Here is a 211,729-nt window from a genome sequence, read left to right as displayed (position 1 = left end):
AGTGGGAAGATGAAAGCTTGTCCCAGGACCCTTTTATTCATGAAAATGCCCGGGTGGGAAAGTGCACCAGAAGCTGACAACCCATGCCCAATTTCTCAATTTTTTCCATTACGGGTGGTGGCTGCAGTGGCTTTACTGCCACCCCCCCTACGGCAAAGTTCTTGACCTCAGTGTGGTTAGATTGATAGCTTTCATCCATATCATCAACTTGTATCAATTCCAGGTGGGGAAGTGCACCTGAAGACTTCATTGTCCATCAAAGAGGTACTTACAAGTGGGATTGAAAGCTTGTCCCAGACCCTTTTATTCATGAAAATGCCCGGGTGGGAAAGTGCACCAGAAGCTGACAACCCATGCCCAATTTCTCAATTTTTTCCATTACGGGTGGTGGCAGCAGTGGCTTTACTGCCACCCCCCTACGGCAAAGTTCTTGACCTCAGGTGGTTAGATTGATAGCTTTCATCCATATCTTCAACTCGTATCAATTCCAGGGTGGGAAAGTGCACCTGAAGACTTCATTGTCCATCCAAAGTTTGAGGTACCTATACAGAAATGGGTATGGGCTGACATTTTAACTCTTTCTGTACAGTTCCCTACGGCAAAGTTTTTACCCACACCTAGTGGGATTGAAAGCTTGCCTTTCTCAATTTACGGGGTGGCAGCAGTGGCTTTATGCCCTACGGCAAAGTTCTTGACCTCAGGTGGTTAGATTGATAGCTTTCATCCATATCTTCAACTCGTATCAATTCCAGGGTGGGAAAGTGCACCTGAAGACTTCATTGTCCATCCAAAGTTTGAGGTACCTATACAGAAATGGGTATGGGCTGACATTTTTTCTGTACAGTTATTCTCAATTTTTTCCATTACGGGTGGTGGCAGCAGTGGCTTTACTGCCACCCCCGCAAAGCTTGACCTCAGGTGGTGGGGTGGGACAGAAATGGTATGGGCTGACATTTTAACTCTTTCTGTACAGTTCCTATCATGAAAATGTTCCAGCAGTGGCTTTACTGCCACCCCCCTACGGCAAAGTTCTTGACCTCAGGTGGTTAGATTGATAGCTTTCATCCATATCTTCAACTCGTATCAATTCCAGGGTGCACCTGAAGACTTCATTGTCCATCCAAAGTTTGAGGTACCTATACAGAAGGTGACATTTTAACTCTTTCTGTACAGTTCCCTACGGCAAAGTTTTTACCCACACCTAGTGGGATTGAAAGCTTGTCCCAGACCCTTTTATTCATGAAAATGCCCGGGTGGAAAGTGCACCAGAAGCTGACAACCCCATGCCCAATTTCTCAATTTTTTCCATTACGGGTGGTGGCAGCAGTGGCTTTACTGCCACCCCCCTACGGCAAAGTTCTTGACCTCAGGTGGTTAGATTGATAGCTTTCATCCATATCTTCAACTCGTATCAATTCCAGGGTGGGAAAGTGCACCTGAAGACTTCATTGTCCATCCAAAGTTTGAGGTACCTATACAGAAATGGGTATGGGCTGACATTTTAACTCTTTCTGTACAGTTCCCTACGGCAAAGTTTTTACCCACACCTAGGGGATTGAAAGCTTGTCCCAGACCCTTTTATTCATGAAAATGCCCGGGTGGGAAAGTGCACCAGAAGCTGACAACCCCATGCCCAATTTCTCAATTTTTTCCATTACGGGTGGTGGCAGCAGTGGCTTTACTGCCACCCCCCTACGGCAAAGTTCTTGACCTCAGGTGGTTAGATTGATAGCTTTCATCCATATCTTCAACTCGTATCAATTCCAGGGTGGGAAAGTGCACCTGAAGACTTCATTGTCCATCCAAAGTTTGAGGTACCTATACAGAAATGGGTATGGGCTGACATTTTAACTCTTTCTGTACAGTTCCCTACGGCAAAGTTTTTACCCACACCTAGTGGGATTGAAAGCTTGTCCCAGACCCTTTTATTCATGAAAATGCCCGGGTGGGAAAGTGCACCAGAAGCTGACAACCCCATGCCCAATTTCTCAATTTTTTCCATTACGGGTGGTGGCAGCAGTGGCTTTACTGCCACCCCCCTACGGCAAAGTTCTTGACCTCAGGTGGTTAGATTGATAGCTTTCATCCATATCTTCAACTCGTATCAATTCCAGGGTGGGAAAGTGCACCTGAAGACTTCATTGTCCATCCAAAGTTTGAGGTACCTATACAGAAATGGGTATGGGCTGACATTTTAACTCTTTCTGTACAGTTCCCTACGGCAAAGTTTTTACCCACACCTAGTGGGATTGAAAGCTTGTCCCAGACCCTTTTATTCATGAAAATGCCCGGGTGGGAAAGTGCACCAGAAGCTGACAACCCCATGCCCAATTTCTCAATTTTTTCCATTACGGGTGGTGGCAGCAGTGGCTTTACTGCCACCCCCCTACGGCAAAGTTCTTGACCTCAGGTGGTTAGATTGATAGCTTTCATCCATATCTTCAACTCGTATCAATTCCAGGGTGGGAAAGTGCACCTGAAGACTTCATTGTCCATCCAAAGTTTGAGGTACCTATACAGAAATGGGTATGGGCTGACATTTTAACTCTTTCTGTACAGTTCCCTACGGCAAAGTTTTTACCCACACCTAGTGGGATTGAAAGCTTGTCCCAGACCCTTTTATTCATGAAAATGCCCGGGTGGGAAAGTGCACCAGAAGCTGACAACCCCATGCCCAATTTCTCAATTTTTTCCATTACGGGTGGTGGCAGCAGTGGCTTTACTGCCACCCCCCTACGGCAAAGTTCTTGACCTCAGGTGGTTAGATTGATAGCTTTCATCCATATCTTCAACTCGTATCAATTCCAGGGTGGGAAAGTGCACCTGAAGACTTCATTGTCCATCCAAAGTTTGAGGTACCTATACAGAAATGGGTATGGGCTGACATTTTAACTCTTTCTGTACAGTTCCCTACGGCAAAGTTTTTACCCACACCTAGTGGGATTGAAAGCTTGTCCCAGACCCTTTTATTCATGAAAATGCCCGGGTGGGAAAGTGCACCAGAAGCTGACAACCCCATGCCCAATTTCTCAATTTTTTCCATTACGGGTGGTGGCAGCAGTGGCTTTACTGCCACCCCCCTACGGCAAAGTTCTTGACCTCAGGTGGTTAGATTGATAGCTTTCATCCATATCTTCAACTCGTATCAATTCCAGGGTGGGAAAGTGCACCTGAAGACTTCATTGTCCATCCAAAGTTTGAGGTACCTATACAGAAATGGGTATGGGCTGACATTTTAACTCTTTCTGTACAGTTCCCTACGGCAAAGTTTTTACCCACACCTAGTGGGATTGAAAGCTTGTCCCAGACCCTTTTATTCATGAAAATGCCCGGGTGGGAAAGTGCACCAGAAGCTGACAACCCCATGCCCAATTTCTCAATTTTTTCCATTACGGGTGGTGGCAGCAGTGGCTTTACTGCCACCCCCCTACGGCAAAGTTCTTGACCTCAGGTGGTTAGATTGATAGCTTTCATCCATATCTTCAACTCGTATCAATTCCAGGGTGGGAAAGTGCACCTGAAGACTTCATTGTCCATCCAAAGTTTGAGGTACCTATACAGAAATGGGTATGGGCTGACATTTTAACTCTTTCTGTACAGTTCCCTACGGCAAAGTTTTTACCCACACCTAGTGGGATTGAAAGCTTGTCCCAGACCCTTTTATTCATGAAAATGCCCGGGTGGGAAAGTGCACCAGAAGCTGACAACCCCATGCCCAATTTCTCAATTTTTTCCATTACGGGTGGTGGCAGCAGTGGCTTTACTGCCACCCCCCTACGGCAAAGTTCTTGACCTCAGGTGGTTAGATTGATAGCTTTCATCCATATCTTCAACTCGTATCAATTCCAGGGTGGGAAAGTGCACCTGAAGACTTCATTGTCCATCCAAAGTTTGAGGTACCTATACAGAAATGGGTATGGGCTGACATTTTAACTCTTTCTGTACAGTTCCCTACGGCAAAGTTTTTACCCACACCTAGTGGGATTGAAAGCTTGTCCCAGACCCTTTTATTCATGAAAATGCCCGGGTGGGAAAGTGCACCAGAAGCTGACAACCCCATGCCCAATTTCTCAATTTTTTCCATTACGGGTGGTGGCAGCAGTGGCTTTACTGCCACCCCCCTACGGCAAAGTTCTTGACCTCAGGTGGTTAGATTGATAGCTTTCATCCATATCTTCAACTCGTATCAATTCCAGGGTGGGAAAGTGCACCTGAAGACTTCATTGTCCATCCAAAGTTTGAGGTACCTATACAGAAATGGGTATGGGCTGACATTTTAACTCTTTCTGTACAGTTCCCTACGGCAAAGTTTTTACCCACACCTAGTGGGATTGAAAGCTTGTCCCAGACCCTTTTATTCATGAAAATGCCCGGGTGGGAAAGTGCACCAGAAGCTGACAACCCCATGCCCAATTTCTCAATTTTTTCCATTACGGGTGGTGGCAGCAGTGGCTTTACTGCCACCCCCCTACGGCAAAGTTCTTGACCTCAGGTGGTTAGATTGATAGCTTTCATCCATATCTTCAACTCGTATCAATTCCAGGGTGGGAAAGTGCACCTGAAGACTTCATTGTCCATCCAAAGTTTGAGGTACCTATACAGAAATGGGTATGGGCTGACATTTTAACTCTTTCTGTACAGTTCCCTACGGCAAAGTTTTTACCCACACCTAGTGGGATTGAAAGCTTGTCCCAGACCCTTTTATTCATGAAAATGCCCGGGTGGGAAAGTGCACCAGAAGCTGACAACCCCATGCCCAATTTCTCAATTTTTTCCATTACGGGTGGTGGCAGCAGTGGCTTTACTGCCACCCCCCTACGGCAAAGTTCTTGACCTCAGGTGGTTAGATTGATAGCTTTCATCCATATCTTCAACTCGTATCAATTCCAGGGTGGGAAAGTGCACCTGAAGACTTCATTGTCCATCCAAAGTTTGAGGTACCTATACAGAAATGGGTATGGGCTGACATTTTAACTCTTTCTGTACAGTTCCCTACGGCAAAGTTTTTACCCACACCTAGTGGGATTGAAAGCTTGTCCCAGACCCTTTTATTCATGAAAATGCCCGGGTGGGAAAGTGCACCAGAAGCTGACAACCCCATGCCCAATTTCTCAATTTTTTCCATTACGGGTGGTGGCAGCAGTGGCTTTACTGCCACCCCCCTACGGCAAAGTTCTTGACCTCAGGTGGTTAGATTGATAGCTTTCATCCATATCTTCAACTCGTATCAATTCCAGGGTGGGAAAGTGCACCTGAAGACTTCATTGTCCATCCAAAGTTTGAGGTACCTATACAGAAATGGGTATGGGCTGACATTTTAACTCTTTCTGTACAGTTCCCTACGGCAAAGTTTTTACCCACACCTAGTGGGATTGAAAGCTTGTCCCAGACCCTTTTATTCATGAAAATGCCCGGGTGGGAAAGTGCACCAGAAGCTGACAACCCCATGCCCAATTTCTCAATTTTTTCCATTACGGGTGGTGGCAGCAGTGGCTTTACTGCCACCCCCCTACGGCAAAGTTCTTGACCTCAGGTGGTTAGATTGATAGCTTTCATCCATATCTTCAACTCGTATCAATTCCAGGGTGGGAAAGTGCACCTGAAGACTTCATTGTCCATCCAAAGTTTGAGGTACCTATACAGAAATGGGTATGGGCTGACATTTTAACTCTTTCTGTACAGTTCCCTACGGCAAAGTTTTTACCCACACCTAGTGGGATTGAAAGCTTGTCCCAGACCCTTTTATTCATGAAAATGCCCGGGTGGGAAAGTGCACCAGAAGCTGACAACCCCATGCCCAATTTCTCAATTTTTTCCATTACGGGTGGTGGCAGCAGTGGCTTTACTGCCACCCCCCTACGGCAAAGTTCTTGACCTCAGGTGGTTAGATTGATAGCTTTCATCCATATCTTCAACTCGTATCAATTCCAGGGTGGGAAAGTGCACCTGAAGACTTCATTGTCCATCCAAAGTTTGAGGTACCTATACAGAAATGGGTATGGGCTGACATTTTAACTCTTTCTGTACAGTTCCCTACGGCAAAGTTTTTACCCACACCTAGTGGGATTGAAAGCTTGTCCCAGACCCTTTTATTCATGAAAATGCCCGGGTGGGAAAGTGCACCAGAAGCTGACAACCCCATGCCCAATTTCTCAATTTTTTCCATTACGGGTGGTGGCAGCAGTGGCTTTACTGCCACCCCCCTACGGCAAAGTTCTTGACCTCAGGTGGTTAGATTGATAGCTTTCATCCATATCTTCAACTCGTATCAATTCCAGGGTGGGAAAGTGCACCTGAAGACTTCATTGTCCATCCAAAGTTTGAGGTACCTATACAGAAATGGGTATGGGCTGACATTTTAACTCTTTCTGTACAGTTCCCTACGGCAAAGTTTTTACCCACACCTAGTGGGATTGAAAGCTTGTCCCAGACCCTTTTATTCATGAAAATGCCCGGGTGGGAAAGTGCACCAGAAGCTGACAACCCCATGCCCAATTTCTCAATTTTTTCCATTACGGGTGGTGGCAGCAGTGGCTTTACTGCCACCCCCCTACGGCAAAGTTCTTGACCTCAGGTGGTTAGATTGATAGCTTTCATCCATATCTTCAACTCGTATCAATTCCAGGGTGGGAAAGTGCACCTGAAGACTTCATTGTCCATCCAAAGTTTGAGGTACCTATACAGAAATGGGTATGGGCTGACATTTTAACTCTTTCTGTACAGTTCCCTATGGCAAAGTTTTTACCCACACCTAGTGGGATTGAAAGCTTGTCCCAGACCCTTTTATTCATGAAAATGCCCGGGTGGGAAAGTGCACCAGAAGCTGACAACCCCATGCCCAATTTCTCAATTTTTTCCATTACGGGTGGTGGCAGCAGTGGCTTTACTGCCACCCCCCTACGGCAAAGTTCTTGACCTCAGGTGGTTAGATTGATAGCTTTCATCCATATCTTCAACTCGTATCAATTCCAGGGTGGGAAAGTGCACCTGAAGACTTCATTGTCCATCCAAAGTTTGAGGTACCTATACAGAAATGGGTATGGGCTGACATTTTAACTCTTTCTGTACAGTTCCCTACGGCAAAGTTTTTACCCACACCTAGTGGGATTGAAAGCTTGTCCCAGACCCTTTTATTCATGAAAATGCCCCGGTGGGAAAGTGCACCAGAAGCTGACAACCCCATGCCCAATTTCTCAATTTTTTCCATTACGGGTGGTGGCAGCAGTGGCTTTACTGCCACCCCCCTACGGCAAAGTTCTTGACCTCAGGTGGTTAGATTGATAGCTTTCATCCATATCTTCAACTCGTATCAATTCCAGGGTGGGAAAGTGCACCTGAAGACTTCATTGTCCATCCAAAGTTTGAGGTACCTATACAGAAATGGGTATGGGCTGACATTTTAACTCTTTCTGTACAGTTCCCTACGGCAAAGTTTTTACCCACACCTAGTGGGATTGAAAGCTTGTCCCAGACCCTTTTATTCATGAAAATGCCCGGGTGGGAAAGTGCACCAGAAGCTGACAACCCCATGCCCAATTTCTCAATTTTTTCCATTACGGGTGGTGGCAGCAGTGGCTTTACTGCCACCCCCCTACGGCAAAGTTCTTGACCTCAGGTGGTTAGATTGATAGCTTTCATCCATATCTTCAACTCGTATCAATTCCAGGGTGGGAAAGTGCACCTGAAGACTTCATTGTCCATCCAAAGTTTGAGGTACCTATACAGAAATGGGTATGGGCTGACATTTTAACTCTTTCTGTACAGTTCCCTACGGCAAAGTTTTTACCCACACCTAGTGGGATTGAAAGCTTGTCCCAGACCCTTTTATTCATGAAAATGCCCGGGTGGGAAAGTGCACCAGAAGCTGACAACCCCATGCCCAATTTCTCAATTTTTTCCATTACGGGTGGTGGCAGCAGTGGCTTTACTGCCACCCCCCTACGGCAAAGTTCTTGACCTCAGGTGGTTAGATTGATAGCTTTCATCCATATCTTCAACTCGTATCAATTCCAGGGTGGGAAAGTGCACCTGAAGACTTCATTGTCCATCCAAAGTTTGAGGTACCTATACAGAAATGGGTATGGGCTGACATTTTAACTCTTTCTGTACAGTTCCCTACGGCAAAGTTTTTACCCACACCTAGTGGGATTGAAAGCTTGTCCCAGACCCTTTTATTCATGAAAATGCCCGGGTGGGAAAGTGCACCAGAAGCTGACAACCCCATGCCCAATTTCTCAATTTTTTCCATTACGGGTGGTGGCAGCAGTGGCTTTACTGCCACCCCCCTACGGCAAAGTTCTTGACCTCAGGTGGTTAGATTGATAGCTTTCATCCATATCTTCAACTCGTATCAATTCCAGGGTGGGAAAGTGCACCTGAAGACTTCATTGTCCATCCAAAGTTTGAGGTACCTATACAGAAATGGGTATGGGCTGACATTTTAACTCTTTCTGTACAGTTCCCTACGGCAAAGTTTTTACCCACACCTAGTGGGATTGAAAGCTTGTCCCAGACCCTTTTATTCATGAAAATGCCCGGGTGGGAAAGTGCACCAGAAGCTGACAACCCCATGCCCAATTTCTCAATTTTTTCCATTACGGGTGGTGGCAGCAGTGGCTTTACTGCCACCCCCCTACGGCAAAGTTCTTGACCTCAGGTGGTTAGATTGATAGCTTTCATCCATATCTTCAACTCGTATCAATTCCAGGGTGGGAAAGTGCACCTGAAGACTTCATTGTCCATCCAAAGTTTGAGGTACCTATACAGAAATGGGTATGGGCTGACATTTTAACTCTTTCTGTACAGTTCCCTACGGCAAAGTTTTTACCCACACCTAGTGGGATTGAAAGCTTGTCCCAGACCCTTTTATTCATGAAAATGCCCGGGTGGGAAAGTGCACCAGAAGCTGACAACCCCATGCCCAATTTCTCAATTTTTTCCATTACGGGTGGTGGCAGCAGTGGCTTTACTGCCACCCCCCTACGGCAAAGTTCTTGACCTCAGGTGGTTAGATTGATAGCTTTCATCCATATCTTCAACTCGTATCAATTCCAGGGTGGGAAAGTGCACCTGAAGACTTCATTGTCCATCCAAAGTTTGAGGTACCTATACAGAAATGGGTATGGGCTGACATTTTAACTCTTTCTGTACAGTTCCCTACGGCAAAGTTTTTACCCACACCTAGTGGGATTGAAAGCTTGTCCCAGACCCTTTTATTCATGAAAATGCCCGGGTGGGAAAGTGCACCAGAAGCTGACAACCCCATGCCCAATTTCTCAATTTTTTCCATTACGGGTGGTGGCAGCAGTGGCTTTACTGCCACCCCCCTACGGCAAAGTTCTTGACCTCAGGTGGTTAGATTGATAGCTTTCATCCATATCTTCAACTCGTATCAATTCCAGGGTGGGAAAGTGCACCTGAAGACTTCATTGTCCATCCAAAGTTTGAGGTACCTATACAGAAATGGGTATGGGCTGACATTTTAACTCTTTCTGTACAGTTCCCTACGGCAAAGTTTTTACCCACACCTAGTGGGATTGAAAGCTTGTCCCAGACCCTTTTATTCATGAAAATGCCCGGGTGGGAAAGTGCACCAGAAGCTGACAACCCCATGCCCAATTTCTCAATTTTTTCCATTACGGGTGGTGGCAGCAGTGGCTTTACTGCCACCCCCCTACGGCAAAGTTCTTGACCTCAGGTGGTTAGATTGATAGCTTTCATCCATATCTTCAACTCGTATCAATTCCAGGGTGGGAAAGTGCACCTGAAGACTTCATTGTCCATCCAAAGTTTGAGGTACCTATACAGAAATGGGTATGGGCTGACATTTTAACTCTTTCTGTACAGTTCCCTACGGCAAAGTTTTTACCCACACCTAGTGGGATTGAAAGCTTGTCCCAGACCCTTTTATTCATGAAAATGCCCGGGTGGGAAAGTGCACCAGAAGCTGACAACCCCATGCCCAATTTCTCAATTTTTTCCATTACGGGTGGTGGCAGCAGTGGCTTTACTGCCACCCCCCTACGGCAAAGTTCTTGACCTCAGGTGGTTAGATTGATAGCTTTCATCCATATCTTCAACTCGTATCAATTCCAGGGTGGGAAAGTGCACCTGAAGACTTCATTGTCCATCCAAAGTTTGAGGTACCTATACAGAAATGGGTATGGGCTGACATTTTAACTCTTTCTGTACAGTTCCCTACGGCAAAGTTTTTACCCACACCTAGTGGGATTGAAAGCTTGTCCCAGACCCTTTTATTCATGAAAATGCCCGGGTGGGAAAGTGCACCAGAAGCTGACAACCCCATGCCCAATTTCTCAATTTTTTCCATTACGGGTGGTGGCAGCAGTGGCTTTACTGCCACCCCCCTACGGCAAAGTTCTTGACCTCAGGTGGTTAGATTGATAGCTTTCATCCATATCTTCAACTCGTATCAATTCCAGGGTGGGAAAGTGCACCTGAAGACTTCATTGTCCATCCAAAGTTTGAGGTACCTATACAGAAATGGGTATGGGCTGACATTTTAACTCTTTCTGTACAGTTCCCTACGGCAAAGTTTTTACCCACACCTAGTGGGATTGAAAGCTTGTCCCAGACCCTTTTATTCATGAAAATGCCCGGGTGGGAAAGTGCACCAGAAGCTGACAACCCCATGCCCAATTTCTCAATTTTTTCCATTACGGGTGGTGGCAGCAGTGGCTTTACTGCCACCCCCCTACGGCAAAGTTCTTGACCTCAGGTGGTTAGATTGATAGCTTTCATCCATATCTTCAACTCGTATCAATTCCAGGGTGGGAAAGTGCACCTGAAGACTTCATTGTCCATCCAAAGTTTGAGGTACCTATACAGAAATGGGTATGGGCTGACATTTTAACTCTTTCTGTACAGTTCCCTACGGCAAAGTTTTTACCCACACCTAGTGGGATTGAAAGCTTGTCCCAGACCCTTTTATTCATGAAAATGCCCGGGTGGGAAAGTGCACCAGAAGCTGACAACCCCATGCCCAATTTCTCAATTTTTTCCATTACGGGTGGTGGCAGCAGTGGCTTTACTGCCACCCCCCTACGGCAAAGTTCTTGACCTCAGGTGGTTAGATTGATAGCTTTCATCCATATCTTCAACTCGTATCAATTCCAGGGTGGGAAAGTGCACCTGAAGACTTCATTGTCCATCCAAAGTTTGAGGTACCTATACAGAAATGGGTATGGGCTGACATTTTAACTCTTTCTGTACAGTTCCCTACGGCAAAGTTTTTACCCACACCTAGTGGGATTGAAAGCTTGTCCCAGACCCTTTTATTCATGAAAATGCCCGGGTGGGAAAGTGCACCAGAAGCTGACAACCCCATGCCCAATTTCTCAATTTTTTCCATTACGGGTGGTGGCAGCAGTGGCTTTACTGCCACCCCCCTACGGCAAAGTTCTTGACCTCAGGTGGTTAGATTGATAGCTTTCATCCATATCTTCAACTCGTATCAATTCCAGGGTGGGAAAGTGCACCTGAAGACTTCATTGTCCATCCAAAGTTTGAGGTACCTATACAGAAATGGGTATGGGCTGACATTTTAACTCTTTCTGTACAGTTCCCTACGGCAAAGTTTTTACCCACACCTAGTGGGATTGAAAGCTTGTCCCAGACCCTTTTATTCATGAAAATGCCCGGGTGGGAAAGTGCACCAGAAGCTGACAACCCCATGCCCAATTTCTCAATTTTTTCCATTACGGGTGGTGGCAGCAGTGGCTTTACTGCCACCCCCCTACGGCAAAGTTCTTGACCTCAGGTGGTTAGATTGATAGCTTTCATCCATATCTTCAACTCGTATCAATTCCAGGGTGGGAAAGTGCACCTGAAGACTTCATTGTCCATCCAAAGTTTGAGGTACCTATACAGAAATGGGTATGGGCTGACATTTTAACTCTTTCTGTACAGTTCCCTACGGCAAAGTTTTTACCCACACCTAGTGGGATTGAAAGCTTGTCCCAGACCCTTTTATTCATGAAAATGCCCGGGTGGGAAAGTGCACCAGAAGCTGACAACCCCATGCCCAATTTCTCAATTTTTTCCATTACGGGTGGTGGCAGCAGTGGCTTTACTGCCACCCCCCTACGGCAAAGTTCTTGACCTCAGGTGGTTAGATTGATAGCTTTCATCCATATCTTCAACTCGTATCAATTCCAGGGTGGGAAAGTGCACCTGAAGACTTCATTGTCCATCCAAAGTTTGAGGTACCTATACAGAAATGGGTATGGGCTGACATTTTAACTCTTTCTGTACAGTTCCCTACGGCAAAGTTTTTACCCACACCTAGTGGGATTGAAAGCTTGTCCCAGACCCTTTTATTCATGAAAATGCCCGGGTGGGAAAGTGCACCAGAAGCTGACAACCCCATGCCCAATTTCTCAATTTTTTCCATTACGGGTGGTGGCAGCAGTGGCTTTACTGCCACCCCCCTACGGCAAAGTTCTTGACCTCAGGTGGTTAGATTGATAGCTTTCATCCATATCTTCAACTCGTATCAATTCCAGGGTGGGAAAGTGCACCTGAAGACTTCATTGTCCATCCAAAGTTTGAGGTACCTATACAGAAATGGGTATGGGCTGACATTTTAACTCTTTCTGTACAGTTCCCTACGGCAAAGTTTTTACCCACACCTAGTGGGATTGAAAGCTTGTCCCAGACCCTTTTATTCATGAAAATGCCCGGGTGGGAAAGTGCACCAGAAGCTGACAACCCCATGCCCAATTTCTCAATTTTTTCCATTACGGGTGGTGGCAGCAGTGGCTTTACTGCCACCCCCCTACGGCAAAGTTCTTGACCTCAGGTGGTTAGATTGATAGCTTTCATCCATATCTTCAACTCGTATCAATTCCAGGGTGGGAAAGTGCACCTGAAGACTTCATTGTCCATCCAAAGTTTGAGGTACCTATACAGAAATGGGTATGGGCTGACATTTTAACTCTTTCTGTACAGTTCCCTACGGCAAAGTTTTTACCCACACCTAGTGGGATTGAAAGCTTGTCCCAGACCCTTTTATTCATGAAAATGCCCGGGTGGGAAAGTGCACCAGAAGCTGACAACCCCATGCCCAATTTCTCAATTTTTTCCATTACGGGTGGTGGCAGCAGTGGCTTTACTGCCACCCCCCTACGGCAAAGTTCTTGACCTCAGGTGGTTAGATTGATAGCTTTCATCCATATCTTCAACTCGTATCAATTCCAGGGTGGGAAAGTGCACCTGAAGACTTCATTGTCCATCCAAAGTTTGAGGTACCTATACAGAAATGGGTATGGGCTGACATTTTAACTCTTTCTGTACAGTTCCCTACGGCAAAGTTTTTACCCACACCTAGTGGGATTGAAAGCTTGTCCCAGACCCTTTTATTCATGAAAATGCCCGGGTGGGAAAGTGCACCAGAAGCTGACAACCCCATGCCCAATTTCTCAATTTTTTCCATTACGGGTGGTGGCAGCAGTGGCTTTACTGCCACCCCCCTACGGCAAAGTTCTTGACCTCAGGTGGTTAGATTGATAGCTTTCATCCATATCTTCAACTCGTATCAATTCCAGGGTGGGAAAGTGCACCTGAAGACTTCATTGTCCATCCAAAGTTTGAGGTACCTATACAGAAATGGGTATGGGCTGACATTTTAACTCTTTCTGTACAGTTCCCTACGGCAAAGTTTTTACCCACACCTAGTGGGATTGAAAGCTTGTCCCAGACCCTTTTATTCATGAAAATGCCCGGGTGGGAAAGTGCACCAGAAATATTACATTAATTTCTGGACCTATGGCTGGTATAGCTATGAAAATACGGAAAGTCAAACAGAAAATAGCCCATTAAACATGTAAAAATAACATTGATGTTTTTCTTAACCACCTTTGAATGCTAAATTAGTAGTCAGCTGTCTGAAAATGATTTTTATTGCACAACAACTTTCATATATAAAAAATCCACAGGGGCCAAAATGCGAAACCAAACTCCTAACTGTGTATTGCTGTCTTCTGGTTCCCTATAAATTCAGAATAAAAAACAGGTACTAAGCTAACTATACAACGGGGGAAATATGCCCTGTTTTTTATTAATTTTTTTCTGATTATTATTCAACACGGGTCTTTCGTGATCCTAAGTGAATATGCTTTCATTTGATACCAAAATGAACTAAATATTATACTTATTGACAAAGATTTATAAATGTATAAGTTGAATGATTGAATAAAGGTAAAATAACAACAAGTCGATACACGAAATCAAAGATATATATTTGAAACTTACTCTGATCACATATGAGAAGATAAGAAAGAATATTCACACAACATTAGTTTTTGTCATTAAATCAGAATTTTTTCTTGACAATGCATTGTGTAATTGATAAAAAAAAATACGAACAATTTATCTTAAAAGAATATATTGAATAAGGAATAATGTATAAAATGTTATCTGTTAGACAACTTATTACTCTTTTGTCTTTATTGGTCACTTTATTAATAACATGCTACATAATGTCTGAATAAAGGTTGAAACGAGAAAAAAAAATAAAAGTTTTATCTTCACAGAAGGAATTTACTTAAGAGGCGCAACAGTAAAGTTGACCTTATACAGTATAAAACATTATATAACTATTCTGTATGAATACTTGTTTTATGCAAGATGTATGAGAAATATTTTTGAGAAACACTTTTTAAAGAACAACATTGTAGTACTAGAAACCGAAGGATTCATAACATTTATTTTCTAATTTTCGGGTTGATTATTTATGTCATTATACTTAAAACATTCTTGTGATATTTTTGAGTAATATGTAATATATCTGTTGTATATAAATGTTGAATTAAAGATTAAAAAAAATGCATCTGGCTGAACGTAGTTTAAATGTTTTGACTTGCATTGAATACATTGTGTTTTTTCTTTCTTATTATATTTTTATTTGTTTTACTGCTTTCCGTATTATCTGAAGTGCCTTGGACTATACCCATTATACTGTTTTGAGAACCACTCCCCTCAAACCTAAATGGTTTTAAGTAAATACTCGATATTTTTCTAGTTCCTTGTTCACTTTATCTCACCGTAAGTTAACATTTGAACGGCTGTACTTATATTTTTTTATTCTGTTTTACAATACTTACGAATATGTTCCGAACCATATCAATATTTGGACCATATACGTGCGATCATGACCATATGCGTATACTCATATGGTCTGATCGTACGCCGCGTATGATTGGACCATATTAGTATTATACTCGTTTTATTATCAACTGGCCGGACAATATAAGGTATTTGGACCATAAAGGGTTTTTTTTAAATATCTAATCTGGAAACAGTATATCTAGTTAAAACAAAAATCTCGATTTGAAATAAATGTATAATACCATGTAATATAAAGTCTTCAAAAACTGAATAACTAATTTAGAATATTAGCCTCCAGCAAGCAAGTACGCTACTCGTGTTTATTTGTTGGAATCCAAAATAAAATTAAAACAAAATTAATAGGTGTTTCCTTTGCAATGTTTCCTTTTCAAAGTATATTAAGTATGTATTTTTTCTATCAATAGCGATACCTCACGTATTAAATATTTAATTTAGTAGAACGTTGTAGTATAATGTCATTTTGTGATTTTCAGACATATCTCGAAATGGTTCTGTTATGTGTTTATGATGAGTGTTAACTTAAGTGGTCGATAGAATTGGTCGCTAGCCTGATTGGTCGCTAGAATTGGTCGCTAGCTTGAGTCTGGTGTTTTGAACAAAACGATTTGTTACATATACTTCACATGTATTTCTATCAAATCTGACATTATTACAAAGCCAATTAAATAAAATTCAGTCGAACTTGAAAGTAAATGTGCAATCAAATATATTTGCAAGTCGTCAACTGGTCAAGTGCAGTGGCGGATCCAGAAATTTTCATAAGTGGGGGCCCACTGGCTGCCTAAGAGGGGGCCCGATTTCGTCACGCCTCAGTGATTCCATATATAAGCAACCAATTTTTTTTCCCAAAAGGGCCCCCTCCCAAATCCGCCTCTGAAGTGGCTAGATGCACATATCGTTGGCCAATTGAACAACATGTCCTAATTTGGTGGTTTTAAAACTTCTAGAAATATTAACGAAAATAAGGGATGAGTAAAGGAAAATAGATAAAAACAGAACGACTGAATTATTACCCCAGTCCCACTAGGCCACGATCGCACTACGATCTGTGAAAAAAATGCAAATTTTGATGATCGTAGTACGATCGTGTAGATCTCAGTAAGGTCGTATCATGGTCGTGGTGAGGTCTTCAAGATCGTGATGAGCGTGGCCAACTTTGAACATGTTCAAAACAATCGTGGTGAGATCGTGGCCAAATCAGGTCGTAGTAGAAGCGTAGTGAGAGCGCACTAAGATCGTAGTAAGATCGCAAAGGTCGCTGTACCATCGTAGTGAGAGCGTAGCGAAAGCGCGATTCTATTCGGAGAAACTGCGCTACGATCTCACTGCGACGTTATTACGACCTCACTACGATCATCACGTTCTCACCGCGACCAAACTACGCTTCCACTACGACTATACCGCGCTGTTCACGACCATAGTACGATTCTAGCACGCCCTTGCCGTCCTCATTACGCTCTTCTCACGACCTGACTACGTTCATACTACGACCATTATTCTCATTTTCATTTTCCCATAAAATATATTAATTCTCTCCAGGTTTTGTTTGTCTGTATGTAATTGGGACTTCTTGTCCATTTTCTCTAACGGCTCAACCTTGTTTCTTGTTTTCATATAGATTAGACCGTTGGTTTCCCCGTTTGAATGGTTTTACACTAGTAATTTTTGGGGCCTTTTATATCTTGTTGTTCGGTGTAAGCCAAGGCTCCATGTTGAAGGCCGTATCTTGGCCTATAATTGTTACTTTTAAAATTTGTTACTTAGATTGAGAGTTGTCTCATTGGCACTCATACCACATCTTCCTATATCTATTGACACATCTGTTTCATATGCTATCGTTCACTAAAATATCGTCATTTCATCTTTACAATAGGTTGTAAATTAGGTCGGATTGGTCGGTCCGACATCTCTACTTGATCAAGATTCGTTACTATCAGAGCTCCATCTGCCTCTACATCAACCCTAACACCACGCCCACCTGTTCTAGTAGATTTTGGTGACTTGATTGTATAATTTCGAGGCATCTACGTATTAATTAGAAATAGAACTGAAGGAATGATACTGTATTGATATGGAACACGATGTTGACATTATTGCTGAGAGCGTAGTAAGATCGCGGTTTTAACGTAGTGTAATCGTGGTAAGAACGTGCTATAATCGCATTAGAAGCGTGGTAAGATCGTGTTGCAATCGGATAACTCGTGGTATGGTCGTAGTGAGAACGTGATGAGCGTAGAAAGATCTTGATAAGCGTAGTAAGGTCGCAGAATAAGCGCGGTGAGAACGTGTTATACTCGTAGCGGGATCGTTGTAGAAGCGTAATGAGGACGTAGTAGCATCGTGAAAGCAACGAAAATTTAGATTTTCTTGCCGCTCATACCGCGACCTCACCACGATCTAAATTTAATTTAGATCGCGGTGAGCGTGGTGCGATCGTGGTCTAGTGGGACTGGGGCTTAAATAAAAGGATGTTCGATATACTGTATATAAACTCATCAGAGATACCAGGACCAAATTTAGTATATACGCCAGATGCGCGTTTCGTCTACAAAAGACTCACCAGTGACGCTCGAATCCAAAAAAGTTAAAAAGGCCAAATAAAGTACGAAATTGAAGAGCATTGAGGACCAAATTTCCTAAAAGTTTTGCCAAATACAGCTAAGGTAATCTATGCCTGAGGTAGAAAAGCCTTAGTATTTCAAAAAAATCAAAATTTTGTAAACTGTTAATTTATAAATAAAACCATATCAATGATAATTCATGTCAGTACAAAAAGTACTGACTACTGGGCTATATATTTCGGTTTATTTTTAAAATCTATATGATGTTTTATTTTTATCTAGTTTCCTAATCAAAATAATTAAAATGAGAAGATAAATGTTTAATGTTATAAAACAATTTTAGCGTCTTTGACCTACTTAATCTTTTTATTCGGATTCTTGCGGTTATCTTATCCAAGTTCAACGGGGACATTAGAATGATCTAGAATTGAACTCAGATGGAACCAAGAAGTTGGGTTGGTATAACCAAACAACCCGGATGTTGAACCAGTTACCATGGTTTCGAACCAAAGAACCCGGATAGAACCAAGGTTCAGAACCAAAAAACCCAGATGGAACCAACTTGAAGGTTTAGAACCAGAGTGCCCGGATATAACCTAATTGCATTCAGAATTCTCATGACTTTTTATACCTTCAACGTATTTTCTAAATCATTTTTTTATCTAGTATATTTATATATAATTATACCTCACTCCAAATATAATCATTCTTTTTCTATAAGCTCACCTGGCCCAAAGGGCCAAGTGAGCTTTTCTCATCACTTGGCCTCCTTCGTCCTGCGTCCGTCTCCCTCGTCCTGCGTCCGTCGCCCGTCGTCCTGCGTCTGTCGTCCGTCGTCCGTAATCTTTTACAAAAATCTTCTCCTCTGAAACTACTGTGCCAAATTTAACTAAACTGGGCCACAATCATCCTTGGGATATCTAGCTTAAAGAATGTGTCCAATGACCTGGCCAACCAACCAAGATGGCCGTTATGGCTAAAAATAGAACATACGGGTAAAATGTAGATTTCGGCTTATGTCTGTGAAACCAAAGTATGAAGAACAAACTTGACAGGGTAAAATTGTTAAATCAGGTCAAGATCTATCTACCCTGAAATTTTTAGACAAATCGGACAACCCGATATTGGACTGCTGCCCCCGAATTAGTAATTTTAAGGAAATTTTGCAGTTTTTTGTTATTATCTTGAATATTATAAAAGATAGAGATAAACTGTAATTTGCATTATGTTCAGCAAAGTAAGATCTACAAATAAGTCAATTGACCGAAATTGTCAGTTGACCTATTAAGGAGTTATTGCCCTTTGTATTCTATTTTTAACCATTTTTCAAAAATTTTAGTAATCTTTTTAAAAAATCTTCTCCTCTGAAACTACTTAGACAAATTCAACAAAATTTGGCAACCATCATCTTAAGGGTAGTAGTTTCAATAATGTGTCCAATGACCTCATCCACGAAACAAAATGACCGGCATGGCTAAAAATAGTACATAGGGATAAAATGCAATGTTTGGCTATTATATCTGAACTCAAAGCGTTAAGAGCAAATCTCATTCTATTAAATATGTTCATTTAGTCATGATCTAACTGCCTTGCAATTTTTAGACAAATCAGGCAAGCCGTTGTTGGGTTCCTGCCCCTGAATTGGTAGTTTTAAGAAAAACTTGCAGTTTTTGGTTATTATCTTCAATTTTTTCTTAAATAAAGATAAACTGTAAACACCAATTATTGTATTGCAAAATACGATCTACAAATAAGTCAGCTTGACCAAAACGGTCAATTGACCCCATAAGGAGTTATTGCTCTTTACAGTAAATGTTAAACAATTTTCGTAAATTTATGTAAACTTTTACAAAATATTTTCCTTTGAAACTACTGAGCCAAGTTCATTACAGATAGAGAAAATTGTTAACAGCAAGAATGTTCAGTAAAGTAAGATTGAAAAACACATCATCATCACCAAAACACAATTTTTTCATGAATTCTATTCTCACCAATTATGTGTGTCCTTTGTTCAGTATGATCATAGACCAAGGTGAGAGACACAGGCTCTTTAGAGCCTCTAGTTTGTATAGGAGAAATATCTGACGCTACGTTTTCATATGTAGAAGGGTTGTCAGATATCATAATGTTTGATAAAGATCGATGGTTAAAAAATCTGAAAAAATGGTAATAAAACCAAATGCGTTGTTAAATCCAGAAGTAACTAAATTTGAACAGCCCTTGTTGAGGCGCACGTAAATAGAAATAAGTGCGCTTTCTTTTTATCTTGTTCGTATATTGTAAACCAACTTAGTTTCGCGGATACTTTATTTCGCGATTTACTTATTCTTGTTCACTTCGCGGCTATTTAATTTCGGGATATTCTTATTTACTTAGTGTAGTTGAATAAGGAGAGATCCAAATCTTAAATATTCGCGTATTTTTTCTACTCGTGAAATTCGCGAAAATAATTCGCTCGCGAAAATAAGTTGGTTTATAGTATGTAACGCTCCTGTGAAATCAACTCTTGTGGTGCTGAATGGCGGGTCATCTCAAAGAAGATCCTTTAGAATGGGGTGATGGGTCAGCCATAGCATACAGTTAAATAATTACCTTCCTTCAGGTCACCCAATTCAGTAATGCGGTTTTCACTCTTTGTCGGATTTTCGGAATCCAAACTGTCTGTTGATTTAACGTTATTGTCCCATTTATACTACTATGTTTTTGAAGTTAGTGTTTATCCAAAATAATCAATGTTTCCAACGGGTGTTTTGACGGAAGCAAATAAGGGTATTTCACTGTTTCGTTATAAACGAAAGCATTTACTAATTCTTCCTCCGGAACGTAGTAGTCGTTTTTTGTCGATATATAACAGTATCTGACGTACAAAAGGTAGTCAAGTAGTATCCTTTGAAAAAATATTTCGATTTCATTCATGAAAATAGTTTACTGTTCATACCGTATCAGTTTAAAAATTCGTCTTTCTCTAACTGTTTTGTTTGGGTGTTCTGCAATTTATTATAAAACGTAATACGTAAGACATTATACGAAGTAGATTCGGATAACTGCTAAACTTCTCTAAATAGATAACTTTCGTTTCAACTGTCAATCTGTGATCATTTTGTTGAATTTATCGGTTTATTTCTTCACTTTAATTGTCTGTTATTGTTGTCAAAGAAACGGACTTTCGATCCCAATATGGTCAATGTTCTTTATGTGCAAGTCATTTTGGTCCGTTGAATCAAGTTGCATTATTAAAACACCTCGCGTAATACAGTCAGCGGGGTTACATTCGGTTGGCCAATACCTTCAAGTTTTATAATCCATAAGTTGATGGATTTCTGTAATTCTATTAGCAATAAATGTTTTTTTGTATTTTCGATGAATACAGCAAGCTAAGAACGATATGACTATCACACCAAAATGTGATTTCTGTCATTTCTACAATATTGGACACATGTTAACCTAATTTCGCTCAATTTATTGCGCCTATCAAATCCAGTCGTGGCAAAGTTATAATTTATAGCGGTGTAAATCAGTTTTTAGCCATACCAAATTGCGAATATTTTCTTTGTATAATTCACGCGCAAGCTAGTTTGTTTGCTAGCATCAGTAAAAATGTGTACACTAGATGTTTGTGTTGATATTCCATCGTTGTATAGTTGTCTGGAAATTTTAACTGATTTTGTATCATTAAGCTCTGTAGATAAAGAAGTACTGTACAGTTACATTTTCCCGTAAATGTCCGTACCATCCAAAATTACGTTTCCACAGTGACTTCTTTAGTATCTTACCTTTCACTGTCTCGTAAGTAACTAAGTAAGCCAAGCGGTTCAAAGTTTTATAACGAGTCTCAGAATATTTCTCTTTTTGTTACATCTACCATGGTTTAATCTATGTTTAGTTCTACAAATAAAAGTATTTCGTCCGCTGCTTTACAGCGCATTCCATGTATGTTGATCTCGTTACTTGAATCTAGTACGTTCTCTGTGTCAGCAAGTTCTCGTAGTCTATTAGAATGAGAGTTCTATGATCTGGGGTTAAAGCCTTCTTTCTTCTCCATTATCGTCTGTAAAACTAGATAAAACATTGTCCACATACATGTCTTATGTACTTCTTAACAATGTTGGTCTATGATTCTCTGAAAAGTGTTATAACAAGGTTGCATTCTGTACAAATGGTGAGCATGTAGCTCCAAGACTGACTTGAAACGATATCGATAAGTTGAAAACAGACTGGTTTTATCTGTTGGACCTCTTAACCAAAAGTAGCGAGTTTCATCACGGTCCAGCCTGTGTAAATGCCTTTTCAATGTCTGTTTCTGAGTACGAAATCTGGTAAGTATCTCGGTTATATCATTTGAAGTTAGCAGATATGAATGAAAGCAGTCATTCGAACTGGGACTTTTTGCGTTCTCTTTACAACTTAAATTAAACATAATTACAATTGGAGTATTTGTAGAATCTTTTTTGCCGGGGAAAACAAAATGTAGTGAATGCGCTGTGGCTCGTCCTCATTCTCTCCTTCCTTTTCGATGAAAGCGCATTTCTCCTGATCTTAGATTCTAAATAAGTTTGGTTTCTGGTTAAAGTGGTTAATGACTCTGTTGGTTCTTGCTCTTGTAATCATCTCGTTTCTCGGTTATTTGGGACATTCTTCAATCCATTGAAGTTTTACAACGTACTTTCCATCATCATATGTTTTCGATGTTGATATGAATTGTTTAATGTTAATTTCGTGTTAAGTTTGTCGTTTTCTTGTATACTAAGAGACTCTAATTTCCAACACATCTTAATATCATATTCCTCTTTCGCACGACTAGATAATATATGCATCATATGTGAATTGCGTTGTCCTCTTGTACATGTAAGTGGTCCAGATATCAACTATCCAATTGTTGAGCTCCTCACTGTCGGACCGTTGCCTCGAACGATATCATCCTTGATTACATCCAAGTACTAGTTTGCTCCAATCAATAAAGAAATTTCAAAGCTTTTACCATCTGATGAGGGTGGACTCGTTTTAGTCCCTTCAAATAATGTAGTTGCTTTGGTATGTATCTGCGATTTTATGGTCACGGCACCAATCTCATGACCATATATTGTACAATGCGTTGTGTATATGAAGTGGAAAAGAAAGTCCAGACAAATTAACGATTTAATCATGAAATACGATCATGCCTTTTACACATAGATACAATGACGTTACATATAGATAGCGCTAACGCGTGTAAGTACGTGTATAACTCACGCGGTAATGTATAAGCATATTACTACACTTCATGCATAGGCATATGATTCACCGAGTCTATTATATAAATACAGTTGACATAATTATTTATTGATCTGATATGGCCATTGAGATTTCGTATTCATGATATAAAAACTATGTTCTTAATCATACTTAAAATAAACAAATAAATTTCAAAATTTTGCCCTAAGATTTAATAAAAAAAAAAAAGAGAAAAAAAAGAAAGAAAACATATTGTGTATGATAAAGCTCCATTTTGAAACAAATTAAAGATCAAATTAACCAGATCTCCAGACGAGTGTTTCCGCTTCAGAAGACTTATTAGTGGCACGCAAATGAAATCAGTAAGATACCAAGTCAAATGTTAAGTTGATTCGAAAATCAAAAATACCAACAAGTTTGCTAAAGAAAACTAATGCCAGTCGTTTAGAAGTATTCGATTACGAAAAATAAACCCTATTCAAGTGTTTGTTATGGATGCTTTAATGTTTAGTTTCATCGCATTCTAAAACAATTTCTTTAATTTTAATTCTGTTTCAGATCATCCTGATTGTGACGCTAAAGAACCAACTTTAGTATTAGACAATTGTCCTACAGGTTTGTTAACTTAGACAGGGAAGTAACAAATACACATCAACTTCTGGGAAATGATTATTTTATTGTTTTTTGGGTTTTGGGTTTTTTTTCGGAGCTAAAATTGCCTAAAACAGTTACTGTTGTTAACATATTTAAATTTAAGTTCTTTTTAAAACTTTAAAATAAGAATACAGGTGTCCCTATGCAGTACTACATCAAGATACCTACACCTGCCAGGATACTTGTTACCAAAAGTTGATATGTATCATGCATGATTAGATATCATATAACAAGAAGACACTATTTGACCAACTAAAAACTATATGTGTATGTACATGTATGTGTAACCGGAAGACATTTATCTTGTACGGCTCGTGTCTTATCAGATGATGATATCGTATCGACAATAACGGAGTCAAAAATTGACATCTTTTCAATCTCGAGAACCTATACAAAAGACTTTAAAAAAAATAGAGAAATAATTCTTGCCAAATATTTGTCAGAAATTTCATATGGCCCTCGGCATGCGACAATAATAATGAAATAACTGTCATATTCGTTGGAGGTTTAGCTAGCTATAAAACCAGGTTTAATCCACAATTTTCTATCTAAGGGACGACATCAAAAGATCAATGTAAGATAAAAAACTTAATTCAAATAGTTTGGGGGTGGGGGGTTGAACAGCTGCAAGATGTGATTATCCGACATTGATTTTTACATATATCTATATGGGTCAATCAATTTTTCCCAAATTAAGTTAAGAGGGGGGTGGGGGGGTTAGTGAAAAAACTATGTGAATTAAGTTTTTTATCCTTCATTGAACTTTTGATGTCGTCCCTAAGACAGTTAGAAATATACCGGTTGTTATCCATTCGTTTGATGTGTTTGAGCTTTGATTTCGCCATTTGATTCGGGACTTTCCGTTTGGACTTTCCTCGAAGTTGAGTACTTCTTTTATTTTACTTTTGACATGATTAATTCGATTCTAAAAGATGATTTTATTATCTTTGAATAAAAAAAAAACGAAGCGGAGATAGTTGTACATGTACCATGTTTGCGGCTGCTCTATTTTCCAATTAATCTATAATTGTTTGCATCAATTATTTCTAATAACTAAAGCGTGAAGCATCATATTGACTTGATGAAATATATGTGCGGTTAACGTAAAAGAATAGAAAATAACACAATGCCTATCTCAAATTCCATTTAAATACAAAAAACGGTACAATTTAGAACGCACACGTATCTGAAATACCCTCAGCTGGAAAGTTCATTGTATGACATCATAATTTGAAATGACATTAATGTGCCTCAGGCATTACCTGAATTTCGCGGAATTTTCTTTTATGGCTATTATTTTTGTACACTTTCCCCAAGCATAAATAATGTATTAGACTGAATTGGTAAAGATAACTCAACGCTAAAAAGTGATTTTATTCTTTGTAATTTCTGAAATCATTCTTCAACAGCAAGGGCACAATGTGCACTTATTTTTGTTTTACGACTTATTGTCAAGAACAACGAAAGAGAAGGTGTGGGTGCACGTGAAACATTTTTAGCTCATTGTATGCCTACACACAGTTATATTTATTTATTGTTATTGTTATTTCTTCTTTTTTTACAAGACTCGAGTTAATTTGGTTGCTTTGGTCTGTTATGCAATGCGATATTTTGGCTATTCCTTTTATCTCTTCCTATGTTATCTCATCTATGAAATGATTATCAGAACTGAGGTAACAAGTGTGGTCATCTATAGTTATGGAAGTTGGTACACATTATGCGTGAATAAATTCCAGATGAACAGGGAATTTCAGGAGGCTAAAAACTTAGAAAATGGTCTTTTTGCTTGGCTCTTCGTAGGAAGTTAATTTGATATCGTATGCGGATCAAATCTTATCAGGTGTCCATATTACAGATCAATGATTTCATCGGTTATCATAAGACATATCATGTCACTGCAAGTAAATTATCCCATTATAACGTATTAGACTAAATAAAGGTTACAGTAGTATACCGCTGTTCAAAAGTCTTAAATCGATTGGGAGAAAACAGATCCTGGTAACAAACTAAAACCGAGGGGAAAACATCAACTTTAAGAGGAAAACAACGAAACAACTAAGTGACCGAAGATCATGTCCTCAAGCTCGTGACCAAATCCTGAGTCAATGCATTTGCGGATAAAAAAAATAGTTTATCCTTCATGCTTCTACTGCTACCCAACGAAAAAAATCAATTCATATGGTTTCATCTCTTGACGTTGCTGAGTTTCTCTCGGTTTTAGTTTGTAACCCTTATTTGTTTTCTTACAATCGATTTATGACTTTTGAAAAGCGGGATACTACAAATGTCTTTATTCATTATAGTTTAGCAGTCGACAACAGAATCCTTTTTACCAAACTTAACTTGCATCGGGAGTCACAATCCTAAATACTATTCTATTTCTAATGTCTTTTGATAGTTTAACAGAACTTGATGTTAAAACAGAAAGCGACATTATATGCCACATGACAAGAAGTGACGTTTGGTATTTTAATAAATGCAACTGACTCAAAGATCCGACCCGCTTGAAGCAAACCCGTCTAAACTATCAAAATTAGGAATTGGTGTTAAGTTCTACAAAAAACAAATGAAAGGTTACTATGAGAAAAACTTTCGCTTTAGGATGTATTACGATTGTGGCATTTATAGGTTTTGATTACGGTAACGTAAATGGCCAAGAACGTATGATTACAAATAAATTCTACATAGTAAGAACAATGTTGGGATAACCGTTTCTTAGCTACGAGTTTGAGCGTGTTTGGTACGCAATCCTACGGGGTATCCATTACCCTACAGATGAACTACAATGATTATGAATGAGTCGAACCAACATTTAAACAACTCGCTAGATGGCGTCAATTCCTTTCATGTTGAACATGTAACTTCCAATCATATGCTTTTTGCCGTCTTTATCAATAACGTAACGGAATTTTGTTTGGACCGAGGCTTCATATGACCTAAACCGTAAAATATACGCTACTCTAAACCTTATTGTGAGTTTCCAACATGTAATGTTCCTACAAGTTTGCGTCCGTATTTGTTTAAGCTGAAGTATAATTTCTTAGAAATATCTAAGATGCATTTTAATTTCAAGGGAGACAACTCTCAACCATGTAACAAAATATGGTCATGATACCAGCTTAAGGCATCATCAGCTATGCAATTAAACTTATACGTGGGCAAGTAACCCTGCATCGAAACAAGGATTTCTAAATAACAGCGCTACATTGAAATAAGACTTGAAACAATGATTGAAAAGAGGTCGACCATTAGATTGGCATTAGTTAGACAAATGGCAACATAATGAAAAAGACAAAATACAAATAAAATTATATAGCAGTGATATTGTTGGCTTTTTTCAAAACTACGTCTACCCTTTTTTATTGGGAAAATATGCGTCATTTTTATCAAATTGGGAAATTTACAAATGTATAATAAACCATGATTTTGACTGGAAGTTCAATTTGCAGACCCCCTTTCAAGAGGTAAACCCTAATTTGAAATATAAAGACCCCTTATTGTCAGTGATTATACATAAATGAACCCTAAAATCTGCACATATAGTCAATTTAGACATGACAAATTTTTAAATGAGTTTTTTTCAGTTTGTGTTCATGCTCAATTACAAAAAACAAAATTGTTTGGGAAAAAAGGTGTATTTATGGGAATAATTTTAAGCCATTCTTTTTTCAAATTGGGATTTTTCTTCAGGGGAAAAAGCCTTAATTCTCCGGTTATTTAAGACAAACAATATCACTGATTATAACAACTGAAGTTACTGAAAGATTATTCAAAGCCAAATTTCAACTAACTAGTATAAATACATAAAAAAAAAAAAGCAGGATAACAAAAATGTCGATCACTGATGAATATTCAAAACGGAAAGATAAAAAAATCAAATGGCAAAATCAAAATCTCAGATATATTAAACAAACGGATAACCACTGCTATATCAATGACTTGGTATAGGTATGTATTGTGGATATGCTTGAATTGACTCCTTTGCCTTGATGTCAGTGCCATATACATTTCCAGTATTATAAATGTAATAAATCCAATTAACTTCATTATCTGCTTCAATAATCGAAATGGTTATCACACTATAGAATTGTGTTGTACTGATAACGATTATTTAGAAATATAGTATGTTGCATTTCTTCTAATGAAACTGTAACTAATAGATTTCTATAATTTGTGTTTTTCCTTTGAAAAATATTAATTGTCTAACCTATATAACATAATGTCAAAAAAGTAAACCGTAGTTATACTATTTACACTTGGTCTTTTATTGTTTTGTTGTTTTTTTGCCATGTAATTTCAGTTTATGAGTTTCAGTTCTCTTTTTGTATCTATCGCCTCTCTTTCGTAACAAAGCAAACTTTAAATAATAATTTCGTCATTTTAGCTTCTGATCCACCAAACGTATACATTACTCCCAGAAACAGCAATATGTCTGTACATAGACACGACAATATGACATTAGAGTGTGCCTTTGTATCGCTTACTAACATTACCAGTTTTAAATGGATCAAGCATGGAAAAAATGTACTAACAGTTTTAAATGAAACAACTCATCCAGATAAATTTAGTGTTAGTCTTTCTGAAGCTTCTCGCAACTTATTCCTTTTTAAATCTGATTTTATACTTGAGGACGCAGGTACTTTTCAGTGCATAGTTTCTAATGAGAATGGTGAAAATGATGACAATGTAACCGTACTCATATATGAAGGTAAGTTTACTTATGACAACTGTACTTGAAAAAAAACAACCCATCAAACAAGTTGTTTGGTTTTTTTAAGTGTTGTTTTGCACGATTTAATTTCAAAAACAATTTATCGTTCTATCAGGCTGTATAACTTGAATTATAAAAAAAAAGTATGTTTTTGTAAACGATATAAAACGAAACAAAAGAGATAATGAAAATCAAAAGTAAAAGAGAGGTATACATTATGTGTACAATGTGATGGTCTATCAAATGGATTAGAATAAAACAACAGGTACCAAAGCAATACACAGTAAGTAAACCAAAGATAATCAACAAATGATTAGTCAATGATAAAAAAATCATGAGACGTTGCAAGGTAAATTGGTAATGGTAACATGCTAAATATTCCCCTTTTCCTCGTGTAAAAATTTGAACTTTTCAGTACAGTTTTCATAACAACATTTCTAAAATACGATACTGTATCTACAGTTATCGCAACAATTTATATATACTAACGATAACAATGTAAAAGCTGTATACAGGAAAGATATTGATAAAAACTCTGCAGAATCACCTTGTGGTCTCAAAAGCGGTCATTTAAACTTTGGCAACAAAAACAACTATGCATGAGCATATCTAAATTTGTCTTAAAATAGAAATGTTAAAAATGCCGCGAAAATTTAAATCATTATTCCAATAGATCTATCGGTTGTTTATATTACAAGTTGTCAACCATTGTTTATGTACTGATGTATATGTCTTTCCCTTTGGATTGATAAAAATAATAGAAAAGAAAAAGGGATGAAAACAAGATATTTGATGTCAGCTCCCACGGAAAATGGGGGCAAATTTTATGGAGAAGGGGTTATTCACAAATATTTATATTTACTGTATGATCCTGTATGCATGCTGGTTCTATAATTATGTTTTGGGGTGGGGTGAAATTTTGGCATTTCTATTATTTGGGGTGCAAAGTTCATGATTAATTTATGCTGATATACCCTGTGATTGTTTCATTTATATTTCTATAATCACAATGACAATTATTAATAAATCTATTGAATATTCTATTTTATGTGAATGTCGTTGTCCATTTCAAAAGAATTGTGATGTGCCCAATACTTTGTTTTTACAATTTGGTATCCATAACTACTGGGTTATATATATATAGTTTAGCCAACGTTGATTTAATGTTGGTAATACAATACAATGTTAATTCAACATTGAAACAATGTACTAATTTTAACGTTGAATGGTCAACTTTGAATCAATGCTGAATGTTTGTTGATCAATGTATAACCTAATTTCAACAAAGATTCAACGTTGATTAAAAAAGTGTGCCTGCAGAGTAACCATTAAAAGCGTTTGTTTTGATAAAAAGAAAAAAATACATTGAACAAAATGTAATACACACACATAAAGACACACATATACATGAGTATATACATACATTTATATAAACGTGTATTTTGTTATCAATCAGAAATCCCTAATCCTCAAGTTACATCTGAAATATACCCGCTGAATCTTGGTGGAGACGTACATTTGGAGTGCATGATTGATGTATATCCAGAAGTAACGGATGTTTGGTGGACGAAAGACGACGGACTTATAGTTATATCAGATAGTCGGTACAACGGATCTACTCCACAAGAACCATCACTCAACATATCAACGACTACAACAGACGATATTGGATATTACAGATGCTGTGCAAACAATTCCAGAGATTCCAGCTGCAGTAACGATATTATACTTGGATGTGAGTTTACCTTTCGTTTCTACAAAATTTTGCTCGTTTTTTTTTTATATAAAGTATACAATGATGTAGATATCTTATATATGTGACCTACAGTAGTAGTAGCATACTAAGTATCTGACAGAGAGTTGGAACGAGTATCAGTTGATATAATATTATTATTTCAATTTCACTACAAGGGTCAAATATCAATGACCTGATGGTAAATAGTTTTTTCGAATCCCTAGCTTTACCACTTACTGTTTGTGATTTTATAAAGGATGTAATGCATGCATAAAAGGAGACACTTGTATTGTCTTGTCTTATCTGGTCTAGAGATATTGAGATTATGATCATTTCCATTAAAAATACTTTTGTCTGTATTCAGGGGAATAGAGCTCCAAGCAACAAAATCGGGCACGAAACTTATTGTTAAAAATGCACATTCTCGTTCCCGAATTTAATTGTTATATTACGTCATACTTAATGTTGTGTAATGGTCAACGTAAACGAAAGTAGGCTATGGTACTGTGCATATATGATATGTTTATTTTTTCAGTTTCTTAAAAGAAAACGGACTTCTTATAATTTATATATTGTATTTATTCAAAATGTGGAGTCATTGGAATGTTGCATAAAAACAGGGTCTGCTCTGTTTACAACAAAGTATGTTGATATATGAAATTAAACAATACATGCACATACATGTATTTCGATGCTATGTAATCTTTAAACAATCGAGACTTTATCTTAATTTACTTGTAAAATTCATTCTTTTTAAATTCATTCCAAATTTGCTGGAATGTCTAGGAAAATTTTACTTTGCTTTAATATACCGTAACGTATTAGTAATCTTTATAGGTATACTGTTGGTGTTAAATCATAAATATAGTATTGTTGGAATTGACTTCTAATTTCCTATTTCCTATTTTTTTTTTTTTAAATGTGTTTATATCAGCATACCAAACACAGTTACTTCACCATTCTGATGTCGATCTTTAAGTTCTTGTAGGCGTTGACTAAGTTGCGTTTATATCCTTATCTTTGTTGGTCGTACTCACCCGGCATGGTACTGGATATCAGTCACTTCGTAGCATATATATTTTTGAATGTGGCACTTGGATCAAGGATCATCTTCCGTAAGCCGCTGTGCGATCTTCCTTCGTGTTTTGTCGTCCTTGGTTCTTCGGTTTAGTAATGGTTCCATAACTGTGTGTTGCAATCAACACAGTTTGTTTTGACGTAGTCTGTAAATGTTGTTGTATATACGGTTTCATCTCTTCCAATGCATGGAACCAGACGTCTTCTACCTCTGCATGTGGTACGAGAGTAAGAACTGCTGTCCTGTTTATCAGTTGATTAATGTCCGGTTCTCCTTTATAGTTAAAGTACTTTATAGTCGAGTGCACTTTACGCAAACATCACTGTGTTTAGTCAGAGCATCTACTGATCATACATACATTTTAAGATAACTAAATTTGAATTGATAATCAGCTGAAATTTAAAGAATTTATACTCCTTTTTTTTATTTGATTGCATTATTTTAAGCTTTATTTAAAATTAAAAAAAAGCATGTAATCACAAATGATGGCATACATATTTTATTTTTTATAAATAAAGTAACAATATAGATATATATTTTACAAATGAGAATTTTTGTATTTTTTAATGAAAAGTTCAGTATTCAGATGATTTTATTACTCAGAAATGTTATATATTTATCAATCAAAAGTGCATTTATATAATGATTTAAAATCATGGATTTCTTATATTGTACTGTTATACCACTGTCCCAGGTTAGGGGAGGGTTATGATCGTGCTAACATGTTTAACCCCGCCACATTATTTGTGTATGTGCCTGTCCCAAGTCAGGAGCCTGTAATTCAGTGGTTGTCGTTTGTTTATGTGTGACATATTTGTTTTTCGTTCATTCTTTTATATAAATAAGGCCGTTAGTTTTCTCGTTTGAATTGTTTTACATTGTCATATCAGGGCCTTTTATAGCTGATTATGCGGTATGGGGTTTGCTCATTGTTTAAGGCCGTACGGTGACCTATAGTTGTTAATGTCTGTGTCGTTTTGGTCTCTTGTGGACAGTAGTCTCATTGGCAATTATAACACATCTTCTTTTTTATATTTATACAGAAAATTATTTTATTTTGATATATTTGTTTTGAATTTATGTAAAGTGTCTCCACATGACGCTCAAAATATGGTTGTCAACCAATATATGATGGCCATTGTTATCCAATGTACAAAGTGTTGAAGAACGATAATGCTCAAACACATTGAATGACATTGGCATAAATAAATAACAATGTTTTATAAACTACAGAAGGGGTTATTACATATAAGATGAACTTATCACTACAAAGACTTGAAAGTACTTGCAAAACCTTCGTTCCCGTGAAAACTCAGAGTAATGTGTAACTGTCCGACGGGTTCCAAAGTCGACAGCATAAACGGTCGATGTTTTCAGGTTAATTTAAGATCGTAGGTACAATTGGTAGATATCTGGTTACACTATATCTTATCTATGATGTGCCGCATTTGCCTCTATAAGGTAAAACAGTCCGTGTGTGACCAATTACATCCAATATGGTATGCCTTTCATTGGCCACTTTCTAGCAAATTCAGACTTTACTATATTAATTAACGTGTCTGAAGACGAATTTGTGTAAAATATTTTTTTTGGTTTTTAATCCCTGACAATATAAATAAACTGAACTCTTGAACAGATCTTTTCAGGACGTCGGGTTTTGTCTATATTTTTGTGTGACTTCAGGATTTACACATGTTTGGACTCGGGGATCAATGATTATGTTTTCGGGATTTAGAATAAAATGCTTTATTATTTCAGGATTTCATTATTCAGCTTTTGTTTTTTTATTGTCTTCAAGGAAATTCGGGATAACACACCTTCTACCCATTCTCACTCTCTTCAACAGCCAATGTCGAGGGTAAAAAAGAAAATCATCCTTTATGAGAGTTTGAATTTGTTAAATATTTGCATTTTTTATAAATCACAGAACCTGCAGATTTTGTTATATTTCTTTATGTGGAAGACTAAAAAAAGGGGGTGTATACGACTTCCAAAACTTGTTCGTTACTCAACACTTTATATACTGAAACAATTAGATATATTAATCCATTTGGTGTTATAGTATGAAATACTGGTTCGCAACTAATTGTCTTAATATATCTACAATATTTTCCCTCATATTGACATCAGTTTAATAGAATAAAATTGAGAAAGGAAATGGGGAATGTGTCAAAGCGACAACAGCCCGACCATAGAGCAGACAACAGCCTAAGGCCACCAATGGGTCTTCAATATTTATTTAAAATGGCAACATGTACAATATATTTTAACAGATATATTTTATTTACATATTATAATTGTGTTCCTAATGCGCCTTACGGACATTGACCCAGTGATTTATGGGTTTACATTTAATATGGAAATCCCTATCCAAATTTCGCTCAACCATATAATCGTGGATTCTAATAGGTAAGAAAGATATGTGTGTGTACCCTCCTTGCTTGCCTCGTTGTGTCATTTATAAACTGATCAAAGATGCGGAAAATGCCAACGGCACTTTCAAAACCCATTAGTCAAAGAGAAACTGACACCACCACGACAAAAAAAGATCCGAAACAACAAAAAGAAAAACATGTCAACAAAAGTACTAAACAACGCAATACGAACAGAATCTGATCTACTATTAACATCCGTCAAATTTTCCATCTCATTAACTGATGTCACAATAGATAAAAAAAAAAAGGCGGGATTTTTGACTCAATACTTAACCACGGATATGCTGTGGTTATCTCTGAGACATTGCAAAAACACAATATCATTTCAAAAAATCTCTGAGAACAACTTATATACTTATAGATTATCGATGATCATGTCAACGTGATTGATGTTCTCGCTTGAGCCGGTACGGCGAAAGCGAGAAAAGCAATGGAGTTGAGATGACCAATGATAATCTGTTTATCGATATTTTACCTGTGACGACGTTGTCAATTTCATGTTAATTTTGTTAGCAACACCACGTGCGTCCTTAGGTTCTAGCGATAATTTTCCATCTCAAGCGATTAACATGATATGAAAAATTATCACCAAAAAATATCAAAGGAAAAATGCACAAAAAAGCGATAATCTACATTATTCAAAGATACAAATGTTATGGTTCCATTATGTGATCAGGTAATTTTTTTTTTTACAGATGCGCCTTTTATAATAAATTCTACAGATTATGCAGAAGGATTCATTGGGAAATCAGTACATGTCAATTGCGAAGTGAAATCAGCCCCTAAAATACTTGATGTTACGCTTCAATCTGAACGAACGATTTTAAATGCAGATGTCTTCAACATATCCACTGGAATTCATCAAAAAAAGTTCACATTTACAATTAACGAACCAACATTACAGGATAGTGGAAATTATACATGCAACGCAACTAATGAGCACGCATCCAGAATGAGTGAGGCAATTACACTAGAAATATATGGAGGCAAGTTTTATTATATTATTTCTTTCGGCTTATAGGCTGTTTTTACGTTTTAATGTTGCTTTAGCATGAATTGTTTAAAATTAACTGTCATATATTGTTCAGTAGAACACTTCCTATGTTATATTTACTAAAATAATAATTCACTGTTTTACTTGATTTATTTCACTTGAATGGGTGGAGTTTAACCCGTTCGCTCATCATATACCAGTCCATCTATAGACAGGTGGATTGGGAACATATCAGAGAAAATTCTTCAACTTATGCAGACGGATTTCCTTTATAAGACCTCTATGCATATGTCCGTTATTCTATAACGTTTTGAAATACTTTTTTCTTCCTCATATTCCAAATGCATTTTATTTGGGGATTGGGATAAGTTGAAAATAGAATTGATCATATATAAGGAAGTAAATATGGGGTATACATATTTGATTTTTTAAAAATATGTTTTTATAAATCAAGTTTAAAATACAATAGCCGATACTTTTAAAAAAAATACGCTGCTTTAGCACACATAAATGCTATCAATCTTAAACTATTTTATTCGTTCCATATCGTACACTCAGGCTTTTTAGCTCACCTGGTTTCTCATCACTTAGCGTCCGGCGTCCGTCGTCGTCCGTCGTCGTCCTGCGTTAACTTTTACAAAAAATTTCTCCTCTGAAACTACTGGGCCAAATTTAACCAAACTTGGCCACAATCATCATTGGGGTATCTAGTTTAAAAAATGTGTCCGGTGACCCGGCCAACCAACTAAGATGGCCACCATGGCTAAAAATAGAACATAGGGGTAAAATGCAGTTTTTGGCTTATAACTCAAAAACCAAAGCATTTAGAGCAAATCTGACATGGGGGTAATATTGTTCATCAGGTCAAGATCTATCTGCCCTGAAATTTTCAGATGAATCGGACATTTCGTTGTTGGGTTGCTGCCCCTGAAATGGTAATTTTAAGGAAATTTTGCTGTTTTTGGTTATTATCTTGAATATTATTATAGATAGAGATAAACTGTAAACAGCAATAATGTTCAGCAAAGTAAGATCTACAAATAAGTCAACATGACCAAAATGGTCAGTTGACCACTTTAGGAGTTATTGCCCTTTATAGTCAATTTTTAACCATTTTTCGTAAATCTTAGTAATCTTTTAGGAAAATCTTCTCCTCTGAAACTACTGGGCCAAATTGAACTAAAACTTGGCCATAATCATCCTTGGGGTATCTAGTTTAAAAAATGTGTCCGGTGACCCGCCCAACCAACCAAGATGGCCGCCATGGCTAAAAATAGAACATAGGGGTAAAATGCAGTTTTTGGCTTATAACTCAAAAACCAAAGCATTTAGAGCAAATCTGTTAGAGTAGTAAAATTGTTTATCAGGTCAAGATCTATCTGTCCTGAAATTTTCAGATGAATCCGACATTCCGTTGTTGGGTTGCTGCCCCTGAAATGGTAATTTTAAGGAAATTTTGCTGTTTTTTTGTTATTATCTTGAAAATTATTATAGATAGAGATAAACTGTAAACAGCAATAATGTTCAGCAAAGTAAGATCTACAAATAAGTCAACATGACCAAAATGGTCAGTTGACCACTTTAGGAGTTATTGCCCTTTATAGTCAATTTTTAACCATTTTTCGTAAATCTTAGTAATCTTTTAGGAAAATCTTCTCCTCTGAAACTACTGGGCCAAATTGAACTAAAACTTGGCCATAATCATCCTTGGGTATCTAGTTTAAAAAATGTGTCCGGTGACCCGCCCAACCAACCAAGATGGCCGCCATGGCTAAAAATAGAACATAGGGGTAAAATGCAGTTTTTGGCTTATAACTCAAAAACCAAAGCATTTAGAGCAAATCTGTTAGAGTAGTAAAATTGTTTATCAGGTCAAGATCTATCTGTCCTGAAATTTTCAGATGAATCCGACATTCCGTTGTTGGGTTGCTGCCCCTGAAATGGTAATTTTAAGGAAATTTTGCTGTTTTTTTGTTATTATCTTGAAAATTATTATAGATAGAGATAAACTGTAAACAGCAATAATGTTCAGCAAAGTAAGATCTACAAATAAGTCAACATGACCAAAATGGTCAGTTGACCACTTTAGGAGTTATTGCCCTTTATAGTCAATTTTTAACCATTTTTCGTAAATCTTAGTAATCTTTTAGGAAAATCTTCTCCTCTGAAACTACTGGGCCAAATTGAACTAAAACTTGGCCATAATCATCCTTGGGGTATCTAGTTTAAAAAATGTGTCCGGTGACCCGCCCAACCAACAAAGATGGCCGCCATGGCTAAAAATAGAACATAGGGGTAAAATGCAGTTTTTGGCTTATAACTCAAAAACCAAAGCATTTAGAGCAAATCTGTTAGAGTAGTAAAATTGTTTATCAGGTCAAGATCTATCTGTCCTGAAATTTTCAGATGAATCCGACATTCCGTTGTTGGGTTGCTGCCCCTGAAATGGTAATTTTAAGGAAATTTTGCTGTTTTTTTGTTATTATCTTGAAAATTATTATAGATAGAGATAAAATGTAAACAGCAATAATGTTCAGCAAAGTAAGATCTACAAATAAGTCAACATGACCAACATGGTCAGTTGACCACTTTAGGAGTTATTGCCCTTTATAGTCAATTTTTAACCATTTTTCGTAAATCTTATTAATCTTTTAGAAAAATCTTCTCCTCTGAAACTACGGGGCCAAATTTAACCAAACTTAGCCATAATCATCATTGGGGTATTTAGTTAAAAAAAAATGTGTCCGGTAACTCGGCCAACAAACCAAGATGGCCGCCATGGCTAAAAATAGAACATGGGGGTAAAATGCAGTTTTTGGCTTATAACTCAAAAACCAAAGCATTTAGAGCAAATCTGACATGGGTAAAATTGTTGATCAGGTCAAGATCTATCTGCCCTGGAATTTTCAGATGAATCGTATAATCGGTTGTTAGGTTGCTGCCCCTGAATTGGTAATTTTGAGGAAATTTTGCTGTTTTTTTGTTATTATCTTGAATATTATTATAGATAGAGATAAACTGTAAACAGCAATAATGTACAGCAAAGTAAGAACTAAAAATAAGTCAGTATGACCAAAATAGTCAATTGACCCCCTAAGGAGTTATTGCCCTTCATAGTCAATTTTTAACAATTTTCTTAAAATTTGAAGATTTTCAATAACATTTTCCACAGAAAGTACTGTTATAGATAGAGATAATTGTAAGCAGCAAGAATGTTTAGTAAAGTAAGATCTACAAACACATCACCATCACCAAAACACAATTTTGTCATGAATCCATCTGTGTCCATTGTTTAATATTCACATAGACCAAGGTGAGCGACACAGGCTCTTTAGAGCCTCTAGTTTGTATATCTGTTTGGTGATACTGATAGGTGATTATAAATCAGTAATAATAATTATAACGACAATCATCCTTATCACACAAATCTTCGAATAGACTGTTCTTATTCAAATTGAAACGTAAGCTCCGCCCGATCAATTGAAATAACATTGGCAATACATGTATAGTAAATGATTGCAATCATTAACTTTGTTTGAGTTTTAGCACTTGGCAATCACTTTACAATATAATCTAATATCATTAATTCGTATATTTTAACAAATTTGATTCGTTTAGGGATAGTCACATGTTAAACTATATTTTCGAAGGTAGAGAGAAAACGGCGGATAGCAAAACGCATATTGCACAGCAAAAAAGCATATGCACAGTTATTTTTAGAATACATAAAAACCAATATACTTTGTGACGTCATGTAACATGTGTAATGAATTTCAGGATATTGTTAAACGATCTTAAACGTTTTAAAACCAACGATATCTGTGATCGATTATTTGACGAAAAAAGACAAACAAACAAAAAAAGCAATTGTAATAACAACTATTATTCCATATTGGTATTAATTTAGTAGGTTTCTCTATATGAATTTGAGTTTGAATAAAAAAGCATATTCACCTGAGAAAGTGTTATTCACCGCGCCAAACGTCACGCGCTTTTACATGCAACGTTATGGTAAAATGTTTCATGTAAAATTTGTTTTGGTATATGTTTGTCATTTAATACATTTTCTTCTCTCGGAATATGGAATAAAACAATTACTGTCTTTTGTTTCGGTAAATATTATACAATTACTGTCTTTTGATGAGGTAAATATGCGGTTTTATTGACTTTTGAAAAACTGATATTCACTGAGGCCGACGGCCGAAGTGAATATCAGTTTTTCAAAAGTCAATTAAACCCCATATTTACCTCATCAAAAGACAGTAATTGTTTTATTCCATATTCCGAGAAAAGAAAATGATTTAATGACAAACATATTATACCAAAACAAAGTTTACATGAAACGTTTTAACGTAACGTTGCAGGTAAAAAGATGTGACGTTAATCGCGGTGAATAACACTTTCTCAGGTGAATATGCTTTTTTTTTATTCAAAATCCAATTCGTATAGAGAAACCTACTAAAATAATACCAATATGGAATAATGGGTTTAATTGACTTTTGAAAAACTGATATTCACTTCGGCCATCGGCCTCAGTGAATATCATTTTTTCAAAAGTCAATAAAACCGCATATTTACCTCATCAAAAGACAGTAATTGTATAATATTTTGTTATTGTCAAGGAGACAATATGATATCTATAAAATCCAAACAAAATCAAATGACGATTTTGATACAAATATGGTCGGAAATTAATAAAATAACAAATATATCCTTTGTATGAGGTCAATAAGAATATATCGACCCACAGAAGTATATCGATCTCGGACTTCGTCCTCAGTCAATATACTTCTTTCAGGTCAATATATCCTTGTATCGACCTCATACAAAGGCTATATTTGTATAATATCGCCTTGAAAACTTTACAAATGCGCATGCTTTCTGTGTGTTCAATTCATTTTTGTTTGAACAGAAGCACATTAAAGTAAATTCTTCACCTTATGCAGAAAGATTTTCTTTGCAATACATAGGTTATTATATATTCAAACTGTTTTTTAGCTCACCTGACCCGAAGGGCCAAGTGAGCTTTTCTCATCAATTGGCGTCCGTCGTCGTCGTCCGTCGTCGTCGTCCGTCGTCGTCGTCGTCGTCGTCCGTCGTTAACTTTTACAAAAATCTTCTCCTCTGAAACTACTGGGCCAAATTGAATCAAACTTGGCCACAATCATCAATGGGGTATCCAGTTTTAAAAAAATGTGTCCAGTGACCCGGAAAACCAACCAAGATGGCCGCCATGGCTAAAAATAGAACATAGGGGTAAACTATAGATTTTGGCTTATAACTCTGAAACCAAAGCATTTAGAGCAAATCTGACATGATGTCATATTGTTTATCAGGTCAAGAATTATCTGGTCTCAAATTTTCAGATGAATCGGAGAACCCGTGGTTGGGTTGCTGCACCTAAATTGGTAATTTTAAGGAATTTTTTGCCGTTTTTGGTTATTATCTTGAATAATATTATATATAGATAGAGATAAACTATAAATAGCAATAATGTTCATCCAAGTAAGATCTACAAATAAGTCAACAAGGCCAAAATGGCCAGTTGACCCCCTAAGGATTTATTTCCCTTTATAGTCATTTTTATTTTACAATTTTCATTACTTTGGTAAATTTTTGTAAATTTTTACAAGATATTTTCCTCCGTAACTAAAGGGCCAAGTTCATTATGTATAGAGAAAATTGTAAGTACCAAGAATGTTCAGTAAAGTAAGATCTACAAACACATCACGATCACCAAAACACAATTTTGTCATGAATCTGTGTCCTTTGTTTAATATGCACATAGACCAAGGTGAGCGACATAGGCTCTTAAGAGCCTCTAGTTTTAATAGTTTACAGTTCTTGGTCCTTGATCACTTTTCGTATTTATCTATTTTTTTTTCTTTATGGAACTTTATCGAATTCTATTAATTTTTTATAGTGTTTTTATTTGATTATGAACTATTAAGTATCATAAAAAATAAATATCTTACATTGTCGCATTTTTTACTGAAAAATATCATTAGATCATAAGATAATTGACCCGGACAAGTTGACCTGATAAAATTTCACGGCCTGATCTCCTAAAAGTTCTTCGTTTTGGAATTTAAATTTGGACCTAGATCATACCCGATGGAGGTTTTTAGTAAAAACACGTGTGTTGTGTCAACGAAGAATATTTCAATTGTCTCCTCCTCCAATCCCCCCTCACGATTTTCATTGAATATAAATAGTGAGTTCAATATCAACACACAAGGTCGTCTCTCTTTCCAAAATTGAATGGACATAATATACTTTTGAAAATAAAGTTCATTCTTCAACCAAAGCAGGTCGTCAGTAGTTCCTAAACCTGATGAATTGTCCTCATGTCTAAAAGGTCAAATCACAAAAATACTGAACTCAATCAAATGGTAAAATCAAAAGCTCAAACACACCAAACAAATTGATAATTAATTTTGCCATTTTTTTTGGATAACTTAAATTACAAGAAAAAATGGTCTGCAGGTAAGTGCTATTTCTAAGAAAGCATATAAAATGTAATATGTCTGTTATAACGAACCATAATCTTCGTACCAATCACATACCATTTCGTACCATAATATTTCATACATTTCATTTTAGAAATATAATCACATGCATTTTGTAACCCGAAAATATAAAAAAAAAACATCAGATACCGGAATATATATAAATAAAGGCAACAGTAGTATACCGCTGTTCAAAACTCATAAATCCATGGACAAATAACAAAATCGGGATAACAAACTAAAACCGAGGGAAAAGCATTAAATATAAGAGGAGAACAACGACATAACACTAAAGTGTAACACACATAGACAAAATCCCACGAGAATAACAAATATAACATATATATATATAACATCAAAACCAAATACATGAATTTGGGATAGACAAGTACCGTGACACGTCTTATCGCAATGTGAATTTACACTCAAAAATAAGAGAAAACATATAAAAATATATAAAACATAATAATTATCAAAGGTACCAACCATGCTTATAATTTAATACACCACATGCGCCTTTCGTCTACATAAGACTCACCAGAGACGCTCAGATGACAATAGTAAGAAAGCCAAACAAGTACAAAGTTAATGTGCATTTATGACCCGAAATTTCAAAATGTGTGCCAAATACGGCGAAGGTTATTTATGTCTGGGATAAAAAAAAATCCTTATTATTTCGAATAATTCATACTTTTGCAAACAGTAAAATGAAGATGACTATATATTAGATATTCGTGTCAACACCGAAGTGCTAACTACTGGGATGTGATACCCTAGATGACGAAACGTCATACAATAGTGGCCTTGACCCAGTGGTGTAAATAGTTATCAAAACATTTATTAAAACGTCAGTATAGGGAAATTAAAATTGAGAATGGAAATGGGGAATGTGTCAAAGAGACAACAACCCGACCAAATAAAAAACATCAGCAGAGGGTCACCAACAGGTCTTCAATGTAGCGAGAAATTCCCGCACCCGGAGGCTTCCTTCAGCTGGCCCCTAAACAAATATATACTAGTCCAGTGATAATGAACGCCATACTAATTTCCAAATTGTACACAAGAAACTAAAATTAAAATAATACAAGACTAACAAAGGCCAGAGGCTCCTGACTTGGGACAGGCGCAAAAATGCGGCGGGGTTAAACATGTTTGTGAGATCTCAACCCTCCCCCTATACCTCTAACCAATGTAGAAAAGTAAACGCATAACAATACGCACATTTAAATTCAGTTCAAGAGAAGTCCGAGTCTGATGTCAGAAGATGTAACCAAAGAAAATAAACAAAATGACAATAATACATGAATAACAACAGACTACTAGCAGTTAACTGACATGCCAGCTCCAGACTTCAATTAAACTGACTGAAAGATTATGATTTCATCATATGAACATCAGGCACAATCCTTCCCGTTAGGGGTTTAGTATCATACCATCATAACATATATGAGAAGAACATAACCCGTGTCATGCCAACAACTGTTTTTAGAATAAATGTGTTTAGTTCCGATGCAAAGACCTTATCAGTGACTCAATATTAACGCCAAAATATGCAATCTTTAATGACTTGACAACAGTATCGTAATTATATCCCTTCTTAATAAGTCTATTCAAAGGTTTTGTAAGTTTCTGAGGTGAATACTGACACCTTTGTGCTTTATAAAGAATATTTCCATAAAAAATTGGATGTGAAATACCTGAACGTATTAGAAGTCTGCATGTTGAGCTATATTTACGAATGATGTCTTTATACCGATGATAAAATTTAGTAAATGTTTTGACTAGTTTGTGATATCGAAAACCCTGGTGTAATAATTTTTCAGTAATACATAAATTTCTCTCGTTAAAATCTAAAACATTGTTACATACACGAGCGAATCGTACAAGTTGAGATATATAAACACCGTAAGATGGTGACAAGGGAACGTCACCATCTAAAAACGGATAATTAACGATAGGAAATGAAAAATCATCCCTTTTATCATAAATTTTAGTATTCAGCTTTCCATTAGTGATATAGATATCAAGATCGAGAAAAGGGCAGTGGTCATTGTTAGTATTAGCTTTATTTAAAGTAAGTTCAACAGGATAAATTTCATTAATATACATACTGAAGTCGTCATTATTGAGAGCCAAAATATCATCCAAATATCTAAAAGTATTATTAAATTTGTTTATCAGATGTTGTTTCGATGGGTCTTTGCTTATTTTTGTCTTATTTTTTTCTTGGCTTATTTTTGCCTATTAAAACCAAATTGTCATACTAATACTTACATTTAATACTTCAAGTATTTATCATGAGCTAAGTATGATATGGCAAAATTAATTTGTATTTGGGATAAAATTATACATGACACTCTAATCGAACACAACATCCTACCTTAGAACCTACCTCAGAGATAACCAGCCTTGGTCTTACTCTTAAATGCTGCATGCTTAGGGGAAAGCAGAGAACCGCAATGTCTGGTCTTTAAAAACCGTTACCTTTTGTACACGAGGTGAGCACGCTACCATGAGAACCTCAAACTGTGTAGGCAACGACGAGGACTTCGATGCGGCTATAATTCTATAATTTTTTGTTACATCTGCAGTCTACATATATATAAGAGGATGTGGTATGAGTGCCAATGAGACAACTCTCCATCCAAATTCATTTATTTCTTATCATCATTAGAATTGCAATGTATCGTAACTATAATAGTGGAAACACATGACCAATTCATTTTCCATATTTGTTTTTTCTCGTTTGATTTTAATATGATATATATTTTAAAAAATAAACAATAAACAATATATAGTATTCAAGGAACACAACCATCTGACAACCTATTTAAATATTAAACGTTTTTCGAATCGTGAGAAAATTTGACCGTGATTGAACGATAGCAATACATTTTGCGTTTGATAGAATTTGTCTTTAAAAAAACAACGACAATCAACTGTAATCATTAACAATTTCTAATTCTAATTTATTTTTTATTTCAGTTCTATTTCACAACCAATCTGATAAACACATTACATTTGGGGAAAGAATTACCATCGACTGTGCCGTAGAGTCCTATCCACCGATTACTAATTCAACAGAAATAACTTGGTCATTAAATGGAAGCTGTGTTAATACTAAAAACATAATAAAATTTAAGCAGCCAACACCCACTAGCCTGACCATCAATGATGCCACGTTTGGTGACCAAGGGGAGTACACATGTGCTGTTGAGAAAGATATGATTAACGGGACCAGTGGTGGATTTTGGCTTAATGTAAATGGAGGTAAGCAAAATTTAAAACTTATTGGTATGCTCGAATTATTGCACCAAGAGAAAACAATATGTATCCGCACTTTTTTTTTAAATTCGCTATATCAAAGTTGGATGTAGCTGAATTATTAACTCTAGGGTCACTTACCAAGAGTTTAATACGTTTTCCTATTTATTTGTATTGTAGTCCTGTAATATTATGTTGTCATTTCTATGTTATATTTAACATTGCCATTAAAGTGCGAGGTTTGGCATGCCACAAAACCAGGTTCAACCCACCATTTTTTCCTTTAAAAATGTCCTGTACCAAGTCAGGAATATGGCCATTGTTATATTATAGTTCGTTTCTGTGTGTGTTACAATTTAACGTTGCGTCGTTTGTTTTCTCTTATTTTTGAGTGTAAATTGACATAGCGATAAGACGTGTCACGGTACTTGTCTATCCCAAATTCATATATTTGGTTTTGATGTTATATTTGTTATTCTCGTGGGATTTTGTCTGATGCTTGGTCCGTTTCTGTGTGTGTTAGTTACATTGTAGTATTATGTCGTTGTTCTCCTCTTATATTTATGCGTTTCCCTCAGTTTTAGTTTGTTACCCCGATTTTGTTTTTTGTCCATGGATTTATGAGTTTGAACAGCGGTATACTACTGTTGCCTTTATTTAACAGACGTATAGAATAAACGGTGGATTTTATTTTATCCCACAGCTTACAATTTATCTTGTTAGTAATTGATTGCTAATAACTGTTCTACTAAAATCAAGATGTGAGGCGGTGTCCTCAAGGAGGAGATTAACAATTTAACAGTTATAAATTAGTACAGAGATCGATGTTAAATGAATATCTTGAACAAGGGGTTAGTGCACATTGCGATCTACTAAAGTTACTGATATAAATGAGGTCTACATTTTTCTCTGAATATCAAGCAACTGCAATTGAAAAGAAATCCATTCTCAATTTTATAAATGAACAGCCAGAATTCACATTTAGTTAATGACATCTGATAATACTAGGAAATAATGTATTGACCTATATAGATGAAATAGTAATAAATATTCCGCCGGATATATAATAGTTTAAATCTATTTTCAGACTTTCCGAATGTGAACAGTAACATCATTTACAACACAGTGCAACACTCAGCATTTATAAGTGTAAACGAGTCAGCAGACTCAATTTTGATACTGACTTGTAGTTATGAATCCTTCCCAAATGCAACAGGTCTAATCTGGGAAAAGCAAAACGGTGATAATATACACCCGTTGTCAGGAAAAGCCACTGGTGGTACTTTGGATAACCCAAACATCACGTTCACTTCGGTAGAAAAATCTGACGAAGGAAATTATACGTGCTATGTCACAAATGCAGTAGGGAAACGTGCTGGAAACTCAGTATACATACAAGTTAATGAATGTAAGTTTTTGTCCTTATTACACTTTATAGAAATTTCTCATATTATCCATTTGCTGATTTTTCACTAGTCTTTCATAAGTCCCGCCCAAATAACAATATGTGATGATTAAAGCAACGGATAATACTGCCTGAAAGTAACACCCGCTGACCCCGAGTTTACTGATCCGGTGAGAATCAACTACCGCTCGCCGGTAAACAAAGTCTTATTTATACTTCAATTATCTTTCTAATAACATAGCGCACACTTGAATCATACGGCGTTGAATGTATTAAAAAAAGACACTGCCCTTTGATTAATGTCCTTCGGTGATTTACATACTTGATGAATAAAATTATTACCTGCGATTGCGTTTTGGGTGATATCTATTTCTTCGCTAACACCTTTATCCAAGGGTATTATGTTTATATTATAAGATAGATATGTGTGCATCATCATGCAGAGAAAGATTTGTGTTCTCAGAATACTATTGATAAAGATTCAAAGAATAGCATTGCAAATGGAAATGGGGGATATGTCAAAGAGACAAGAACCCGACCAAAGAGTAGACAACAGCAGCGAGAAAATCCTGCACCTCATGTGGTCCTCAGCTGGCCCCTAAGTAAAATTGTGTAGTATTTCAGTGAAAATTGGCGTCACACTCAACTCTAAAAAATATAAATGAACTAATATTGGTCAGAGGCTCCTGACTTGGGGCAGGCGCAAAAATGACAGAATAAAAGAAAACTGATTTCACCTGTGTCTTGAAACATATTACGCTTTCTGTGCAGAAATAGGTTAGCTGTCGTGTTATTGTATATCTTTGAAATTTAGTAGTATCGTGTGTATTTATTGAAATCCACCATAGGTCCCCATCGGACTCACTGTGTTAAAGAAGAGTTAAATATTTCGACTGTTCATAGACACACCGGATTAAAATTCGTAGTTAACATTATATCCAAGTAATTTTATATCGTACTTACACAAATATGATGTGGTATGATTACCTTCGATGCAACTCTCCACAACAACATTATTCATACTTTCAAATCCCGTATTGTATCTCTTTTTCAGCAATGTGTCCATGTCTCTGTTCATTCAAACAAAAGCTTGAGTTTTGGAAGAATAAAAATTTTACGAAGGAAGAAATGTTAGAATATATGGCACCTTTCTTGAAAAAAACCCTTGAGGAAATGAAGCTTGAACAGAACAAATTGTCCAAAAACATCCGCAAGCGTACAAGTGCGAAGGATGACAGGACATCTTCTCAGCAGATTGGATTAGTGGGTATAGTTTTCATTGCCGCTACTTTCGGAGTGATAATTGTATTCGATATCATTGCCATCAAAAGATATTTGCTAAACATCAGAGAAGCTTTTAATAGAGTTTAGATAATTTAATCTTCAATTTCTGCAATATTGGCTTAAATTATGTCAGTAAAAATGTTTGGTATACACACCTGTTTAGGTTAAAGGCAAGAAACGAAAATCTACAATTTTTTTAAAGAATATTTTTTTTAACTCAGTAACTACCTCTGTAGACAGATGTGATAAATGATAAAATTTACATTAAAAATTAGATTCTGGATTTTTTAAAAGCTTGTGATATAAAATAATGTTTCTTCTTACTGAAACAATGTTGCAGGTTTTTGGCAACTAGATTAGCAACATTTTCATGATGGCGAATTTTAATAATAACTTAACGCGTTTTATTTATCATAATTTGCCTTATGTAGGAACAAAAAAGGATTTTACAAGACAGTTTTTGGAGGTGAATTGTCCTCTCTTTTTGTTTTTTAAATATATTTTAATTCTTCTTTATTTCAATATTTTCAAAATCAAAGTCTGTCCATACCTAAATACCTTGCTGAGTGTAATGAAACATTTGTCTTTTGTTAAAAGTATGGTGGATTTAAACCAGTTATGTTATCATTTTGCTTATATTTAACACTCCCATGAAATATCTAATGGCCCCGTATTCGCTACATTTTCTATTTTAAAAAGCCATAGTGTCGTAAAGTTGTAAATAATTGTATAGCTGGAAACCTCCATATTTGTTGTTTTTCACAATCATCATTCCTAATAGTTGTAGTTTCGTACCTCGCTGAAGCCCTTTACAAAACAATTCAGAATCCCGCAATATATTGATAATCACTTACATGTTACCGTATAGCGGGTTATTTTTAGCGGGTGTAAGATTTAGCGATTTTCATTCAATAACTTAAAGGTATATTTTGGCGGTTATTATTTTGGCGAATTCAAAACTTTTATCAATACCTTTGCATGTACACTTTTAAATTGGTGGAATTATTTTGGCGATTTTGTTCTATCCGCGAAAATAAGCGAAAATTTACACTCCGCGGAAATAACCCGCTATACGGTATTTAACACTACAATCAACCCAATATTTAAAATTATTTTGTAAACAGTACATAATCTTGGACTGTAAATGTTAACTGCTAGCGTTTTTTTTTTTAAAGAAAACCACTTACATTGTTGTTCTAAGCAGATCTAAAATTTTCTTTTATATTCGTGATTTTCAACCATTAAATGTTATTATCTGCTTATGACAATATTGCGATTTTTCGCTTATCTGTACGTTATATCAATATTCAGGGCATGTATATCATTATCTCTATTTTTAAAATTCATTAATCATAATAGATGATAATACAAATCCTTGTTTAAACATTTATAGTTTGTATTAAACCATTCATTCATATTTCCATTTATACATGAGCTGCATTATGTATTTAGGAATAAAGCTTCTCCTAGTTTCATTTTATTTGTGGAAGTTAAGGTGCTTATGTGATCAATGGTACTTTTGTCTTTCATAAATCATCCTGCCCATCGTCAATTATCTTATTTTCATCAAACTTTTGTCTAAACTTTCATTGAAAATGTTACAATGTATATTTATTTAAATGGATCAAGATTATACCACTCACGGTAAGATAAATGATCTCGAGGCTCTGGTTTTGAACATCTGTGTATTGGGATTATAGATCCCTCATTTCACCTATCCGGTACTTGACCAGAATTAAAGCATATGTTGAAATATTCATGAAAATAGAAATAGCAGAACCATTTTGACACTGAGGGTCAGAAGTGATCGGCAAAGGTCACGTTTTTATTGCCTACAATTTGATTTTTATTGTTGTTAGTTTTGTTGTACATGTATGCGCCAATGTTTTTCCGTTCTTACATTGAATTGGTGGTTTTCCGTGTTGTATGTTAAAGTTGTACATGTAGACATCAATGTTGTCCTAAACTTGCATTCATTTGTATTGTTGACTTTCAGTTTCGAATTTTCCTTTAAATGAAGTTGCTTGGGTACTCTATCAGTCTTAAGTTTTTAAACGAATTTTATCTCACCTTCACAAAGGATCGGTGTATACTGTTGCCGTCACATTCAATCAGGCATTTATCTGTTACTCATAACACTTTTAAGTTGATATTCATGTTTAAACTGATTTAGAGACCCTCACAAAAACTTTTTTTTCTTACAATGACTTTGAAAGTTTCTGTGGACGTACGAGCTTTAATGTTTTCTGTGTATTTCCCACTTCTTTTTTATATAGTACATAAACTTTAATGAGGTAAAATTAAATCATTGAATTGTTTTATATATATATAACATGAAAAAACCTGGCCAAGACAACTCTACTCCTACCTTGTAATTTCTTGTACATTTTCGTCTTCTCTAAAAATCTTTGGCTCACGGAAAACAATGCCATATACTTTTTAATCATACAAACTATACAATCTCGGAAATGCATTCTGTTTCTATTTTCAGCAAGTTACGTATTCTTATTTGTAATTATGATGTGTTTTATTATCTTTACGTGTTGTATTGCATATTTGTGATTGTTAAAAAATGTGATAAAAAAAAATGTGAAATATCTAAGATTTTTGTTTAATATTTGTATATGTTTGCATAATTCTTATTAAAATATTGAGAGAAATGTCCATAGATTTACATATGCCCCTTAATCTGTCATCTTAATTTCTGACAATTAACTGTGTTTGTTTTGGTATTTTATCACAGCTTCCTGTAGGAAGGATTAAAGATTGAGCACGATATTTGATATGGCGTCCCCACAAAATTAAAACCGTAAGGTGTCATTGTACTTATATTGTTCGGTGGGGTATCATGCCAAACTCTAAAAAAATCGTTTTATAAATTAATTGTTATGAAGGCTTAACCGTAAAAACCTGTTTTTATTTGTTGATTTATAAATCTTCTGAGATCTTCTTATCAAATTAAAATCGACCGGTTCAATACGCCACTTGATAAGTCCCCAAACGATCAAATGAACAGAAAATGTTTTAAAATGATATGTCTCCTAAAGACCAAAATGAACGAAAAACGTGATAAAGATTTCGAAGATTAGGACGAGCACACAGAAAACCAAATGACATTCGTTTAAGTACAGATTATATTTTTATGTACTACAATACCATACAAGAACCAAAAAGATGTTTTTTAATTTTTTGTTTGTAAAAACCGACTTGCCATTAACTGTAAATAACAAGTATAAATCTGCAGGAGGCATATCATTATAGACAAAGCTTTTGCTTAATTGCTCTTTTAGGGTATTTAAATCTGTGTGTGACATTTACTTTTTTGTACATATATCTAGTTTATATTTTCTTCAAATTTACGTATATTGTGTAAAATGCATAAAACATATTATTATATTGTATTACTGTCATTATATGTTGCTTATAAAGCAGTTGGGTTAAAAAGATGCGTTGTTGCATAATGAATTAAAGAACATTTTAAAGTTCCTATCAGAGGATTATGATTTAAAACTAAATGACACTTCAGAAAACACAAAGGTCATTTTTTATACTTTTCGACAGCTTTACAGTTTTAAACAAGAGAACAAAATTTTAAGGATAAAAAATGAGTTAGGTAAAATCATATGATCAGAATAGTATAAGCATAGAAACTGATTTGTTTACTTCATAATATTTTAAAAGAGAAAACACACAAACTACATACTACTCGACAATATACGTAGGTGTTGAATTGGAATATAGCGTTAGCATAAGGGATTGAAAGTTGTATCTCTTTTAATAAATAGAAAAATTGACAAAACATGTGAGTCGGACTTTTTAAGTTTACTTTAAAACGTATATACATCACGTATACGTCAAATGAAAGGAATGTTCTAATAAGTAGTATGACAACATATAGCAGTAAGTGCATGATATATAAAGCAAAACATTCTAAGAAATTGCAGAAAAGAATACCCACAGTATGACTTTTTATTGTTATTTTTTAGCCTCGACAAATTTGTTTTAGAGTATTGAGTAAAAGAGGGGATTGGGGTATACGTAAATGAGACAGCAACCGAACGACACAAATTTCCGAATGACATCGGAAGGTCAAGGCACTGTATATAAAGGATCAAATATATTACATCAGCATCTCTATGCATGTGTTTGCACATTGGGTATATACAATCTTGTGTTAAACTATCAAGCTATTTTTGCGTAACTGTTTTAAGACTCTGGTGAAATCTGTCAAATTTTTAAACTATTATCTTTATTGAAATGCTATCACTACAACTCGTCTTTCCTAATAATTAACAGTATATAAACCTTTTACAGCTAACAATGGATTAAAATTATATTAAAATATGATAACATTTATAAAGTACGAAAATCAGGTACGGGCTTTCAATTTTTATCATTTCGAATGTTCATTTTGACATTTCTAAGTTCTAACTTGACATTTCCTAGTTTGAACATAAAATAAGGAGATGATCGCCAATGAAACAGCTATCCTTCAGATACCAATGACGTAGATGTTGGAAATAAATAGGTTGTCGTACGTCCTTCAACAATGACCAAAACCGATACTACATAGCAAGCTAGAAAATGTCCCGACAAAATAAAACGGAAAACAAACTCAAATGCGAAATCCAACAACCAGGTTTAAGTACAAAAGAACAAACTAAAAAAAAAATGTCATATACAATAACAAACGACAGCTCCTGACTTGGGACAGGCATATACAGAAAGTAACGGGGTTAAACGGATATAAACGCACTATCCATTATCCCTTACCAACCCGAGACAGGTGTGTAACGTAAGAACACAAGAACACATTATATAATCAGTTATAAAGGGCGTGACTCATCAGATCAAAACAAAACAAAACAAGCAACTAACAAAAACACTATTGAAATGGCTGATGTTATCCCCTATAACTTGCGACAACTTAAAAACTTTTACTGGTTGTCCATAAAAGGAAATATGTTTCAGATCGAAAGGAATAGACCTTTGTTTATAATCTTTTGTCAATTATATCAATCAAGCACATAATTTTTCAAAAACAAATGTTTTTATTAACAATATTCTAAAACAAATATACCGAGGCTATTATATGTATTTATGGTTGTTATAATGTTTTTTATGATATATAGATGTGGTACTTTATTTATTCATAAATCATGTTTCATTTACGTAAGATACAAATATGTTTTAAGAAAAGATATAAGAATGTACATGTAAGTTATTTTCATGTAGGTTAGAAAAATAATGATACTCCATTAGTACACAGATTGGACTAAATAGATCTCTCAGGTCCATAATAAGGTCGTGTTTGATTGCAAGAAAACCAGATACGGTTTCAAAATCCGGTCTTTCAAAAACTTACAAATGCCTCCTCCATAAAAAGTAAGAAAAACGAGTATATCAAAACTTTATAGAATAGCGACAAATGCATATTAGCAACTGCTGTCGTCATATTTTTTTCTTTTATATAGTACATTATATCCAAAATGTTACAATTTTTACATTTTTTTAAAAATTCCGTTTTACATAAAATCAACTGATGTCTCTCGCTAATAAATTTACTTTTGCACATATAGTGTTTGCATATTTCATCCGGATCAATGACCACAACACTACATTTCATTGATGATTTTATCCCAAATCACTTTTCTAAAGATGGACTCGTCTATAATAAACGAACCAGTTATATAACGCTCATTTTGACTCTGATAAATCTTGTTTAAGGGCAGGTTTCATCGTTACCTAAATCTGAAAAAATCCGTAAAATAATTTGTTGGTTTTCAAACCAGGTTCTTTGTAATCAAACACGGCCAAACTGTTTTGTGTATATGTCAAACACTCGTCGTGAACAAGTTATGATTTTGTATTAGCTATGGCTCTAGTAATACGAATTGATGTTTTACAATTTTTATTATTTGACCCAGGTTTCCTATTATTGTTAATGAATGTTTAAAGAATATATTTAGTTTGCGTCATGTGAACAGGTTTAATTTAACCATTTCATTCAAACTCTTTATTGTGAATATACATATTGAAGATGAACGTATTGTATTCTGCAAAGGAAATTATGTTGTTATTTTTTGGTTTACCCATAATTATATTTTGTCCTTAAAAAAAAATCAATTGCAATAATAGATTTGAAATCACATTTTTTATCAAAAATATAACACTTTTAATTTTGATTTCCTAGACAAAATTTCACTTTGTTTGTATGAGACAAATAGGATTTGTTTAATTGCCAAGATTCTTTCATTCGTGTATACTTGGCTAAAAAGTTATTTCATATTTTGATTAGTTTTCAATTTTATAATACATTTTGTTATAAGAACGATAAGTTATCATAAGAACAAACATAAAAAAACAAATGTCTTTCAACGTTGGTCGATTGCATCCGAATCGACGGACTCGATGTTATCCTGTTTTATGAACGTTTCAAATTGTTTTTTTAATATTGTTGTTGTTTTATTTAATTTTTGTTAGGGGTGGGGGATGATCACTATTACTTTAATGAAGTAAACGTCAATCATGAAAAAGTTGAAAGTTATTTTCCTTTTTTTTTTAATTCTTGTCAACCGCTAAGTCCGGTATATTTCATTTATTTAGAGGGGTCAAAAAGATGGGTATTAATTATATTTTTCATCAGATATAAATTGAATAGTTTTTACGCAATATTTAAGCTAAAAGATATGGAGAGTCATATTTTATCATTTTCGTTTTATAAATAATGTGAGAAATAAAAATACTGTGGACTTTCATCTTGTAGTAAATACTAAACCTTCAGTCAGACTTCAAGAATATGAGCTAATTTTGTAGGGGTTATATAGTGCCTATATATATATATATATATATATATTATATATATATATATTTGTGTGATGCTACTAATTATAACTTGTCCACGGCGTTTGTATAATATTAGATCCATAAACTATGAAATTTTGTGTACGTTTCACATAATGTTTTGTTAAATTATTCAATGTTTGCTAACTTGTAACTTTAAAAAGTTCAAATTTAAGCGGAACCTAAACGTGTTTTTGAAAGGAACATATTCTTACTCGAGAGAGTATATGTTGCAATTACTAAGTAATCTTTTTAATTTGTAAAAGATAAATGCAGAACTGCAGTTTTATTAGAGATATTATCAATTTTTAGGAACATTGCCTGTAACTTAGCAAACCTCTAAAAATCTTGTAAATGTTTATGTATCAAAACTTATTGAAAAATGTAATAGAGTTACTGAGAGTCACAATATTTAAAGTATTAGGAAAAAGTATTGTTTTGAAAGCAGCCTTTCAGTTTATGACACAGCGAATGATTAAGTATAGTAATACAGGCAGTTAGTGGAAAGCGAACGAGTGTTTCATTTTTTTTTTCATAAAATTTTATGTATGTTGATGTATTTTTTACAAATAAATATGCAAGTTTCATTAATATCTTGTTTTGATTTTTAATGCCTCATTCAAATGTTTTGCACCCACACAGAGAGATTTGTGATAATTATCACTTCCGTTTCTAAAATGCCGAGTTTCTTTTAATACTTTTCGACATGGTATGGGTATATATAAAGCATTAAATGAAAGTACACTAATGCTCTCATGTAAAATTATAAGTTTTTAAAACTTAAACTTGAAAAAAGAAGGTCATAGCAAAAAGTCAATGAGACACAGAATCATTCATATTGCTTTTACAGTCAATTTGGTTCAATTTTGTCAAATTAAACAAACAAACATGGCTGACGAATTAATCACTTGCAAGTGAATACTTCTACCTCATTGGATTCGTATTCATGTTACCTTAATCTATACCATTTGCTAAATATTTGTTAGGCATGTATTCGTGGTGTTTAGCCATTAAAAGGAAATTAATACCAACATAAAAAATGAAACAAAGGTGAGCCATTTCGTTGACTGATTCGATCCACAACACAATCATTTTTATATCGGTAAAAACGATGATTAACTTATTTGTTTAACATATAACTTGAAATCAAACAGACCTAAAAATGTATAATTGCACGAGGTCGCCTTCTATCTATATTTATGTTTATGTTAATTTTAGGTTATGAACGTCTGCCAATCTTCGAATGTCATCTCGATAATTATAAGATCGCGTCTCGACTGAGATACATGCACACGAAATGCTGATATATTTTATCAAGTACACGAATTGTCAACTGTCTATTTCCGACATATTGTAATTATTATATGCAGTTTTACCTCTTTCAGTCCGTCCGTCAGTCCATTCATTCATCCGTCAGGAACTATACTACAAGGATTTCTGAAAATTGTGTTCAGGGTTATATAAGTCAGTTATGCCGTGTGATGCATTTTCACATTCATCACTCAACTAATTCATGTTTACCAAACACTTGTATCATTTCACACATGAAAAGTTGAAAATGTTTGTTACATTTTCTCAGGAACTACATTTCAAGAATTATAAAATTTGGTTTCAGTGGTAATATAAGTCAGCTATAACATGTGATGCGTTCAACCGCTTCCTGTACTACTGGGTCAATGCCACTTCTGGTTGAGTTTTAATTTACCGAGGTTATCACCAGCTCTCTAGTTAACAATCAGTGTTGACATGAATAATTATTTATATGCAGCTTATAATTATAAGTTAACTATTTACAAAACTTTGAGTTTTTGAAACACTCAGGCTTTTCTACCTCAGGAATAGATTACCTTACCTGTATTTGGCAAAAAAAATAAGGAATTGTTTGTCCTGATTGCTCTTCAAGTTCGTACTTTGTTTGGCCTGTTTAACTTTTTTTTATTCGAGCGTCACTGAGGAGTGTTTTGTAATCGATACGCGCGTCTAGTGAAGATACAGAATTTCAATCCTGGTATATATGAGTTAAGTTCTTAAACACTTACATCATTTTTCACATGACATCCAAGTTGAAAACATTTTTCACACTTTTCTCAGGAGTACGTTATCATTATTGAGCAATTGCTCGCAGTTTCACTTGTTTAGATAAATATTTTAGTCTGTTTTAAATTAAATATCAGAGTTTGAGTCAAATTGGTGAACATGAATTTGATAACTAATGCCCTTTCAACTTGACGAGTTAGTATATTATTAACCCTACATTACGGAAGTTTTCTGCAAACTGGACTGTACTGAAATTAAAATCTATTTTCGAAGTACTTTGCACAAAATTTGAATCAACATAGAATACAATAGTCCGCCAATAATCTTTTTTGAGATAAATTAAAACATGAGGAGATTTGACATAATTACCAGTACAACAACCATCCATAAAGACCAAAGGAAAAGATATGAATAAGAATGCTCATCGTAGTAGATTTGTATGATCAAGAGAAGCAGAGTGTCAGTCCTACTAATAGCCTCTTCTTGTTGTCCATACAGTATAAGATGCAAGTTGGTGATAAGTCACATTTGCTGATGTCACAATCTGAACAGGGGAGGGGATGTTTTAGATGACTAGTGGTGCATATATTTGGTTAGATGTTACACAGATAATAAATAACAGTCAATCAAATCATGATTGCGTCCGTATATTTGTTCGAGGGATTAAACCATTTACTCATATTTGCTCCTTAAACTCATGCATGTTGCTGAAGAGAAACGAACGGAAAGTTCACCAGAAGAAAGTTTAAGTAATTTCTGTTTTAAAGTTCTTTACGCTACCGACCCTCAATGTCAATCTCCAGAGTATTATCAAACCCAGAACTGCGGGGATGTTACCATCTATTCACCAATTGTAACCATGCATTGACTTGGTCTTATCAGTTAGACGTTTACTTCCAGCCACTTATAACGTTTTTGTAACAATGGGTCGTTAAACGTACGTTTCTCAACGCATACAAATAAATTACTCAAAAATAGACTACTGGAGATATAGACCTTCTAAAATTCAAACTGACCACATTTACCATACATGCACATACGTTGAATGCATAATGAATTCAAATCGGACGTGACAATGAGTTTGATTAGCATTGAATACAATAGGTAAAGTTGAAGGTAAATGCATGGTTTGACAGTATGAACAAAATATTTGTTACATTTCTTACAAGCTCTTTCAGATTTCGCTCTAATTTCAATTTCCATTATTAACGCATTGGTACGACACATTGAAAAAAAACCAGAAATAACAAATAGCAAAATAAGTAAACAGAAAATATCAGAAAACCAAAAGAAGGAGAAAATATCGTACGAGGTCATATGTTATAAAACTACCCAAGACCTTGATCATAAAAAAAATATTTTTAGTCCGCTTTACCAGACAAACAAATGAAATAATACATTAAAAACTACACTGATCAACATTTCTTGTACATTCAAATGTCATGCAAAGATAATTTATCTACAGGAACTATTATTAAAACATTATATGAATCATATCATGTAGGTGCATAATTTATGTTGATGTTTTGTGTCATCACAAATCGCGGCTCAAAATTTTTAATGAGTTTCGTTGTAGAAACAGTTAATGAAAAGTAACTAAGGTTTTGATTGATGTATTATATTAATAAAGGAGACGCATGGTATAAACCAATGAGACATAAAATAACGTACACAAGAAAATTTGAATATAATAATTGTGTTGTTATGATTTCGGAAATATTTTTTTTCATATTTTACAAAATAAATAAATTTATTGTTGACAGTACGAGTACAGAAGAGAAATTTTATCGTCATACTAAATACTCAAATATTCATAGGTGATACATGAAACATGTATTATGTAGTAATGAAGTATAGTTTGCTTTGTTCTCATCATAAATATGGACTAAAATTTAGAAAGGAAATGGGGAATGTGTCAAAGCGACAACAACCCGGCTATAGAGTAGACAACAGCCGAAGGCCACCAATGAGTCCTCAATGTAGCGAGAAACTCCCGAACCCGGAGGCGTCCTTCAGCTGGCCCCTTAAAAAAAGTATGTATACTAGTTCAGTGATAATGCATGTATAACATTTTCCGTCAGACTTAAAAAACAATCAATATATATTAAAATTCGAAAGTTGACGAATGCCATCAAAACCTGCTTGTACATTGGTCCCGCACTTTCAGTCATGGCTTATTGACTAAATATGTTGTATAGTTCATCGTTCAAATATTGTAATTTTTATCTAAACTTTTGCGTTGTACGTAAAGGCGAGTCTGTGTGTCAAAAGTTTATATACTGAATGAGTCGAGCCCTTACCAACTGATTTGCACGGTTGGTTCTTTTAATGTTTTGTCATAGCACATCCCAATGTTATGATGAAGGTTGCTTCTGCACATTCTTCTTTTAGCCAAGAGCCTGTCGTTGGTTTGTTTTCGAAATTGTTTTCCTTCATTGAAGTAGCATTTTAATTTTATTTTTTTCTCTATTTTAAATTGTTTCACATGTTGTCAGCCGGGCCTCTTTTTGCTAACTTTACGGTTTGAAATTTCCTTACGGTTGATGGATGTACGGTGACTTGTCATTAAAATTGACGCAATACTGTCGGTCTTAATTGATTTTTGGTTAATTGGTGATCCTTTTTTTCATATATTTTGATCTATTGTTGACAATTATCAAATAATATAGTATGGCATGCGTATTAATGACATCAAATCCCGGCAATGTCAGAAGAAAACATAAATAATTGATAAATTAAAAGTATCACAATATAAAACATACAAAGATATTTATATCATTTTAAATGCTACAAGTTTTTTCCCTTCCTTTTTCAAAGCACCTAAGTAATGGAAACCTATTACTATTATTGCCGATTCTTGGTTTATTTTCTTAACGTTGTACACATCACTCTTTTCACCTGATGTCATTAAGCTTAACCAAACTTGACAGAAACACTGGAAGGAACTTCGTCATTATTATTCATTTCGGGCTGATCAAGCGAAAAACATACATGCATGAAGAACTGCAAAAAATGCTCATAGATGTATTCTAAACACTGAGATTGAATAAGGTAACTTAAAGGTTTATTGCATGATTATGTTTAATTGAACTACTTTTGATTTTTTTTTAAAATACTATGTGATAACTTTTTGTTTGCTAAAAGCACCCAACAGGAACGTGGAGTAAAAAGGTTTAATAAGCACCAATAAGAGTAAGGATATTTATTTCATTATAATCATTTTTTTTCCGACTCATTAAATTCAATCATGTGTCAATAATCTCATGAATACCATATTCTCCTTATAAGAGATAACATGATTGTTTAAATTCAATTTTCATCAGGTACATTTGAAAATAGATTCATCTGGAAAGGCATTCAAAAATATACATACTTGTTAAATATTTTCGCAATTATTTCAGATCTGTTAACAAGAACACTGAGAAGAAAATACTACACTGAAGAAAAGTCAAAGGAAATAGCCGTAGCTTCACGAAAAAGCTCACGTGCATTAATTAAAGAGAGTCATCGAACACGAAATTACAGTTCAAAGATGTACATAATATTGAATTCGACACTCAGGTTTTTTGTGATGCTATACTTCGGTAAGTATTTCAGTCAGTAATTCGTTCTTGTTTTCGTTCTTTCTTTTTCTGATTTGCGTTTGATTTTTCTTCGTTATTTAAACATGTTATTCTATTTTTTTCATATCCTTACTTTGACAATCTTCAATCACTCCAGATGTTCCTATACTTAAACAATTTCATGGTGCATTTATTTGCATCTTAAGTTTAAGATTGTTTTCCCCTTCATTACAGCAACCTCTAGTGGCTCTATGATTCTCGTGTACTGAGTACTTTAACATTAAAACTCATTTAAATGACAGTACATGAATTATGTATAGCATGTTTTCCCGGATTTACTGTATTTCGTAGAATTATTAGGGAGTACAATTAACCTTTTACTGCAGTATTGAACAACTACAAAAAAAGGTTAAAATACTAGTACATACATGACTTTTGGCAAAACAAATACTGTGAATAATCATTTTGCTTCCCTTTCAAATTTTGGAATCAAACAGCTGACATTATCAATTTTAGTATCCAGTTACTGCAAAGGAAAAGAAGTATCATATAATCATTATAATGTTTTGCATGGAGAAGATATAACCTTACATCACATTACCTCAGAACTCGGCAATACAAAAACAAAAAACATCCAATGGAAAAAGAATGGGCATCAACTGCAGGAGTGTGGAACTTTTGGCAGACAGTCTGGTGGAACAACGCCTTCGCTTACAATAAGCAGGATTGAGATATGTGATCTTGGTACATACGCTAGTTGTCTAGATAGTGACCCAACACGTTGTACACATCATGATATAGGAGGTATCTTATATTCTATTTTGAAATCAGAATTCTGTTGTATGTTTTTACTGTCGGTTTATGTGTAATGAAATGTTCAAATCAGTCATATCATAACAAAATAAATCTATTAACATATACACGGTTCGCTTTCGATTCGATATACGGTATAGAACAATTATGGGTGACTCGTCTTTTACTTGGTTCTATATTTAAGAATAAGGAAAAGGGGATATTTTTTATTTCGTACTTTCCTAATATAATAATTTTTAATAAAGGTTAAATTACGATAAAATGGTGAGGTCACAAAGTTTTAGATAATTAAGATAACATTGAGAATGGAAATGATAAACTCCCGCACCCGGAGGCGTGCTTCACCTGGCCACTTAACAAATATGTATACTATTTAAGTGATAATTGACTTCATACTTAACTCCGAATTATACACAAGAAACTAAAATTAAAAATCAGACAAGACTAGCAAAGGCCAGAGGCTCCTGACTTGGGACAGGCGCAAAAATGCGACGGGGTTAAACATGTTTTTGAGATCTCAACCCTCCCCCTATACCTCTAGCCAATGTAGAAACAACAAACACACAACAATACGCACAGTAAAACTCAGTTTAAGAGAAGTCTGATTCCGATGTCAGAATAGGTAACAAAAGAAAATAAACACAATGACAATAATGCATAAATTAACAAAAGACTTCTAGCAGTTACTGAAATGCCAGCCCCAGACCATAATTAAACTGATTGAAAGATTATGGCTTCATCATATGAATATCAAGCACAATCCTACCCGTTAGCTGTTTAGTATTATACCATCATAAAATATATGAGAAAAACACAACCAGTTCATGCCAACAACTGGTTTTGGAATAAATGTGTTTAATTCTGATGCAAAGACCCTATAAGTGAATCAGTATTAAAGGTAAACTATACAATCTTTAATGACCTGACAACAGTATCGTAACTATATCCTTTCTTGATTAGTCTGTTTAAAGTTTTGTTAGCTTTTGAGGTGAGTACTGACATTTTTGTGCTTTGTAAAGAATATTACCATTAAAGATTGGATGTGAAATACCTGAACGTATAAGATGTCTGCATATTTAGTTAAATTTACGAATGATGTCGTTGTATCGAGGTCTAGTTTTCACCTGTTTTTGTTTTATACTAGAATGTCAAAGTAAAAAGTAGCCAAACGTTCGGGAATTTGATTGTTATGAAGCGTGGATAATACATTTAAATAATTTTAACATTTTGGAACAATCTTGATGCAATACAACATCTTCTTTTATTAGTTGTTTTTTTTTTTTTTTTGTGAATTTTTTCGCATCAGGGATCATCGTCAATCATTTTATAATATGTCCCTGAAAAATAAGATAGAAGAGCCTATGTTTTTAAAAATAAATATGTGTCATATTTCCATTAAAAATGCAGTTTTCTGCCATCTGTAAATCCATGTAAGTTCTCTATATGATTAAAAGATCTGAATTACAAATAATCATATTGCAAAAAATACGAAGTACACTGTCAAACAAAGCTGTGATGCTGTAAATTTTAGCAATAATTGAAAAATATTAGAAAAGGTCAAGATCTGAAAGAAAATAAACAGGGTATAGGTCTATCTGTTTCTCCTTAATATTTTGTGATTTTTTTATGTCAAAAATAAATTGAAACTCAAAAACAAATTATGAATTCATGTATGTAATATCTAGATCATTTATTTGGTTTGAATTCAAACATCTTTTTAAAATTTCAAATGCACATAAACTTAATAAATATTAGAGTCCGTGCGTAAATGTTGACCACTGGGCTCGAAAAACATCGCAACGAAACGTTTAACACCAAAAACTCATCGGCCAGAGGGTGGGAAACAAAGACACAGTTTTGACATGTTGTGACGTCAAAAGAATGTGAAATACTAAGGCTCTTTTACCTCTGGAAAAGATTACCTTAGCTGTATTTGACAAAACTTTGAGAAATGTTTGTCCTCAATGTTCTTCAACTTCGTACTTTATTTGGCCCTTTTTATTTTTTTTTTTTAACTTGTTTCGAGCGTCACTGATGAGTCTTTTGTAGACAAAACACGCCTCTGGCGTCAATACAAGATTTAAACCTGGTATCTTTGATGAGTTTATTCGGAACATTAAAGTTATTAAGTTTTTAAACGGTTTTTACACATAAAAAAATTTATAAGAACAAAAATAAGTCAGCTGAATTGGGATATGGTTAATGCAGATTTCTGGATTGTCATTTCTTCCGGCGGATATAATGTCAGATGCTCCGTTAAATAAAAAATGCAACAAGTTTGCCGACTACTTAGAGGAAAATTACGAAACAAGTGATTTTAAATTCCACCAGCTTATGGACGGCAATGCTTAATGAAGAATCAAAACATACCAATAATGGGCCCAGTGTCATTTCGCAACCATACACCTAATCGCTATTTATTCCATTCCGGATATGTTCTAAAATTACACAACTTTTTCATCCAGTTGAAGCTATCTGGGACCCTGTTTAAACAATTCACTATGCATGCTACTTTTAATGAGACCTGTTTAAACTACTGTAAATACTTCAAACAAAATATTTTTTTACTTCAATTTCAATTTCGAAAAAGTGGATCATATTCTATCAAAGTTTCTTAATGATCGCTTTATAAAGTTTATCCTCTCTCACCTCACTACTGATGACCTCTATTTTCGGCGGCCTGACCCAAACAGTAAGTTGTATAAATGACTGTTTTCCCGGATTAGACTAAATAGTGATAAGGTGTATTACCATGGTATTTTCTCCTCGCTTTCGCACGCGATAAAATCGTCAAATATAAACACAATGCAAACTGTTAAATGAAAACAAATCTAGCTGCTATGAAGTATTTCTAAAATATAAGATGTAACAAAATGTGGTATAATTTCAGGATCATAGCTGTTTTCTAAACATATATCTTTTTTTTAATTTGTTAAAGTTGTGGTGTTTAGAGGTGCAAGTGGGGACCTTGGAGGACAAAATAATATTTTTGACTTATGGTCATCGAAACATACAGCTAACACAAATGTTACATATGCAATGCGTACTGGATCTATGTCCGGTTTACATTATAAATCGGAATTGGTGGAGAAGTGGTCAGACCTTAAAGTACAAAAGGTAAAATATAAAAATAAAAATGTATGACAACGATAAAGCTTAAGGTCGATGGATCATATAATTATGATACAGTACACTACATAATATAATATATAATAATCAAGTCTAATAGGGTACAACATCACCAAAAAATAATAAAATCATGAACAAATATTAAATAATTGATACCTTAATACCCTTCATCAGTAAGATGTCAAAAGATTCTTATATTGACTTGTAGTAAGCACTCTGAAATAGTAAATTTGATCGTTATACAAATTATCACGAATCAATACGCTGTTAAAAATATTTCAATACAGTAACTTGTGTCTTGGAGGAGTTGCGAATTATTTATAAACAAAAGGACAAAGTTCACTTATGGCACAACATGGCCTATAATATCAACTTTATCATAAAACACCAAAAAGGTCACAATTTTGTTCGTACATGGGTCTATTTCAAAAGCCTATATGCTAAATAAATCAGTTCTTTTCATAAAAGTACATAATATTCTCCAAAGAAAGCCCATTTTAGACAGTTTGTCACAATATGATGATTTTGTACACTTTTCAGACCTAAAACCTTTAGGAAAACCTTGGCCCCATGTACGATCCCAAATGTTTTGTAACCGAAAGATTCTTTTTGAATCGTGGATGGCGGCCAAGGTTAATTATGCCAAAAACAATTAAAATTATGGATTTTGTTTAGCAAAAATGACCAAAAATACAAATAATATTTATTTAAGGGGTCATAGCTTCAGAAATTTTAAAGGAAGGTGCCAAAAACGTATATTTTTGTGTTAATAGTATTATCACAAGTATTTCTATGTGTTTTTATTTTTTTGGCCAGATCTAAGTTTATTTTAGAGTTTTGATGTCCCTCTGGTAACTGTCGACCCTCTTTTACTTTTTTACTGTTTATGAAAATTTTCCAAACTTGTAATAATAAATGTTAATATTTTTTTAGGGGAAATTTATCTCATTGGCAATCATACCACATCTTCTTGTTGTTTTATAATTTATCTAAACATCTTCAATGAAGATGATTGAATGAATAAATGAATGAATAAAACATCCTTTTGTTTACTTTCGATTGGTTAAGTATCATGATGGTTGTGTACAGCTATTTTTTTATCAAGGTGAATTAAAATGAAAAAAAAATAAATCTTAATCACGTAATATGTTCGTTTGATTTCTGTTTAAGGTCAAGTTAGCTGTTTATCAAGGAGGGGTAGAAAAGATATTTTTCATTTTTGATGCACGCGAAACTGATAAAATGTCATGGATGAACAAAGATCGACTAATATCTACATCGTATGATGATTATGATGATCTCATTGGTGATGGAGGGAATGCGAAATATTTCTCAATGACTGGGTATGTAAACATTTCATTTAAATGGTCAATACAAATGAAGAAGATTTTATATTTTCTTCCTGTAAGATAATACAATCATGACAAAATACGCATGAAATGTTAACATTTTAGAATCAAAACGATTACGTTTCATTTGTTAGTCTTTACAAAAAAAAATCGACATTACACACGCTACTATTTACGAATTCATACCCGAAGATTTATCCGATGGTACCCTTAGTTTCATCTGTATGTATATAGTTTATAATAGAAATAACTCTTCTATGTAAATAAAGACATATACTCTACCTTTAAATTATCTGTCCATTAGTGATACGTCTCCAAATTAATCTCCATATGAAATTTACTGACCCCATTCATAATATCTCGTATTTGGTAATTAGCACACTGTGTAACGAATTTATCTTACCGACTATCTTTACCTAGTTGCCTATCAAATTTATGAGGTCTTACATTTTAAGAACCTGCTTAGATTAGTCTATAGAAAAACAAATGCCAACAATAACAACATGTAAGCATTTAACATGTTTAATGTGTTTTATAAATTTATCTCAATCGTTCATCATCTATTTATTTGTTTGTTGAAACCTTTCAGAGTTATCCTCAACACGATGATATTTTTACAAAAGGACGTATCACCACTACTAACCGTGAATTAAAAATCTATCACGTCTCCTAAAAATCCTTAAAAAAACTATTAATAACCCCATTTGAAATAAACAGTTTCCTCGCGTTTGCTTTTAATAAATCATATTCCTAAAAAGGTATATGAGGTAAAATAACAGATAATATCGATTTATATTTTTTCCGGGGTAGTTTATACACGTTGCGTGATCTCGAGTGTAGGGATTGTCATTAAATTTTGTATCTACGCCAGACTCGCGCTTCGTCTACAAAAGTTTCATCAGTGACGCTCGAATCCAAACAAGTTAAAAAGGCCAAACAAAGTACGAAGTCAAAGAGCATTGAAAACCAAAATTCCTAACAGTTTTGCCAAATACAGCGAAGGTAATCTATTCCTGATGTAGAAAAGCCTTTGTAGTTCAACAATTCATAAGTTTTGTAAACAGTTAATTTATAAATATGACTATATAAATGAAAATTCATTTCACAGAAGTGCTGACTACTGGGCTGATGATACCCTCGGGGAATTAAAACTCCACCAGCAGTGGCATCGACCCAGTGGTTGTAAATAAACTCATCACAGATACCAGGATTTAATTTTGTATCTACGCCAGACGCGCGTCTCTTCTACAAAAGACTCATTAGTGACGTTCGAATCCCAAAAAGTTAAAAAGGCCAAACAAAGTACGAAGTCGAATGGCATTGAGAACCACAAAAACAGTTTTACCAACTACAGCTAAGGTTATCTATTCCTGAGGTAGAAAAGTCTAAATCATGAGTAAATGTACGCATTAAAATGAAAAATTTAAAAAACAATAATTACCACTATGCTTTTTCTATATTTGTTACCCAAAATATGTATTGACTTTATCATTCAAAAACAAAATTCTTTTATGATGTAATAACTTTTTAGACATGTTATTTGTGGAGAGTATGTCCGACGCTTATGTTTGTTGACATTTATCTAGAAATTCTATATTTCATAAATTAAATTACATCTATCAATCATTTATTGTAGATTGTTCCATTGTTTGTTCAAGAGTTGTTATGTTTTTTATTACGTTATGTTTTTAAATATTATTAGCCTAATTCGTTCCTATGTCCGCCGAAGGTTCTTTTTGAACAAGTACAAGAAAGCAAACAGTTGCAGCGACATGGGAGGTTGGCTTTCCGTTACAGAACTTGGTCTTTGTCCTTGGGAAAATGAAATGAAGTATCCAGGCATTTATTTTAGTCCTGGAAATACACAAACTAATTGGAATCATGGTATATCATTTTCGCTTAATTCATTCATTACAGAATAAAAATTTCAAAAGTTCATAGAGATATTTGAACATAATTGATCAAGATAACAAATTCTAGCAAAACAATAAGATGTTAAAAATGTTATACAATTCGACAACTACATTCTTTTTGCAATTTGTATCTGCTTAAAAGAACAACAAAACGGATTAGAGTAAATCTATCCAGCGGTCTAATCTATAATATAAAATACGAGAAACATTTATGAACTACATAGGCTAATTGATATCTAAAGTTGTCGTGTAGTATTATTTAATTGAATACTAGTATATATTTAAGAAAGAATTGCTTCTAAGAGACTTTTTACGATAAAATTCATTCAAAATGTATTGACATTTATGTATCGTTTAAGCGGTGAAAACAAAAATATGAGGTGTCAATACTTGTACGATATTGCATACACAAACAGCTATATACTAAGAGGATATACTTTCGCTAGCAAAGCTGGTTTTCTATTGCGTCTGTCATAATAGTTTTTATAATAAAAACATATGGTCATGTATATAGGAACTACAAAACGTTCGAATTGCATATTGATTTATATTTATAGATATTTAATCACACATGTTTAATGTGTTAACAATTGGTTACCGTTTTTAACTGCTTAACGGGTGCCGTATACGGTGCAGGGAATGTTTACCCTTCCGGAGCACCTAATTTCACTCCCGGTTTTTAGTGGAGTTCGTGTTGTTTCTTTTTTTTATTTTTTATAACTGTTGGTGTAAATGTCCTTTGGTTTTGTGAGTCTTTGTTTACTCCTTGGTTTTGATTAGTTTTGTTTTATAAATGCATAGACAATAACAAATGCTGAACAGACGATACACAGTTCACAATCAACAGTGCGAAATATACCACTTAGAATACAACGCAGGTATCGACTAATGTGAAGCTGCTTAACACTAGTCAGATATTGCATATGATCCGACCAATGAAAAATAAGAGAAAAGACAACGATTTTAAAATTTTGAGTCCAAAATTTTATACCAAATACGTCGAAAATGTAAGCGTAATGCTAGGAAATACAAATCGTGTGTCATTTGTTGTTTTCCCTTGTACATGATGTCATACAGTTGGAACTAAATTGCATATTTCACATCCTCTTAACTTAATATGTGTTTGTTGTAACGATATTAACTAAATATATATGTGTGTGTTTAGTGTGTGGGTATGTATGTGTTTGCAATATAATATTATCTTTATTGTTTCAGCCGAAAAAGCAGACGAATTGACAATATCGTTAGTATTAAATATATCTGGTAAGTTCAATGTTAAAAGATCATCAAACTTATTAATAAGTGTTGAAAGTGAAACAAAAGAGTAGGAATCAGAAAAAAATGCTTTCAAACACAAAATATACTTTAGGTTAACGATACAAAATTATACATAGAAATTCTTTTAAAAAAAAGCATGATATTTATGATTATTATTTCTTGTTTTTTTTCTATTTTTGTCTTTTACATTGTGTTTTGATTTAAAAAAAAAAAAAAAAAAAAAAAAAGAACAAAGTCTAAAGAAGGGGCTAGTCCAGCATTAATTCAATGCCAACCTTTATAATTAAAAGTAGTTTCTTTTATGGTTTAACATTTTGTTTTTTAAAGAAATTAATATTTAGACGCAAATATGAAAGCAGATAAACTATCAAAATGATGTGATAAGCCTGCGATTAGTATATATTTACTTTCTTATGCACATTACCAATGACCTCATATTCAATGGTGTAATGTTTGAATAATTCTGTCATTATTTAAAGAAATACCATAAGTTTCAGTTTATAAGCTGTTTCTATTTCCAAGGACTCAACAAATCAATATACATGTTCTGGAATAAACAAATGTATAAACAGGTCAATGGCATTTAAAACAAACCTTAGTTAACGACCTTAATGTAACCAACATACATACGGCTATATTATGGAACAATTGTAAGCTTATACTCTGTACTGACAAACTCGTCATCAATTCAATTTACGTTAAATTTCAAGAATTGATATTCTCAAATTGTGCAAAAGATCATATGGACCTTAAAGAATAGAGAACAATAATCCCGGATCAAACGCAATTAAAGAGAATAACTATTATATATTATCGTTGTTCATCTCAACGAGATTGATATCTGGTATCGCTGTTTTACTGATGACGACTTTGTTAATTTCATTTACAACTGCACGTGCGCCCTAAGTTTCTATGAATATTTTTTCATATCACTCTACTGAGAGAAATGAAATTATCAGTGATTCAGATCAAAGGCAAATTTCGTAAATAACGGAAACAAATATATCGAGATGATGTATAACTCTTTAATACATTATACAACCAAAAAGTTCTTATATCACAGCTGTCGAAGCTGTAACCTTAAGTTTTTCTTTATTATTACCGGTTTTTTTTTCTGATTATACTTATATCACCGTTCGAAAAATGAAAACAACACGTCAAAAATTGCATACGTTCTATGCGCGTTTTTTTTACCTTCATCAGGAAATGCTCAAATCCGAATAATTGAAGGCCAATATATGTGAGAAATTAAGAATCGTAACATTTTGTTTCGTATGGATACAAGGACAAGGAACCTAAATGTGCTCCACAATTTTCCATAACTTAAATCCAGTACGAGTGTTGATCATTGTCGTATACCGTACATCTATCTTAGTTGCTTATTTAAACTCTGAGAGATAGTTGTCTCATTGGTAATCATAACCCATCTCAGTGTTATTACAGGTATTTGTGAACATGATATTTTGCCTTCATTTGTTGTTGCATGGTGGCGCACGGTCTTTTTTAAGGATTATGTACCATTGTGTGTATTCAATGCTAAACATATGGAAATTTTATAGAAAATCCACAGCATTTATCCTTGTACTCTCATATTTGACAATTTCATGACTGATATATATAAGATTATTGCATGCAGTGTAAGCATTGATTTCCTTAAAACAAGTTTATTAATGTAGCTATTGGGTAAAACAAATTAAAATAAGGACCAAATCAAGTACACCTTTTAGGGTGTGCTTGACACTAGTGACTCAGCACGAGGTATTTTGGAATTTACAGGTTGCTTGATTTTTGTAAAAAATTAACACTAGCACATCATAGAAAAGCAAGTGAGTAATCTATGTTTCAAATTTTATAACGAAAATCTCTGTATTAAAGACTGTGGATTTTCTATAAAAATCTTGGTTTATTTGCCACAAAGAACTATTTTTCTATTAAATGCAATGAAACAATAAACCATAATGCTTTGCATCAAGTTTCCCCTTGGTATATGTACAAAATGACCTATCTCCATTATTCAATACATCTGTAGTTTTGATACAATTGAAGTTTGAAAAATTCGTACAAACATGGCAACAGACGGGGTCATAAACCTTAACGTATGATTCATGAAGAAAAGATTTTTTTATTTCAGAAGTTACGTCCTGTCATTGTTCTTGTTCTGATATAAGACGGCAAGCTGACAAGTTTTGGGCATCTTTGTATGGTTATTCCAAATTTGAATTAGAGCAAATCCTCGAACCTATACTTTTGAAGACAAAAGACGAATTGAAGTTAAACAAAACAAAACTATCATCGTACAAACGAAAACGAAATAGTGCACAAGATAGTAGAAAATCTTCAAAGCAGATTGGAATCATAGGAGTGATATTTATCGGTGTTGTTATAAGTTTAGTCATCCTTATTGACGTTGTAGAAATTAGGCAACGTCTAGTTGACATTAATATTTTTATTTAGAACGACACTTGAAACAAAAGCCCATATTTTTAATGAAAATCCTAATATAATAAGAGTTATAAAACTTTCAGTTAGCTCAAATATTATAAGAAAGACATATAACACAAAGTCAATAATGACTCATGGGTACAAACGAATGTGTTCGTTATATTACGGTCAATCCTTGTTTTACAAGTATTTGTCATGACTACATACGCCTGCATTAGAACGGTATGTCTTGTAGGTGTACTCGATCACTCTTTCGCGTTACTTGACGTGACTTTAAAAATCATTAATTTGATTTAAAAGGTTATGTTTAATTGGTTTGACCTTTTAAAGTTTGTTTGTATGAGGTTCAGTTTTTACAATCATCTTGGAGTGGAAGTCCTCTTTAACCATTATAGGAAATGGATAACTCGAACTTTGTTTCTCCTTTATGACTGTAGCTGTTAGTGTACGAGTTAAATGGCAATATTCTATTTATCAGTAAAATAACGTGCAGTAAAATGAATTCATTGTGCTTTTCCATGAATTTAAAGATACAAACGTTGAAATTTGAAAACTACCATAATTGATTGACAAAGATTAAAGAAGACAATTTCTTCAAAGATTCACTAAATTCAGGTGCTCTGGCTAAAGTGAATTTGATGCTCAAACATTTTCAGTTCATGTTGGAGCATGTAATTGACCGTTATCTTATCAATTTCGAACAAGTTCCATTACACGATGAGGATCTTTCATCACAGTTATATAAAGCTGGACACTACGGATATCGAAATTATTCCCAAATTTGCAGTCAGAAGATTATGCGGACAGTTGACCTCTTAAAAAACTGACGATGCAGATAACATTGGGAAAACCTAATATATATATATATTAAAGTTTCTCGGTTCAATAAAAATTTTCAAGATTAAAATTCAAATTATTATTTTTCACCATTTCATTGATATATTAAAGCGAATATATTGATATTGTTTATATTTGTAACTTGTGCTCATCACACGAAAAGGTAAACAGTGAATTGATTTTTTTTTCCACTATGAAGTGTGTAAATACAAATATGTCAATTAGACAAGACGAACATTAATTACATATTTGTACATATACTGGTGAAATCTTTTTCCATAAGCATAAACTGCGTCATTTACTCTCTAACCCATGTTTTCCTTCTTGTGTTACATCTGTTTCAAACTATATGTGGTGTTCGAGTTTATTTATTTAAGTTTTTATAGTATTTGTTTAAAATCTATATCTTTACAAAAAGTTTCAAATACATGAGAATACTTATATCAAATACATTTGAATCAACGTGCAAGTTAAAACCATGTTTGGAGTAGGTTTATTGATTGTTTAACCAAAATTTAACCAAACTTGGCCATAATCATCATTGGGGTATCTAGTTTGAAAAATATGTACGATGACCTGGCCAGCCAACCAAGATGGCCGCCATGGCTAAAAATAGAAAATAGTGGTAAAATGTAGATTTTGGCTTATAACTCTGAAACCAAAGCATTTAGAGCAAATCTGACATCAATAATATTGTTTATCAGGTCAAGATCTATCTGCCTTGCCATTTTCAGATGAATCGGACAACTGGTTGGTGGGTTGTTGTCCCTGAATTGGTAATTTTAAGGGAATTTTGCTTTTTTTGGTTATTATCTTGAATATTATTATAGATAGAAATAAACTGTAAGCAGCAAAATGTTCAGCAAAATAAGATCTACAAATAAGTTATCATGACAAAAATCGTCAGTTAACCCCTTAAGGAGTTATTGCCCTTTATAGTAAATTTTACCATTTTTTCTTAAATTTTTGAAATCTTTTACAAAAATCTTCTCCTCTGAAACTTCTGCACCCAAATTTAACCAAACTTGGCCATAATCATCTTTGGGGAATCTTGTTAAAAAAATGTTTCCGATAACCCGGTCAGCCAACCAAGATGGCCGCCATGGCTTAATATAGAACATAGAGGTAAAATGTAGATTTTGGCTTATAATTACTCTAAAACCAAAGCATTTAGTGCAAATCTGACACGGAGTTAAATTGTTTATCAAGTTAAGATATATCTGCCCTGAAATTTTTAGATGAATAGGACGACCGGTTGTTGGGTTGCTGCCCCTGAATTGGTAATTTTATGGAAATTTTGCCGTTTTTGGTTATTATCTTGAATATTATTATAGATAGAGATAAACTTAAAACAGCAAGAATGTTCAGCAAAGTAAGATCTACAAATAAGTCAACATGAGCAAAATGGTCATTTGATCCCTTAAGAAGTTATTGCTCTTAATAGTCAATTTAAACACTTTTCATAAATTTTGTAAATTTTGGTAAATTTTTACAAAATGTTTTTCTCTCTAACTACTGGGCACAGTGCATAATACTTTAATAGATAGATATATTTTTAACAGCAAGAGTTCAGTAAAATAATATCTACAAACACTTCACCATCACCAAAACACAATTGTGTAATGAATCAATCTGTGTCCTTTGCTTCATATGCAAATAGACCAAGGTGAGCGACACAGGCTCTTTACAGCCTCTAGTTTGACAATTTTACCTATTATGTCTGTTTTGTTCACGCATCGTCGTAAATATAATGGGGTTGATGCGACTGTGATACAAATGAGATGTTTAGCGCTATAAAACCAGGTTCAATCCACCATTTTCTACATTTGAAAATGCCTATACCGAGTCAGGAATATGACAGTTGTTGTCCATCGTTTGATGTGTTTTATCAATTGATTTTGCCATTTGATTATGCATTCTCCGTTTTAAATTTACCTCAAAATTCAGTATTTTTGTGATTTAACTTTTTTTCAAAACTCTTTACAGAGAAAAGCTTTGTACCACTGTAACAGTTCAAACCGTGTATAGCTTTTACATAAGGGCTGTACATAAAACTGTGGATTGTTACCAACATTTACATTTTTCAGTTTATTAGAATATAGATCTGGGCAGCCTTTTTCATAGTAGTATCGGAATTTTTACTGTAATTTCTTAATTAAATATAAACAGATCAGGTAGAATTTGACTTAAAATCAATGATTATTTGCTGAGTTTCTATATTTCACAACGGAGGCTATAGAATTTCAAAATTATTTGCATTTATTTTCGTCTTAAATTTTTAATATTGGTGGTATGCACGTTGTTTAAAAGTTGAGAACTGTATTTCAAATATCAAGATAAGATACATATTTCAGTAGTTCATTATTATCATTTCGTCGGCTATTTTCGTACCCATACAATGAGAAACTAATCTATCTATAATACTAAAATAACGAGCTCCAATTTGTAAGCCGTCATGGGGTAAAAACGACAAATCAAATACTTCAACTTTATATATAGATAAAATAGGACAATTGTGTTGATAAAAAAATTACACCAATCCAAACGCTTTTGTTTTCCAAATTATTAATATTGCCAATAATTAACAAGTTCCGGGTCGAATCCGATACCGATACCAATAGTATATTCACCTGCATGTTACCTATAACCTTAATTATCTGTATTTTCCGCACCTGATAGGCGCACCACCAAATTGTGTATTTAGAATTTGCTATATACATGGGTCATAATCAAAGGGTTGACACTACTAAATTCAATCATTGTCACATTGTTTCCTATAGTAGTATTTTAATCAGTATGACTGTATAAGATGACATACAAATACAAAAAATCTAGACTTAAAATAAGTTGTATAGGTACAGTTTGCAATTTGTTAGCCGGCATTACGTAAGAATTCTAACTTATATAGGACAAAGCTGATGATTAAAAATTACTCAATTTAAGGCCCTCTTGTTTTCCAAATAATTAATATTACCAATAATTGATAAGTTCAAGGTCGTCGGGTTCAAACAGAAAGATCTTGAAAGCAGAGAAAACTGTGCATCTTATAATCTGATTTTATCAGATGGCAATACCAATACAAAAAATCCAGTCTAAAATAAGTATTACACATAGTTATATACTTAAATTCAGTCACGGACCCGCGATATCACGAGTGTGATCTAGTATTCATTAAATGTAACAGTCAAAATCGGAAGTCTTCAAAATGAAAACCGATACGTCGTTAAAAAAAATCAAAAGCCTTACAGACTTGTCTTGTTGAAAACAGTTTACAAAACTGTATACCTAAAACATGCATATTTAAATGGTTGCATAGTTTTCCATTGTTTCATCCGAGTAGACCTGTTGAACTATCTAGGATAGAAACGTAATTGTTTTTAATATTCTCCAAAACCTATTTATTTAAACAACAAAACAAGCAAATAGCACACTTATTTTCTCTCTAGTGGTACATCTGTTTCTAATAGTATAAGGTTTTTGAGTTTAATAAATGACGTATTTTAAACATATAATCAATAACATCTTAAAACAGCTGCCATGAAAAGTTAAATAGTTGGATATATTTCAAACAAATTGAAACCAATTCTTAATTTCTGAAAATGTTCCTATTTATTATGCTCGTTGTTATTAATTCAATTAACGCAAAAGTAAATTTAAAACATAGTGCGAATTCAGTTATCAACAAAGACAGTACAAACATTCAAGACCGTAAGAAAATTGAGGGACTTGGAATAAACGGCGTGTTTAAAAACTTCGATTCAATCGCAAAAAGCAGCAAAAGAAGTGACCATGATCAAACGACTAATGAAATTGTTATGAAACTAAAAACAGGATATGATATATCTGATGTTAAGGAAATACTGAATCGACATAAATCATTCTATATCCTAAGACAGGTATGTATAATGATTTCAAATTGGTATTGCATTCCGTATTTGAAACTACTTGTTTTTTGTATCGGGCTGATGAGTATAGTTATTATTAAATTGTACTGTCAAACTGCTATCCAATTCTAGGAGGCAAAGATAGGGCGCTTGTAATCGTGTTCAAACCCGCCATATGCAGAAATGGCCATAACTTAGTCTGGAGCCTCTAATTCATTCGTTTGTTGTGTATATCATGTTTGTTTTAATTTTATGGTTTTGTACATAAGTTAGGCCTTTAGTTTTTTCTGTTGAATTGTTTAACATATGTCATGTCAGGGCCTTCGTTATTCATTCGTTTGATGTGTTTTATCTTTTTATTTTGCCACTTGATTTGATTTGAGGGACTTTCCGTTTTGAATTTTCCGCGGAGTTCAGTTTTTTTGTGATTTTACTTTTTGTAAGCTTGTTATACAATATGGGTTTTTGATGAAAGTGATTACCTATAGTTGCTAACTTCCACGTCATTTAGTCTCGGATGGATAGTTTTCTCACTGACAATATAGCACACACCACCTTATCTTATATTTGTATCTCACTGTCTGCATGACAATGGATTAGGTTAATTTAGAAGTCAAAATTGTTTTAATTTTGATACCATTTTTCTAAATTGATATTACACATGACAGCAAAAATGATGCATTTATTAATGTATGAAGGTATTGCTGAAAACCGAAGATGAATATGAAAGAAACCATTAACAACGCAAGATCTACAATTAAGACACTATGGGATTTTTGTATTTTAATGACGAATTTCAATTGTTTTATTTTATTTTGCCTTACACGATAAAAATAATCATAAATACCTAGACACTTAAATCATAATAACGTTCACCAAGGCAAGATCTACTAACAAGTTAAATTTTGCCGATAAATATGGTACACTGTTACTCTTTATCGAAGTGATGCCCTTCGACGAGGTTTTGTGTCCCTCTTTTGTGTTTTGAGCATGATGGAGAGAAACTAAACAGATAAAAATCATCAGTAAATCAAGATCAACGAAACAGAGACCTTGTTCATGAATTCTATTCTCGTCTACAATGTTGGAGAGTGACCTTTGTTGAATATGTCCATCGACATAGCCTCTAGTTAATACCTTCTTTTAAATAACCGATTAACCACTTCGTCCATGACAAACGTGGCGATTTCAGTTTCAGAGTATCAACATTGCATTTCTCAGTAGTAGCATACTCTCTAACTGATCGTATGCGTTTATATTTGTCATTTGGTATTTTACACACTTGTATGTACACTTTACACGGATGTTGTTATCAGTAGTGGGTTCCTATTGCAAAGCAGGTTGTTTTGATGAGTGAGTATCAATTAAACACTACATAACCTCTTTTTTTTATACTGTCCAAGTAGACCTCTGGTTTACAACTTTTTTCCACTACATGTTTTGTATTTAATGTAGTTTGACCCGAGGTAACTCGTTTTAGTTGGTTGTTCCTGGTCGGCGGGATCTTCGATGAAAGAGCCTTTGCTTTGCTCATTGTTGAAGGCCGTACGGTGACCTAAAGTTGTTAATGTCTGTGTCATTTTTGGTGGACAGTTGTCTCATTGGCAACCATACCACATCTTCTTTTTTATATTTGTTATTATTTGGTATTTAACTAAATATACAACATATATGTCATATATCAGCATTCAGTTATCATCTATAATTGTATTGATTTATGTATTTATGCTTATGAATTGTATTTTCAACATATTAAAATCCGGTGTCCTTCAAGCTGTCTGGGTTATCGGCAAACCCAAAAACCAATACTATTTTTAGCATATTTTCGAGGCCTTAGAAATTAAGGTACTGGAAATTGTTGTCTCAATACACATTAGCCATGATTTTGTATCCTGTTTGACAAATTACAAAATCGATGAACAAGATTTAAGCATAAGAGGTACTGAGCTGCATATCTAACTCATTCCTTTCCAAAGAAAACCAGTCCTTTCAAAAACCTTAGGTTTTTCTATTATGAGTTAGTTGGATATACAATGAAAGACTTAAAAAGTAGAATACCAAAACAAACCGAACTCCGAGGAAAATTTAAAACGGAATCAAATTGCAAAATCAAAAGCTCACACAAAAATGACTGAATACCAACGGCCGTTTATATTCCTGAATTGATACAGGCATGTAGAAAATGGTGTAATAAACCTTGTTTTAAAGATAGCTAAACCTCTCTCTTGTGTGACAGTCGCATAAAACTACTTTATACCGACAACGATGTGTGAACAAAATAAACAGAAACAACAGGTAAATAAGGAAATATGTTTTAAAAAGGCGACAGTATTTTACTGTTTCTCAAATCAATTAGAAAGAGTCATGTCAAGGTAATAATGATAACTGAGGGAATTGAAAGCACTCAAAAGTGAGCAAAAACTCATCAAAGGTAAATGACTTCTCATTATGCATCATCCACTAAGATGAGCTTGAACCTAGTGATTTCAAAATTTGAGTTTTAGTCAATATAATTAAAACCATTTGACACGAAGCAATGTTTTGCAGATTAACAACATGTAACATTGTCTAAGAGGTTGTAAAACTGGAATTAGGAGTATATTTTATAATGATACGTTAGTTAAGATTCAGTGAATTCTACAATAAGGCAACTAATTTAATACTCGTTACAGATCGACAATGAACAATCTTGCAGTTTAATACTTGTTTCATTGTTTCAGATGAAATTCGGAAAGAAAGTATTTTATGTTCTGAAGATCAATAAAGACGAGAGAGATACAGACATAGATGTTGATTCTCTCATTGACGATGCTGATGTAACTGCTCTCAAAAAAGAAAAGAAGGTATACATAAATGAACTGAATTATATATAGACTCTCATTTGGACGAGACTAATGAATATAAATATTTGGGAGTTTATTTTACCCGCTCTTTGACTTTTGCTTACCATATCAATCATTTCTTAAAAGATCCTTCCGAGCGCAAACTGAATTATATGACTAAGCTACTTAATAAACACGGAACTTTTAATCGCATATCTTTTGGAGATGCTCTCTGGAACTCGGTCATCCGCCCTTCTCTAGCACACGGGTGTGCCGTATGGCTACCGTCATCCGCTTCTAGTCAACATATACTTGAAACATGGCAATATAAAACCGCAAAACTGATTTTTAATACTTAGATGAATATTTCAAAAGCTGCTTTATTTCTAGCTTTGAGATGGGAGCCAATAAACGATTTTCTTGATAGACAAAGGGTGTCTTATTTTGCTAGGATTCAAGGCCTTGACTCAAGTAAATTATACCGAATTGTATTTGAAGAGCTCAAGTCCTTAAAGCTTCAAAGGGGATGGGACTATCCACAATATATGACCAATTTATTCAATATGGTTAGTCTGGATCACTTTTATAACTCGAATGTCAACTCTAATATATTTAAACAGTTTCTTGGAAGGTTTGTCCGGAGAAGGCAATATCAAGAAACAAATGATAAAAGCAGTCTAGATATTTTCTCAAAATTTATCTTTGCACAAGGAAGGCAACCGTATCTGACGATCTTCCTGGACTGCAAGTCTGCAAGACTCAAATTGTTAATACGACCAAATTGTTTACCTGTAAGCAAAGTCTTGTATAGAATGAATCTTAGCGAGAGTTCCACTTGCCAACGTGTTTATTTAATTCTGAAGAGTCTATTGAACATTTCCTATTAGCGTGTTCTGGCTTCTCCTCAATCCGTTATAAATACATAACTGATATAAATGAATATCTAAGTTTTACTTTCCCGGGCCTCTGCTTCACAGAGTTATCGTCCTACGATAAAATACAAATACTGGTTGGTGATTGCTTGAATTAGGTTGATCCCTACATTAGTAAAACATTGGACAGTTTAAGTAAAACGATGTTCAGTGAAATGTACTCTAACAGACAATTGGTTTTGGAACCTAAACTTTAAATGTTATTTTTTACGTTACTTTTAGTTTAGTTCATATTTTTATGCTGTACATAATGTTTATTTTTCTTATGTAAAGATGATGTCTTATTTTACAATGTACCAATTTTAAGTCTGTAAATGTTTTATGAATATTTGTACTTGTCTGTATATATTCAATGCATATGTTGTTAGACGCATTTGTGGATACCCCGTCCGCAAGTGCCCCCGTTGTAAAGGGGTAGTTTCTATCACGTCTAGACGTCACTGATGAGTCTTATGTAGACGAAACGCGCGTCTGGCGTACTAAATTATAATCCTGGTACCTTTGATAACTATTCTAAATAAATATATATATATATATATAGGGATGTATATATGAAATTAGTTTTCCGGACTTTTAATTTAATTTCTATTAATATATCTTTATTTTATTTTATCTGTTGTATATGACTACATGAACTAATATTTTGACTGTAACTTTTCAGGTTAAAAACATTAAAGTTCAAAGAAAGTTCCATTTCGTGACAAGCAGTGTCAATCCATCAGAAATAAGTGACCCTAAATTTTGGAATATTGTAAGTAGAATAGTTTAAATTTCAATATGAAATGATTGAAAAGTAAGTAATTTTTAAATTGATAAGAAATTATTGAGTAGTTTTGAATTAGACTGGAGCCATGCAGCACAAGTTTACGAAATACACATATTTTATAGCTGACTATGCGGTATGGTCTTTGCTTATTGTTGAAGGCCGTACGTTGACCTATATTTATTAACTTCTGTGTCATTTGGTCTCTCTTCTGGAGAGTTATTTCATTGGTAATCATACCTCATCTTTTCTTTTTTTTATATTAAACGAGTTGTAGTTAAACGGAATATATATTTCATATTGTCTTCTCTACAGTTTATGTTAATATATAATGGAAGTCTACTTTAAAGCTTATGTGTGAACGGAGTAAATAAATGTAATATTTACATTTTAGGACGCTCACCAGCCCAGTAGTCAACACTTCGGTGTTGACATGAATATCAATAATGTGGTCATTTTTATAAATTTCCCGTTTACAAAAGTTTGAATTTTTCGAAAAACTAAGGATTTTCTTATCCCAGGCATAGATTACCTTAACCGTATTTGGCACAACTTTTTTTGGAATTTTGGATCCTCAATGCTCTTCAACTTTGTACTTGTTTGGCTATAAATATTTTGATATGAGCGTCACTGATGAGTCTTATGTAGACGAAACGCGCGTCTGGCGTAATAAATTATAATCTTGGTACCTTGGATAACTATTTACTATATATTATGTGTTATTTCGTTAATTAAAGAACTGGGTTGAAACCGCTGCTGGTGGACTATAATTCCTCGGAGATATTATCAGCACAGTAGTTAGTGCTTCGGTACTAGATTTTTAAACATGTATTTCTATTAATTAATTAGGAAATTATTTTGAAATTATGCAAAGTTGACCTTAAGTGTATTTTTCTGTTATTGTTAGATCATTTTTATATATTCCTTATCAAATACTATGATATATCTCTGGATTCAAATAGTTGATTTTAAGTGTTTCTGATACAACTGAACCAAGACAGTTGCATACAATTTATCTCAGTTTTCTTCTTTTACTACGCGAGTAAAGAAAAAACGTCAAATTCGATATCTTATTTCTCCTGTGCTAGAATTTACGAAGTAGTCATTGAAAGTAAACGAAAACATCATCCCGACATGCTAATACATGTATATACCAATTTTATTTATTTTCGCCGTTTGTCTTTTATTTTTATAAGTTACAATCAAAATATTACTTAATTGAGATACATCCTTCAATCTACAACAAAAGGCGAGATTAAAATGAAGGCAAAATGGTCTACCATTTACTAATTTGAATAACAAATCAAACTAATAAAACAAATAATCCAAATATTTAAATTTCGAAACATTTCAACTTGTAATAAATTGATACTTCTAATTTAATCATGTGCTACCCTGCCTATGGGATTGTTGAAGTCTTTCTCACACTGTTACAAGACATGTATTTCATGGACATGGACGATTAAGAAAACGATTATAGGTAAATAGGATTTTTTTAAAAAGACAAAAAAATTGCAACAATTACCCACAAAATTGTAACACTATTGTCGACTACGGCACAGTCCTTAAATGATGAAAACAATAACACTTATACCATTGCACCACACTCCTTTACACCATAACACCACACACCACGCACCATTTCATCATATCACCATAATACCACACACAACAACCCCTTACACCAGGCCCCATACCCTCTACAGTTTACACCATACAATTCACTTCATACAACACTCTGCTTTGACTTTTGCCTTTTGCGTTTTACGTTTTGCCTTTCCTATTTGAGTCATACGCGATTAGCATCTTTTCAAAATTTTACATAATGCAACGTATTGAGGGAATTGCAAATCTCAATACATCTTTTGTGAAACAAATTATAATTTTAAAAAGTGCAACATTCTTTCTGTACACCTCCTCTTTTCCCAATGTACCACACACCTTCACATTATATACCAAAATCAAAAGCTCCTTTAAGTAGGAAGTTTACATAACACAAGACCTATTGTATAAAAAAAAAGGACTACGATTATGAATTGCATGACATTTTGATAGCTTCAAGTATGTCGGGCCTTTTATATCTTGCTATGCAGTATGGGTTTTGCATTATTCTTAAGGTCGGACGACGACCTATATTTGCTAACATTTACATCATTTAGTCATGATATTTGTCTCTTTGGTAATCATTCGACATGTCCTTCTGTATATTACATTATTTCAGAATGGTGATGTTTTACCTTTAATTAATGTTCAAGCTGCTTGGGATCTTGGAATTACCGGAGCAGGCGTAAAAGTAGCTATTGTTGACCAGTACTTGGATTTGGACCATGAAGATATGAAGGATAATCTGGTAAATGTCACTATTCACCAGAACAACAACGAGTTCGAGACAGACCTTATGTAAACGAACGTTCTATGTTAAACTTTTAACATTGAATGAAGGCAGAAGACACCAAATCACTTTGAGCGTCACTGATGAGTCTTATGTAAACGAAACGCGCGTCTGGCGTATAAAATTATAATCCTGGTACTTTTGATAACTATTTAAACTCATAATTCAATGAAAAAGTGACAAGGCAAGGGAAAAACATGAAAATGGATGGGGACAAAACACTACATAGAAAACCAAAGACTGAGCAACACGAGCTCCAAAATAAACTTTGGGTGATCAAATGTGCCTGTATAGGGTAACCAGATCATGCTCCATATCGGGAACATCTCGTGCTGCTCATTGTCACTAAATATGATTTGTTAAGTCTCATTATAAGAATGTCTGGATTTGTTTTTTTATCAATACTTTTCACACATAACACTGTTTCTATTTCAGATTACTGATCTCCATTATGATTACGTTGACAATGATAATAATCCTAGACCAGAAAGTCAATCTGCAGCGTAAGTTTTAAAAACGTAAAACAAGTCAAGAAGCAGAGTAAGTTTTAAAAAGGTAGAACAAATAAAAAAATAGATGTTTTAGCAGATGGAAACCACAGAGATGCCGCTGTGTTAAAATTTGAAAAGGAAATTTCGGATGTTGCAAGCTTTTTGTTGTTAGGGAAATGCAATTTTTCATGTAAAAGAAGATATAAAATTTAGGCATTTTGTCTTGAAAAGACTTCATCAGAAAAACTAATTTCCTCAATTTGTGTCTCTTACCTTGGTTTAGTTAATTTTGTATGCAATTTCAACATCGATGAACTTTGATTGCCTTTATTAAAGATGTAGCACAACTAGAAAAGATATGCTCAGTTTGTTTCTAACAAGCTAAATAAAAAAATCCTTTTAATCAAGCATGCAATTAAAGTTTACATATTAAATAGAATGCTAAAGTAACGATTTGTCATGTATTACTTTTTGTGATCAGAGGTAAATAGAGGTAAATAGAAATTATTTTTTCAAATAACAAGAAATAATATACAGCAAGTTTCAAAAGGTTATAGCAAATAAGTATGTGTGCAGTGATGGTTTTTCATTACTTAAAACTGATATTAAAAAACGTTTGAGAGCATTACAAGGGATCACAACAGATGTGTAAGCATTTAAACTAGTCTTAGTGAAGTTTTGCTTGCTTCCTTAGTTACAGTAAGGATAAAAAACTGAAAGGACTGAAAAATGAAAACAAAAAGTAATACATTCAGGAGCGCATTTCTGTGTCTAGTTATTCAGAACAAAACCATATGTCAGCATATGTCACCACTGTTTGGGGTTAAGATATAATACATACTGTTTAATTTCATTACTTGCACTAGTTCTTTGTAATTTGTGATGTTGAATTTTCTAATTTAAAGAAAGTCTCAGTTATGCACGTCTGTTATGTATATGATACAAGAATAGTTATTGTAAAGTTTTAATAAATATTATTGCGTGCAATTAGATCCGAGTATGAATCTCTTCATTAAGGCTTGAGCAAGCATCTACTTTGTTTATTTATTCATGAATTGCTGCGGTGTGTATAATAATAATATAAATATAAAAGCACATGGAAAGCATTGAAAAATGAAGATGTTTACATCAATACAATAAGGGAGGAAATCAACAATCATGCTATAAATCATTAAATAAATTGACATGAGATAGATATGCTGATATATTTAAAAACAAATAAATTAAGTTTGGAACATTTTTTTTTATAATAGCTTTTCCTCTCTTTCACTTCCTTTTGAAATAAAGGATTGAATCATTGATTAATAGATTTTGGCTCAATCTTGCAAATATTCCAGGTAATTTCAAAATGAAAACAATATGTTTTATTCCGTTATGTAGTTTTGTCTGACAAACAGGCGTGTTTTGGTCTTTTATCGACGCAACATGAAGGTTGCAACTAGGTGATCACGAACTGCTCACCCTTTCGCGGTAAATGAGTACCTACCTGTGTGGGTATCGTTTTGCTCAATTGTTTTTGTTAGGTGGTTTGTGGAGTACTGTATGTTTTATATTTCCCTTTCTTGTTCGGCAGCTTACATATTAAACGATGGCTTTCAAAGATTAAGAAAAGTAATGTCTTCAGGATGTTTGTTCGAATCGGGTTTTTTTTTATTATTAACATTTGTAATACGTATGAAATGACGACTGTGTCACAATTCATCAAGAACTGCTTAATTGTCATACATTCGAATGTTAAGTATGAAAACAATCAAATTCAACGACATACTGTTGAAATAGAAACCGAAAGTTGAAGACTCATCAAAAATATCTTAATTTTTCATGAAGGATACGTTTTTTCATAGATGTATTATACTTTTCTCTTGACATAAATGCACAAATATGGGAAATTTATTTTCCCATACCAAAGTGCAATTTGGTGAAATGAAATGTCGGGTATTTTGTAAATAAATCTGCTTATCTGTTTTATATATAGTAGACGTCTCCAACAATAAATCAATACATTTTACAGCCATGGTACCGCCGTAGCAGGCATAATACTATCAAAACCTGGAAACAACGTATGTACTGTTGGAATAGCATATAATGCAACAGGAGTAGGTGAGTTTTGGGAGTTGCCACGAATTGACAACAGTGAAACCTGTTCAAGAGACCACCTGTATTAAGCAATCACCTCTGTTAAGAGATCACTATTGATAGATCCTCTTTAGTGCATTTCATTTAAATTGCACCTGTATTAAAAAGACCACCTGTGTTATGAGATCATTTATTTGCTCTCCCTTAGGTGGTCTCTTAATGCAGGTTTCACTGTACATTGATATGCCAAATCTTGTTTCCTTGCTAGCCATTGTGCTTAACAATATTGAAAGGCAGTCAACAGACCTATTGTTTTTAAATAGTATAAGATTTTAAAATAATAATGTGAGTGAAGATAGGTCTTTCATTTTATATATATGGTAAACAAAAAACAGAAAACAAAAGGCCAAGAGAATAATATGATAAAATGCATATCAATTATCATGTCATTTGGTCAAATCAAATACTAGTAAAAAATCAGAAGTGTATTCATGTACATACATATATAGATATTAGTCAATGATAATTCGTACGCGGAAAATGAGTCGTTATGATAAACAATAATCTACATGATAAACAAATAAAGACAATGATCAGTATCCCTCTAACTTGAGTTGTCATCAAAAACACTGCACCAAGAACATTCCCTACATCCAGATCATCATAATAAAGTGTATTTGTTAAAAAAAAAAAACGATTACAAAAACTTTTTCAATATAACCTTCTTCTCAGTCGACATGTGAGAACCGTGTCCACACTCTGGTAGATCTCAATCGACTGACTAATATCAGCAAAGACCAAAACACTGACTGGTCTATAGAGGAGAGTACCACTTGTGAAATCTCTTGTAAAATAAAAATGCTGTCAACAAATGGAATCAATGAACAGATGAAGTTTAAATCCCACTGACAGTTTTAATTATTCACTTCTTGAGTTAAATGTATACATGGATAAAGTTTATATCGATTCTAATGTGCAATGTGTTTTGAAATGTCGCATTATATATAAGAAGAAAAAGACAATGAGACGTATACATTATATCAAAAAGGAAATTACTTGCATAGAAACGTTTTGTTGAACATACTAGGTGTTGCTGTAATTGACTCAACTGGAAGCTTAAGTGCCACCGACGTGGAACTAGCTAGATACCTGTCTCATGAAATGGAAGAAATCGATATTTATAGTAACAGCTGGGGACCAGGACAAGCGTATGGATATTTACAAGTCAGTGAAGTGTTGGAAGAAGCATTTATAAATGGAGTAACCAATGTGAGTTAAAAATACCATCTACAAGTTAGAATTTGATTGTGTCTTTTCCATATAAAATGTATTTACAAACACTGATGATACGAAATAATACTTATTCAATCTTCATTTGGTCTTCGTTGTATTTGATGCTCGTAACAGGCAAACCCGCTACACTTCTCTCTGAAAGAGTTTTTTTCAAGGTTTCTTAGTAGGTGGATAGCGTTCAAATCTATACTAATCATGCGTCTGATTAAGTCGCCCAATCCCCATCGGACGTGGCTCCGTGAATAAACATCTAAACAAAAGGTACTTTCTGATTTGTATTATCTATGGAGTTCGGTATTTTGTTATAATGATTGTGATTTAGAATGACTATTAGACAAATATGCATTAGATGGATTTAAAAAAAATCAGATTATAAAAAAGTAAAATATCAAATATACCAAACTCTAAAGAAAATTCAAAACGGAAATTCCTTAAACAAATGACAAAATCAAAAGCATAAATACATCAAACGAATTTAAAAACAACTGTCTTATTCCTGACATGGTATCGGCATTTTCTTAATTAGTATAAAATGTAGAAATGAATATCAAAATTCCTACGTATATAAAATCATGTCTCATATCATATGTTTCAACTTCTTTCAAAGGGTCGAAATGGAAAAGGAAACATTTATGTTTTTGCAGCTGGTAATTACAGAGATAACACCAACTCAAATGGACTGTTAACGTCTCCTTACACAATTGCAGTTTCTGCTGTTTCAAATGGGGGTATGTCAGCTAGCTTTCGGAGTGTTGGTTCTTCGATAATGACAGTGGCATATGGTGAAGGTCAGGGATCTACTAATGGAATAGTACGTTTCGTAAAAATTGAATTTAAATCTCTAACGTCATATGAAACGTAACTAAGAATATATCATAGTGTGGTAAATGAAGGCAACAGAAGTATAACGGTGTTTAAAAGTCATAAATCTATTGAGAGAAAACACGTTGATGGTGGTCTCTTTATAAGTTTTGTGAATTATGTTATTTGAAATTATTACAATTAAATTAACTAGTTATACAACTATATATATGCAGAGATCATTTTTCATGAATATCTATAATTAAATAATTCTTATTTATTTGGATCAGGTTGTACCAATTCCATATTCTAATTGTATAGACGGAGCTGAAGGTACATCTTTTTCATGTCCAACAGTCAGTGGAGCTATAGCATTATGTTTAGAGATTAAGTAAGTTCCACATAAGTCCATATTTTATTTCAAAACTTTAACTGTACATATTCTTCTAAGTAAGCATTTTACCTATATTCTAAGAGGTGGAGGTCTTGTTCTCAAATTCGAATATGAATACTATAAAGAAGAAAGCATTGATTTTGTCTTGTTAATGAATATACAGTAGTGTCAATCAATCGGTAACATGAATGCAGAGTGTCAGTTAATTTCATGGGCATTCCTAGATTCAGAAATTTGTTTACAGAGCAAGAAAGTTTAAGAAAAACGCATCCAACGATAATAGGTCGAAAATCTCTTTATTTTTCTTTAGGTGTTTGTCTTTAAATAGCTGTTTATTTAAAGTTAAAAAAACTCTTCCCCATTATGTTCTTATGCATATGGAACTAGATTTAATCGTCAATTCTTTTTCCTTTCCAGACTTTTTTTTACAAACCCAAGTTTCACTGTTAGTGTCTAACATATGCATATATATTTAATCAAGATGTAGATTTAGTTTCTAAACGTTGCAGTTGTTTATTTTATTTATTGTGTGTGTGTCCGCATATATCAATACCTGACATTGTTTCAATGTAATTTTGCAAAATATTAAGTTCATAAATTTAGTTCATAACTACTTACAATTTGAACAAGTTTGAGTGACACTTTTTTAAATCTCAGGTGCTCTGGAAGGATAAGCACATCTTACCTTATAAACTATTATCGTGTAAGAATGATCATAACAAAGCTTCCAATATGAAGTCTGTTCTACTTTTCTTTTAATTTATCTTTAAAGTTACAGATTTCTTTATAAGACATACAAAAGTCTTCTTTACTATTCAACTGCTGGTATATACATCACTACAAGTGCTTGTGTACTTTTTTTATTTTATTTTTTTTTTTTTTTTTTTCAAAAAAGTGATTTCCTTTAAAGGCTTAGAATTGAAGATAATGAATTTCACAGACATATACTTTTGAGACAGTTCAAATTTTGATAAATCAATTAGGCTATTTTTGTCAATTTTTTTGACAGGTTGTTACAGGAGATATATACATATATATAAGTTGAAAGTGTAAAATTTAAGTTTGATTAAAAATGCAATATTACAAAACAGATGAAAGAGTAAAACACAACATATTTCAAAATATGAATATCACTAATAAGTAAATAGAATATACATATTGACAAAATCTTTTTATGAAGGAATCTTACGCATTTAGTGATATCCCTCATCTTAAAATCGTTATAAAAGTTGTGTTCAGTAAGCACTTTACCAGTAGAAATAACTGCTACAGACCATCTTAATAGATGCTTAACATTCATATATAACACATTATAGTGTCATTAAAGTCGTGATCTATGGAGTTGTTTTTTTACTCCAAAAAACAGTGTACAGTTTTCACAAATATTAACGAAATTGATTCCAGCTTGAAGTGTATCATGATTCCAGGTATCGTACATAAGTATCTAGCTTTAACGATTGTCTAGATCAAAATCAAACAGCTAAAAATGAGAGTGTATCAATTTATTTTTGAAAATGATAATTTCAACATGTTCTCGAGAATTGTTGTCATATCATGTTCCATAATGCAGAACCTGTTGTAGTGTACTGTTGTTCAATTGAAAGGATATCAAATTTAAATAAATATATTTGTTTTATAAAAAAATGCATGGTTTTATAAAAACTATTAGATACTCGACGTTTGCAGGTCCATCAACTCTTAATTGCAAGAATCGTTCGTGAAATTTTAAAACAAATTAATATGTTTGTAACATTAATGGAAAATTTCTGTGACAATTATCGCCCTATATTTAATAAAATACTTTTGGTATAAAGTAACTTCAAAAATGGATTTAAGTTAGCATACTTACTTTTTATTTTTAAAGCTTCCGAATTGCTCAAACATACCATTCGTTTTCCAAAATTACAGTTATATTATTACTTATATATGTTAACAGGTTGTCGATACGTTTTCTCTTTCTATTGGTTCGTCTATAATCTTTTTTTTTCAGTCCAAATCTGACGTGGCGAAGTATTCAACATCTACTTGTGCAAACATCAAAGAAACATAATTTGGCCGATTCAGACTCAAATTATCAGTGGCAGGAAAACGGAGCAAAATTTCAAAGTTTGTCTATTTTAAAATCTAGTTCTTTATAACTTTGGCGACGTTAGTAGCAAGATGGAGAAAAACTAAGAAACAGTCAAATATTGTCTCGTCAACTGATCAACACAAAAAGAATACGTATATTAAAGTCCTTACCGTAATTGTTTAACTCAATTTTCGGCTTATACATGTAAATAATATTAATTATGCACAAAAAGTGGGTTTTTTTTTTTAATTTTACCATACACGAGTTTCATTATTCTTTGAAGGTCCATTTATGGTATAAAGATCCAGATGTATGATTCAATCTTTAGCTTTGTAGACATTTTTTATGTATAATTACTTAGATATGTACTATGCATGTAGCAAAAAAAGTTATGTTGCATTATTTGTAATTCTGTAAACAAGGTTTTCCATGTATGAAAGGTATTTCGTTTTAATCTACAAGTTATGTTTATCATATACAGAGTTCTTTAAAAGGTGTGATAAACACATAAAATTTCCAAGTTTGGTTACTCAGATTTTTATATTCCGACAAATTTGAATAAAGAATTTAACATTCATGTTAAATGTTGTCTTGCGTTTTTTCTCTTGTTTAAAATTTCTATTTCAACACTGTTGAATGACATATATTACACTTTCAGCTCACCCGACAATGGGATTTGGTTTTCTTGATGTTGGTGACATGGTACAGAAGGCGGAGAACTTTCCAGTTTTACAAGCACTTGAAACCTGCACAATTAATAGACAGAAAAGAATGTAAGTGCAAATAATACTTTACTTTTTAAAAACGTATTTTCATATACTATTAATCTATTACACCAATGATAGAGACACCTATTGGCAAAAACTCTTTGTTATAAATTATCAGACAAAATACAGGAACAAAATTAAATACTCTGACACAATGACACAATGATAACAATAATCCCGTCATTAAAAGGGGAGAACCACAGAACAGGATACAAACCACCACACATAATATGAGAAGGTGCTCCGAAGGAGATTAACTTTTTTCTCCACTATTGGCACTGTTTTTGTTCATAACAAGTAAAAATGCGACAAATAACCAAAGAGAATAATTCGTATTCAGTGATTTCATTAAAGTAGAAAATATAAAGAAGTGAGTACTGGTTACGTCAATTGGACCATATCCGTTGTTATCTATGGTATATATATTCAACAAGGACGACAGAATTCTGATAGTGTGCGTAAAATAACTAATGAGATTACTTCTCTTTCCTAATTGAATTTTTCTTGGAGTTTGGTATTTTTTAATTTTACTTTTCAAAACTCTCAGTTCAACAGCTCCATTGTAAGCCACAACCTTTTAGGTTGCAATTCTGTAAATATTGACAATGCAATTTCCCATAGGAACTCCTTTTACGGCTAACACTGTACCACTTTTACTATGAAGTTTTGAAAAAAATCTTATCCTAGAATTGAAAATTCATTTGCAACACATTTTTTTTCAAAGGTCAAAATATAGGGCTGTGCGGCATATTTTCAACGTTTATATGCCCTGAACTTCTCAGAGTTTAAACTTACACTAATTTTCTTAACTACCCCTACCTCGAATGAAAGGTTACCACAGATTTCAATGTAAACAATATGCACGTGTTTATTCACTGGTAACATTCCCAAGTTCTGTCTCTGCGATATGGAACACAGAGAGCATAACTGGGAACCAGTATGCAAACAAAATTAATTTTCTATGAATATTCAATTTCTCCCCAAAAGAGGCGTGTTGTCAGAAACAGCTGTATTTACAAAGTGCAACCTTTATTAATAATGAAATACTGATAGACACCTTAATCTTCAGATTAATGTTTCAATTGTGTTTTCAATATGAAGGCGTTGTCCTTGAATGCTGGCATTTCAAAATGAAATTTTTGAATAATCTTTTTCTGTAGCATGTGTAGTAAAGGTAAATTTTTAACCGACCCTTCCTGTCAATTGTTGATGTTAGTAGATATGAAAGAGACCTAGACATGTCTTTGTTATTCCCTTATTTTAACTGATATAGATGTGATAAACATAGTCACTCAAATTTGAATTACTCTTTGAGAACATTTTTTTCATACCGGGTATAGGAATTTCAATGCCCTGTTTGAAGCTGTATGAAAGATAGCGCAGCTAGTTCTAATTCGACAAAACTGGTTATGAAAATATTATTTCCTAATGAACAAAGTATCTTTCATGCATTATTTCTCAACTTACTACTTCAATTACAGCAGTAAATTAAGAATGTCTGCTTTAAATTTTGAAAACCATTATAGATATACAGAAAATGTAAACACAAAATTATCACCAAAATTAAATCGAGACTCTGGTAGGTTATCGTTTTGGCATATTCTTTATGTCTTTTTTGTCATAAAGCTCTGAAATCGTTTCGGTTCTTATATATAATTGGCTTTCAAATATTCCGCTTTGAGCGTTCCTGATGAATGTAAAACCAGAAAGTGCTTTAAACGCATACAATTAAATGCTAGCGCTTTCTGGATTTCACTTACTCATGTGGGTGATCTTTGATTTCTACCTACCATACGTGTAAAATGCATCTGTAAGCCAACACACAAAATCATCCTTAATTTCAATAAGGGCATTTGTGACATCACTTACAACACGGGAAATCGTTCCTTTATCGTACCCCAAAAGTATCTCCTACATTGTATAACCCGTAAGAAGTAGCCGGCTGGATAGTAACGGAGCGCAATGCATGCTTGCTGCTCAACGGTCAGTGCTGTTGATTTGTTGGTGGCCATGCTGATCGTGTCTTGGAGTAGATTACAAAGGTATGCAATAGAGTCCTTGCCGAATATGTACCTTCTTTATAGTTCATCATCATTCAAAATATTAAATGAGAAATAATTCCCCTCAAAACTCTGTCCTTCCTTGGTCTTGATGGTAGCATCATGAAAGCAGCCATATTCAATTTATACCTTAAATGATTTAACGCTGCTATCTACCAGCAACTGAACAATAAGTTTGTGACAAATAATATAAACATACACAAATACTAGTATGTTAGCAAAATATAACGGAGCGTTAGTGCTAACAACAAGTTAAACAACCGGCCCAAGACTGTTTGATCCTCAAGTGATTTATTTTAACCTCTAAGTGTTTTGCGTATTATCTCAGAACACTATTATAGATGTGTACAGCAACTAGGAACATTAAATATATGTAGTGGATTTCTTTTTACTTTATTCTTTCATTCCGATATTATATAAAAGTAAAAATGGAAATGGGAAATTCGTCAAAGAGACAACAACCCGGCTAAAGAGTAAAAAGAGCAGAAGGCCATCAATGGGGCTTCAACACAACAAGAAAATCCCGCGACCGGATAACAACTACACAAAATGTTAAATCACAAAATTACTGAAATCCGAGGAAAATTCAATCGGAAAGTCCCTAATCACATGGCAAAACCAAATGACAAAACACATCAAACGAATGGACAACAACTGTCATATTCCTGACTTGGTACAAGCATTTTGAAATGTAGAAAATGGTGGATTAAACCTGGTTTTATAGCGCTAAAACTCTCACTTGAACGACTGTCTCGCCAAATTCCGTTATATTTACAACGATGTGTGAACAAAACAGACATTATAAATAAAATAGTCAAAATATGGGTACAGCGGTCATCACTGTGTTACAATCTTAAAACAAACAATTTTACCAAAAAGCTCAAAAGCAACCATCAAATTAAAAACACATTCATTGTTTCGCGTGTCTGACGTCAGAAAATGTATACGTCACATAGGAAGAAATTCAGTCATTCAATGTTTATACAAAACAATTTTATAATTTCACATGGGAAATGTTGGCATACAGGGTTAAAAAATCAAAAGTATGTTAGAATTGATATCAGAAATAGACCGAGATTTGAAATTGTCCAGAATTTCTTTAGAATTTCTAAGAATCCACAAATGGTTAATTCCACTACGCGATTAAAAGGTTATTAAGGAGAATGAGAAAATACCATTATCCATTAAATTTATAGAACCTGAATACAAAAGATGCCTTCTCTACGAGTAATTCAAACTTGTAGGACTGTACTAATCGCATCTTTACATTGAAAATAATGAATATCAAAGATATATCTAGGTTTCTTTCCTATTAACTAACACCAACATATCTTCTTAAATATCAATATGTTATTGTTTCCTTGTGAAACTACTTTTTAAAATTTTATTTTTATATCAAAGCATTAGACATTTTCAAATTAACCCAAGGCAATTTTGTTAAAGTACTTTTTTATATTCTATTACAGAAGAACAAAAAGGGGTGGATCCAAAAGTGATAATTTAAATGTGCTTTGCAGTGGTCAAGGAACCAATTGTGGAACGATTAGATATTTAGAATCTGTATTAGTTACTATTTCATTTAGATTTACAGGTAACAGTATTAACTGGTTACCTTTTATAAATATACTGATGCATGATTAAAAGGCCAATAAGACAAAGTGACCGGGATGTAAGTTCATAAAATGTTCAGTGCCCTGAGTAATATTTTATCATCTAAAAACAAGGTTTATGTCGATCCCTCCACATAATTCGAATTCAAGCTATTGCGACAACATCATCAACACCGTATGCATTGGGCCCACTGTCTGAAACATACCTTAAGAGACGGAAAGTTGCCTGCCATCTTATTGACAATCTGTTGATACTGATAAATTAGATTTCTAATATATGCATGTACATTACAGACGTTGGATTAAAATTTCTATGTGATAAAAAAATTAATGTTACTGCATGCAAAGTATTATCAGCCTTTATAACGAATAGATACAGCTGATCTGCAAGGCTTTCCATTTACATTTCATCATACAGCATGTTCTGAGTTCTACGTTTGGTATCTTTCATGATTCTTTGCAACCCAACATGAAGCGAATAGGCAAATATGGGATGACAAAGCTATTATTATCTGAAGCCTAGCTAACTGAGGGATTGGGTTTGCTGGCAACGGTGCAGACGGAACTTTGTCATGATGTCATAAAAGTAGGGGTTGCAATCTCGCCTTTAATTGTAAAGTGTATAGAAAATCAACATTATGAATAATATCTCGTGTGAAGTTCTTATAGGAATTGATGTATTACAAAGGTTGACATCAGTAATTTCTCTGATGAATTCAAAAATCAGAATATTTTGGGAGAAGTCACAGCCTTTGAAATATAAATGATATGGAATATCAACATTGTAATTACTCTCATTGATACAGTTGCATGCCGCCGAAATTTGATGAAATAACAATGGTAGGATGCAATATTTGAAAATGTTCAAAAATCAGCGCTGAATGAATTATTTTAAGTGTTATGCCGCTCGGAAATGTACATTTTATAGAAAATACTAAAAGTAAGAGCTCTCGTGCATTTTGCACTTATGGTTCTCAAAAAGAAATTAAGAGCAAATAGTTTCATCAGCAATATATCAGATGATTTTGAAAATAAGTTTAGGGCCCTTAGAATTATAAACGATAGAAAAATTTGGGAATATGGGGAGGGTAATTTAATACTCTATAGCAGTTTTGTTATTGTTTAAGACTATAACACTTCATGCAATACTCAGCAAATTATTTTCAGTAGTTAAAAAATGTAAAATTATAATATTAAATTATGAATATGACTTTGTAAGTGATAAAATATATTTCAAGCAAACAGAGGATCAGTTGAGTTCTATCTATATTCTCCGTTCGGAACAAAGAGTTATTTGATGACTCATCGACCGGAAGACTCATCTTATCATCCAATGGGTGGAAGCCTTGTGTGGACATATAAAACACTACAGACCTGGGGTGAAAATCCTTGTAGCGATGCTAGTAATGGAGACAGACCCTGGCGTTTGGAATTCCGGACAATAGACAAAGCTGTTAGAGGTAAATAATTATAACTTTGTCTAGTCTGTCTTCTATGTCATTTTTATACAGCATTGATATCTATCCGATAAAAGTTCGTGCCTAACATAATTTAATTGTTTGATGTATAATACGTCTATGGTATTGGTGATTTATTTGGTTTCCAAATTGAAATTTTGAATTTGGTCGTTACTTATAGACGACTACAATAATTTGGCAAATAGTGGTGATATATGAGTCCCAATGTGATAGATGTGGAAAGAACTAATGTGTTTGTAAATGCTTCAATGTTATGTCCGATTATATAATTGTATATTTGTTATCGCGCATAAATAAAATATTAGAAATATCAAATATTTATTTTTAAATAGTTTAGTTTTTAAGTTGTTTTTTTTTTTTCATCTTGCGTTCCAGTTACTTTGAATGAATGGAGCCTTACTCTGTATGGTACTGAGACATCACCACAGTGAGGTATGGTTTTTAGGTCAAAACGTTCAAACAGGTATTATAAAATGGTATATCATTGAAATTATTGAATGTATTGTCGCCTTTAGGTTACCTTATTTTTAAAAGAAGCATTGTTACTTGATGACATGACTTAGTCATTTTTGATATCCTATAGATCAGTGACGATACAATCACAAGGATCCTAGTTTAAGGTGAAACGTTATGTTATTTCCAAGCATGATAAGGCAAAGTTCCAGTATTTCAGAACTGTAGATATCCAGAAAAGTGCTATGGACGCTTGATATTTATCGAGGGTATAAATCTTTTTTTTTTAAATATAGGATTTCGCATTTTGCTTTATAAATGAACTTTATCATAAACCTAGTAGAAAAATTAAAATGAAAAATGGGGTAATCTTTCATTTAAGCTCAAAATCTGCCTTCGAAAGTATCATGCATTTTTGTTAAAGTACTTTTTTCTGTTGAACTAATAGTAATAGGAGAAATAGAGGTATTATCGAAATAAAAAATGAAATAAATTACAGAAATCGCTTAAAGTTTACAATTGTTTAATTTAAGTACAGCTTATTTGAAATAATAATAATAATGATATACGTCAAAAAAGATTTGGAGCTTTTTCAATGAGTATAAACATTTAAAAGTCTTCTATGGTCAAAAACGAACTTGTTGTACCCGCGAGCCTCCTTAAAGTGTTTTTTTTTTCGTCTATTATATCTTCACAGCCACTTAGTGACTACTTTTAAAATATTTTTATATAGTTTATTTCAATTTTAAAAAAAGAAAAGTTGTAGTGATAAATACAAGGGACACAACTCTGTATGTAATCACTTTATGCATTTGTGTGTCAAAATTTCATTGCAAATTAAATGTGTCTTTTGTTTGAGAATGTCTTTCAAAATATGACAGAAATAAAGAATTTACCAATGTTTCCGTTATCATAACAATTAAATATACAGATATGGCAGTTATGATAAATTCACGGTCTTGAAAACATCGTGAATGGAAACAGATTTTCAAAATAATGTGAAAATAGTGTGAACTTCATGTTTCAAAAGCATAGTTGTGGTATTCGGTGATGAAAGACACACTCGTTAATTTGGTCTGTTGTCCACATTCGAGATAAACATGTACATTTAGTTTGATGGCCTTAAATTTTCAATTGAAATGCCAATGTTTAAGCACATCGAACGTCTACCTTAACGAAATTTATTAGGAAATAGCATCAATTTAATTTTTTCATGTGTCTTTTTTTCAGGAATTGACGATGAAAAGCGGCTCAAACACAAGACTACGTCGTTATCATTTATGAACGTGGTTATAAATAAAAGAACTTAACAAAAAATAATAGGTTTTTTTTAATTATTATTTCATTTTGACTTAAACTGTTTGTGTACTATGCTACCAGCATAAAAGTTGACACCGTAATTGGTGATAATAAAATAACAAATGAAGGATTTTATGTTATAACTCTAGTGCGTGTTTTACTACAAAACTTTAGAAAAAAATGATCGATGAGGCTTTTCGCACATCATGTAAATGAACACAAAGAGAGTCTGGTAAGGTTTTGAATATAAATGCCTTTACCAAGTCAGGAATGTAACAGTTGTTATCTATTTGTTTGATGTGTTTGATATTTCGATTTTTCCATTTGAGTAGGAGATTACGGACTTTCCGTTTTGAATTTCCTTTGAGTTCATTTTTTATTTTTTTTGTGATTGTACATTTTTCTTATGTTGGATAATACTTTAGCTCCCGGGTATATAAAAAAACACCTACAAAAACGAATACAAATAAAAATATGTTGGGCAAATTTTAAGAGACACAGCAATCCAATAATAAATACAAATCTTCCAAAAAGACTTACAAACGTCAACATATGGTGTTACGTGAGGGACACAAAAAAAAAAAACACAGTCTAGAAGAGTTATGAAAGAACTACATATTTACCCTGACGATCAAAACCAAATTCATCAAATAAAGCAAAGGTAACACAGTAACAAAATAACTAAAATATTTCCTGGTTTGGGAATTGATGAAACGAATGGATAATAACTGTAATATTCCTGCCTTGGTACAATCATTTTGAAATTCTTATAGAAAATGGTGAATTAATAAGATTGAGAATTGGAGTAGGGAATATGCCAAAGAGATAACAACCCGACCAAAGAGCAGACAACAGCCGAAGTCCACCAATGGGACATCAACGCAGCGAGAAAATTCCATACCAGGATATGGGCATCAGCTGGCCCCTAAATAAGAATATGTACTAGTTCAGTGGAAATGGACCTCATACTAAAACCCGAAACACATAAATGAACTAAAGTTAAAAAAAAACATACTACAAGACTAACAAAGGACAGAGGCTCCTGACTTGGAACCGGCGCAAAAATGTGGCGGGGTTAAACATGTTTGGTGAGATTTCAACCCTCTTCTTATATCTCTAGCTAATGTAGAATAAAGAAACACATAGCAATACGCTAAGTAAAACTCAGTTAAAAGGAAGTTCGAGTCTGATTTTAGAATATGTAAAAAAAGAGACTAAGCAAAATGATACATAGATTAACAAAGGACTTCTAGCAGTAACTGACATGCGAGCTCCAGATTTCATTATGATTAAAACGATGTGTGAACAAAACAAACAGACATATTAGGTAAAAATGTCAAAAATAGGGTTACAGCCGTCAACATTGTGTTTTAATCTTAATCACTATGAAAACCAACAAATATGTAACAAAGAAACGAAAAAAGCATATATACAAAGCACATTAGCAAAAATGAAAGACAAGAATACAAAAATTTACTTTAGCACAATAGCACAATGACGGTATGTATCAGTACAGAGTCACGTCATATGTTACAAATATAAGGACAAAAAAGAAACGAAAGACACAAAAAGAACAACATAAGTATTATGCTGTTCAAAAGTCGTAAATCGATTGAGAGAGAAAATTCCGGATAACAAACTAAAACCAATGGACATTTTATATGAAAAAGAGAATCTAATCATTTATTTTCTTTTTTTCAGAGAAAATTATTCGACGTCAATTGAGATATCCTGATTAGAAGATACTAAAATAGACGAATTTAGAATAAAAGATGTGATTAAGATTTAATAAATTCGATCAGTTGAAATAAAAAATGAAAGCAAACTCAACCAATTTTATGAATTTAATTATATGTTGAGTATACGGCAATGATACATCAGTCCAACTGCTCAGTCAAGACGTCAACATACAATACTAGTATTAGAAATAGAGAGGTGTATTTTCTCTCTCGTAAAATAGCTCTTATCTCTCCGAGCTTAGTAAACGTTAGGTTGGTCCCCTCCGTAAAATATCCAGTATAGCATTTGGAATATACAAAGTATTGTCAAGAATTTAAATAACGGTCGGGTACCAGTGATCACCAGTCTAAGTAAAAGTTGTGGATGCATTTAAAAGTGACTATCAATGAACTGCTATTTTGATATAAAATCCCCTAAAATTACCAATGAGTAACGAGATTTGGTACGATTGTCAATGAGACGATTACTTACTAGAGACCGACACCCTTAAAAACACTGTTCGTCTTTCGACATATAGAAAAATTCATATCGTACAATACAAATGAAAGGTCCCGAAATGAAAAATGTGCAACACAATTGAAAAGAGAAAATTAATGGTTTAGTTAAAACGATGAACGAATAAAAACCAAACCTGGGAATCAGCAACCATTGAATAAGATGCTCCTGAAATGGGACAGGCCTACAAATAACAATACATTAAGATCAGATGGAAGACAACCACTATCGAAATTCATTACTTGAAACAGATATAAAAAGGTCAAATCGAATATTTTGTTTTAAATCTCAACCTTCCTATTTTATCAGTGGACTAATAAACATCATTGTTCTCAACAGAACAAAACAAAAATGCAAGAATACTGGGAATGTACTTGTCATTATATAACAATGGTATAATAGATCTTAAAAGAACAAAAGTGCCAAAATTTGATAATATACAATAACCTGCCGTATCTAATATTGACGACTTAACTATTGATACGATTTCATACAACAGCGTAGTAAACAATACAAACAGACAAAAGCTCATTTTTGATAGGGAAATTGAATACTGGTGAGGGGAAATCGACGTACACACCTAGAAATTATCAAAACTGACCCGATGCATACTTTTGAAAGGTAGATGTCAATCCTATTACTTCTTCAGAGGTTTTACAACACGCAGAGATAAAACAGAGTACGATAGAAAAATAATGAAATGGCTAAAACAAATCGGTTCAATTTTTTGAAAACAAAACTTTAATTTTTTGTTTATATTGATGTCTTACATTATTGAGAATTGTTACATACATGTAATTGATTGGCTAACGACTATCAAGTAAATTTGTTAAAGTTGTATAAAGACAAGAATAATAAATATATTTCTAAAGAAAATATTTTCTTATGATGTAAGGAGATACGTTAATATTTTGAAATGTGTATTTTAACAAGATTATTAGTCTTTCCTTTTATGTGAAACAAGATTTAAATCTTAATAACTAAAAACGATTGTTCTTATCTATTTATCAAGGGTAACAATGTCCTTGGCTTCACATGCACAACGAATCATTTTAAAGGGTCATATCAATTATATAAATGTAATAGGGTGATAAATATGATAACAAAGTTGACAACTGTATAACTTTGTTAGTGTGTTTTGAAAGAACAATCTTAATTGGTTAAATTGCTTGGTATTCTCTTAGATGTTACATTTGATTCGTTAATGCATGTTTCTAGGGGGTACTCGTGAAACTGGATACTAGTTACAATTGTATTCTCTTTAATAGGATCGAATAATTGACACACTGACGTGTCATAGTACACAAATCTGATATTCATTTATTTTAAATATTGGATGTTTATAGCATTAATCAAAGAGATCTAATTAACAAAATGAGGGGAACTCAAAGGGTGTTAATTTGATAATTTTATTGTTTGAATGCATTCACTGTCTAATTGTTATAATAACGAATTGTGTAACAAAATAAATAATTTGTTTTCTTTTGTAATTTTCCAAAGTAACTGAAACGGAAAGAAAGAAAAAAGGCTAATGTATAACCCCCGTTCCCCATATTTCTAATTGATAAAAGTAATACATACAGGAACCTTGTAGAGGTTAAAATATTATGTTGAAAAAATACTAACGCGACGTTGCCAACAAGACACCGAGTGGGCCAACAACGACGGAATGATATTAGTATTTCTCTCTTTAAAATAGGATTATTACATTGGAAATAATAGTCGATTGTAAGGCCAAATTAATGAGATTTAAAACAAAGATTAAGTCTTGACCTGATCTCATTTTTAAATCAAAAGTGTTATACACATTGTTACAACTTTTCTTTCCCATGAACACTTGAACTAGATTTTAAGTTTATAAGACGATGGAATGATTTGATATTTGGATAACATTAAGATGTCAGCTGTCGAAGTAGCTCGGTTTGGGGAACACCCTCATAATATTCCGGATCCGTTACCATGTGGAAATTATGTCGCCAGCCAATTACGGTGTGCATATGATGATAGTTCCAATCTCTTCCCAGCATCCGCTGGATCCCAGAGATCGTACAACAAATATACATCTGTCACAATGCAGGATTTCTTTATCAAGGATTTTAATGAGACTGATCCTGATTATGACGATGCAGTAAGTTTAATTTAAAGTTGAGGAATCTAATTAATAAAGTGTGCATCTTAGACATGTGTTCTAAGATCTCATTTCAGTAGAGGATTTAAGTGTATTTCTAGATAATTTCTTATTAAAATGATGCATTTAAATCTTTTTATATTTTTTTATATATTTGTTTTCTTTTCATCACAACTTTGTTCAACTGTAAGCAATTTTACATTTGAAACTGAAGACCCGTTATAAATTATCATTATTCTTGTTATGAAGGCGGACAGGGAAAACCATATTTCGCATACGTCTATCTGTCTAAGTATATTAAAAAGGAAGTATATTTTCAGAATCGCGTTGTTTAAAAAATAGTTCTGGATTAGAATACACATATATAATGTGATAATGAATTTGTGATCTTTCAGTGATCCGTTGTCGTTTGCGTATTCTTCTAGTGAATGTTATTTTCGATGCCTACCGAAGTGTACATGTAATAGCACTATAACTCAAAAACAATAAGCAAATAAGTGCTCAATATCACAATTACTTAAGTGTTGCTAATTATCTCCATATATTCAAACCTTGTATGATATCAGTTAAAGCAATCGTACCTGTCTTCCTTCATTTAACTCATACAAGTGGTTAATATATGGAACCTCACTTTTCCATCATATGACGGGAAAATTCATAAATGCTACTATTCAGGGAAGTTGACAAACTTAAATCTTCGTGTTTGTCATATATTCCAGTTCTAGTTAGTCAATTGAATCTTATTAAGAAGATCAACTTTATTTTTTTGCCACATTAGTATTATTAATTTTCAATTCGCTGGGGTTCATGTTATTTGCTGGGGTTCATGATATTCGCTACCATGTTCTCCTTTTGAAACTAGTCTTATCACTCGTCAATAAATTTAGAATTTAACGGCCATTTTGGTTGAATTTAAAATCACCGAAAGTGTCTGGAAAATGAATAATAAGTGTGATAACCTGTCTTTCCATCAATTTTCAGTCTCATGATCCATTGTAGTAAAATCAGTCTGTAGCTGTCCATACAATTCACTTATAGTCATTTCAGTACTGGTCAGTATTTTTAAGTCAATTCAGTAAGATGTTGATGTGTAAATGTAAATAACAATTACTGAACAGTCTGAACATATACTGTAAGTGAATTGTCTGAACATTAATGAATTTGTCACAGTGAATAAGTCTTTAAAAATGATTGAAAGGCTAAAAAAAATAATCATTTTAGAGCTGTTCAGATCAAAATTACCATTTTATATTAAAATTAGTTTACTAGTGTATGATATCTGAGTTGAAGACTATATTATAAGACAATCATCTATTGAACCAAGAGTTAGAACAAAGGGGCAGGAATGTTGTGTAACAAAGTCTAACGATATTTGTATAAGAGTAATACATACATAGATACCAGGCTTAAAATGTTTATAGGAATCAGCAAGGCTTCATAAGTGAAAAAGAAAATCATCAATTAAACCTGAAAGGAAAATAACTAATGTTTGTTTGCTGTGTCTGTTTAAGAAATATCTGTGTACATCCTGCTTTCATGAGTACAAGAATGTATCAACTTAAAGGAAACAATTGGGAAAAGTCATTTGGTATATATATATATATCTTCTCTCTATTGGGATATCAATATAGCAAATTCAACACACTTGTCGTTTTAAAACGTGACCCATATGACAATTTTTAAAGATAGAATAATATTGTGCTGTAATATAAAATTTTTTTCTAACCCTAGTATAATAACAATTTAGGAAATAGATCTCTTAGTATTTCTGTATATAAACTCATTATAGATACCAGGATATTTTTTTTTTATTTACGCCAGCCGTGCGTTTTGTCTACAAAAGACTCATCAGTGACGCTCGAATCCCAAAAAGTTAATAATGCCAAATAAAGTACGAAGTTGAAGAGCATTGAGGACCAAAATTCCTAAAAATTTTGCCAAATACAGCTAAGGTAATCTATTCCTAAGGTAGAAAAGCATTAGTGTTTCAACAATTCAAAAGTATTGTAAACAGTTAATTTATAAATATGACTATATCAATGATAATTCATGTCAGCACAGAAGTGCTGAATACTGGGCTTGCGATACCCTCGGGGAATTAAAACTCCACCAGCAGTGGCATCGAACCAGTGGTTGTAAATAAACTCATCATAGATACCAGGATAAAAAATTTATATGCTTATGCTCGATGACTAAGCGAGTTACGATAGACTTGTACATGAATAAGATTGAGTTGCGAAGTGGTTATTAGAAAGAAATATAAAACTGCAACTTGTATATGGTATAACTCCTAAATTTAAGAGCTAAAAAGACAAACGTTTTAAAAAGCATTAAACCAAAGCTTAAGGCAAATAATGACAGCTCAGTATTCCAAATTGAAGATATTCATACATAAAGTAGATAATACTAAATCCTGTTCTCTGAACATATATAAAGCCTGAGCGAAAAATGTTTCACAAGTTTAGAGAACACGGCGATTCGCGTGGCACTGCTTTTATCATGTTTTCAAAATTTGATATATATCAAAACAAAATACCAACTATTAGGCCAAAACGTTCCGGGTCTAGATACAAATGTTCAACGGTGATACACAATTTATTTATGTGCATCAATTCAATACAATTTGTAAATCTAAGGACTGTGTATGCTTCAAATCTCAGTTCCAAGAAGTCGTAAATGCTATTTATGGCAGTCCTAAGAAAATAATTGCATATTGAAAAGTAGCAGGAGTGACATGCCATTTACAAAAAGCATATGTCACAGTCTATAGAAGAAGAAAAGAAACGGTTACGGACTTATTTCAATCCCATGGTGTATATTGTATACTTATTGACTAGGTATGAGTGGAATAGTAAGTTTATTGTCCCTAGGAGCAACTATTGTCCTGAGGCGTAGCCGAGGGCAATAGTTGTATCCGAGGGACAATAAACTTACTATTCCAAGAATATCCAGTAAGTAAGTGTTTTATCATATCGAAAAAGACAACAAACAATAAATGGCGGTGATAAATCAACTATCGTAATATTAAAAAGGAGAAACCAAACCATAACGTTTACTTCATAGATATGTTCAAATGATAAGGCTGCGTCTTGCACTGGCGACAATCCTATACTAGATACAATAGGTAAAACACGACGTTGTTACTCCCGCGTTATTTTCAAAATCCTCCAATCGCGTAGCTGCATTTAAAATTCCGCGAAATATAATGACGCTTGCGGTCAAATAGTTTCACCCAAGTCCAATAGTTGGAAATTTTTGACTGGTCCAATAGTTCAAAGCTTGTAATTTGCAAAATAGTGAAAATATTATGTACTTATTTTATATAGAAAATGATAACTGAGGTATTATAAAAAGACATACTGTACATGTTTCTTAAAAGTTCAATAGTATGTATTCTTTTATGTACATTTTTTTTGTAATCCATAATTCACTTAACGTAAAAATTCGAATGGGTTGTCTTTCTTGACTCGTTTTTAAAGCTAGTACAATTTTTATCGTTTAGATCTCTAGTTTAAACTGCTTGAAGCAGCAGTTTGATTGGAGTTAAATGATGCATTAAACCATTGTGGTGTCAGTAAACAATTCACCGTTAAATACCAACTTAGATTATTCATAAAGTTTGATTTCGGTAGTTCGGTAATCTATTAAATGCTCAATAAGCCTTTTTTGAAGTCTTTTAATGTATTAATAAGTCGGTTAAATATCTTAGTAAATCACGCTACATAGTAATTGTTTTAGTGAGTGCTTCTGGAGAAAAGAGTGTACTATTGGTTCACCCATATGCTGCATTGCAACTGATACTTATTATGCCTAACTCTTTCCGTTTTGGAATCATCAATTGAAGTCATATTTTGTTAAGACGTTTTAAGAGATAGATTTAGATATCATGGTTGGTACGCTTTGTTGACACCTAGTTGTGTGTGTTTTTTTTTTTTTTTTTATGATAGAAAAGTAAGCTCTGAAGGACAATATCAATTTGAAGATATGTAACCATATGCAGGTGCTGTTGGAAAGTTCACAATTGGAAAGCTAACAGCATCTACTTTTTTGTAAAGGATTACTCTCAATAGACCTTCGTTGTCTTTTTTACATGGTTCAAACATGGTTTATCGGGTTCTATTGGGTAGATGTGTTCATCATAGTTACCAAACTTTTAATAGTGTATACTAGTACATAGCGGAACGTGAAGTTAAAGGATAATACAAGATTCTTGTTACTCTTCCTATGAAGCGCATGTATGAAGTCTGTCTCATATATTTTGGTCTTAGATGTATGGTTTCTTTATTAGTTGTTAGAGACATTGAACTAGCTGTCAGTCGTTTGGATAGTTTCACATTTGTCTTTTCAGGGCCTATAAAAGTTAACGGTGTGGAATGGACTTTGCTTATTGTTAAAGACCGTACGGTGACCCCTGGTGACCTATAGTTGTTAATTTCTGTGTCATTTTGTCTCTTGTGAAGAGTTGTCTCATTGACAATCATATCACATCTTTTTTTAAATAGGAATGCAACACTGCTGGCAAACTGTAAAATAAAGTTCACACATGATCACATCTAGAAAAAAAATCTCATTATGCAGCTTCAAACTTAACTACTATCAAGTTCCATCTTTTTAAAATTACCTCCGATAAAATCCTTTTAACCTATTTAGTTTACTGGACGCTTAACATATGAATTTACATATGTATTACTCGATGATGATATCCTTTGAAAGAAGAAATAGTGCTCCTTTTAATAGTGCTATCAAGGGTTAGTCGTCCTGAGTGTTTATCATTGCCAATACAAATTTCAGTAACGTAGTAGCCACATCAGCGAAAGCCCCTCCTTGTAGTTATAATAGGGAGCATCCACATCCATGTGTGCCGATCTACGCTATTTTAAAGTACAATATAAAATTCTGTATGTATTCTAGTTCTTTTGTGTCATCAATGACAAAGAAATTGTCTACTTTATTTAGTGATCACAACAGTTTGAAAAGCACAACAGTTGTTTTATAAACGCTATAAGATTGTCTGTAAGGTTCCAGTCCTTCCTGAATGACAATATATTACAAGTTGCCAAATCTGTCAGTCTTTGATATAGCTGAACTGATTAACGACATATATTGCCTGTTTAATGCGATTAAAGGTTTTCGATTTCACTGATACTATATATTACTTTGTAATGTTTTCAAATCCTTTGAAGCCTTTAATCTTGACTACAAAGATATGGGCTTAACGCAAAACTTTCGCTAGAAAATATACAAACAAGGGTGACAAAATATATCATTCTCAAAAGAATTAAGTGAGCCGAATAAAGGCGTTGATGCACGCTTTGCACTTCCATTTGACCTTTAATAATAACTATGTAAATAAGGAATAACAAATTTTCAGAGTGGAAATAATCTTAAGTGCATTTATTCTGTTTGTGCAATTATGGCAGGAATTACAAAACTTCCTCCTATACCAGAAATAAGTTTTACTGTAAGTATCTGTGTGTGGGTTAACAGTTTATAAAAAGAGTTGGAAACTTTTATGTGTTGCATAGGCGGTTATGATAAAGAACGCTAACTTAACGGAAATCAAGATGAAGACCCGGTAGACTTATGTATTATACATTTGGCTCATAAAAAAACAGGGAATCTTGTAAAAATTGGAAAAAGTCAAGATTTGTCACACTTTTTTTTCAAAATTAGTTGCATATATTATGTATAAAGAAATAAAAAGCGGTGACATGATTGACAATGGAAAAACTGTCCACCGTATGCTCCTCAACATTGAGTAATATGTTTGGACAATGTGTTGGATATAGAAATACAAATGTGCATACTGAAATTAAAAAGTTGAAACATTGGTTAACAGTATATAGTGTTACTATTTCAACCCGTCAGTCAGTCCAACTGAAGATTCGTGTGTGTTTCTTGTTTATTGTTGAAAGCCTTATGGTGATTTCGGCGCGGGACATTTGCGCTTTTACATAGGACATTTGCACGTATTTTTTTGGACACTTGCGCTTCAAATCATAGGATATTTGCACTTTTTAAAAAAGGACATTTGCGCTTTTAATAAAAGGACATTTGCGCTTTTTACATAGGACAGTTGCGCTTTTGCAGTATTTGGTTTTTATGACTATCCTCCTCTTTTATCCAGGCTTGAGACCCGCATGTTTGACCTGGCAGAGTTAAAGTCATATTTTTCTTTATGGTTAAAAGTTTTAAAAACATTTCATAGCACATTTCATAGGACATTGATATGTGCTTAAAAGTTTATATACACTGAGCTATACATGTTTATAGCATTGCCCTTTGATTATCACCGCAAAGCTTGCCTGATTATTTGTCCAGACCAAATGAAAAAGACCAGCAATTCAAATGCACTTTGATAAGAAAACCCTTGATCGTTTTTATACATTCCTGTTTGCAATTTATCTTTTTATTGTCACAATAAAAACAAAAACACTGTATTCTATATAAACACATTTTAAACTCAATTTTTGTTTGACAAATGTGCATTTATTATCAATATATGCCAATTTACAAACACTTTAAAATTATATCAATTTACAGAGTACTAATCTTGTAAGTATTTACCATATGTGTATTTGACTGCATGGTAAACATTCATATTTATAAGTCGTTCATAACGCCATTGTAACTGTGTGAATATATGATATCATGCATGCTGATCAACAGTTGTTTGGCGTATGTTTCTTCATATGCTTTTATAATGCATTATATTATGCAAATTATATCTCATATTTTCATGCTTTATTACAATTTGGAAATGGCTAGATTTGTCATATCAATGTTTGTTTTAATATATAAATACACTGGTTTCAGCTTTGGTATTTTAAAAATATATATATATATATTATTTACATGTGTAATATATTATCTATACGTTATGCAACCTTTCTATTTTGTGTCTCCAACTTTGATAGAAGAGATATAACTACATCGTGTTGTATAATACAATTGTTCGTTCTATTTCCATTACAAAGAACATATAACTCAAGTCTCAACCCCTTTACATTTATAGTCTTCAAGACCTGATGGTGCCACTTGTAGTACAAATGGTATTATATTAACTGGCTGCTAGCGTAGTGGTTGCTAGCGAGTGGCTGCTAGCTTGAGCCTGGTTTATATTAACTAGTGCTAAACCGGAGTTTCATGTTAAAATTATGATACTAGTAGTCGAATATCAAAACAATTTACGTAAAATTAAGGAAACATTTGTGTATTCCTTATTACCATATAATTCATGAATGTAAAAATGCTCCCTTTGGTCAAAAGCTTAAGTAATCCTTTATTTGGAACATTCAATAGAAAAGTATATAAAAAAATGTTATATATTTTCACCAATCTTTTGGAAATTGTGCAATCATGAATAAAAATATATATGGTTAATAACGCGACCGCAAACGTAACTCAAAATGTTTCAATACCCTAATACTACATTTCGCCATTAGTATTGTAGTTACAAGTATTTGGATGGCATTCAGAAAAATGTAACATTATATAAAAACACAGCGTTTTCACCACACAAAAAAATTGAATAACATTACAATTATTATAAATATGAAAAGTAAAGAGAAGCATAAATTTGGTCATACTTATTTTTGAATTTATAAATATGATTAAAAGGAGTTTTTGTCCTGATGGTATATGTTAATAAAACAGTCTCGCAACTACACAGCAAACTCAAAGGCCAACACAGTTACAGTCTTAAACAGGGGCCTGTTTATCGAAACTGTCCTAAGTTCCGTCCTAAGAATTTCCTAGGACAGAATTTAGGATAAAGTTAGGACCGACTTACGACACGTCTCAGCATGCACATCGAAGCTATCTTAGGAATATCTTAGCTAGGACCTCCTAACCGATGTCCTAAGTATTGGCGGAAAAGAGAATACAAATTAGATATGAAAAAAAACAATGTGATATCATATTTTACTCAATAATTTTGTTTTTTCAAATATCGTTAATTAGAAACTAATTATTAGTGTTACATTAAAGATGATAAATGATTATTGTATAATATTTGTACATTTAAACTGTATAAAACAAAACATAAGAAAATAATAATAACTACGTATTACGGGGCGCCGAATGGGACTCTTGTGGTTTTGTACAAAATTCAATTCTGTCATAACAAAATCATTTTTGTCTTACAAAACTATGTGCTACAGACTTGTTTTGTGAGAACTTCAATTTTGTGATGACAAAATTCATTTGTGTAGACAAAATTCATTTTTGTCATGACAAAATTCATTTTTGTAGACAAAATTCATATTTGTCATGACAAAAGTCAATTTTGTCTAAAAGGTATGCAAATATAAACATATTTGCATACAAAATTGACTTTTGTTACCTGATATGGAAATTAAATCACAAAAGTCAATTGTGTGAGGTAATATTCAATTTTGTGAGACAAAATTGACTTTTGTGAGACAAAATTAACTTTTGTGAGACAAAATTGACTTTTGTGAGACAAAATTCAATTTTGTCAATTTTGTTGAGACAAAAGTCAATTTTGTTAATTTTGTTGAGACAAAAGTCAATTTTGTCAATTTTGTTGAGACAAAAATCAATTTTGTTGAGACAAAAGTCAATTTTGTTAATTTTGTTGAGACAAAAGTCAATTTTGTTAATTTTGTTGAGACAAAAGTCAATTTTGTCAATTTTGTTGAGACAAAAGTCAATTTTGTGACGACAAAATTCATTTTTGTGACGACAAAATTCAATTTTGTAACAACAAAATTGACTTTTATGTGACAAAATTGACTTTCGTGAGACAAAAATCAATTTTGTTGAGACAAAATTCAATTTTGTCAATTTTGTTGAGACAAAAGTCAATTTTGTCAATTTTGTTGAGACAAAAGTCAATTTTGTCTCACAAAAGTCAATTTTGTCAATTTTGTTGAGACAAAAGTCAATTTTGTCAATTTTGTTGAGACAAAATTCATTTTTGTCAATTTTGTATAACAAAAGTCGATTTTGTATGCAAATTAGTTCACAGAAACCAAACGAAACTAATTTGAATACAAAATTGACTTTTGTCGCCCAATTTTCAAATTAGGTAACAAAATTCAAGTCTGTGTAACAAAAATGAATTTTGTCATGACAAAAGTGACTTTTGTCCGCTGATAGATAATTTTGTATGACAAAATTTTAAATTTGTAGTATGATACAAATTTTGTTAAACTGAACTTATTTTTGTTGAACAAAAGTCACTTTTGTCCGTACAAAATTGAATTTTGAGTACAAAACCACAAGAGTCCCATTCGGCGCCCCGTACGTATTATATAAAAAATTAACAAACTAATTGTAAACTAGATATATAATCGGTAAAAATCATTACATATTTTTAAGTGAGTTGTGTTCGAAGTGTCAAGGTTTCAATATTTAACAGTCCAAAGACAAATCTCGTGCATTTTTCATATAAATCCGGAGTATTTCAACTATTTTACTACTGGTAAAAACAACAATACGTGTGAAAATGATCAAAAGGCGAAATTGAATATATCCTAAAGTTAGGACCATCCTAAGACCATCTTAAGATACCTAAATTGGTATCCTAAAGTTAGGACAATTCCTAGGATTTTCCTAAGTTGAGACGTGTTTGATAAACCCAGTTAGGACTAAGATGTGTCCTAAGTTGGTCTTAGGACACGTCCTAATCCTATGAGAGCTTCGATAAACAGGCCCCAGGACAGTAACTGGTGTATGTACAGCTGGTCAAACTGGGTGTATAAGTTTACATTTATCGCGGATCTCTTATACAACAAAAACTTCCAAAAATGACACAAATGATACAAAGACTTACAGATATAACAGAAGACAACCACTGACGAAGGTGACATGCACATATGCAATTTAATACATGAGATTGTAGATATTTTTAGTTGATATTTAAACATGTAGAAAATATGAGATTTAATACGGGTATTATTTTTCGTAGGTTATCAAAAAACCATGGCCTTATATTGATATTAAAAAATTGTTTCGTCAGAATTATTTACATTTTTACTTGAACGTATTTCAATTTTTGCATGTTGTTTGGTAAAAAGTAAAATCACAAAAATACTGAACTCCGAGGAAAATTCAAAACGGAAAATCCTTTCATCCTTTGTTAGGATTTAGGGAGGGCAGGGTTTTTTTTTCTAATAAAAGGGTGTAGTTTTAAATTTTTTGAAAACGTGAAAGAAAAAAAATCTGTCAGAATGAAAATCGAAAAAAAATATGTTTCCACAAAAAAATAGAAAAGGTAGAGAGGGTTAGGGTGTAGTATTTTCGGAGTTTCCAAATACAAAATCAGGTTCCTGCATGTTATGAAAAATGTGTTTTTATAATAAAGGTTGAAAAAGAGTGTGCCCCGAGAAGAAACCATACACGTGCCTCATCCCCAATAGATGGTCAGTTTACTCACGTTTACCCAGATCACCATTTGACCACTATCCATAATTGCAAATGCAATTGAGTAGTTTGATCAAATACTTAGTTTGTCAACCAAAACAACTGTTAAACGTTACAAATAAACTATTTTTTTTCTTTTCGTCAACATGAAGTATTCATAAAGTGTTTACCTTCATAAAATCATATAATTATGATAAACATTTCCCTGTCAATATTGACTTGACACGAAATATATAAATTGATATATAATTATACCACAGACCTTTTCAATGGTACGAAACTTAATATGCACATTTATATAAAGTCCTGTCAACCTTGAAATACATTTATAGTATATAGGCATTTAGGATGTGAACATTAGGGATTAAGACAAACCATCCAACTGTTTATTTAAAGACAGGTTTTACGTTTTTCTTGTAACTGATTTTTGGAAATGGTTCGACTTTTCGATTCTGAGGTATGATAATTTTCTTCTCCGATATTGAATTACAAAGATTTTTTATATAAAGTAACAAGCAAATTAATTTGTTTATCTCTCATGTTTTTCGATCAGAATGTAGAATGAGCCAAGTAATTTTCATATGGGTATATTTTCGAACATATTTTCTTTTTCCCTTTTAGAAAAATTATATATTGTGTTTTTGATCTAGATTTATCTAACACACATACAAGTTTTAAATTATAGTAACAGTTTCCAGGTTCGGATAAACTGAAAAAAAAATCTTTTTTGTTTTGTATAAATTTGTTTTATTCCCAAATTTATTTCCAAAATGTTTTAATATATAAAACTAATAAGACGATGTATAATAATCGCTTTCTACCACGTCATTCGAAATCTGGTGGATAGTTGTCTCATTTATTATGTTTAAAATATAGGTATTCGTACCGTCTTAAACAATGAGCAAATACATATATATAACGTTTAGTGGCTTACCACAGCAAAAACAAAATATAAAATAATTGAAAAGCTCAAAATCAGTGACCTTATTTATGCTCAGAACCATATACGAAAGCAACTTCTATTTTCTACGGTAATGTTGTTTACAAAGCACGTAAATTTAATACAATCAATGTAAACCGATTAAAATTCTGCATAAACGTATTCTATACAAGCTCAATCAACATTTTTATATAGAAGTTCTTTGAATATGGTTTGTATCGGTACAAAATTGATTTTTTATATACTATAAATTTTGGCATTGCACAACAATGTCATGCTTTTTTTAGACAGTTTATGACGCTTTCACACTGATTGATACTTGCGTCTTCGGAAACAAGGTTTATTTCTAAGTTCTTATTTGCTTTGAATTACAAGTAGCTGGTATCTTGTGATTATTTTGTGTCTTTATGTTGGGTTTTTTCTTGCTTCGTGTCAATCTGATTGGTCAAGTTTTTTCAAACTGACTTTTACAGTTTGTTCTTATATTGTGCTGTTATACCATTATCCAATGTAAGGGGATGGTAGACACACTCAAAAATGTTATATCCAGGTACTTTCTGTATTATGTTTGTCCAAAGTCAGTAGTCTGAGATTCAGTGTGAGTTGTTGGTCACAATTTGTTAAAGCTGTGCTTCGTTTATTGTAAAGGAATGAATTAGGCCATATGTTTTTTCGATCAATTTTTTTCACATTTATCCATATCGGCTCACTTGATTTGTCCAATACTGAACGTTCTAATTAATTACTATGGCATAGATCGTTAAGAATGTTAAATTTTAAAAAGTTTTAGAAAATGTGAATGACTTACAATTGTTGGTTTTTATTTGTTTTGTATAAACGTTTGTAACTTATTACAACGACCTAAGATATTGTTTGATATTCGACGAGAGTTTACCTGTTCATTGAGAAGTAAAATCAATGTCTTCCAAAATATTTAAGAATTCGTTTGCATAACAGAATGCGTATATTTGACCATTTGTTCCTGGCTCTCTTAAATAGTAAATAGAATGCAATATTCGAAACATTTCAATTAATCTCCGTAATAAATTCACAATTGTAACATTAGGTTGGCGAATGGCATTAAAACAGTTCAAATAGAAAATTCAAAATAAATTATAGAATTGGCGGTGTTAAGGTCTTATTTATAAAGAATAAAAAGCTTTTTCTTCAAGCAAAATTATCTCATGACAGAATTTATATGAGAATAAATTGGCAAAAGAATAGGAGGCGTATTAGGAAGATTTTACTGGATATAAGATGTCTCGTAAAGTTTAAATTGATGTTTTATTTTGGAAAATCCTTAATACGGTATTACTATGAATTGTACCTTTTGTCTGAAATGGATTAGAGGATAGTTTTTTTGTACGTAGCTTTTTTTAAATTAATACTACCTCCATATGCCATGTGCATACATACATTAAGTAAGTTGCAAGATGCTTTCGGATTCAACTTATAGCAACATGCAAAGCAAACTATTTTAACATTTACATTATAGCCATCCTTCGCGAATACTCAGAAATTCAGAAATACACGTTTGATCCAAGTCGGTGACAAGTATATACTTTCAGTAAACATTGTCATTTTAAAGCTTTGGTTAACATTTATAGGCATCATTCTTGTTAACACATACATTGTGTATCCGTTTATCCTGACCAACACTTGCTTTCATTGGCAATCACAACATATGCTAGTACTATAACTATAGAAGTAAACTACTTTCATGTTATAACCATAGGTTCTGGGTTGCATTTAGGCGGCCTATGAAACTTTTAATCTGGTCATCACTATGAAGATTAAACTGTGCATGTTAGAAAAATGTGCAGTTGTAATATATGAATATATTAATCAAGAAAATGGTCAAGTTACCTTACTCATTGCAAGGGCCATCAGGATCCATTTAATATAAAAGCACGCTAAAAGGAAAATACCGAGCTCTAAGGAAAATTCAATGCAAATGCCAAAATCAAAAGCTCAAAAACAACTGTCACAATCCTAACTTGGTATATGCAATTCCGTCTTTAGAAAATAAGGATAAAACCTGGTTTTATGGCCTTCTAAACCTCTTACTTGTATGACAGTAGCGGAAAATTCATTAATATTGACAACAATGTGTGAGCAAAACAATGGACATTTTAATAAAACGTAGTTTATGATTATCATTTGATGATCAAATGCTGTTATGGTGCGGTATAATGCAAATATTCTGTCAATTATTCTTCCTACGTCTCTCCCCCCTCCCTCTCCCCCTCCCCTGAGTACATTTCCATACAAAAGAGTTCAGTTGTGTTAGAGTAAAGATTTCTTTCTTCAGAAGATTGATGTTACCCTTATATTTCCCCTAGTTTATTTGCGTTTAACGAAAAAGGATTTTCAAGACTCTTAATTTTCAGTGAAAAAAGTGTATAACATTTAAAGTGCACTAAAATTCCATTGATCCAGACTAGTGTAGTTAAATGCCTGGTTTAAATATTATACTTGTTCGATTGTTTAAGTGGTTCTTTAAATGATCATTGTTTGCTAAAACATATGAAAAAATAATTATATCTGAGATGTGGATAAAATTGACATTATTGATTATGATATACATTTAAAAAGAGGTTTCAAAGGGGAATAGTTTAAATTATTGCATCAATCATTGTTGATCCTTAAAGAAAATAGATTTATAATTGATTTTAAAACTATCATGTTATGTATTATATAAGTATTTTCTAAAATAAAAAAAAATGAATAGTCTTAGTAAGTTCAGTAATAAACGTTTGTTTCGAAGTTTTAATAAAGCTACGGCTAGATAAAAAGAGGCATTCATATCAATGTCCGAAAATGTTGCTCTACAAACTGACTATCACATATTACCAGAAAAACGTTTCTTTCAATTTAACTTACTTATTTCTATGTGATAGAAAATTTAACCAAAGATTAAACAGACTGTATTATTCTTGTTTTTCAGCCGTTTCAACGAAAAAGAGAAACAGTAGCTGATGTACTCTCGAAACCACATGCACATCAAGTAAGTGGAACTTTGGCATTTAAGTGAATAGACAAATACAATAGTGAACTAATACTTCAAAAGCGGACTTAAGGGGGGGGGGGACATGGTGCCCGGGCTCCCCTTGTGGATCTCCATATGTAATAAATGCATAGACATTTTTCAATTATTACTCCAAATAATGACTTGACAAACCTGCCCCTCTTTTTTGAATATTGGATCCGCACTTGATTATATTTCACCATTTTGTTGGGATTTTCAGTGCATAAGATAAACATAACTAAATTTAATGCATTAGAATATCTTTTGATTTGATTACGTCTTTTGTAAAGTAACAATTATCATGGTCAAGTTAGTGTAATATTTCTCTCTCACCTACACGAGTTAATTGTATACCTTCTCTTTTAATTTTGATATTGATATATATATATATATAAATCCCATACTATTCTTTAATGATTTCAATGGTAAAACTCCTACTTTTTAACTCTAAATTAGAAAACACATGCGCAGTGAAGCGTATTTCAACAATTAAATATGTGATTAAACAGTTCCGAATGGCCGTATGACGTAGATATAATCTGGTCCTTCAGCGGATAATTGTTCTACTTTTGTCGCTAAGATACCCAACAGATAATGTGTACATAATAGAAGAATAAAGCTATCTTTTTGGTGGAAATACATAACACAAAGGTGAAGAAGGTAGGCTAAATTGCTTTTATATACTGCAATGTTTCAATAATAATATCTCTTAGAACATTTAAACTTATTGTTTATTTATTTTTAACTTCATGTAAACATTTGATTTAAGAATCGATTGTACACATTTAATAAATCCAAAAGATTATTAGCTGAGCTGCCTTTTAAATTTTCCCAAAATTAGAAGTGCTTTATTTAGATAATCAAGTTATTAAGACAGATAAATTGCATGTGAACACTATGCATTTCAATTTTGCTATAAAACGGTCCATCTTTAATTTATTTAGACATACAGAAAGTTAAAAATAAACACATTTTTGTAAATATTTGCACACGTAATGACAGAAAAACAAACGGTAGTTAGATTTTGTTTTCATTTCTTATTGTATTGCAATTGGCTTTTGCGTTCTGCATTCTGCATTCATAGAGCAGAAACCTAATAAGGATAGAGACAACTCTTAAACCTGAATTATAAGAGTTCAATTTACCATAAATATTAAGCAGTGCAACAGACCACACAGGCAATCAACAACCGACTGGTCCAATAAAAAAAAACGAACAAAAGAAAAACAAGAATAACCAACACATGGTTCAGATAGACACGAAATGATATTGGGTTAACTACTATACATACGCCCTACACACAAAGCTCCATCGTTGCCTACATGATCCATGTACAACAAAAGCACCATCATATACTGCACAGTTTAGCTGATGTAAGAATATTCATTGAACAGTAAAACAAATTTACATTTATTAGTAATTTTAGAGGTTCCAAATTAGTAATATAAAATCAACTCAATTTTTTGGAGCTGACTGTTTCGTCAGACCAATTGAATAAACATAAGACATACATCTCTTGGAAAGATTAAACTGCACTATCTTAACTAGTGTGACCGTTATATACACGAAATATTCATGTCACTGATGAAAACATCTGTGACATTTTTGTTTTATCCAAAATCTTGGCCTCGTTTTTCATTGTTACTTATTATGGAATTCGATTTTTGCCAATTATAAACTTCTCATGTGCAACTCGACGGGTTCCAGTAGCGAAGCAGGAACTGCTTACCCTACCATCCTACCAGAACGCATGCGTACTTCCCTTCTTTTTTTAAGTGGTGTTCTTGTTGCTCAGTCATTATATTTCTGTGTAGTATTATTTGGGCTGTTGTCGGTTCTTTTAAGATTAATTAAAATTAAGTATTTTGATATATTCTTACTATATTTAGCATTTATGAAAACTCCGAATTTATGTTAGCTTTGAAATTTGTCAACCCCTTTTAAACTTTTACTTAATGTCATTTGATTGACAGACCTGTCATCCCTGAGAAATTTTTTCATTGAAAAAATCCTTACAATAAACAAAACTAATCCTAGATTAAGTAATGTTGAATAAAGATTAGTCTTGAGTGTCATATTCATAATAATTCATAATCAGCCGTACATGTATAATGACTAATCATCACCATTGAAAACAAATGTCGACTTTTCTATTCTTGTTATCAGTTACTGGTAGTCTGATCGATTAATTATATTGAATTAAGGAATAGAAGAAAACAAATTGCTATTTTGAATGGTAAACATGGTAGACTTAAGACGTCCCTGTAGTATGTATTTCTCCATATTGTACCATTTCATGGTTCTATTTTATTTTACAAATTCGGGGTAAGATATTAAACACAAACACTCAAGTATAATGATAAGAATAAATCAACTAATTTAATTTTTCTTCGCCAATTGCTCTTCGACTTATGCTTTTTGTGTGTCCCCTTGATATTTTCCACCTCTTTTTGATACAATAATATCGATATAATAGTAAACACAGCTACAACAGGGTGGACACAACCCACCATTATGAAAACAATTCCCGCAAATGAATAACAATCCCCCAATGAAGGTATTTGTGTCAGCTAGAACGAATGAGAAAACAGGTTTACTACTTTGATTGGTTCTAGCAACGGAAAAAGGAATGATCGGTAATCTTTTTGACCCCTTGGTTTCGAAAATCAAAAAGCATTACTTATCAAATAAACAGCATCATTCGTGTGTTCTGAAGACATTAGTCTATCACATATAAGATTTCTTCTTAATTCTGATTCATTTGCATTAGGGCTTCTTACATCTTCTATTTTGTACAAACCTTCAAAACTGCCTAAAATACTAACATTAATTTGAGAATCGAGAGTGAGCCAAGTTTTAACTTAGAAGATATTTTGCTACAAGAGGTACTATATAACATGATAATGTGTGTAAATTATCATTTTGAATTAGGCTTGGGCTAAATATCTATTATGATCAAATTTATAATATCAGTAAAAAGACCATTTTTTATAAAATATTTAAATTTCAACATGTTTACATAACATTCGACCTTTTTGCACTAAAAAGTCTAGATCCTATAGATCTCACTATCCACTTATCTATAAAATGAGCATGAGTTTGAATTTAAAACTTAAATAAGTTTATAAAATTGCAATTTCAGAGGCCGCATACTGGTTCTTCAAGTTCTTTTGAATAGACAAAGAAGTTTAAACAAAATTGCAAAAAACATATGAAATATGTTATTGTCTAGGAAATTAAGTCATAAGACCACAAGTGTTCGGGTACAGGAATTTGATAATGTTTTTATGCAACACCCCCCCCCCCCCCCTTTCCCCCTTATTTCCCAGAAACAATTATAAGGTTATTCAGTGCCACAGGAAGCCCTGGTTGATTATTATAGAGAGATGTGTTAAAGGTTTTTTTCTGTCTATCATGGCTTTGGAGACTTAATAAAACTATAAATAAGAATGACTTTTTCTATTTATCAGAAAAACTAGTGGGAATTTTAGGTCCCTCCACCGATGTGCATTTATGAAGCATAGATTGACTGTACCAACAATCTATGTATTGTCTTATGAATTTATTTTACATGAACACTCACGCAAATAAGGCATTAATATATTTAGACAACAGTTAAAGCATACAATGTTTACACACTTACGACCTCCTCCATATTATAACATAAGACGATTTAAACATTTTATAAACGATTTTCGTTCAAAGCCTTTTAAAATATGTTGTTCGTAATCCAATGATATGAAAAAAGTTTGTATTAAATTAATAGTTAATGATTTGAGTCATATTCGTAACTAAGAGACGCGAATTCCTGTAAGGTTGAGATCTTTAATAAATTATTCTATAGTTTATAAAACTTTAAACATTAAATTCGTATCAATAGATGTGTTTTCAACTGTAAAGGACAGGTTATTTAAATATCTCAATTTATGTATTATTATGCAAGATAACCAAAAATGTATATATGTCAGTTTGATAGCACGAATACTACAACTATTTAATCATATAATACAACGTACTAATCTTATAAAATATTAAAGCTGTAAGCCAAAGATATGAAAGGGTAAATTTCTTTATTCTTCGAGTCTAGATGTCACACAAAGTATCTATCTACCAACTACCTTTCTAATTTATATTTACAAATGAGCAACATGATTTTGTCACAAAGTGTAATGCACAAAACCATTTATGTAAATCAAATATCCTTTCGAGTATATTATTTTTATTTTTGGGGGTCAAATACTAGCTAATATTTATATAAATCTTTCCTTTATATCAATATCTTCCTTGTGTATGAACAATCAAGCAATGAGCGCATTTCCTTTTTAATATTTCGATAATGTAGTTAGCCTTGTCCTTTCCAAATAGTCCTAGTTATGGCTATTGAGAATATATTTTTATTAAACTGAAGACTGTTACTGATAAACATCAAGCAGTTCAAGTATAAAACATGACGTATACATTAATTCTCTTTTTTCCAGATGTTTCATAGCTGGAATGTACCACCCCGTTATGTCGCCAGTGACGACGATACTTTTATTACAGGTTTGTTATATGCTTCTATTCGTATTTTAAATAATTTGATGTTGGTTCAAAACAAGAAAGCAACAGAATCAGACTACATTTGTTATAACAATATCCTTCCAATATTCCTAATTATTTTAGCGAAATTTTTGATGGTTGAAGTTTTAAATTCTGCATCTCAACATATTTTACTTCCCGCACCTAAGTCGTGTAAAAATGTCTGTTCATATTTTATCAATCGTTGGTCTTTACGGTGTTTCCTAGAAGTTATCAGTAAACATGTCCTTGTTACCACCGTTCTTTGTTTATTTCTTCTATCTACGTCTATACATCGTCAATATGATGCCTTTTTGGCAAATTCTATCATCCAATATACTCTTGTCAAACTCTTACAATGAAGAAGCATATATGTATGTAACTGCTGGTCTCTTACTTATTTACTCTCCATTGAAAGTAATTTTCCTTTGTTATTTCTAGAAACAAAACAGACCAACCTCTGTAGTGATTGTTTTTTTTTATACTCATATATATTTATATTTTAGGTATGGTTCCAGAAGAACCTACGATGGTAACACCACCAGCACCGGAAAGAATAAGTCGCCAAATGTCACGTATGTATTTCTTGTTTTCAATTCCCTTCATAGCTCTGGTATCACGAAATAAAAAGTCTTATTTCACATCATTTATGCAATAAAAAGAAATAAGTTCCGAGACTATGTCGTATAATTATTGTTTCTAATGCCCAGAAGAAAGTATTGAATAAAGGACAATTTTGATGTAACAAAATGTAGGACTTTTTATAGTGCTGCAGTATATATATTTTCTGACAACTTTCCATCAGAGACCAAAAGACGAAAATGTAAACAAGTATAGGGTACTGTATAGCCTTCTACCATGAGCAAAACCCATACTGTAAAGTTTTCTATAAATACATTGACAAGACTAAATGTGAAACAATTCAAAGGAGAACACCAATGACCTGACTGTTGCTAAAACAATAAACGAAAAACAAATGACAGCAATCAACGAAAACTTATAAATTACAGGAATATAACTTGGTACATGTATATGTAAGGATTTATTATAAACGCCCAATTCTATCCTTATCTGGGTCAGTGGTGTTACAGCACAACATAACAGCCAATCTGGTCAGTGGTGTAACAACACAACATAACAAAAAACTACTTAGTATAAAAGTCAGTCCGAAAAGGCTTGACTCGTTCGATTGGCTGAAAACACTCAAAACATAAGGTTACGATCAAAGAGTACTCAAAGTTAATGAAAGCTAGTTCAAAGCCAATTCAACTGACATCATATCTGTTTTTAACATTTTGTTCTTATGAAAAGCTGTTACGCAACCGTCCCAGAATACAGAGAAGTGTCTGTATATATACTATGTGTACCAAGTTAAGATCCTGTAATTCAGTGGTTGTCGTTGGTTGCTGTCTACCATATTTATTTTTCGTCAATATAAATCAGATATTGGTGTTTTCGTTTTAATTGTTTACATTTTGTCATGTCAGGCCTTTTATAATTTACTATACGGTATGATTTTAGAGCACAAGTGAAGGTAGTATGGTTATTTTTTAATATTTACGATAATGGTTGCTTGGCCTTGCATCTACGTCATCTGAATGGTCTCTAGTAGATAGTTGTCTCATTGGCTATCACAACATAAAATCTTATTTTGTTTGTATTAATAAATGGACCATGTTTTCCCAGACTAGAGATTAATCAGTATGTAGTGGAGACCAATATATATCTTCATTTTAGTATACTATAAATTTCAGAGGACAGCAATGATGTTAAATGTAAGATGTTTGAATTTGTCATTTAGTCATCTAAATAGAAATTACTGTACATATACAAGGGTGTATATAATTATATATTCTTATAGCGTAGGCATGTAATTCTAGCTATCCATCTATATATAATATATATAAACATTAACATGTATATATATATGAATCTGATCGAATTGACTTAATGTTATCCCTCTCTCTCTCTCTCTCTCTCTCTCTCTCTCTCTCTCTCTCTCTCTCAACTTACATTATTGTACATATACAATGGTGGTATCATTCTATTTCTTTCTCTCAAAGTACTAGTATATATGATGTAAGTTTTTGAGTGTAATTAGCTATATAGCATAGTTTTGAATGGAAATGGGGAATATGTCAAATAGACAACAACCCGACCAAAGAGTAGACAACCATTTTAAAACCAATCAATGTTTGATTAAATGGTTTTAAATTCAAACTACAAAACAAGACTTTGTTTTAATAAACTTTTTTTTACATGAGTATGACATGGCTTATAACTAAGAAAGGATAATAATAAAACACGCATTATTGCAAATTGGTGACTATCCTAAACTTTGACTCTACACCAATAAAATGTAAAGATTTAGCCACAAATTATATTGTCAGAAGTTCTAATTAACAGTGACAGAATAGGCAAATAAATAAAATTTGGCATCTTGCACTATGCAAAACATGTAAACACTGAAAACATTAAAAGGAACAATATTACCATCATTTGGACTATTTATTAGTTTACATTTGAAATTTACATTTATAACATCAACTTAATATCAAACATGACTAATGGATAACTATTGTATTACAGTACCTAACATTAACTTAAGAAACAAAAAGGCTTCTGCTAAAGGAATGACAAGAGAATATACCAAAATACAAGAAAAAGGCCCATTACAGATGACTGCCGTACCTACAGTGTTGAAACCTCAACGATCCCGTACTGACTTGATGATGAAACCTTCAATACCAAACCAAACAACTAAACCAGAACCATTTGTTCGTTCTGTGACAGACTTAAAACCATCTGTAGTTAAGAAAACCGAAACAAATAATAATATGGAAGATATTAGAAAGGTATAGTTAGATTTTAAACATTTTTTACTTTTGAAAACTTATCGTCATCGTATATCTGGGTGCAATCTGACTGTGCTTCCAAAATTTTGATTTGAAGTGGTGTTAAATGTTTAAGAATGAATATATATATATCTCTAGAGGGATAAATTTTGGACGGTTCGTGATCTTTTGGAACTTTTAGACACAGTTGCTGTGGTAATTGACAAATCTCCACTATAAAACCCCCTAAGCTTTACCAATCTACAAATGCAGCGACTTGTAATAAATGTGTCGTATTAGCCTTCACAATGCTTGTTTTGTGGTATGCTAAGAGTTTATAGCAGGCGCATGCTTTTCCATATATCCTATCCAACAATAGAGTTTTAATATAACACGTACTCGCCTATAGTGCAGATTTCATGTCTTTTTTAATTTATATCATTCAGGAGTTCCAAAAATCACTACAACCTCATGCAGTAAGAACGGCTGAACACTATTTTAAATTGGCACCACAAACAGATCGCAAGGTGATTGAACGCATTCTGCGCATGACTGAGAAGAAACATCAAATGGACAACACATTAAAGAAAACTCTACTACCTGATGCAAAAGATACTGTGGAAAAATGGTTAGACAATGCTACCGAAGAAGGTATATTTATGTACTTACGTAAAGTTCTATTGTTGATAGGTTAAAACAATTTTATTTACAGCAAATATTATTTGTATAAGATCAGTTATGTCTGTATTTCATTTAATTCAAAAGAAGACAGAAGAAAAATGTATCGCTCATCTGTTATATGTGTCATGTCCATCTACAAGTGCGCAGTTGTGTCTTTAATTGCTTGAAATACCATAAAATATTTTTAAATTGTACATACATATGTGATAGCTACTATACATATGAGAGTTTGAAGTAAGCAACCATGTCCAGGGTTAAGTAGAGACGAATTCTTGGAGTTTTTTAAAACTTGCTTTAATTGAAAATTATTAAGAATCTTAATTTCTATTCTTGCAGAAAGACATGTCGCTTTGAGATTTTTCAATTCCCTTGCTGGAAGTAAATTGATGGGTATATCTGTTGCTGAACAGAAAAAGAGACTACAACAGGTTATCAAAACATTAGAAGAGTAAGTATATTCTGTATTTGTTAAGTGGTATATATCATCACTTTATTTTTCTTTTTAAATTGTCTTTTACATTATATCTCATTTCTAAGTACAAATAAGGAATAAGGATAGTGCACTGTAAATGACAGCATACAATGATAAGAAATTGTTTTACCCACTATCTAAAAGTTAAAAAAAAGTATGTAAAATGCGTATAATAGTTTTATCCAAACAAAATAAAACAGTGTTAAAGCTATATACGGAGGATACACATGTAATTGCAAGTAATCTGCTTTTGAGATACAATACTGACAAGTGTTTTTAAACTTCTTTCTTTTCAGTGGAGATGGTAAAATCGAAACGTCTTCAGAATATAAACCACGACGTAAGATGATTCCGAAAGGTAAAGGAAAATTCAACCACATCCGTTTACTTACACCAAATACCAGGAGTAACCGATGGATGCATACCACGTGGCATCATTTACCAGAATATAAAGAAAAAACGGTGGAAAACTCGAGTTCTCATTATATAAGACCACATGAGCCGATATCTCGCCATTTTGTGATTCACCCTGACTGGGGATAAAGATACGATCATTCTAGTGACACAACAATCTGTGATATGTTTGTTTAATACTTTATATTTTATTGCATTTTAACTTGTTGAATTTTGTAAGTTTATTCCTGTTAAATTTCTCTTCGTTCGGCTGATTTCATATTATTAAAGAGAATGTGCAACCTTATATGTTCGCTTTGTTGGCTGAACCAATAATCTAAACTGTGTTTTGATCATGTTAGTTTTTATATCCATCGTATCCTTGACTTTATACATCGATGATTGACAGAGGACTACTTTATATACTGAGTTGGTTTTTCTTTTGATGTGATGTCAAGGATATGAATAATACAATATATTAAGTCACAGATTATGTTTCTTATCTTTTATATCATTTCATTCAAGTAATAACTGGTGTTTTAAGAAGAAACTGTTGGGCCTAGGTTACAAAATATTATATTATAATATCTTCATTTATGATACGGTTAGAAACTGCAAATAATAGCACAGTGATGCATTTTCCGGGAGAAAATAGTCGCTAGTTACATGGAATAGCATACTATCTCCTAAATAACTAGTAAGCAAGCCTGGATTATCTTAAGGTAAAGGAACAGTAAATGGGGTATGCCGCAGATTTTTCTAAAATATTGCATACAACCTTGATTCGTTGAACTACAAATGAAAATCGAAATAATAATGCATTTAGTTTTCTATCTCTTTTAATATCTGAAATATTACAGATTGATTTCATCAAATCTCTAATTCTACTCTATAGATTTTTCTTAAAAAACTATATGTTGTTGACACATAAATTATTTAATAATCAATTCGTTTCCTTGGTGGTAATGAAAAACTATTATTTCAACGTTTTGTAGGATTTTTTTTCACAAAACACGACAGTGAATGAAATATACCGTAAAAACGAAGTCGGTTACCGTATCTTTATTTTGCACCATTAAAACGAAAATCTATGTATCAACAACAAAAAATCTGTGGAGTAGAATTAATGATATGATGATTTTGAGAAAAAAATTTAAAGGTTTTTAGCCGACTTTTATGTGCTTTCCATACACATGTTCATCCATTTTGAAAGAATTCAATTAGTAATATTTCAAATGATAAATGAGATTAATGCATTACTTTTTGGATTTTCAGTTGTAGTTCATCGAGCCACAGTTATATGCAAAATTTTAATGAAATCTGTGACATAGCCCATTTACTGTAACTTGACCTCAAAGAAAAGGTTATCACAAAATAAGACAATTCAACATGCACCAGTCAGTATTTGGTCAAAATAACAAAACTATATTGTCATACAACTGGGAGGTTTAGCTAATTATAAAAGAATGTTAAAACCACCATTTTTCATCGGCAAATGCCTGTACCAATATACAAAATGGAAGACGTGGTATGATTGCCAATGAGACAACTGTTCGAGTTATCCACCATACGGCCTTGAACAATGAGTTAAATCCATACCGCATAGTTAGGTATAAAAAGCCCCGAAATGGCAAATGTAAAACAATTCAAACGAAAAAAATCCTGATATATGTACAAAACGATGAACGAAAAACACAATTATATATAGCAAAACACAACATCCACTGAATTACAGACACCTGATTTGGGACACGCACATGTAGAATGTGGCAAGGTTAAACTAGTTTTCCTCTTACTAATCTTGGACATGTGGTCAGCAAACTGTAAAAATCAGTCGGGGGCTTATCCTTATAAACTAAGGTTACATCAAACAGTCTAAATTAGAATAAATGCTGAAAGTTTGATTTCAGTATATACACAATGGTGCATGTTAGATTAAGTGTCATTTTTTTGTGATAACTTCGATTATGAATAAAAGATAAACTTCAATGAAATAGCATTATTTAAAGGGAAACAAAGTGTTCGACGACTGGTGATGGACGAAAATGAGCACAACAGAAGCCAACACAGAACCTTTATTTGGCAAAGAAGAGCTAAAAATAATTTAGAACTATTTTATTGTAATATATAGATTTAATTTAAACAATAACTATGATGAGTTAATTGTAGACCTATACATACTGGTCTGAAATAAAATTGAAAAAGTATCGAACTCGTCATGTTGACGTGTCCTCCTCATGCATGGAAACAGTCAATGACTTCTGAATTGGCGCAGTTAACACAGGGTATTCACTTGTGGCTATTTGCAGCATGTAAAACAACATCAACAAACAAACATGCATCTATACTGAATTAATGTTCACCATCGTATTTTAACCATTACCCATGTATAAAAAGGTATCATTAACGATTATTCGACCTCCTTGAAGATGTTGAAATGTGAGTGCTGTGTCGTGATTTGCCTCTTGAATCACTTGCAGGTCTAAGCATTCGAGATCGCCGAGATGTTTCTGTAATGACTGCTGATCCTAGTTTAGATATGACATGCGCTATTTGCTGAATACTTATAAATGTAACCGAGAGACGAGAATTCTTCATTTGAAAGAGAGTTCTTCCGATCGATTCCTCTATTTCATTGCATTGAAATCGAACATCTGTCAGTTCTGATAAAGACTGAATTGGTTGTGAACATTCATTGATTGATTTAATAAGTTTAAGGTAGTGTTCGAAATTTGACCTTTTGTTTTCAAAATCGTGTATTTCCCTCTCAAATTGTTCTTTAGTTTGAGAAAAATGATTCTCGATATCTAGTTCTAAATTGGTTTGTAATGAATCGATGTAACTATCTAGATCTTTTCTAAACATTTTTACTGCTTTCATGGAAGAATTTCGTTGTTTGTGTATGTCTTTCATTAAATCTTTACGTTCTAGTAAAGTGTCATTAACTTTGACAAGCAAATGATCAATTGTCTGTTGTAAATCCGAAGTTATGCGAGATTTGTGTACAATTCTTGCAGCTTGGTCGATAGGGATAACATTGCACACTTTGTGCATCCGCTTCCAACAAATCGAACAACACGAATTTAAATGATCCATGCAAAAATGGACTACGGGATTTTTCTCGTGATATCGGCAATGCTGAGATTTATAAATTGAATCTGGAACGTCTCTAATATTTTTAATCGGAAACACTTGGTGTTTTACCTTCGATGATGTGACTGTTTTATGATAGCTTTCGTGGTTTTCACACAACGCCTGAGCACAGTAAAAGCACCAAAATGTTGCCTCTGATTTTTGAACAGATGGACATTGACTACACTCCCTGGACTTCTCTGCTCTCTTTGAGAGAAGAGTAGCTGAAAGTGTGCTGGTTTGTAAACTTTCGGCAAATTCTTTCGGATTATCAACAGATCGGAACGTTGCAGGAGTTTCACAAATAGGGCAAGCCACGTTTGGAGTCTGACCTTTTGACTTTTTCTCTCTTTTAATTCTTTTGACGTAATCAGTAATGCACATTTCGCAAAATGAATGAAGACACGGAAAGTTTTTTGGAGCGAACAAATCCTTATTGCAAATTTCACATGTAGTAAGATCATGTCTCTTTGGGTTTTCGTCATCTTTGAATGTAGTCTTTTGTTGTTTCTCCTCGTCTTGTTCAGTTATTTTACTTCCCACGCTTCCTCTTGCCATTTGAGTCTCCATTTTGTTAAGAATGTTTAATCCACTAAACAAATTTATGAAATTTTTGTTTAAACTAGCCTATGCAACACAAATTCTAAACAGAAATCATTAAGGGAACGTCAGGTCTTTTTGTTTTGAATTAAGTTCTTCGGTTCAATAGTTAGTTAAAATATATATAATAATAGTAAAAGCTTCAAATTACAGTTATGAATCAAATAATTTCTGACATATAGTGTTTATATAATTGATCAATGAACAGGAAAGTTTATTGTGAATTTTCTATCGAAATAAATCAAAATCGGATAGTGGGATTTTTTAATGTAAATCATTTTCTTTTCCACGAAATAACCAAAATAATCAAACCATTTCATGTGAATAAGTAGAAGGAATATTCTGAAAAATTCAGCATAATCAGAAAAAACTGAAAAAAAAGTCCTGGTCATACTTTTTCAATCATTTTACACCAATTTTTCGTATTTACTCCTTGAAAGATTTGTTTCAAAAACGTGTTTAATTTGAAGTATGAATGAAAAAAATGAGGAAAGATAAAGTCAAGCTTTTCTTAGACTATTTATGACGTTTTACATTACATCCGTTGACTGTGTACTGATTGATCTCTAAGTCATGGAGAACAGGACTTAATAATTAGTTTTTTTACTTCGAACTAACGTTCAGTAACTGCGAATGTACTCTTGTGTTGGTACAGTATGTCTTATTTCTTTGTGTTAAGTGCATTTGTGTGTTTCGTGTCAATTTGAATGAATCAAGCCATTTCCAACAGATGTTAACAGTTTTAGCCACGCTATATTCTATATATACAATGGCTGTGTGAACTATGGAGCCTGTAATTCAGTGATTGTCGTTGGTTGTCGTCCGTCATATTTATTTCCAGTTTTGTCGTTAATCTAACCGATGGTTTTATCACCATTGAGTCAAGCCAGGCTTTAGACGGTTTTAAAGCTGACTATAAGATATGAATTTTACTCATTGTTAAAGTCCGTACGGTTATCTTTATTTACTTAGTCCACGTTATTTGGACTCTGTTGGATAGCTTTCATTGGCAATGATACCACATTTCCTTATCAATTAGCAATCTAATTAAAATATTGATCTCTGATTACGTTATACTACATATGAGATCTAACAACTATCAATATGTAGTTTCACTTCTGACGATTTCACACGTGACTTTTTAAACCAATTAGAATTCATCTTAACAAATCTTTGCAGTCCATTCGGTATATGGCTTATCACAATCGGAACTACTCGGCTTTTCTGGTTGCACGAAGTTATTGTACTGCATAGCGAGAATGGCCGAGTAGTTACGATTGTGGCTTATCACTATCATGACGATATGTCCCGAGAAAACCGAAAGATAAAACCGCGGGCAAATGACGACAGTTTGTTACTCGCTTCAAAAACAATGTCGCTTAATAAAGCATTTTGTAGTCATTGTCATCGAATTAACATTACAAAATAACATTCAATTGAGATGTTGGAATGTTTCTTTAAGTAGGAAGCTGAAACAGACATGAATAATTTTAATTTGTGCCGCTCAGCCGCCCCCCTTTTTTCGATAAAACGAACCGTGGCCAACTTTCAACCGCAGGGTTTTGTTACAATTTACCGGGTTTACTATCCATACGAAACCCGAAAAAAATCAACCAGGTTCCTTTAATACTACAAAGGAAAAACGGGGATTGAGTTGGGAGGAAATTACTCCAAGGGGGTCGGGTGGCTCTTTCTTAAAGGGGTTTATATATTTATTTTTTTCACAAAAAATTCCAAATATTTCGAAAAGATTTAAAAAGAAATCCTATATGCACAGTTTTGTACATTAGATTTTTAAGAACTATGACAACATTTATTTGAATCCAAATTCAGACTGTCAACTGTTCAGGGTTTGCTCAGTGAAGAATTTTATTAAAGTATAGAATTAAGATGGGCAAAAAGACATTTCAATTGATGTATATGTTTTGTGTTGGAGATTGGAGTTTCATAAGGGCAAGTTATTGTCGCAGGAAATAGGAAACCAATATCGCCAACTTGGGTGAAGATTAAGTCGCCATAAACCACAAAGACTTTAGGCGTGGTAATAAGTGTGGGCCATTTTCTGCATTAACTGAGTCGTCCAATTTTAAGATACTTTATTATATTAATCTGCAAGTATACAAATTGTAAACTAAGTTTACAATTGTGTTCTAATAAATATGCACAATATATTTGACTGAAATATTTGCAAGCAAAGGAGCTTTATTCTGATATTAACTTGCATACCAAAATGCAGCTTTCAATCCATATTGAATTCTATATATTTGAAATACTAAAGTAACTTTACTTTAATTGAAGTATTTTAAACATGGCTAAAAGAATAAATAAAGTTAAAAGTACCTGCAGTGGTGTCTTTCGTCTTCGCCCTCCTGAGTGTAATATTGACCAGGGACTAACTCTCAAAGTTATTGTGTTAGTATACATGTATATATATGGTTAATATTGACGCACTGTGAGTTTATGCATAACTCCGGCCATTTGAATATAAATATATATTGTTTAAATAATAATAAAGAATCGCTTTAACTTTCTATTGTACTAATTTAAATATTCAGTATGTAAAGCAAAACAAAGCGTACTAAGCTACCTTTTGTTTCAAAATACGCAGCGCAAAACCATTTTTCGTCAATCGTCCAGAAACATGAATATGAAATATGAATATGATATGAATGTGAAACATATAACACTGAAAACACAAATAAAACAATATGTTTAATAATGAAACAAAATAGATACATATATCCTGTGACACACACCCCCTCCTGCAAAAAGTTTTGTCTCGAAACTATATCCAAACCAATATATCAAAGCTATGACACTTTTGAAGTTTGGACAACCTAGATATGCATGCGGCAAATGCCTCTATACCATATAGCACTGACCCAAATTCAGGACACTTCATTAGGATGCACAAACAAATAACAACAACAAAAATATCACAATGTCAAATAAAATTAACAAAAAATTCCCTCATTACTATGAATTGTCGTTGACAAACGATCAATCCAAATTCTTGCTAAATCAAACGTAGGATGTACCTTATCCACTAATCAGTTGTACAAATATCTTAATTTCCAACTTTTACATATAAATATATATCATTTTAATAATCGTAAAGAATTAGGTCTAGTCCATATTGCATACTTTTTAAAAATATGCATATGGTCTGAATGTACACTTACTGTCTGCCAAGTTGGTCAAGTTTATTCGATACCTTGACCTGTATATCACAGTTTAACATAACTGAAATCTTGAATTAATATAAAAAGTTCAATTGTAATTGAAATAAGAAATGGACATAAATTATATAAAAATCTGTTCCAAAAACAATGAAAAAAAATATTAAATTAAAAAAGTGTCGAAAATAAGCAAAGAATGAAAAAGTTAGCTTTGTTACTGTGAGAAAAGCAACTCTGGATGTAGGGTTGCTGATATTATTGGTAAGGATGCAAATTTCTTTGGCATATTGTTATGTTATGAGTGCAATAGAACTTTTGACATACAAAATTGAAAATGCACTTTGTAAAACAAAAGGAATTGCATTGCATGCTGCCGCAAAACAAGCATGGGATGCAAATGCATGAACAAACATGTAAATTTAAGAAATCTGATGTTCCTTCCACTAGCAAGTGTCACCAGGGACGAGAATGCTTAAATAAGATTGAAACAGACAATTAAGGTGGTACCCAACACTTTAACTAGAATTAATTTGGCTCGTTTAATTTTCTTAAAATTTTGACAAAGTATTTACTTTGACCCTTTTACAAAAATATAAAAATTTTAAAAAATTTGAACCAACCGTTTTATCAGAAAAATTACACTGGTTATATAGCAGTTTGACAAACACTTATTTTGATCATTGAGAAGCTTAATATTCCCTTAACAACACAACGTAATTAAAACGTTTAGCTGATTTTACAGAGTTATCTCCCTGTAGTGTTAGGTACCACCTTAAATACAGAATTATTCAATTTCAAATTGATGTAATGTTTTCCACTTTATTCCTTTAATTGTATAATATAAATTTGTAATTCTCTAACTCAATAAAAGTTTTTTGATAATTTTTTGTCTACAATTAACCCATATAGTGTTCCAAATACATGTGTAGTCAAACTCGTACTGGACCATATGAGTATACTCATACTTGACCTTACACATACAATCCAAATACTTATATGGTCTGGAATATATAAACATAGGTACTTTCTCCTTGTAATGATGTATGAATATATAACAATGATTATTTTTTAGATCATTTCATTGGATGAACCTATTCTTCAGTGTAGTAAGTACTCATGTACGATTGGAAAATTTGTTGTGTATGGCCATGTAACATTGTGTAATTACAATGACTTAAAAAAATAATAATTACATGTTTTGGAACTTTCTTTAGACAATATTGGAAAGTATTATATATATATATATATATACCATGTATACATGGGCTTTGCTCATTGTTGAAGGCAGTTCTGTGACCTATAGTTGTTAATTTCTGTGTCATTTTGGTCTCTTGTGGAGAGTTGTCTCATTGGCAATGAATCATACCACATCTTCTTTTTTATAAAACATACCTTGATCCTATTGAAGACTAAAACAGACCAGCAGCAATATAACATTTTTATTGCATTCCATAGCTCAGGACTATGACGATCCAGCATCTTTCAGCAGCAGTACAAGATGTAAATTAACTCATTCAAAATAATTAATTACAATTGCAAACTGATTATTTAGAAGCAGTTTGACAACTGAATAACCATCTTGAGAATGATTTATGGTCAAGTTTATTTTCCATGTTTTCAGAACATCAAACTAGTCATACTTTATGACAGAATTCTGTAAAACAAAAAATAGACAGAAAATTTAATTCATTCAATAAATCATTAATGAAAATGACAGTTCATATTGTGATGTATTATCTTTGGTATACATTGTATCTGAAATGTATAATAATTTGAGAGCAAACTTTAAATATAAATTAAATAAATATAGAAAATAAACTAAGAATCTATCCAGATACTTTTTTGTCTTTATCATTGATTCATGATCATAAATTTAAAGTATTATACAGAAATTATATCATACATTATACATACAATATAATAATTACATGTACCATAGGCTAATATCTGCATGTTGAAACTCTTAGACCTAGTTCACAACCTAGATCTGCAGTGCCATTCTCATCTTCATCTTCAGATACTTGTAGTGGATCTTTCTGTGTCACTGTTGGGGAGTTTGAAGAGTTCCCTCCGCAGTTTTATTTGTTTGGCCCAGTCAAAAATTGAAAGAAACATTGTCAGAATCTAGAATTTTTCAGACTGGAGTCCAAACTACTGTTTGATCAGACACTATTCTGAAATTAAACAACTTTATGATTTGTCTTCATTAATCCCATATAATTGTGTTACATTTATTTTATATGTGTAAATGTCCATAAATAATTTGTTGAAAAGCTGATTATCATCCCAAAATTTGTAATTTATATTGTTGACTTTGTATGACAGACATAAATTTCTGACCACAACATAACAAGTTGTAAGATAAGCTGTTTATGGTATTAGGTTTTTCCGACGTAGTCGGTATAGTTTTGGTTTGTGCACTTTGAACTTAAGGACACTTAACTATGGCAACAGAATACGCATGCTCGAAAATCCTTTCTGTGATTGGACAAAATGCTGTCATGGTGGGTGATTTGGTTGTGTTTGAAAAAACGTCTTGAAAATTATATCGTGATGGAAAGCAAGTGAAAAACTATAAATATTTGAACTAGATCTTACAAAGATTTATATTTTTATTAAAATAATTGTTTCTCCAATAGCTCTTTGCATCCATGACAGCTGTTTATTCGGGACAATTATATAATTTTTAATGTAAACTGTGTTGTACGAACGTACATGAACCCACCTAGGCATGTGAGATTTCCGCCGGGTTTTGGTGAATGTAAACAGAAAGATACTACTTATACTACCAATAGTTTCTAGCTTTGTTAACCATGTCATTGAATTAAGTTTAATGCAAACAGTAGTAAATGTATATTTGTTTCTTGTTATTTGCACTGGGTTTTTTTTGACAAATAAAGTTTTTAGGTGTCAGCACAATATTCTTATATATTATTGCCTTAATATAACCAGACTTAGTAAAGAATTTCTTGTAGTTACATTCAGATGGAGATTTTATTAAAGAGGTCCTGCATCATTAAGACATTGTGCTTCTGAAGGTTATCAAAATGATAGTTTTAAACATATACTCAAATTTAAATACGTCGGATATCTTTTTTAAAGGTAGTTCTTGTTACCTATGATATTGTTTTCTCAAAAAAATATATAAAGATCTGAAAAGTTCATGAGAAATCATGGCATATATACATGTATCCTCATTATAGATTAAAAAGTGTTTCATAATTTCATTAGGCTTTCAAATGATTTTTTTTACCTAAATAAGGCCGTTAGTTTTCTTGTTTGAATTGTTTTACATTGTCTTATCGGGGCCTTTTATAGCTGACTATGCGGTATGGGCTTTGCTCATTGTTGAAGGCCATATGGTGACCTATAGTTGATAATGTCTGTGTCATTTTGGTCTTTTGGGGATAGTTGTCTCATTGGCAATCATATCACATCTTCTATTTTATATTTGTAACTATAGATTATAACTTCTATGTAATTTTAGCTCTTGTGGAGAGTTGTCTCATTGGCAATCATATTTTTCTAGTAAAGTAAGTGTGACGAATTGCAACTTTAAAGTTATGTTTAAGTTATAACATGTATAAAGGTAAATAGATGCTAGTAATAGTATATACAACAAAATCTTTTAGTATGACTAAAACTACTTTTATTACATATGTACATGGCAGAGGTGGTACATGGTGGAAACGACCAAGGCTCAACTGGCTGCATGGCTGAAACATCTTGTTTCCTTCCTAAAATTATAAAATGTCAACCTTACTCTACATTTAAATTTTAAGAGAATTTACCTTTGAATGGCAACTTAATCATTTATGTAGGTACAGACTGGAATTTGGAAACTTGGACTTCAACCAAAGATACTAATGGACCACAAACTACAAATGTAGCATTTGTCCTAGTGTCTGTACCACATAGGCTGCCCCCCCTTTTTAATGAGAAAAATTTGGTTGATTATGTAGGGAATCACTGAAGCATGACTTGAGCCCCAACCCCAATAGTTCAGTCAGCAGGCCCCTAATGAATAGTTCTAGATCCCCTATACATGTAGTATAGCTAGTTCGATCAGGGATAAATTCAGTGAATAAATATAAGTCATCAGGGAACGCCCCTTATGAGGAGAGGTTTCAGTAAAAGTTTGTAAGGGTTCTATGGAACCCAGTGTCTCGCCTACTTTTGCTGTAAATCGCAGACTCATCAAGAATGAGGGAAAAAATCAATAAAAATATTCCTCTTGATACAATCTTTTGATTGTAAGAAGCTTCTGTCCAAGTTTGGTAAAAATGAAGGATAGTTAATGAATCTTATAAATGTTTTAAAAAACTTTAACTAAAGACTGTCATGACTGTACATGTATGTAATGTTAACTGGAAGAAATACTTAGTCCATTTAAAAGTAAAATATGGAAAAAATGGACTATATTTTTACCAAATTTACTTCTGGATACTATCTTATGATCAACAAGCTTCTATCCAAGTTTGGTAGAAATCCATTATAGCTTAAGAAAGTTAATAAAATTTCAAAACTTTAACCACAGAGTGAATATTTGTGGACGCCCCCGCCGCCAAAAAACACAGCCACAACTGAATGTAGTCTCGCTTTTTTGACTAAAGTCGAGGGCTCGACAATAATGTAGTCCAGTACATTAGACATTAGACATTATTAGACATTATTTTATTTTACCAATCATGGGCCCTTGTCAGGCAAGATACAAAAACATCATAATACAATGATTATATAAACATTAGTGAAATACACAATAAGTAATACACAAATAATAAATTGATAATATGAGCAATGTAGGATATAATTATGGTAAGAGACATTGAGTGTAACGAGGCCGATTTAATATTAAAAGGATATGATATTAAGTTTATTTTAAAATATGGAAACTAAAAAATAGTAAAAATAGAACCGGGAATATAGTATCTCAATCTGCAGTAGTTCTCCTCATGACCAGTGCACAGTAGTGAGGGACTTTTACATCACAACAATGCAAAGGTCATCAAGGGGAGATCCTTCAGAACTAGCTACAGATACATGATATTACTCCAATAGTGATTCTCCTCATGACTAATGCACAGCAGCAAGGGTTGACATTGCTACTGGACAATATTCATCAAGGGACGGTGCTCTAGAACTCACTATGGAGAAAATATAAAGTTCAAATTACAAGTAGTAGAGGGAGATAAATCCCATTAAAACTTTTCATATTTCTTAATGAACATGCATAATTCTGATAATAAATTCTCATCTTCATTATTCATTAACCATATCAGTTTTTGGTTAGGGTCAAGATTTTGAAAATTCTTGCAGCAATTATTTATCATTGTTATCATGTCTTTCCTTTGATCTGATAAACTATCACAGTTAAAAAGAAAATGTGTTTCATCTTCAACCTCATTACTACAACATCTCTTACATATTCTATTGTGTCGGGGAGTATTACTATATCTACCTCTCTCTATAAGTAAATGGTGAGCAGATATGCGAAATCTTGTTAGACTCCGTCTATCTTCAAATTTTTTAACAATATTAAGACATTTTTCACAACCAAAATTTGCTTTAAAGGTAACATGTGTGCAAAGTTTTCCTTCTGAGTGAGTTTTGAGATTTTTTTCCCAATCTTTTAACATGGCAATTCTTAGTTTTCTGTTGTCAATTGGTTTAGCCGTGTCTGAGGATATTTGATAATTATTAATCAGTGAAAGAAGTTTTTCAGATGACATATACCACGATGGTTTCTTTGACTCATACAATTTCTTTGATTCTATAAATGCATTATATAACAATGGAAAGTTAGTGTCTGACTTTTCTAGTCTGTAATAGTATTTAGTCATTGCTTTAATCATGTTAAAATATATTGGTAGTCTTCCCAACTCAGTCAATACAGCAAAATTGGTGCTTTTTTTTTTGGAGCTCCAAGAATAAATTTACAGAATTTAGTATGAAGTTTTTCAGCAGGTAATTTAGAATAAATATGGTCAAATGAAAAAATTCCATTTCTATATTTAGACGACATAGGATTGAAGGCACCCCATATCTCACAGCTGTATAGTAAGATTGGTTTGATGGTATGATCAAAAACATTCATGTTTTGACTGAAGGATGCAAGGATAAAAAAATCTTTAGATAACTTCAAATAGGCTTTTAGTGCCTTTTTATACAATTCATCCTCACCTGGGCTACTGTAAAGGAGCCAGATGCACAAAAATATATACCCAAATATTGGGTCTCACTAATTAGCGACAACAAGCGTCAAGAAGCGACAACAAGCGACAAGAAGCGACAACAAGAATTATTTTAGCGACAACAAGCGACAAGAAGACTATTTAGCGACAAGAAAACATTTTTTTTTTTATTAGATATAAAGAAATTTGTATTTAATGTTTTTTTTTTAAATATATGAGCAGATATGTCTAATTAAAATGTTTTATTATATAGATAGACGAAGAAAGGAAACATTTGTGAGGAAGAAAGAGATTGTGAAGTTTATATTAGTATATTGGTAGATGAAGAAATTAAATATTTGTGAAGAAGAAAGAGATTGAGCTTCTTTTTTTTATTTTTAAATATGAAGTATATGTATAAGATAATGTATGTATCTGTTTTCATCAAAGTCAAAGTATGAATAAACGAATGGAGATATATATGGAGCGGGCATAATGGAATATAATATTTTGATTCATTTGCTTAATACTATGCTCTAAGTGTACTCTTGTTATGTCAATTCGTAATATGTACATTCCTATCTAACATAATATTTATACATTTTGTACATGGTGGTCCCATTTTGATAAACAGTAGATTTTTACCACTAAGGTTCACTGTATTTTTGCCCTTTTTGAAGTTGAAGTTTTAGCATTTTTAATACGTTTCCGTTGGCAAGGTTTACGTGCACATGCACTTGTTTTGGGGATTGTCAGCCCACCATCTGTTGAAGTGGTGGACTCTGGGATTGCGTTTAACTTTCTCCCATGAGTCAAGAATTTTTGCAATGCAAAAGCCTTTTCTTTTTCCGATTTAATCTGCCATAGAGCTTTTGTGCATTGGAAATGGCTTACTGAGGAGCTTAGCTCAAAGTCTCCATGTCCATAAAGTGCGCCATTGACAAGACTTTCTTGCAATTTTATTTCTTTGTGAATTTTATTAATTAACTCTCGAAGTTTCTCAGTCTTCCAATCTTGATTTAGTTTCAAGATGTGATTGATTCACAATTATTGTTTTTCCATTGCAATGGAATTCTCGACTCTGTTTTTCGAGCATTGTACACGTAATCCCTTATAGTAGGAATAACTTTTTGCGTAAGATATGGACCAACGAGGTCTTCATATTTCTTTCAATATCAGTAACCTTAGTGGAAAAATCTACCGTCGTATCTGCTTCTATCAGACCGTTATCCCCAAATAAGTCTGATAAAATTTGTTTTGCGTTCTTGTCATTTACGCCAACCTTTGTTCTCAAATGCCTTGTAACATTTCCACTCAAGTGCCTTGTGCACAATGTGAGTTCAGATGTTGGAAAACTGTCTTTGATAGCTTTTACTAAAGCCTTTTCCTCATCTGAACCAATCACAAGATTGCTAAGCCTATAACTAAGCAAGGTATCACTTATTGTTGTGTCAAGCACTGAGGCAATATGAGTAAAAAAACGTTGGTAGGTGTGGCAAGCACCACCCGAATGCAAATAAATTGGTCCCATTATTATTGGGTTTGTGTTTTTCCCTTTGCGTTTAAGTTTGTTTTCCTGGAAAACAGTTGTTGTGACAAAGCAGGCGCCCAAATTGAATGTTCTGTCAACACCAATTATTGATGATTTACAAGCACTGGCAAAATGCTTCATTTGGAAATCTGTGTAACAGATAACACTTGGTGGTTTGCCTGTGGTCTGAACAATTTCTTTCAAAAAAGGATGCTTGGCAGAATTCATGTTAATAACAGTTTGCATATCATCAGCAATATTTTGTTTGTTGAAAGGATTTTTTTCATTATTAACACTCTATAAAATTGAAACAAAAACAAAAAAAAAAGGTCAACTTTCCTTTGAAGGATTTATTGAAACAAAAACATGAAATATAATTTCCTTTTTAACAGTATAATTCATTGTTCTTGATAGGAAGTTCCGAACAACATTAGATGTGGCTTCACCCTAAGGTAATAACAGTACACACAATGTGGAAAATCAAATGAGATTAACGAGGCGTGTGTCTCCTGTTTTATTGCTACAATAACATCCAATTAACACTTTCAACTTTGTACACGCGTCAGACTATACAATTACACGCGCCAGAATATATACAATCATTGTAAATGTGAACACCTGTTGAAAACTCAAGATTGTCATTAATTTCCTTTCATCTTTAATCAATATGCATAAACATGATAAATATCGTTTAATGAGGCAATAATTAAGCAAATAAAAAGATGAAAACATTCACATTTCAATTTTCTTTTCCTCTTGTTTGATTTCAGTTCTTTTTATTTCACAATTTGTGTCAATATTTTCAGGACAATGATGCACAAATAATTCATTTTGCGAGCTTAATACATATTGCACGAAAAGATTTTTAAAAACAAATTATAAGATAAATAATATGTTCTAAAAAAAAAGGAAAAGTAATTTCATAACACAATAATTAAACGTAATACTGGCTGTTATAAATACATAATAGATGATAAAATATTTTTTTTCTATCAATTTTAACTTTCTTGTCGCTAAAATTATTTTCTTTTGCACATTCTTTTAATATTTATTGCAATAATTAATTTTAATTAAAAAAAATATGTTTTCTTGTCGCTAAATAGTTTCTTGTCGCTTGTTGTCGCTAAAATAATTCTTGTTGTCGCTTCTTGTCGCTTGTTGTCGCTAAAATTCTTGTTGTCGCTAATTAGTGAGACTGCAAATATTTATATGTATTAACACACTCTAGTTTTACACCATTTAGCATAAAATCATATTTGTTAATCAATCTACCTTTCTGATTGATATAATTTTATAATAATTATTTTTTGATAAATGGATCAAAACTAGAGTAAAAATAGACAAGATCCTATCATATGTTTTAATTGTTGAAAAATAAAGGGCTACATTTTTTCTTTTATGAATGACATGGGTGTATCCCCCCTGCCCTCCTTTTTCATGGGAAAACTGTGGTTGTATATAGGGAATCAGTGAAGCATGACCTGATGACTGGAGCCTTTCAGGTCAGTCAGTGCCCTTACCCTTTTTAAGATTGATTGATTGTTGGTTGCTTTACGCCGCATTAACACAAAAAGGCTATATCGCGGCGATCCCCCTTTTATAAGAAAAAATCTGGATCCGCCACTGAATGATATATGAAAGCTTCTAATTCCCCTAGATACATCAGGCATAAATCTTATTCAAAAGTCAATAGGAGATTTGTTTACTGAATTATCCGCTGAACTTCCTTACAAGTTACAGACTTCTGACCATGTGACCCTGACAACAACAGGTAGCCGGATCTGTAAAGTAACCTCTTTCCATAGCCCGTTGGCAGCATGACCGTGGTGACCATTCAATCTTTGTGCCCCAAAATACTTTGCAAACTTTGTGTTTGCTCACAATTTAGCCCTAGAACTGTGTACTGATGCAAATTTTCTAATAATGCGTTTTCGAAATCGCCTTCTATCCTGCGTCGCCATCTTTAACAGATTCTTATGTCGTTTTTATTAGGACGGTTTTGATTGGTCAATATAAATACTTTCTGGGGTCAAATATTACGCAATAAAAGTTCACAAAAGTGAAACCTCATATTGATAGTTGTTAGATCTCATATGTAGTATAACGTAATCAGAGATCGATATTTTAATTAGATTGATCAATTAGTCAATTCCAAACCAAAAGGTGAAAGGTGAAATGATTCAGCCAAAGATGTTACAATATGTATAGCTAATAAGAAAGTTTAAAAAAAAACACTCTTTACCTGGTAGCTTATGTGAGCAACATTAGCATATAAAACCGAGTGAGTTACATAATTTTTAATATCCATACATAGATGATTATAATCTCCAGCATAATGAATTCATACTTGTAGGAATATATATAATAAACTATATAGTTTTGTCCCTATGTTGGCGGTAAAGTAAAAGGTTTGATCTTTTTATATCGAACTCCTTGATTAAATTGTTTTTCATTAATAAAAATGTTAATACATTCATTAGAATCAAAGTAGATGCTGTAATGCAGGACAAAGATACCAAGCCCAGCCGAGAAGAACAAACTAAACATGATCATCGCTATAACATAAATTTTACCAACGGGAAAAGAAAGGTAATTCCGTAAATGCTATCAATTGTGGTATGAAGACTCTCTTGTGAAATTAGTATAAAGTGTTTACCCCGGATTTGTTCACGATTCGTTTATATGGATAAAAGTACAAAGACATAGTCAAATTTAATGTTCACGTACTGTGGTAAGACTCTATCAAGTGTTGTTTGATTGGATGGGTGCTTTCAAGATTCACTGGCAACAGTAAAGAAACAAATCCAAATAGAGACACAGTTTGTTCTCAATGAAATACATTTTCGATGATTTCATACTTTATGATCAAGTGTAGGTTAAACCATGGAAGTAATATTGAATATTACTTCCATGGTTAAACACAAATCTTTTATCAGACAGTTACTAATTGACAAATAAATGAAAACAAAAGAGGACCGTTAGTTTTCTCGTTTGAATTGTTGTACATTGTCATTTCGGGGCCTTTTATAGCTGACTATGCGGTATGGATTTTGCTCATTGTTGAAGGCCGTATGGTGACCTATAGTTGTTAATTTCTATGTCATTTTGGTCTCTTGTGGGAGTTGTCTCATTGGCAATCATACCACATATTCTTTTTTCATATTAAGAGCCAAACCAGGTGCGTTGACAGGGTTATCGTCTCTTGTAATGTCTGCACCACCCTCAATGAGTAACAAAAAGTACAGGTTTGACCCAAAATTACTCATCAAACAACTATTCTGATATCTAATGATCTAAGACCGCAGACTGACAAGTGTCGCTAGTGAGTGAGTTTATACACATCATATCGGTCCGTTAATTCCCGATGGTCACAATTTCACAGAAGGTAGAAGGTACCTTTGTATGAAGTGCTCTAATGAGAAGATATACTCGATATTTCAATTAATCATCAGGAAAAGAAGTGCTAACGCGTAGAAGAATCAATAGCTTTGATAATACTGCAAAATTGTAAAGATTGTGATTAAAGAATTTAGATAAGATCTTTGGATTTTTTTAAAATACACATCTGATTGGCATCGTTGTTTGACTAAACCTCATCATCATATTTCTGAAGCCGGTCGTGTTTTACTGAAGAAAAAAACGGTACTACTTTAGAAAAATGTATACTAGTAGTCAATCATCTTGACGACCCGGCTATCTTTGGAAAAAGTTGTCACAGGGTTGAATAGTCTGTGGTTAGCAATTTCCATAACAGAGTTTGTATCAAAAACCATAATTGAATAGTTTTATAAGTTCCTTACTTCATCTCTTCCTCGAAGAAACATCCGTTTTTTAACCACAAGTTTGACCGAAAAATCTTGTTTTAAAATCAATAATTAAAGTGGATATATATAAATAATTTGAGCGAACTATCATGTTGTGTTACTGCTCGACCAACAAGTGTCAATATCATCGAGTGTAGGCTGCCGGACAAGTCAAAGGACCGGACAAAGAAGAGGCAGTGATTGAAAATAATCCACAAACATTGCGTGCGTATACTTTGTGACTAGAAATTATTTGAATTTAAAAATCAAATTGTATTTCAGATAGACAAATCAATCAAGTGTAGCCCATAGAATGTTTGTGTGTTTGTGTGTGTGCCAACACAAATTCGTTCGTCATTAAATGAATACAAAAAATGCTCGCCTCAAAATCTCAAGAACATTTTGGCTGCATAAAACAACTTTCAACTTGATAATGTTTCAGAGTTTGAAAATGTCATAATTCTGTATAAAAATACAAACACTGATATGTAACAAATAAATTTAATAATGACACTGAATATTGCACTTTCCATAAAAAAATACAAAATGCTATATAAATATTAAAATAAAACATGTATAAAATTTATCACAGAATTAAAGCTATATGAAATGCTAATTAAAGTTTACAAAGCTTGCTGTCAAAACGAACAACTTGCTCTTCTACTGGAACCTCTTTCTTCCAGACAGGAGGTATAATGCATTGGGCTTCCCCCAAACGAGGTCTCCATACCAGCATCTGAGCACTATTGGCATTTGGTGGCATAAGAGAACATCTAGGAATCGGAATATTGTTTTCTAAAACAGTAGGCTGTTTTGGAACTACAGAAGTGACAAGTTTGGCTCTTGATCCGAGAGCTTTCTTTGGATCAACATTAATTTCCAGTTTCATATTCCAGCGAACGGTTTTCAAAATATATGCATTTTGAGTTGTCATGTTCCATGCAACTAACCATACATAAAAACTCTGGTCTCGGATGATATGAGTAAGATTAGGTTCAGCTTGGTTACGATTAGATGGGTTTCTCCAAGTCACGTGGGGATGAAAGTTATCGTTCATGGCGATGGTTGCAGATTGGTACATTTTGCAAGGTCCTTCAAAAACAACAGTTTCGTTTCTTGAACCGTACCATGGGTAATGATGTCCATCACAATCGCTGATCATTGATTGTTGACCACTTGTCAGCTCTGGAAATTCCCAACTTGTGCTAAAATAAATAAAAACACGATTAAATCCTTCATCGAAGTACACTTGTCTGAAAAATTTACATTTTAACATGTTACCTGACTATATTTAGATTGATAGTTCAAACCCAGTTTGTCTCAATTTTTCATTTTGTATTTCCAAATTGAAAAACCATTTCGTGTTCTCCTAATTTATTTTGATTACAACTTTGCTTGTTTTTCTATCTTTTGGTGTGACCGATGAAATCTATTTAATAAAAAAAATAAGGGAAAAATATAAACATAGTTCGATTTCATTCCTCAATTTGGATATACAAAAAATATTTGAAGTAAAATAAATAAAAAAAATAAAATGCTAATTTAGCTCCTAAAGATCGTATAGAAAGCAAATTGCTGGCACGAAAACCTCACGTGATGTAAAAACTATTGTTCCCTGATTGTACGTGCTCTCCATGACAACGTTAAAACACTGATAAGTAAGAGTTTAACAAAACGTATGAAAAGCTGCTAGATTTTACTTATATACTTTATTAGTTTTCTCATTAAATTCTTTTATGTATAGTGTGGTTGTTTGTGTAAAGTCTGTGATTACTTACTATCCCTCATCTCCATATGTGTTGTGAAACATCATATCTGTACAGGCCTGTATCCAACCAACTTTCCATTTCTGCTGCTCAGTCATCGGGGCTAATTCAATAGTAGCACTCACCCTAAATACAAATATGTTGGTTGGTTACATTTATACGGAAAATAATAGCTTTAAACGTTTCTCAAAAAGAGTGTTACTAGTACTTTATGTACCTCTGATAGTACATGCAAAATATAGATAAAGTGAAACATATAATTCGAAAAAAATACTTGAGGCGGTGACACGGTTTGATTATTCTCGAAATTATGCCTTTTTTTCTAATTTTTCACCAAGAATTTCAAGCGGTGGGGTTGAAAACTTCACTGATATACAAAATAGGTTATTTTTACAAAAACTGTTTAAAACAAAGTCTGCGGTGAGGTCTTTTGCTGGGATACAGGAATATTTCAATCAAAATATTAAAAAAAAACCAAGGGGATACATTCAAAAACAACTGGACTTGTACCATCATTTGGGTTACTTTGAACATTTTGATGAATAGAACTGTACGGTACTTGAATTTGGCGTCATTTTCATATTGAAATTCGAGAAATAAAGGCGGATCCCAAGTGTCATACAAGCGGACAAAAAGCCACGATGAACACAATCTAATATTTCTATCCTTAACTAAAACACAATGAGATGTTGTAATTTTGCATTATTTTCGTAAGTTGGGGACGAATATACTTTAGCTTATCGTCCATACAACAGCAAGCTTAAATTTGAAGTAAGAACATATTAGTGACTGTGCTATATCTCTAAAATATCGGGAAGCTGAAATAATAAAAGATTATTTTTTTTCATAAAAAACTGAACTTCGAACATACTGTCATTTCTCTTTTTTAAATGCACTTCATTTAGTTTTTTTCAAGGTAAAGACTAACCTGAAATTGGGAGTTCTATATTTAAGAACGGACTGTGAAGTCTCATCCACCACTGTAGGCTGTTTTTCAATTCTTGCGTTCAGATTAAGAACTCTAATTTTTTGGTGGACTTCTTTCAAATTGTTGATTCCAATTGCAGTCTCGTTCAACCAAGCCGATGACCGATTCCCCATCTCTCTGCCTTCCATCGGTTCCGTGCGGTAAAAGAAAAAATGCGGACTTGTCTCATTCACTTTTATCCGCAAAATAATACCATTCGTATTTGCCGCTCCCGAAATTCTTTGGGTTTTATTATGACGTCACAAAAGGAATTCCTTTAAGAGGATTTAATTTAGTTTATTATTATAAATAAAGGGGTGGTTAGTCATATCTAGTAATTTCGTATTGCCGGTAAATTATTTTTGAATAAGAAAATGTAAGATAGAAGTTTTGAAATAGCTATGGTAACTAAAAAAGAAGTCTATTTATAGATAGAACTACCCATAATGCCTCATACAGGGATTCCCCGGAAACCGCGTTTTACCTGAGCTGGCACCATTTAAAGTTTACAAACGAATGAATTTTCACACCAAGAAGCATGTCAGCGATACAGAGACGTAAAAGGCGTGGTAATGCATCTAGAAGAGAAGTTAACCCAGAAGAAAAGTTGAAGAAAGCGATTGATTCGTTTATGAAAACAGTCACTACGCTTGATGATGAGTTGACACATCACTGTGGTTTATGTGCCGATGCAAATCGACCCCTAGGGAATTTAAGACCCTTGATGAAGGCTCTAGAAATATCATGTCATGGTATTCCTTGGATATTCGGTACCATAGCAGTCTTAGTAACAACGCACATACCAGAACACTTTGAAATTGCAGTTAATCTATTGATAGGTACTTATGTCAATACAAGAATTATCTCCCTTCACACTTTACTCTGTGTTTGCTACATAGTATTTTCCTCCGTTGAATGTTGAATACACACTTAAACACAAAGTAAAAAGCCATTAATATGCTCACACCATCTAGCAAGATTAAATGTCCAGGAAAAAAGAAACTAATAAATGAAATTAAAAAAAAATATAATTCAAAAATCTCCTGGACAACGTTTCATGAGATTAATAATCTCGTAAATTTTGAATTCTTGTAATTATCACGATTGGCACTGACATTCATAAAGGATGGACACAATTAATAAGGAGAAATACATGTAGGCCCCATATAATTATTATGCATTGTTTTTGGCCAAAGCTTGTAGAACATAAAGATTTAACGGTAGACAGGTTTTCATTCCTTCTAAAGACAGTCATGACAGGTAATAGCTTGGAGTCTAAATAGCCTTTTCAGATGATTCCTTCATCAATATCAGACTTTCTTTGAATAAAAAATACTCTTGCAAACAGAGGTACAAAATGTACATGTAAAAAATAATCTAGCATTTAACAAAGCTGGTATACATCATGTACAAATGTACATGGTATTATTGATATAACTCCGTGCACATACATACATGTATGATATCATTAGAAATGTCCTAACATGCCTCATAAGACATTTTAAAAATGTAACCACATCTTCAGAAGTTTTCATATTTTCTGGCAAATTTCAAATTAATGAAGAGTGCTGGTAAATCTTATGCTTTTGTTTTTTTGTTTATTCTGGGATTAATGCATTTAATTATAATCTATAATTCACATGTTTATTCCAGCATCTCTTGGCTGTTGTTTCAAAACTAAACTGTGGTACATGTATATACATGTACACAATGTACATGATTGTGAACATGTCTTTTTTGAGTTTTTATACGACCGCAAAAATTGAAAATTTTTTGGGTCGTATATTGGTATCACGTTGGCGTCGTCGTCGTCCGAATTCTTTTAGTTTTCGCACTCTTACTTTAGTAAAAGTGAATAGAAATCTATGAAATTTTAACACAAGGTTTATGACCACAAAAGGAAGGTTGGGATTGATTTTGGGAGTTTTGGTCCCAATATTTTAGGAATGAGGGCCAAAAAGGGCCCAAATATGCATTTTCTTGGTTTTCGCACTAACTTTAGTTTAAGTAAATAGAAATCTATGAAATTTTGACACAAGGTTAATGACCACAGAAGGAAGGTTGGGATTGATTTTGGGAGTTTTCGTTCAAACAGTTTAGGAATTAGGGGCCATAGAAGGGCCCCAAAAAGCATTAATCTTGGCTTTCCCACAATAACTTTAGTATAAGTTAATAGAAATCAATGAAATTTTAACACAAGGTTTATGACCACTAAAGGAAGATTGGGTTTGATTTTGGGAGTGTTGGTCCCAACAGTTTAGGAATAAGGGGCCCAAAGGGTCCAAAATTGAACTTTGTTTGATTTCATCAAAAATTGAATAATTGGGGTTCTTTGATATATGCTGAATCTAACTGTGTATGTAGATTCTTAATTTTTGGTCCTGTTTTCAAATTGGTCTACATTAAGGACCAAAGGGTCCAAAATTAAACTTAGTTTGATTTTAACAAAAGTTGAATGCTTGGGGTTCTTTGATATGCTGAATCTAAAAATGTACTTAGATTTTTGATTATGTGCCCAGTTTTCAAGTTGGTTCAAATGAGGATCCAAAATTATTATATTAAGTATTGTGCAATACATGTAGCAAGAAATTTTTAATTGCACAGTATTCAGCAATAGCAAGAAATCTTCAATTGCACAGTATTGTGCAATAGCAAGAAATGTTCAATTGCACAGTATTGCGCAATAGCAAGAAATCTTCAATTGCACAGTATTGTGCAATAGCAATTATTTTCAATTGCACAGTATTGCGCAATAGCAAGAAATATCTAATTGCACAATATTGTGCAATAGGAAGAAATTTTCAATTGATTGGAGTTATCTTTCTTTGTCCAGAATAGTAGTTGAATCAACTTAAATTATTGTTTTATACAATATACAATGTAAAATGTATATTCACTTTTACTACCAACTGATAAATTAAAACAATCTTTACCATTCAGTGATAACAAGCACCTTTTGTTACATTTTAATATTTTATGATGTATTTAAATGAGTAGTTATTGTTGCAAACTCCATTAGAAATTTGAATTGAGATCAGTTTTGGAAAAAGGAAAAGGGGGATGCAGGGCTCACACTACATCAGAATTATAGGGAGAAGTGACTTCTTTTTTTGAAACTGATAGGGAGAAGTGGTGAGATTTGAAAGAGAAGTGCTCATTCGCGCGGTGTGATACAATGTTTGGATTTTACAATAGTATAAAGGGCCATATGTAAATAATGTTCTTTTTATATTGTTCAATTCATATCTGTGTAAAAAAATTACAATTAAAGTAACATTTGAAATTAAAAGTTGTTTAAGTTTTACTAAGGTTCTTGTGAGAAACTACCAACTAAATATCTAGCACTAAAAAAAAAATTATTTTAAAAAATGTAAAGAAATTATAATATATCAATTACAATTTAATTAAAAATTATCTTGTGTATGACATTCAGTGTTTCTCATAAAAAAAATATAAAAGTTATTAAGCTGGGCCATAATATATTGATATATTAGTATAATAGTCTCAGAGTTGAGCAACTTTAATCAAGTTTGAAACAATCCATAAAAAATATAGGGAATTATATACACCAATCAATTAGATGTCACCAAAAGTCTCTTAATGCGTGTGGAATGCGTAATTTTTCCCTTTGGGATCAATATTCTTCTGTCAGCTGTTCCATCAGTAGTAATTATTGTAAAAGTACGGATTTCGGTCATAGCTGGTCCGGTTGAGATCCGGAGTTTAGAAATCGGTCAATGGCGGACGAATGCAAGAACAGGGGCTTGTTACAATTGCCGGGTTTACTATCCATACGAACCCCTAAAAAAACACAAGGGAGGAAGCTCATTTGCGACAATGCTTCAAATTATTGTTGTAAATTTTTTATAAGACTTTCACTTACATTGTGACCTGAATAAATCTGTTTCCACTTGAATTATCTCTTCAATGATATATATTTATTACCTTAAGTAACCTCTATAACTATTGTAATCCTTAAAACAAACTTGACATTTCTGAAATAGAACGAATCGAGGCCCTACATTTGAAAATGAAAGTACTAAAGCGACACCTATCGGAAAATATATTTTCGGCACTCTCGGTTGTTTACCATAAATGTTATGTTTTTCGGAAGTCTACGGTATTTTAGATTTCAATAATGTAAAAATTGGCGGGAATTATTAGGTACACACTGCCTTTCGTCTCCGTATCGTGGTTAACATCCGAGAGTGCCAAAAATATATTTTCCATTAGGTGTCGCTTTAGTACTTTCATTTTCAAATATAGGGCCTCGATTCGTTCTATTTCAGAAATGTCAAGTTTGTTTTAAGGATTACAATAGTTATAGAGGTTACTTAAGGTAATAAATATATATCATTGAAGAGATAATTCAAGTGGAAACAGATTTATTCAGGTCACAAAGTAAGTGAAAGTCTTATAAATTTACAACAATAATTTGAAGCATTGTCGCAAATGAGCTTCCTCCCTTGTGTTTTTTTAGGGGTTCGTATGGATAGTAAACCCGGCAATTGTAACAAGCCCCTGTGATTGAACTTGCGGAAATGCACGAAGTGATAAAAAGTTGTATTTTTATCAAATAACCTGCTACACACTGCGAAGACAATGCTTCAACCTCTTTTCTAAAGATAATGAATCGTTTATGTCTGAATTTCTTTAATTTTCAATAAAAAATTGATGTTTCATTAACTTGGTAAAAATTGAAAATGTCTGATGACGGAAGCGACTGAAAGCGACTATCGTCAAGAACAGGGCGACTTGTTTTCGCTTTTGGGGGTCGGGGAAAGCGAAGTGATGATCGGGAAGGCGACTTCTTCGCGCCCAAGTCGCCTGGTAGCGTGAGCCCTGGGGATGTGAAAAAAAGGGGGGGGGGGTAAATTTTTCCCATTTCAGATTTCATAAATAAAAAGAAAATTTCTTCAAAATTTTTTAAAGAGGATTAATATTCAACAGCATAGTGAATTGCTCAAAGGCAAAAAAAATATTTTAAGTTCATTAGACCACATTCATTCTGTGTCCGAAACCTATGCTGTGTCAACTATTTAATCACAATCCAAATTTAGAGCTGAATCCAGCTTGAATGTTGTGTCCATACTTGCCCCAACCGTTCAGGGTTCAACCTCTGCGGTCGTGTAAAGCTGCGCCCTGTGGAGCATCTGGTTAAAATCTACAAATACTCAGATATACATGTATTCAGTGATAATCTAATCTCAAAATATAGAGACAGAATACAAACAACATGAACAGGCAGACTAGAACATTGTATATCAGTTAGATAACTTGGCATATTTGAGATTAGAAAAATGATTTAATGTTGTCAAAAGGTTCAATGGCAACAGGCCTCTTATATGCTTATAGTCTAAAGACAGCTCACAGAGTTTTTGTTAGAATTATTTCACATGCATATATACAATGTAGAGCTAACTGTCAGATTAAAGTCTTTCAACAAACTTGGCTGTGTAATTATACAGTCAAACTGACACCACACTGTAGCAAGGGTTTTACTGCTGGATGAGAGAAGACCATCAATAACCTTTTAAAAAATGATTTTCCCTACCTTTAGTTAAATCAACTCTGGGTCAAAATACATGTATGGGAATTAATCGGGCAAATAATTTAGTTGGACATCTTATTTGAAAAATCAATGATGATAAACTGAAAGGTTGAAAGATGGAACCTAAAGTGAATAATTATTTCATAAAATCTTTTAAGTAAAAAAAATATGTAACTCAAGAAAACTACCAACATGACCAAACCTTTAGTGTGAAAGTAAATCTGTAAAAATGATTTAATAAAAAACATATAAATATTAAGAGCTATTAAATTATTCCCTATTCTGGTATGTACAATAATGTATTTAATTCATCTCTACAGCCTTTAGCTAAAGCAGGCCTTACACATATGATGATGCATCTTTCATATCTCATACTCATAACTAATGTCAAATGTATGTAATAATATATTTACAATGTTGACAATTGTTTATTACATGTTTTAAATGAATTATATATTTTCTTTTTTAGTTCTTCTTGGAGATCTAATAATAGTAGCACTGATAAAGGTTCTTTTTCAAAGACAGCGACCACAACACAACAAGAATGACATGTTTGCCACAGTGTCAATAGACCACTATGCATTCCCATCAGGCCATGCAACAAGGGCAGCCATGTTGGCATATTTCTTTGCAGATAAAGTCTTTGCGGATGCAGCAACAAAAGGAGTAATTAGTTTATGGGCTATGTTTGTGTGTATGTCACGTGTGTTGTTAGGACGACACCATGTGTTAGATGTACTTTTTGGAATCATTATAGGAATTTGTGAATTTAAAGTGTTAGCCTTGTACTGGTTACCTCAGCAGCTGTGTTTGAGTATTTTAGAACCATTTTTTGGTCATTTTCATTTATAACATTAAACTATTATTTAAATTGAAAAAATGTTTATAAATAGTAAAATAAAGATTTGCATTTTCCCAGTATGACAATGTATGATACAAATGATCATTAGACATTACAGTATATTTAAAATGAAAATAATGTTTCTGTTAAAATTAATACACATTTAAATTACATTTAAGAAGGTTATCATATTAACAATAAACTGCTCTACTTATAAATTTGTTTTTAGATGTGCTAAATCCTTATTTCATTTGGACACATCACAGATATAAAATAATGTTATATTGCCATATATTTTTCATAAAAACCACCAAAGTGTCACTAGATTGAATTGTATTTTTTACTTCATTTTTGTCATTCATTCATACATATCATATTGGTATATCAATGAAATTCTGGTTACGATACATAATTGTCTCAGTTTTCTAACTTATCTTTTATGTGATAATTAATATTATTATACATTGTAGAAGAAACAATTATCCACTGTTTCAAGGTATCATAGTATGTCCTCAATATCTTAAGTCATGTGATAGTTCCTATTTTCTAGATTTGGAAGTATTTGTTGGTGCAGTATGAACATTATTGCATGTACATGTCTCATGATTGTATGATATAATAATATCTTTGTTTCTAAAAGTTTTTTTCATTTCCTTTTAAATTTTACTTCTTTTAGCTGTAGTAACCATGACCTCTGACCATTTGACTTAAAAAAAATCACCTTTTTGTCTGCAAAGGGTTGTAAACTATTAATATATCATGTATAAGATTTCATACATACTATCAGTTTTGAAATTTTACCAAAAGAATATACTAATAAAGCTGATGTGATATAGACATTTTTTTCAAGTGAATAAGATCAATTGATGTGGTCATCTCCATGTTTGGCGCTGTCGGGCCAAGTTTGACAAAAGCTGAATTTATCATTAGACATGTAACATTCTGAAACAGGAAATTTCTCATTATATCTGTGATGACTTAAGACCAAAAAACCATTAGCAATCTTTGAATGATCTCAAAATCTAAAAAATCAAAATGTTGATAGTGGGATGTCATTTACATGTATCATACAATTTTGTACATGTCATAATTCCAGTTTGAAAAGTTGCAAATCCATTCATTATACTAGTCATACTTTATTCAAATGACATCATTGGTCATTGCTAAAATGGCTATCTTATTTTAGGGAATTATGTTCAGGAACATTTTTCAAACATTGTTACTGAATTTAAATTAATCATCGAATCAATTTACAAATGTTTTAAATATATATACATGCATTACAAATCATTATTGATCATTTGTCACAAAAAGATATATTTGAATGCAAAATCATTTGTAACAAACAGATTTACATGTAAGACATGTCTGGTAAAGTTAAATATATATGAAGAAATATGATTATTTGTAACCATTTTCTGTCAATTTTATATATGTTGTTATGTTCTACATGTACTTCATAATGTTTAGTCACATCTCTGTCTTCAAAATACTTGTATGTGCATCTCTTTTTCACTTTTGAATGTTAATGGATAATTATATAAGTGCTCAGGGTATTTATTAAAGAATATTTTTATCATTGAAATCCATACCTTTCTGTTTAAGTTTCAGGAGTTTATACTATGTGACACTTTTCTAAACTTACTACAGATTTTAGTTGCCAAATTATTTTGAAAGCCGAAAAAACTTATTCACGGCCAAATCAAAGGAAACTGGTATGTTTAATTATTTGCACCACAATTTTACTGCTGGTTTCACCCTCTCATTTTGTGCTGCATCTGTTCATCTGTCATAACTTTATATTGTATTTTTCTAAGCAACTGTCAGTTAGGCCATTGTTATAGATGGAATAAAGCACTTTAATTTATTTGTCAAAAAACAAAAATTCTTTATAAGATTTTTACCACATTTTTTCTGATTGACATTTATATTTTTTCAAGATTCAAAAAGTTATATTCAAAGATGTGTATAGAATAACTTCATAAGAACAAAACATCCACATAAAAGAATTTGATTTATACTTTTATTTTATGTATACAGAATATCACTCGCTGTTTGGAATATTTATAACTACTAGATAAACTATACTTGTTTAAACAAATGTCTTTGCAACAAAAATAAAAGAATTCTTTGAGGTCTTTATCGAGAAACAAAAATTCAAAATTTATTATTTTTATGCCCCACCTACAATAGTAGACGGGCATTATGTTTTCTGGTCTGTACGTTCGTTTGTCCCGTTTCAGGTTAAAGTTTTTGGTCAAGGTAGTTTTTAATGAAGTTGAAGTCCAATCAACTTGAAACTACACATGTTCCTTATGATATGATCTTTCTAATTTTAAGGCCAAATAAGAGTTTTGACCAAAATTTCACGGTCCAATGAACATAGAAAATGATAGTGCAAGTGGGGCATCTGTGTACTGGGGACACATTCTTGTTTTTGCTAGAAAATAACAAATTTGTATTTGGAAATGTTTACAATGAATTAAGAGTATGAAGGGTAAAGGGGGATTAACTAAAAGTTTTTTTATTATGCTTGCTTGTTCATCTTCAACTTTTAGTGTGAAATATTATAATATGGATAACTTGGGATAATGGATTTTTTTTTTTAACTAACTGCTTTAGCTAGCTTTCTGTAGTAGTGAAACTGTTTTTTGTACCATGCTTCCTTTCCATGTTGTATTTATAATTAGTTGTCAAGTATTCATAGCTCCACTGTGCAGGTTTTTTATACTGTGTTTAAACATTCAACGTGTGGTCTTAAAGAAATAAGAGTATGCACATGTAAAACTGGTCTAATCCAGCCAAATGTTGTGTCTGTACAAAGTTAAGCTATTTAGACCATGCACTGTAACTTTTTGTATTGCATTATTTTGTGAGGAGTTGGAACCTGATGTGGTTCTGTTGTATTGCACAATATTTTAGGTTATATCTCTTATTCCTTTTTATGTGCTTTGTTTATTCGTTAAAGAATGTAAAATGTATTGTTGTCCAATAGAACATTCAGTGTGTTAGCCATGTAACTCAACCACTTGCTTGGTGAAGAAGAAGATATATTGTGATAGTTGTCTATTCATTTATCCACGGGTTAGTGTCCATTAAAGAACTTACACCTGTAGTTAAAAACTGAAGTACCTGAACACTTTATGCAACTGTCCAATTTAGATAAAAAAAATAAAAAAAATATTGACACATACATATTTAAACAAAGAAGGTAGAAAGGGTTATTTTAATTCTGCTGATTGGTTATTCTTGATTTTATTTTTCAAGAGCTATCATAATCTGGGTAATGATATGCAAAAATGAAGGATAAAAATGACCCCATAGATTTATCAAAGTCTTGGTTCTATTGAAGTTTGCCCCAAGTCTTGTATGGGCTTAACAAATCTTCAAAATCTCAAATATTGTTGGGTGTTTTAGCATTGAATATATGAGATAGATTTGCCAGTATACGTTGTTTTCACATTTTAAGAGTGTTTTTCCTGGTAACTATATTTGAATGGAACAGCCATAACATTTGTTTTGAAGTTTATTTATTGTAATTATAACTGCCCTGAATGTTCAAGGACATAACCAGATGCAAAGCACTTTTATTTATATACATGTATAACCAGTGTAAATAGAACACCACAGTATTCAAGATATTACTATTTCATTAGGATAACTGTTGTAACTCCTATCTCTGTCATGTCTATAGATATATTGAAGGTCAATCATAGTCAGAACTCTGTTCATTAAAGTTTTCACAACATTACTAAGATATTTTGAATGATCTCAAAATCTAAATGATCTACTTATATGTGAAATGAGATTTATTTATTATGAACAAATTTTCCTAAGTTTTTGTTGTGGGTAATGGATGTAGGACATTATCTAGTCATAGGAAAGGGAGATTTTGTGAGGCTAGAAGATTTTAACAAACATGTGATACATATATGTTATTTTCACTTTAATGTTAGGTCAAAAATGATATGTGTTTTCCAGCTAGAAACCATTGATACTGGCTTAATCACTAATGCTATTCAAACGACTAAGAAATGAATTGTTCTATTTATTTATATAACCTCTTTGAAAATGTCAATGTAGATCAATTTACTTAGAACTTCAAAGGGAAACATACAAACAAGTATTAGTTTTGTGTGGGATGATAGAGTATATACTGGTATCCAGATTTACAAGTTGACACAAAGACATCAACTTTTAAATTTATATTACATTTTCACTTGATGATTCAATTGTACAATTAAAATACATGTACTACACTATTGTTGTTTTGTTTTGGTTTTTTTATCTCACTGCATTTGATTTTGGAAGTAATTGTAATTTTCCAAAAAATATTGAGAGAGCATATTTAAGTAAGTTTCCTCTATTGACATGAAATAAATAAAAACTGCTTAATGTCTTTGTATTCTATATTACATTTTAGATCTAGTATCTTTTATTAAATTAATATTCAAACAAAGATTTCACTGCACTCTGAAATTTTATAAGAAATAAAAGTATTTGTATGTGGCCTTAAGGTGGTACCTAACACTACAGGGAGATAACTGTGTAAAATCAGCTAAACGTTTTAATTACATTGTGTTGTTAAGGGAATATTAAGCTTCTCAATGATCAAAATAAGTGTTTGTCAAACTGCTATATAACCAGTGTAATTTTTCTGATAAAACGGTTGGTTCAAATTTTTTGAAATTTTTATGTTATTGTAAAAGGGTCAAAGTAAATACTTTGTCAAAATTTTAAGAAAATTAAACGAGCCAAATTAATTTTAGTTAAAGTGTTGGGTACCACCTTAAAAGGCAATATCCATCATTATTTATGTACTCATGATCAAATTAATTTTCACAATAAACCAAATTTTTTTACCACTTGCATACATTGTTTTCTTGCTGATTTTTTAAATTGTTACTTTTGATAATTTGTGTATGTCTGTACAAATGTGAAAAATAATGTACATATTTGATTGGTTATATGACTGGTACGATTATAGCAATAAAAACTAGGAATATTTTTATGTGTTATTATTCTATTAACTCACTCGGCCTAAGTTGGACATGTATGACAAATCTGTTGTAAATTTTACAAAAATATTCTCTGAAATTATTAGATAAAATACCGGTAGTTTTGGATCACATTTTGTTGTACATGTTGTTAACTTGAAGACTTTGTACTGAATGTTCACCCTTTGTTGCTCAAATTCTTACAGTTGGAATCATTAGGGAGGGTAAAGTTGCTTGAGTTATTTTAAGCTGTTAATTTGCCTACTCTTAATCTGTGAGAGATTTTTTTCACAAGAAAAGTCATTTAAAGCCAAAGCATCATAAATCCGTACAGTATGGACATCTTATATGATGATCAGTCTACAAATAAAACACATACTGTAAGCCAGTATCAAGGTGTATTGAAAAGAAGTAAGCAGTGTTGAATTAGAGAAGCTTGTTATAGCTAATTAGACACTGTTCTTTGACTCTTAATTCTAATTTAAATAATTATTGATCGGGTCCCGACTAATAAATTGCTTTGTCCACCAAATATTGCAGACAGGGATTGTATGATAAAAAAAATCTTTTAGTTTTTTAAAATTTTACTTTCCACTTAGTTTGTGAGACATAGGTAGTACTATCATGCGGTGGTGGCATTTGTATGAAGCTTTATATTTTAGAAGGTAGAAAGCATGGATGCTTTATACTTTGTATGCAGATAATTTATGTTCGGCAATTTCCATCTGTCCAATACCTCATTTTCATGTATTGGTAACCTAACTGCTTGAAAGATGTGGTATGAGTGCCAATGAGACAGCTCTCAATCCAAATAACAATTAATAAAAGTAAACCATTATAGGTCAAGGTACGGCCTTCAACACAGAGCCTTAAAAATTGGCTCACATCGAACAGCAAGCTATTTAGGGCCCCAAAAATTAGTAATGTAAAACCATTTAAACGGGAAAAACAATGGTCTATATAAAAACGAAAAACACATGAAATACATAAGCAAACGACAACTATACTGAAAATCAGATTCCCAACTTGGGACAGGTGCAAACATTTGCAGTGGGATTAAACGTTTTAATGGTACCAAACCTTCTCCCTTTTCTGAAACAATAGTAAAACATCACAACATAGAAAAACACACTATAAAATAAGTATATATTTGGTATATGGGTTCCTTGCAACACATACATGTCCTACAAACAGGTTTCAACTTACTGAGGTCTTATTATATGGCTCGGTGATCAAGGTTTATAATAAAGTTATATGATAAGGTCATTTGCCAGATTCTTTAAGCAGTCACCTCTATATTTGGTGTATGAAAAGTGTCAGTCTTACAGGTTTTGTTTGACCTTGACCTCATTTTCATGGTTCATTGAATTGGTAAATGTTATGTGTTTGTGTTTTTGTCTTTTTAAAAACTTGTAGCAGTATCTACTATATTTGGTTTATTGAATGATTGATCATGATTGTAAGGTGTACATGCCTGTCTGATGGGATTTATATGACCTTGACCTCATTGTCATGGATCTTAAAAAGTGTAAAGTTAATGTGATGCTTGTAGTTTTACCTTTACCTTCAAGACATTCATTATAAAATCAATGTACAGTAAACAGGTGAGACATATCAGCTTATGTGCTCTAATGTACAGTAAACAGGTGAGACATATCGGCTAATGTGCTCTAATTACCCATTGACATTAAAATCATTTGGGACATTATAAATCCCTGTAAAGCATAAACAACACAAGCACTCATCTCTGATAACAGAATCATTTAAAGTTTTTTTTGTATTATATTAATGTTTGTATAAAAAAAAATTCAGAGACAAGTTTGGTAAAGTTAGAGAAATTATTTTATGATCACAACATTGTCTCTACATTTCAGGCTCTCTCAAGTTTCTAACCCAAGATATACTGAACAAAAATCAATAGTGGGCTTCCAAGCCATATCTGCATATCATACTTATAAATCTGTTTATTAATACCATACTTATTTCATGGTTCTTTATTGTTAGGCCTTGAATGTCGGTTAAAGGGCCAATAGAGCTAATGTTATGTCCTTGTTTGTACACCATGCAGACTATGAAGAATGCTATTTTTATATCATTTTTTAGTATAAGTTTGACATGGAGTTCAAAATATTACACCCAGAAACTTCAAATCAGTAATTAATAGCTACTGTGGCACCGACTATTGATTTTGTGACCCCAAAATCAATTGGGGTCACCAAACCCACATGGGACATGGTCGAAACAAACCTGGTAAAATTTTGACATTTAATTCAAAACATAACTTCCAGAAACAAAAGTTTGCCCAAATTTCAGTCTTGTCTTTAGACTATGGCCTTGACCTTCAACCCCAACATACATGTAGATGGGGCATTATCAAGCTTTTTCTTTCGGGTTAAGGTTTTATCAGGAAACTGATGAAAAGTTGCTGTCCGTACAAGGACAGCAATTCATCACATCTTAGTATTATTAATAAACTTCAAGGTAGCATAAATAACACCTGCATACAGGGAACAAATGTATTCATAGATCTCCTAGTTGATACATTCGAGGGCTTGTATTTCCTATCATAATTTCCTTAATAGATGGTTGCTGCTCACATGGTGAAGTTGAAATCATTATTCGTTAATTTTACTAATGCCATCACAAGTTGGTTGACAGTTATGGAATATCTGTTTCACAGATGATGACGAAATGTTCTAATAATCTTTACTTGAATACCATCCCCTTTACTGAGAATATGACCTACTGAATTAAACTAATTACCAGGTTTGTACTGGCATGAGCAACTCAATGGTGCTTTATGTGGAGCAGGATCTGGTTACCCTGGCCTTCTGGAGCATCTGAGATCAATCCCAAAAATGTTGTTGGTGTTTATGTTGCTCATTCTTTAGTTTTCTATGTTGTGTTTTGTGTACTGTTGTTTGTCTGCTTTTTATTTTTTTTTTAGCCAACACTTTATAGATTATTTTTTACTTTGTCTCTTATGTATCTTTTACCTATCTTTTAAAATGAATATAACAAAAAAATCTGTCCACATGCAGATCTTCAGTACATGTATTTGTCAATTTGATTGCATTCCCTTGACCATATCAAAGCTAAACAGACTATTTGTAAGAAAATTGTTTAAATAGTGTAGTGTATGGTAAAAGTAAAAGACATATATTGAAAAGAAAACATATCACTATCAAAACATAGTTTTAAATGAAATGAATTGTTTTTTTATTCATCACAATATAAATGTTCAATTCCTAAGATGATAACAGCACTTTTAAATAACAAACTGACAGAAATGTTATTATGTTTCCATTGGTTCAGCTCGTACAGTTGTTCTAACAACATCAAAATCCAGTTTCTTCTGTGTTGTTTTCAATACGGCAGTTGTACCTTTCTTGTATCTATATACTCCTTGTCTGAAAAAAAAAGGAAAAACAATGAGATACATGTACTGGTACTTGTAGAATCAAAATATAGTGCTTGTAAAAGATATATATAGATGTCATAAAAATTTATGGAAAAAATCTAAATAAAGAATTAGAATCATTTACAATGCAAGGTCTATTGAAATATTTCTATCTAATTTCAATTTGAGTGGAGTACAAATAAAATTTAAGTGAAAAACAACAAAAAATCTGGAAACCTGTATTCTTTATTGATGCCAAAATAAAACTCTATATTATCAATACCACAAACAAGGAGAAAAACAATGCAATTTGACTGCACAAAAAGCACAGTTTTTCTCTCTTATAGCTCTTTTTCTCTTATGCGTAAATCCAAATCATTTAAGGATGTTTCATGCTCATATCAGCAATATTGTATTTACTTCTTGGTTTTTTTTTAGGATTTTATTATTTCTTAATAATTAATGACAAGCATTTGATAACTGAAAGCAGTCTTTCATGCAGTATTTTTTTGTCTAGTTTTTCTTGAATCTTGAATCTATCTTTTCATATTGTTATCACAGTTTTAAAAGTGCTGGCTTTTTTCAGAACTGATGTGAAGGGTATATTATTGTCTTTACCTTTTTTTTTGTTATTCCAGTGATGGAGAATTAAAAGAAAACTACTGGGAGCTTAAAAAATACCTTATATGTTTATTTGCCTGCAAAAAAAAGTGTTAAACTGGCATACTAATGAATTCTTGTGTAATGTTCAAAGTTGAATCCATATAGTTTCAATATGTATAAGGTAAGTATAGGTGTAAGCTTTAATTACCTCTTTCCTTTGAGATTAGCTTCGTCATAAGGTCGTAAGTATTCTACTTTGTCTTTAGTGATCACACATAAGTCAATATTGCTACCAGATCCTAAATCATTGAAGATACCCCCAGCAATAGCATTTCTTACTAACTTCATGGCATCTTCTTTCTGTAAAATAGAAAATTTCAAAATGTAGATAGTTCATGTGTTATTAAAGTATGAAAGATGATAGTTTTAATTAAACAATTGATTTAATGTATTGCCAAAATTTGTATGTTTAAATTATCATTTGTAAAAATATGGATAAAGCCTTGTAAATTATAATGTATCTAATTGAGCAAATACTCATATCTGAATATTGTTTCTTCTCAAACAAATCTTGTATATTGGTACTTTAACATTTTTATTGCATGTATTCTCAGTAAATGTACTTATAATTGTAATATTTATTTAGTATTTGATAAAAATCACTTTATATTCAGAATTAAATCTAAATACCTGTCCAATGTATATATAATTATAATATAAATTGAGTATTAGATAAAAGCTGCTTGATTTTAATTTACATAATGTGGATTCATTAATTTTCGTTAGTACCAATGTGCATTTAGTAAAACTTGCATGTTTGTGAATTTCAATTTCATGTTTCAAAATCTACGTACAAGTCTATAAACATTTTGTCATTCATATGTGATATTAAATCGACGGAAAATTGGTATCCAACCAATAATAATGAATTCACAGTATAAAAGGTTATACAAATCCTATCATGATGCAGATGAGATTTTTTCTAGGGTGTTATATTTTTACTTTTAACCTAAATAATTCTATCCACTGGAGTAAAATAACAAGAGGCTTTTCATGAGCCTTTTATAGTTTACATTTTTATATTTACTTTCTGGACCTTTTGGATTATTGCTCTTCATCTTTTATATAAGCTTTGGATTTCAAATATTTTGGCCATGAGCATCACTAAAGAGACGATGTATTGTTGAAATGCGCATCTGGTGCAAGAAAATTGGTACCGTTAATGTAATTACTACCACTGGGTCAATGCCTCTGCTGGTGGACTGTTAGTCCTCGAGGGTATCACAAGCCCAGTAGCCAAATACAGATTTTTTGTGTTATTAAAATTTGCTGTTACAAAATGTTAGAAATCATTATAAATTAAGGAATGTATCTCCCTCATGCAAAGCTCTGATTCCTTTCAAGGATTTGGCTATACTTTTTGGACCTTTTGGATTATTGCTCTTCATCTTTTATATAAGCTTTGGATTTCAAATATTTTGGCCACGATCATCACTGAAGAGACATGTATTGTCGAAATGCGCATCTGGTGCAGGAAAATTGGTACTGTTAAATTAACATTCAATTTCAGTTTCAGGCATTTGACTTATTTGTTGAACAATTTTGTTATTTACACTTCGTGTAGGGCACAGCTTTATATGACCGCAGAGGTCGAACCCTGAACAGTTGGGGCAAGTATGGACACAACATTTAAGCTTGATACAGCTCTGAATTTGGATTGTGATTAAATAGTTGACACAACATAGGTTTCTAACACAGAATGAATGTGGTCTAAGAACTTAAACTTAAAAACTTTAAAAAATTAAATTGGACATTTACCTATTATGGTCCAATATCCAAAATCTAAATACATGGTTAGATTCAACATATCATAGAACCCCAAGAATGCAATTTTAGACCCTTTAGACCTCAATGTGGACCAATTTGATAACTGGGCCCAAATATTAAAAATCTAAATACATGGTTAAAATCAGCATATTGAAGAACCCCATAAATTTTTGTTGAAATCAAACAAAGTTTAATTTTGGGACCCAGATTTGGACCAACTTGAAAACTGGGCCAATAATAAAAAATCTAAGAATATTTTTAGATTCAGCATTTCAAAGAACCTCAAGGATTCAATTTTTGTTAAAATCAAACTAAGTTTCATTTTGGACCCTTTGTAGACCAATTTGAAAACAGGACCAAAAATTAAGAATCTAAATACACGGTTAGATTTTGCATATCAAAGAACCCCAATGATTAATTTTTTGATGACCCTTTTGGCCCCTAATTCCTAAACTGTTGGGACCAAAATCAATCCCAACCTTCCTTTTGTGGTCATAAATTTAAACCTTGTGTTAAAAATTCATAGATTTCTATTTAGGCTTAAATTAAAATACTGTTTGTTTGCCCTTTACCGACCGACCCTATATATTCCTTTCGACTGAAAATCTTTTATTTGTATTTACCAGAAATATTTTATTTTTCTTTATTTTTTGTTCCTACCGAAAATTCCCGCTCAAAACATTTTACCGGAATCCTCAGGTTTTATCTTCTGTGTATAAGGTTAAGTCTGTTTGGTATCACGTGAGCGTTTGGCATGAAGACTTGCATTTAGAGATTCAAAGCATTTGATTGAAATCGATGTTGAAAGTTATGAAATGATATGACGAACGTAAAGAGCAGGGTTCATTCAAAAAGTTCATCCAATACAAAATTTTCAACGTGTGTACATAATATTTTGTTACAGTGATATTGTTTGCCTTAAATTAATGGAGAATAAAGGCCTTTTCCCCTGGAGAAAAATCCCAATTTGAAAAAAAATGGCTAAAAATTATTCCCAAAAAGACAACTTTGTTCCAAAACAGTGCAGTCTCAGTAGTAATTGTAGGACAATGTATCCTATGTAGGGATGGCCATTGGTGATCCATAGATTAGGATGATTATGTCACTGCCTTCGACCAGCTTTGACATTTTATTTATATCTGACATGAACCAAAGTTCTGTGAATTGGAGAATAATTGGCAGTAAAATCGCCATGTTTTCCTTATTGTACAGACCCTTTATAAATGCGATGTAAAATATGTGACAATTGAGTTTCAAGTTTTTTAGATTTTATTGATAACACCTCTAGTTTTAGCTCTTTCAACTGGTTGCATGACGATGATGGTGGGAAATGCACTGGGTTTATATTCTAGTCAAATATTCTTTTTATTTCATAGATATCATCTCTCATAATTCTAAGTTCAAATTTTGATAAAATTGGTAGAATGTCGGAATAAAACATGCTATAAATTGTACAATTGCACATTGTACAGCTGTGTCACAAACAATGCTAGAGAGATATAATAAACCTTTCGGTCGAGTTAATCGTACAAGGTACATGTACGTAGTACAGAATATTAGTGCAAGTTAAAACTCTTAAAAGTTCCAGGCATATGAACGTTGAAAATATGCTGCACAGCCCTATATTTTGATATTTGAAAACAAAATAGTAATGCATAAGAATTAACTTCACATTCAACATGATATTTATTTTTCATAACTTCCTGGGACTAATTTACTAATAGTTCCAGAAACTTTAATAATAGTAAAGATCAGTAAAATCATACTTAAACAAAAGCAAATACACACAAAAATGATATCATGCAGATTTTGTATCTATGAAATAAAATATCATACCTACCTGCCTACCCATGACAAAAAATGTACCAAGCCAAGTTATTTTTTGGGAAAGAAAAATAAAATATTTTACCTACCTACCTACCCTGTTTCAAATAATAGGGTAGGAAAAGGGCAAACAAACAATATTTTAATTTAGGCCTAACTTATACTAAAGTTATTGTGTAAAAAACAAGAAAAATGCTTATTTGGGACCTTTTTTTGGCCCCTAATTCCTAAACTGTTGGGACCAAAACTCCCAAAATCAATCCCAACCTTCCTTTTATGGTCATAAACCTAATGTTAAAATTTCATAGATCTCTATTTACTTATACTAAAGTTATTGTGCGAAAACCAAGAAAAATGCTTATTTGGGCCCTTTTTGGCCCCTAATTCCTAAACTGTTGGGACCAAAACTTCCAAAATCAATCCCAACCTTCCTTTTATGGTCATAAACCTTGTGTTTAAATTTCATAGATTTCTATTTACTTTTACTAAAGTTATAGTGCAACCAGATGCTCCGCAGGGCGCAGCTTTATACGACCGCAGAGGTTGAACCCTGAACGGTTGGGGCAAGTATGGACACAACATTCAAGCTGGATTCAGCTCTAAATTTGGATTGTGATTAAATAGTTGACACAGCATAGGTTTCTGACACAGAATGAATGTGGCCTAATGAACTTAAAATACTTTTTTTTCCTTTGAGCAATTCACTATGCTGTTGAATATTAATCCTCTCAAAAAATGTTTGAAGAAATTTTCTTTTTATTTATGAAATTTGAAATGAGAAAAATTTAACCCCCCCCTCCCATTTTTTTTTCACATCCCCCTTTCCCTTTTTCCAAAACTGATCTCAATTCAAATTTCTAATGGAGTTTGCAACAATAACTACTCATTTAAATACATCATAAAATATTAAAATGTAACAAAAGGTGCTTGTTATCACTGAATGGTAAAGATTGTTTTAATTTATCAGTTGGTAGTAAAAGTGAATATACATTGTATATTGTATAAAACAATGATTTAAGTTGATTCAACTACTATTCTGGACAAAGAAAGATAACTCCAATCAATTGAAAATTTCTTGCTATTGCACAATATTGTGCAATTAGATATTTTTTGCTATTGTGCAATACTGTGCAATTGAAAATATTTGCTATTGCACAATACTGTGCAATTGAAGATTTCTTGCTATTGCGCAATACTGTGCAATTGAAAATTTCTTGCTATTGCACAATACTGTGCAATTGAAGATTTCTTGCTATTGCTGAATACTGTGCAATTGAAAATTTCTTGCTATTGCACAATACTTAATATAATAATTTTGGATCCTGATTTGAACCAACTTGAAAACTGGGCCCATAATCAAAAATCTAAGTACATGTTTAGATTCAGCATATCAAAAAAGCTCAAGAATTCAATTTTTGTTAAAAAATCAAACTTAGTTTAATTTTGGACCCTTTGAACTTTAATGTAGACCAATTTGAAAACGGGACTAAAAATTAAGAATCTACATACACAGTAAGATTTGGCATATCAAAGAACCCCAATTATTCAATTTTTGATGAAATCAAACTAAGTTCAATTTTGGACCCTTTGGGCCCCTTATTCCTAAACTGTTGGGACCAAAACTCCCAAAATCAAACCCAACCTTCCTTTAGTGGTCATAAACCTTGTGTTTAAATTTCATAGATTTCTATTTACTTAAACTAAAGTTATGGTGCGAAAACCAAGAATAATGCTTACTTGGGCCCCTTTTTGGACCCTAATTCCTAAACTGTTCAGACCTCAACTCCCAAAATCAATACCAACCTTCCTTTTGTGGTCATAAACCTTGTGTTTAAATTTCATTGATTTCTATTTACTTAAACTAAAGTTATTGTGCGAAAACCAAGAATAATGCTTATTTGGGCCCTTTTTTGGCCCCTAATTCCTAAACTGTTAGAACCAAAACTCCCAAAATCAATCCCAACCTTCCTTTTGTGGTCATAAACCTTGTGTCAAAATTTCATAGATTTCTATTTACTTAAACTTAAGTTATTGTGCGAAAACCAAGAAAATGCTTGTTTGGGCCCTTTTTGGCCCCTAATTCCTAAAATGTTGGGATCAAAACTCCCAAAATCAATCCCAACCTTCCTTTTGTGGTCATAAACCTTGTGTTAAAATTTCATAGATTTCTATTCACTTTTATTAAAGTTAGAGTGCGAAAACTAAAAGTATTCGGACGACGACGACGCAGACGACGACGCCAACGTGATAGCAATATACGACGAAAAATTAAAATTTTTGCGGTCGTATAAAAACCAAATGTTTTCGGATGACAACGATGACGACGCCAACTTCATACCAATATACGACCAAAAAAAAATTTTCAATTTTTGCGGTCTTATAATAATACATAACCCAAAAAGTAAAATTTCTTAAACAATTAACTGTCTTGACAGTTACCAAAGATGTCTGAAGAAACCTATATTAACACTTTCAAATATGTCAGTTTTGCACTTTAGTTTTTGAGATGAATGCCAAAATTTTTGTTTGACCTCAATGTTCTATTTTTAGAAACTGCCCAAATGTTTTTAAATGGATCAAATCCAAGAATACAATCTTTAAACAAGATACCTTATTGAACATTTATAAAAGTTGTTAAGTATTTGGCCTAGTAGTTTCAGAGGAAAAAAATCTTGAAATAGTTTATGACGACAACAGACGACGATGAAGACAAGCGATTATGGAAGCCAAATGGTGGCACAAGATTACATAGGACCCTTTGGGTCAGTGAGCAAAAAAATAACAAAGATTTTAACTCTACAAAGAAAGTATAATAAATTGCTACCTCCATATTTGGTTTGAAACCATCTTCAAATACAGCCATAGCAGCAAGGGATCCAGAACCTAGAAAAAGATAATAAAATGCAGAAGGTGTATTAATCAAAATATTGTAATTAAACTATAAATTATATGTTTCTATGTTAACATTGTTTTGTAGTAACTATAAATATAATTATGTATTTTGCCAATAGTTACACATGTAAATTTGTCTGAGTGTTACAAATCTCAAGGTAATTAGTTTGAGCCAATATTTAACAGTATCATCAAGTCTTTTTAGACAGCTGAAGTGAATTTTCATACCACATCTTCTTATATCTATATATATCCATTTAATGTATATAAAATTAAACATAGTATGCTGGACCAACATTAAAAATATCTTTGTTTCCCCTCCCCTACTGAGGTTATCAGGGTATGGGTAGGTAGGTAGGCATATTATTTTATTTTATTTCTTGATATAATTTTTCTATATTGAATTCAACAGGTAAGATAAGTCAAGAAAAGTGGGATATTCCCTGTATATTCAGTATACACCCCAGTTTTCTGGTGTTAAAAACAGTATACAGGGACCTTCTTTTTCCTATTCATTTTATGGTATGAAATCTACAAAAGCACATTCTTCATGTGATAACAATGTTTAATGAAAGCGAGTGTTTAATTGTTTAAAAATCAAGCTTGTTTCAAGTCTAATTTCATGCATAACTCACAAAAAAACAATTCCTGTGTTCACCAATTCATACCTTGATCATCAATTATGAGATGACAAAAAGATATGTTAATGACTTGGAAGTCAAAATTTAATGAATAAAAATATTCAATAGAAGTGAACATAATTCAGTTATGCTCAGTTACACCTGGATCATGCAGCTTGGTCAATTAATTCTAAACAAAAGATTTGTATGTCTTTTGAGTTCTAGAAAAACACAAGGCTTCACTTAAATGTTTTGTTGTTCCTAGAATACTTTAAGTATTTACAAATTCAACTGATGCAGTTATAACTTAAAACGTGCCCTTTTGTAAATTTCATGCCATAAATTGGAAAATAAATACACATTTAAACTGGTCTTGTTTACACCAGAAATGAGGGAATTCACGTATCCAACATTTTCTGACTTGTGCCCAACCTGTTCGAAGACAAAATAGATTAATTTCAAAGCACGATTCAGACCATTTTTACTCAAAGATTTTATCCTTTAAACAGGGACATAGGTAAAAGACAAAGCCAATCAAGGTGCACTCAGTGGGTTGAAAGATGCTTCGGATTTTTAATTTTCAAATATCAAATCGTGTGGCAAGGCATTATGGTTTGTTTTCTTTGACTCCGAATCATATAGACGCTTCAATGCAAAAATGCCTTGATTTAAAACACTTGTTGAATACAGCATCAGAAAGGTATGACAAAAAACCAACGCACGTTTACCATGTTTACTACAGCTTCGGAAAGATATCACCAAAAACCAACATAGCAAAAAAAAATTTTGGACAAGAATGGCCAATAAAATTTTTCGAGTTGCTGCGATTTTACCGGGTCAGTGGTGGGAGGGGAAACAAACAATATTTTATTTTTGGCCCTGATTATGAGTGATTTTGGCTGTCCTGTCCTTCCCAATACCATCAATTTAAATGGATTAGCCATAGTGGCGGACATCTTCAAGTTATTGAGATTATGTAAAATAGCAAGAAGACAAACATTTTAATAGATATTCCAAACACAATGGAAAAAATATATTTCATTTGTAACCACAACATTTTTCAAAATAGACTGGTAATTACACCTACCCATTGTAACATAGGGTAACTTGTCTGTAGATCCATGCGGGTATACACTGTATAAGTGTGGTCCAGTACTGTCAACCCCTCCCAGTACAAGGGCAGCACTGATGTGACCATGGTACCTGCACATAGAAAACATTAAAGTTGTACATGTAATATCTGTATATCAATCTTCAGCAACATGTACATTGTGTAGTTAATATTTTGCTATCATCAAAATTATAATAAAGTAATTGGTCACATAGCTTGTATTTTCTAGCCATACTGATTTTACCCTTGTGCTTGATTTGCAAAGAGTATTTTGTTTATAATGTATTTTTTGACGTATGAGGGTAAAATAATCGCACTTTTTTCAATGACATTTACATGTAGAATTGCCCTTTTTCTGACTAGCACCCTGCCTTTTAAAATTTTGGCTAGAACACTGCACAGGTTGAGAAAAATTGGCACATTTTATAGTATTTTACAGGGAAAAAGGCTGTATTCTAGAAAATAAAACTATATTTAATAAATTTAAACATGAGAAGGTCGCTATGAAAAATCATTTTAGAAAAAAAGATATTATAAATGGGAGTAACTGTTATCTCCCCTTAAAAGCGAATTTTTAAAAATTAAATCATTAATTTGGTGGTTTGTATCAATCAAATCTTTGTATATATAGTATAAAAACTGTTACTCTGCCTTCCCACTGAATTAAGGTGTCAATCTTAATTACAATGTTTCAGAAAACAACCATCTCTTGTGGAGAGTTGTCTCATTGAAAATCATTTATATAACACATCTTCTTTTTTATAACCAACTTTTGTTCAACATTGCTCCAAAATCATGGATATTTCTGTACATCAAATTCTGTTACTATTACCTAAACAGCATCTGTTTGAGGAGACGATTTGCTGTACATACACGAGGCATTCTGTTAGTATTAAGACGATGAAGTTCAAGCTGAGAGGAAATCATATTAGTGGTCATTTCTGTATCAGCTGCAGTTCCAGCTCCACAACAACTTTAAAATACATAAACAAATGTATACTGAGGATTCATTTATATTAGTGACAATTTCGTGGATTAAGGGAAACATATTCGTGGATATTTAATTTTGTGGTTTTTCCAAAGTCTGTGTACAACAACCCTAAGGGAAACTTGTCATTTGTTGAACATTCAATTTCGTGGTTTACCTATAAATACCCACAAATCCACAAAAATTGGTATCCAACTAATAATAATGAATCAGTATGGTATATTCTGTGGATTAACCATTAGTTATTTTTTTTTGTAGGCATTGTAATAATAGATATACAGATCGACTCATAGTTAAACCACCTGCTTCTCCAATCTGTTTACACATTATTGCAAAGGCTGTTCCAAAATAGGTTGTGATGGTGATCAAATTAATTGTGGTGGTTGTATTTTCATTTTTTGGACAATTATATAACTAAATTGAAAATGTTATACTGTGGGTAGTTAGTGTCTAACCAAAGTGGCTCCCCCATATTATTTTTATTCATAACAAATGCATATTTACATTAAATTTCATTATATTAAAAAATTTTAATAATTTGGCATAAAAACTAATCTGAGGTAGATTTATAAGGAAAATATTTTCAAAACACAAAATGGTTAGTTTGCAAAATCTGTGATATACATGTATTGCAATTTTTTGTATATTTTCATTAAAACTAAGATATCACTAAAATATTAATCTTTTAAAAAAAACACTATTCTTTCATCACACTTTGTGTACTCGAAAATAAAGGAAATGAACCTACTATATATTTGGTGATATGTAATGGATTTTACTGCAGTTTTTGTCAGCTACAATAGTATCTTCTGTGGCTCTGGTATCAGCTCCTAGTACTACACCATCCTACAATTATACAGTAAGGAAATATCTAATGGATCAAAATATCAAATCTGCAGAAAAATATGTTTTTGTTATCAGCATCATAAATCCCATTTTATGACCATATTCTTTTCCATATTAGCTTATTATCTCAACTCTTACAACTTTTCATCTTGCTCACAAATCTGGGGAATTTTCTGTCCAAAATAGGAAAATATCAACCCTTTTCAATTTTTCCAGAGCTCCAGATAAGCTGCGTATTTGCATGATCACGCAATAAAAATAACTAGATATCATTGAGATGGGAGCCATCTCTGTGGGCCCCGCTGTGAATAATGCGCATTAAAAAATTGTATCTTTACCATAGGACATGGGGTTGTCAACAGAAATCAAAGTTTTTGACCTTGACCTTTGACCTAGGAAGTTGTAAATAAATTATGACACACCCTTTGGTGTTGGTTTATAAACATGTCAAGTATAAACTTTGAAATGATAACGGTTCTCAAGATATAGAGCGGACACGATCTTTACCATAGGACATGGGTTTGTCAACAGAAACCAAAGTTTTTGACCTTGACCTTTGACCTAGGAAGTTGTAAATAAATTATGACACACCCTTTGGTGTTGGTTTATAAACATGCCAAGTATAAACTTTGAAATGATAACGGTTCTCAAGATATAGAGCGGACATGATCTTTACCATAGGACATGGGGTTGTCAACTGAAACCAAAGTTTTTGACCTTGACCTTTGACCTAGGAAGTTGCACATAAATTATGACACACCCTTTGGTGTTGGTTTATATACATGTCAAGTATAAACTTTGAAATGATAACGGTTCTCAAGATATAGAGCGGACACAATCTTTACCATAGGACATGGGGTTGTCAACTGAAACCAAAGTTTTTGACCTTGAACTTCGCCCTAGGCAGTCGTTCATAAATTATGACACACCCTCTGGTGTTGGTTCATATACATGTCAAGTATAAACTTTGAAATCATAAGGGTTCTCAAGATATAGAGCGGACACGATCTTCACCACAGGACACAGGGTTGTCAACTGAAACCAAAGTTTTTGACCTTGACCTTTGACCTAGGAAGTTTTACATACATCATGACACACCCTCTGGTGTTGGTTAAAATGGATGTCAAGTATAAACTTTGAAATCATAACGGTTCTCAAGATATAGAGCGGACACAAAGTTTAAGTGTTACGGACGGACGGACAGACGGACGGACGGACGGAAAGACGGACGGACGGACAGACGGACGGACAGACTGATCACTATAGGGCGACCCGCCTTAGGCGGGGCCCTAATAAAAAACCCAATGCAATTGCCCATTGCAGGGTTCAATAACCCAATTATTTCAAAGGAAAACCCAATTATATGCCCAAACCATGAGTTCTCAACCCTTTAATTGGCTACTGTTTGCGTTATTTACCCTTGTCTGTTTACAGTCGTCGCGTAAATCTATGTTTATAATATTTATAATTGGAAATTTCCTTTCGTTCTAAAAATAGATCCCTGCATCAAGTAGCTGAAATGGGTCCCTGTTGGAGTTTTCTGTTGCTCAATAGGGACACGTGTTTTTGAAAACATTTCGGTCTTCTCTGCGTTTATCCAATTAGCGTGTGTCATTTAGTCATATTTTTTTTGCATTGCTCGAGATTTATCATAACATACATTGAATTAAAACGAAAGTGAATGTCGGGTAAAAATATTAAATAGAAGCATGTTTTCTGCTTCTTTTGAAAAACTGAGGGAAAGTTATGATAACAAGACTCAGCCAGTGTTTTAGGAAGTGTCTATCGAAAGCACAGACGTATGTGCGTACCTTCTAATGAGAACATTGCTAATAAACACGGGGTTTCGTCAAAAACGAAATCAGTTGGAAAAAGTGAAAGGCCAAATCAATTATGACATGATAAAGCATGAGAAACCAAAAGTTCTAATAAAAGACAACTAAACCCAGATTTATATAAATTGAATAAACCAAAATCATTCAAGTATAATTAGAGTTTATGTAGTATTTTTTTTTTTCATTTTACGGTTAATTAATGAATACACACACAGGCACTGGTCTCAGAATTTATTATATAAAGGTGTAAGACGAATGCCTGTGAATACACATATCCGTTTTTGTGAGAAAATACAAAACTGGCAGAAGGTTTGGAACGGGACACAAATTAAACCTTCAATTGCTCCTCAGTGAATAAACCAAATAAAACAGCTAGCAAATAACCCTAACCCTAAACCAAATAAAACAGTTAAACAAAGAAAGAAACATATTTAAGATGGAAAAAAATCTGGGGTTGATATTGCCTAAATATTCAATATTGTGTTGATGAAAAAACCCAATACATTCAGGAGCTTGGTGGTGAAAAACCCAATTTGATATTAACGTGAGGGGTGAATTGGAATTGATAATGCAATTAAAAAACTTTATCACCCAATTATATAAGAAAATGGTGGGTAAAAAACCAAATTTGTGAATTCTTATTGGGAGCTCTGATTTTTCCAAGTGCAGATAGAATAAAAATCTACTATAACTATCAGTCAGGGGTACATTTTTTATGCCTCATTAATGGGAATTATGCTTTCTGGCAGGGTTGGCAAAAACCCGGGTTTTATGAGTATTGCCCAGCCCAGTGGGAAATACTGGGAAAACCCGGGTTTTACTGGGTTTTACTGGGTAATACTGGGTAATACTGGGTAATATACGTTTCTGGCCTGAATTTCAAAGAGGATTCAGTAATCAAACACAAATGCAATACATTTAAGATTTTTATTTATAAATAAGTTTAGTTGTTTGAAAGTCTTATGATACATACATGTACAAAAGTAAAAGTGTATACATCTGAGAAAGAATTATTCTAACAACTCTGACAAAAAAATATTTTTTTGAAATATATAACTAGACGTATAAAGAATTTAAGGAGTACATGTAAGAAAAATTACTTTGAAATAATTTATATATGTACAAATGTACAAAACTAATTAATAAGTAATTATTCAGATTAGAACACAGATATGTTTATATAACAATAATCAGTCTTTTCATTTCTATAAGAGTTAATGACAAGACCCTGTAGGGTGTTTATTTAGCAATCATGATTGTGTATACATGTATAGCAATTTACTTTACAATTCACTTAAACACTGTAATAAAGTGTTAAGATTATTGAAACAATGCTTGGAAATTAATGAGGAATCCTAAATTGTGCAAATATTGTATTTTGCCTACATAGAATTATGTGGAGAAGAGAATGAAATTGAATTTTTGATGACTCTCAATGGTTATCTGTATAAAATGTATATATTTAGCTACAATACTATGAAACTACAACAAGTCTTTACTATTTTGTGTTGAAATAAGCTTAAAAAAATCATATTGCCCAGTATTACCCAGTATTCCCCATTTCAGGGAGTATTGCCCAGCCCGGGAAAACCCGGGCGGGTAATACTTTGCCAACCCTGCTTTCTGGTCTATGCATCCATCCATTCGTCAGTCCATCTGTCTGTCCGGCTTCAGTTTAAAGTTTTTGGTCTAGGTAGTTTTTGATAAAGTTGAAGTCCAATCAACTTGAAACTTAGTACATGTACACATGTTCCCTATGATATAATCTTTCTAATTTTAATGCCAAATTAGAGATTTTCCCCCAATTTCACGGTCCACTGAACATAGAAAATGATAGTGCGGATGGGGCATCTGTGTACTGGGGACACATTCTTGTTGTACCTGCACAAGTTATATTTTTTTTTAATTGAAGAAGTTAATAATAATATACTTGAATCAGTAAATTGTTTGACACTTTTTTTATTTTGTCTCATATTCATATTTTCTTGTAAGGTTTTGAATAATCTCCCCTTAATATTCTCAAAAAATTTACTTGTACAATTTTTGTTTTGTTTTATAAACCCTTAAAATTTTCAAATTTTGAGATGTAAAAATGCCATAAATTTTATTTCTCTGGTTAGCTCATACTTATACATATTGTAAGTAGTGTTTATATTTGACTAATTATTGTTAGGGCTATTCCAGAAAAAAATGTATGGGGGGGGGGTTGGAAGGCAGTTTTTGTCAGCACCCGCCACCCAGACAATCGTAATTGAGAATTATAGTGCATTATAGTGTGAAAAGTTGCTCTGATACCCATCACCCATGTATTATTAATACAATGTGCCTTCCAACCCCCCAATACATTTTTTTCTGGAATAGCCCTTAGCTGTATGTCTGATGGCAATTTTAGACTGTGAATTATATACATAATTATACAGAAGTGAAGTTATCATGGTTATAGCAAACATGGTGAGTTTAACACCTTGATAGACCATGTGTTTTGCAGCTATCATGGCTATGAACATGAACCCTTAAATTCTTACCTTGTAAATAACACCGCAGATTGTTGTTCCGGTCTTATAAGCAGTTGGTTGTTTAAGACCTTTTTGTTCAAGCAACAAATTTCTGAAAAAGCCAGAAGAAATCAATTAAGTTCAACAGTTATCATACACATATTATTCATGGCCATTTTTATGGCTTTCAATACATATACAAGCATATTACTTAATTCTAATTTTGGAATAAAAGACAATAAGGAAAAATTATCATTAATGAGTACCACTTGCAATGACTTGTACAGGTTATTTTTATTTACTTGAAGAAGTGAATATTTACATTGTATATACTTATACATTGTACAAGTAAATTTGTAAGATACTTACATGTATACATATGATACAAATGTAATCTATTTACTTGCATATGTATATTATCTTAATGGCTTATCTATGTCCCTTAATATTATAGACATTCAGTTTTTTCTTCTAAAGTAAAATAGTTCTACTGTCCTTGGCCATATAAATAGCAAAACAGTCACTATAAATATATGATCACGATGAACGGATGGTTATTTAATGTCCAGTTATTGCTTTCTCCATGAGGGAATAAATAATAATCAGTCAGAGCTCAGACATAAACAAGTCTATTTCTGTTTTTGACTTAAAGAAGTTAAAACATGTATTCTTTATAAAAATGTGTTTTCAATTTTAGACTTATCTAAGTCACAAAATGACAGACTTGTTTAGGTCTATTTATGTTGATGAAAAAACTTAACTTGACTTGGTGGCCAAACTACACCACCTTTGACAGTAAAAACCTGTCTGAGAGTTCACAAGGACTTGATCTATCTATATTTAATTATCTAATTGAACATCCTTACTAAACACAGATGTTTTACCTCATTAAGTGTGGATCCAGGTGGTTGCATTGTAAGGTTAATTAACATCAGTGTTCCAGCTAGCATGAAATGGAGGGGCGCCGCGCCCCGCCCCTGAAATTTTGCGCCCCTCTGCCTTTTTTAAGCGCCCCTGCGCCCCTCTGTGCCCTTTTGAAAAAAAGTTTAAAAAACGATCTTTTTTCCTCATATCGTCGCCACTTTGTTGAGTTCTTTATACACACACTTCATTAAGACAACAGATTAAAATTGTTGACACTTGTTACCTGATTATAATCACCTATTTGATTAGAGTCAATTACTTAATCAGGTGAAATTTACGACCCTGTCTAATCCCTTTACCCTGAAGCACCAAACATCGAAGTTTAAATGAATTGATTATTTTAACACCTGACGATGCAAAATATAATTTATAAAATAAATGTGAACGGTGTTCATTTCTATTGTATTTGTTATTTATTATGTCATTTAAAAAGAATCATTCCAATAGGTCAACATGCAAAATGCATGAAACATGATGTAACTTTGACCTCCGTAGCAGAGTTCAAAAAATTTATGGGTCACTGAATATTCACAATTCAGATCGTTTTTGTTTTGATGTTTTTATTTTTGAAACTGATCTTTCAAACTAGTTTTAATCCAGAAGAAAGTAAAACCATTGCTTGACTGTACCTTAAGTTGAATATCTATATCCAAATTAAATTAATTAAAACTGTAATCCATGATCACAAATTGAATGCTTTGTTTACAATTGTTGAAAGCCATGTGCTTTTTGGCGGGAAAATTCGGGAAACCCCTTATTAAAAGGAAACAGTTACATTTCATTGTTATTTATAGACAGTAGGAATTTCATTTTGGAAATCATTTTGATTACAACTGCTAAGATTTATTCATGAAAAATTATAATAATTTCTTGGGGTGAAACTGATAATACTTTTTTTTATTAAAATAATTTACATCTAGGGGTATGGAAAGGGGGGCTTTTTTTTTTCTTTTTTTTCAATAATATTACAAATATATATAAAGTTCACCAGTCTGAAAATACATGGTTAAATGGATTTTAATTCTGAAAAACTCATGTTTATTTAATTCCTTTATTATTTCCATCATAATAAGAAACAAGCTACATGTATAAGGTATTTCAAACATATATTTTTGGCTTTTATATAAGAACATTCAAGACTATTAATATGTATGTGCCTGCAGTAAAAACAAACCTGGTAAGGCCTAAAAAAATTCTACAGGGCCCTTGAAAAAACTTTTGGATCCAGGCTGGCCTTCAGAGAAAATGTTAAGTATTGTTCCTGACTGTATTGCAGATTTATGTGAAGTTTTTAAACTGACATGCACAATTCATTTCATAAGTGTAATAAAAATAATTCTACAAAACAACGCAGCGCATCGCGTTGCAAATTCATCTTAGACCCACCATGCATCAAGAAATATATCTTTATGTGGTAATATTAAGTATTTGATTTTTTTCAGTGAGAACGCGCTAAAGTGCCCTTTTTAAAAACGCGCCCCTCTATTTTCAAATCCTAGCTGGAACACTGAACATGATCCCCGATTTTTCAGACTCTCATTCATATTTTTCTTTAGAAGATCTAGACAAGGCATTGGCTTTCAATGTTGTCATTATTTGATTTAGATGCATGACCTTTTTATGAGTATGCGTGGGTCTTGAAGTTGACCAATTTTGGTAACTTATCGACTTGTAGGAGTTGATATTTGCAACTGTTTGATTCTGGTCAATCATTTCTTGCTTAACAATATTTGACTTATTTAAGTCGTATTTTGTCTTGCATTAAAGGGAGACAAATCCTAAAACTTACAAATTTAGACATCTATAAGTCAAAAGCAGATTCAGACTTATTTATGTCTGAGCTCTGACTGATAATGGGTGACATTTCTCTATTAGTTAGAATGTGTCAGTTTTCAGATAATTTAATAAACTAAGTCTGAGGTGCTTTTTCTACCTCTTCTTTTTAGGCCAGAATTTTTTAATTTGTTGGTTTACGGATCCGCCGACTCGATTTTGCCGATTTCCAGAATAAAAATAAAATTCACTTTTCATGCTTTTTTATTCCCGCCAACCCTAACAAATGCATTATCCCTGAAAAATAATTAAAATATTCTTTTATTTATAAAATGAAATGCATTTATCACTATCAAAATTGATAACACTTTCTGTAGTGTAAAAAATAAAACTTCCAGTTTATGTTTCTAAAAATAGACAAATCAATTATAACTGACCTTGAAAAATCAGAAATGTCGTTTGCGCAAATAAGTTTGCGAAACGTAACCTTTAAAACCAATTACAAAATAAGTTGTTTCCCGTATTTGTCATCAGTCCGTAAGATGCATCATCTGATAGAAATAGACTTGTCCAAATGTGGACAGGTGGAAGACGTCAAGTTAAAGAACTGAATATTAAATAATCATTTGGAATTATCTTGTTTCATAAATCTATAATAAAAAATATCGTTCATTTTGATAAAAACAGTAATGCATGACACAGATTAACCCGATATCCTCGTTTTTTCCAGTGGACGAGTCTATTACGTTTGTTGACACGTGTGTTGAAACTTACTTTCATACTCGTGACGTTTTTACATTTTTTTTTCTTTATCAGTTTTTGTGCTTGAAGATCATAATTCGCCAAGTTTTCTGAAATTAATTTTCTTTGTACGTGCACCCCCCCCCTTTTGTTTACGGGAAATTATTAGAATGTCATGCGATGTTTATGACAGCTGATTTCATCGAACTAAAATCTAAGAAATGATGATAAAATAGCATCACAAACATATTGTTAAAAAGATAAAATATATATTTGTTTTCCATATTTTTCTGTCTTGAAAGATATTTTTTTTTCTTTTTTTTCTGACCAACCGACTCGACTTTTTCATGGGTAAAATCCGTAAACCAACAAATTAAAAAACCCTGGCCTTAGTGTTATAAAAAGAAAATTTTTATGAAATAGTGCATTTTTGTTTTAAATAAAGAGATACAAATTTTAGCAATGGACAAATGTTTAATGAATCAAACAAGGACTCAGTTACCCATGTTAGATCTGCCATTTGTAACTTCTCAACCCTTATCGCTTCATTTATATTTACATTAAAGTACATGTAATTGAGCAAAAATCTCCAGAGTAATTACAATGGTTTATTTAAAAGTGCTCTATTTTAAGAACAAAAAGTAGATTTCTTTAAAATACAAAAATAGAAATTTATAAATCACACAAAAATAATTCATCATTCAAGATAAATAACGAATGTAACAGCAACTTAAAGGGTTGTGAAATGCAGAATGCATAGTTTTAATAAATAACATGAATAATTGGGTTCTACTTTGAATGAATTGGGTTTTTAAACACTCAGTAAAATATTAATTGAATTGGGTTTTCTATTGTATTAATACACCTTATCGCTATTTGTCAGCCATTACTGGACATCACAAAGGTTCCTTTAAATATTGACGTCATAATACAAAACATCTGACGCCACAATGTAAAAGTGATAATCACAAAAAAGGTAGGACATTGAAACTATGTAAAAAATTCTTGTCAAAATTATGTCTCAAAGTTACCCCCAAAATTTGCTCTTATAAAGTCCAGACGTGAAAAATGGCTTCAGCCTTATGAAGTCGTAGGAAGGCATCACAGAAAAATAATAAAATAGCTTTGCCAGACATTAAAATTATAAATTATTTGGACTATAAAAAAAAAATTAGAGTCTATTGTCTGTAATTTTGAAGACCAACAGCTCCCACCACAAAATACATATACAATGCTGAAGAAATCATCACATTTGAAAACCCTCTGAGCTTTTTTCTTGTAGATCAAAATGAAAATTCGTTAAATTTGTCATTTTTGTATACAAATAAATATTTTTTTCGCACAAAGTTGCATAGTCATTGCTTGTCGTTTTCAAATGAGAAGATAATCGTTTCCAGGGTACTGAAAGAAGGGAAATTTATATTTAAAGATAATGCTGAAAAGGCGTCATTTGAACATTCATCATTATTATATCTAAAAATAGTTAAACCTCTGGCAATTATCGAAATTAAAACCACCGGTTGGTAACTCTGTGAGGGCAGCCATCATTCAATATTGTATCTGGTACCTTGGAGAGTTGAGTCTCACGAATCATAGTAATCATTGACCGGCAACCAGATGAAATATTCGCTCGGAACTCTTCTTGCATTATTGATAACAACTACATTTTGCGGGAGATTTCTTATTTTTCTTTAACCAAGAACTTGAAGAAGAAAGAAGATCAAGAAAGTAATGCAGAATAATTATGCAACACTAAATCATTTGATTTTTTAATTTTGTTTGTACAAATATGCTTGTTTGTTTGGTGAACTCTTCCTGCATTAGCTATCAAAAACTACAGTTCCAGTGGAAATTATCTGCTGACTATGTCATGGTACAGTTTACATGTCATATATATATATATAAATTACACGTGTCTTATGTCTATCTCTAGATTCGCCTTCTGTGAAAAGATAACACTACGACTATTGAAGTTATATTTTTATACAGCGGATTTGGTCGAGTGGTCTAGAGCGCTGGACATGAGGCTAAGCAATTGGTGCTGTAGTGTATTAAAGGTGTAAGTTAAAATCCTGTTGAGGGACAGACAAAAATTTATCAGCAGAAAACCTAACTCTAACACTGTTTGGTGTTATTTTCAGACTATGTATTTTTCATTTCCGTTCTCTGACTTAAGTTTGCCTCAACCAAATGCAATCAAACTTACATATATAGAATAGAATAGAATAGAATATTTTTATTTCCCAAATTACAGGGCCCATAAAGGGCATAAAATCAGATACAATTGATTTACATAATTGGTAACAACAACAATAGAGGCATATACATATATATTTGGAATATAAGCGTTGGTCAGAATCAAGCTAAAAACCACACACATTGTATATATTGTGAATAAAAGAATAATAAAATTACATTATACATGTATATGTATTAATTCTCAAATTATTTACTTGACTTAGTGTCAGTGTTCATACCTGATCTCCTTAATTCAAAACAGTCACAAATATAACAGCCCAGTTTTTCCATAAGAGTAACATTTTCTTGGGTCAAGAGCCATACAAATTTAGAAGATTGATTTAAATTTGTAAAATTACAACAATTGTTAGAAATGTCTTTAAAAAAATCGTCCCTTTGAATATCATAAAGAGGGCATTCTAATAAGAAATGAAGCTCATCTTCAACTTTACTAAGTATATATGTATACACAATGCTAATAAAACAACAAAATAAAGATCAAGTTTGAATTTGGGGGGGCCTCAATTTAACCATTCTAGAGTAATGCTCCTTCACAAACATGACAAATGGAAAAATTGCTGAATTTTGTGTTTCCCTCAACCAAATGTTATGAAAATTTTACACTATGCTTCTTACCACAAAATACAGATCAAGGTTGTCACTAAAATTTTTAGAGTTATGCCCCTTTATGAATGGAAAAATTGCTGAATGTTTTGTATCTGTTCTCTTACATGTCTAAATTAAGTTTGCATAAACCAAATTTTATGAAACTTTTGCGCAATTCTTACATGTCTCATTACCACAAAACTCAGATTAACATGATTAAGTTCAAATTTTGGTAGAGTCACTTTTTCTGTTCTTCAGCATGTTCAGTAATGTCCCTTTATAATGATATGCAAGCAGGGGCATCTTCTGGGTCCCATGAACACATTCCCCATTTATCATGTTTATAATTTTATGCTATAGAAAAGGTGTTGTATATATTTTCATTTATTTTCATTTTTATAACTTTGAAAAATAACTTTATGATTTTAACCATGTTTACAAGTTTTACTTTTAGCCATGATTATCAGGGGCGGATCCAGCCATTTTAAAAAGGGGGGGTTCCTAACCCAGGACAAAGGGGGGGTTCCAACTATATGTCCCCATTCAAATGCATTGATCGTCCAAAAAAAAGGGGGGGTTCCAACCCCCGGAACCCCCCTCTGGATCCGCGCCTGATTATGATCATGATGATAAAGTTTTTATCATGTTTATCAGACTTGTAAAATTTTAAGAGATGATTTATCAAACATGTATGTATTTCATCTTATTCCATTAATATTTGTTTCTTTAGTTTTCTTTTACATTAAAAAAAAATAATGATAATGACTAATATTGATTTCTTCTTTTATTTTTGGGATGGGATTGCTTTTAAGCAATCTGTAGACTTATACCATTGACTCAGGCCCATGCCCTCACCGTTATGAAACTGATATTTGATATTGTACTTCCATAAAGAAATGGAGGTCGTTTAATTAACATTTTATATATGTCCTTGCTACAAATCACAAGTGTAGTTTGTTTAGGTAATTATGCGCATGCATATAGTTTTCTTGACTTGAAGGGGTATCAGATTGAATGGTTGCTCTAGATTCCCAACTCACGAGATCCTTTCCATGTCTGTCTGCTATTGAGGGTTATTGTTGTTGCATAATTTTAAATCTTATGCATCATTGAAATTAAAAGAAATGTAGTCCACAACGTAAAGATGTTATAAGAACACACCTTCAGCCAAAATGGAGTCTTCCATATTATTGCTTCGTGTTGTCTCCCTCAACTAGTCTCCCTAGCTTCTGTAAGTATCTGTCAACGACAATACGTCAAGAAAAAAAATCTTTCTGTCGATAGACGTTGTATTATATTAAAACCAATCGCAATTTAAACAGAGGAATGCCCACTGACCCAAAGGAAATTAAATATTAAAAGAGTTAGGAATGGGGTTCAACCTAGAATTCACATAGGAAAATAGGTGATAAGTACTGCGATGTTGTGTCATGTGTATTATTGTTTGTCTGTTTGTCTTTTTCATTTTTAGCCATGGCGTTGTCAGTTTATTTTCCATTTATGAGTTTCTGGTATCTTTCGTCCCTCTTTTACACGTGCAGTTGAATTATTTTTGAAATAATAAATACATGTGTCAATGAAAACAATGACAATAGTATTCCTCAGAGCAATCTGCCCTTTGATTATCTTTTAAGATACAATTTTGTAAATTTATTAATCTGACCCTGGGATGTTACTTTTATACAATGCAAATTACAGATTCAGAAATAGTAAACCAGATGATCATGATCAAAGGAAAAGATAAACTAGAAATGATTTTTTTTTTATAGCAACACAACTGATTTGGATAGGCATGCACTCAGTTCAATAGAACAGCAGTAAACTGAGTTGGACTGAATACCGCAGTACTAAAACGACCCTGCTTGAAATGTCTGATACTGTAAAACTAGTAGTCCTGCTAAATCATAAGTGAAATAACAGGTTTCTTTATAGCTGACAATAGATGGGACTATGTACATGTACTGTTACTTTTCATAATAGGTACATAATGTTAAACTTGGAGTTGAGATTGGTCAACTGACCACACTTTACCAAACTTTAGAAGTGTCATTCCCATGCAGTTGACAAAGAACGTGTGTTGAAGCTTTTCAATAGTACAGGTCACAGGAGAATCGGAAAGTTTTGGTTGACCAAAAAAAAATTAACTTTAATATTGAAACATGTTTTGTTGGAAAGATTAGAACTTGTTCTAAATCTTTACTAAGGCACTGGCCTCCCTAACAACAGGACAGGTTAGCTACTGTTACTAAATGTATTCACACTGGAATATAGGTCCCTATGGTTCTCATGTATGTGTACATAAATACATATATAAACTGAAAAAGGTATTATTGGAGCAGCTCATTCAAGAATGTATGTTAGTTAGGTGTGTTGATATGCAGGCTTTTTTTTAAAACATTTTGATTAGGTTATTGGGTATTGATACAATACTAGTATGATTGACTACTGTCATTATCACTAAACAATCAAAGACAAGGTAGACCTTTAATTACAATGCCCCACCTCGTAAACTGTCAATCAAATTGACCACATTACTTATCAACCTCAGTCTTACATACCTGTCAACCTATGACGATGAAAATGCAGGTCATGACCTGCATTGAAGAATCAAATCTCAGGTCATAACGCGTACGAACTTTTTCGAGCTGAATTTCAGTATTTATGTTACATTTTCTTATAATGTATATCAAAGATACCAAAACATCAATGCATGTTCACTTGGTTAAGTCATTTTAAATCTTATTTATTATTATTTCATTACACTTTTAAAGATTTTTATAAGCTTGTGTATCACAGTCTTATGTCCTTTACTTTTTGTCATCATCTATAATTTATTTTTCAAATGTAAGAAGAGGTATTACATGTATGAACATTCATCTCTCAAGACAACAAATGGAAGTTTTTAACGACCTTGACTGGCTATACAGCCCTTGCACGGTCGGTAAAATCTCTCAAGTAACAAGGAAATTAGACTATGATAAAATATAGTAATACAGTTAAAGGAAGTATAAATGTAAAAAAATAATTTTCAACTTTTTTTTTTAAATTGTATAAAGGTATAAAAATAATGAAAAGTTATTTTTCAATATGTATTTGAATTTTATATTATTATGATTTAATCTTTTTCACCCATAAAACGTAAATATAAGGAATAATTTTGAATGGTGACAAATAAGGGGAAGTAACTCTTAGTTGAAATATCTTTGTAAAACAACAGGACAATTTATTTACGACCTAAAGCTAAGGTAACAGGTGTTAATTAACAGTGTGTTTGACACCAAAGCTGTCAAGTGAAGCCATGCACTTAATGGGTCACTTAATTTGACAGTTTACATAGCTAGATGAACTGCCTGTTCATGGAAGAATTACGAATTTGCCGGTATTTCAAAGGAATATTACTTATGAAAATCAATCTCAAGGCTAAGAAATACTGGTGAAATCGGGTCATTTTCGGAATTCCCGGGTTATTTCAATGACCCGGCGGGTGATCCGGGTGATCCCTCAGAATTGTGAAAATCTCGGGTCACACCCGCAGAATCCGGGTCAGTTGACAGGTATGGTCTTACATAATTATACAGACCCTGCAATATACATAGATCTTAATAATAAATAATATACAATTATTTGACCTCATAATTGAATTCACAAATGTATACATATATATTCATTGATATTAGATGTTTGATATATATATAAGGATGATAGATTTATTTATTGCCAATTAATTTTGATCTACATTACATATTAAGTGATTCTGTAAATTATATCTGAAAGATAAATGATTAATGGATTAATAAGATCTTTTAAAAAAAATGAAATATGAATACAAATATTAATATATAAAAGGTGTTCAAGTATTTAAAGGCCTATAATTTACTTGATAAATTTCCAATAATCATCTGTAATTCATCAACAATTTAGATAAGTTCACTTTTTTTTATTAAGTCTCCCAAACAAAGTTTATATATTCTTGTAGGGGACAATAAAACAAATGAAATGAAATTAAAGGGAAGTACCTAGGGGGTAACCCCACCCTCTCCTGTTTCAAAACTTGTAATCGGTCAACATCCCCACCCCTAAACCATATATATTCTTGTATGGGACAATAAAGCTAATCAAATAAAATTAAAGGGAAGTTCCTGGGGGTAGTCCCACCCCGTTCAATTTGAGAATGTGCTCTTATCTTGTAAACGGTCCAGATTCCCACCCCTAAACTATATATATTCTTGTAGGGGACAATAAAACAAATGAAATGAAATAAAAGGGAAGTCCCGAGGGAGTCACCCAACCCTGTCTTGTTTGAAAACTTGTAAACGGTCAACATCCCCACCCGTAAGCCATATATATTCTTGTATTGGACAATTAAACAAATCAAATGAACATGGGACCATATAAATGGCGAGTTATGGGAGCTTTGTTTGGGAGACTTCGTAACAGCATCCTGTTACAATTACTTCTTGTTAGGAATTGGCTTGAAACAGTTTTAAAATTCTTAAACTTTTAATTATAACAAACCATTGTTTATTAGTTTATTTCCCATCAAACATTATGTTTATTTTAGTCATTTGAATTTTTGTCAAGCCTTTGACTTTAGTCGAAAAAGCGAGACTAAGCCATCCTACATTCCGTCGTCGGCATCGTCGTTGTCGGCAGTGGCGTCCACAAATATTCACTCTGTGGTTAAAGTTTTTGAAATTTTAATAACTTTCTTAAACTATACTGAATTTCTACCAAACTTGGACAGAAGCTTGTTTATGATCATAAGAAAGTATCCAGAAGTAAATTTTGTAAAAATAAAATTCAATTTTTTTCAGTATTTTACTTATAAATGGACTTAGTTTTTCTGAGAGGAAACATTACATTCACTCTGTGGTTAAAGTTTTTAAAATTTTTAATAACTTTCATAAACTCTTGATTTGTACCAAACTTGGACAGAAGCTTGTTTATGATCATAAGATAGTATCAAGAAGAAAATTTAGCAAAAAATAAATTTTCACTTTTCCGTATTTTACTTATAAATGGACTTAGTTTTTCTGCGAGGAAACATTCTATTCACTCTGTGGTTAAAGTTTTTAAAATTTTAATAACTTTCATAAACTATTCTTGATTTGTACCAAACTTGGACAGAAGCTTGTTTATGATCATAAGATAGTATCAAGAGGAACCGTGGAACCCTTACGAATTTTTATTAGAAGTGAATATATATTTTTCAAAAAGGCACTCTACAACTTCAATGTCATATAACCTCTGTTTCAACTTACAAAATGCCCCAAAACCACATTTTTAAATTATTTTTGTTGACACTTTTAAGTTTTTAGCTGTTGGTCTAGATTTTATGTATTACAAGGATAGTTGGTAACATTTACTAGAAGAATTTTTGATTTGCAATTTTTTGTTTTTTTGAAACATGTTCAGAACAGGCAACATTATTTCAATAAGATATAAACTGCAGTTTAAATAAAATTGTGCAAATTAATAGATGCATATTATTTAATTTGAGCTCATTTTATCCTCATACTTGAAAAGCATGTTTCCTTCTAAAGACCTGCTGTTAATGCAATTTTCAGCAATAGTGTTTATTAATGTTCATGTCCCCCCACCATACCTTAATATGAAATAATTCAAACTACTCTTCTAATCTTTCATCACTTTGATTACTTACATGTACTAGGCTAGCTTAAATAAAAGAAACCTGCATTTCTGTTATATTTTTTTTTGTTTTTTTTTTATTATAAATACATTGACCTCTCCCATAGTAATGCTCAAAATAAGCTTTTCCCGCTTCAAGCACCCAAACCCCCCTCGCTCCGCTTGCCGATTTGTCTCAGTTGATTTGGACATTCGGCCTTGAAATTCTCTGTTATAAAAATTGTTAAGATTATATACTCAATTTGTCTGATTCGTTTGTATGCCATCTTGTATTTATTTCTTTTTGTCCACTGTGAGGCATTTTAAACCTATTTAAGGATGTTTGCTAAGCTGTTATGTTTTTGAATATTTGTCAGATTTTCGAAATCCACTGGTTTTATCTGTTTATCTATTTGAATGCCTTAAAAAAATTTGCCCATGAACCCCCATTTTTCTTTTTATAAATCTTTAACATGTATAATTATAAGCCATTTGTAAAAGTCTTATAAAATCTTATTTATTTTTTAATAGTTTTTGAGAACTTTAATTATATATATAACTGGTCAATGATTTTAAAGCTATGAAAAATCAAGAGAGAACATTTTCTGGCCAAAATTTCAATGGCTTATATCTCGAAAACAATCACACTGACCCCTATATTTTTTTTGCTTTTTTGATTCCTCAATTAATCCTCTATCAATATATATTAGTTTTATGGAAAGTTATTTATTTTGAAACTGAGCAACAAATATCCTTAGCATGTTTAACTGCATGTGAATAGAAAAATATGTTGGTCTCTTGCGCAGGGTTGTTTCATGGCAAACATCACCATGACCACAGCAACATGCACAGTAAAACTTTAAAGGAAGTTAAAAAAAATGTCCAAGTCGGATGTACATGATGTAAGAATAGGTAACAAGTAAATGACAATGATCACAATAAATTAACAGTATTTTTGTTTTTGCCATATACTTTTAGTAAAATATTGAAACTTCATTGTATGCATCAATAATGAGTTTCATTTCTAAATATTCTACAGGTAGACAGCTGGTTAACCTCTGTAGTATAAAAAATGTCCATCCTTGGTGAACATCCACAGAAAATTACGGAGAAAAGTTTGAGTTACCTGTTAAGCCTTACACGGCTGGACATAGAAGGTTCATCCATGACCAGACTAGCAGCGTTATCAGTCATCCATCAGTTAATAACAATAGATCCAACTGGTGATGTCAGAACTCTTTTCTTAACCAATGGGATTTTAGAACAGGTTTTAATGGAATTTGATTTTGGTTTCGAATCTGAAGAGAATTCCACTTTTCTTGAAGTGTCGTTAAATATTTTATGGAATTTATCAAAACTTGCTATTTGTCCGGTGCAGCCCCTTATTTCTGAGGTGGTATTTCGTAGACTTATGTTACTCTTTGATTCAACGTCTTCATTTTACACATTCTCATCACAGTTTACCTCAACATTGAAAAGCCTTTGTGAAAATAAACATTTAGTTGGACATGTTTCGCCCTGTACAATATCAGTTAGAGTAAAGGAAGATATTACAAAGGCTACACGTGGCATGCTTAGAACTGTTAGTAACTTTCCAACTGAGGTGCATGTCTGTACTTTGTACGACACAAATGATCCTGACAATGAAATTGATTTGACAGCTCATCTTGTTTCAAACAAATTAGCATGGCCGTTAGATACAAAAAGTAAACCTAATCAACAGAAAGAAGATGAATCTGAAAATGCTTGGAAGGATGTCATAGTGACAGAAGTTATAAGTGGGCCATATTTTTGGGCTCATATTGGAATTGAAACAATTGAAAACATGAGGAAAATTCAAAATCTACTGCTTCTGGAATATTCTTCAGGCAGACTTCATCAAATGTCTTGTGTGAAAGGTGATTTGATAGTTGTTGCAAAGGAAAGAGATGGTGAAGTATTCCTTTTCAGGGCCGAGGTGTTGTCAAGAAAACCACAGGAAGTAAGGGTATGGGCCCTTGACTATGGATTTGTTGTTAATGTAGCAGTAGACAATGTCATGAATGTGTATGGTACACCTAACAATTTAAATCTACCTCCACAGATAAAGCTCTGTTCAATTCAAGGTATGTTGCATGATTTTATAAAAAAAAAAATGTTTTATAGCGCCATGCACAAACGCACAAAGTAAACAGTAAATATATAGCACAAAGCATATATAATGTGGTATAATTAATCCAAGGAAAAAATATATCTTGTTTCATTTTTAGTTGAGCCTGCAACTTTTGTTGCAGAAGGCTGCGGCGGCGGCAGTGTTAGCTCACTTCTTAAAAGGCTATTTAGCTTTATATTTCAGAAGGTGAAAGACCTGGATGCTTCATACTTTGTATATAGATGCCTCATGTTACGAACTTTCCGTCAGTCAAATGTCCAATGTCCTTGACCTCATTTTCATGGTTCAGTGACTACTTGAAAAAAAGTTAAGATTTTTTTGTAATGTTAAATTCTCTGTTATTATAAGTAATAGGATAACTATATTTGGTTTGTGCGTACCTTGCAAGGTCCTCATGCCCGTCAGACAGTTTTCACTTGACCTCGACGTCATTTCATGGATTAGTGAACAAGGTTAAGTTTTGGTGGTCAAGTCCATACATTTGTGTATCTCGGATACTATAAGCAATAGGTCTAGTATATTCGTTGTATGGAAGGACTGTAAGGTGTACATTTTGTACATGTCCAACTGGCAGGTGTCATCCGACGTTGACTTCATATTCATGGTTCAGTTGTTATAGTTAAGTTTTTGTATTTTGGTCTGTTTTTCTTTTACTATATGCAATAGGTGTACTATTTTTGGTGTATGAAATGATTGAAAGGTGTACATGTCTAGCCTAACTGACAGGTGTTATTTGACCTTGACCTCATTTTCATGGTTCAGTGGTCAAAGTTAAGTTTTTGAGTTTTGGTCTACTTTTCTAATACTACATGCAATAGGTCAACTATATTTGGTGTATGGAAGTATTTTATGATCTTAATGTCAGGCGTGCAGAATTTATTTTACCGTGACCTCATTTTCATGGTTCATTGCTCAGAGTTAAGTATTTGTGTTTTGGTCTCTTTTTCTTAATTTATAAGCAATAAGTCAACTATATTTCTTGTATCATTGTATGGACGAATTGTTAGCTGTACATGTCTGTTGGGCATGGTTCATTTGACCTTGACCTCATTGTTAGGGTTCATTGATGAACTTTCAGTTTTCTTGGTTAATGTTGAGTTTAGGTGACAGTTGTAATAAATATTTATATTTTGGACTATCAACATAATATCAATGATTAGTAAAGAAGGTGAAACATTTCAGCGTGTGCACTCTTGTTTTCTGTTATTCTGATTTTGAAAAAATGAAAAAAACAGAATTTGATCATCAATTGTAATATAATGCACATAAGATACTCTAAGTGGAGTAAACATATTTTATTTGGATAACAAATTGTCTCATCATGCTCAGCAGTCATGACAGATATACATGAGTGAAATAACTTGCATTTGGGCTAGGCTTTTGCCCTGATGATTATTTGATTCAATCGAACAAAAGTCACTACATTGTATATATACATGTATGTTAACTAATAATATACTGGATACATGCTTATGAATTTACAACTTGTAATCCTAATGTTTATAGACATATTAGATAATGATTTATTGAATGAAATGTTTTATGTAGGTGTACAGGCACAGCCCAGGGACTCATTGATGGTAAAATTGTCTGGAGCCATTTTATGTAATCTGACACAGAAAAGCATACCAGCAGGTAAAAAAACTAAAAGAACTTTGAAATCAAATACTATAAGAATTGCACATAAACAGAAGGACCAGTCAATTCTGATATAAAGGTTCTATAATCATGATAATACAATGACATAAATCATTAAGTTGGGTAAACACACTTTATTTTTTCTTGGATGACAGGTTTGCCAAACTTATATTCTCTTCACATTGTCTGGCATGGTTACCTATTTTTAAAGCTAATTTGACAGTGTTTGTCATATAAAGCCCTATTGTCATAAGGTTGTAAAACCCAGTAAACTCGTAATTTTGAAGCTTTTAGTTTACTATCAATTTTTAAATCATGGGCCACTTAAAAGATCAAAATAAGTAAAGCGACAAAAATACTGAATTTCAAGGAAAATTCAAAAAGAAGTCTTTTAAATTGTCAAATGCGATATCAAAAGCTCAAACACATCGAAGAAATGAAAACAACTGTCATATTCCTCACTTGGTACAGGCATTGCCTTAGGTAGAATATGGTGATTTCACTAAACCAGGTTTTATAATTAGCTTAACCTCTCACTTGTATTAAAATTCCATTATCATGATAATATTCACAACAATGTGTGAACAAAACAAACAAATAAGCTAAAAAGGTAAAAAATTGGGGAACAACAGGCAACATTGTGTGAAAATTTTGATCACTATAAACAGATAAAAACAATTCAGTACAATTTATATACCAACAAAAAACAAAACAAATGGCATAGACAAAGCACATAAGCAAAAATGGAAGAAACAGTACAAAAATGATGAAAGAACAATTTCACAATGGCACATGACATATATATATAAGTGCCGAAACCACGCCAAAAGAGAGTTACCATTGGACTTCACAAAAATCTGATAAAAATTGTATTAAAACAATAAAAGAATTAGAGGAGACGGGTTTTAAAAAGTATATATACTTGTATATGTGACATAAAAATTTGGGAGACGCTTATATGGAGATTATTCAAACAAAGAGAAAATTAAATCTGACAATTTTACTTGTATATATCAAGTCAAAATACTTACATCTTCAAGTATAATAAATTGACTAGTATAAGCATTATGCTGACTGCCTGTTTGTGCATACAGAAAAGTAACACAGTTTTCTGAGATGAAAAGTTTAAACATGTTAAATGACTATTGATTTTGAGAACCTTGAGAAGGTACCTTTTTCAATACCATGCCAGTGCAAGCATTCATTTGCAACATACATGTAGTATCACTTTAATGTTTATATAAATAGAATTATTGCTTACTGATAGGTGGTATGAATGTAATTGTTATTTTGGTTACAGGTGATGTTATATTGAAACTTGATGGTTTTGAGACATTACAGAAGTTTATAGAAATAAGCCCAGATCAGGACATCAATACAGAGGTTCTCAAATTGATCACAAATCTGTCATATGGTGAAAGAAAGAGGAGGAAATGGCTAGAAACTAATATCATTCCAGTATTACTTGGCAAGTTATTTATCATGTTTATATTGTAACAGGTGAAATTTACTATTAAAGTATTTCTATATTGGTAAATATGTATTTGGATATGAAATAGAAGATGTGCTATGATTGCCAATGAGATCACTATTTACAGGAGACCAAATGACACAGAATACTGTAAACCCATTTATTTTCACCAATACTTCTACTTTGGCAACCAAGACACATTACTGATACATTCTTCAACTTTTTATAACCAAGTCTGCCAACTAAGACATATCAATTGGCATTTTCGTCAACTCTCAACTACAAAGTTTAGAAACCAATACACAACAACTAAAATGTAAATCACATTTCTACAGACAAGTTGGCAACAGAGACATGTAAACCAACTAGCACATTATAAACTTCCACAACTGAGTATAAAAACAAAGTCCTACCAATTATCATATTTTCTCAAGTTTCAATAATCAAGTCTGCCAATATATGGGTAACTATGCCATCTTGTGCAATAATTAGTAAAATGAATTAAAACAATCATTTTTTGGCCGTTCACAACAATGCCTTGTTACGTATCAAGACTTATTATCAACACATGTATATCATGTATATATTTGGCATCAATATTAAACAAAGTTGAATATTTTAAACCAAAGAATACTTAATATATAAAAAGAATGAAGACATTTCCAAAGGTTATATACATATTTCAAGTTGAAGACATTTCCAAAGGTTATATACATATTTCAAGTTGTAAGTGTTCTTTCAAATACGCTTTACCCAATAATGTATATTTTTACTCTTTAAGTATTTATTTTGCTTCATTACTTTAGGAAAGACAATGGACCAGACTAATAAGCTGACTTTGCAGAATATTTTATACAGTCTCACCAACTTAATCATCCGATGTGATGAGGCAAGGGCCAAGTTTTATCACAGTCAAGGTATGTTATGAAATAGTCATAAGATAACCATATTGTTTCTTATATCTATCTAAAGTGTTCCTTTAATAATTGCCACAAATGTTTGAAACCGCAACCTTGGGTTAAAGTTACTGTTATTATTTTATCATGTTTATTACTTATCATTTATGATTGTAAATAAAAAGTTTTAAATTATTTTTTTGTCTTGCCTGAGATTTTTATGTTTTGTAAGCAAGACAATGCATTCTAATATTCTGTCATTGTTTGCAACATTTAGGTACAGTCTATTAGACATCAAAAGCTTGGTCAAGCCAATTCTTCTTTGAATTTTTTGAAATTTGGACAGAAACGTTTTTATGACCAACAGACAGTAAAAGTTTAATATGGCTTTGTCACCCCTTAGATATTGATAACCCTATTAGAATTGATTGTTATTTGATGTTTTACTAATTTTCTTTGTAATATTACTTTGATTTAAAAGCCGTTCTCATGTACTCAGATAATCAAACCATACCTTGTAATAAAGGAAGAGTGGGTGTATTTTTCTAAGCATAATTTCTGGTCAAGTTGCAAAAATACTTTTTTGGTTTAAAAATATTTTGCCAAGTATTATTCAATATATATACAACAGAAACATCTTAAACTTAAAATTTAAGGATCAAACTGTAAAACAAATAAAAGTGTTAAGTGTTTATAAAGATTTCAGAAAAAATTCTTTTAAAATGAATGCAGATAATTATACTGAATTAGATCGAAAAATATGCCTTTTAATTAATTTTTCGAAAAAAAATACAGTGATTAAGGCCTATGGACACCCTATTTTAATTTGTTATTTCACAAGTATTTATGAAATGCTATTCTTTTATTGAATTTATCAAAAAAATCTATCGGTTAATGTTTATCATCGAAGAAAAAATAAGTTTCCCAATATAACCCTTACAAAAAAAATAGTAATTTCGTTCATTTCAATATATTTTATTGAAAAAACAAATTCTGTGATCCCCAGGTTTCCTATTAAAATTTGAAAGTACATTGACTTAGTAGTATTTTTAAGAATTTCAAGAAAAATCTGTCAGTGAATATTTAGACACCTGTACCACAACTAGGTTTATAATTAAGAACCCTTTATTTTTATCAATCAGAATATTTTAAGTAATATGTGTAATGCCAAATTTTTGTAAATTTTAGAATTTGCCTGCAAGGCTCTATAAAACATTTGGTTTTCTTTTAAGTGTATTTCCTTTGATTTCTATTTATAGCATAACATTATTCAAGAATGAATACACTATTTTTAACTTCTCATACATATATAATAACAAATAGGTTAAACCAAATATATTTATTTTCTAGGTATAGATACTATTTTAACAGTCCTCATCACTTCTCAGAGAAATTCATCTGTATCTCGAGCTGCTATACATCTTTTAAAAGTCTTTATCCAAAGATTAAATCAAACGTCTACAGAATGTTTACCAATGAACGTGTCTCTTCGATCAGGAAAAAATTCAAACCATAGGAAATCGTAAGTTCATCATTATATTGAATTAAGAAGATTTCATTTTTGTTATTCCTAAATTCTGAACTTAAGCTTGCATATAAACACTTTAAAAAAAAAAGGTCAAGAAGGTTATTTCAGCCAATCATAAAAAAACTTGTTTTGATATTATAGATGAAAGTTTTTTGCTTTCCTCCATTTTTTGCATAGTAGATCACCCTTTATAACTAGTTCAAGACAGGCATGTCCTGCCCTCACAATTACTTACTTATTTATCCTAATTAGCGTCCAATTACATCACAATGCGCTGACAATGAAAATTAAAATTTGAAGAAAATACTGTAAATATTATTGCAATTTTTTAAGAATAGACAAAAATGTGAGATTAATAATTACAATGTCAGGAAAATCTGCATACAGATAAATGTGTCAGATATCAGAATGTTAGTTTAGTTTAAACATATTTATTTATAGTGGATTGAGAAACAAGTTTTGCAACTTATATTAATCCCTTTCCACTTTGAGGGTGCGAGTGCTGCCTTGTAGCGGCATTAGCCTGCTCTTTTTCGAAATCTACAAGGGTGTCTTTAATGTGCAAGAGATATGGCTCTCAATTAACACGGTCAGCCTTTTATCGTCCCCTTCCGACGGACTATCATCGTTTCCTCAAGACCATACTCGCAAATTGTGTCAAGGGAGAGCTGAAAATTCAGTCCCTGAAATTTTCATCCCAAACGGGAATCGAACCAGGAACCTTTGTGAGGTCTTATTATTACAATACCTATCCTGTTGCATTATTCACATTAATAAAATACTTCACAATGATATCTGAATTTACAGTTTATTTGAATATCATACCATAATGTAAGTCTTGCAATAGCTAAAGGCATTATAATCTTTAACTTCATACAATACCTACAATGGATTCATTAATATTTGTTGATACTAATTTTCAGTACAGGGGAACCAGGAATTTAAATGTTCAACGAAATGCAAATTTTCTAAAGGAAAGTATGCAGACTTTTTCCAAACCACAAAATAAAATATCCTTGAATATGCAAGTTTTTTTCAATCCACGAAAAATTGGTACCCAGTACCCACGAAAATAAATAAATCAACAGTGTAAGGAAATATCTCTTTTCTCAAAAGTAGACTGTTCGAAATTTCAGAATATTATAAATGCACAAACACACACAAAGACATATTCAATACTTGTAATATGGAATAATTCTAGACCTAATAACTTAAAGTAAAACTTTGTACATTTATACACAATGATTTTGTCAATAGATTGAATCTTCTAAGAATCTGAGTTTAAATTATTTGAATAATTGACAGAGAGATGGACAAACTACTCCAAGAAATGTCTGATGTAAGATTGAAGAGAGGAGAAATACAATATGCCATTCCAGAAGACAGACTTAGTCATGTAAGTATATAAATCATACATTTATATAAGCATACGCTTTGTTTCATTGCATTGGTAAATATATATCACTATAAGGATGATTTTGAGTGTGAAACCATTTAAACGAGATAACCTATGGCCGAAATTATAGCATGATAAACAAAAAACAAATATGACAGACAACATTCAAGGACTGCAACTGAATTACTGGCACCTAATTTACGCTGAATAACTGGCACCTAATTTTGGGGAATTAAGAATGTTGCTCGGTTAAACATGTTTGTGAGAGCTATTGTGATGCCGATTTCATTTCAAATTAGTCATGTACTATGTCTTTGTTGTATGCACTAGACTCTTTCTAGATGCAGGAGTAAGTCATGTAATGTCACACTTATTCAATTCCAATCCAGAATATAGGCTTAGTTACATTTTATTTCACCCACTAGTGGAATATCATTTTTTTTTTTATGTTAAATGCTTATAAAATGTAAGAACTTGTTAATTAATGTCTCATTAAAGTCACCTTTGACCCTTAATTAGTTTATATACTACCTGATAGATAAATGGATTTAAAGAAAGTGAGAAGACACAGGTATAATTGTTAATTAAGCTTCAGTCAGAATTTTCTTATAATTTGGAAAGTTTACAGTTTATTCTACACAATGTGGATCTTAAGATAGAAGAAGATGTGGTATGGGTGCCAATGAGACAACTCTCAATCCAAGTACACATTGGTTGTACATGTACTATAATATATTTCTACATTTTAGGCAATCGACTCATTTCACATTGGACTTGAGGAAGATGCAATATCATTTGTCCTACTACTTGTTTCATAAAGGAAAATTGCAATTATTATTTTTTTAAGAATTTTTCACATGATAGTCGAGAAGCAATTCGACCTGAATTAGCTGATATTGGACAACACCCTCCAACCAAACAACAGTTACTTGATATGATAGAAGGTAGACAAAGTTCAGGTTAGTGCCATTTGTTTTACCATCTTCCATAATGGAAAATTGCAATATCTCTAGTCTTACCAGTTTAGCCTGACAAAAAGGATGCATTGTCTACAGTCAAACTGGTTAGTTCATATTGAAGAAAATTATTTTTAGAGTTTCATCATTTTCCTGTGTCAAAAGCTATATACAGTTATAGCTTAGAACTTTGCAGATAAAACGTACAGTAGACATGGATTACTTTGGTTACCTTCATGGAATGTAAGAAACTTGATTAGTAGGTTCCTCATGATCAAGAAATATTGTATGAAGAAAAAAGTTTGAACTTTTATTTTTGGATTTTAGTGATAAAACTATTTAGTGTTTTGACAGTCAACATCACACTTTAACACTTACCGCAGCAATCACTAGCCTAGCGGAGACCCAAGATTCCAGGAACCATTTACAATTTTTTTCACTCAGCACCACTAGTAAAGTTCAGAATTGCTTTTGTAAGTACTAATAGAATAACAGAATTTTGTTTTTGGTACTGACTTTATCAGCAATAATATCCAGATGGAAATGCCGATAAAACAGTTTCATAGAAGTAAATTTACCAGAGAAGAAATGTTTTAAATTTGTTATGTTTTAGATTTAGATCCTGTACCAATCAATGCTTGTGCAAAGACCTTTGACAACAAGAAATATTTTATAAAAGGTAAACATTAGTATCATCAACCATTAAATATTTGCATTATGAAAATCTGAATTTAGCCCTGACAGTACTGTTAAGATTTTAAAAAACAGGTTTTTTATGCTACTGCTGTAGGCAACAAGGGCATTAAGAGTGTTACTGTTGACCCTCTTTCCTTCTGTCAGTCTTTTAGTCTCTCCATCCAATTTTTGGTTCCTCACTCTACCATCAGTTTTAATCATTCAAATTTTATAAGACTTCTAGAGTTATGCCCCTTTATAACTTAAAATTGTGAATTTTTTCGTTTCTTCACTCTCACTTCAGTTTATCTCTTCCAAATTTTATTGAAATCTTACACCGTGTTAAGAACAAAAACTATCAGACAGGTCGAATTTGGGCAGTGAGTCACATACTGCTCTAGAGTTATGCACCTTTTTAACTTTATAGAAAATTGCATCCATGAGTGATTCATGTCCTCAGACACATTCTTCTTTCCCTTTGTATCTCACCTGACCTTTGGTCGTTTTTCTGTTTTCTGGGTTAATGTTAATTTCTGTGACAGTTGTAATTATTTTTATTATAGTTTTATATTTAAAACTATCAACATATTATCCATGATTAGTAAAGAAGGTGAGACATTTTAGCTAGTGCACTCTTGTTGGTTATTATCTCGAATGTTGTTATAGATAGAGATAAACTGTAAACAGCAATAATGTACTACAAAGTAAGACCTGAAAATAAGTCAACATGACCATAACGGTCAATTGACACCTTAAGGAGTTATTGCCCTTTATAGTCAATTTTTACAAAATATATTCCACTGTAACAACTGGGTCAAGTTCATTATAGATAGAGATAATTGTAAGCAGCAAGAATGTTAAGTGAAGTAAAATCTACAAACACATCTCCATCACCAAAAGACAATTTTGTCCTGAATCCATCTGTGTCCTTCGTTAATATGCACATAGACCAAGGTGAGCGACACAGGCTCTTTAGAGCCTCTAGTTTATATATAGGACTTTAGCAAAAACTAGCTGGCTCAGAGTCTGAAAATATGTTAAAAAGATACACCTTCCTACAGACAGTTGTCTAATGAACTAGTAGATCTAAAATATGACTCATCCTTTCTGTATAGTGCTTAATTAGGCTGTTACTATTCTAAATTAAAATGTTTCCACATTTTTCATATTGGGGCCTTTTATCGCTGTCTACACAGTTTTGGTTTTCCTCATTGTTGAAGGCCATTAAATTGCCTAAAATTGCTCACATTTACTTCATTTGAACTTAAGTGGGTAGTTGTTTCATAAGCAATTATACCACATCTCCTTATAAATTATAAAAACAAATGTTGTTCTAGATATGCATGAAATATTTACTGCTGGATTTTAAGCATCTATTAATCTATTATAATCTTTCTTTTTACAGACCAAATAGTGGACATTCAGACAGATTCACTGCATGAATTGAGACCAAATAAGACTTTGTCGACTGTATCTGCCTCATTAATATCCACTCATGTCTGTGGAATGCTTAACAATCGTAAGTTCATTTTATAAGTCCAAGTAATACAGCAAAGAAAAAATATTGTATGCCTGGTAGTATATTTAAACTAATGCTATCCTTTCTTTAAGCTTGTCATGCATGTCATACAGGTTTCCTTAATTATGTTACCACAAGTTGAAATGTTTTTTTGCATTTTATAGTTTAAAGTCCTTGTTAAATTTTGGAGTAATTATACTCATCTTTTTGAGTAAATAATCCCTTTCAATAGTGAGAATATTATAGATTAGATATGTTGTAAAACTAAAACGACATACAATAAAAAGCTGCAATGTCCAGCAACCAACAAGACAAATTCTGTACTTTGACATGTCGCTATATTATATTTTGTATATTTACTTATTTGTATATTGTGTATATTTACTTATTTGCAGAAGTACATGTCCAAATGACATATGTCATATAGCCTTAGCAAGCTATACTTAATGGTAGTTTTAACATGGGTAGGCATTTTATTCGTGATTATTTTTGCCCAAGTGACAGTGAGGGCTAAAATAACACGAATATAATGCCTATGCATGTTAAAACTAAAATAAAGTTTAGCTTGCATCAATTATTTGGATTCGGATAAGGACAATTAAGGTAATTTCTATGTCCAATGTGTATAAGTGTAAAGCAATTATGTAGGCTCTTCCATGAACCTCCCTTTTTTGTTTGTAAAGAAGCAAACGGCTGGCACTGTGATTTTTCAGAGGGAGGTGTTTTGGAACATCCAGCAAGAATGGTTGTCGTATCTAGGTATCTCAATTTCGGAATGCAACACATTACAGTCATAATAAATGAATTAGTAACAACATGTGCATCATTTATGAGTTTGCAAGTGTTTTAATTTAATGATTTATATTAAATGTATGCCAATTTGATAAAATTCATTATTCTGCAGTAGTCAATATACGCATGTGCAAAAAAAAAATGTATTTAGAGCATGGGTTTATTCATAAAGTGAAAGAAGCACGTCATATTAGAATTTGCAATGCTGTTAATAATTTACAAGGATATAGACAAAAGTCTTTTTCCTAAATACCTTGTAGGTCAACAAAATATGTCAAGTGTATTTGTAAGAAGTATGCATCAGTCATATATGACATATATCTTTGTGTCCTAAATATCTGTAGCTATACAAGCGAAACTTTGCTATTTTCTGTGGTTGTGTTGTTGAGAAATATTTTGGTAAAATACCAAAGATAATTCTTTAGGATTGTCACTCCTGAAATTATCTGTTGAAAATCTTCTGTTTCTATACACAATGTCAGTAATAAAGACCATTCTCAAAAAGCAAAAAGGGATCTAAAGATATGTATTTGGTGCTAAACAAAAACAACACTGTTCCTACAGGAGTAAAAAGATGGCAAGCAATTTTAGTTTTAGAAAATCAAAACTGGAAAAAGATTACCATTTGCTATTACAAAAAAATACTAAGCTACAATGGCTTCAGTATAGAATTAATCTATAAAATACGTTTTTAAACAAAATTGGGATAGTGCAAAACCCATATTGTACTTTTTGTAACACTGAACTGGAATCAATTGAACATATACTGTGGGACTGTTATTATGTACAACAATTTATTGAGCAGACTGAAATGTGGTTTCTCCAGAATGGTATTAGTATACAATTTACACAAGATATTTTTTTGTTTGGAAATTTATCACGAATGTACAAAGGTGACCCTCAAAACAATATTTTTCTCTGGATTAAACAATATATTTATAATACACAATATTTTAAAGGAGAATTAAGTTTAACGGCATTGATTGAAAAAATAAAGCATCATTATATTTTGGAGAAGAAGATATCAATTAAAAATAAATGTTTTGACAAGTTTAATCAAGCTTGGTGCATTTACCAAGAGGCTTTACAGGATAATTTAGTGGATTAGCAACTATACAAAATTAGCAGACATCAAACTAATTTTTTTTTTTTTTTTTATATTTGTTTTTTGTTTTTTTGTTTTTTGTTTTTTTAATTTTTTTTATTTTTCTTAATCATCTTTTAATTCTTTTATTTATTAATTCTCTATACTTTTTTTTTGTATGTCCTTTTTAACAAGATACAATTATAAAATCCCAACAAAATGTTATTTTCAAGTTCTATACATTTTCTGATAGGTTGTATTATATTACATTCATATATAGTGTTTGAAAACAGTACTGTTGAATATTATATATGTTGGATAAAAAAATAAAAATAAAAAAAAAAAAAATACACAATGTGTTGTGATTACTTTAACACACATGTTTTTCTTACAAATCAGATATTTAAAGTATATAAGTATTATTGATATTTTTTCTTGTTTATTAATATTAAGCTGCTACCTACACATAGAAATTAAAAAAAAAAAAAAAGATCACTACAATAATAAAAATTATAAAAAATTATTAGTGACTTAAGGTGTTCCACCTGTCAGAAATGAAGATTGGCTATGGTGATTTTCCTAATATTTCAGGCAAAGGTGGGGAGATTATTTTTGGGTTATCCGCAATATCAAAGGCAGAGGGATTAAAGGCATCTAGGGATGATCGAGATGAGTTTAGACTTGGTGTAGATAGAATGATGACAGATAAATTGTCTCCCCCTGCCCTGCATTCTTTATTTGATATGGAGTACCATCAGGTTGTAGAAGATAATGAAGATTCAGGACGATTAATACCAATACCAGATTTGTATATTATTGGTAAGTAAAGCTGCAGTATTGAATGAATATAAAGTAAAATCAGCAATGTTTCAACTTATGAATTTAAAAAAACTATGAATAATTCTTATATATTAGGAAATACGTTGATATGATTGGTAGAGAGAATTTCCGGTAATTGATCTTGACATTGGTTATTTTTCGATAGACAAGGATGACCAAACTGCTTTTCGTAACTAATGTAAACAAGATGATGGCAATAATAACACCGACTTAACCAAATTTATTTTCACTGCACGTTAATCGTTAAATAAAATACTACACAAAATCATTCGTTTGAATGATAATAAGAAACTATTTATGATTATTTCATAAGACTTCCACATAAGACGTCGGGCGTATCATGCGCTCATGGCGCAGCTGTTTATTATCAGATAGCAAATTTCATTGAGTACATATTTTTGCGTCAACCAACAAATATATTCATGCGCCAGGTCTATTCAATGACATAAATATACAATTTACGTGTGATAGAGGTAACCAGTGTGGAAAAATATATTTCCTATCTCCTATTTTAAAGAATTATAAGGATTAATACGCCTTTTTAAAGGAATTTATTGATGTATAAACTGGACCAAGTCACTCACAAACATATCAAAAAAGTCCTTTGGACTTTTATTTGTTTGTGAGTGAATTGGTCGAGTTTATACACCAATAAATTCCTTTAAAAAGGTGTTTAATCCTGTAATAAAGGTATAGATTTTATCCCATACACAGATGTTTTGCTACAAACAAATTTAGTACTCATATTAAAAGAAAACCCAAATTATGCATAGTTTGACAAATCTGGAGATTGATAACTACAAAATTTACCCCTTTTATGTTGAACAAAGATTTCTTATTCTTTAAAGATTTACAATCCATTACTTATTGATATTTATTTTTTTAACTTCCTGAAATATTTTGTTTGATAACATATATAGTTGCCCCTGCATATATCTATTTGTTAATTTTAGCTGGTCCATTTATCTGAAGCAAATTGGTTCCAGACATTAACCTAAGCTTGATGTTTGATGCTGGCATAAGACGTCATGACATCATTATTACAACCAAAAATATGACAGATACTGATACATAGAACATTTAAATGTTCTTTTTAACGGTGCATTACGTTTGCGCGCATTACCATTACATTTGCGCGCAAAAATCATTACGTTTGCGCGCAGCTTTTGATTACATTTGCGCGCATTTTTTTGACAGGTAAACTCAGGTAAACTCAGGTAAAATACGTGATAATAATACTTTTTATTCATTTATTTGTTCAATTTTTACAAGTATAAGTACCCCTTCCGTTAGTCTAAGTCCCCTGCTCACCAACGAGGAGGTGGAAGTGGGATTTCGAGCAGGATAAGTCCGTTTTATTATGCACAAGCACTAAATCCTAGAAATATATACAGATAAAAATGTTAAAACATAGCTGATATAAAAAGGTAAAACTACTGATACTACATGATTTTACATGTCGGTACGTGCATAAAACTTGAAGCCAATAGCTTTTAGAAACGACAGTCTGTTAACCTCTCCATCCTGGTATTTTCTGAATTGCTCCATCAAATAATCTGTTTTCTCTTTTTCACTTCTGCGCACTACTGCTGCTGTATCAAGCCCTCTTAGTTTGATGTATGTGGTGGTCTGTAATTTAAGAATAGTGTCCAGAAACACAAAAATACATGGATGTGCAGAGTAAAATTGCTCATTATAGTGAGCATGAAATGATTCCGGACCGTTTGTAGTACGCCTAGATTCTGATGATGGTAGTGATGCCCAAAGTCTTGGGGGAAATAGGGATTCTGGTGCAATGTATGTTTCGACTAGATAATCAGCAAACTTTACACAACGCGGATCATTTGGAATATCTTCATACATTTCCTCTGCAAAACAATCACCAACTGTTGTAGGATCAAGAAATGCCAAACCAAAGAATTTTGTCAACCACAATCCAACTTCGCATTCTTTGTTTTTATACTCAACACTTAGCCCTAGTTTCTGAATTTTGCGCCACCAACTTTGGCCTAAGTGAAAACGGCAGCATTCTATTATAGTATCTGGAAACACAGATCTAAACGCATTGTGCATTGCGATTTCAAAGTCAATATGTACGATCCTTGGTTTAAACATAAAGTTTCTGTCTGTACACAACGAAGATATCATGTTGAGCAAAACAGTGTAAATTTCCTCTGATTTGGATGGTAAGAGAGCAAATACTAGTGGTACATAATGTCCCAATTTAAATCCATGAAAAGTGTAAAGTTGTTCAAAATATTTTGGACAGTAACTGAAAGTTCCGTCAATGAAAAGTTCTGAAGCTTTTGTGCATAATGCATCAAGATTGGAATTGCATGATAGTATGACAATACCATGCTCTTTGCTGTTCATAAGACAAAATGGTTCCTTTTTGTTGGATTTTAATTCTAAGACATCCATGGTGTTGTGTACGTCATCTCTTGACTTTGGAAGAGTTGGGTATTCCTTGCGCCTTTCTCGGTAAATAGCCATGGTCAAACTCTTCAGGTCCTTTTCAATAAGTGTTTCTTCTTCTATATTCATCAACTCGCAACGGACTAATTTCATAGGTCTAGCAGTTATGTCTTCTGTCGCCTTTTTCTTCACAACTACGCGGATAATCTGCCTCTCGAGTTTTCTAGCATCGGATTCGTGTTGATGATCACAGTTACCATTAAGAATGACTGTTGAATGTTCGTCAGTTTTTATTCTGCCTTTGCAAGCTTTAACAGTACATCTCCAAGATATATCCCCAGACTTTAGTGTTCTATCAATACGGAAAGTAAATCCATCGTATATTAATGATTTTTTCCCTCGATTTGTTTCAGACAAACGAAACTCCATGTTTGTGCCTTGGTGTATCTTTACAAACTAACTTAAAGTATTTACTAATTTTAAAAGCGATCACTATTCGTTGAAACACTATTCACTCTAAAATATTCGCAATGAAGTTACATGTATGCCTTAAGCTATAACGGGGTTTATTATGATCATGAGGGGTTTATCATGATCATGATCACTTTATTCAATACATACAAGAACATATAATTTGAATTAACAAATATTTTCAAAATTAATAATTGATAAGTCATATTTATTATGAAAAAATATAGTCAATTATGATTTATTTTATTTTTCATTGATATTTTTACCTGAGTTTACCTGTAAAATGTATGCGCGCAAATGTAATCAAAAGCTGCGCGCAAACGTAAAACATTTTAATCCCCAAATGCGCGCAAACGTAGTGCGCCCCTTTTTAAGCCACTCATTATAAATATACTCAAAAGCAAAAGTAATCATTGATGAAAAATTTAAGTAAAAAATTACAGGTGAGCAATTCAGGCTTTTGAGAGCCTCTTGTTTTTCGTATAATTAATAAATTGATATTTTTAAACTCTCCATATGTTCATGATGTTAAGCGGATAATGAACATACACATGTTATCTTGACCTCACTACTCTTTATACTTCTTTTCTTTACCATTACTGTGTTTTAGCCTTCAAAAGCAAAATGGGGTGATTGCTGTTATGATTTTTGACAAGTTCTGACAAATATTTTGAAGTTGGCAGCCAAGATTGCACATAAATAACGTATAGAAAAAATGTGCTTAAAGACAAATCCTTCTATTCAGATCTACCAATAATATCTTCTTTATATTTTATTTTTACTTTAGGCTAGGTAAAAGCTTTAAAATAAGCAAATAAAAAAATGGGGTCACCGACCTCGTTTTCGATTTAAAACGCCATCTTTTTCACGGAATTTGGAAATTGGGACTTCTAGTCAATAGCAGTGTAATATTTTTTTTAAAGTCTGTATCCAATAAAAACTTGTCTGTTTTGTTAACCTAGTTGTTAATACAAACTATTTTAATAATATCACCCTTTACTGAATGGAAAATAATAATGATAAGTCGCTATAATAGTTTTCCCGCCTTTTTTTTATTGTGAAATACATATAAAAAAATAAGTTTAAAAAAAATTGACCAATAATTTCTCCATGAGTCTTCAATAGAATATGCGTTGTTTATATCTAAACAAAATAAGGAAATAAAAAGATGGGGTCACCGTAATGGAAAAATAGATATTTCAAAAAAGGGGTTAACAATTTGAATTGGCGGGAACACATTGCGCCAATTCTAAAAACAACGTCGAAAGACGTTCGGCCGTTTTAGGCTATATTCTCACAAATTAGAGACAACCTAGTTCTCGTTATTTGCTGTTTTGTTGTTTGTTTGTTTTAAACTACGATAAATTCACAGTAATCTACACATGATAGTACTTAGTTTTCAGTCAGTATCACAGACACGTAATATAAATGCGGTGGTTGGAAAACAATGTGTTGTACAAAAGTACACACGAATGCTTCTGTGAACATTTCATTTCAGGTTATTCATAGTGCTTACGTGTTGAACAGAAATTCTTTTTAAAATAGTAAAGACATTTTATATAATATCATTGTTCAATCAAAGTACATCTGAAAGACAAGACAGAAATTTGCTTCTGGTATCATGAATTTTAATTTCGTTTAAGAATGTTGTTCCTTTTTATTTTGATGATAATTACTTAAAATCATTAGAAATCTAAGACTCCGTTTCCAATAACAATAAAGATCGATCATTTCTGAGATCGCGGATCTTTAGTATTGCAAAAATGAGAAAGATCGATCTTCAATCGGACGTAAACATTCCATCCCCAGACGTAGTTTTAAAAGAACGATTTTTTTATGAACCGATTTTTCTTCAAGTGAAAACGCTTTAGATACATCGCGATCGACTTTTCAATCAATCAATCGATATAAAATTCCAAGTGTTTTATGTAGATATGAAAATAAATCTGCGCATGGTCAGTTTAAAAATGTTTTCAGTGTTTATTCTCAGATGATTTGGCAAAACGTGCCATGAACATAATAAAAACCAAATTAATATATTCGACGTTTTTTGCGTCATTCTTCTGAAAATATATTAATAAAAAAAGAAAATGTGGTATGATTGCAAATAACACAATGCTCCACAAATGACCAATTGACACTGGAAATTATTAACTATGGGTCACCGTACTGCCTACAACAATGAGCAAATCCCATACCGCATACACAACTATGAAAGGTCCCGAAAGGACAAATGTAACACAATTCAAACTAGAAAATAATAAAAAAAAAAAATTAATGAAAAACAAATGTGTGACTCTTTTGCAAACAACAACCACTTTAAATTACATACTCCTGAGTTGAGACAGGACCCGTTACAGCGCTCGACTGATACCGTTACTTATTCGTTCCTTATACGTTGAAACACATTGCACCTATTACGAAACAAATCTTTTAAATTGTTTTCTTGTCTCTGGTGTTAGCTATAGGTTCTTAAAAGTGAAATATACCTATTAGCGCGTATGTTCCAGTTTTAGCGTTAGACCGATGACCTGCTACTTATTCGCTTACAATATGCTTGTTATAGGTCGCACCTTTTTTTGTTCTTGTCTCTGATGCTATATATTGGTTCTAAGAGATAAAATCACCCTATTCTAAGGCGTAAATACTCGTTTCAGTGCTCGACTGATGCCCTGTTACTTTTTCGTTCCATATTCTCTTACTATACGTGTGATATTCGGTGCACCTTTTTAAAACAATATCTTTTCAATTGTATTCATTCTGTATTTTTTTTTTCTGTAGATTACTCATCTTCAAACGAAATGAGCGTTATAAGTAATTTTTTTCTGACAATTCTTTTTTTTTAATTACTTATGACATGTTAATCAAATATAATATTAATAAATGCAGAAGCATATAATTATCTAATGAACCAAGTATTTCCTTATTCAATTTTTTACGATTTTTTGTCAACGAAATGGTTAGGCTGATTATTTTAGATATGCAATGTATACTAAATGTAAACGCACAAGTTCTTTTAAAAAGATCGAAAACGCGAGATGCTCTTCAGAGATCGATTTTATTTCAATTCCGTGCAAGTGTTAACGGGGTCTAATTAACACCATTTCTGTTTTGATCACTCATCCTTAGGCATCTATGAATATCGAAATATTCCGTAATGTTGCTAGAAACTCAGTCTAAGTATACTCATACAGCTGTCCTACCGTGGGTATGAATAAAACATAGTCCGACCTCTTTTCTCAAATCTCCTTTTAATTATTTTTTTCCCATATGCATTCCTCTGTAATTCTTCATTCCGACATCTTTTTAACACAGACACGATTATGTTTTTTTAAACAAAAAATGCCCACCTTATACATAAATATCAAACAATCGGGACAAACTCGGAATGGTCATATAAAAAAACCTACAATGTTAGAAGATTATATGTTAACTTCTCTAGATGTACTTTGTTTTACATGTATGCGTCATTAGGTTACTGTTTTGTTGGTGTTTATTTGAAATCTAATTATCATATTCATGTAAAAATGTAAGTGCAGTACACATTCAAAATACGTCAGTGCAATTTGCCATATCCATACCTATTGATAAAGATACAGTGAATTTTGAGGACATGATCAGAAAGATTGATGATTTTCGTAATTTCTTAATGATTTGTAAAATATCGATGTAATTAAGAACCTACAAAAGTCTTTACATGTAGAAAATTAAGGAAAAAAAGTATTATATTATAATTTGATTGGCTCATCTTGTTGTCGAGTATCCAGATTCTATTTCGTTTCTTTACGGTCATTTTTGTGTATTTTTTGTTGTTAGATTGCTGTATAGTTGACTCTCTTTTCATTCTCATATTTTATCCAATTCTGGAATGTGTCTATTATTTAAAAACAATTTTCATTTTTTTCTCGGCAAATTAACCTGTCAAAACGATTGTCACTCTCTCCATCTGTTCAAAGAGGAATAACTCTGATAAACGTTTCCAGTTCGCGGAAACCGCGACGTCATAAACCACTGACGGCATAGTACTGTTGCGCTTGTATATGCGCATAAACAATAGAGGGATTTGTCTTTAATAGAAATAAGAAGATCTGGTTTGAGTGCCAATACCAAAACTCTCCATCCAAGTCGCAATGTGAAAAAAGTAAACAATTATAGGGCAAAGTACATGATTTTATACTGTTGAAACAGCAATTTTTGATGAGTTAAAATTTTGTGGGTTTTGTTTCACTTGCAACAAAAGCTGTCAAATTTTTGTCACAGAATGTGAGAAATAGTGATTACAATTAGGCGGAAGCTGGGATTTGTCAGTCTTTTTTTAATCAAGAAATAATTTTTGTATCAGTTATCAGGATAAAGCCATCAAAAGGTAGTTTATATACAATGAAGAGGGACAATACTAGTTATATCAGATTTGGTTCTACTACAGCTCTATTATCTATGCAGGTAAGTAAAGACATGACTCAGAATTGGTTAATGCCAACTTATCATTTTTATGTTGTCCCTAAATTAATCATCCTAGTCTGTAATGAATTGCTGAGAAAAGATTTGTTTTCCTTTTCCTGCATTATGCTGTATGTAACCAAGTCCTCAATGCCTTATGTTTAGTTTTCTAAATAGGTCAATTTTAGAATCAGCACATACAGTTATGAAAGACTATGTTTTGTGTTTGATAAACTTGTCTTTTATAAATTGTAGTACTAGAAATTATATAAGACTCTGTCTCCTCAGGGTTTAATGATATACTAATGATATATGTATAGAGCAAGATCAAAATAAGCAATACAAGCGCTTTAAAACTTTAAGTTCATTTAAAAGATCAGATAAAACCAGTCAATTTATATATTCTTTTAACAATGGTAACTAGCTTTGACTACGTTTTAGTGAGAATAACTAGCTTTGACTAAGTTTTAGTGAGAATTGTAAAAATATTCCTTTCTATCTCGCTCAAAATTTAAAAAAATATTGGGCATAGAATTTATAGATTTTTGTATATCTTTTTACATGCAAAGTTTGAAAAGCACAGTGCTGTTCTTAAACATCTATAAAAGATCTGATAGGCTGTTGTGATCATAACTATGAATATATTAAAAAATCTTTTCTTTTCTTGTTTTAAGAAATTTTTGACCTATGATAAAGTTGTATTTTAATTCTTTATACAGGATTTAAGAAATTTGGTTATATTAGAAGAAGAAGACAGATACAGATCACAGATCATAGAGTTACGACATAAATTGCAGGAACATTCACCATAGCTGTATTTGAGAGCTACGACATAAATTACAAGAACATTAGCAATAGCTGTATTTGAGAGCTCAGTTTTAATGACAGTGTTATAATTAGTACACTGGTAGGACTTCTGAAAAACTGAATGTTCCTAGGCTGAACAGTAAAACCCCATTTTAAGTACCTGTGGGGTTTTGTCAATGCCAACAACTCTAGTGTTGGACCTCACTAGGAGAATGAGAAAAAGAAAACATAATTCTTTTTGTTAATATTGAATTGAAAAGAAACTGTAGTCATTAGGACTGCGCCTATGAGATATTTGGAACAAAAGTCGAAATACAATTATGTTTGTATAGCAATTCCACTTACATAAAAAGGAATATGTTTATCCAAATACAAATACACTTACATTTTTTACATATGTGCAAGAAGACAATCAATTCCTGTTATACTAATTATGTGCCTGAGGAAATTTTTATCCCCCACTTACGATAGTAGAGGGGCATTATTTTTTCTGGTCTGTGGCTCCGTTGTTAGTTCGTCCGTCCGTCCGTTCGTTCGTTCGTTCGTTCGTCCCGCTTCAGGTTAAAGTTTTTGGTCGAGGTAGTTTTTGATGAAGTTGAAGTCCAATCAACTTGAAACTTAGTATATATGTTCCTTATTATATGATCTTTCTAATTTTAATGTCAAATTAGAGTTCTGACCCCAATTTCACGGTCCACTGAACATAGAAAATGATAGTGCGAGTGGGGCATCTGTGTACTTGGGACACATTCTTGTTTTTAAAGTTTTTATTTAATTATTGCCCTTGGACATATAAAGTATGTGGGACATTGGATCAATCATAAAGTTTTTTTTTACTATGTTTTGAAAAGGTTTTTTTTTCAGTTTTTATTAGACTTTTAAATTAGTTTGCTCATTTGAATTGAACATGAATATAAGTCAGTTGTGTGCATACCTATTAATGCTAGGGGTGTAATATATACTCTGAGACTTGACTGTTCACTTACAATGCTTATCCTAAAGTTTTTGCCCTTTCACAATACCAATTCTAAAAATATTTTACCAAAATTGCAGTTTGAATTGGTGTCTACTATTTGATCAACTAGTATAAAAACAGGTTAGCTCATAGCTAAAGAAAATTTGTTAGTCAGTGTAATTTTAAACAAGTTATACTTACAATCATAAAGATTTATATTGTAAATTGCTATGCATTTGATCTCAGGCCTTAATTTCTCTAAGATATTAATACAAAAATTTAAAAAACCAAAAAAAGTATTTTAAATATTTAATTATTGCCCTTGGACAGATCAAGTGTGTTGGACAATAGAACTTTATTCTTTTAAAGAA

At 32.7% G+C, this 211,729-nt stretch overlaps 7 protein-coding genes and 2 long non-coding RNA genes across 12 annotated transcripts; 6 read left to right on the top strand and 3 right to left on the bottom strand.

The window, feature by feature from the left end:
* The first annotated feature begins 27,964 nt into the window (after positions 1-27,964).
* Positions 27,965-54,418, top strand: LOC143064303 (cell adhesion molecule DSCAM-like). The gene is made up of 6 exons (XM_076237043.1): positions 27,965-28,281; positions 29,741-30,019; positions 34,228-34,518; positions 44,021-44,305; positions 45,387-45,707; positions 46,759-54,418. Exons 1-6 carry the CDS (start codon positions 28,002-28,004, stop codon positions 47,073-47,075), a joined length of 1,773 nt encoding a protein of 590 aa, XP_076093158.1. The 5' UTR covers positions 27,965-28,001; the 3' UTR covers positions 47,076-54,418.
* Positions 54,419-66,466: 12,048 nt separating this feature from the next.
* LOC143062392 (uncharacterized) lies at positions 66,467-71,200 on the top strand. Its single transcript, XR_012974726.1, has 3 exons — positions 66,467-66,606; positions 67,851-67,898; positions 70,045-71,200. It is a non-coding gene; the product is annotated as an uncharacterized LOC143062392 (long non-coding RNA).
* Positions 71,201-85,646: 14,446 nt separating this feature from the next.
* On the top strand, positions 85,647-96,898 carry LOC143062391 (neuroendocrine convertase 2-like). The gene is made up of 9 exons (XM_076234100.1): positions 85,647-85,821; positions 86,453-86,656; positions 86,937-87,037; positions 89,031-89,146; positions 89,770-89,884; positions 93,405-93,529; positions 94,787-95,008; positions 95,402-95,458; positions 96,710-96,898. The coding sequence occupies exons 1-8, from the start codon at positions 85,714-85,716 to the stop codon at positions 95,455-95,457; spliced, it is 1,047 nt and encodes a 348-aa protein (XP_076090215.1). The 5' UTR covers positions 85,647-85,713; the 3' UTR covers position 95,458; positions 96,710-96,898.
* A 3,712-nt stretch (positions 96,899-100,610) lies between these two features.
* Positions 100,611-124,923, top strand: LOC143064302 (uncharacterized). Of its 4 annotated transcripts, none has more exons than XM_076237039.1 (9): positions 100,611-101,141; positions 115,418-115,477; positions 119,977-120,040; positions 120,562-120,630; positions 121,810-121,830; positions 122,645-122,910; positions 123,336-123,540; positions 123,907-124,018; positions 124,339-124,923. In XM_076237039.1, exons 1-9 carry the CDS (start codon positions 100,911-100,913, stop codon positions 124,583-124,585), a joined length of 1,275 nt encoding a protein of 424 aa, XP_076093154.1. In that variant the 5' UTR covers positions 100,611-100,910; the 3' UTR covers positions 124,586-124,923. The 4 variants fall into 4 exon arrangements, with proteins under 4 accessions (XP_076093154.1, XP_076093155.1, XP_076093156.1 ...); XM_076237041.1 differs by lacking the exon at positions 100,611-101,141 and adding an exon at positions 106,371-106,602; XM_076237042.1 differs by lacking the exon at positions 100,611-101,141 and adding an exon at positions 111,881-111,987.
* Positions 124,924-134,972: 10,049 nt separating this feature from the next.
* On the bottom strand, positions 134,973-141,147 carry LOC143064301 (uncharacterized). Its single transcript, XR_012975217.1, has 2 exons — positions 140,754-141,147; positions 134,973-135,083 (listed from the first exon to the last, which is right to left on the bottom strand). It is a non-coding gene; the product is annotated as an uncharacterized LOC143064301 (long non-coding RNA).
* Positions 141,148-143,337: 2,190 nt separating this feature from the next.
* LOC143064299 (protein FAM78B-like) lies at positions 143,338-145,833 on the bottom strand. Its single transcript, XM_076237037.1, has 3 exons — positions 145,545-145,833; positions 144,629-144,742; positions 143,338-144,055 (listed from the first exon to the last, which is right to left on the bottom strand). Exons 1-3 carry the CDS (start codon positions 145,730-145,732, stop codon positions 143,467-143,469), a joined length of 891 nt encoding a protein of 296 aa, XP_076093152.1. The 5' UTR covers positions 145,733-145,833; the 3' UTR covers positions 143,338-143,466.
* A 204-nt stretch (positions 145,834-146,037) lies between these two features.
* Positions 146,038-156,982, top strand: LOC143064300 (polyisoprenoid diphosphate/phosphate phosphohydrolase PLPP6-like). Its single transcript, XM_076237038.1, has 2 exons — positions 146,038-146,422; positions 151,604-156,982. The coding sequence occupies exons 1-2, from the start codon at positions 146,122-146,124 to the stop codon at positions 151,984-151,986; spliced, it is 684 nt and encodes a 227-aa protein (XP_076093153.1). The 5' UTR covers positions 146,038-146,121; the 3' UTR covers positions 151,987-156,982.
* A 3,185-nt stretch (positions 156,983-160,167) lies between these two features.
* On the bottom strand, positions 160,168-180,474 carry LOC143064298 (proteasome subunit beta type-7-like). Its single transcript, XM_076237035.1, has 8 exons — positions 180,341-180,474; positions 175,444-175,525; positions 170,986-171,083; positions 170,082-170,222; positions 169,226-169,341; positions 167,451-167,509; positions 161,184-161,335; positions 160,168-160,382 (listed from the first exon to the last, which is right to left on the bottom strand). Exons 1-8 carry the CDS (start codon positions 180,397-180,399, stop codon positions 160,268-160,270), a joined length of 822 nt encoding a protein of 273 aa, XP_076093150.1. The 5' UTR covers positions 180,400-180,474; the 3' UTR covers positions 160,168-160,267.
* An 87-nt stretch (positions 180,475-180,561) lies between these two features.
* LOC143064297 (uncharacterized) lies at positions 180,562-211,244 on the top strand. The gene is made up of 13 exons (XM_076237034.1): positions 180,562-180,579; positions 188,363-189,428; positions 191,024-191,110; positions 192,414-192,581; positions 193,391-193,501; positions 194,831-195,002; positions 196,314-196,404; positions 197,252-197,363; positions 197,974-198,039; positions 199,441-199,554; positions 202,022-202,249; positions 209,499-209,599; positions 210,316-211,244. Exons 2-13 carry the CDS (start codon positions 188,396-188,398, stop codon positions 210,406-210,408), a joined length of 2,376 nt encoding a protein of 791 aa, XP_076093149.1. The 5' UTR covers positions 180,562-180,579; positions 188,363-188,395; the 3' UTR covers positions 210,409-211,244.
* The last annotated feature ends 485 nt before the right edge of the window (positions 211,245-211,729 follow it).

This window comes from Mytilus galloprovincialis, chromosome 2 (genome assembly GCF_965363235.1).
Source record: "Mytilus galloprovincialis chromosome 2, xbMytGall1.hap1.1, whole genome shotgun sequence".
Classification (NCBI taxonomy): Eukaryota; Metazoa; Mollusca; class Bivalvia; order Mytilida; family Mytilidae; genus Mytilus; species Mytilus galloprovincialis.
Note: the sequence above shows the minus strand (reverse complement) of the source record. Positions and strands in the feature narration are given on the sequence as shown.

What these genes read in the sequence shown, in the direction of transcription:
- LOC143064303 (XM_076237043.1), top strand. Translation starts at nt 28,002, where the DNA reads ATGTCTGTACATAGACACGACAATATGACATTAGAGTGTGCCTTTGTA. An exon ending in TTGGCTTAATGTAAATGGAG is followed by an intron (nt 44,306 to 45,386) that starts GTAAGCAAAATT and finishes ATCTATTTTCAG; the next exon opens with ACTTTCCGAATGTGAACAGT. An exon ending in ATACATACAAGTTAATGAAT is followed by an intron (nt 45,708 to 46,758) that starts GTAAGTTTTTGT and finishes TCTCTTTTTCAG; the next exon opens with CAATGTGTCCATGTCTCTGT.
- LOC143062391 (XM_076234100.1), top strand. Translation starts at nt 85,714, where the DNA reads ATGGAAGAAATCGATATTTATAGTAACAGCTGGGGACCAGGACAAGCG. An exon ending in GCATTATGTTTAGAGATTAA is followed by an intron (nt 87,038 to 89,030) that starts GTAAGTTCCACA and finishes TTTTTTTTTCAG; the next exon opens with TCCAAATCTGACGTGGCGAA. An exon ending in AAACGGAGCAAAATTTCAAA is followed by an intron (nt 89,147 to 89,769) that starts GTTTGTCTATTT and finishes TTACACTTTCAG; the next exon opens with CTCACCCGACAATGGGATTT.
- LOC143064302 (XM_076237039.1), top strand. Translation starts at nt 100,911, where the DNA reads ATGTCAGCTGTCGAAGTAGCTCGGTTTGGGGAACACCCTCATAATATT. An exon ending in CGACGATACTTTTATTACAG is followed by an intron (nt 120,041 to 120,561) that starts GTTTGTTATATG and finishes TTTATATTTTAG; the next exon opens with GTATGGTTCCAGAAGAACCT. An exon ending in GTTATCAAAACATTAGAAGA is followed by an intron (nt 124,019 to 124,338) that starts GTAAGTATATTC and finishes CTTTCTTTTCAG; the next exon opens with TGGAGATGGTAAAATCGAAA.
- LOC143064299 (XM_076237037.1), bottom strand. Translation starts at nt 145,732, where the DNA reads ATGGAAGGCAGAGAGATGGGGAATCGGTCATCGGCTTGGTTGAACGAG. An exon ending in TATAGAACTCCCAATTTCAG is followed by an intron (nt 144,743 to 145,544) that starts GTTAGTCTTTAC and finishes ATTTGTATTTAG; the next exon opens with GGTGAGTGCTACTATTGAAT. An exon ending in ACATATGGAGATGAGGGATA is followed by an intron (nt 144,056 to 144,628) that starts GTAAGTAATCAC and finishes TATTTATTTTAG; the next exon opens with CACAAGTTGGGAATTTCCAG.
- LOC143064300 (XM_076237038.1), top strand. Translation starts at nt 146,122, where the DNA reads ATGTCAGCGATACAGAGACGTAAAAGGCGTGGTAATGCATCTAGAAGA. An exon ending in TGCAGTTAATCTATTGATAG is followed by an intron (nt 146,423 to 151,603) that starts GTACTTATGTCA and finishes TTTCTTTTTTAG; the next exon opens with TTCTTCTTGGAGATCTAATA.
- LOC143064298 (XM_076237035.1), bottom strand. Translation starts at nt 180,399, where the DNA reads ATGATGGCTGCCCTCACAGAGTTACCAACCGGTGGTTTTAATTTCGAT. An exon ending in GTTTCAAACCAAATATGGAG is followed by an intron (nt 161,336 to 167,450) that starts GTAGCAATTTAT and finishes TCTATTTTACAG; the next exon opens with AAAGAAGATGCCATGAAGTT. An exon ending in GCTAATCTCAAAGGAAAGAG is followed by an intron (nt 160,383 to 161,183) that starts GTAATTAAAGCT and finishes TTTTTTTTTCAG; the next exon opens with ACAAGGAGTATATAGATACA.
- LOC143064297 (XM_076237034.1), top strand. Translation starts at nt 188,396, where the DNA reads ATGTCCATCCTTGGTGAACATCCACAGAAAATTACGGAGAAAAGTTTG. An exon ending in AATTCAAACCATAGGAAATC is followed by an intron (nt 195,003 to 196,313) that starts GTAAGTTCATCA and finishes AATAATTGACAG; the next exon opens with AGAGATGGACAAACTACTCC. An exon ending in CAAGAAATATTTTATAAAAG is followed by an intron (nt 198,040 to 199,440) that starts GTAAACATTAGT and finishes TTCTTTTTACAG; the next exon opens with ACCAAATAGTGGACATTCAG.